The 202,031-nt window shown below is 39.3% G+C and overlaps 2 protein-coding genes across 3 annotated transcripts; one reads left to right on the top strand and one right to left on the bottom strand.

Annotated features, from left to right (window-relative positions):
* The first annotated feature begins 12,078 nt into the window (after positions 1-12,078).
* ddx4 (DEAD (Asp-Glu-Ala-Asp) box polypeptide 4) lies at positions 12,079-132,975 on the top strand. The gene is made up of 18 exons (XM_052115583.1): positions 12,079-12,208; positions 12,973-13,172; positions 54,103-54,178; positions 54,271-54,315; positions 54,388-54,441; positions 59,752-59,793; positions 59,903-59,938; positions 63,191-63,247; positions 63,330-63,472; positions 68,471-68,623; positions 68,826-68,980; positions 85,711-85,840; positions 94,560-94,726; positions 111,037-111,182; positions 124,241-124,340; positions 124,479-124,749; positions 131,737-131,844; positions 132,256-132,975. The coding sequence occupies exons 1-18, from the start codon at positions 12,079-12,081 to the stop codon at positions 132,334-132,336; spliced, it is 2,094 nt and encodes a 697-aa protein (XP_051971543.1). The 3' UTR covers positions 132,337-132,975.
* A 1,465-nt stretch (positions 132,976-134,440) lies between these two features.
* On the bottom strand, positions 134,441-170,213 carry LOC127635960 (interleukin-6 receptor subunit beta-like). Of its 2 annotated transcripts, XM_052116277.1 has the most exons (16): positions 170,075-170,213; positions 161,883-161,957; positions 157,313-157,618; positions 156,939-157,104; positions 155,017-155,180; positions 154,751-154,905; positions 154,191-154,350; positions 153,907-153,982; positions 153,427-153,659; positions 151,846-152,040; positions 141,371-141,508; positions 141,101-141,244; positions 140,888-141,028; positions 136,562-136,658; positions 136,312-136,393; positions 134,441-135,942 (listed from the first exon to the last, which is right to left on the bottom strand). In XM_052116277.1, exons 2-16 carry the CDS (start codon positions 161,935-161,937, stop codon positions 135,403-135,405), a joined length of 2,652 nt encoding a protein of 883 aa, XP_051972237.1. In that variant the 5' UTR covers positions 161,938-161,957; positions 170,075-170,213; the 3' UTR covers positions 134,441-135,402. The 2 variants fall into 2 exon arrangements, with proteins under 2 accessions (XP_051972237.1, XP_051972238.1); XM_052116278.1 differs by lacking the exons at positions 156,939-157,104; positions 161,883-161,957; positions 170,075-170,213 and having other exon boundaries at positions 157,313-157,491.
* Between the last annotated feature and the right edge of the window lie 31,818 nt (positions 170,214-202,031).

Here is a 202,031-nt window from a genome sequence, read left to right as displayed (position 1 = left end):
GAGCGTTGACGTGATAGGTGTGACGGTTCCATCACTTCACCACCAGAGGGCGTCGTCACCTGAATACTGAGTTTCTGGGACTGAATCACCAAAGCCCGAATATCGAGTACAAATTTGGGCAGTTGGTGGAGCAAGAGGGTTTGAGGTAGCGATGGCAAATTTGCTGTGGTAACACATCAGACTGTCCTCTATCTGTGGGCCAAATTTCATAACTTTCAGATAAGACTGTCCTCTATCTGACCCCTATTGTTTTTGTTAGTGTTTCATTAGCGTTCCTATTCTTCCTCTTCTTCTTCCGCTCTTAAGTCTATGGCAGCCCATAAAACCACTTGAGGGAAAGTTGTGAAATTTGGCTCACAGATAGAGGACAGTCTGATCTGTTACCACAGCAAATTTGCCATCTCTACCTCATACCTCTACCTCCGCCAACAGCCCAAATTTGCAAAGGTGCAGGAACCCAATTGAATTTATTCTGATTTTCTTATTATTTTTCTTATTAGGGTCCAAGCACCAAAGGTGCAGGAACCCTATTGTATTCATACAGATTTTCTGTTTATTATTAAGGGTTAAAGCCCAAAGGGCTGAATCCCTATTGTAACTGTAAGTATTTTTAGGGGTCCAAGCACTGAAGAAAACAGATTTTCTTATTATTATATTTCCATCCATCCATCCATCCATCGTCAACCGCTTATCCTGTGTACAGGGTCGCGGGGGGCTGGAGCCTATCCCAGCTAACATTGGGCGAAAGGCGGGGGACACCCTGTGTCCTCGCCAGTCCATCGCAGGGCATTATTATATTTGTTCTGATGAAATTATTAAATACTCTATAAGAGGCTTATTTAACTTAATAAACTTAATAAAGCTTGGGACCCTTTTAAACAATATGTCATGGAACATATTTTATTATCTGACATAAACTGAATCACATTTCCAATATTAATTTATAGTTACATTTTCTTTTATCATGCAGACTGTGCACTTTCATTGTTTTGTTAAGCCACACTTTTAATTATTTGTTTACTTATCTTTATTTAATTTTGTTATCTATTTGTATTATTATTTAAGTTGATTTGGTCTTTTGTTTTGTTTTTCTTCTGTGTAATATTGTTCTGAAACTCATAAATATAGTTTAAAAATGAGAAGAAGAAAAAATAAAAGAAATTACAGTGGGTGAGAAATCAGAATTCAGGTATCATCATAGATACTACATAGACACGCCCTAGCAACCATTTAGAGCAACCTAGCAAGCAAACCCAATTGACTTCAAAATGGCTGAGAATGTTATCTTTGGATCAGAGTGTCCTATAGATATGAAAGTTGGCTTGTTTTACTTGGGTGAGCAATAAGACTTCAGGTAACATCATGTACTACTTAGCCACACATTAGCAATCATTTAGAGCAGCGTTTCTCAACGGGGGGGCGGTACCGCCCCCTAGGGGGCGTTTGGACAGTGTTGGGGGGCGGTGTGAACGAGGCAGCAGAGAGGGGGGCGCTCAGGCACAAATGGGGGGCATTACTCAGAGGTACTCAACAGGCGGCCTGCGCAAAAATCTTTTCAGCTCTTCTCCTTAGCCTATGTCTTCGTCTTGCCACTTCACCAGGAGGATATGCCAGGAGAGCCGCTTCCTAAGTTACACATGCTTTTAAGAGGCGGAGAATTTTCAGCGCAAAATAGAGGCGCGCTTTCACCGGCTTTTTCTGTACATAACGCTGAATACATAATTAGGTGCATAATTAGTGCTCAGGGCTCACACTAATGACCGTAATTAATTAAAAAAAGTGGCTGTTTTTGACGCCGCTTTTTCTTCGGTTCAGTTCAGGTGGCCGAGCTGTTGTCGTCTTTGTTCGTCATTTGAAATCAAATGACCGTTTGTAGGCTATTCAAATTTGAAGCCTAGTATATATTGCCTAATTGAGTGCTTGCGAACGACCGCTGCTTTTTCATTGGCCATTTAGGTTAGTTACGTTATTGTTCACGTGATTGGTTCATCTTAAAAAATTTGTGTGTGAGCCTGAATTTGTTTGAATTTCTAAATACATTTGCAATACCTTTCAAACAATCCATGTGTTTTTGCATTTTTTTCCAAACACAATATTACTCAACTTGAGGCTTTTACATGTAGTTTAAATACAATAAGAAACTTCTGTTTCAGTTTTTTTTTTTTTTACCAAAAACTCAGGCTTCAGGTATCAGTTAAGGGGGGTCGTTAAGAGGATCATGAAGAGGTCAGGGGGGCGTTTGTTCAAAAACGGTTGAGAACCACTGATTTAGAGCAACCTTGCAACAAGTTCTATTGAAATCCATTACAAATGGCTGAGAGTGATATCTTTGGATCAGAACATCCTAGAGAAATGACAGTTGGCTTGTTTTACTTGGGTGAACAAATAGACTTCAGGTATCATCGTGGAAACTACTTAGCCATTCCCTAGCAACCATTTAGAGCACCCTAGCACAGTGTCTTTTTTCTGCCACAGCACACTTTTTATGACTAAAAAATTCTACGGCACACCACTATCCCACATAGGCTAACCATCGTCAATATTTTTCCTTTTCAAGAACTTGTCCATGTTTTCTGTCCGTCTTAGTAGCATGTTTACTTGTAGTGTTTGAAATTCGTCTATGCAAAAAAAAAAAAAAAAGTCACATACAGTGCTTGCGTTAGACTTTCTCATCGTCCATCATTTTGATGGACAGGGTTGTAAAAATTCTGTCATAATCTATTATTAAGAGAACAGATGAACAACAGAGACACCACACGAAGCAGATTATTGTTTTTTTCCCTGCAGTGACAGCGGAGGCCACTAAAACACGACATATGAACAACACAATATTACAAAAAACAAATATGATTAAAATATGAACAAAACATGTAAAACATTAACTGAACAGAACTCAATCGAGAACTCAAACCTTATTCCTGGTCCGCATCGACTTAAACTGGGTGCCTGCCTGTGTGTAATCAAATGCATCAAGGGAGACTGATTCTGAGTCAATTGTCATTAGATTTGGCATCTTTGCCTCGGACAGACGACTTCTCATGGCAGCATTAATTTGGTTCTGGAGCCTGAACCCAGCATCAAGCGCTGCATTGCCCTCCACATGACAAGAGTTGCAAAAAGTGTCACAGAGGGGCGATTTTACAAGTTTGCCACATAAAAAAGCGGGAGTTGTGCACAATAAACATTGAAAATCCATGTATTTGGAAGAGAGAAAATGCTTGCAGTTGATTTGATCACAGAAAGTAATAAAAGGACTCGTTTATGTTTAGGTCTAAGAGTGTTTTCTTGGTGAATTTAAATAAGTTCAATAACTGGGGTCTCTAATATTCATAAATGATAAGGTAATATTTAATTAAAAGAAATGATGAGACATTCAATGTCTCTTCACAAATTTGGACAGTTTTTAAATATTTCTTGTTGCTTAGTACTCTGTGGCAGCGGGGGCGTGGTCAAGCGCCCGTCCGGGAGAGAAAAGCGGTAAGGGCGCTCACACCTGAGCTAAATGATGACTAACACCTGTGTCTGATTGCAGTAACATGAGGAGAGCGGCATAAAAAGGGCAGGAGCGACGGAGCACGGGAGAAAAAAAGAAGCAAAGACTGTCTCTGGATACCCTTTAAAGAAAAGACTAAAAAGACTTACCCTTTAAGTTGACGCTGGTTTCCTTGTATTGTTTTACATTGGTGCAGAAACCCGGGACCATTTTTTTTTTGTGATGGAACAAGGTCGCCCCATAGAGTCCTCCCAGCTGGCGGAAATCCAGTCCCTCGCTAATCTCCATCAAGGCCACCAACAATCCCTGCTTGAGCTCCGGCAGGATCAAGATCGGCGGTTCTTCGAGATCATGCGGGCTCAGGCAGAGGACCGACACGCTATCCGGAGCCTCCTCAGCCAGGAGGCTGCGTCAGCCCCAGCCGCGACCCCGGACACCCACGCTACGCTGCCCCCGCCCATGTTACAGAAGATGGGGGTGGCAGATGATCCTGAGGCCTTCCTCGACCTGTTTGAGAGGACGGCTGAAATCTGGGGCTGGCCGCCCGAACAGTGGGCAGCCCGTCTAATTCCTCTCCTGTCCGGGAAGCACAGCTCGCGGCACAACAACTGCCAGCGACGAACCTCCTGGCTTACTCTGACCTGAAGAGGGCCATTCTGCAGCGGGTTGGTCGGAGCCCGGAAGAGAATCGCCAGCTCTTCCGGAGCATGAAGCTGGAGAAGTCCGACCGCCCGTTTGCGTTTGTTCAACGGCTCCGGGACGCTTGTCGGCGGTGGCTGTTCGCGGGGGACCGCGACATCGAGGGAGTCATCGATAAGGTGGTACTGGAGCAATTTACGCAAAGACTGCCCAGGAGAACGGCGGAATGGGTCCAGTGCCACCGCCCGGCGTCGCTGGAGGCAGCTGTTCAGCTCGCGGAGGACCAGCCCTCCCCCCCTCTCTCTCTCCCCCCTTCCCCTGTGTCTTCCCCTGTTTCCCCCCCCCGTTCCCTCTCGCTCTGCTCTCTCCCCAGGGCCCGTTCCTGCCCCCCGCAGGCGTGGAGGATACATCAGGCCAACTTCCCGGCCGTGGGAGAACCCGCCTAACCCTTCCCCGTCCTTCAGCCGCTCTCCTCCTCAGGTGGTGGCGCCCGCCAGCACGGGTGCGGCCGTGGCGCCTGGGCCGGTCTGTTGGAGGTGCGGAGACCCGGACCACTTCCGGGATCAGTGTCCGCTGATGGAGGTGGGGACGGTGGTGCGGGTCTCCGATGTCCCGCAGGCTGCCCCCGGTCGGGCTGGTCCCGGTAAGGATCCAGGGGGGTACATACCAAGCATTGATGGATACCGGCTGTAATCAGACCACCATCCACCAACGCTTGGTTCAACCCGGGGCTTTGGGCACAGCTAAACGGGTGAGGGTGAGGTGTGTGCATGGGGATATTCACAAGTACCCCATGGTGACTTTAGCAATCAAATTCCGGGGAGAAAAACATAGTGTGGAGGCAGCGGTTAGTTCCCACCTCACCCATCCGCTAATCTTGGGTACTGATTGGCCGAATTTTAGAAATGTATTAGAGGGAGTTTGTGCGGATGGGTCCTGCATGAAAGTGAAGAGGTGTGTGATGTGCGATGCTTTGGCAGGGGAGGCGGAGCTGGGGCCGTCCTCGGCTGCTCCGAGTGACGAGGGAAGGGGCGAGGGGGTCACCCCTCCTCTCAGGGAGTTCCCTGAGGGGACTTCCCCTTGGAGCAGTCGTGGGATGAAACCCTTAAGCACGCCTTTGACCAAGTGAGAGTAATCGATGGTCAACAACTCCGGCCGGTGTCGCCATTTCATATCCGTATTTTTCAGCTTATTAAAGATCGGTTATATAGAGTGACGCAGGACGCTCAAACAAAGGAGGAGGTGACAAAATTGTTGATCCCACGGAGCCGCCGGAAATGGTTTTCCAGGCGGCTCACTATAATCCTATGGCCGGTCACCTAGGGGAACGGAAAACACTTTTCCGCCTAATAGCCCGCTTCTATTGGCCGGGCATTGGCGGCGACGTCCGCAGGTGGTGTGCGGCGTGCGCGAATGTCAGCTGGTAAACCCACCGGCCACCCCAAAAGCGCCTTTGCGCCCCTTCCATTGATCGAGGTTCCTTCGAGAGAATTGGAATGGACCTCGTCGGGCCATTAGAACGGACGCCACGCGGACATCGCTTTGTGTTAGTCCTGGTGGATTACGCAACGCGATATCCGGAAGCAGTGCCTCTGAGCAACATCTCAGCACGCAGTGTTGCCGGGCACTCTTCAAGATAATCTCCGGGTGGGGGTTCCGAAAGAAATCCTCACTCGACCAAGGCACTACGTTTATGTCACTGAACACTTCGCGAACTTTACGAATTATTGGGCGTTAAGTCAATTCGCACTAGCGTGTACCATCCGCAGACGGATGGGCTGGTGGAACGATTTAATAAAACACTCAAAAATATGATTCAGTAAATTGCGTACCGAAGATGCTAGGAATTGGGATAAGTGGCTGGACCCCTGTTATTCGCGAGTACGAGAGGTCCCACAAGCCTCCACGGGATTTTCCCCATTTGAGCTGCTGTACGGACGACGCCCACGCGGGGTCCTCGACGTCATCCGTGAAACTTGGGAGGAGGGACCTTCTAGTGCCAAAAATGAAATTCAATACGTTCTTGATTTTCGAGCAAAACTCCACACACTGGGGCAATTAACACAGGAGAATTTGCTCCAGGCTCAAGAACGCCAACGCCGGCTGTATGACAGGGGTGCTCAGCTACGGGAATTTGCACCGGAGATAAAGTGCTTGTATTACTCCCAACATCGAGCTCAAAATTACTCGCCAAGTGGCAAGGACCCTTTGAGGTCACACGACGCAGTAGGGGACCTCGATTATGAAGTTAAACGTACCGATAGAGGGGCGCGCGTCAAATATATCACCTCAACCTCCTGAAATTGTGGAGGGAAGAGGCGGCCTCTGTGACGTTGGCAACGGTAGTTCGAGAGGGCGGAGCTCGGACCGGAGGTAAACAAAGCCTGCGATCCTAACACCCCGGTTCCTTGTGGAGACCACCTCTCACCACGCCAACTCGCAGAGGTTTCCGAACTACAAAAGGAGTTTGCAGACGTGTTCTCTCCTCTACCGGGCCGTACAGACATCATACAACACCACATCGAGACCGAGCCGGGCGTAGTGGTACGTTGTCGCCCTTATCGCTTGCCCGAGCATAAAAAGAAAATAGTTCGGAAGAATTGGACGCGATGCTGGACATGGGAGTAATAGAAGAATCTCACAGCGATTGGTCCAGCCCGGTCGTCCTTGTTCCCAAGAGCGACGGGTCTGTACGTTTCTGTGTGGATTATAGAAAAGTCAACGCGGTGTCTAAATTTGACGCGTACCCAATGCCCCGTGTTGATGAACTGCTCGATCGGTTAGGTTCTGCTCGGTTTTATTCGACCTTGGATCTAACGAAGGGTTATTGGCAGATCCCCTTGACACCAATATCCCGTGAAAAAACGGCCTTCACCACGCCGTTCGGATTACACCAATTCGTGACGCTTCCTTTCGGTTTGTTCGGGCACCAGCCACGTTTCAGCGCCTCATGGATAGGATCCTCAGACCGCATACTGCTTACGCCGCTGCTTATCTAGATGATATCGTCATTTATAGCAATGATTGGCAGCGGCACTTGCAACATCTGAGGGCCGTCCTGAGATCGCTGCGGCGGGCGGGGCTCACGGCAAACCCGAAAAAGTGCGCGGTTGGGCGTGTGGAGGTACGGTATCTGGGGTTCCACTTGGGTCATGGCCAGGTGCGACCCCAAATTGACAAGACCGCGGCGATTGCGACTTGTCCTAGACCCAAGACCAAAAAGGGGGTGAGGCAGTTCCTGGGGCTGGCTGGCTATTACAGACGGTTTGTACCTAATTATTCGGATGTCACCAGCCCGCTGACTAACCTTACTAAAAAGGGGGCTCCAGATCCGGTCCAGTGGTCAGAGCAGTGCCAACAGGCGTTTACAGAGATTAAAGCTGCACTTTGTGGGGGGCCGCTTTTGCATGCACCTGACTTCTCTCTCCCTTTTGTTTTGCAGACGGACGCTTCAGACAGAGGGTTGAGCGCCGTGCTCTCGCAGTTGGTGGAGGGAGAGGACGCCCGGTGCTGTACATTAGCCGAACTCTCCTTGAGGGAGACTAAGTACAGCACCGTAGAGAAGGAGTGTTTGGCCATCAAGTGGGCGGTCCTCACCCTCCGATACTACCTGCTGGGGCGAGCCTTCACCCTCTGCTCGGATCACGCCCCACTGCAGTGGCTCCACCGCATGAAAGATACTGAACGCCCGGATCACCCGTTGGTATCTGGCCCTCCAGCCTTTTAAGTTCAAGGTGGTCCACAGACCGGGGTGCAGATGGCTGCCGCTGACTTCCTCTCCAGAAATGGGGGGGGAGTGGTAGGCAGGCCGGATGACGCCCTAGCCTGAGTCGGGCGGTGGGGGTATGTGGCAGCGGGGGCGTGGTCAAGCGCCCGTCTGGGAGAGAAAAGCGGTAAGGGCGCTCACACCTGAGCTAAATGATGACTAACACCTGTGTCTGATTGCAGTAACATGAGGAGAGCGGCATAAAAAGGGCAGGAGCGACGGAGCACGGGAGAAAAAAAGAAGCAAAGACTGTCTCTGGATACCCTTTAAAGAAAAGATTAAAAAGACTTACCCTTTAAGTTGACGCTGGTTTCCTTGTATTTTTTTACAGACTCTTTAAGACATTATTGGTGAAGCAAAAACATGAGTGTGAAAAACCCTTTGGTGTGACGTCACTTCATAGATTTCAATGTATTCTGCAGCGATGACGTGAGTCATGTGAAAGACCCTTAATGGATATAAATATCACTCACTTTTGCACATTAGTCATTGCTCTGAACAATCACAAAAGTGACCGATTATGGTTTCAAAATGGTGAATTTCTCTGAAAGGTGAGGAGTTTGGATCCCAAAATTAAATTATATGTATTTTTTTTCCATGCATTTATTTATTTTGTGGAATTTTATAATTTTCCATGGCACACCTGACAACCCTTGGGATAATACATATAATATAATTTAAACACTGCCCCAGCAACAACCCCCCATTGACTTCCATTCAATATGGATGAGAGTGATATCTTTGGATCAGAATGTCCTAGAGAAATGACAGTTGGCTTGTTTTACTTCGGTGGAGAACCATTCTTGAAGTATCATCATGGAAACTACTTAACCACACCCTAGCAACCATTTAGAGCACCCTAGTAACCAAATCCTATTGACTTCTTCAAAATGTTTAGATGGGGATCTCAGGATCAGAATGTCATAGAGACTACTGGTTCATTCTTTAGACTCAGGGTAGTAAGGAGCCTTTTAAGTATTACCTTGGTAACTGCCTAGCAACCAGATGGGGTTACCCTAGCAACCATGTAACAAATCCCATATCTCTGCATCAGAATATCATAGAGACTTCCGGTTTTGTTCATTTGACTAAACAAACAAAAATCACATTTTGGGCCATAGCTCCTGAATCATTTTGCTTCAAAAGATATGGATTCAACCATTGGAGTCATATGGATTAATTTTAGTACCCAATTTTCAACAAATTAATTTAGGCAGGATCTATTCTGTCAATTTGTATTATTTTGCATCCACTGGATAATTTCTGTAATTTCTGATTATTTTGTTTATTTCTTTACAAGTGCTTGGACCCCGATGACTGCTGCTTGCATCAATGTTGTGTTTGTCTTGCCCTTTTGGATTTATTGGCCTCTTTTTGGGACTGACCTCTTGTTAGTGACCCTGTGCTCTCTTTTTTGTGGATTTTGCCTATTTCCCTGTGATTTGGATGATTGTTTTGTTAAAATCTGAAAACTGATTTCTCACATTTCACATCCTTGGCCTGATGAGTCAAGAATACTTTGCCAAATGTGGATCCAGCAGAGTCAACTGATAAACCTTCTGAGTTTGCAAATCAAGACTCTGTTTTGTCAGCCCACCATGCCAAGTTGGTGAGGCTCTCCAGATTCATGGTGGAGGTATTACGATTTGTACTATCAACAGTCCAACAAGCTGCTCCTTCAGCTACTGCTACAATGGGTGGTGCCACAGCTGAACCAATACAAGTTATTTCTTCCCCCATGAGTGGTCCTCGCATGGCCCTACCCACCAAATTTGATGGCTCCCCTGACCAGTGTAGAGGGTTTCTGTTACAATGCTCAATTTACATTGTCCAGCAACCACAAGATTTCCCTAATGAATAATACAAAGTGGCATTCATCACCTCTTTATTGACTGGTAAAGCCTTAGATTGGGCAACAGCATTGTTGGAAAATAACATGGATATTCATCACTCACTTGATCTTTGATACCTCTTCATTGAAAGCTGTGTTCGATCACCCAGCTGCAGGAAAGGAACCAGACGTGCACTTACTAACAATTAGATGGGTGCTTCACTGCTGCTGAATACGCACTTACCTTCAGAACCCTGGCTGCACAATGTGTTTGGACCGATGAATCACTCAAGTTTTTGTATTGCAACAGACGTACAAGCTTTACAATCTGAGCTGGCTTGCTGTGATGAGAATTTGAACCTGGATCAATACATTCAACTCTCTATTAGGATCAATAATCTGCTATGGGCCCGCCATCCCATCCCTGAATACAGCCAACAGTTAGAACTTCCTTGCAAAAGCCACCAAGTAGAGCCCATGCAAAAACCTGTTTGAATTTAGAAGAGAAACAACATTGTTGTGAATATTGTTGTCACGGTACCAAAATTTCAGTAGTCGTACCAATACCAGTGAAATTTCACGGTACTCGATACCATTTTCGGTACCAAAGCAAAAACAGATTACTAAACCACACTCTTTTATTAACAAAGTCTACAAAACATTAGCAGCAGAACTAAGAACAAAAATATACCATTGAGCAACACTTTAATTTAAATATACTATTTTTTATTTATACAAAACTGAACAATGTATGTTTAAAGTATTTTTGAACACTTATATAAGATTTGCTTCAACTTTTGTAACTTTTAATTTAAGTTTTTACCAAGTATTAAAAAAAGCCTAAATAAACAAGCATACAATAGAATTAATAAAAAAACAATTTACAAACTAATGTGCAAAGTGCTCTCTTATTAATAAAGCTGCATATTGCCAATTTTCTTCATGATAAGAAATGCACAGTGACATATATTATGATTAAATAAGTCGCGAGTAAGTTCTAATTTAGCTGTATTTAGCGTGCGCACGCAAGGGATGAGTTCCCCGAGGCAGAGTCTCTCTCAGCCGGGTGCAGTTTCAATCTCTCCCCTTAGATCGGGACATTCGCGTGGAACTCATGGAAGAGGCACCGACCACACAGAGAAATGCCAGTTTATAGTTATTAACATGAGCTGCTTCTGTATTATTTGAACTTTAATAAAGCAATTTTACTGCATTTATACGGAAGCTCAAAGAGGCCTTGCGTTATTATTATTTTTCTGTCTCGTTTTCTCGTGACCTCGACATAACAAAAAGTTGTTTTTGCCTTTAATTTTCTATACAGTTTTTAATTGACCTACAGGATTTACAATTAAAAGTTTATTACAAGGTATGAAGGACAATGAGAGAACCTTGGCAGAAAAGTACAATTTATTATATGTAAATGTAAAGTTATGTTAATTCATTTCACTTTGGTTATAAAATATTCACCTGCCCTATCCAAGAGTATTCTAACCAGTCACCTTTCACATAGGCTAAATCAAACATATTAATAAACACCAGGCAGCACGTCACAAACACTTAAATGCTTTTTCATAATAGAATAAGACTCGCTTTCTTCTGCACTCAACAGGAGTCAAGAAGCACGTCTTTCTGTGCTTTCCGCAAAGTACCGCCATAACTGCAATATGCGCGCACTCGGCTCTAAATCGCGGCTGGCTTGCAGACGTCCCGGGCCCTCAAGTTGGCTGGCAATGAAATTGACCAAACGTTCAGGGTCAATGTATTTTCTACGACAAAGTTGTAGACGTGATAGTCTTCTTCTAAGGTGTCTGACACTAATCTGGAAGTTGTCAATGACAGAGAGACGTCGAGATCTCGGATAAAAACCAAGTCATGATCACGAGAAAACAACTTTTCGTTATGTCGAGATCACGAGAAAACAACTTTTTGTTATGCCGAGATCACGAGCAGATTAAGTCATGATCACGAGAAAACAACCTTAGTTATGTCGAGATCACGAGAAAACGAGACAGAAAAATAATAATAATGCAAGGCATCTTTGAGCTTCCGTACATTTAAGATGTTACGCCGGGATGTTTCCTTTAAAGAGCTTCGCCTCTGCTTATTCCACAACGGTACATGCTTCTTTTTTTTAATCATTCCCTAATACTTTGGGATCTACATAAAATAAACTGAGAACGTTTCGAGTGCATCTGGACTGATCCGTGTAATTCTTTTGCTTGTTGTCCAAAGATCTCTTGGAGTGAGGGAAAAATTCAGAGGTGGAGTCCAAACTGTTTGCAGACACGTTTACACCAGAAACTTCTCACACCTTGCCGCACGGCCTACAATTTCAGTTCTACTGACAAAATGACCCAAATCCTGTCAGAATACTTGGATCTGCTTGGGGCATACAGTGAGATCAAAGCTTCACAACTTCCCCCTCACCGTTCCTATGACTGTGACATTGAACTATGGCCAGGCACCATTCCCCATAAGGGTAAGATTTATCACTTGTCTGCCCTCAAGTGATGGAGGATTACATCAGAGAATCCGTAAGAACTGCTTCATTTGCCCCTCCACTTAAGCTGTTTCTGCTGGATTCTTCTTTGTCAAGAAAAAGGATTTGAATGCTATCATCGTGAAATACCCTTATCCACTACCTCTAGTCCAAGCAGAACACTAGCAACTTCGTAAAGCCACAATTTTCACCAAGTTAGACCTCAAAAGTGCTTACAACTTAATCAGGATATGCGAGGGAGATGAATGGAAGACTGCATTTCCACTCATAACTACGAGTATCAGGTCATGCCCTTTGGCCTGGCCAACTCACATTCTGTGTTTCAAGCATTTGTCAACAACCTCTTCAAAAGCATGATTAACAGATGGGTCACTGTCTATATTGATGACATTCTAATCTACTACCCTTCTGTGGAGACACATATCCAGCATGTGTGGTAAGTTCTTCAGCAGCTAACTGATAATCAGTTATATGCAAGGCTGAGAAGTGTGAATTCTATCGAAATACCATTTCCTTCCTTGGCTAAATCATCAGCACACAGGGAATAACCATGGGCAATGCCAAGGTACAAACAGTTCAGAATTGGCCACAACCTAAATCTGAGAAGGAGCTTCAACGATTCCTAGGCTTTGCCAATTTTTATCAGTTTTTCAAGAATCTAGAATATATTCAGGGGGACAAACAACAGGCCAGATGGTCTTTATTTTTCACCCGTTTCAATTTCACTGTCTCCTTTGTTACAGACACCAAGAACATCAAGGCAGATGCTTTGTCATGGCTTTATGACTCCCTGCTGCACAGATATTCTGAGGACACAATTCTTCCTTCATCCTTGATAGTCACACCCCTGAGATGGGAGATCATGGACAAGATTCAGCATGCACAAATTTCTGATCCACCCCCAAACATCTGTCACAGTGCTAGAACCTACGTTCCTGAGCAGGTACACACACCTTTGATCCAGTGGGTTCATTCTTCATTAAGCTTAGGTCACCCAGGCATCCAACAAACCCTGAATCTCATACAGAACAAAATTTGGTACCCCACATTAGCCTCTGATGTAACCACATTTGTCAAGAGTTGTAACACTTGTGCTGGGATGATAAACTGGAGCCATTACATTGCAGTGGACTAGAAATGACTGCTGCCGAAAGAGAGAGAGAGCTCTGCAATGATCACTGTATATTTATTTATTTTGTGTGTGTGTGTGTATGTTGGTTCCGCAGGAGGCCGGAGCTTGTTTTGTGGAGGAACACACCTTCGGGACAGTATGTGGATGAACGTTCTTTTCTACACGTCCTTTGTGTTTATTCTATTGGGCATTTTTTGAGTTTGTTTTATAGATATTCTTCTGTTATGTAATTCTGTCTCACAAAAGTTTTATAGAAGCACCGGACTAGAGAAATCCGACGGCTAAGTTTTCGTGGGGGCTCTCGTAGGCATACATGGACTGTTTGAGTTTAGAAGGATTGATTCCAGTTGCCGCTGTCGTGCACGGGGTTAATACACACGTTTTTCTTTTTTCTGTTTGTTTGGTTCAGGGGAAAGTTCGGTGTTTGATTGTTGCTCTAATGTTGGAATGTGGTCTTCATCATTTTGTTTTTGACACACAATCAGAGGCGTCGGCAGCCGATTTTGCCGGGGCTTCAACCCCGAATGTTTTGAGTGTAGCCCCGAATGTATTTTGAAAAGTGGACTGACAAATATGAAACCGGACAAAAGCCTATGTAAACCCCGGTAATCATAAGTTGCCTTATTTCATTGTGCTTTGGCACAGTCGTTGACATCAACTAACGTTACTTAGTGGCAAGTTAACAGCAGTTACCAGGAAAGACAGCAAAAATGAAGCAAATGAGGCTTTGGGGATTTTTCCGAAAGAAGTCAGTGGGTAAGAATTCACATTTGTTTTTGTCCTTAAAGTCTGAAGATCATCATCTGGCTGGCTTTCACCCACAGTAGGCTAAACCTCAAGAGGTCCACTACCGACTGTCATCACATGTTGTAGCCTCCTTGACTCAATTGACGCAACTTCTTTGCTCCTTGTTAGCGCATTCGCCTCTCACACCGGAGGCTGCGGTTCGAGTCCCGTTCGGAGTGTACTTTTCTTGTTTATCAGGTGTTGTTTTCGCTAAGGATAACCAATAAGGATTAGCATAAAATGTATGTGTGACTTGTTTTGTGATATTAGTTTGTAGGAAATATACACTTTGATTTGATTAAATGGTTTTGTAGAGTGTAGCAAAGATGAGCTACAGACTGAGGAGCAGCAGCAGCAGCTGTGCCAGAATCAGGCATGGAAACTGGTAACAATTAATCAGTCACTTTACTTTAGAGAAAGTTAAAAGTGAAACATTGTTTATCCCAATGATCCTAATGAAAGGATTTTGACAGATGAATTATTCTCATAGAGATGATGAGAATTATATACAGTTCGATGCCATGGTGTGTCAATGAACTTAGGCTAAAGTTATTCATGTATTGCTTTAACTTAGGATCTTATACATCATTTTGACTATTTATGTAAAAAAATATAAATTATTTATATTCAATATTATTTTACCTCACTTTACTCACTATAATATAACTCTTTTGTGATGACTTTATGGTACTGTACATGAAAATTGAAGAATCATGATAGATCTTAGGGCAATCCCACGGATCTGCTCTTCCCAATACATTTTCTTCAATGGTATTGGTCTACAATTTGAAATATGTAGCACTTGATGAATTAGTTGTTTGAAGCTGATTTGCAATAAGTTATGTGCTGTATCTGTTCTTTTGCATCACAGATGATTCAGGGAGGAGAGAGGATGTTGAGGATAGTACTAGAGTGGAAGATTTAGGAACTGTAAAAACAGGCCCAGCCAGAGCAAAACTTAAAGAATACCCTCTCACCAGCTTTGGACTACAGAGAAGTGGTTGCTGGTGTGAAAATAAAATTGTCTGGACTAAGCCCCGGATGTATTTCAATGCTGGAAACGCCTCTGCACACAATCTATTTTTTCTAATATGTCAAAGTGTCATATGTTAATATGAGTGGATTATCTCTCACCACATGGAATGTGAATGGGTTGGGGCACCCCATAAAAAGAAAAATATGATATAGTGTTTCTTCAAGAAATGCATCTTTCCTAGCAGGAAGCTGAAAAATTTGGGAAGATATGTGGTGGGCATGTTCTCTTTAGTGCTGGCTCATGAAAGAGCAGGGGAATCATTACAAAGCATCTCAAATTCAAATATCTCAAACAAATTAAATATAAATTAGGAAGAGTCATCACAGTTTTAGCAGAAATTCAGGGGCAAAGTTTTATTTTGGCTAATATTTACTCACATAATGTTGATGATCAGGGATTTTTTATATAAATGAATGAATGAATGTTACTTTTATATAGCGCTTTTCTGAAACTACACTCAAAGCACTTTACACAGTGAACAGGGGACTTTCCACAACCACCACCAGTGTGCAGCATCCATCAGTGTGCAGCATCCACCTGGATGATGCGATGGCATCCATAGTGCCCCAGTATGCTCACCACACACCAACTACTGGTGTAGAGGATAGAGTGGAGTGATAGAGCCAATTCATGGATGGGGATTATTAGGAAGCCATGATTGATAAGGGCCAATGGGAGGAATTTGCCTCAGTCAGTATGCCTCATTCATCAAAAAGTCCAAAGCACGAGAACTTGTGGAGTTGAAAGAGAATATTAAAAGTGCAGAGGCAAAGCTAAAGCACCAAATGTCATCTCAATGAGGACTCAGATATAGAATACAGATATAATACTATTTTGTTGCGGACAGTCATACTTTGAGTCAGAGGACAAAGCAGGGAAGCTTTTGGCAAGATATATAAATCAGAAGGAGTCTTTTTCTATCATTCCCTCAGTGAAATCTGCTGGTGGTGAAATGTTTACCTCAGCCATTGATATTAATAATGCTTTTAAAGAATTCTATCTTGATCTTTATAGTTCCTTCTTCTACTGATGAAAATATTATAAACTTTGTGTACCCATTAGAACTCCCTAAACTGACGTCTGAGCAAAACAATTCTCTTGATTCTGAGATAACTTGGAGGAGCTAGGCAAGGTAATTAAGGCCTTCCCTACAGGTAAGGCTCCGAGGCCGGAAGCCTTTGCCGCTGAATATTTTAGATCTAATGCTACAGAATTGGCCCCACTTTTGCTAGAAGTTTATATGGAATTATTATAATTATAATAAGAATGGAAAGCTTCCACCAACTATGACACAAGCCAGAATCAGTCTGATCCTTAAAAAGGATCTAAATGAGTGTAAGAGTTACTGTCCAATTTCCCTGATTTAGCTAGATGTTAATATCTTATCTCTTAAGAAGTCATGGGAGAGAGACAAAAATAAGTCTGCATCTAGAGATGCAAGAGGGCACCTCATTCAATTTAAGATTCTACATCATTGTTTTTGGACTCCCTCCATATTGTATAGGCTTGGCCTTAAAGACACACCCACTTGCTGGCGATGCAAGTTAGAGGATGGGGACATAGCCCATTTGTTTTGGTCTTGTACTTGGTCAAAGGTTCAGAATTTTGTCAGTGAGGTCTTGGGCACTCGTATCTTATTTTGCCCCAGAGTTTGTATTTTGGGTGTTAGGGCAGGTATTAATATAATGAATAAACATGTAAAGAGCTGGGTCCTTACCAGCGTGATGATCGGCAGGCAGTTATGCTAAGGGGATGGAAGTCGGTTGATGCACCCCCATTTCATAGGCAGAGTGGCGGCATTCGAAGAGATGGGACATAGACGGCTGGGCAGTTTGGCTGCATTTGGAAAGAAGTGGCAATTATCTGACCTTCTTAAAAGGTTGTCAGGGAGGAACAGTGAAGAGAGTCAAGTCTTATTAAAAATGATATGTGGAACCCATTTTCTTTTTTGTTGGTTAATTGTATGATCAATTTGATTTATCTTGTTTTAGAAACAACACTGCATGAGATATTTCGTTTTTTTTTCAGAGAATGTATTTTTAACATGTATTTGTTAATTTGGTGGCGTAGTGGGCTAAAGCACATAACTGTTAATCAGAAGGTCGCTGGTTAAATCCCCACGGCCACCACCACTGTGTCCTTGAGCAAGGCACTTAACTCCAGGTTGCTCCAGGGGAATTGTCCCTGTAATAAATGCACTGTAAGTCGCTTTGGATAAAAGCGTCTGCCAAATGCATAAATGTAAATGTAAATTTGGTCTTACTGTACTGACAGAAAAGTTTTTATAGTCAAAACAAGTGAAAAAAATCTACCAGTACTGAAGAAGTAATCCAAAGTATTTAGAATACATTACTAACCTTGAGTAATCTAACGGAATATGTTACAAATTACATTTTACAGCATGTATTGTGTAATCTGTTGTGGAATACATTTCAAAGTAACCCTCCCATCCCTGTATATATATATATATATATATATATATATATATATATATATATATATATATATATATATATACATATACACACACACACACACACAGTATATAACTTGTAAATATAAACTTCGGCCACCAAGCAATGTCATTTGGTCCAATCACCCCTAAGACGCAAAATGAGTTTAAACACCTCTGATTTATACAATGGATCCTGCTCCTAGGTTGCAGAAAGATTATCAGAAAACAGAGGTTAGGAGAATGTTAGGAGGTCATTAGGGGAACGTTTTCCAAACCTACAAGGAATATTCTATGTCCATAAAAAAAAAAAAATAATTAAATAACGTTCTGGGAACCAAAAATTGTGGTATGCACTGCACCTTCCTCCCCATCATCATCTCTGCACGAATGCAGTGGTATGTGGTAGTTTAACAACTCTACGGTTTGATTTCAAGAGTGTCACCTGAACTTGTTTTCATGAGTTCTTTAAAACTATGTACTGCAAATTCTTTCAACACATGGATATTATTTACAGTAGCGACATATTTTATTTTTGATGGGGATGAGAATACTGTGTGAGTGATAGACCTACTGTCTCTTTTGGCCTGTTGTTTAAACTGTTTTTGATAATTATATGGACAAAACATTGAAACATTTCCCATAAACATATTTTTATTTTTTTTAAAAAACAGTAGAACAAACTCTAGATATCACAAGCAGTGAAAATGAGATGTGATATATGACTATTATACATATTGATGCAGAACATGGCATTGAACATTCCAATTAAATATATGGCACTGCTGTGAATATGGTCCATAAGACGATGGGTGATAAGGTAATGAGGTGACTTTGTTTTTCGCTAATATCACTCACACAAAACAATACTTTATCAGACACAGTGATTGAGGCAACCTAAGGCTGCAGAGGTTGTTGTAGAGCTTATTAGATTAATTTAGTTTATTTTGTATACATGTAGCTATGTTTTGTGGTTAACATTTTTGTTGATTCACACAGAAAACACGAAAAGAAAAACATATATACATGGAATCAACATTTAGCATTTAACCCCCACCAATACCCCCCACTAAAACCATCTGGCCCTGGAGCCTTGCCTGTACGCAAGGCCTTAATTACCTCACCAAGCTCCTCCAAGGTTATCTCAGAATCAAAAGAATTTTTTTGCTCAGTCGTCAGTTTAGTGAGTTCTAATGGTTCCACAAATTTCTAATATCTTCATCAGTAGATGAAGACATAGAACTATAAAGATCAAGATAGAATACTTTAAAAGCATTAATAATATCAATGGCTGAGGTAAACATTTCCCCACCAGCAGATTTCACTGAGGGAATGGTAGAAAAAGACTCTCTCTGCTTTATATATCTATCCGAAAGCTTCCACAATTCCACAAATCAAACTCCATCCAATAGGAGGGTGTAACATAATTCCATGGAAAGGAGGAGGCGAGAACCGGCTTGACGATATACGTAATATTTTAATGAGAAACGTAACCACAAAGACAAACACATACACAGGGGTTGGACAGCTGTCCGTAACTCTCTCTCTGTCACACCACCGTCTCCGGTCAAATGAATATTCAGTGAGTCAGGTCCACTTGCTGCAACGTGAGAATCACACCATGGCTTACTCATTCCATTGAGTTTATGAAGACCAATGCTTGCTGTGGGCATGTAAATAATCTGTGGCCATCCTTAGTAACACGAGATCTTTATTGGATGATCTCAGAAATTTGGCCAGAATTGATCAGGGCCTGTCTCCCTATGCGGATCTACAAGTAGGGACCATGTGAGCACTCTCGATTTCCAGCTTATGGCCTGCTATGTCGAGGAGACTCGGGAAGAGCTTGTCTTGGAATTTCAACATATCTCGGCATTCTTCATTCTCAAGAATTCCAACAATTCGGACGTTGTTTCGCTTGGCAACGATTCTCAAGGTTTTCCAATTTTTTCAAAACAAGTTCCAAGTTCGCCTTGTTCGCTAGCGTGTTAGCAGCTAATTCCCTCTCAGAAGACTCCAGATAATCAATCAGTTTCTCAACATCCGACATTCTTGTAACCATCTCAGAGAATTTCGTCTCCATGCCATTGATCAATTGAGGTATCACAGCAAGATCCTCCTAGTCTGCAATGACCTTCATCAGGATTGCTGACACATTCATCAATTTACACCGGATTTCGTTCAGTTCACTGTCCGAATTGAGTCCGGGTCTTTTGACCTGTTGCTGAGGGGAATCATCTTGAGCATGTAAGTGTCTTTTCCAATCTTTTTTTTATTGGTAATTAACAAAACAAAACAAAACTGTACATTTTATAAATCAAACAGAAAGTAAACAAAAAAAAAAAACAACAACAACCAAACAAAAGAAAAACAGATTGTCTCAAGTTAAATTCCTGTTCCAAACCCTCCATCCAAACTTCCAAATCAAAATAGAACCAATAACACGCACCCTACATTCCAGGTAGGGGTTAATGTAAATAAAATAATTAAAGAAAAAAAAAAGGAATAAATATTAGTAATACTAAATAAGTTTATATATTTATATTTATAAAATAATATTAATAACAAATTTCTCTCTCCAATATGAATCTTTCCTCTTATCTATTAGTTGTTGCTAAGATTTAATTACAGTCAGGTCCATAAATATTGGGACATCGACACAATTCTAATCTTTTTGGCTCTATATACCACCACAATGGATTTGAAATGAAACGAACAAGATGTGCTTTAACTGCAGACTTTCAGCTTTAATTTGAGGGTATTTACATCCAAATCAGGTGAACGGTGTAGAAATTACAACAGTTTGTATATGTTCCTCCCACTTTTTAAGGGACCAAAAGTAATGGGACAATTGGCTGCTCAGCTGTTCCATGGCCAGGTGTGTGTTATTCCCTCATTATCCCATTTACAAGGAGCAGATAAAAGTTCCAGAGTTCATTTCAAGTGTGCTATTTGCATTTGGAATCTGTTGCTGTCAACTCTCAATATGAGATCCAAAGAGCTGTCACTATCAGTGAAGCAAGCCATCATTAGGCTGAAAAATCAAAACAAACCCATCAGAGAGATAGCAAAAACATTAGGTGTGGCTAAATCAACTGTTTGGAACATTGAGTTAATATAATTATCATTTAATTATTTTTAAACCATTAAAATCAAATTTTGTCTAAATTACACAATGATGATTAATCGATTTTATGGACGTTGCAGTTTTTGTCGTCTGTTAATGCTGATGTTCTGTGAAGCTGCTTTGAAACGATGTGTGTTGTGAAAGGCGCTATACAAATAAAATTGAATTGAATTGAATTGAATTCTTAAAAAGAAAGAATGCACCGGTGAGCTCAGCAACACCAAAAGACCCGGAAGACCACGGAAAACAACTGTGGTGGATGACTGAAGAATTATTTCCCTGGTGAAGAAAACACCCTTCACAACAGTTGGCCAGATCAAGAACACTCTCCAGGAGGTAGGTGTATGTGTGTCAAAGTCAAAAATCAAGAGAAGACTTCACCAGAGTGAATACAGAGGGTTCACCACAAGATGTAAAGCATTGGTGAGCCTCAAAAACAGGAAGGCCAGATTAGAGTTTGCCAAACGACATCTAAAAAAGCCTTCACAGTTCTGGAACAACATCCTATGGACAGATGAGACAAAGATCAACTTGTACCAGAGTGATGGGAAGAGAAGAGTATGGAGAAGGAAAGGAACTGCTCATGATCCAAAGCATACCACCTCATCAGTGAAGCATGGTGGTGGTAGTGTCATGGCGTGGGCATGTATGGCTGCCAATGGAACTGGTTCTCTTGTATTTATTGATGATGTGACTGCTGACAAAAGCAGCAGGATGAATTCTGAAGTGTTTCGGGCAATATTATCTGCTCATATTCAGCCAAATGCTTCAGAACTCATTGGACGGCGCTTCACAGTACAGATGGACAATGACCCGAAGCATACTGTGAAAGCAACCAAAGAGTTTTTCAAGGGAAAGAAGTGGAGTGTTATGCAATGGCCAAGTCAATCACCTGACCTGAATCCGATTGAGCATGCATTTCACTTGCTGAAGACAAAACTGAAGGGAAAATGCCCCAAGAACAAGCAGGAACTGAAGACAGTTGCAGTAGAGGCCTGGCAGAGCATCACCAGGGATGAAACCCAGCGTCTGGTGATGTCTATGTGTTCCAGACTTCAGGCTGTAATTGACTGCAAAGGATTTGCAACCAAGTATTAAAAAGTGAAAGTTTGATTTATGATTGTTAATCTGTCCCATTACTTTTGGTCCCTTAAAAAGTGGGAGGCACATATACAAACTGTTGTAATTCCTACACCGTTCACCTGATTTGGATGTAAATACCCTCAAATTAAAGCTGAAAGTCTGCAGTTAAAGCACATCTTGTTTGTTTAATTTCAAATCCATTGTGGTGGTGTATAGAGCCAAAAAGATTAGAATTGTGTCGATGTCCCAATATTTATGGACCTGACTGTATAATGCCTCCCCATTAGTATAAGGAGAACAGGGTCAGTCTTTACTATAGTCTAAGAAATGTTTCCAAGTCTTATGAAAAGATTTGAGGGATCCAGAAAGTAAAAATCTTAACTTCTCGAGTCTTAAACATCAAAACATTTCTTGGATCCACCTATCGTATGTTGGGGGGGGGGCAACGTGTTTCCATTTAAGAAGAATGGTTCGTCTGGCTAAAACTGTAGTAAAAGTAATAGTAAAGAGGCAGTTAAGTCAGGTCTCAAAGAAATGCCGAAAAGGGCTGTCAGTGGGTTGGGATCCAGGTCTATGTTAAGAGCATTTTTAAGCGTATGAAAAACATTGGACCAAAAGTCTGCTAGCCGGGGGCAGCTCCAAAACATATGAAGGTGATCTGCAGGAGGCTGCTTACAGGGGTTACAGGCATCACTCTTATCTGGAAAAATGTTGTCAATCGGGCATTAGTAAGATGGGCTCTGTGGAGTACGCCTAGAACATATTGATGAGGAGTGAACAAGTTTCAAAATGCCACTCCATTGTTCATCAGTTATAACAACTCCTAAGTCTTGCTCCCAATACACTTTAAGGGAAACAGTAGGGTCAACGTTAAGAGTATTTATTAGGTTATAAATAACTGAAATAAAATGTTTCTGGCCTGCATTTAAGGTGAGAAATTGATCAAGGAGGCATTCAGGATGGCAATTGGGGAAGTGGGGAAACAACTTTTGAACAAAGTGTCTAACCTGAAAAAACAAAACACATGACTACTGGGCAGATTGTATTTAGTAGACAAAAGTGAGAAAGATGTAAAGACTCCATCTAAATACAGGTCCTTAAGTGTAATAAGGCCATTGACTGCCCAGGTGCTGACTGCAGGGTCAGAGCAAGATGGGGCGAAAAGGTAACTATTTAAAATGGGTGTATAGATAGAAGCTCTATGCAAACCGAAATGTTTCCTGAATTGGACCCAGATTTTAATAGAGCTAGTGACAACTGGATTAGTTGAGATTTTGGTAATGGCTAAAGGAAGCTGAGAGCAAATAACAGAATATAAAGTTCCTTTTGATGATGCAACCTTTATGTTGGCCCAAGAAGGGCAGGTTTCAGTGTGTATAGGGCTATTCCAGTAGAGAATCTGGTTGATATTACAAGCCCAGTAATAATGTTGGAAGTTAGGAAGTGCCAGGCCTCCTTTAAACTTAGGATGTTGAAGAACTGATTTTTTTGAGAAGCGCCAGTTTGTTTTCCCATAAAAAGGAACGCAAAGTGCTATCAAATTTAGTAAAAAAAGACTTATTAATCCAAATTGGAATATGTTGAAAAAGATAAAGGAATTTGGGCAAAATAACCATTTTAACAAGATTAATGTGACCGACAAGAGATAAAGAAAGCAAGGTCCATCTAGACAGGTCGAAAATTGAACATTCTTAGTGAAAAAAATCCCAAGATATTGGAATCCACCTAGTGCAATCTTGAAGGGAAAAAGAGAGTATGAGAGCTTCCTGGCCTGAGCATTAACAAAAAAAGTTTTGCAAATTAATCTTCAATTTCCAAAATAATAGGCAAGGAAGAGGCAGGATTAGAAATGTACAATAAAAGATCATCAGCATAAAGAGAATGTTTATGAACTAGACCGTAACGTGAAATTCCATCAAAACCGTTATAGATACGAAGCCAGATAGCAAGAGGCTCTATAGCAAGATTAAAGAGTAAAGGGGAAAGTGGGCAACCCTGACGTGTCCCAAGGTGAAGAGAAAAGAAAGGTGACCGCAAGCCATTATGTAAGTGTCTTTTAATGTTTCCAGAGCCAGAGGATTTTGAAGTCTTTGACATAGTGTCTTCCTTGAACAGTTAAAAATGTGTATCGAATCTCACCGGTTTATGTCACAAAAAGTGTTAAAACTAGCAAAGTACGCAGAGCTCTCCGTTCACATGTCCGCTCCTCGCATGGCGTCACGTGACCCATGTAGCTATGTTTGATTTGATTGTAAATGTCTGAATGCAATTATGTGTGTAACATAAAATATCATATTTCATAATAGCAACTATAAGGGAGATATTATTGCAAGAAATATTGCTGATAAATACAAGCTACATTTTAAAAGCGACATTGCGGTCGTGTTGGTCGCAGTGAGTCATCAGTGCCCAACAATCCTAAGAGGAAAGGCCTGCACCTGAGTTTGTGTTCACTGAAGCTAATGAATGATTTACAACATTGGGAATTAAGGCGCGGAATGAGACATAGTAGGAGCACAAGGGGTCTTTTAGTGAAGAATCCTTAAATGGGAAATGAAAAAATCACAGGGTTCCTGCAGAGTTTTTAAAACCAAATTGAAGACTTTTTAAGACCCTTTTCAAGACCTGAACAGATAAATTAATATCGTATAACCAAAATAAACCAAAGCAATCTCAAAATAAATCATATATCACAGACTCTTTTTTTTTTTTGTTTGAGACCTGGCTGGAGTCACTCAGCATGCCCTGGATTTGAACTCATGACTCCAGGGGTAGAAGTCAGCGTCTTCGCTGAGCTACTCAGGCCCCCATGTATCACAGGCTCTTACTTAAACAGGCAGGGGCACACATTCAACATGGCATTAACTATGCTTATCAGTAAAATAGGTTAGAATATATGCAAGTTTTAAATACTGAAAACACGTGTTAAGGGATTCATGGAAAGGAGGAGGTGAGAACCGGTTTGACAATATAAATAATAGTTTTAATATTGTTAGGAATATTTGGAATATCGTAGTGGTCCCAAAATTCCCTGGTCCCTCTAATTTATGTCTCACATGCCCGGTCAGGTTACAGCTGTGAGTCGAAGTCTGAAGTCTGAAGTCTTACGGAAGGGAGAAGAAAGAACAACAACACACAGAGTGTCTAAATTCAATCTGCTCAGAGTTTATTACAGTAAGCATAATACTTATACCTTTCATAGAACAAAGAACAAAGAACAGCCAATAGAAGAGTGACAGCAAGGCTCGCATGGTCAAGGACACAAAACTGTTTATACCGGAATAATACGGGGAACAAAACCATATAAGGCAGTCCTAGATATTTGTTACTTCTATAACTGAGATATTTAGCTTACGAAAAAGGAGTATGTGCTCTTTGGAGCACAGAACATTCTAAAAGAGGAAGATAAGAGGAACTAACAGCAGCTACGGAAGGTCATGCACTCTTCGGGCGTGTGGTGTGCTTCTGTGGTTAGCTAAGCACACATAAATACAGAGTTAGATGTCAAACAAAGACAGCATGTACAATTTATATTTCTCACAAATATAAAACTGAACAAAAAGACACAAACACACACATGACGGTCAGCTGACCGTAAACGATCTCTCTACACCTTCCACAGTTAGCCTTTATCCCTCTCGGAGGCTTAATTAGCCTGATAAGAGACCGGGTGTGTACAATCACAACCTTGCCCCGCCCTCCACCCTCTCATATTCCTCCCGCTTTCTCTCAGGCTGGGGAGCCCCCGGCATGATGTACACCCCCTCCTTTCCCTGGGGAGGGACATGCCTTCCGCCCCGTCTACTGGCAGGTCATCCCCGTCTACCTGGATGAGGGAGGGGACAAGGGGAGGGAAACAGAAATAATTAAAATAGGGGGGTACTTCCTTTAACAGTGTAGTACCCCCCCCCAAAAAACACTGTACATTTTAAAAGAGAGGGAAAAGGCCAACGCAGAGTGGCAGTGAGAGAGAGAGAGAGGAGAGAGAAAAAACTGGCCACTCCTCCACCCTCTAATGGACGACAGCCGCGCCTCCCCGTGCGGATCGGAGGCAGTCCTCCAGCCCCTGGCGGACGGAACGCCCCATCACGTTCTCGGGGAACAGAAGGGGTCTCCCCCTCCCACGCTCGCGGTCTCAGACCCCGGCATGTTTCAGCAGTTGGTAGGGGACTCCTCCGCCCCTGGCAGCGGCCCTGACCGCTCCAGGCGGTCGGTTAGGAGCCCCTTCTCCCCTCACGGTCGGCGGCCGTTCCTCTGCATCCAGGCAGGTTGACTGATATTGGAATGTGCTGATTTGATAATGTGTTGAAAGAAAGCCAGTTACCGTGTGTTCAGACCAGAGGCGGCGAGAGCGTCAAAATTCGCTCTGGCTGCCCTGCCAACAACGCTATCGAAAATTCGTGGATGCTCTGACGTATATGAAATAGACGGCAACGTTCGTTGAGAATGCTTGTTTTTTTTAACTATATTTAAAGGGGCCACAAATCATCCAGACATGTCGACTGTATCTTTTTGAAGACATATCACAAGTATCGTATATCCTCATGAAATATTTTAATATATTATTATATAATATTATATAAACCATAATATCCACTTCATCAACTCAGTTTCAACAATTTCAGACACCTTTGTCCACTCATCGGTTTTTTATTTTATTTATATCCCTTTAAGCAAACAGGAACAGATCAAATATTATGGGAAAACCTGCCACGGCAATAATAATTTATCTTCCATTTTGTCTTCAGAACTAATGTTTGGTGGGAACCAAAGTTTACACGGTTGTGTTCTCTAGACTTCGCTACAGCGGAGCACTTCTATATTCCAATAGGTTGCCGCCGAAACGCGTCAAAGCTCATTACCATAATGTTGGCTGCACTTGAACTTTCCTCTGATGCCCACACCGCCCAAGACTCGCAGCGCCGCTTCTCGCCGCCGAGAGACTCTAGCTGTCATAGAAAATGAATGACTTCCGGTCGATTTGATGCTCTCGCCGCCTCTGGTCTGAACGCATGGTGAGTCTGCCAATAGTTTTTAAAATGTGTTCTTAGTATTTCCTTCCTGTGATGGGGAGAGCCAAACAGAGGCTGCAAGAGTCCAAACTGAATTGAATTCCAGGTGTACTTTAACTTTGAAATATGCCGTTGACTCTTATTTTGAAATGTGCTCATCCAAACAAATAATGGATATAAAACTACTCTCCTACAATAATCTAAATCATATTACAATATAAAAAATTTAAAGTAAACATATTTAATTAACACTATATCATTATCATCAACAGCTGATCAATCCTTTGTCATAAATTTCTGATATGTCCTAATGATTGCAAACTGCAACAGCTGGAAACACTCACAAGCCCTGGCATGCTCCAAGAAAATACAAAAGTGCATGTTTTCACTTTGAAGGACACAGCGCATGTATTTATTAATTAAATCGTGTTCTTTTGAAGTTTGATCGTCACATTAGGTCATATCAAGATTCCTGTCTTTCTGACCCTAAATTAAAGACATCTTTAAATAAAAAATAAGACTTTTTTGTATAATTTAAGATTTTACAAAAAGACTTTTTATGACCTTCAATTTTGGAAAATTGAATTTAAGACATTTTAAATGGATCCGCGAGACCCCTGAAAACTTCAAAGGACTGGTCATTTTGGACTTCAAAGACATTGGTCATTAATCTTACAGTTCAATCAAAATCGATGACTTTAACTATACATAAGTAATGTTTACATTATATTCATGATGCTAGCCAGAGGGGAACTGGCCCCTACAGTGAGTCTGGTTTCTCCTAAGGTTATTTTTCTCCATTAATCAACATCTTATCGAGTTTTCTTTTCCTTGCCGCTTCGGCTTGCTCTCTGGGGTTATTAATACAATTATTATTTATTTACTTATTTTTAAACACGATTAACAATCGTATTTTATCTAATTACACAATGATGATTCATCGACTTTATAGACATTACAGTTTTATCGTCTGTTAATGCTGATCTTTTGTAAAGCTGCTTTGAAACGATGTGTTGTGAAAGGTGCTATGCAAATAAAATTGACTAGACTTGACTTAACAACAATACATTTTTGTTCGGTTAAAACATTTATATATTTAATTTATTATTGTTTATTTGACTGTTATTAAATTGTCTGTATTTTTTATATAAAAGTTTTAAAAAAATAATCGTATTTTAGGAATGTAATTGATTTGTTTCTAAAAAAAACAGACGACATCCCCGAATCGCTCTTTACTGTAGTGTGGGATATCTTATCATTAAACGTCACACGTGCTCTTGGGATCTGTTCAGTCAATGTTGAATCGACTCAATTCAGACCTGATCGAAAGTGTTTCGAACTAGTTTGATATACCGATTCAGATCATTAACTTCAAAAGAAGGAGTTCTTGCTTCGAACGAATGTGAGTAATTCATCTGATTCATTATAAGGAATCGATTCAAAGGCGCGAATCGGACATCTAACTGATTTTTCCCGCCCACAAGCAGAGAAATTGCGTCACTTTTACCTATTCCTTCTTTCACGACATCGTCCAGACCGGTGCAGCCAGACTTGCCGTCAGCTCTTCTTAGAAATGTAAGTTTCATCTTTAAAAGCGACATTAATATGTCTGAACGTCTTAAAATTTAACTAATGAAAACTAAAATCATGTTTAAGGAGAAAGCAGACTCATTGTCCTTTGTGAAATAACTGACGAGACGGATTTTTTTCTTTCTTTCCAAATTGACGTTACTAATCTTAGTGGCTCGTTAAATAATTACATAAATGTGTGGAAGACGACGAAGTTATATTACATAAACGATTAAACATCGAACGAAATTCTTTCTTTGAATTCACAGCGGAACAACAACGGTTGTCGTCGAAACGTGGTTAAACTGGTACAGAAAATGTCAAATCTATTTTTAATGGATTTTAATCACAAAATGTTAAACCTAACACAAGTAACCGAATGTACCAGTTTGATGTAGGAATTGTTCACTTTTGGTACGATGTTGAACTTTGTTTGCTCGCACATCGAATATATTATTTAATTGACTGTCTCAATCATCATCAGCCTTCAGCTTGTCGCACCTGAACCTGCCATGGATGATTGGGAGGAAGATCAGGTACTGAACACACACACACTTATGATCACAAATTTGTTGATAAATCAGAGATCAAGAGTGATTTAGTCAATACAAAAATGTAACACGCTCAAGTCATTATAAAATTCTTTGGCCTGTTCAGGGCTGAAGTTTCTTGTAGGCAATGCAGACTTTGTAGAAACTCAAACTTTAGAGAGGAAAAGTTCGTTTAATGACAATTTAAAGAAATGCCTATAGATTTCGATAAAAATCCACAATAAAAGCCTGTTTTGTAGCCATGGTATGAAGAATGCAAACGATTGTTTAATGATATTTGAGAAATCATTTTAACTTGTGCATCCTTCCACAGAGTCCTGTTGTATCCAGTAATTCAAGTTTTGGTAGGTCTTTATTTTATGTGTGCAATACCTTTAAATTCTTTTAAAATATGCACCCAGTATTGTTTTATAAATATTATTTTACTGTCATTAATGGGATAGTTCACCCAAAATTAAAATTCTCATTTACTCATGATATTCTAGGTGTGTACTAGTGTTGTCAAAAGTACCGGTACTTCGGTACCAAGTCGATACTAAAATAAAAAAGATGTAATGGTACCAGTGTTTCTCAGTACCGAGCACCGAATCTGTTCGGTACCACCGCACAGTATGACTGAAGACAGCTTTAAAATGCACACAGGCTTATTTTGAATGCGTGCTCTGTTACTTCTTGTACACTGAAACGGACAATTAATCAAATTAAAATCGTGGCATGCCCTAGAAGGATTTATTAAACCGATAAAGGCTGCAATATTACTGTGGAAGAGAGGTGTACGTTAAATCCAACCTCTCATCCACTAGAATCTCCACAAACATTGAGAATCATTAATTGAGATGACAAAGCAGAGATCCATTGTGAATCACGTAAAATATATATTTATATAATTAAAATCACCGCATCTGCGCTGTAATCTCAGCTCAGCTTTATTTATATCGCATTTAAAACAGCAGTTAACGAAAGTGCGTCACAGTAATGCAATTTTAAACATAACATTTTAAAATGACCACATACAAACACCAGTAATCTAAAATACAAACACTCCAAAACTGTGTCCTACATTTCATTCGTCAGACTTAAGGGCCAGTATAAAAAAGATGACATGACTTAAAAGTCTTCAATGAGCACACTGCGCAGTGTTGCAAACTGTTTATCCAGAAAAGTGAAGTAACCGGCAAAAAACATGTCGTAATAAAAGCACGATTCTAAATAAAATCTAGATGCCTGAAATTGAATAAAAATACACTACAACTCTATAGGAAAAATAAACGAGGCAAAATTTTTGCCTATAAATATCTAAACATCCTTAAAGCCAAGCACACACTACACGACTCGTCTCCTTTTATGTTTCAATTAATTTTATATTAATTGACTAATAGCTATTTATACATGTTGATTTACATATCTGAATGAAAAAAAAAATGAATTCATTAACATTGCAATATATGTTTATTGCTCTTAAAATTCCAAAATAAGACTATACAAGTGCAAAGTAATGCATTCTTAGTCAGAGGTAACATTCAATAAAACCTTGACGCCTTAAACACATAGGCCTAGCTTACTGAAAAAAAGTGCATCTTGTAATTCTTTCAGAATAAAATAACAACAACTTGATGTCTAGCATTCAATAAAAAAATAAAAAGGTCACCCAGCCACCCTTTCTTAGAGCTATTGAAAGAATACAGTAACTATTGTAAACTTGGGGGCCTTAAGCTAATACAGAAAGTGCTTTTCCAACCCAAAATAAATAATGAAAATAAACATTCAGAATTCAACATGTGCGTGCGTGCGTGGCGCCTCTTCAGGTGCTGGTGCATTGCCGTGGTGCTAGAATGGAAGGCCATCTCCATTTTGCAAAGACGACATATCACGGAATTGTTTCCTTTAATTTAAAATTATTCCCATACTTTAGAGGAACGAGTGTCTTGCACTTATGATAGTCTGAGGAGCCACTCGTGTTGGTACTACTCTCCGGTGCCGCCATCTTTGTTTTGCGTCTGACGAATCGACGTGCATATTTTGCGTCGACAGATGACGTCGACACGTTGTCCCAGCCCTAATGATTACGTATTGACTTTGGAAACATAATTCACTTATTGAACATTAAAAAAAAATCAATAAATAAAAAAAAGAGTAGTTTATAAAAGTGGGTAGTTTATTTTATTATAATATTAATACATATACTGTTTAATTCACCATGGTTCCATTGTTTTCATGTAATACTCCTATAAATTCAGGCTAAAGGCAACGATCTAACATGTTATGATATTAATAATGCATGTTGCTTTCCCTAAAATAAAGGGATTCATATGTGAATGAAGTGTGGTGTCTAGAAAGGATCCAGGAGAGATTACAGGAGGCTTTATCTCTGCACTCCAACCAGGTTAAAACAGAGCATTACACTGAGGAAGTTTCATGATCAGAATAGGGAATTAATGGGAATGACAATGTCTTTTAACATTTTATTACATTACAAAATTACAAAACTCTTTTTTTTTGAAAGTAGAAAAGTAAACAATAAACATCTTTTAATTTAAACCATTTGAAATATAAAAAGAGCAGCTACCCAGATAGCAATGAGTCGGCGGGCCGCTGGCGGTGCTTTGGAGGCAGTAGAAGTGGCAGAATGGCGTTATCGCAAACGCCAACCCTGAGTGGTTTACAAAAATACAACATAAAATGTTTATAAAACAAATCATTTGTAAAAAAAAAGAAAAATAAAATAAGCTAAACTTGTAATAAATACCAATGAAATTATAAATAAAAAATATCAACACCGAGCCATTGTATTTCACAAGTTTGTTTTAAAAAAAAAAAACTTGGCAACAGTGCCAAAGTAAAACACAAGTGTTGTTCATCATGGCTAGACAAATACAGATGAAATTCAACTTTTAAATTGTATAAAATCTGGGTTCTTTCTAAACGGAGTACCTAGTAAAATAAATGCATTTCTTTCTCACAACTGTTGCATAATATAACAAATATACGTATTCAAATATAATAACTTGACTTAAGCATGTATGCATTGCTCACTCAATCTTAAAGGTTTTTGGCCAAGAATACCAGTCTATCCACCATTACAGGCTTGAGACAAGAGCGTTGGCAAGTGACTATGTTGCCACTTGTACTGAAAAGCCTCCCTGAGGGGGAACTTGTGGGCAAGATTGGCGAGATGTGGAAAGCTTACTGTGTTTTCAACCATGCAAGTGGATCTTCCTCTTTGTCTGTGCTAATTTAGTTTAATTAGCACATAGACAAAGTAGTTGTTTTAATTCTGTTTCCACAGCATCCTTACTGGTCAGAAAGGAATCACCCTTTGCTGGAGCTCCGCTCTGTTTAAAGAAACTTCTCATGGACTTCTTTGCTTTCTTTGCCTGGGACGTATGGGCAACTTCAGGCTCCATTTCAATGCTGCTGCTTGATGCCTGGAATTCCATCATCTCTGATGCCACTCTGGCCTTGACTTGGGGCTTGTTGTTTTCACTGAAGTCCATCTTGAACCGGGGGTCCAAACAAGAAGCCACATCTAGTAGCTCCGGAGTAGCTTCGTCTTTATATTTCTCGTTGATTTAATGCAACATCTCCGTTTTCAAGGTCTTTGTCAAGTCTGTGTCTTCCTCTTGTATTAGCAGCGTTGAAGAGGTGAAGAACTGGCTTCACATATGAGACACTAACGTAGTCTTCTGCTGAGAGTGCATCTGTGAATTCCAGCAGGGGGCCCAGTTATTTACTGACAGATTCCAGGACATCTGTATCTTGCCAGGTTGGAATAACTTGCCGTATCTTCCTCTGCTCTGAAAGGACCCGAGTTAAAACCTTCTGTTGCTCTAGTATTCTGGGCCCAGTTTTTCAAAAAATGTAATCTGAATCAAATTGATCCGGATTTGGAAATCCCATGTTTTGCTATCCAGGATCACCTGATCCATCTTACTTTTATGCCAGTTTTTTTTAAAGGAACATTGGATTGGATCACTGATCCAAATGCCAAATTTCAGGATTACCAAATCCTGTTTACCAGAGCCATAAATGGAACCAACAGTGTAGCCTACTGGCTTAGCAAAGAACAAAATACCGGTGGCCACACACAGCCATTGTTTGTTTTAATTTTAAGAAACGCTAACAAACAAACATTTTACATTCCTTAATTTGTTATAATGTGAAGACAAAAACAATACTACCCAATAGTCAATCATTTACAGGACAGATACCAGCTCTTTCCATCTCTGCATTCAGGAGATGTATCTCCATCTGTACTTTTTTTCTGCTGCAGTTGGTAAGCAAGATTTTGTTCTTTACCCAGTTCAATTTGTACTCTGCTCTTTCGGTTTCCCGTTTCAGAAGCAACTCATAGCTGTCACCATCCTGGTTTGTAGCTGAGGAATGTTTGTGTTTTCTTGTTGGAACATCTTGGACTGTCTTCATTACATCCACTGGGGATCTGTCTTCCTCCTCAATCACTGTAGTCAAGTCCAGGACAAACATTTCCTCTGCAGGAGAATTTTGCTTGCATTCTTCTGAAGTCCTAGTCTCTAATTGTGGCCTCTCCATCTGCATTTATGCCTTCAATGCCAAGCAGAGCCTCTGATTTTTCTCCTATGATATCAAGGAACATATCAGTGAAATCATCCCTCTTATATGGCTCGTTACCTGTTTGGGGTTCTTGACTTCAGTAAGGTCTTTCGTTGCCATAGCCCTAAGGTTCTTCCATCGCAACAATTTGTTTTGTGGTCCTCTTTTGGCCAGACCCCATGGCATTGACATAATTGGTTATGTCCTCCCAAATGTTGTGTTTTCCTTTTTTGGTCACTTCTCCACCCTTTGCAGAGCTGAAACCTTCTACTTTCGAGGCAAAATTGGCCCGAACACCCTCCGGCAGTGCATAGGTTTCTGCCACAGTGTAGTGGGCTAAAGCGCTGAGCTGGTAATCGGAAGGTCGCTGGTTCGATCCCCACAGCCACCACCATTGTGTCCTTGAGCAAGGCACTTAACTCCAGGTTGCTCTGGGGGGATTGTCCCTGCAATAAGTGCACTCTAAGTCGCTTTGGATAAAAGCATCTGCTAAATGCATAAATGGAACTCTTTGGTGTAGCCAACACTGATCTTTAAAGCCTTGAGCATGGTTGCTTTGGCTTGTGCTCAATTAGGCTTACACCAATCAGCTCTTTATGGTTAATGGGTGACACCATTTAAACATGTCTTGGCACCCATTTCTCTTAGCCTACAGAGGTATCCACATGGCGGGTATTGTTCATAGTTACCATAGAAGGTACCGTCAAAGGGGGCATGCTGAGCATGCCAAACCACTCGAGCAATACACAACAGAAGAACTGTATGCACGTTTTCGCTTTGGGAGAAATGACATTAAGTACATTGCAGATCTTGTCAGGCCAACACCAAACCCAAAGGAGTCATGCTTTATCTATGGAGGAACAGTGCTTAATCGCTCTGCGCTTTTACGCATGTGGGACTTTCTACCAAGTAATTGGTGACAATATTGGAGTGAGAAAAGCAACTGTGTAATGTGGTGAAGGCTATGTCAGTAGCACTGGGCAGTCTGATCAAACAATTTGTTTCCTTTCCCAAGGATGACCACACAGCTCAAACTAAGCACAAGTTTTTTCAAATGGGGAACATGCCTAGCACTATTGGTGCTATTGATTGTACTCCTGTGCATATCCAAGCACCTTGTGAAAGGGAGTGGTAGTATGTCAATCGAAAGGGGAGGCACAGCATCAACATCCAACTTGTGGGCAACGCCGACCTCATAATAACCAACTGTGTTGTGAAATGGCCAGGGTCTGTTCATGATGCATGTATTCTAAGAGGGTGCACTATACAGAGAGCTTCAATCCCACCGACCAAATGGCGTAGTATTGGGAGACGGCGCGTATTAACTCCTACAATGGCTAATGAACCCTTTTCCAGTTGCAAACGCACCTGAGCAGGCACGCTTCAACTCCTCACATTGCAAAAAAAGATGTGCCATTAAACTTTTAAATGGAGTCCTGAAGAGACTGTTTGCGTGTCTTAACTACTTGGGAGTACAACCCAAGGTGGCATGCAACATAATCCTTGCCTGTATTGTTTTGCATAACATTGCCACCAGGCGTCATGTCCCTCTTGATGACAATTTTGATGAGCCTGATGTAGAACCAGACCAGCTGCCAATGTTCTTACCTAATGAAGAACCCACTGGAAATGCAATTAGAGATATCTCATTAGATGTGACATGCTTCATATATGCTTCAAATATGAAGAAATGTGTATATATCATCAGTAAACATTTGTTTTGTCATCATTCACTTAAAAAAAATCTCTGATTTTATTTGGTTCCAAAAATCACAACTGAATCCACCCTTCTGATGGGATCAGGATAATCCTGTTTTTTTTGGATCAAATAGATCCCAAACAGAATTCAAAGTTTTGAAAAACCCAAAGGGCAGGTTTGATCCAGATCAAATGTAAGATCTGATTACATGCTCTGATCTTAGTTCGGAATTCCTCTTTTGCTTTTGAAAAACCCATTTCCAAGATTTTATCCAATCAGTGATCCGAAATCCCACTGGATTACTTTTTAAAAACTGGGCCCTGGTGATCATCATCTGTCTGGATCCCCATCTTGTTTGGCATTCTGATACAAGTAAATGAGAAGGTAGATTGAGTTCCTTCTGGCCTCTTTCAAGAGCACTGCTGGCCTTCTAGCTGTGAGAGAAGGAACCAACCAGCTGCTTGCAGACACCTGCAGGACGGTCAATGCCTCCATTTTCACAGCATTTTCTAAGGGGAAAAACAAAGACAAAACAAAGTACTTATTAATTATTATACACATTTAGTAAATGTAATGTAATTTAATAAATAAATAATTGTAAAACATACATTTCTCATAAAACTATGTTTTTGCAACTGATTACAGTTATTTACAGATGAAATGTATAGTTTCTGTATGCTTTAGGTTTTAAATATCTATAATAAAACCCATTCATTCTCGTATAACATCTCATGAGTTTAGCTCATTTTACTCATTAGTAACTATTTTACTTAATGATAACCCAAAATATAGGGGCATTTAATTGTTATTGTAAACAAATACAACTTTTAAAAATAACAAACAAAAGAAAAAAATGATATTTAAATATGAAACAATGCCATAGGATATCAGCCCTGGCATTCAGAGCTTAGTCTATCAACCTGACAGTCTGTATCCTTCATCCTTCCCCAGACCAATAGTTTACAATTAAAATTTATGAAACGTATGAAAGCTGTTATATTTCAGGACAGGTTGCTAGGTAATAATATGTAACAGTACTAGCATAGCAATAGCAGTAAAAATAGCATGGGCAATTGGGCATAACTTACCAACTGCAAGATGCAGTCTATGGCCAAATCACTGCAACCTGGTCCAGTTGTTCAGGGTGGCAGCCTTCGTGTTCGCGGCATTGTCTGTCATACAGACTAGTAGCCAAAGCTTCTCATCCCCGTTGCGATGTTCTCACTTGTATGATCCTCTGGGGAAAAATGCATTTTGCGAACAGTGACTTTTCAGGTGGAAGTCCTCCATTAATAAAGTGTACGGTCAGACTTATGTAGGGATCCATTGTCCGTCTGGACCACAAATCTGTTGTCACTGAATAATATTCCACTTGTGACAGCTCTGTTTCAACTTGTGCCTCGCATTTCTCGTACAGCTCTGGGATGGCAACTTGAGAAAAATAGTTGTGTGATGGTATAACATACTGCTTGTCAAGGGACCGGATCATGTTTTTAAAACCCTTTTTAGTAACAGTGTTAATTGTTACCATGTCTTTTGCGAGATGAAATGTTATTGAATCTGATTTTTCTCTCTGCCTTTCTCGTATGGTGTGACATTGGCAAAGGCATCCGTAATATTTTTTGCTTTGGATTGCATTCAGATCTGGCTTTGCACTCGTCATACAAAGATTTGTGGTGCCGACCTAAATGATCAAACAAATAGGTCCTGTTGCCTTGTGTTGTTGCTCAATTGCAAGGCAATATTTCCATATAACTGACAATGCATTTCTTTTTGCAACCTAATTCTCAATTTCGGTCTTTTTTGCCTGTTCCTCGCTTATCATATCGTCACACGCAAGCAGAGCGTGCACGTCAACGTGCAGCAACGAACTCTGATGTAGGGGTTTAGCTGCTCTTTTTAAAGATGTCTATCAATGTAAGCAAATATCATTTGGGAATTACCCGTCTTTCGAATATCTGGGTAGTGTGTTAAAAGGTGCTCCGCATTTTACTTATTATTTACAGGCCTCCAAAATACTCCAGTCTTTGCTGAGGACTTTACAGAACTGTTATCAACAATTACCTCAGAGTTTGACTGTTTTGCCATTGCTGGAGACTTTAACATTCACAGATAATGCAGAAAACAATATGACAAAAGAAATCATAACTGTTTTAAAAACTTTTGATCTGACTCTGCATGTACATGGACCCACACACAATCATGGACACACTCTAGATTTACTTATCAGTAAGGGTCTAAACATTTAATCGATTGTTAAGGATGTAGGACTGTCTGATCATTTCTGTATTTTCTTTGATATATTAATCTCTACTGCCATTGAAGCTAGATCTGTGTCTGTCAAGAAGAGATGCATGACCAAGATGTTTCCAATTGAGAAATCAACAACCGATGAAATGAGGGACATGGACATACAGTGCATCCGGAAGGTATTCACAGTGCTTCACTTTCCACATTTTATGTTACAACCTTATTCCAAAATGGATTAAATTCATTATTTTCCTCAATTCTACAAACAATACCCCATAATGACAACTTGAAGTTTGTTTGAAATCTTTGCAAATTTATAAAAAAATCACATGTACATAAGTATTCGCAGCCTTTGCCATGACACTCAAAATTGAGCTCCGTTGCATCCTGTTTCCACTGATCATCCTTGATGTTTCTACAATTTGATTGGAGTCCACCTGTGGTAAATTCAGTTGATTGGACATGATTTCGAAAGGCACACACCTGTCTAATAGTCCCACAGGTAACAGTTCATGTCAGAGCACAAACCAAGCCATAAAGTCAAAGGAATTGTGTGTAGACCTCCGTGACAGGATTGTATCGAGGCACAGATCGGGGGAAGGGTACAGAACAATTTCTGCAGCACTGAAGGTCCCAATGAGCACAGTGGCCTCCATCCGTAAATTGAGGAAGTTTGGAACCACCAGGACCCAGGACTCTTCCTAGAGCTGGCCGTCCAGCCAAACTGAGCGATTGGGGGAGAAGGGCCTTAGTTAGGGAGGTGACCAAGGACCAGATGGTCACTCTGATAGAGCTCCAGCGTCTCTCTGTGGAGAGAGAACCTTCCAGAAGAACAAGCTCTGCAGCACTCCACCAATCAGGCCTGAATGGTAGAGTGGCCAGGCAGAAGCCACTCACTAAAAGGGACATGACAGCCCACCTAGAGTTTGCCAAAAGGCACCTGAAGGACACTCAGACCATGAGAAACAAAATTCTCTGGTCTGATGAAACGGATTGAACTCTTTGGCCTGAAAGGCAAGCATCATGTCTGGAGGAATCCAGGCACCGCTCATCACCTGGCCAATACCATCCCTACAGTGAAGCATGGTGGTGGCGACATCATGCTGTGGGGATGTTTTTCAGCGGCAGGAACTGGGAGACTAGTCCAGATTGAGGGAAAGATGAATGCAGCAATTTACAGAGACCTTCTTGATGAAAACCTGCTCCAGAGCACTCTGGACCTCAGACTGGGGTGAAGGTTCGTCTTCCAACAGGACAACGACCCTAAGCACACAGCCAAGATAACAAAGGAGTGGCTACGGGACAACTCCGTGAATGTCCTTGAGTGGCCCAGCCAGAGCCCAGACTTGAACCTGATTGAACATCTCTGGAGAGATCTGAAAATGACTGCACCGACACACTCCATCCAACCTGATGGAGCTTGAGAGCTCCTGCAAAGAAGAATGGGAGAAATTACCCAAAAATAGGTGTGCCAAGCTTGTAGCATCATACATAAAAAGACTCTAGGCTGAAATTGGTGCCAAAGGTGCTTCAACAAATTGAGCAAAGGCTATGAATACATATTTTTTTTTTTCTTTGTAGAATTAAGGAAAATTAATATAATCCATTTTGGAATAAGGCTGTAACAAAACAAAATGTGGAAAGTCAAGCGCTGGGAATACTTTCCGTGTGTGTGTGTGTGTGTGGGGATTGATCGATATTCTCAAATAAATCTTATGGTCTCGCATAACAATTACACAACAGAAAACATTTTTTTAGGCCCTAACAGATGGATACGAAAGTCTCCAAATATCTAAGTCTAAGATTTTTACACATCCTGTTAAGTGTCAATGTTGATGTAGGGGGCTTACACACTTTTGCCTCACTATGATCAAGGACTGAGTCCATCAGAAGATTAAAGTCCCCTCCCAATATTATATCATGAGTGGTGCCAGCGGCTTGCAACATCCCTTCAAGTTGGCCAAAATCAACCTTTTCCCCTGAATTACTGCTAAAACAATGACTCTTCCTAATTGATCAATTATTTGTTTTAGACATTTGAATTGTAGACATTTACTTATCAATGTAATGACATCCCTTGTCTGTCCAGCGCTAAAGTAAAAATATCCACCCCATATCTTCCCAAATTTTTCAGCTTCGTGCATGGAAAGATACGTTTCTTGAAGAAATGCCATCAAATTTCTTACGTTTAAGAAAATGAATAACTTTCCTCCTTTTTATGGGCTGCCCCAACCCATTTACATTCCACGTGGAGAGACAACCCGTGCACGACAGCGCCAACTGGCGTGAATCCCTCATAACTCAAGCAGTTCATATACTCCACGAGGGCCCCCGAAATATTCCAAAGGACAAATTCCTACTTCTAGGAGTTGTAAGAACATGCAGATTCATCCACAACTGTCCCGAAGGAGTGTTACTCCAAAAAGCATACTAAAGCTGCTAGTTGGAACCAGCACAAAAAGAAACAAAGACTGAATCTCTCTCGCCGCCCTGTCCAAGCGGAGTCCCTGGTCTGCGGCCCTGTCTGGGCTATTGGCTTGAGCACGTAAATGTCTTTTTAATGTCTCCATAGCTTGAGGATTTTGAATTCTTTGACATTGTCTTCATAGAGCAGTTGTGGATCAAGGTGTATAGAATCTCACCAGTTTATAACCTACAAAGTATTAAAAACTTGCAAAGTGTGCAGAGCTTGCCGTTCACTTGTCAAACCATCGCTTGGCACCACGCGACTCCAATGTATCTTATTTTTAGATATTTTTGGTAAGATGTATAGTAAAAATGGAGTTATATTTTAGTTTGCTCTTAACCAAAACCATCTGGACCACTTCAGAAGAAATTGATTAAACTACTCAAGTCAATTGGATAACTTTTAAATACTTTTATCTGGCCACCATCACTTGCAATGAAATGACCAACAGAGCTGAAATATTAAAGTCTTCATTTGTATTTTACAGAAAGAAAGTAATACACTTCCTTTTTTTTTTTTTTTCCACTTTATTTTTAAAGATTTTACATTTTTACAATTGAACGAAAAACAAAATGAACATAAAATAACCAACAGATAGACCGACCAAAGAAGAAATTATTCTCTATAATAAGAAGCCATAATACAGTGAATCATGTTCCTTAGATACATATTAGGTGGAATTAGTGTATATATATTTTCTAACATAAATGGCATCTATTTATCAAAGAAAGCTTTCCATTTCTTCCAGTAACTTTCCCCTTTTTCCGAAGCATGCCTTAAGAAAAAGGTCAGTTTCTCCATGTTGTATATTTCGTTTGTAATTTCTATCCATTGCGATGAAGTAGGAGGGTCTATGTTAAGCCATTTTCGTGTAATGGCCTTCTTGCTTGATGCTTGTAGAATTTGTAGCAGATATGTCTTCCTTTCTTGTCCCATTTGGTATATTTCCAAGGTAAAACACAGAAAAGGTCTCATCTATTTGTAGTCCCAATATTATTTTTATATATCATAATTTCTGTCCAGTAGGGGGCGATCTTAGAACATCCCCAAAAGATGTGAAAATGTCCTGCTGATTTCTGTCCACAGTTCCTCCAGCCATTACCGTGTTCAGAATTTTTAGTCTGTTGTTCTTTGATCTTTGGAGTAATGAAGTACCTTAATGTGTTTTTCCAAGTAAATTCTCTCCATAAGTCAGAGCTGGAAGTGGTAGCAGTGGTTTCACATATATTTAGCCAATCTTCCTCAGTTATATTCATTCCAATCTCGTTTTCTTTTTTTTTTTTTTTTGATATACATAGTGGAGAGCTTTTTCCCCGATTGTATAAGAGAATATACTGCGGAGACATGTTTTTTAGTAAGTTTCCCCCTACATACATTTATAAAAAGCGTAACCAAGGGGCTGGTCTCCAAGTTTTTGGACCTGATATCTGCATTAAAATGATGTCTTAATTGAAGATACCTGAAGAAATCATCTTTTCTCAAGTCATATTTTTCCGCTAATTGTTGAAACGTTTCTAGGCCATTATCTGTACTTATTTTCCAATATGCCGTAATACCCTTATTACACCAGTTTTTAAATCTTGCATCGTTTTTTGTAGGTGTGAAATCCCTGTCATATGCTGGCCAGCATAAGATCTTTGCACCTCTTTCAACTCTCTTATCTCTTAATTCCGTAAGCCAAATGCTTAATGGTGTTTTTATTCCAAGAGATATTTTGGGTAAAAGTGATTGTAATAGTTGTCTGTCTCCTAAGATAGAGGGAGAGGAGTGCGGATCCCAGCCTGATCCATTTCTTTCCATTTGGCATCAATTGACGGGTCATACCATGTTATCAAAATCTTAAGTTGTGCTGCTTTGTAATAACTCTGCAAACATGGGAGAGCTCTACCACCTTCTTTTTTGGTTAGCTGCAATGTCTCAAATTTTATTCTAGGTCTGTTTACACCAAATAAAGTTCGAAATTATTTTGTTCCATTCATTAAATTGCTTAGAGGTCACTTCATTTGGTAATGCTAAGAAAAGATAAAGTAATCTTGGTAGTATAATCATTTTGATCAGTTCTATTCTGTTGTACATGTCCATTGGGAATATTAGCCAACGATCCATATCTTGTCTTATATTGCATGTTAAGGGGACATAATTGTGTTTATATACTTCTGTCAGTTCTCTGTTATTATTCCAATTACATTTTTAAATGTTTTTGTATCTGCTTGCTTGGTTTATAGTTAAATGTCAAAATTTTAGTTTTATGGAGGTTTAATTTGTATCCCGAATAAGAGCCATATTTTTTAAGTAGAGATATTAATGTTGTCAAACTAATATCGGGTTTGATGAGAGTCATCAAGATGTCGTCTGCATACAAACAAATTTTGTATTCTGTATTGTATACAGTGACTCCTGTAATATTTTTTTGATTCTCTGATGGCTTGTGCCAATGGTTCAATAAACATTACAAATAGCGTTGCGCTCATCGCACAACCTTGTCTACAGCCTCGTTTTAGGGAAACATCATCTGATAAATCTGTTAATTCTTGCTGTAGGTGAATTATATAGGGATTTTAGACAACTGATAATCTGGCAATTAAAACCGAATCGTTTTAGAGACCTATATAGAAACTCCCATCTTACAGAATCAAATGCCTTTTCTGCATCAAGGCTGAGGATAACAGATTCTGTGGGCTTCATATTATTTATGATTTTAAACGCTCTTCGTATGTTGTCATGCGTTGTTCTATTTTTAACAAATCCTGTCTGATCTGTATCTATCAAATCTGGCAATATGTTTTCAAATCGTCTGGTCAGTATTGTGGTAAATATTCTATAATCTATGTTCAGTACTGATACAGGTCTATAAGAGCTACACTCAGTTGCATCCTTCCCTGGTTTAAGTATTACAGAGATAAGGGCTTGATTCCAAGATATTGGTATTTCTCCGCCCTCCAAAACCTGATTAAAACAACTTTTCAAAATCGGTATTATCATTTGCTTGAAACACTTGTACCATTCCGATGGAAACCCATCAGGACCTGGTACCTTATTCCCCTTTAATTTTGATATCGCTTTTCCTATTTCTTCTGTTATTTGCTGTGTAAGTTTTTTATTCTGTTCTGTGCCTATAGACGGTAAATCCAGTGAGTCCAAAAAACTCTCCACTATATTTATGTCTGCCGCTGGAGGCTGGGAGTATAAATTTGAATAGGAAGATACAAAAGACTCTTGTATATCCTCTAGATTATATCGTACCTCATTATTCTGTGGGTTTTTATCTTATGTATGTAACGACTAGCTGCTTTTTTGCGTGTTCTCCAGGCAAGTAATCTCCTGGCTTTATGTCCATTCTCGTAATAGGTTTGTTTGATAAATTTTGCCTTTTTGGTCAATTGATTTTCATAAAGTTCGTTTAAAGTCTTCGGGCCAGATTTAGTTGTAAACTATCTGCATTGTTATTTCTTTGTTCCTCTTCCAAAAGCTTAAGTTCCCTGTCCTTATCAGCAATTCTTTTCTCTTTTTCTTTTTTCCTATTTGATGACCACATTATCAATTTACCTCTGAGAACTGCTTTAGCGGCATCCCATATTACACTTGGTGAAATATTTTCCTTATTATTGTGGTACATGTAATCTTCAAATTCCTTCTGATTGTATTGCTGAAATGCTGTCTTAAGAAAACTAGAGTTTAACCTCCAAAGCATTTCTTTTCGTTTAATATCTAAATGTATTATTAAGTATACCCCTGCGTGATCCGAGATGTCTCTAATTCCTATTTTACAATCAATAGTCCTATGTCTGTCAGAATTTGGCATGAAAAAATAATCTAATCTAGAAAAAACAGAATGAGAGTGGGAAAAAAATTTAAAAAACTTAATGTGGATGTAGGTCTCTCCACACATCTATCATGCCTAGCTCTTTCATTATTTTTTTTAGTATATAGTGCCTCTGATTGTACCTTTTTCGTTTTAGATGAGGAGTCCAGTGAAGGGTGCAAGTGAATATTCCAGTCCCCCCCGCATATCACCACCCCAGACATTTCCATACATAAGTCAGAAACTTTCTTAATAAATTGCTTATGTCCAGGAGGTCTATAGATGTTCATTAATGTAACCTCCTTATGATCAATGAAACCTTTTACTAAAATGTATCGTCCATCAACATCTGTAACCTGTGAGGTAAACTGAAAATTTACATGATTTGAAATGAGTATTGAAACTCCCCTTGCATTGCTATGTTTAAACGAAGAATAGTCCGAATTTTTATACCATTTTTATGTTTTTCATGCTCTGTATCTGAAAGGTGCGTTTCTTGCCAAAGTGTTACATCTCGTTTTTCTCTCTTTATTTTGGCTATGACTTTACCCCTTTTTACAGGATTGTGTAAGCCATTTACATTAACCCTTTAAGACCTAAGGGCATTTTTACAATTCATTTTCCGTCTGGTTTTATTTACTAAAAAAGCTTGTAAAACATCAACCCTGTTGTGCACAGACAATTGACACACCTCTTTTTTTTCAAGACAAATTGGACTTTCAGCATATTTGTGTTGCATTGATGTCACCTGAATGTAAAATAAGTTATGAGACCATAAAGACAAATGAAAAAATAAAACGGAAATTGAATCACTCAAATATTTATTGAAATCACACACAAATAAATAAAAGCTAAGCAAATTTCCTCTGGAAAACAGTTTGTTCATGTCTTTGGAGTCCTGGAGCACAGGAATAAACATTGTAACTTCTACAGAACCAAAACTATTTACATTTTTCCAAAAAAAGTCCAGGCGTTTTTTGCCTCATTCACTGGTGCCAAGCCTCAAAACAGTTCCTATCAGCAATCACACAGAGGGCCACATCACAGGCTTTGCATTTCCAGGGGGTGGCCTGTTTGACCTGCCTTGTCTGCTTGCAGTTCACACATTGCCTTCTACCATAGGAGGCCTTCTTGCTGGTTTCAGTTTGGTCTGATGTTGGCACAGGTACATGGTCACTTTGTTGCTGGCGCGTCTCTCTCTCTCTCTCTCCTCAAAACTACTTTGCCGTGCGTCTCTCTCTCTCTCCTCAAAACTACTTTGCCGTGCGTTTCTCTCTCCACAATATCAGAGCTTGGTTCATGCGTAATGACGCACACCAACGTGGAAGACGGATCAGCCTGTCATTGGTCAACAACCTCACGCAAAGCATCATGTGATATCCAAAATGGCAGCTATCATCGAGCTAGCGGCAAAAATGATGGAGAATTGATAAATTATGGACATCAAGTGGATAAATCTTGGATGTAAGTGTTTGGATTTATTGCTGAAAAACTCCGAAAAGAGGCACAAGTTCCGGGCTGGATAGAAAACCTTCTGTAAAGGCTACAAAGACACCAAAGACACCCCCGTGATGGCTAGCTCGTTAGCTTTCTGCTGGAAAAAACGCTAAGAAAATCAATATAACTTTCATCAAATTATATAAATATTTATCTGAGGTGCCGTGTGATGTCGTGGACGATGCCGTCGGGCTCTGAGGGTTAAGAGTAATAAAATTATATTTCTGTTTAATCATTTTATTTTTTAGGAAACGTTATTATTACTGAACAGCTTGAATGGTTAAGAGAAAGACCAACATTTCATAATTTATCTAAAAAAAAAAACAAAGAACACATGAACAAGAACAAAATCGACTTCCAAAGGTGAAGTGCCATGATCACTTCTGAGCTGAAAGCGGAATCCTCTGAAACCAAAGGAGTCCCTCTCAATGCGAGTCGTATCCTCTGACTTAAATCAGAGCAGCTCGCGTGGTGGAGAAAAGCAAGCATGCATTTCCCGGCGGCAAGGCCCAGATTACAATTAGAGTTAAGGAAAGCTGTTAAGAATGAAAAATCTCAAAGCTCGGTATTGACCTTAGCTAGGGGCGTCTACGCTGCGGCGAAATTCTTAAAATTTTTCTTGGATGTCTTTGATCCTCTCCCATTGACGTCGCGAGGTACCCGCATTTTGCCACGTAGATTTTATCATCCTTGGTCCTGAAGGATCCTTGTATTTAGTCACTTGATTGAAAGTTTCGGCATTAATCACTCCTCTTCCCTTCAGGTTGTTCGCGGCTTCTTGAAGATCTCTGTAAATCACTGGACCGGTTTGGAAATGAACACGGAGTCACGCTGGGTGTAGCGTCTGACAGCGATGGTTGTTTTTTTTTTTTTTCTTAAGAGCTCTTCTAACGGGGGCATAGGCCTTCCTCTTTGCCAGGATGTCATTGGTGTAGTCCTGTTCAAAGAAAATGTGCTTCCCTTTGTATTGAATGTTGTTCTTCTTCCAAGCAGATTGAAGCACACGCTCTTTGATTTGGAACTCTAGAAAGCATAGGACGATTGATCTCGGGTTAGGTCCATGAGGAGGTTTAGCAGCCAGTGAGCGATGGCACCTTTGTATTCCGAGGGGGGTGTCGGGAAGAGCTAGCTCTGCTTTGATAAATCTCTTCACAAAACCCGTTATATCGTCTCCTTCGGCCTCTTCTATGCCGTGGATCCTTAAATTGTTTCTAAGGGAGCGTGCCTAAGTCTTCAAGCCGTGTTTGGAGTTGTTCCTGTAGTTCAAGTGAGTGGGATAGCATATCGCTCGCATCCGTGCTAAAGGCCTCCATTTCAGTGATTCTATCCTCAGTCGCCTCTACTCTAGTCATTACGTTTTTTATGTCGGTCTCAAAAGCGTTCAGTTTGGTATTCATTTCTCCTCTAAAATCACTAAGCTCCCTTTTGAGCTGCTCCATTGCCTCGTTGAGCTCTTTAGAGATGTCCGTATGTATTTGTTTTATTTCGTCAATGGTGCTAACCTTCATAGCCTCCATGATATCGGCGTCTGTTAACTTGTCAGCGCACGAGGTGCTGTCCTCGCTGTCACTCGGTACTAAAACGTCCTCTTCTGAATTAACAGGAGTCTTTTGTTTTTTGATTTCCGTCCCCCTGGCATTATCTTCAGTAACTTTTATATCATTAAAATGGCATTAAACCTTGAGGGGGATTCAAACCTGCCGGAAGCTCTATAATTATGCGACCGCTCGTCTCTCCGCCATTACTGGAAGCCCCAAGTAATACACTTCTTGAATAGCAAGCGAGCATAAGACAATTAAAATTTTTGGGTGAACTACTACTTTAATAAACGTTTTAAACATGGCCTCGGTCAGTGATGAATGGTAGTGTAGTGTGTGTGTGCACGACCAAAAACAAAATACTGTTGAATCTTGTAAGTGTGTGCAGTCCGCTGACTATTGTGCAATGTGTGCTAGGTTTAAGAGAATTACTTCAAGCAGAATTACCATTTAATTTAAGAAATCTTGCAACAGTCAGGTTTATGCAAATAGCATTTTTCTTTTTATAAGCACCAGTGTTACTAAATTTAGATTTTCAAAGTGAAAAGATAAGACAATACCTTGTTTACCTGTGCAAATATCTAAACATTCTTAAAACAAGACAAAAACACTGAATATACATTTTTCCAGCCTACATAAGGTAAATGATCCTGTTTAGGGCATTTTAGTATACAGCTGAATTCTAGTCATTAGCATATTTAAAGTAAAGAACACTAATGTGACATGAATTATCACTTATTAAAATGTTTTCATGTCTTTCATTCACAGGCCTGGGCTCTGGTGGTGGAAATGGAGGATTTAAGAGCTTTTATTCAGGTTCAGACAATTTATTTTTTTATTTAGTCCTAACATGTTGACTTGCTATTTATTGAACTTCCCAAAAGATAAACAAATGTTACACATGGAGACATATTAAGCGACAAAGCATTTGAATACCTGTATGTCTAGCAGTGTGATATCCTTTTTCTGCAGCAAGTACAGGAAATGATTATGGGAACACAAAGGTTTGTTGCTGCTTTTTTTTTTTGTCTTGATTTAATTGGACAAATTTGTTAGAAGCTATGTGCCCTACCAATGCAAGATGCAGTAACTACAACACAAAAATCTATGTGCCCTACCAATGCAAGATGCAGTAACTACAACACAAACCAGTGCTTTCTACTGGCCCAGTTGGACCAGTGGTTTAGATTTTTACTTGCCCTGCCAAAATTGTCACTGGCCCCAACACAATTTCATATTTTTACTATTATGGCTTTAAAATAATTTTCTGAAGTGAAATGTATAATTGTTTGGACTATTTCCCCCAAAATTGTATCCCATTTATACTTTTGTAAGAATATAATTTATGCCTTATGTAACCCTATATAAGCTCTTTACAGATATACATTTAAGCACTGTCACGAGCAAGAGTGCGATTTATGGTCCTATTTAAGCACTGCTATTCAGCCACAGGCTGAGTGCCATAGGTAATCACAGCAGTGCTGATTTAGGGACATATAGCACGATCAGGAGTGTGATATTGCTTGTATACAGTTCAATGAAAATGTACATTTTAAAATTTTTTGGAAAAACTGAGTATGATCCAAAACGCATGGAACTACTTTCTTACACGATGGATCTGAATCTGCCATGGCTGGTTTAAACCAAATGATGCATCCAAGCCTTTCAAAAATACACTACTAGTATCACAGCTTGTATCAGTTTACTTGTTCCACAACAATAGCCATTGTGACACTTCATATGAAATTACATTATCATGTTGAATTCATGTTTACGCTTGGAAACATTACTTACCATATTTTTGAAATATGTCACAGTTTTCCTGCGACTTATGCATAATGTATACGTAACTGATTTCGGCTGGTCAAACACCCTAAAACAGATGAAAACCTCAGTCATCGAGACAGAAGTGTTTTTAAAGTTGCCAATTTAGAATATTTTGCCTTTACAAAGTACTTAAACCAGTTTAAATGTTTTGTCCATAATAATATTGTTCTAACAAACTAGACCACTGTCAAACGCAACTTCATTCATGCCCACAAAATGACGTTTCATCACACTCGGAGTCAAAACATTCTGTCAGTGAACAGGATCATTAATACATTGTAAAGAGGGTTGCAAATATCAGAAATATCCATAGTTGCTGTCACTGATGTTAATGAATGAATGGAATAGAACTGGTGTGTTGTATTTATTTCCATAAAATATAGTAATTGTATGCTTTTTGGATATTGAGCAGCTCATGATTTCCAGCCATGTGTTTAACCGGGCTTTAACAAAGTTTATTAAGGTTTATTCAGCATTTCATCTCATAAGTGGAGTTAATGAGGGAATGTTTCTTTTTCCTTTGCTGTGGGAACAATACTAGCGCTATGTCCCTTTTTGAGAGCGCATGCACGTTAAACGGTCCAATGGAAAGAAACTGAATTTCTTCCAGTGTCATTTTCACCATGTTAAAACAAAATATTGTGGGAATTTAACGCACCATGGGTAAGAGGGGATGCTTAAAATGTTGCGCAAGACTACGCTAAAATTTAAGTGCTGCCAAATTTTCTGTGAATATAATACCGAAATACTTAATGCCCTGTTTGCACCATTGGAAGGCACCTGGCTGGAAAGCCTTTACTGGGCAGTATGCTTTCAGACAAAGCTTTGGATTTAGACCAATTAACTGTATCCTGAGAACTTAACAGAATTAATAATTCTGTGAAGGCAAGGCATAGATCTTTACGGTCTGAGACAAATAATAAAATATAATCTGCGTAAAGCAAAAGCTTATGCATCACACCTCCTGCCACCACCCCGGTAAATAATCCTCATCGCGGCTGCTAATGGTTCCAGGCAAGACATAACAATAATGGGAAAAGAGGGCAAATCTGCAGGGTGCCCCTATCCAGAGTAAAATAATCTGAAATTAATCCATTATTTTGTTCTGCCGCTACCGGATGTCTATAAATAATCCAACCAATAAAATTATCAAACCCATATATTTCCAAAATCTTATGATCCCATTCTACCATATCAAATGCCTTTTCAGCGTCAAGTGAGATTGCGGCAACATGATTTTGATAATGCCTAATATTATCAGATCTACTTGAATAAACCCCACCTGATCTATATGTATAAGAGATGTCATAACCTTAATCGGACAATATTTTAACGTCTAGTTGGATCAGGGAAATTGAACAAGAACTCTTACGTTCCCTTGGATATTTGTCCTTTTTAAGAATGACTGATCCGGGCTTGCATCATGGTTGGTGGAAGCTTTCCATACTTAAGTGATTCCATGTAAACTTCTAGCAAAAGTGGAGCCAATTCTGTATCATAAGGTCTTCTGGCCCGGACATTCGGCTCTACCTCGTCACTTAATATTCCTTTCCAACTCCGTACTTTTTAATTTTTAAATTGGAGTGAGGCATACTACATTATCTGGCCCCTAAGAACTGCCTTAAGTGTCTCCCAAGCCATGCCCACGGAGGATACTGAGGACCAGTTGGTATCCATATAAACATTGATTTCAGCCTTTAACATTTGTTGTAATACAGGATATTGAAAAGGGATAAACTGAAGCGGCAACTATATGATTTCCTTTTCTCCATATGTGGCAACATCTCAACTCACCAGGGCGTGATCTTGAGTTAAGATTTTTCCGATTGAGCAATCCACAACCAATTAAATGAGGGACTTAGATGTAAAACAAAATCTAGTCTGGAACAAATCTTATGGACTGATGAGAATTATAGTCTCTACCAGATAGGTCTAAAAGTCTTCAAATGTCTGCCAGACCAAGATTTGTACACATCCTGTGAATCGTCAATGTTGCTTTAGAGGGCTTGTACAATTTGCTTCTCTATGATCAAGGACTGAGTCCATCAGAAGATTAAAGTCTCCTTAAAATTATATCATGAGGCTGCCAGCAGCTTGCAACATCTCTTCAAGATCTATAAAAAAGCCCTGATCATCAGCGTTAGGTGCTTAAATATTAGCCAAACTCAAACTTTGCCCCTGAATTTCTTCTAAAAAATAACGACTCTTTCTAATTTATCTTTTAATCTGTTTGAGACATTTGGATTGTAGATACTTATCAGTGTATTGACTCCCCTGCTCTTTCATGAACCAGCACTAAAGAAAACAATTCCAACCCAAATATTCCCAAATTGTTCAGCTTGCTTTCGGGGAAAGATGAATTTCTTGAAGAAACACCATATTTCTTTTAAGTTAATTAACTTTCCTTTTATGGGATGCCCCAAACCATTCACATTCCAAATGGAGTCAATCCACTCATAATGACATTTGACATTATAATTTTATTTTTGTCAATTTATTTTCTAAAGACCACATTCCACATTAATGCAACAATCAAGGTCAAACTTTGGCGCACATCCCTCTAAACTCCATATATGCCTACAAGAGCCCCCGCAACAATTTTGCCATCAGATTGCTCAACTCCTGTGTTTCTATAAAAATTTTGTAAAACTGAATTACACAACAGAAGATAATCTATAAAACAAACTCCAGCCAATGGGCAGGATAAATGCAAAGAATGTGTAATTCATCTACGTAACTGTCCAGAAGGTGTGTTCCCTCCACAAAACAAACTCCAGCCTCAGCGGAACCAACACATAAACATGCATAAAATAAAATGTATAAACTCAGAAAAGAAATAAACGTTCCCTCACTTTCAACTGCTTTTATTTTCAGCAAACTTAACACTTGTAAATTTGTGAACCTAAAAAGATTCAACTAAGATATAAACTGAACAAGTTTCACAGACATGTGACTTAACAGAAATTGTATAATGTGTCCCTGAACAAAGGGGAAGTAACAGTCAGTATCTGGTGTGGCCACCAGCTGTATTAAGTACTGCAGTGCATCTCATGGACCGCATCAGATTTGCCAGTTCTTTCTGTGAGATGTTACCCCATGCTTCCAAGGCACTTGCAAGTTCCTGGATATTTCTGGGGGGAATGGCCCTAGCCCTCACCCTCTGATCCAGTAGGTCCCAGACGTGCTCAATGGGATTGAGATCCGGGCTCTTTGCTGGCCATGGCAGAACACTGACTTTACTGTCTTGCAGGAAATCACGCACTGAATGAGCAGTCTAGCTGGTGGCATTGTCATGTTTGGAGGGTCATGTCAGGATGAGCCTGCAAGAAGGGTACCACATGAGGGAGGATGATGTCTTCCCTGTAATGCACAGTGTTGAGATTACCTGCAATGACAAGCTCAGTCCGATGTTGGTGTGACACTCCCCAGACCATGATTGACCCTCCACATCCAAATCGATCCTGCTCCAGAGTACAGGCCTCGGTGTAACGCTCATTCCTCAGGTGATAAACTCGAGTCGGACCATTACACCTGGTGAGACAAACAATGACTCATCAGTGAAGAGCACTTTTTACCAGTCCTGTTTGGTCCAGCGACGGTGGGATAGTTCCCATAAGCAACGTTGCCGGTAAGGACCTACCTTACAACAGGCCTACAAGCCCTCAGTCCAGCCTCTCTCAGCCCATTGCGGACAGTCTGAGCACTGATGGAGGCATTGTACGTTCCTGATGTAACTCTGGCAGTTGTTGTTGCCATTCTGCACTTGTCCTGCAGGTATGATATTCGGATGTTGCAATCCTGTGCAGGTGTTACACGTGGTCTGCCACTGCGAGGGCCATCAGCTGTCCTTCCTGTCTCTATAGCGCTGTCTTGGGCGTCTCGCAGTACGGACATTGCAATTTATTGCCCTGGCCACATCTTCAGTCCTCATGCCTCAATGCAGCATGGCTAAAGCACGTTCACGCAGATGAGCAGGGTCCCTGGGCATCTTTCTTTTTGTGTTTTTCAGAGTCTGTAGAAAGGTCTCTTTAGTGTCCTAAGTTTTTATAGCTGTGACCTTAATTGCCTACCATCTGTAAGCTGTTAGTGTCTTAACCGTTCCATAGGTGCATGTTCAATAATTGTTTATGGTTCATTGAACAAGGATGGAAAACATTGCTTAACCTTTATTGTAAAGATCTGTAAAGTTATTTGGATTTTTGCGCAATTATCTTTAAAATACTGTGTCCTGAAAAGGGGACTTTTTTTTTTTTTTTTTTGTTAATCACATGCCTGATGGTTGACTTTTTGCTAAAAAAAATAAATAAAATGAGATTAGTTTTAAAGCTGCATGTTAAATGGTTGGACTTCTATGTTAATTATTTCATTTTTTTATTTTCCAGATTATCATGCAGAGACAACTGCAAGTAAACCATTCATAAATTGATTTGCCTGAAGTGTAAACGGTGTCAATATGAAACTTAAAGCTTTGCTCATTTAGTTTTTTGCAGCCAGCCCAACACTGCAACATTTGCTCACCCAATGGTTTGAGTTTAGTGTGGGACTCTTGTTTAGTCTACCAATTGAAGGGGGTGTATTGGGAAAGCTATTTAAGCTTTTAGGTGACTTTAGTTGCACAGGATGTGCTCCCTAGAGCATTTAAGCTTTCGGGCAAGTGATCCAGCAGTTTTTAGTAGGGCTGTGAATCTATTCAATTTAAACTAATTCATCTCTCATTTTTCTGTGACCGCAATTAGTCAATTAAATTATGGTACATGATACATTGTTGTAAATTAATAATTTGCCTAAAAATAATTGTCATTTTATTTGTATTTAAATATTAACATGTTATTTATTTTTATCAGCCAAAAAAATAAATTGGACACCTTTTTACAGGTATTAATCTTTGATACAAGTATACAGTCTATATACATGACAAAATCAGTGAACGGGCAGTTCTTGTCATGTGTCCATGTACAAGAATGGAAAGCCACAATTTGATCTTGTTTGATTATAATTAAACTAACAAGACAATTTATAAAAAATGAATATATGGTCTATGCCCTCTACTTGACATTGTGCTGTTTTATTTACCTCAAACTCTTTCCAAAAGAGACAGCCTGCCTGCTTTTTCTAATAATTTATGCCATATACATTTTTTTTTTCGTCTCTTCAGCTCGCCATTCAAAAGTTGGCTGCTGGCTAATAGTCATTTATTTCTGGAATAATTTCTTGATTAATCTCATTTCTCGCGTGATTTGAGATTGTTGGCTGGTGATGCATCTTTGCCAAAGATCTTGTAGTCTGTGCACTTACTGTCTGTATTCTGTTTTGTTGTGTGAGTGCTGCTAAGACAAGATGACTGAAACCTTGTTTTATAATATGTGCAGTACAGCGTTTTGGTTAGTCTGCCAGTCGTGTAGTGAGCGTGGCTTTATTCATTTGAAATACAAGGGCCTGTTAAAGCTTAATGATCCCTGCTTGTGGTGTGTTTTAGGCGGCAGGGGAGGATCACGGCGGCAGGGGAGGATCACGAGGCGGCAGAGGAGGATTCGGCAATGCATTTAAATCAGGTAATGTTACATTGAGGGTTGCTATTGTATAAGAACTATTGCTATTGTATAAGAAATATGATGGAAAATGGTTCTCTTTGATTATCTTGCAGACGTTGATGAAAATGGCAACAATGAGGATAGTTCCTACAATGAAGGTAATGATTCCTACAACTTCACTGTTTGTACACAATGTTTCCCGTGTTTCATGGTCATTGTCTTCACTGCAGGTTGGAAAGGAGGTGAAGGCCGAGGAAGAAGAGGTGGTGGTGGTTTCCGTGATGGTTGGTTGATGAATAATTTACCAGAATGTTAACCGATTGCTATCTAGGGCTGCAACTAATGATCATTTTGTTAATCGATTACTCTAATTATTTGATTACTCTGGGGGGGTTACTTCCTGTGTTTTATTGAATGTGATTTACCAAAAAAAAAAAAAAGTTGATTAAAAGGCATAAGGATTGGTTCGATTCTTTGCACTAAATTTATGATTCTGTACTCACAAAACTTTAAACAAAGTTGAATCATGGAAAGTTTAGTTTGTATAATTTTATTTCAGAATATATGCAAAACTTTAATTGTCAAATTTAACAAAGTACTGTACATTTTAAAGTGCAAAATGATCCATACTAAAATTCAGCCCAGCAGAGAGTAATGGTGAGAGAAAAGAACTATGAAAAATTCTGTGGTTTTGGGTGAGAACATCCCAAAATATAACTTGTTTTGCACTCTACATTTTGCCAGATGGAGCAATTTGAAGTGTAATTGAGCTTGAAATCATGATTGTGACTAGAGACAGCAATGGTAAGATGTAGTGAAGTTCTATTTTGGTCTGTTCTTACCCAAAACCAGCTGGATCACTTAAGAACACATTGATTGAACCACTGGAGTTTTATGGATTACCTTTATGCTGACTTTATATCCTTTTTGGAGCTTCAAAGTTCATTTGCAATGTAAGCTGAACTATTCTTTTAGAAACCTTTGTGTTCTGCAGAGGAAAGTCATACACTTCTGGGTTGACATGAGGTAATCTCTTTATTTTTTATTTTTTTATGTGTACTATCTCAAGTTCAGTGCGTGTTATGAAATATTTGAACATGGAATGCTGCAATAAACTGATCACAATGAAGTCTTTCAGAGAGCTGTCGGTGCTGCAAACCTATTGCCTTGCAGTGATTTAAAAAAAATAAATAAATGTATTCCAAAATTTCATTTTTGTGGTACATGCAGATCCAGTGGGTGAAGTAAAATCCACTGAATACATTAATACATTACTATACAAAATGTGGTCACATTAGACTTTTAATAATCTTAAAGGGTTGTTCACCCAAACATTTTAATTCTCTCATAATTTACTCACCCTCATGCCATCCCAGATATGTATGACTCTTTCTTCAGCAGAACACGAATTAACATTTTTGGAAGAATATTTCAGATCTGTAGTTTTTATTTTTTTTTAATAAGTAATCCATATGACTACAATGGATTAATGTCTTGTGAAGCGAAATGCTAGAAATGTGTCAGAAATTGATCCATATTTAAACTCTTTTTTTTTTTTTTGTTTTGTTTTTTTAATCAAAAAATGTTAGCTTCCAGCCAGCAGTGATGTGTACGTTCATTATATTTGAGGTCACGCAGAATCTTGCGTGGCGGAAGCGCATTGGAAAGTTCATGCGAGAACCGCGGTGTGAAATACGTAGAGATGAAATCAGAAGTTTACAAACACCTTAGCCAAATACAATTAAACTAAATTTTTCGCAATTCCTGACATTTAAGTGGACCGAAGACGTTCCCTGTCTTCGGTCCATTAGGATCACTATTTTAACCCTCTGGAGTCTGAGGGTATTTTGGGCCCTGGAGAAGTTTTGACATGCCTTGACATTTGTGCTTTTTTCAGTTGCTTAAACACATACTAAACATTTGTCAACAAGACTTTTGAGAACTGGATCTTGTAGCCTAGAGTTTTGCTACAAAATGATGTGAAAACCATCCTGATCATTCATTCATACGAAACAATATAGTCATTTAACTTTAAGACACTTTTAGTGTTAGAGAGGTAATATGCGAGGAGGCATGAATGATCATGAATGTTGATGTGATTGGACACAAAAGACCGCTCCGCTGGGCCGATCAATGAGGAATGTGAGGAGACTTGATGATCAAAATCAAGTTTTAAAAGAAGTTACATCTTTACGTAGACTTAAATTTTATACCTACACTACCATTAAAAGTTTTAGAAGTCTCTTCTGCTCACCAAGACTTCATTTATTTGATCCAAAATTCAGTAAAAACATTGTGTGAACTCATTTTACAATTTAAGAACAGTTTTCTATTTGAATGTTGTAAAATGCAATTTGTGATCAAAGCTGAATTTTCAGCATCATTACTGCAGTCTTCAGTGTCACATGATCCTTCAGAAATCATTATAATATGCTGATTTTCTAATATGGGCATATTTAAAGAGCATTTTACTCATTTAACCCAAACACATATTTGCAAGCACAAGCATTGATAATGAGGCAGCATAAACACTAGATCAAATATTTTCTAAACATTTCATATGATTTGATATTATATTTATATCATGCAACATACAATTTAAATACCTGATTTAGCCGAAACAAAATTTACATATAACTAAAAGTTGCTTATTAGGACATATTTCAAATGTCAATACTCTGAATCCTGGCTGGCAAGTCTGGAAACAGTCCCACTAGTAAAATATGTACATGTTTATATAAAATAGCATGTCAACTAATGAAAACTAAATGACTTACTCGTCCCAAATTGTGTCCTCGTCTGGATCAAGTCTCTCTTGAAAATACAAACGTTCATCGGAGTCCCGCTCTTCTTCTGAGGAAAATGTTAACTCTTCCTTACTATCCAGGAGTTTCATCTTATGTGTATCGTTACAAACATGCAGAAAAATGAATGAATTGTTTACATCAAACCTCTGAACACTGTCGGGGGCGTTAACCATTTCCATTGATCGTCTCAGCACATTAGCGCATGAATGGCGAGCTCTGCTGGTGGGTGAGATCACGTTGTCTATAATTGGATGAATCGGTAAAAACTGTACATCGCTTTGTTTCATACAGATTACGTTGCAGGAGAATATTTGTTTTAAATTTGAATTGTTTTATTTAAAAGCAGAAATCTTAAGCTTTCTTTAGACATGTTTCGTGTTTGTGTGGCAAGTATTCAGAGTTTCAGTTCATTTTTGTGACGTGTTTCTGAAATATGCTCGTGAACACAGAGACTGCTGAAAGCGCACCCTTTTTATTTATTTTACAAAAGCACAAAGTTTTGTTGTTATTGAGTGTACACAAATAAAAGACCCTTTATAGTCTCTAATGATGTCTTACACTTATCTGTATGCCCCAAAATGACGGAGTATTTTTTGTTGTTTCCGCTGTAATGACAAAAATATCCAGCAGGACGCGCCGGTGCGTCCGTCGACCCCAGAGGGTTAAGAATGTGAAATGTCAATAATAGATTTTTTGTTTTTATTTAGTTTTTATTTTATCAGCTTTTATTTGTTTAATCACATTCCCAGTGGATCAGAAGTTTACATACACTTTGTTAGTATTTGGTAGAATTACCTTTTTAAATTGTTTAACTGGTCAAAAGTTTTGGGTAGCCTTCCACAAGCTTCTCACAATATGTTCTTGGAATTTTGCCCATTACTCCAGACAGAACTGGTGTAACGGAGTCCGGTTTGTAGGCCTTCTTGCTTGCACTCACTTTTCAGTTCTGCCGGATTGAGGTCAGGGCTTTGTGATGGCCACATTTGACTTTGTTGTCCTTAAGCCATTTTGCCACAACTTTGGAGGTATGCTTGGGGTCATTGTCCATTTGGGAAGACCCATTTGCGACCAAGCTTTAACTTCATGGCTGATGTCGTGATGTTGCTTCAGTATATCCACATAAGTTTCCTTCCTCATGATGCCATCTATTTTGTGAAGAGCACGAGTCCCTCCTGTGGCTAAGCACCCCCACAACATGATCAGACCAGAGGAAAGTTCTCCAAAATGAAAGCTCTTTGTCACCATGTGCATTTTATTGGGGATTTGTAGCAGTGGCTTCCTTGCCGAGCAGCATTTTAGGTTATGCTGATTGAGGACTCGTTGTACTGTGGGTATAGATACTAGTCTACATGTTTCCTCCATCTTTACAAGGTCCTTTGCTGCTGTTCTGGGATTGATTTGCACTTTTAGTACCAAACTACATTCATCTCTAGGAGACCGAATGCGTCTCCTTCCTGAGTGGTATGGTATGAGCTGCTTGGTCCCATGGTGTTTATACTTGCATAGGATTGTTCGTACAGATGAACTTGGTAACTTCAGGCCTTTTAGAAATTGCTCCCAAAGATGAACCAGACTTGTGGAAGCCCACAAATTTTTATTTTTTCTGATTTCTTTTGATTTTCCCATAATGTCAAGCAAAGAGACAGAGTTTGAAGGTAGGGCTTAAAATGCATCCACAGGTACACCTCCAGTTAACCCCAATTAGCCTATCAGAATCTAATTGCCTAAAGGCTTGACCTCATTTTCTGAAATTTTCCAAACTTCTTAAAGGCACAGTTAACATGGTGTATGTAAACGTCTGACCCACTGGAATTGTTATAGTCATTTAAAAAGTGAAACAATCAGTCTGTAAACAATTGTTGGAAAATTTACTTGTGTCTTGCACAAAGGAGATGTCCTAAATTACTTGCTAATATTAAACCTGTGGAGTGGTTCGAAAATGAGTTTTAATGACTTCAACCTAAGTGTACGTAAACTTCTGACTTCAGCTGATTATATTTCCCCTGCAGATATGCAGACCAGCCAAGGGATCCAACGATATCGACATGCCAAACTTACTTGTGTCACATGAGAATCTACGTGAGACCTAGTTTTCTAACTTTCTAATTCGTTACGTCGTTCAGAGGATACAAGTGAATACGTGTTTGGGTGTGGCCTGTAATTACTAATTGCCCTCTATCTTGGAAGGGAAAAATTTAAAACTTAAAACACATAGACTAGAAAACATTCTGAGGTCACATGCAAAATGTAATAACTATTATGCTAGGGGGTGCTATAACTTAAGAAAATCCTATTTGTGCTACAATTAGGGTTAGAGTTGGTGTTTGGGTTATCTAAGGATACTTTATCCTAACCAACACAAAACAAACTTGTTGATGGAATCCACAATATCTTTCCTGTCAAATCTGATTATTTTGGTCATCTCTATATTTTCTTGTACCCCGTTAATTGCCATTTGTGGCTATATTTTTGCACTTTTAATTACTACAAAATTAAAAACTTCCAAACGTTTCTTATATTTGACAGATCTGACAAACTGTCAAGCAATCATGCAATGGTACATAAAAGCTGTAGTTACTTGACCTGTGAATGCAAAATGTTAGTAACTGTAAAAATGATTAAAAATAAAAATCCCAGCCATCCCATCTGATCCAACAAAGAAATTGTTTTAATGTTTTGGATTTTTAAACTGTGGAAATTGTATTATGGAGTTTGCAGGTCTGGATGTGTAATGTGTCAATGATGTGTTAATGGTGAACTTTCGTTGTAATATTCATGTCTTATAAGGAGGAGGAGATGAGCCTGGGAGAGGAGGCTTTGGAAGAGGAGGTGAAGGATTTTAAATATTCATGTGTTTAGGTACTATGTAAGTGATTTATAAAATGCCTTTTATTGCTGTTTATGGATTTAATTGTCTCTCCCTATTTGCTCTATGTAGGTTTCAGAGGCCGGAATGAGGAAGTGTTTTCAAAAGGTAATTTATGCCATATTTTTACCTCGTAACTTAATGTGTGTGCATTTTCCATTTACACTTGGCCCCATAAATGTGTCCCTGTAAAGCTGAAATAAGTTGGTTGTGGTGGGGAAAAAATGTAGTCTGTAGGCAAATGATTTTAAGTCACGTTGATTTTAAAAAATGTTTTTTTTTTTTTTTTAAATTAAAATGGCGATGTGATAAATATAGGAATCTAAATTTGTGTAGTTCAACATGAACAGGTTTTCTCAGAATTTGTCACTTAACAGCGGTGCATTTAATTGCAGTCATCGAAGCGGCACTTTTTAAACTAATGGACATTAAATCCTCTACTTTGGTTAATGTTTCTGTGATTTATGAATTGTCTTCAGATTTATTTGTGAGGTGTCATGGACTTTTTTTTTATTTTCCCCAAGAATCATTCTGCAGTTTCTGTCTGACACTGCTTTAAGAAATTGTTTAGCTGTGAAAAGGCTCAAAGTGCTGGATGCTGTGAATCACATGTTGCACCCCTATAGTTATAAATGAGCAACTATAAGAACCGTTGGAAGTTTCACAAGCCTGAAGTTCAACATTAAGTTACAAAACAGTCTAAAATGTCTCTGGAACTGTTACAGATTATTTAATGAACTGTCTATTAAATCGAGCAGTGCAGTTACTGACTGGTTGTACATTTGACAATGTATATTTAAAGATACGCAAGTGCTGTTGTAATAAGTGGAATTTGATAAAATAATTAAATATGCAATCACATTTAGTGTTTGTTAGATTTCTTTTTTTAAAATAGAGTAAGGATCTATTATTGTGTTTGTCTCTAAAAAGTCTGCAAACACACCCTTTACAAGATCTTTATTACAATGTATGTCTGCTCTGTACAAATCTGAAATTCTCATTATTTGGTTACAGACAGCAGAGGATAGAAAATTAAATGAGTGCATTTCTAAATTCTTAAAAAAAAAATAAAGCCTGTCGCCATGTGACTTAAAGCGCTCCGGTTACTTGAAGCACTTAATCTGTGTCCAAGATGCGCATTGAATTGCGACATTCAGCATCAGTGATGCACAAAAGTGGTTTTGTGGCCCTCTGTATTTGACAGTTTTCTTTTCTTAATAGTTTTGTGGAATAAGAGGTTCTAGTTAGTAAGCCTATTTAACGGTTCAATATCTGTTAGTTACTCAGATGTTAAATGGCTGTGCTTAGTGTTCATATATCCCTATAAAAACGCATCTGATTGGGTAACGTGGACAATTCAGCCTTATACATGTTTTCTTTAACACTGATTAGTTGACTAATAGCTCAAATACACCGACTGGCCAATTTTAAATTGTTTTTAAATTGGTAGTGTTGCACATCCCTACTCTTAACCTGCATATTCTGTATTACAGGGTGTAACACGTAATTTCAGACACAACTGTTCAATACACATTTCTAAGATAAAGTTAAGTTAAAATACTAACTAATATAAAAAAACTTCTTATTGCAATACTTAAAAAATTGTAGTGCATATCGAATCTGCAAGTAAATTGTTGTAATATTGAATGGGGATGTCCGTGGCAATTCTTAGCCCTTGAAATTGTTTCTACTATTCCCATATGTTCCATAATATTTGCTACTCAGTGGTTTATGTAAAAATGGGCAGCTAAAATTGCTTGATTGCAGTATGAATGCATGAACGTGTGAAAAGCCTGGCTGTTAGATTATTGCGGGGATGCGACTCACGGCATAGTTTACGGCATACAACAGTTTGACAAGCTTTTTTACAACTAAACTATTTATTAAAGCAGTATTGAACAGAATCTGAAGGGTGACTTCTGATGCACCTTTCAAATAAATATCTGGATTATGCATAATAACAGGAAAATTGATCCGACAGTGAACAAAGAGTGCTTGATGGCTGCAGTAGTGGTGCATTTAAAGGACTAAACTTCTCAGACACAAGACCTGTTATTGTGGTGCTCTGCAGAAATGTAGCTTCATGTATTTATCTATTAATCAATGTTGCATTAAGATAAACATGTTTTGTTATTAACAAATTTGAGACCATTTTAAAATCGTTTGGCTCTATCACGATTTGTAAGCAAATCAGTTTTTTCCCCCCAGCCCTAGTGTGCATGAGGTAATACATTTTTGCAATGTTTATGAAAATATTTAAAAGATTTGTGTTGCACAGCCCCAAAATGTAGTTTGTATATTATTACACACTTGCAGTATTTAAATTGATTTTATTTATATACTGTATGTCAATGTAAAATGGCAGGCAAAAGAAGGGCACACTCATAAACCTATTGGTCTGGAGTGGAACCCTTTGAATAGAATAAATTGCCCTTTGAAGGTCTCTACTTCAGCACTCAGAAAAGACAGAATGCAAAGCAATTATTGTTAATTTACACTTTACAAATTCATATTCATTAATTTTATCTGACTCCAATTTTATATTAATCTGACTCCAAATTAAGTTAACCTCCAATTTAGATTAAAGCTCTATTTTCTGGCCATTCTTTTAATATAAAGTTTTTAGGTTGATTATTCTAAATCTTCTATTTATTGTCCTTTTTGATCTGTAATTCAAACAGTCTTAAAGTGACTTTCTCCTTCCCATCTCTCCTTAGGTGGCTGTCTTACCTGGTTCTGAGTGGTTTACTCTATTTAAAGCTCCAATATTCTAACTGAAATTCTTTAAACGGCTTCCTCCTATATTAAATCTCCAGTAATTAAATTATTTTGGAAGAATACAGAATAAATCAATTAATAACAATTTATTTGCCAGGTAGGATTTAAAACACAAGTTACAGATATTCAAATCAAAGCCACAAACCTAGAGCTCTGGGCCAGCTTTCCTTAAATATCCAGACAGAATAAACATTCAAAGGATAATACTCCTTTGAACAATGGGAATTTGGGGGTGAATGGGTTCTTGGCTTCCTGGGGTTTAGGGGGATAAAACTCCAGAATTATTCAGTATTTGGCAAAGAAAAACCTTATAACTTTTGTCATTGTTTTTAGTTTATTTTTTTTTATAACAATACTGCAACTTTTAATATCTACAGCAAAAATGTATGATTTAGTGTCCTTTATAAAACAATGTTGCTATTTTATTACCAGCCGCATTTAAATTTCGAAGCAAGATAAGACATACCCATGGTCTTTTCGTTGTCCAATAGCTAAAACATTGATTTGTAAAATCACATGAGGTGACAGTGTAAATTCCCCATGAATGCATTTATAGTAACAATTCTTTCCTTGATTGATCAGCCTCAACAGCAGACAATGTGGATAAAGTTGCAGGTGAAAATGCTGGTGAAAATGCAGGTAGGGCAATTTCCCCACTCAATTGTGGACATGCAAGTCACTGCTTTGGCCCAGAATTGATGAAGCATCCTTTTTCTCATAGGACCCAAGGTTGTCTATGTGCCCCCTCCACCTCCAGAAGAGGAGAGTTCCATATTTGCCCATTATGCCACAGGCATCAATTTTGACAAGTATGATGATATCCTTGTGGATGTGAGTGGATGCAATCCTCCAAAAGCAATTATGGTAAGTTTTGTTATATATTTTGTCCAGTATTATAAGATTAACTACTGACATCATTGTTTCACAATAGTTTAAGAGCTTTTATATCTTAGTATTTTAAGTGTAAGCGATGTTGGTCATTCTGGAATTTAGAGAAACCGCTTAAAAAGCAGAATATGGCTTTTGAATTGAATGGTCCGCTTCGACCACACTTTCAGCTTCCTGCTTCACAGATATGAGCTGACCTGTGAATACGCAAAATGACTGAGATATCACTTTCTGATGTTCACACCAGTGAAATGAGACTGTTTAGTGTAGGTTGGTGGATTATTTTAATTCAGTCATTGTGCAGTCTCAGGCGTTTATCAGCATTTTACAGTGGCTGTCAATGTGACGTTAAAGTTAGAATTGGAGCTTAATGCTTTTATAATAATGTAGGTAAACCACTAGTCATTTTAACTGAACTCAATCTGTGGCTTTACGTTTGATGTGAACTATCTGATTACAGGGTTCCCGCGGGTCCTTAAGTCTTAAAATGTCTTAAATTAAAATTTGGGTAATTAAGGTCTTAAATTTACTGTAAAATTGCTGTAGGTATTACATTTTTTTGCCGGTGCGTTTAATGGCGATGAGAAAGCACAGTGGCCCACTGTAAAACATCTAATAGTTGATTAATTTAGTATTGTGTGAAAGGAGTCTCCGCGATTTTAATAGCTGTTTACGGTACGTCGGCTACAGACGCTAACGTCAGGCTGCGTGTCGCCATTACGCGGTTGTCGATGTGAGGTTCAAAATGCAAAGAAGATGGGGAAGTGCAAATTTAACAAGTGGATGGAAGTGGATGCATTTAGGAGGTGGTTGGCGCCGGCTGAAAACAACGAGGCAATGTGTAAATTATGCAAAAAGACCTTTTCATTAGGGACCATGGTGCTCAAAGCTGTTGAGTCGCATATGAATGGAGGAAAGCATCAGCGTTACGTTTGCAGCAGCTAGCCATGGCGGGGCCAGGTTAATCCCTGCATTGTTTGTAGCACGACCTAACGACGTTACAAGTTCAGACGCCACCTCTCAGTCGGCTATAACAAGTTTCATTTCACCGCCAGACACCCAAAAGGCAGAGGTACTGTGGGTTCTCCATACTGTGACGAGGCACAATTAATTTAAATCTAACAATGACATACGTGGCGTTTTTGCTGCCATGTTCCCCGATTCGCAGCTTGCAAAGTCATTCACCTGTGGTGAAAATAAAATGGCATATGTCGCCAAATATGGCATCGCTTCATTCATCAAGGAGCTATTGTGCAACGTTAGTGAGAAACCATATGTTGGCATGTTTGACGGAAGTATGAATAAAACGACAAAGAACAAACAAATGGACATTCATTTGCGATTCTCAACTTTTGAAACGTGTACATTATTTGTCAACTTTTTGGCTTGGGAAAGGCTGTTTTGAGGACTTTCATTATTGAGCTTATTTATGAGGACTTTCATTATTGAGCTTATTTATGATGGAGACCGCTTTAAGTGTTGGAAGTATTATTATTCTGTCCCCCACTGAGCCGTGATGGAGTCCGCTTCAAGTGTTATTATTTTCATTATTCTATATGGTTCCTTCATGCAATGCATTGTGGTGTTTAGTGTAATCCAACTTATGTATGTTATGTTGGCTCTGTTCTGCATCACAAAGGAACAAACAAAATAATGAAAATGCCAACTGTGAGCTTTGATTGTTTACATCTATATTGGCCAAACAGTGTTGGAAGGGTTATTGTTAGTTATTATACTGTCTCCTAATTTGAAAAAAAGGTCTCATGAAAAAGTATTTTTGCAGAGTTTACACATTGCACATAATTGATAACAAATGGAAAACTTTAAATTTTGATTTCCATTGTAGGAGGCAATAAATTGAGTATTCCAAAGAAATTATGACATTTTTGGGTCTTAAATTATATTTGTTGAGGTCGTAAAAAGCATAAAATTTTACTTTTAAAATGGTGCAAGAACCCTGGATTACAATAATGCTAAGGTTGCTAGTATTTGTTCTTCTAAATGTTTCAAGTTTTGGTTAACCCCATAAAATGCATATGTGGGTCGGTTAAGACCTAGACGAAATCTAGATGAGGTTTTTTTTTTTAATAGATTCACAGCCCTAATCTTTATAAAATGATTGCACTGTTTTCTTTGATTTAATGGCAATTAATTTATGGCACATAATCAGGGTTTCTGCGGGGCATTGTCATTAAATGGATTTTGTGAAAATTAAGGCCTTAAATGGCATTAAAAAGCATTAAATGTTATTCCTACAGGCATTACAAATTTTAGATGGTTTTGAAAAAATATTAGCAATTTATTTTTAATATAGCCTTCAATTAATAACTTTGATTTGCTGTCACAAAACATGTACATTGGTGTGATAAACACGCGGATCCAGTTTGGTAATTGCCTCCGGCCGGTGCAAAATTTACGTAACGCCGGATGTTTGGACAGCGTCGGGCTGGGACTGGAGGCGTTAGAACAGAGAACGTAAATTTTTGTAAAGTTGCAAAGAAATGGGTAAGTGCAAATTCTAGCAAAAGTGGCTAGAAGACAAAGAATTTAGGACATGGTTGTGCTTACATGGTTGTCAATATGGAGCCGTTTAATCTCATATGCAGTCCGATAGCCACAAATCGGCTGTAAAAGGCAGACAGCAATTAACTATCTTTAGTTACTTTGCCGTGACCGACAAAGTAACATCTTCAGCAACTACTACTACCACCACAACTGCTGCTGTAGTGACCACCGCTTCCTGCGGAGCCACTACTGAAGGATAATCGAACTTTGACCAGCGTTTGGTTCGAATGCGACGCTGCAGGCAGAGGTGCAGCAGCACTTATACGCATCAAATGGTGTTTGAGTTGTTCCAGGGAATGTTTCCTGATTCGCGAATGGCCAAATCTTTCACATGTGGAAAGGACAAAACCAGCTACATTTTAAAGTGTGGACTTGCCCCATACTTAAAAATAAACTGATTTCTGCGATTAACAATGCAGGACAATTGTGAACTACTGGTTTCTGTAGCTTCAGTCAGGACCATATACAGGATATACCTTGATGAAGAGAGGAGCAAAAGAGAGGGTGCCATGTGTTGACTTAAGGGAAAAACTTTGGAAGATGAGCTGGAAGAACTGAAAAGAAAAGGGAGGTGTTGATGGAGATGTGCGCCAGCCTTCAGAAAGATGTCGATCAACTAGCTGAGCAGGCCAAAAACAAATCTAACACACTCATGGCTCAAATGATAACAAAATCTAATACGATGAGGAGATACAAGGACAAATGCAATGAATTGAAAAATGTTGAGTCAGAGTTGGAACTAAAAGTGAGCGAACTAAGGCACTTAGTTTACATGGATTAATTATCTTATTTACACAGTTAAAACTGTCATTTCTATAGCACTTGAATTTTGCATACAGTAAGTTCCAGCCTTAAAAAGTTCAGAGTTTTTCCTTTACTGTCCAGACTGATAGAATTTGTGGTTATTGTTGGAGGTTACGTGTATTCGATGGTGGTACAATTTACACAGACAGAAACATAATGGCTTTTTTTTCCTAGTCATGGACTGATTTTTCAGTATGCCTATACCATTCAATATCTAGTTGATTGGTACTGTTAAATTAAATTTGACACATCTGCAAATACATTTTTATATTTTAAGCTGTCTCCTGAGCCATTTCTAATTCAGTTCAGAGTGATTGTTAATTTAAATTATGTAGATTGTCTCAAATATCCAAGATTATCATCGGCAAATTGAATGGTTACAATTGGGACACAGGCTTTTTAAAAAGTGTGGGTGGGTGGGTGGTTTTCAACACAATGAGAAATTGAAAGCAACTGTATGGCCCGTGGATAATTTCAAATACTTGAATGGCCCTTAATGAGAAAAAGGATCCCCACCCCTGGTTTAAAATTTACCTTGCAGCTGACCAGCTCTGAAAAGATCCATAGTGATTTTTTTCATTTCAAATTCCATTGTTTAATTAATATTTACTTTTGAAATATTACCTTTTTAAAAAATGTATACTTAAATTTTGAATTCTGAGCAGCAGTGATTTCCTGCCATGTGTACAAATTGGGGTTTAACAGTATTACATTTCATTCAACGCTTCATCAGTACATTTCATTCAGTGCTTCATCACTAAAGGCAAATTAATGCGATAATACATACTTTTTTTTTTTATTTTTTCTGTGCAAACAATACTAGCACTGTCCCTTTTCGACAGCACATGCACGTTGAACAGCGTCTACACAACGTCATACGCCGGAACTCAACTCTTGTGAACGTGAGGACGGCCATTACCGGAAGCCAGTGATTTATAGTTTATAAAGTTATAAATATGGATATTTTTCTTAAAATAATGAATCGCTTCGCTACAGATGGCCTTCATTAACTCCCTGGAGCCGTATGGATTACTTTTTTGATGAATGCGCTAAGGTACCATTCACTTCAATTATAAAGCTTGGAAGAGCCAGGACATTTTTTTATATAACTGAGTTTGGCTGAAAGAAGAATGTCATATACAACTAGGAATGCTTGAGGGTGAGTAAATTATGGGATAATTTTCATTTTTGGGTGAACTAACCCTTAAAGGCTTAATAAAGAAAAGTTGCAGTTTCAAACACAAGTGGTCCAGGAGATAACACTAGAAAAGTCAATGTATTACAAGATGAATACAAGTGTTAAATGCATTATATACCATATTTAACATATGGAGGACCCACATGGGGTAGTGATGCAAATTATTTTAATGTAGAACTAAATTAACAGTCAGTTCACATTGTTAAAGCACATTGATTAAAACCTTGAGTATCAGGTTCAAAGTAGATGGCTGTGTGATTTTTGACCGACATGCATGACATCTGAATAAAAGCATCTTTAATTCAGATGTCACAATTTTCTCTGACCTGTGAATTCTTTTTGAACAAACTTTTTAGTTTTCATATATTAGTTGCCCTAAGCTTGTTTTCTTCCATTAATTTATCCAGACTTTTGATGAAGCGGCACTTTGTGATTCACTACGCAAGAATATTACGAAGTCTGGATATGTGAAACCCACTCCTGTCCAGAAACATGGCATTCCCATTATTTCAGCAGGAAGAGATCTTATGGCTTGTGCTCAGACTGGATCAGGGAAAACGGTAAGAATTCTCAACCACTTGTTAGTTTCACTGTCAAAGCAGATTATAAGTTGTTTAAATCAATTTGTTCTTGATGTGTAACAAACCTTTAGACAAGACTTTAAATGTGAGTGTTGTGTCTGATGGGGTTCATCAGTCACTTTGTGGCTGTGATTGATATAATTGCATGAATGCTTGTTGACTATTGTGATTTTATCATCAGGCTGCCTTCCTGCTGCCCATCCTACAGCAGTTCATGACTGATGGAGTAGCAGCCAGTAAATTCAGTGAGGTTCAGGAGCCTGAAGCCATTATTGTGGCCCCCACAAGAGAGCTCATCAACCAGATCTACCTGGATGCCAGGAAGTTTGCATTCGGGTATAAACTTAAAAATATCCAGCTACACATTTTATTGGTATAACTTGTAGAAGACACCAACTTTTGGTTGGGATGTGCAAAGCAATATATTCAAAATCAGTTAGTTGGCGTGTCTGAATGAATTGTTGGTCTGAAGGAAGCACGAGCACAATTTCTGGAGTACTCAAAAGTGACATCAATGATCAGTCATAAAACGATGATTGATACTGATCATTCATGAAGTGTCATTTTCATTAAAGGGGACCTATTATGCAAAATTCACACTTGCATGATGTTTGGCCATAAATGTGTTTTGGCAGTGTGTCCACAACCACCCTATAATTATAGAAATCCACTCAGTCCTTTTAAAAAAAAAAAAATTCCCATTAATCATTAGCACTGTCTCGGAACAAGGGGTTCACAGATTCTGTACAAAACTGCGTCACTTGATACAGGCCCTGCCCACGACTGTTGATGGAGACTGCGCCTGCCCACCAATTAATAAGTGAAAATTACACAACATGTTTGAAATGTTTGTTTCGTTATAGCGCATAGTGAATGTTGTAATAGTATTTGTGTGCGTGGTGCTCATCCATCGTTGCAAAAGTCCATCCATCCATCTTCAACCGCTTATCCGAAGTCGGGTTGCGGGGGCAGCTGCTCCAGCAGGGGGCCCCAAACTTCCCTATCCCGAGCCACATTAACCAGCTCTGACCGGGGGACCCCGAGGCGTTCTCAGGCCAGTTTGGAGATGTAAGCTCCTCACCCTATCTCTAAGGGAGAAGCCCGCCACCCTTCTGAGGAAGCCCATTTCGGCCGCTTGTACTCGCGACCTAGTTCTTTCGGTCATGACCCAGCCTTCATGACCATAGGTGAGGGTAGGAACAAAAATTGACCGGTAGATCGAGAGCTTTGCCTTTCAGCTCAGCTCTCTTTTCGTGACAACAGTGCGATAGAGCGAGTGCAATACCGCCCCCGCTGCCCTGATTCTCCGGCCAACCTCCCGCTCCATTGTCCCCTCACTCGTGAACAAGACCCCGAGGTACTTGAATTCCTTCACTTTTGGCAATACCTCCTTCCCTACCTGGAGTACGCACTCCATCGTTGCAAAAGTGCTGAAAAAAAACCAAAAACGTCCTGGTTCATTCTCAGAGTTGTTACTTCTGATGGAGTCTCTCCCTCATCAGTGTCTGACTCCGGTTCAAACAAACACTACTGTTTTCGCTGTCAGTCATATTGCTTATGTCTAGCGGAGATGTCAAAACTCCACCCTATTCTGGATAAGTGGCGGGGCGCACCAGCTCATTTGCATTTTAAACACACACACTAAAACAGCTCATTTTTATTCCCACCCAACAATTAGCATTTTCAACATGGTAGAATACATTATCTGGGTATTTTGAGCTGAAACTTCAGACATATTCTTGGGACACCAAAGATTTAAATTACAACTTGTGAAAAGGGGCATAATATAGCTGCCCTTTCAACTCAATCCAGTAACGACTCTACACAAACATTTCAAAGAGCATCCTTAATGGCGGCCTGGGTAGCTCAGCCATTTAAGATGCTGACTACCACCCCTGGAGTCAAGAGTTCTGTGCTGAGTGTGTCGAGTGACTCCAGCCAGGTTTCCTAAGTAACCAAATTGGCCCAGTTGCTAGGGAGGGTAGAGTCACATGGGGTAACCTCCTCGTAGTCGCTACAATGTGGTTCTCGTTCTCGGTGGGGCACGTGGCGAGTTGTTTGTGGATACCACCTAGAAAAGAGTGAAGCCTCCACATATGCTATGTCTCTCCGGTAGCACGCTCAAGCCACGTGATGAAATGCGCGTATTGACGGTCTTCATCCTCCGCTACCAATTTTGAGCCGAGTCCCTATGCCACCATAGGACATAGCACACATTGGGAATTGGGCATTCCAAATTGGGGAGAAAGGGGGGGGAGCCTTATGGTGTGCATCATGTCAGAATTACTGTTATTACAAGTTAGCAACTCAATGTTGTTCATGCCCTCAGTCCTCGCAAGTTATTTGTTTCTGTTGCAACACTTATAACGGCAAAAAATGTATGACAGCAAAGTGTTTATCACTACATTTAATACCTGCAAACAAGTCGCTTTTTGCTGTTCGCATTTTTTATTCAAAAATGTCAATTAAGTGATTTGTGCAGATCTGATTAGTTTAGTTGTGTAGGGGGAGGGTACTGTAATTAGGTAGGGATTGTCAATTAACTATCATGTAACGATTTGTTAAAATTCAGTGCTATGTAAGAGCAGTTTCCTCTATGGAACCTTTAGAAAACAGTCGAAAAAACATAGTTTACGCAACCATTTAAAATACTTAATCCATTCCAAATCTGACACCAAATTCTGATTTAAAGGGCGATTTATCTGTGACATGCTTGCCTTGCATTTTGATCATTTGTACATTTTAAAATATATAACGAGACGCATTCACAATCAACGTTGGTGGTGTATACAGGCATTTTTATTGAAAACAAATGTATGAATGTTTCAGGACCAATAGAGCAACCGTAATTGGCTGTTATAATAGGAAATCACAAAGTAAAATTTACATAACATATTAAAACAGTTGGCATTGTTGAAAATGATTAACCGGTAAGCCAAATCTGCAAGGAAAAAAATTTGCTGATAAGTTGCATGCATTTTTTACGACATGCATTAGCTTGTGTACAAAACTGATGGACTACAATTGCTCCTTTATAATTCTTGAGAATTCATTACAATGACGAAAATTGTGAAATGGCCACAATGTTTGGATGTTCATGCATGGTCTTGTTTCATGATGCTCTTTACTGCCAGTTGTTAATCAATATAAAAAAACATGATTGGTCAGCAACTGATATTTAATGGGGTAGTTTCCCAAAATTTGTAATTCTCCCATCATTTACTCACCCTCATCTAGGGTATACATTTCATCTGCATAACAGTTTTTTAGAAGAATATTTCCACTCTGTAGGTCCATGCAATGCAAGTAAATCCATAAGACTCCAGTGGGTTAATCAATGACTTTGTTTACAGGTACAGCAGAAAGTGGCCTATTGCGAGAATACCACTTTCTTGTTTACAAACACTGTATAAGCGACGTACTCTTTATTCCAGCATATACGTGAACATGAGGGACAGTTGCTTTTTTTTTTTTTTTACATTGGTATGTAGAAATAGGTATAGTTTATAGCAGGGGTGCTCGCCCTTATTGGATGAGATTACTTTTTCATAATGCTATTACAGTAAGATCTACAATGCACAATTTAAATATACATTGTTGGCATGATACAATTCAGTAGTCTGAACCAATACCAGTGAAATTTGTTGATTCTCGATGTAAACTAATACTGACTAATTTGTTAATTGGGTAAACATTGTTTCAAGTAAATATTCAAGACAAGGAAATGGTCTGTAATAAAGGAGCATAAAAAACAGGTGTTCAAGTTTCTAACAGCAGGATTAAGTATTCAAGTAAACGTTCTCATGGATTGCATGTCTTCACTATGATTTTAATACATTAATATTTTATAGCTACTAAATTATCCAGTCCGAGCAGTGAATAGGTTTCTAGTTATTGTTAATATTAATGACATAGACAGTAGCAGGTCTATCAGACTGCATTTACACTGCAAGACCTAATGCACAGATCCGATATTTTGATACAAATCCGATCGATACAGTACATGGGTGAGATCAATGGCAAACGACATGTATGTTGTAGCGTTACAGCTTGTCGAATTTGCCAGACAAGTGTTCTGTCCTGGTGCTACAGTACATCAAACATGTCATTTTTGTTTATGCCAATATCACAGTGCAAATTGTGGATTTGTGAGGCAGAAACAGCAGCAGCAAAGTTGCATTTAAACATCCAGCCTCCCCAGATGACACTTGAGCACGAGACTGAGCAAGATGCTGAAAAGTAACAAAAACAAGCTTAATCAAAAACCCGACAGCATAAGAAACCCATGATTACGTGGCACTTATTATTTGCTTTTGACATTGATATGTAAACAGATTTGATCACTACACAAACACATTATATGCTGCTGGTAATGTTTACATGCAAAGTGAAACGGAGGACGAGGCCAAAAAATGACGTGTGCCGATCTGTGTTTGCTCAATCCACTATTGGTTTAAGGTTGTGCTGATCTCTGGGATCGACGATGGACAGACTGATCGCCATAGCAGATGCCTTTGCTTTCAAGCTGATATTTGGCTTGTTTTCCCACTTAATTTAAGTTTGTATTATTAGACTATTATAAAATGAATATTACAAATTTGCCTGTAGACACACAGACGCTTGAAGAAACGCAATTATATTAAGACCAGATAGTGTATGTGCGTGCTGTTTATACTGAGGCGTGCAGTCTCGTGGAACACATGCATGTAAAATGTTCTCTTTCTTTGTTTCTGTCTTTTTATTTATTTATATATAGACAAACAAAAGTTTTGAAACCTCCCCACAAAAAATCATCAACATGAGAATCAAGAATTCCAGTTAATTCACTACTGTCATCTATCCAGTAGAACACTGCAGGGTCAATCTGTGACGCATGACCCCCCCCCAGCTGCTGCATAGTACATTTAACCTTGTTTTACCAGTACAGAGAGGCATCTGCCAGCCCATACACGCATTTATTCAACTTCCACAGTGTTCCTTTGCACTGCGCTTCTGGTGGAGGCTGAATGTATTTCTAGCCAAGTCTCTTCCTAGTAGAAAGGCCGCCTTAATATCCATGTAATTCAGCTGCCATTTCCTCTGACATATGACTGCCATCACAATCCTCAGGGAATCCGAAGCACAAGTTGGTGAGTCTTTAGGAAGGTCACTGACGTTTATTTCTTCAAAACCTCTTGCAACTAGCCTAGCCTTTTGCACTAAACCATCAGGTGTTTCTTTAACTGAGCACACCCACCTTGTACTGATGCATTTTTGACCATCTTTCACCTTAAATACACCATTTGATTTCCAATTGTCCAGCTCAGCCTTTTTTGCTATGACAAAAGTCTCATCTTCGATGGCCAACACATCACTTTCATGGTGATTTACTAGTTGGCAACGTACTATCTGGGGAAACAACCCGAAGGTCATCCACTTGTGTCAGGTCAGCTGACCCAGTAGTGCCTATAACCGTCTCTGGGTGAATGTACTGTAGATTGTACCAGTCTTTGTTTTACTTTAGCTTTTCCTGCTCTGCTAAGTATTTATGGTGTCTTTGATTCACCTCTTTCTCTGTCAGTATATGTTATTTTTTCAGTCTGGTAACATTACTTTCCAGCTCTACCCCTGGCTGGGTTAGTGTCATTTTGTTCGTAAAGTTCATTACCTTGATTCACAGGTGCTGCTTCCACACTCTGTTTCACTGTCATAGTCCATTCCTGATAATCCTGGAGGCTGTAAAATAGTGTTATCAACAACGTTTATCTTTGATCCAAGATGGCGGCGTTGTAGCTTGCAGCGGCCACTCCGGATCCAAAATGGTGCCATTTTTGTTTAAAAAGCCAGACTTTTGCGGCATATGGACATCTGAGCAACCGATGTTCGTGTCTACCATCGCCAGACACTACTGAAATATAAGACTCATGCAAAAACCAAGCTGCATGATTACCTGCATGCAGGAGGCGCTATGTGTACTCTGCTTGCTGCTGAGACCAGGCCTCCAGTCCTCTGCGTCGCCTGATGCTGGTGGCCAGGGGAGAGGACGTCGTAAGCGGTGTGCGAGAAAGCGGAAGTGCGGCAAGTGGGTGGGGGTCCATGCTAGGCTAAAAACAAACCCTAGCCGGCCGGCTCTCCAGTCTATCCTGCTCTCAAATGTTTGCTCCCTGGACAATAAACTGGACTATCCGACTCCAGCAGGCTACGCAGCGTGAGTTTAGAGACTGCTGCTGCTTTGTTTTCACGGAGACGTGGCTCAGCGACAGAGTTCCGGATGCTGCCATTCAGTTAGACGGGCTTGCCTCTTCTGTCGGCACGAAACATGCAGCTTCCATGGTGGAGTTTGTGACTTTTAGATGCAGACCTTTTTATTTACCACAGGAGTTCACCACTTATTATAACCGGAGTTTACATTCCCCCCCAGCGCTAACACTAAGGAAGCGCTCTGTGATGTGTATGGGGCTATGAGCAAACGGCAGAACGCTCACCCCGACAGACTGTTTATTGTCGCCGGAGATTTCAATCATGCGAATCTCAAGACAGTGCTCCCTAAATTCCATCTGTATGTGGACTTTGCAACGAGAGGGGGCGAACGCGCTTGATCTTGTTTACACAAACATCCCAGGCGCGTACCGGGTGGAGCCCTGCCCCCACCTCGGCTAATCGGACCACATCTGTTATGTTAATTCCAGCATACAGACCGCTCGTCAGACGCACAAAACCGCTTCAGAAGCAGGTGAAAACCTGGCCAGCAGGAGCCATCTCTGCTCTTCAGGACTGTTTTGAGTGTACTGACTGGCACATGTTCAGGGAGGCTGCAACATATGGCGATTCTACCAACTTGGAGGAATACACAGCATCAGTGACCAGCTACATCAGCAAGTGCATTGTCACTTTCTCCAAGACCATCACCACATTCTCCAACCAGAAGCCGTGGATTACTGCGGAGGTATGCATGCTGCTGAGGACCCGAGACTCCGCCTTTAGAGCAGGCGATAAGGCAGCCCTAAGAACAGCTATAGCCAAACTGTCCCGGGCAATAAGAGAGGCAAAGCGCACACGCCCAGAGAATCCACAGTCACTTCCAGGACAGCGGTGGCACGTGGCAGGGCATCCAGGCCATCACCAACTACAGGACAACATCAGTTGCATGTGACAAAGATGCCTCCCTTCCAGATGCACTGAACGACTTCTACGCTCGGTTTGAAGTGCAGAACGACGTGGTGGAAGACCACCCCTCCCAACGACCAGGTGCTCTGTCTTACCACGGCAGATGTGAGAAACTCTACAGAGTCAACCCACGGAAGGCTGCTGGACCAGACAACATTCCTGGCGGAGTGCTCAGAGGATGTGCAGACCAGCTGGCAGATGTTCTTACCGACATCTTCAACATCTCTCTGAGCAGTGCTGTCATTCCAACGTGCTTCAAGGCCACCACTATCATCCCCATGCCAAAGAAATCTTCAGTGTCCTGCCTCAACGACTACGTCCCATCGCACTCGCACCAATCATCATGATGCTTTTCGAGAGGCTCGTCATGAGGCACATTAAGACCCAGCTGCCCGTCTCACTAGACGCACTGCAGTTTGCGTATCATTCAAACCGTTCCATGGACTATGCCATCGCCACAGCCCTCCATCTGGTCCTCACCCACCTAGACAAAGACTCATACGTTCGAATGCTGTTCATAGATTTCAGCTCAGCATTTAACACAATAATTCCTCCGCACCAGATTGGAAAGCTGAACCTGCTGGGCCTGGACTCCACCCTCTGCAACTGGATCCTGGACTTTCTGACTGATACCTCAGTCAGTCCGGCTCGGGAACATTATCACCACCACCACCACACTGGGGCCCCCAGGGCTGTGTGCTCAGTCCACTGCTGTTCAATCTGCTGACTCACGACTGTGCAGCAATGCACAGCTCTAACCACATCGTGAAGTTTGCAGATGACACGACCGTGGTGGGTCTCATCAGCAAGAATGATTAGTCAGCATACATAGGAGGTGCAGCAGCTAACAGACTGGTGTAGAGCCAACAACCTGTCTCTGAATGTCGACAAAACAAAGGAGATGGTTATTGACTTTAGGAGAGCACAAGGTGAACACACTCCACTGAACATCGACGGCTCCTCTGTGGAGATCGTCAAGAGCACCAAATTCCTTGGTGTTGAGGGACCAGGTGAGGTTCTCCGCCAGGTGAACACCAAGAAAGCCCAGCAGCGTCTATACTTTCTTCGAAGGCTGAGGAAAGCACATCTCCCACCACCCATCCTCACTACATTCTATAAAGGGACTATTGAGAGCATTCTGATTAGCTGCATCACTGCCTGGTTTGGGACTTGCCCTGCAGGGGATAGTGAGGATCATCGGGGTCTCTCCCCTCCATCAAAGTCATTTACCAAAAACACTATCCGCAAAGCAACCAGCATTGTGGACGACCCCACACACCCCTCACACAAACTCTTTACCCTCCTCCCGTCTGTCAAGAGGTACCGAAGCATTCGGGCCCTCACGGCCAGACTGTGTAACAGCTGCTTCCCCCACGCCATCAGACTCCTCAATCCTCAGACTGGTTTGACACACAAAGATCCCCCATTTAGCCTTAACAGACTGTAGGGACAAGTGCTGTTAGCGAGCACCTATGAAGGCCGGAACGGTACACGAGGGGGTGGGTGGCCAGCACCACGCCCGACCGCCTTTGTCTCCCCAGTGGCGATGTTTTACACACCTCACCAGGTACTCATTTTAGGCTGAGTAGACCTAGGGGAGGCCCGGGACCGGTGCAGATAATAGTCACTGGTGTTGGCCATGAGCGGGAATCGAACTGTGGTCGCCAGGTTTGTAGCGACACTACCGCTCCTCCCTCCGACACACACACACAAAAAATCTCATAGTATGTTATGTTTACGTTTTTGGAAACTGTCATCTTTTTGCACTACTGTGTACTGGTCGGCGCTGCACTCACTGTGCCTATTGTCCTGTTCATTGTTAGAAATGTCTTGTTCAGTCCCTTAACATATGCACTTTATATAGGTATTTTATTTAGTTGTGTAGTCTCTTGTGGTTCTGTGTTTGTCCTATGTTGTTTTTATGTAGCACCATGGTCCTGGAGGAACGTTGTCTTGTTTCGCTGTGTACTGTTTTAACTGTATATGGTTGAAATGACAATAAAAACCACTTGACTATTTCTTCCAGAACTGCGCGGTCGTTCTCCGTTTTTCGATGCCTTGAATGATGCACACGAACGCAAGTTCCTCCATGCCTTAAAAATATCACTGCCCCATCCTGGCCAATGACGACATCTGGACCTTTCCACTGCGCACTCTCTGCATGTTTGCAGTACACTTTGTCCCAGTTTCATATTTTTCGTCTGTGGTAAGCAGTTGTCTGTGAAGGGCTCTTTGAATTCTGAGCATTTAGCCTCTGTAATTGCTCTCCCTGCAGCATGCAAAGCTGAAATATGCTGTCCTACACGTACTTATACTAGTACCTTCCAGAGCTGGTGGCTTATCAGTAAGGACTGATGGTAGATTTGGATTTTGTCCAAACACAACCTGCTAAGGACTGTATCCATACACATTGTGCAAAGATTTTTGTCATCTGTGCCCAACCGAAGGCAGTTTTCCAGTCACATCTGTTGTCATTTTTTACTTTCATTAGTATTTCTTTTGGGGTCTGATTGTGTCTCTCTAAAAGACCATTGCTCCAAGGGCTATACGATGCTGTGGTCTTTACCTCAATGTTGAACTCTTCTGCCATATCCCCCATTTAAACATTAAACTCTCTACCATTGTCACTGAACAGCCTTTTGGCAGCAATGTATGAAGGTCTTCATAATTTCACTTGCCTTTTTTGTAGACCCAATGCTTCCCGCACTAAAACGTGTGAAGTGGTCAATGACATGGAGATACCATACTCCAATAAACTTCCTCTGCGGAAATTTCCAGAGCGGCATCCCTTGCTCTCCCTGTAAGCGATAATGCGACAGTCAGGGCTTGTTTCTTTCCTTCTAGTTCCGTAAAGCGGATCCACATTTCCACTTCATATTTCCAACTTTCATGACTTTTCATCAAACTGTGGTGGAATCTTGCCATCCTCTGCTACCAATGTTAACTCTAAATAAATGATTCACAAAAGCTTTTCGTCTGAACCTTTTATTTGCACCATCCTCACACACCAACTAACTTCACTTCCTCACACTTCTTCCTCACCCTCTCTCGTAACCCCCCCGAATTCTATTGCCCCCCCCCGTGGAAACAAGACTATAGCTCAACTTAACACATTGTGACCACAACTCTGCAGCCTATGCATCTGTGATTAAAACATAAAATAACGCAAACACGTTCGCCTCGAACCATATACATTTCAGTGATTTTATTATATTTTTACTTTTTATAGTTGTCTTTTTGTGCAAGTAATTTTCCACCTGCATGTATAGACGGATACTTGCCTGAAGGTAAATGGAAAAGTTTGTAATCAAGGTTTCTTGCTTTTGTGTAGGATTAATCCTGGTTAACGAAAATTATCCCATAGAATTACCTAGCATCCAACCAGTGTTCGTCGGTTCAAACCCTTTTTTTGTGCATGTAAACGCGTTCAATGATCATGAATGAATATGCCTGTTCATTGAGCATGTTTACACGCACACAGATATGCTGATTACTCTTTAAACTTAGCTTATTTAAAAAAAATTGACAATCCATAGTTATAAGACTTTTGAAATAGTCAAGTTAATCTGTTTTTCATGTCAAACTGAAGAGGCATGCCTGTATGCACATTGGATGAGCTGGTGAGAATGCTGGTTAATGTGTTAACATGCCACATTATGGACAAAATCCTACCTGTGTTGATCGGTTCTTAGATTATAACATTGTACCGATAAAAGAATGCTGTTTATTGCATTTACATGACCAGTTGCATTGTTGGTTTATTGAGCATAGGATGTGTAAGAGTGCATATAAACACGCACAAAAAACATTTTGGGTGGGAACAGACCAAATATAACTCTTTTCACTGTTCATCTTATGGTGCGTTTACATACAACGTGAAGAGAATTTTCGTCTCTCATTGCTCGTGTGAGTAACTGCTGTATTATACATTTGTGTTTACCTGCAGTATTCCTCCATGACTTGATTCCAACTATTGGTTGTACTTTACTATGAACCAAGTAGACGTGCATATTTTCAGATCTTACCAAGTAGTCCAACTTCCTCGTTCACTTTCTTCCAAGCGATGTCTGTCTTTTTTTTTTTCGTCCAGTCTCTGTACATGCATGACGTTGTGTCAAACAATTCCAGGTGCCCACACACCGCTACAACAATCTGTTACATCCATTTTCCAGATTTCTGTTACCTTGTCCGTGACATCCAGACAATCTCAGTGCTGATAGGCTTTCGTGACCACGCGTCATTTTTGGTCCGTCTCAAAACAAAACCAACTGGATCACATCAGAAGAAATTAACCACTGGAATTTTATGGATAGTTTATGATGCCTTTTATGTGCTTTTTTTTAACTTCAAAGTTCTGGCCACCATTCACTTGGATTGAATTGACAAAGAGCTGAAATATAATTTACTTGCCTTCATACCATCATAGATGTGAAGAATGAGAATTTTTAGTTCTGGTTAAACATAATTTAGAAAATAAAAGGGATGTTCATAGACTGTTCATAGGGATGCGGTCGATTGATACTTTCAACATGGACCATAGACGTCTAAATGGACCAAAAACAAGTAATTTGCCTAATACTGACCTCAAGCATACCTGGTTCTTCTCATCATAGGAGTTATGTTGCCCATTACAGTTCAGAACCGCTGTCAGCCATCCTTGCAGCATATATTCATTTGTGTGTACAACGGAGGAATTCCTGCCGCTGTTTTGACTACACATTTTATTAGCTCTTCGTTTGTCCTCAGCTGGTAAAAAATACCACCATATATTTATATATTCATATATAAATCTAACGAGCGCATTTGGCCCAGCAGCCAACATTGTTTTGGATGTTCTGCAAGTTCCATCGCAAAATATACGTAATAAAAGCTGTCCAATCAAGTTGAATTTTTCCTGATGCCTTTTGTCTTAAATGTTTAGGTTCTGTGTTAAAAATGCCAGTGTGAATGCTAAGCAAACCAGGACTAAATGTATCATTTTCTTTTTTGGCCTTGACCAAGAAAACCATACTACAAGTGTGAACACACCCTTAAAGTTCAATAATGGCCAAAATTTTATTTTATTGATTGCTGTGAATTTTTACACAACTTACTAGTTTGTTGGAAGACTAGTAGAACATAATCTCCTATATTTATGATCTGTACCTTTTTGACTTCTGTTGAGGATCTGGTTTGTTTGTTTTTTATTCCTCTGCCATTTTCAGTAACCCTCAGTCATTCAAGTTCTCCCAAACTATTTTAAGTCACTTTTTTGATGGAAGTGTTGTAGATAACATTCCTCTGTTATTGGAGTTCATGTGTATATAACCCCAGTTTTACTCTAACTGAAAGTTCACATTCCGTCCCGATACATGTCCTGTGCATGCAGCTTTCAACGTCCTGAGGCATTTGCTGCTTGACGTGCACAGTGGTTGCACTTTTCTTTAAATGAAAGAGCATTGTAGAGAAAATATTAGTTAATCCAGTAAGAAACATGCGTGAAGAGCTTTGCTGAATTCATCCATCTCGTCGACTCGTCTGTGAGGGAGTGCATCCTCAAAACAAGTTGGGTAGGAAAATTTAATTTAATTACAAACCTGAAGGCGAACTTGGAAAAAAAAGGACTAAAACTCAGCGGTTTGTCTGGCCCCAACGGGCCAAGGCTAGGTGTTAAAGATCTAGTCTGCACGTGTCCATTGACCAACAAATAAAAAATCCCAGATTGTGGTGCATTTTAGTAGTAGTTATTGCACACAGTCTACGGTTGTCACGATTACTCCATTTAAATTACTCAAAATAAATTCCTCTTACAAAATTGCTGAATCGAGAAATCAAAAATGTGTAAGTGCGCGCAGTCAATGTACGAGGTTGCGAACACAATGACGAGGTGTTCGCTGTGTGAGCACATCACTTTAGATTTGAAAAACAATGCGGGACCTAAAAACCAACATCACTTTAGCAATGCAACAGCATTTGAAAAGCTTGAAAGATGCAAGCTTTCACAGACCTGCTGAACACTGCACAGGAAGTTCAGACTGTATGCAATTTGCGGTGCTTCATCCAGAAGCTTGAGAAGTTGAGCTTTTCGTTGCTGTGCAGGACATGTTGAAAACAGCAATGCAGTCTAAGCATATTTATCTACACAATCTTTTGCTATATGAAGCAACAAAAAAAATAATGTAATGAAAGTTCTGTGATTTAAAATTATACACACTGTTGCGAATGCACAAACGCATTAAATAAATCTGACTGAATCCAGATGATTTAAGAAGGTTATTTTCTACAAATTATCATTTTGAGTTCTGTTCTGTGTAAAATGCTGCCTCTGGAGGCTGTATATGTATGTACAGTGAAAATAAGGTGCTTTTCCTTAAGAGTTCAGTTCATTCAAATCTGATGTCTGTTAAGCCATTAACTGATTTAGCAGCAAGGTAGCAAGTCTGCTGCCTAGATTTTTGGATGCAGCCCAAGGTTAAAATGCTTCGTGTGCTATATTAAATGCCTTATTCACTATGTACTTCATGTACAATTGGTTAGATTCAATATTTTTTTTGTTGTAAGTGCTATTGCTAATATGGACATGCCATCCATGGTTGCTGGACCTACTGTGTGTATTTCCTCCCTATTAACAATTTCTTAATGTGCAATTAAATGTAAACAAAAATGTACTACCGTAATTTCCGGACTATAAGCCGCAACTTTTTTCCCACGCTTTGAACCTCGCGGCTTAAACAACGACGCAGCTAATATGGGTTTTTCCCGCTTTAAATTTTATTTAAAAAAAATAACATTGTGACGTGCTCAGTTTTTTGGCGGCATGAAGCTTTCATTAGACCAATGAAATTGCCGAACGGGTTAAGGTCAAACAACTTTTGTTTACTGTTTAGATTAAATCGAGCACGCTCAAACTTCCCATCATTCTGATTATGGTAGTCATTTTGTCACCCTCAAGACACGGAGAAATGCATATGATGCAGCTTTCAAGTTGAAGGCGATTGATCTGGCTGTTGGAAAAGGAAAGAGAGCTGCTGCACGGGAGACGTTGGAAACAGCAGCGTGATGAATTGACTCGGTGCAAAAAGACAACTAAAGCGGAGGCTATTCAACTCCGACACCGAAGGAGATGACTTCAATGGGTTCATGTGCACAAGAGGAAGATAGTGACCAATGTCTTTCTTGCTAGGCTACTGTTTACTGCAAATTTTTAATTTTTTGTTACAAGCCGTGTGTGGCAGCGGGGGCGTGGTTAAGCGCCCGTCCGGGAGAGAAAAAGGCAGCAGAGAGCGTGTGAGAGAGTGACAGACACACACACACGTCAGTCTAGTATTGGCGCATAGAAGAATTGAGAAACTTTATAAAATTGATTGTAAACATTGCTGTGGCCATTAAAAGCCTTACCTGGAACGTCAAGTGTCCTGCTTCAAGTGTCCTCCTTGGGAAAACTGTCACAGTTTTCAGCACTTGATGTAAGCGCCCTTACCTCTTTTCTCTCCCGGACGGGCGCTTGACCACGCCCCCGCTGCCACACCGTGTTTCGTTAAAGCCTATTTATTTTTGTTACAAGCAGTGTTTCGTTAAAGCCTGTGTAAAGTTCATTTGTTTCAATGTACCGGTAGGCACCTGCGGCTTATAGACAGGTGTGGCTTATTTATGTTCAAAATAATAATTTTTTTTTTAATTCAGTGGGTGTGGCTTATATTCAGGTGCGCTCAATAGTCCGGAAATTACGGTAAATGGAAATCTGAAGAAACTACCACCATTTAAAAAAAAAAAAATTATTATTATTATATAACATTATAAGTGATGTTCTTTTATTGTTTGTAGATCGTTTCCTGGGATGCTTATTTGTTACGATCGTTTATCTTTTTATTTGTAATCTATTGTCTCCTTTAACAGTGATAATGTTACATTTAAATATGGAGTTTAAATTTTTTTTAGAATACAACATACTATGGTATAGACAATTATAAAGTAGACATAAGAATCAATCAATAGTCCAATCAATTGAGAGAGAAAAAACTGCAGATGCTGGCTATGTTAGCGAGTATGGCTAATAAATCCACAGCTTTAACTGATCTCTAACTTTTTTATCTGAAGCAAACGCTGTTAAAGCACATTTAATGCCAATTAAATAAAAGGAAACAATCAACTTTATATACCGGAGATCCACCTGCATGCCTCTGCTCGGCCATGATGTTTGATCAGTGTCTCAAGCTAATGACGTAACTTCCAGGGAGGCATCTCTGAGCCCATTGTACACGCCCCAATCCCCTGACTCCACCCCCACGTCAAAACAGTGCCATAAAGTGAAACGCACAGAAAAGTGAAGCGCAAAGGCAAAACGGTATCACGAGCTCACACGTGATGGAAATGCAGATTAAAAGGAGCATTGCAAAATAATTACTAGGCATTGCAAAAAAAAGATGTGTGGCAAAAATCATTGCTGCCTAAAAATCTGTTGCAGAGATAAAGGATCAAAGTTCTTTTAGTTTCTTTTACAACAGTCATTGATTTTTGCAATTAATTATATCTTGGTTTTTGCTATATTTTATTTATATTTTGCAACTCTTTATTTTTGTTTGCAAAACTTTTTTTTTTCTCTCGATACTTTATTTTACGTTTGTGATAATTTTTGTTTAAAAATTTTTTTTTTTCTTTTGCAATACTTTATATTTTTGCAAATATATGTGGCATGGAATTGATCCCATAAAACAAGTATTACTGTGAGAATATGTAGTTAAAGTTGCATATTGAGAAGTTTACTTTTTATTTAAAATTAACAAATAAATAATTTGTTTTAATGACATCTCGAGCATAGTCCTGGAATTTAACTTTTGATGCATCTGTACAAACCCTGTTATTGGCCACCCTGCTCTCTGGGCATCAGCCATTAAAAAAAACAACCCCATATCAGTTGATCGCTAGTCTGTATGCAGACAGTCAGACTAGAGGGAGAATTTGCTATGTGAAACTAACCTTTTACTCAAGGAACTGAATGTTCAGATGCTTAAGGGCATTTTATACAGTGCGTGGCAATCGACAAGCTTTATAAAAATTTTAGTCATGAATATAACTCATTCTCAATAAACATGATTGGTGGGCAGACATTGTTTCTGAAAAGATAAAATATTTTATTTCCATGGCCTGTTTTCCCATATTTGAGTAGGTCATGTTAAACTAGTTAAAGAAAAGTCAATCTTGCATTCAAAAAGAAGTTGGGCACACCTAGAGAAGCCAATATCTGTCAGCTTGAATTTTATAAATATTTATATTTAGATCTGATTTGGTGCCTGTTGGCTTTAGATATTGTTTGCACAATTGTTTTATTCAATCGTAAAATACATGAACTTAGACTAATGAATGCCTTTTAGCCAAATTACTTCACCTCAACTTTGTTATTTTTATAAAATATTTCCATACTAGTTGCATAAAGTTTCTTGTAAAGGGAACATACTCCATATAGCCTACTTAAAAACAATGATACCTTCTCTGACTGATTTTTTTTTTTCATATGCTTGTGTTTGACTGGCCGACATCAGTTAGGTATAAATTATGTATGTATATTGCGTCGGACTAAGTCGCAGTACCTTTCAGATGATTAAAAAAAAAAACGACTAGCATTCTGAAAAATACTGTATATGCAAATACCAGACATGCATACAGCACTTTTAAAGGGGATGAATTTAAAGAACTTCTCAGACAGGGATTTATTGTGCTTGCAGTAAAACTGCCCCTTATGTTTACACCTGTGTGAAGTTGATTATAAGAATAAACCCAACTGTATTAAATCATCAAAAAAATAATCAAATTTAGTTTTTTACCTCATCCATTAATTTCATCTTGCTCTTTTTAATCACTTTATGCTCTGAAAACCCCAAGACTGAAAACTGTATTCCTAAAGTGGCACACAACTGATATTATTTAACTTTAATGTCTTGTAGGACTTGTGTGCGTCCTGTGGTTGTTTATGGTGGTATAAACACGGGATACACTATTCGAGAAGTGTTAAAGGGTTGCAATATTTTGTGTGGGACCCCTGGAAGACTACTCGACATCATTGGTCGTGGAAAGGTAATACACTTGTATACACTATACTATGCATATTAAGATGGCGTATGAAGTGTGATTGTTACCCTTTTTTTTCTTTACTTCACTTAACTAGGACTGGGCTTTGATTTAATTATTTTGTTACCTCATCCAGCATATAAGATTGCAGTGGCTTAATCAGACCATAACTGGCCTAGCCATTGTGCCAGATTAATGAACAAAATGGTTTTCTTTTAAACTCATAATAAAATGTTACGGAAGTGAGTTACAGATCACTTTATAGCAAGTCATTTGTGTAGGCTTTAAATGGGAGAATCAAACATCCGCTGCTCCTTTTACCATGATGATTAATTTAGATTGCTAATTATTGCTTTGATCTGTGATGTTTATAGTGTACTGCATCTATAGCCAGCATTTGGGAAGGGATCATTTTGACAAACTGCGATTTGGATTGTAATGAATATTTATCATGTTGCTGCATTATGTTGCTGTATAAGTATGTGCCTTGAACATCCACTTGAGGGCAGAGTAAAGGGTTTGTTTATTCATACAAGTGGTTTGATCTGCTAGTGAGTAACTTTTAATTTGATTCATAAATATTCATTTATTATTTTTCTCCCCAATATGGAATTCCCAATGCGTTCCAAGTCCTCATGGTGGCGTAGTGACTCAACTCAGTCTGGGTGGCAGAGGATGATTCTCAGTTGCCTCTGCATCCAAGACATCAATACGCACATCTTATTTGGCTTGAGCACATTACCGCAGAGCGCTTGTGGAGGCCCACGCTTTTCTCTGCGGCATCCATGCACAACTCGCCACGTGCCCCACTGAGAGTGAGAACCACACATTGTGACTGAGGTTGTTACCCCATGTGACTACCCTCCCTAGCAACCAGACCAATTTGGTTGCTTAGGAGACCTGCCTGAAGTCACTCAGCACACCCTGGATTCTCACGACTCCAGGAGTGGTAGTCAGCGTCAATACTTGCCGAGCCATCCAGGCCCCGATAATTTCTAGATTTTGATTCCTTAACCTTCTAGATTGACTTGGTTTAGGTAAATTTATAAATTGGCTAAAACATTTTCACATTTACACTTAATGACTACCTGTGTTTTGTGCTTGCACACCTATTCCCTATAATAAGAACTTTTAATTTCTATAACCTGACTGTCTTGCATTCTTTTTTGTAATTAACACTTTTATTAATTTCCATACAAAATAAAGCAATGAACAGAATCAATAATAAAAATAAATTAACAATCAATAATTATCCCCTTTTATCTTCCATTAATTCCCCATCCCCCTAACAATCGCCACCCTCAACAAACGTCACTGTGGTGAAGCTTGAGTTACACACACAGTATAAAACACTATTTTTATTTTCTCAACAAAAAAAATTTTTTTTTAAATCACCAAATAGAGAAAAGAGAAATTCCACAACAGATACATTTTACAATTTCAACAATAATCATGTTTCTCTCCACATAGTGCTCCACTGAGAGCCTTCCAGAAAGGTAAGTATTTGTCCTATGTCTTGCCATCATTGGTGGAAAGAGTACTGAAAAAGCATACTCAAGTAAAAGTACTGTTACTTGTCAAAAAATTTAGTGAGAGTAGAGTAAAAGTACCTGTCCTAAATACTACTCAAAGTAGGAGTAAAAAGTAGCCCTTTTAAAAGTACTCAAGAGTAGTGAGTAGTGAGTATTATGCTATGAATGTTAGTCCACCTTATACCCTGCAAATTGAAAATATAGCTTACTCTATCACAGATTCATAGAAAAAGAAAAAAGAAACTGTATTTCAATATTTCTCGAACAGTTTTATTTTTGACTGCTAGCACTAAAAATACAGCCATGTAATATTTGAGAAAGCAACCAATAATCTGGTAACATTTATGACAACCATTCTGTAGAGGTTTTCTTGCAGGTTAATTGAAAAAGGTTGCAAAGCGTTGTACATTAACAATTTTACACAAAAGGTGAGCCGGTAGCACAAATTGGATTAATAAAGTGAATATAACATGCAATAACTGACAAAGTCTCTCAGCATGAATGCAGACTTGCAGCGATTTTAATGTAGGGGTCAACAACAAGCTTACATTTTTGAATTTGTTCAGTTTTACAATGAGCTGATTCTCAAAATTTGTACTGTCCAGCCTTGCTCGTCTAGGTGTAAACAGCTGCCCAGCACAACTAAAAAGGCGCTTACATGCTGCAGAGGCAGGCAAGGTGTGTTCAGTTTAAGGCTTAGCTTTTTCACCAAAGGAAATGAGTGAAGCAGTTCCATCTCTTCTGAGGCACAAGCCAAGTATCCATCCAATTCAGATGCTCTTGTGGATGGAACAATCTTAATGGAAGAAAAGAAGTCATCCTTGTCAGAGACATGCTGTGATTCGTTTTCCTGGGTGTCCTTCATGGCATCAAGACGACGCAGGATGTAATCCATACCTATGATATACACATAATACACAAATTAGTGATAATTGTGGATAATGCTGATAGACAAACTATGTGGTATGGACCAAGTATTGGGGTTGTCATGGATAATTTAGAAATTATATAAAGCCGTTCCATGGCCTCTAAATCTGAGGTCATGGTTCTCAGCAGGAAACCGATGGAGTGCGTACTCCAGGTAGGGAATGAGGTTTTTGCCCCAAGTGAAGGAGTTAAAGTACCTCGGGGTCTTGTTCACGAGTGAGGGGACAATGGAGCGGGAGGTTGGCCGGAGAATCGAGCGGGGGCGGTATTGCACTCGCTCCATCGCACAGTTGTCACGAAAAGAGAGCTGAGCCGAAAGGCAAAGCTCTCGATCTACCGGTCAATTTTTGTTCCTACCCTCACCTATGGTCATGAAGGTTGGGTCATGACCGAAAGAACTAGGTCGCGAGTACAAGCGGCCGAAATGGGCTTCCTCAGAAGGGTGGCGGGCTTCTCCCTTAGAGATAGGGTGAGGAGCTGAGTCATCCGTGAGGAGCTCGGAGTAGAGCCGCTGCTCCTTTGCGTTGAAAGGAGTCAGTTGAGGTGGTTTGGGCATCTGGTAAGGATGCCCCCTGGCCGCCTCCCTACGGAGGTGTTTCAGGCACGTCCAGCTGTGAGGAGGCCTCGGAAGACCCAGGACTAGGTGGAGAGATTACATCTCCACACTGGCCTGGGAACGCCTCGGGGTCCCCCAGTCAGAGTTGGTTAATCTGGCTCAGGATAGGGAAATTTGGGGCCCCCTGCTGGAGCAGCTGCCCCCGCGACCCGACTTCGGATAAGCGGTTGAAGATGGATGGATGGATGAAGCCGTTCACTTGCTACATAAGCACTGCTGCATTTAACCCTATACCCTTGCCTTTTCTAACATCGTTTCACAGTCTGACTGTGCTAGATTAGGCAAGTAAATAAACATTGAACCGATAGTTTAACTCCACACAAACTTTTTCCATACGCAGTAGTGGAACAGTAACAAGTGGGATTTTAAGCGAATGTACCCATGAGTCCGGCCTGATATTAAAAAACAAAAAGCTGCATGTTTTCATGCTTTAACAGATATTGGCATAATATCAATTTCATAAAGTTATCTGTACTCCTATACAAAATATCTTACCTGCTTTTATGATGTGGGCCTTGTCCGTCCATGACGTTTTGAATTTGGGAAGAAGAATTGCAGCACTGAGTTCCGGATCTTCCATGAACTCCCCAAAACGCTTTTGTAGACCCCGCTGCAGAGCATGAATAAGGGAAAGACATACCTTGACTGAAGCCTCCATCTTTTTGAGCTTTGAATCAAGAAGGTAGATTGTGGGAAGCAGCCACCCCATCTGAGTGTTTGTTTCGGACTGAAGGATGTTCAAGGCCATGGATACAGGCTTCGTCACAATGCAGTATTCGGAGAGGTAAGAAACTTCAGCAGGATTTAGCCTATTTAATAAATAAATAAAAGTCAAAATCAAAACAAACATCTTAAAAGAATGGTTCACTTAAGAATTAAAATTGTCATTTACACACTCAAGTTATTTCAAACCTGTATGAAGTTTTTTCTTCTGCTGAACACAAAGGAAGATGTTTTGAAGAATTTTGGTAACCACACAGTTGATGGACCCCATTGACAGTATTATTTTTTTTTCCTACCAATGGAAGTCAATAGGGTCCATCAACTTTTTGGTTACCGAATACCGACATTATTCAAAATATCTTATTTTATGTTCAACAGAAGACAGACATTCATACAGGTTTGAAACAACTTGAGGGAGTGTGAGTGACAGTTTTCAGTTAAGTGAACAATTCCTTTTAATATTCCAATTAGAACAAAGTGAGATTGAGCAAACAGACTTACATTTTAATTTTGAATGCTGCACATACATTCCGAAGGGATGCTTCTCCCTGCTCCTTTAGGATCTGCATTACCCTCTCTGCAGCATTGTACACTGAATTCCATGGTATGTGGTTGGGCTGAATGAACTGCAGCTTACATTCTTCTTGCACAGTCTCAGCACTGATGGCAGACCGGCTGGTTTTATTGTATAATGCCTGGCATTTCGCAAATGTTGAAAGGGAAAGCTTCTTAAATACCTCACTGCTGTCCTCTGCCTTGGAAGCACCCACAGTAGCCACCAAATTAAGGAGATGACACGCGCAACACTGATGCTTGGGTAGATGATACTCCAACCCACTGTTAGCTTTGAAAATGGAACCGGTGTCCTGAACTTCAAATCCTTCTGCATCATTCTCATCATCCAGTGTCACTGCCTCAGCAGAGTCAGCCTCAGCATCAATTAACTCTTGCTGACTCTGTTCACCATACACTCTAAAGGCTTTGATAAAATTTGATCCACTATCAGTTGTCGTTCTGACAATTTTTTTCTGAGATGCCATATTCCGAGTGGATATCAACCAAGGTCCCTGCGAGCAAATCAAATGTATGTGAACCTTTCAAGCGTCTGAAGGCAATGGAAGCAGACCTTCTTTCCAGAGTAGGTTCATCAATCCAGTGTGCTGTTACACCAATGTAACTGCGTTGTCGTGCTGTCCAACAGTCAGTAGTGGTACCTATATAGTTGACTCTTGCCATCTCAGCAATGATGTTTTTCTTTATCTTTGCAGCTGCTTTGGTGTGGACATAACTGTACAGCTAGGATGCATTGTACAGATTAGATTTTTGAATGTAGGACGTTCAACTATGGTAAAGGGCTGAAGGCTTTCACAGACAAAATCAACTACAAGCCTGTCAACTGTGGACTGAGTAACCTGCCTGCAGGACACAGAAGTCTTTAATCTTCATCTGTTTCACAGCTGAAAAACACCGCTGTTCTTCTGAGTTCTTTCTTTTCAAGATGCATTCATTGTACTGCTTTAATTTCATTGGATGTTTTCTCTGTAAAAAGAATACAGAATTGAGTAACTCACAATTTTCACCACTGATCATTTTTGCGTGCAATTAAAAAAATAAACTTGATTTAAACATAAATCTGATGTTTTATGAAAGGGAGTAAATCGCCATTTGAGAACATGTTACATTAAAATAATATCCACTTCAATAAGTCAACAGAAAGGAGGTTAATGCGTTTATGCTAAACAAAATTGATGTAAGGGACAAAAATCTAGCAGTGATGATGATAGGTTAATGCCTAATGCACTTTGAAGCCCGGTAAACAAACTAAATTAAGTTTTTCGAGCAGATGGCATCGCAAGCTCGTGCAGTGCTAACAGAATACATACCATTTGTGCGTGTATTAGAAAATGTAACATTCTGCAGTTTATTTTTAGTAATTATTTAGGCAAGTTCATGATTTCTGTCATCATACAGTGACCAGCAACAATTATAAAGTGTGCGTGCCTTTACTCTAGGCTGGTTGCTATCATGGTTGCTATGATCGCGTCATCAGAAACACCATGCATTGTCCAGTAAAATTTATTCGATCTGTGTCGATCACAGTGCTATTTTTGGCAGAATAATTTTGGTTGTCAAACATTCACACTCATAATAAACCCATACATGAACAAACATGCGCATTATATGATGAAGTATAATTTTGTATAAAATTAACAGATATTCGAAACTTACCTCAATGTGTTTTTTCAAATTGGATGTAGAACTCTTGAATGCCGAGATTTCAACTGGCTTAGGCAAGCAAAGTTGGCATGACATAATCATACATTTGCCCTTCTTCGTCTTCACTTCAAACAGCTCTTTCAGGTATGGCCAAGGATGCTGAAGTGCTGAATTTGAGCTGTCGCATGCTGACGTATCCACCACCTCTTCCTCCCTCCGGCTCTTCCTCCATGATTAAAATAAATTGGCGCCAGGTGTCTCGAAGTCTGTTGATGCTGGTTTGATGCAAAGTTTTCCGCGCGCGATTTGATTTGACGGGAATCACGCATGGAGTCACATGACTTATAAAAATAATAAATATTAATATAAATATAGCGACGGCAGGTTCAGGGAAAATAGCGCAGTAAAAGTACACTGTTTTTAAACTACTTAAAGTAAAATTCCTAAAAAAAACTACTCAATTACAGTAACGAGAGTATTTGTAATTTGTTACTTTACACCACTGCTTGCCATACATGTCTAATCTGCCAAGCTGTGTATGACATCTTTTCATATGCTGCCACCCTGCCCAATTTGGTGAACCATTCTTGAAATGGAGCACCCTTTGACTTCAATCCTCTTAAGAATTATCTGTCTTTCCAATCATTGTTATCAACTTTAATAACTACCCCAGTATACTTAGTCTAAGGCAGAATTAAATTTGAGTGTCTATAGAGCCTCACAGATAGAATTCTGTACGGTTACTCAATTCTTTAATCTTTATGCAGAACCACAGAGCATGGGCTTTGTTCCGTACTCCAACTGACAACGCCAGCAGATTGGTGTCTTTTAACCAAGCCTAAACAATCAAGAGGGAGTCCAGTAGAAATTATGCAAAATCTTATACTAAAGGCACACCCTTGAATCCATAGACCGTTCTAAAAAATTTATTCTTTCCCACTCCCCATCCTCCAATACAAATTCAGCTCTCTTTCCCATAATCTCTTAAGAGCTGTTAAGGCTCTTCACCCAGACTCTGAATCAATGAGGAATAATACACTGAAGCTTCATGACCCTTTCCAAAATCTGTGAGCACATTACAAAGTGTGTCTGCAGCCTTAGGGGTCTGCTTACTACCAAAGATAGTAAAACTTTAGATCTAGAATTCCCAAATTGCATCATATTTTCAAATGATCGCAAAACTCCATTTTCAATAAAGGTCACAAAGTGTAGCTACACCATCCCCATCCATTCTTTCCAGCAAAAGTGGGACTTATTAATAATTGCATAATTTTGGGCTCAGCCATAGGCTTGAAGAAACATTTAGGTTTCAAAATTGAATATATGAGAAACCTTTGTACATACTGAATTCAAGTGTGAATTAATATGATGCATTTTTTCTTTAGGCAATTTAATATATTTTGCAATGGTGACATTGGGGCAAGGGTCACTTTTTCAATGTTGTACTAGGGAGGGGCTCGCTCTGGTGAAAGAGGCTAATGGGCCAAGTGTCTAAGATTAAAAACATTGTAATAAAACAAAATTTTGTGGAGGCCATACCACTTTTGCATTTCAGTAAGTTACATAGACCAATTGACAATGAGGTCATTTACCATTCCAAATAAAATACTTAGCTATTCTATCAAATTGTTTAAAATAAGAAAGAGGAACTTCTAGAGGGAGAGACGGCAGTAGATATTTGAATTTGGGGCTAAAATTCATTTTTATAGCATTGACCATTTGTGGGGACCATAAACTATTACGAAATCTAAATTTGCTGGAAATAAAATGCCTAATTATGCACCACACCACCTGTTACAATACCAGGACAATCATCCTCTTCTTTCAGCTACTAATGGTTCCACAGCAAGACAACAATAAAGGGGAGAGAGGACAGCCTTGCTGGGTTCCCCTACCAAGAGAAAAGAAATCTGAAATTAATCCATTAGTTTGGACTGCTGCTAGCAGTTGTTTATAAAGTAACTTAATCCACCCAATAAAAGTGTTACCAAACATGTAAATTTCAGAGAGATGTAATTACTGTTTAAATGATTAGCTTACATTTTAGACAATATATTAACATCTAACTGAATCGATGAAATTGGACTATAACGTTTACATTTGCCTCCTTTTTTTTTTTTTTCTTTTTTTTTTCTTCTTTAGAATGGGACTGATCAGGGCTTGGCGGTAGTTCACCTTTCTTTAATTACTCTGTGTAAACTTCTGACATTAGTGGAGTTAGTTCTGTGACATAAGATCTAACAAATTCTGCAGCAAAAACATCTGGCCCCGGTGCCTTGCCTGTTGGCAAGGGTTTAATTACCTCAACAGGCTCCTCCAAAGTAATATCCGAGTCAAGAGTCTTTTTGATCATTTGTCAGTTTAGGAATTTCTAATGGCTCTAAGAAATTTATAATACACTTATCAGTAGACTAAGATGCGGAACTATATCTGTGGCAGAAATTTAGTGTGAATCATCTTGATGTAAAAAAAAAAAAAAAATCTAGGTTTTATTTTTTGCCATATGTCTGCACTAGTTTACATTTTTAAACACAACATTTTAAATGCATCAAGCTAGTTATTGAAATTTCTAGAATTTATGAATTTACAACATTGCAAAACTTGTAAGATAATTAAATGAGCTGTAAGTATTAGTCTAAGCTTTTGATGCAATAACATGCAGTTTGTCACTATCGGACTGGTGTATTTGCCATTTTTGTTTAATCCGCAGGTTGGCTTGAGTAAGGTGCGGTACTTGGTTCTGGATGAAGCAGACAGGATGCTGGACATGGGCTTTGAGCCAGACATGCGTAAACTGGTGGGATCTCCTGGAATGCCTTCAAAAGAAGATAGGCAAACCCTCATGTTCAGTGCCACCTACCCTGAAGATATTCAAAGGTGTGCCTCTCACTTTTAAACACTAGTTTGCCCAAAAATGTAAATTTTCTAGGGATGAACTGAAACGAGAATTTTTCCAATATTGATTTTAAAGGGCACCTATTATGGCATTTAAAATGTTCCTAATATTGTTTTGGGAGTCCCCAACAACAGTTTTACATGCATGCAATGACAAAAAACACTTTTGTCTTATAATATGCATTTATGTTTACCTGATTTGCTCACCGACTCCCAAATGATTCGTTCAACGACTCATTTTTCCAAACCCCTCCTTTGTGTGACGCTAATCTGCGGTGATTGGTCAGATGATCCAGTCAGTTGTGATTGGTATACTCTGTGCAGAGATTGTTGGAAACGGAACGCCCATCACCGCTTTGTAGTAAAAAAAAATCAAAATCGGAGAAGGAATTTGAGTTGATTTATGTTAGCAATCATAGCCCAAAGTTCGGTGGTAAACACCCAATCAGTTATTATTTGCTTTAGCCTAACGCATAAACCTATTGGTAAAGCACTGCATTACTACAAGTTATTGCTCTATTCTTTATGACAACTCCAATAACATCGACAAACATTTCACATATTTCAAAAAAATTGACATTGGAGACCTAGAAGCTGAGAGTAACTTACACAACACACACAAATACTTATTAAGCATGCTTAAAAACACATAAAAGCAACAATTATTAATAATACTTACAGGTTGTGATTCGGAGGAGGAAGCTGATCCAAATAAACTTGGTACTGAACCTTCCTTCAGTATCAACCGGCTCGCAAATCCACACTTGAAAGCATTCATGTTCGTAAAGCAATCGTCATTAAAATGACGCGAACACAGCACAAGGTTCGGGCTATACTTGTGTGGTATAGTTATAGATTCTTCACATGCTCGTCCCTGGGCAGTGAAGAAAAGGTCGCTTTTGAATATGCACTTCAGAAAACAGCGTCTTGTTGTCGACATGATGTTTTAAAGTTTTCCCTGGCGTCTGCGTGCGCAATGAGTGGGCGCGGCCAATTTGATCATTTTTCGTCTTGACGTCACAAGGAAAAGGAAAACGACTTGTTTAAAAAACGATTCATTACATTGACTCAGAGTCGACTCCTACTTTTGAGAGACAATAAATTTTTTTTACGGTGAACTTTCATATATAAAACTTTGCAGGATGTTTTTGTTCACTTAAATCTGTTACACACTACATGAAAGGTAATTTTCAAAATTCCATAATAGGTGCCCTTTAATGAAAAGAACTGGAGGCTGATACCGATGTTTTGCCACCTAACTTTTTTTTGTCAATAGATTTGTTTTATTTAATAGTTATACTCTCAAATAAAAGTTTACTTTTTATAAAAAATAAAAAAAAAGGTAAAGACTGAACACAGTGACTCGGCTTGTTGCGATTTCTTAAAAATCACCTGATTGTGGTTATTTGGTCTGTCTTGGTTATTGTGTATTTTAAAATCCAATAACTTTCCAAATAAGGGAATATTGTCCAAATATAGGGAAAGATGAGACTCGTTCATTGGCTACTGTTGCTCTGACAAGCTTTGCAAAACTTCCCAAAGGACTGAATGGGAGATTGCTGTGAATGACATTGCATTAACAACATATTTTACGTGGGCTGGAATGAAAATGCATTTTAAAGCATATCTGATTTTTTTTTTTGTTGACTAAATCAGAATTGAGGCAAACGGATATCACAAATAATTGTTAATCAAATGTTTTATGGCAATAAAACAACTGATAAGTGTAATGGAAAAGAAATGCTCATAACACAAATTAATTGTCTTAACACAAAGGGTGAAATTGTGAGAAAATGTGCTCAGTGATGTGTCACAATGACATTTTATGGTGACCACCTCTTCAAGCTTAAAAAGGACATAAGTATAATTCAGAAGTCTTAATAAATTATTCCATGAGACTCATGATTGTTATGAAAGCATACAGTGAGGTTTGGTGAGAAACAAACAAAATCTAATTTATTTATTGAAACTGTTGGCTGACCGTTGCTCACCTCTGCACGTTCATGAGACTGCATGAGAGCAAGTTCCAGCAGCCTCCGCACTCAAAATGGGTTGTTTAAGGGACAACTTGTTTCATCTAAAAATGGGTCCACCATAGCGAAAAACAACCAAACACACAGCACAAACCAGAGAACCAAACTTACTAAATATGTCTGAGTTTGTAGTCGGAAAATTGATTCATTTTTGTGCCCAGCCTCATTTATTTGAGACGGAGTACTAGTTCAATACGGGAGGCAGGAATGTCCGTCAGCTTTCCTCCATTCTGAACCGGTGAGCATTTGTGACAGACCTCATGTAAACATTATTGGACAAAATAAAGTAGTTTTTAACTGACTCGTGAGATGCAGGCTTCAATATACTGTTAGACTTTTTGGACTGTGTTCCCAGCGCGATGCCTAAAATTTAAACCAAGGGATCAACAGAATGTACTGTCGCTTGTTGCTGCTGGTTAGGACAAGAACTCTGATTAACATAGAAAATATACCTTTTTATAATGTGGTGTTTGCCATCAGGTTAGGACATGGCTGGCTACCTCCATTCTCCTGTCTATCTCTATTTAATTAAACTCTGTTTCAAATAAATGCATCTGGCTACAAACTCATCAGACATCTTTAGGTGCGTTGTGTTCTGTTGTTAATATCGCTATGGTGGACGTGTTTTCAGATTCACAAAATGAGTTTTGGCTTGAACGCCCCTTCTCGCGACATATTGCTCTGTGCAGTCTCAAACACGAAGAGGAGAGCAGTCGGTCAACAGTTTACAACAGTCAGGACATTGTTGAAAATAGCAAGCCAAATTTACGAGAAAAAAAATGCGCTGAAAAGTTGTGCGTTTTTCACAGTGTGCATTATCCATTGATGTAATATGACAGCTTTTCGGTAAAGAACATTAACCAATAACTGTTATGATATAAAAAAAAAAAATAGCTGTAGGATAGGAAAAAATAGGCCTGTGATTTAGCCTACAATAAACCTAGTGTCTTCTAAACATGACATTCACACAGAATAAAAGAGTTTTAGCCGTTGAGTAGACACAAAAAAAGAGGGGGACTTTTTGTTTTTATATATATATATATATATATATAATGCCCAATCATGGGCATACAGTTCACAGCAATCCATTTCGCAAATACATATGTCAATCAGTTGGAGATTTATTATGAAGGCTTGTTTAAGGACCCATTAATGTACACCTGCGTCAGGTGCGTTGCATCATAAACATAAATTTTTTGGTCACATTGTCAAGTTAAATATACTTTAATACTTGGAACACATCTTGAGATCCCTTAGTTCGAATTTGTGCTCAGTGTTTTGAACATAACGCATGTTTGTGTTGTGCTGCCTGCTGAAGGGTTGTTTTGTTCACTGCATAAACTGCACGTTGCCCATACAGCTGAAGTTTCACTTACTGCCCTCTGGAGTAAACAGGTGGTACTACTAGATTGCATTTCTCACGAATCTTCGTTATTAAGGTCCGGGGGCATTGCGATTTAATTGCGCAAATTTTTTGAATGCATTTTTTTTTTTAATAAAATTAGTCGCACTGATTTAATGTGTTGATTCAACAGCCCTAATATACAACCGTGGCCAAAAGTAGTGGCAGTGACATACATTTTGTTTTGCAAAGTTTGCTGCTTCAGTATTTGTAGATTATTTTTTTTAACCCTCTGGGCAGGCGCGTTCCACTGTGTTTTTTTTCATCGTATGACGGAGAATTTTAATTTTGGGGCATACAGATAAGTGTAAGACATCATTAGAGATTTTAAAGGGTCTACTTTTATTTGTGTATACTCACAATAACAACCTTGTGCTTTTGTAAAATAAAAAGGGTGAGCATTCAGCAGTCTTTGTTCACAAACACATCACAAAAATGAACTGAAACTCTGAATACTTATCACACAAACATGAAACATATGTCTAAAGAAAGCTTAAAATGTCCACTTAAAACAATTCAAATTTAAAACAAATATTCTCCTGCAATGTATTAGGTATGAAACAAAGCAATGTACAGTTTCTCCTGGCTCTGCTAATTATCCATAATGTGATCACACCCACGGGCAGAGGGTGCTATTCATATGGTAATGTGCTTGATCAATGTGTGATCAACGCAAATGGTAAACGCCCCCGACTATGAAAAAGTTTATTTCTCTTAAGCTTAAGAAATATGATTGTGTTTCTTCAAGAAAGGAAGTCATGATATAATATTGGGAGGAGACGTTAATCTATTGATGTCCTTGATCATAGTGCGCAAGCCCACTAGAGCAACATTGACGCTTCACAGGATGTTTAAAAATCCTTTTTTTTTATTATTGATTTATGGAAACTTTTGAACCCATCTGGTAGGGACTTTTTTTTTTTTTTTCTTATAAGATTTATCCTAGAATAGATTTTTTCTATTTTTTTTTTTTTAAATGGTTCACACACTGGTGAGTTTAGACATGTTGCGCCACATAGATTAAAATAAATCATATAAACTCAGCAAAAAAGAAATTTCCTCTCTTTCAACTGCTTTTATTTTCATTAAACTTAACACGTGTAAATATTTGTATGAACATAAAAAGATTCCACAATTAAGACATGAAATGAACTAGTTTCAGACATGTGACTAACAGAAATGTGTCCCTGAACAAAGGGTGGGGGTTAAAATCAAAAGTAACAGTCAGCATCTGGTGTGGCCACCAGATGCATTAAGTACTGCAGTGTATCTCCTCATGGACCGCAACCGATTTGCCAGTTCTTGCGGTGAGATGTTACCCCACTCTTTCAAGGGACTTGCAAGTTTCTGGACATTTCTGGGGGAACGGCCCTAGCCTTCACCCTCCGATCCAACAGGTCCCAGACGTGCTGAATGGGACTGAGATCCGGGCTCTCCGCTGGCCATGGCAGAACACTGACATTCCTGTATTGCAGGAAATCACGCACCGAACGAGCAGTATGGCTGGTGGCATTGTCATGCTGGCGGTACATGTCAGGATGAGCCTGCAGGAAGGGTGCCACATGAGGGAGGATGATGTCTTCCCTGTAATGCACATCATTGAGAGAAACTACGCGGTCCGATGATTCTGTTGCACAACGCCCTAGACCTCCTGATGGAGCTTCCAAATCAAACCCGCTCCAGATTACAGGCCTTGGTGTAATGCTCATGCCTTCGACAGTAAACGAGACAAAACCGCTACTCTTCAGTGAAGAGCACTTTTTGCCAGTCCTGTCTGGTCTAGCGAAGATGGGTTTGTGCCCATAGTCGATGGTGATGTCTTGTAGGCCTGTTATTTGGTAGGTTCTTCCAAGCCCTCAGTCCTGCCACTCTCAGCCTATTGCTGACAGTCTGAGCACTGATTGAGGGATTGTGCGTTCCTGGTTTAACTCAGGCAGTTGTTGCCATGTACCTGTCCCGCAGGTGTGATATTTGGATGTACTGATCCTGTGCAAGTGTTGTCTGCCACTGCGAGGACGATCCGCTGTCCTTCCTGTCTCCCTGTAGCGCTGTCTTTGGCATCTCACTGTACGGTCATTGCAATTTATTGGCCTGGCCACATCTGCAGTCCTCATGCCTCCATGCAGCCTGCCTAAGGCACGTTCACGCAGATGAGTAGGAACCCTGGGCATCTTCAGTTTGGTTTTTTTTCCCCAAGAGTCAGTAGAAAGTTCACTTAAGTGTCCTAAATTTTTATTACTGCAACAGCTTACAGCGAGTAGGCAATTAAGGCCAGTGTCTTAATCACCGTTCCACAGGTGCATGTTCATTGTTTATGGTTCATTGAGTTTAGTTGTCACCTTAATGTATCCCTTTTGCAAAATTCTGAATTCTAACAAATGTTAATGGCTGAAACCAATGTTTGTATGGAGACCAACTGGCCTTCAGTATCCTCTGTGGGCCTGGCTTGGGAGGCACTTCAGGTTGTTGTTAGGATTTTTTGGTAAATAAAGGCACACATTATGATCCAAACCCTAAGCACGAGAACTGAAGGCAGAGCTGAAGCGGCGAATGTCATCTGATGGCTTCTGAGAATTGACCCGTTTGAAATACAGATATACTGTTTTGTCACGGAAGGTGGAATTTTTACTTCAGGGCAAGGTGGTCATATTTTGAGTTGGGGGACAAAGCAGGGAAGTAGAGTCTTTTTCTACAATTCTATTTCTTATTCTTCAATTCTATCTTGATCTCTCTAGTTCCATGTCTTCGTCTAATGATTAAGATATTAAAAACTTTGTGGAACCATTAGAACTTCAGAAAGCAGGATTATTTTCCAGGTGTGGTGGCGGGAGGTGTGGCGCATAAGCTTTTTGTTTACGCAGATGATATTTTTGTTAATTCTCCAGATGGTTAATTAGTCTAAATCTGAAGCTTTGTCTCTGCCAGAATCATTTCCAGCTGGTCACATTCAGTTGGCAAACAGGGCATTAAGTATTTGGGTATTTTATTCCCGCAAATTTGTTATTTAGTTAATTTTGACCTTTTTATAAAAATGTTTGTGTGGACAGGTGGGCTTCACTACATTTATATATAACTGGTAAGGTGAATCTTATAAAAATGAATTTTATTCCAAAATTCAACTACTTACTACAGTGTCTCCCCATTGAAGTTCCCCTCTTTAATTTTAAACAATTTGAAAGTATAGCTAAATCCTTTATCTGGAATGGTGAACGTCCTCTGATGCATTTAAAAGTTACACAGGCCAATTGACAAAGTTGGGTTAGGTCTCCCCAAAATTTTGTTGTACTATTATGCTTGTGTGTCTCAAGACATTTGGCTCATTGGTTGCTTACACCTGAGAGAGCTTCTCCCCTGGTTCTTTTTATGATCATGAGGTCCTTGCCATTGCAAAGTCTTTCTACCAAGCTTCTAGAAGACACATCCAGTTATCTTGCACATGCATTTAGGGTGGACAAAAGGTTCCCACCTGTTCAATTCGGGCATTTTCCTGAACATTGCTGCAAGTATTTGGTTAAACCCTAAATTGTGCATTGACAATTCCCCTTTCTGCTTGACAAAATGTATTGAGATTTTTCTATGCTGTGGGACCTGTATGGAGCTTTGAGATCCTTAGAAAATATTATACAGCGGTTTGGTATTCCCAGATCTCAGATCTTATGGTACTTACAGCTGCGCCAACTAATTTGTAACATCTTTGGGTGTAGTACGCAGCCCCCTCAAGCGGCAGACACAATTGAGATAAAATACCTAAATACTTAATTCCCTGTGTGGGCCACTGGAAGGCACCCAGCTGATAAGCTGTTACTGGGCAGTATGCTGTCAGAGTCAAAGCTTCAGATTTAGATCATTTAACTCTGTAACCTGAGAACTTATAAAAGGAATTCATAATTCTGTGGAGGCAAGGCATAGATGTAGTGTGGTCTGAGACTAATAATAATGGGGAAAGAGGGCAACCCTGCCGGGTGCCTCTATCCAGAGTAAAATATTCTGAAATGAATACATTTTTTTTTGTACTGACTTTACCGGGTGTCTATTAAGTAATTTAATCCATCCAATAAAAGTACTCCCAAACCCTTATTTCTAAAATCTTAAAGAGAATCCCATTCTAACATATCAAACACCTTTTCGACATCAAGTGAGATGGCAGCGAATAGAGTCTGATCATTCTCCACTGACCACATGATATTGATGAAACGCCTAATGCTATCAGAAGAGCTACGGCCCCGAATAAATCCTACTTGATCTATGTAATAGATGTCATAACTTAATCGGTTAGCCAGAATTTGACTATTTTGATGTCTAGCTGGAACAGGGAAATTGGACTAAATCGTACACTCGGATCATTGTCCTTTTTAAGAATCCGACTGATCCAGGCTTGTCAATGTTGGCAGAAGCTTTCCATTCTTTAATGATTCTTTTTAAACTTCTAGCAAAAGGGAAGCCAGTTCTGTTGCATAATATCTATAAAACAAATTCAGCGGCAAAGCTGTCTGACCCCCGAGCCTTGCATGTAGGCAAGGCCTTAATTACCTCACCATGCTCCTGCATGGTTATATCAGAATCAAGATGATTGTTTTGCTCAGCTGACAGTTTAGGAACTTCTAATAGTTCCACAAAGATTCTAATATCCTCTTCAGTAGACGTAGATTTGGAACAATAAAGATCAAGATGGGATTCTTTAAAAGCATTATTATCAGTGACCAAGGTAAATATTTAACCACTACCAAATTTCACTGAGAGAATGGTAGAAACACACTCTGTTTATATATCTAGCCAGAAGCTTCCCTGCTTTGTCCCCCAACTCAAAGTATGACAGTCTTACCCTGAATAGCTAAAACTCCACCAAAATAGTGTTACATCTGTATTTCAATCATGTCAATTCTCTGAGGCCATTAGACAACATTTGGTGCTTTTGCTCTGCCTCTGCACTTTTAATCTTCCCTTCCAATTCCACCAATTCTTGTGCTTTTCGATTTTTTGGTGAAAGCAACATACTGTATAATCCTGCCCTTAAGAACCTCCTTAAGTGCCTGCCATGCCCACAGAGGATACTGAGGACCTGTTGGTCTCATAGATATTGATTTTTAGCTTTTGTTGGAATTAAGGATTTTGCATGAGCGATACATTAAGGCGCCAACTATATGATTTCCTTTTCATATGTGGCAACACCTTTAAACACACCAGGGTGTGATCTGAGACTAGTTTCCAATTAAGCGATCGATGTTGGATGTAAAAAAAAATAAACTGTAAATCTCAGACTGATTAAAAAAAAAAAAAAGTCCCTAACAGATGGGCTCAAAAGTCTCCAAATATTTGTAAGGCCAAGATTTTGACATCCTGTGAGGCGTCAATGTTGCTCTAGGGGGCTTGCACCCTTTTGCTTCTCTATGATCAAGGACTAAGTCCATTTAAAAGGTTAAAGTCTCCCAATATTATATCATGAGGGATGCCAGCAGATTGTAACATCCCTTAAAGATCTATAAAAAGCCCTGATCATCAACGTTAGGTGCATAAATATTAGCCAAAATAAGACTTTGTCCCTGATTTTCAGTTAAAACAATAACTCTTCCCAATTTATCTCTTTACTCTGAGACATTTGAATTATAGAGGTTTACTTATCGGTGTAATGAGACCCCTGATCTTGTGCCAGCACCATGAAAAAAAAAAAAGCCCACCCCATATCTTTCCAAATTTTTCAGCTTCCTTCGGAGAAAGTTTCATTATTCTCATTCTTTAGAAGAGAATTAACTTTCCTCCTCCTTATGGTGTGCCCATTCACATTCCACATGGAGAGACAATCCATTCATATTAACTTTTGACATAAGAAAAGTAGAGATGCACCGATCGACCGGCCAGGGACCGGAATTTGCCGATTTTCCACATGCTCGGCTGGATCGGTGATCGGCCGATCAGCCTCAATCTTTCCAATTCAAAGCTGGTCAGTTTTGTTGCCAGCGGCGCAGGCAATAATGTCACAGCCGCACGTAAACATGTCATTGGCGTGGAAGATCTTCACTGTGAGTGAAAAATACAAAGTTCGAAATGTGTAATAATTGTAAGGCCAAAGTAAACCGTGGGGGATCCACCACAATAACTTTCGGAACAACAATCCTAATTAGACATTTATAACACCATCACCCAGCTGAAAATGCCCATTTTAAAAAAAGAAGCTAAAAAGTGAAAGCGGCTAAAGCTAGCCAGAGCTCAGAGACAGCCACAAGTCAGCAGCCTCTCCTATCATTCCTTGGTATAAGCAACGAAAAGACCAAAGCAATTACGAGGGAAATTATGAAATTCATGGCCCTGGATGACCAGCTGTTCTCCATAGTTGAGGACAGAAGGATCAGAAATCTGATACATTTCCTCGAAACAGAGGAATTGTTTAATCTCGTGTCATGTCACACACGCAGCCTGTTATCTGTCAACATTTGGGTACACAAATCTGGGAGAGGGCAAGTGGGGTGCTGGATGGCAGAGGCAGGTTAAATACTATACAAATTGTGCCGTTGTGATTTAATGTGCTGAGTAACGTAATTTTTCCCACCGTGTCTGATATTAAAATCAGTGCGACCCACATTGCAAAAGGCGTGGGCAGTGTCGATATGGTTTCGGGATATGAAATTAAATTCTTCCATCCAGCTGTTGTTAAATGTACATGTATATTTAGTTTTTTTTTTTTCCACCGGAGCACCAGCTGAGTCGTCTTCCATCTACCAGTGATGCTTCTGCCTGCGCAGATATCAACAGCGCAAATGGGTTGTAGGTTGCCAGGTTGAGGTCGTAAACCTAAATAATTGTTTTGTTAGATGAGTAATAAAGAGAAAAAGGTCCATTTATAAAAATACTGGGAAATGACATCTGTTATATAAAGCAACTCATTTGCAGTTAATTGTTATTTCTACCTCTTTCCAGTCACAGAGCACTTTATTTTGAGAGTTGTTTAAGTGAGAGAAGATCCTGTAACTTGCAGTTTGGGGGAAATTGTAATGTTTAATAATTTTATTTTATTATGAAAATAAAATGTTGCATTGAAGAAAGGTAGATTTTGTTTGTATATGCGGTCAATAATAGTTCTTAGAAAATCGGGGGGAAAATCTGTATCGGCAGGTCACACTTGCAAGAAATCTGAATCGGCCAAGAAAATTGCAATCGGTTCTTCTCTAAAGAAAAGAGATTGTTTGTCAAAAACAAAGACCACATTCCAGTATTAGTAAAACCGAACATCCCTAAAACAAAAACAGAAAAAAACATTCTGCGCATTAACTCTACGCACGACAGCGCCAACTGGTGTCCATCCCTCCAAACTCAAAGTCCGTGTAGCTTAATCCATAAAAGCGTGTAGCTTAATCCATAAAACTCTGTTATTCTACAAAATAAACTCCAGCCTCTAGGTGGAACCAGCTCTAAAAGTTTGCGCAGGTTCCTCAAACTGTCAAGCGGTTGCAACGCGAGTACCACAAGATTAATTACTCCAATGACTTAATATAGGACATCGCTTGTTATGGGCATGTGAATGTTTTATGGCCATCCTTTGCACTGATATTCACAGCAAAATTGAGAATAGATGCGAAGCGACCTTCCATTTGATGCAAGAGGTTTTTGCATCCCTTGAATCGATCACTTTTCTCTCATCGAATTTGCAAAGTCTGGGAACAAGAAAATGCTGTGGTTTTTCCAAGAAAGCCTTCCTTTACGCCTTGCATCGGGTGACGAGATCTTTTTTGGATGATTTCAGAAATTTGACCTTAGGTGGATCGCCGAGCTGGAACCCTGTGAGCTCTCTCGATTTCTAGCTTATGGCCTGCTATGTCGAGCAGACTCTGAAAGAGCCCACCTAGGAATTCCACCATATCCTGTCACTCCACTCCCTCTTGGACTCAGATAGACGTTTTTCCGCAGGCTATGGTTTTCCATGTCCTCCAACCCAGATACGCTTCAAATCCACCTTGGTCTCTACAGGGTTCCTACGGGTGCTGGAAATCCTTAAATGCTTGAATTTTAATTAGTGATTTCAAGGTTTGAAAATTCCTTGGATTTTGGATAAAGTGCTTGAAACTGCTTGAAATTTTAATTGCATTGCTTTCATAATAATTCGCTATCTTACTGAATAGTTAACTTTTGAGATAAAATAAGCCGAATTGCTTTTGCCTTTTTGGATAAAACTAAAACAACTACACACAATCTGCTCGTGTGGCTATAGTGTGATCTGCCAGTCTTTTTTGACGTGTGCCCTCTGATGGAACAGAGTGCAAGATGTCAACATGCCGGGAGGTTGCCGCTTCAATGAGTGTTGGCTTGAGAACGAAAAATACAAATTATGGTTAAAACGAGGCCTCCTGTGAAGTCTGCAAAAAGGATGTGCAACTTTTCACCATGGGAGAGTCTGCTCTTTCAAGCCACGTGAAAGATGTAGGGAATTTTTGATTAGGCCAATTAAGTTTAAGCTAGCTGGCAAATTCGCATGATAATGATTTTTCGGGAGGCGGAGGTATGTAAAATAGTTTGTTCAGTGCGTGCGCTCACTGACTGAATTCTGCACCCTCATGAATTCTCTCAAACTACAAAGTGCCGATACTATGCAAACAAGAGATTCATTTTGTAGTTTAGACCATTCAATTTTGTGATTTATAACAGGAGTTTATGCGAGAGTGCATAGTGTTACACGCTAGACTGAAGTCTTCAGTTTCAGTGACTGGGAACGTTCGTTGCTCGGTTTCTGTATATCAGTGTTTCCCAAACTGGGGTATGCGAATAACATTGAGATGTACCGTTCTTTAGGGTAAACGTATGTCCTTTTTTTTTTTTTGACCGATTTAGAAATCCGGCCAGGATATAATCCAGTTCAAACAAACTACTATATATAATTAGATATTTGTTGCTTGGGTATTGCTAGACCCTGTTTTTCATGTCAGCCCACTTAAAATTATGCAGCTAGCATCACCCTTAAAAATGTGATAATGTGCATGTGATCTATGAAAACAGCGGCTGCAGTAAGCTGAGGTTCATATTACTCTGAATCATGCCCTTAACAGTCATTAACTTTTAAAACTTGTCAAACTATGCATTTTCCTTCCCTCTAGTCATAGGCGGACTCTGCCATAGGTGACATAGCAGCAGTGTTCGTCAGATAACCGCTGCCTTGCACACAGCTGTCAGACGTGCACTTTTCTCTGTCATCTGAGATCAAGTGAAATTGAAAACAAAATCCTGTCAAATACAACCCAGTGCCTTTGAGTCAAAAGCACTATTTAAGATAGTTTAGACTTTAAGGAAGCCTCAATCACATCAGTTTTAGCTGTTCTGTTTTCTGCATGGAATAATATTGTGGTGCACACAGACATCAGGGCAGCCTCACGCAACGAGAAGATTACCTATTCAAATCCTGCACTTCCGATGTTTAAAAAAAAAAAAATTGCTATCATACATTAGGAATAAAACATGGAAAACGTTTTAATAAAATTTTTATTCCTGGGTTGTACTGTGTACCACCTGAGGGAACTACACGTACCACAGTTTGAGAAGCATTGCACTAGTAGGACTGCGATTTTACACTGAGTCAGTAGAGGGCAGCGCTGCTGCAGAGATGCACTGCTGGAAACAGTGTTCAGCCATATTGGCAGAAAATTGCATGCTGGAGAACTGTTAATGGAACCGAAAGTCACGAAGATCATACGATTGTGGTATTTTTTTAAAGAATGGAACCAGTTCTTAACAAGAACCGGTTCTCGGTTCCCAACTATGCACTTTTAATTTTTTTTAAAGTTTTAAACTCAAAGTAATTTAAGTGCAGCCTTTTGGAAAAGAAAGAAAAAAAAAAAGATATAGATATAAAGCCAAACATAAATGTGTTAAAATGTTTAACTAATGGTTGGAAATATTACCTGACTAGTATTTCCAGTTTCGACGGAGCATCAGAGCCATTTATTCGACTAGTCTCGAACATACCTAGTCACCATAAACTGCCATTTGAATGACATTGAACACAACATATTTTCACAATTTCTCCATTTGTGTTAAAGTCATTTTCTCACAGGGTTGAGTAAACGAAGACTGAATTTTCATTTTGGGGTCAACTATCCCTTAAGTTAGTGGCTTTAATTTATCTTGGATAAATGTAGATGTCCTTGCTGATGAGTCAGTAGAGGGCAGCGCTGCTGCAGAGATGCACTGCTGGAATGTTCATTTGGGAATTAGGGATGATTGTTAAATTAAGCTTTTAAGATTTATTTTAAAGGAAAAAAGGAATCATTGCGTGTATCTTAAGTACCTCGTGTTACTATTACAAGTGACCCAGCAACAATAATTTTTTTAAATTTTATGTATTGTTTCTGAACCATTCCTCAAACTACACAAATGCACACTATAGTAGACTCTTGTTTGGAAAAAAGCAAATGGTTGTCAGAGAAATGGAGCACTGCAACAATTGCTAAGATAGGATTGTTGAGAAACCCTTAAGGAGGGGCTTTACGAAGGGTCAATTTAACTGCTATTAACCGCTTCTGAACCAGGCTTGGAAAAATGTGATGCATGACCCTTTGCAGATGGCTCGTGCCAAACTTTCTGTGAAAAATGTGCTTCATTTTTTTGTGAACTCAGAGCTCCGGTTTCATTTTAATGTAGCAATTGTGTAATGGCAAATTATATTTGTCATTGTGGATTCAATGCGCAGTAACACAGAGGTCGTGTCATGCCCCTTACTCTATTTCTAAGGACATTTTAAAAATGAAGAAACTCAATCTCAAAGGTCTTTATGGGAAATAAGGACTTGTGGGTTTAAACAGATCATTGAAGTAACATGTGTTTTGAATTTTTTTTTATAAATACAGGTGAAACTCGAAAAATTTGAATATCGTGCAAAAGTTCATTAATTTCAGTAATTCAACTTAAAAGGTGAAACTAATATATTATATAGACTCATTACAAGCAAAGTAAGATATTTCAAGCCTTTATTTGATATAATTTTGATGATTATGGCTTACAGCTTATGAAAACCCCAAATTCAGAATCTCAGAAAATTAGAATATTGTGAAAAGGTTCAGTATTGTAGGCTCAAAGTGTCACACTCTAATCAGCTAAACACCTGCAAAGGGTTCCTGAGCCTTTAAATGGTCTCTCAGTCTGGTTCAGTTGAATTCACAATTATGGGGAAGACTGCTGACCTGACAGTTGTGCAGAAAACCATCATTGACACCCTCCACAAGGAGGGAAAGCCTCAAAAGGTAATTGCAAAAGAAGTTGGATGTTCTCAAAGTGCTGTATCAAAGCACATTAATAGAAAGTTAAGTGGAAGGGAAAAGTGTGGAAGAAAAAGGTGCACAAGCAGCAGGGATGACCGTAGCCTGGAGAGGATTGTCAGGAAAAGGCCATTCAAATGTGTGGGGAGCTTCACAAGGAGTGGACTGAGGCTGGAGTTACTGCATCAAGAGCCACCACACACAGACGGGTCCTGGACATGGGCTTCAAATGTCAAACGTCTTACCTGGGCTAAAGAAAAAAAGAACTGGTCTGTTGCTCAGTGGTCCAAAGTCCTCATTTCTGATGAGAGCAAATTTTGCATCTCATTTGGAAACCAAGGTCCCAGAGTCTGGAGGATGAATGGAGAGGCACACAATCCAAGATGCTTGAAGTCCAGTGTGAAGTTTCCACAGTCTGTGTTGGTTTGGGGAGCCATGTCATCGGCTGGTGTTGGTCCACTGTGCTTAATTAAGTCCAGAGTCAACGCAGCCGTCTACCGGGACATTTTAGAGCACTTCATGCTTCCTTCAGCAGACAAGCTTTATGGAGATGCTGACTTCATTTTCCAGCAGGACTTGGCACCTGCCCACACTGCCAAAAGTACCAAAACCTGGTTCAATGACCATGGTATTACTGTGCTTGATTGGCCAGCAAACTCGCCTGACCTGAACCCCATAGAGAATCTATGGGGCATTGCCAAGAGAAAGATGAGAGACATGAGACCAAACAGTGCAGAAGAGCTGAAGGCCGCTATTGAAGCATCTTGGACTTCCATAACACCTCAGCAGTGCCACAGGCTGATAGCGTCCATGCCACGCCGCATTGAGGCAGTAATTAATGCAAAAGGGGCCCAAACCAAGTACTGAGTACATATGCATGATTATACTTTTCAGAGGGCCGACATTTCTGTATTTAAAATCCTTTTTTTTATTGATTTCATGTAATATTCTAATTTTCTGAATTTGGGGTTTTCATAAGCTGTAAGCCATAATCATAAAAATTATATCAAATAAAGGTTTGAAATATCTTACTTTGCTTGTAATGAGTCTATATAATATATTAGTTTCACCTTTTAAGTTGAATTACTGAAATTAATGAACTTTTGCACGATATTCTAATTTTTCGAGTTTCACCTGTATATACAATTGCATACTTGTGATATAATAATAACTATTAATTTGGCTCGGTGTAACACCAGTGTAAATTCAAAATGACCAAAAATAGATACTGGTATGCATTGTAAAACTCTAAAATATTTTTAATATTATTTTTAATGTCATAATTTTAATGCCCTGCAGGAAATCATGTAACGGTTAAATATGATTAAATAAGGTTTTTGAAGTACACATACATCTGACAAAAGTATGAAAATGTGTTTAACAGTTAATCATCATCATCATCATGAAAGTCTTAAAGCAGACAATCTTTTTAATCAACAGTTATTTGTGTCACTGTTAGGGCTGTCACGGTAATTAAATTTAGCTGATTATTGTCAAAAAAAATTAGATTAATATTGTTGACAAATTTGACATTTAAGGTAATGTGATATAGATTGATGCATGTTGTAGCTTGCTAATGGCTCTTGTAGGAATTATTGAAATGTTTTTTGCATTATATGATAGGCTGGCAGCAGATTTTTTGAAAGTGGACTACATTTTTCTTGCTGTTGGTGTGGTGGGTGGAGCATGCAGTGATGTGGAACAAAAAATCATTCTGGTGAACCAGTACTCCAAGAGAGAGCAACTGCTTGAACTGCTCAAAGTTACAGGTGCGTCAGCTACACACTATTTACAATCTACTGTAAATATGGGCACTACAGAAAGTTTGTTAGACATGTTTCCATCCAAGTTACAAATATAATTTATGCAGATAATTAGATTGTCCCAAAAACTATTTGCAAATAAAAAGGAGCATTTCCATCCCAGGGCTCAACCCTAAGGATTTTTTCTAGGTTCAGATTTTTACTTGCCCTGCCAAAAGTTTTACTGGCCCCAACACAAAAGTGAAAAATAGCTGTTTTTACCATCATGGATTTAAAAAATGTGTCAAGCTAAATAATTTACAAAATTGTATCACATTTATAGTTTGTAAGATAGCTGTAAATTACTGCTTCACGCCTTATGTAAATGCATGATATAACCTCAGCCCTATGTACACATGTGTTTTTCATAGAAGAGTTCAGTGGATCAAATGTTCACAACTTTTGGGCATGTGTAATGTTTTCACAAGCAGGATCAACGATTTAGTCACAGAATTAAAGGTCACCTATTATGGCATTTAAAATGTTCCTAATATTGTTTTGGGAGTCCCCAACAACAGTTTTACATGCATGCAATGACAAAAAACACTTCTGTTGCCTTATAATATGCATTTATGTTTACCTGATTTGCTCACCGACTCCCAAATGATTTGTTCAACGACACATTTTTCCAAACCCCTCCTTTGCGTGATGCTAATTTGCGGTGATTGGTCAGATGACCCAGTCAGTTGTGATTGGTATACTCTGTGCAGAGATTGTCGGAAACGGAACGCCCATCACCGCTTTGTAATAAAACAATCAAAATCAGAGAAGGAATTTGAGTTGATTTATGTTAGCGATCATAGCCCAAAGTTCGGTGGTAAACACCCAATCAGTTATTGTTTGCGTTAGCCTAACGCATAAACCTATTGGTAAAGCACTGCATTACTACAAGTTATTGCTCTATTCTTTATGATAACTCCAATAACATCGACAAACATTTCACATATTTCAAAAACATTGACATTGGAGACCTAGAAGCTGCGCTGAGCGTAACGTACACAACACACACAAATACTTATTAACATGCTAAAAAACACATAAAAGCAACAATTATTAATAATACTTACAGGTTGTGATTCGGAAGAGGAAGCTGATCCAAATAAACTTGGTACTGAACCTTCCTTCAGTATCAACCGGCTCGCAAATCCACACTTGAAAGCATTCATGTTCGTAAAGCAATCGTCATTTAAAATGATGCGAACACAGCACAAGGTTCGGGCTATACTTATGTGGTATAGTTGTAAATATAGTCTCTAGCCACTGATTCTTCACATGCTCGTCCCTGGGCAGTGAAAAAAAAGGTCGCTTTTGATATGCACTTCAGAAAACAGCGTCTTGTTGTCGACATGATGTTTTAAAGTTTTCCCTGGCGTCTGCGCGCGCAATGAGTGGGCGCGGCCAATTTGATCATTTTTCGTCTGATTCCATTCAGTTTTGCCTAATCCGGGCAGTAGTATCGCAATTTCGCGATCTGTTCTCAGAAGTCCTTGGAAGGCGCGTATGCGCAAACTTAATTGTCATGGCAACTGAATAAACAAAACATCGCCTGGTCAATATTTACTCGTCAAGTGCAAGTCAGACAGAAACTAAAAGAAGGAAAGACATTATATTTATTTTTATTCAAATTTAACGAAAGTACATTTAACATTTTGTGCGATCTACCAGCATTGCCTTTGCGATCGACTGGTAGATCGCGATCGACGTATTGGGCACCCCTGATGTAACGGGTGCGTTATGAAAATGATATGAGTAGACTGTTTTAAATGTCATCTTCGAGCTGAAAAGCTTTAATAATAATTATAATAGCTATTGTGATATTGATTAGTTTCATATCAGATACCATTATTAAGTTGAATTAATGTTAATGTTTTGAAACATTAGTTAAATGTTTATACTATACTGAGCTGCTCAGATGTCCACCCACATATATAAACTGGGTTTAACAAAGTTTTTTTCATCCTGCACTTCATATTTAAAGTTGAAAAATGAAATTAACTTAAAAAAAAAAGAGAGAGAAATTGTGAACTAGCGCTCAGCCTTTATAAGAACATGTACAGTGTTAAACAGCATCTAACCTGCACAGTGAGAGATGCATGGAGATGAGTTTACAGTCCTGTAGAAAGAAATTATAGATTTGTTTTTGTGATTGTGTGTGTGTGAGAGAGAGATTGGGACACAGTGTAAAGCGCTTGGGTAACCTCTTAATCCTTTAAAAAAATAAAAGATGCCTTCACCTGAGCAGCAGCATAGAAGATATTTATACTTTTAGAGAATAGATCTTGAATATATATGTATATATTGTATTCATGCAAGTATAACATAGTAAAAAATACACTAGTGTACAAAGTACACTTACTGTATATTTAAGATGCATTATCTTAAATTTAATGTTGCTTCAAGTAAATTTATCTTAAGGAGTTTTAGATAATTTTAAATGGAAAACAATACAAACACTAACAATCTTTTTATTTAAATTTTTTTTTGCAGTGAATTTCTTTACTGAAGTAAACTTGGTTTTCCCCATTTATTTCAGTGAATGTCATTTAAAGGTATTTTGTAAAAGTATTTTTTTTTCCCTCTTTATTGTTAGGAAGCACGTTTATTACAACCTAGGCCAGGGCACAAGCTGAATCTGTTAAGACCTAATGATTAATCGTTGCAATTATCGCCGAATAATCGTTCTAATAATTTAGATTAATCAATTATCAAAATAATCGTTAGTTGCAGCCCTAGCCACGGCACACTTTGTCTAAATTCTACGGCACACCACTATCCCACATAGGCTAACCATCATCAATATTTTTTCTTTTCAAGAACTTGTCCATGTTTTCTGTCCGTCTTAGAAAAAAATACATATAAAAAAAAATACAAAAATCACATGGGTAGGCTATGCTGTGTGAGGTCACAGGTGGCATGAGTGCTAAGTGGGTAATGAAACAAAAAATGTGCTCCTTTTCTAATTTGTAGATTTGTTCTTGAAATGCCACAACAAATTACAGGGATACAAACTCATGAGGGGTGAAAAAGGTAAGACAGTCACTGGTCCACAAACATTTATTCTGGGAATATTTTTAATACGTTTATTCAAGTTTACAATTGTGCAGCATTTGCTGCAATTTTTTATTTTTTATTTTTTTTCTTGGTGAGGCTTCGGTTTCACAAATTTGTAAAATTTTATTAACTAACTGATTAGTTCAGTAACCCCTTATGGAAATGTCACTAGGTGGCGACAAATGAGCGTCTTATGTGCTATGAGTGAGTCAGTGAATCATTTTTTTGTTCATGACCGAAATCTACCAAGAGACTTTATAGTGTTAAACCATTAATAGAACAAAGCAGATCTATTGTCTTCTGATGAGCATTATTTTTCATCCAAAAAGACAACCATAATAGTGAGTTTCAATAACAATCTTACCTTCTCCTTTATTAAAACTTGCATTACTACAAATCTACTGACTTCGGTATACGATTTATAAATGCAAAGCAGATCTATGGTATCATTTTCCTACAGCAGCCTATTTAAACTGCTGAGCTTGTCTTTATTCAGAAAAGACCACAATAATAGACATAACTAGATAGGTACATTTCCTGAAGAAAATGTGAGTGGTGCTTGCCGTGGCAAAACTCGTCAAATAGCATGCTTGAAAAGAACAAAAATTATGGTCATAAATAAATCAACCCAGAAGTCTGTACGATTTTCTGGTGCATAAATATGTGATTTGTTACTAGGTTGCTAGGGTAAGCCCATGTGGTTGCTATGCAGTTAGCAAGGTAATACAATACATGGCTCCTTTCCATCCTGAGTGAAATAAGTCAACCCGGAAGTCTGTACTGTTTTCTGGTGCAGAGATATGTGATTTGTTACTGGGTTGCTAGGGTAACCCCATCTGGTTGCTAGGAAGTTTCCATAGTGATACTAATGAAGTCTCCTTGCCATCCTGGTTGAAATAAATCAACCCAGAAGTCTGTACGATTTTCTGGTGCAGAAATATGTGATTTGTTACTCGGTTGATAGGGTACTATGTGTAGTTGCTAGGGAGTGGCTTGGCAGCTGCCAATCATGAAATTCCAAAGGCTGCTTGTCAGTATGAATGATATAAACCAACTCCCATGCCTCTGTGACATTCAGAATGGAAGATATCCCTCTATGGATTTTGGTTGCTAAGGTGCTCGACAATGGTTGCTAGGGAGGGGCTAAGAAGTGTTGAGGTGATTCATGATTGGCTGTTTGCTGCCCCGAGTCAAACAAGACCACCCTTGTGTTTCTATGACACTTCTATCCGGAGATATCCCTTTGTCTTTCATTAGAAGTCTATGGGAGTTGTTGCTAAGGTGCTCTAAATTGTTGCTAGGGCATGGCTTGATAGCTTCACAATGATCCTGAGAGACTGATTGGTCGTCTGAGTAAAATGAGCCTGCCCCCTTGTCTCTATGACACTGTGATCCAGAGCAATGTTCAATAGAAAATCCCTATGCAGTTTCATTTCATGTGCCGTCCTACACCATTGTAAGTCAATGGGGCAACTTTGGGCAGCTCCTGCCCCCCAGGGTCGCAACTTTTACCCCATATCGAGGTATGCTCTTACAGAGCCTGCCAGCCTCTTCAAATGTGGCAAATCACACGTTTCTGCGAAATCCTCGCTCGGAGCTGTGATGCGTCAAAGTTTGTTGCAATGTTAAGTCTATGGGATTTTTCGGCCGCTTTCTTGCCCCTGGGGCAAATACCGTACCCCCGATTGCTTATAAAAGTCATAGCACACGTGTCCTCAATAGGCCGTTCGATTTGACACCTCATTCGTGGGTCTACACCAAACGGTGCGGGACGAGTTAGGTGCCGAAGTTTTGTACGGAGATATAATATAAAAATAAAAATAAGTATGTGAGATTACAATAGTGATGCTTTGCAAGCACCACTAATAATCATTTAGAGTTTCAATAATGTTCTTTTGTCAATGTTAAGCGCATTTCACTTGAGTTGAGGCGTCAACGTTCCGTTACACGCCAGCATCAAGCGCCGCATTGCCCTCCACATAACAAGAGTTATAGAAAGGGGCGCGGAGGTGCGAGTTTAATAGTTTGCCATGTAAAAGAGCAGGAGGTGTGGACAATAAACATTGAAAACATGTATTTGGAAGAGGAAAAAGAGCTTGCAGTTGTTTTGATAGCAGAAAGTAATGAAAGGACTCGTTTACGTCTAAGCATTTTCTTGAAGTTAAATTAGTTCAGTAACTCTGGTCTCTGACATTCATAAATGAGGTAATATTTAATTAAAAGATATTGAGACATTCAATGTCTCCACAAATTTGGAAATTTTTTAAAATATTTCTTGTTGCTTAGTACTCTCAAAGACATTATTTGTAAAGCAAAAAGTGTGTGAAAAACACCTTGGTGTAAAGTGGCACTTCATAGACTTCAATTTATTCTGCAGCGATGACGCGAGTCATATGAAAGACCCTTAATGGGTATAAATATCATTCACTTTTGCACATTAATCATTGCTCTGAACAATCACAAAAGTGACCGACTATGGTTTCAAAATGGTGAATTTTGCCAAAAAGGCAACGAGTTTGGATCCTTGAAATTTTTTTCATGCATTTATTTTTGTGGAATTTGATAGTTTCCACGGCACACCTGACAATCTTTCACGGCACACTGGTTGGGGAAAACACCGGTTTAGACTGTCATGTAGCCTAATGTTTTACTTCAGGCTTGTGAGACTTCAACAGTTCTTATTTCATTTCGAGTTGGGCATTCATATCTTACACATCAGTATAAGATTACTTGGATACGGGACTATAAATGGAAGCGCTGTATTTTTCGCACTGTAAAATCAAAAGAACCGGCTCATTAGAATCATTCTTTCAGGAACAGACTATATCGGAAGCATTGTATGTTTTGCAATGTAGTTTCGAAAGAACCGGCTCCATAGACTAATTATTTTGAGAATCGAACCATACTGGAAGCGCATACATTTCATGCTGTAGATTCAAAAGAGCCAGCTCAAGTCGTTTCATTGGGAATTAAAAACACCGGTAGAGCTGTGTGTTTTACACTGTAGAATCAGTAAAGGGCAGTGCTGCTGCAGAAATGTGCTGCTTGAAACACCCTGCGTGCGGAGATCGCGATCCTTCTACTTAAAGACGCGATAGAGCCTGTCCCTCCAGCTGAGATGAAGGGTCTCTATAGTCCTTCATCGTACCTAAGGCGACGGCTTACGACCGATCTTGGACTTGAGTTTTCAACCGGGCCTTGCACATACTCCCGTTCAAAATGCTCACTCAAAGACACATTAACATGTGTACGGCATCAAGATTGATTCGCAGTGGTAGACCTGAAGGACGCATACTTCAACGTCTCTATCTAGCCTCAACGCTGACCCTTTCTACGGTTCACGTTTGACGGCCAGGCATAGCAGTACAAGGTCCTCCCCTTCGGCATATCCCTGTCCCCTCGCGTCCTCACGAGGGTTGCAGAGGCAGCCCTTGCCCCGCCAGAGGAAGTGGGCATCCGCATTCTCTACTACCTTGACAACTGGCTCATCCTGGCCCACTCCCAAGAGTTACTATGTGCCCACAGGGACCAGGTGCTCAGGCACTTTAGCCACCTAGGGCTTCAGGTCAACTGGGAAAAGAGCAAGCTCGCCCCGGTTCAGACAATCTCTTTTCTCGGCATGGAGTTAGTTTCAGTCTCAATGGTAGTGCGCTTCACCCAGGTGCAGCGGTTCTCTAAAGACATTTCCAGAGGCTCCTGGGACATACAGTATCAAGTGAGTACACCCCTCACATTTTTGTAAATATTTGCTTATATCTTTTGCACTTTGCTGCAATGTAAAGTAGTGAGTGTATAACCGTGTACATTTGCTGTCCCCTCAAAATAAATCTACACACAGCCATTAATGGCTAAACCGCTGGCAACAAAAAGTCAGTACACCCCTAAGTGAAAATTTCAAAATTGGGCCCAAAATGTCAATATTTTGAGTGGCTACCATTATTTTCCAGCACTGCTTTAACCCTCTTGGGCATGGAGTTCATCAGAGCTTCACAGGTTGCCACTGGAGTCCTCTTCCACTCCATGACAACATCACGGAGCTGGTGGATGTTAGAGACCTTGTGCTCCTCCACCTTCCTTTTGAGGATGCCCCACAGATGCTCAATGGGGTTTAGGTCTGGAGACATGCTTGGCCAGTCATCACCTTTACCCTCCGCTTTTTAGCAAGGCAGTGGTTGTCTTGGAGGTGTGTTTGGGGTCGTTATCGTGCTGGAATACTGCCCTGCGGCCCAGTCTGCGAAGGGAGGGGATCATGTTCTGCATCAGTATATCACAGTACTCTATGAACTGTAGCTCCCCAGTGCCGGCAGCACCAGACCATGACACTCACCACCATGCTTGACTGTAGGCAAGAGACACGTCTTTGTACTCCTCAACTGGTTGCCTCGACACTCTTGACACCATCTGAACCCCAAATAAGTTTATCGTGGTCTCATCAGACCACGATAAGGACATGGTTCCAGTAATCCATGTCCTTAGTCTGCTTGTCTTCAGCAAATTGTTTGCAGGCTTTCTTGTGCATCATCTTTAGAAGAGGCTTCCTTCTGGGACAACAGTCATGCAGACCAATTTGATGCAGTGTGCGGCGTATGGTCTGAGCACTGACAGGCTGACCCCTTCAACCTCTGCAGCAATGCTGGCAGCACTTATACGTCTATTTCCCAAATTCAACCTCTGGATATGACGCGGAGCACGTGCACTCAAATTCTTTGGTCAACCATGGCAAGGCCTGTTCTGAGTGGAACCTGTCCTGTTAAACCGCTGTATGGTCTTGGCCACCGTGCTGCAGCTCAGTGTCGCTGGGCAAAGTCGTCAACTGTGCCACCGAATAGACAGAGCTGGGAGATGGGGGCATTTGAGAAAGCATGCTTTGTCTACCTCCCATATCTCGACCAGGTCCAGCCATAGATGACGCTCCTGGACCACGAGGGTGGCCATCACCCGTCTGAGTGCCGGCGCTGTCACTTATGTGGACCGCATGCAGAGCTTTAAATGTTCTGAGCAGCTCTTTTGTCTGCTTTGAATGACAGCGGAAATGGAACGCTGTCTCCAAACAGATGCTTTCCCACTGGGTCGTTGATGCCATATCATTGGCCTATCACACCCATGCCATGCCCGCCCCTTTACTGGTTCGAGCACACTCAAGTGTGGCATCCTCGTGGGCACTGGCCAAGGGCACCTCCCTAGCAGACATGCCCAGCCAGCTGCTCTGTATAACACCCAATACCTTTGAGATTTTACAATCTCAGGGACAAGTCGGTCTCGTTCAGTGTTTTCTCAGGTCCGAGCCGGTTGAACTCGGAAACTCTGAACAACTGACTGGGTGTACCGCTTGCACATGGTGCGTTTCCTCTCCACTGAGGCGATCACGTGTGCTCTTATCCCAGGAGATCCCACTAACTCTGCTCCCTGGATGGCTCCTCCCTAGCCCTCTGGTCCGCGAATTCAGCGAAGGAATTTCCCGACCAGACCCACTAAGAGTACTCAAACTACTCTGTACTGGAATAGGTGATCCACAGGTTGAGCCCCCATGTGGACTTGTCCCCCTGTGTGTATTTTCCGCAGTAAGGTACCCTAGCGAGCGGACCCGGGTCTCCCTTTGGCAGTATCCGTTGCCCCCCCCAGTCGCCGTGTTTGTAGCAACTCCTCCCTCCCAATAAGGTGGGATCTACCACCGTGCCATTTTCCACATGCTACCTGAAATTCCATGTGATCGATTTCACCACTCTTTACCTCCCCCAGTCTTGGCAGGTGGGGTCTTCCCCCCTGAAAGAATAGGAATTGGAAAGGCACATCTTCCCCTATGCGTGTGATAGTGTTAAGATGGCTCCAGCCGCTTTAGCTTTATGCGAGAAACATAGAGGGATAAAGCTCCCATGGTTGGCACGTCGCCTTGTTCCTCCCATATCTGGGTATAGGGAACCAGAAGGTTATGACTATAACTGTTTCTCAGCAGCGCACGTACACTGTTCCGCGCATGGCATGATTCAAAATGGCCCCCTAGTGTTGCTTCAACACTACGTCGAAGTGAGCGACGGACTGGGAACGTCTAGGTTACTATTGTAACATCCGTGCCCTGACGTTGTTTAGTCGAGGTATCAATATCGAAAATTTTTACGATACCCAGCCCTAGTGACAAGTTACAGTTCTGATCGGGCAATCTCTCATACTGGCCCAGGGCCAACAGGCAGTCCTTATTCAGGATTCCCACTAGGGCTGAACTGTTTTGGAAAATATTGTGAATTTATATGAATGTAGTTAAATGTCAATCACAGTAGTATATTGACTGATTTGTTGAACTTCTGCCCTGCAAACATGTAATAATTATCATGACAAATAAAGCACTGACAAATATGCCTGTTGTAAACATTAATATTAAAGTCAGTAACAAATCACATAAACTAAAGTGCAGATTGCAGAAATATAAAAACAAATCTGTAGCTATACCACACTCAGTATTATTCAGATAATTCAAAGTCACTGTAATAAACAGATCTCAGCTGACATGTCCCTCTAAGTGCGGCTGCAATATTTTCCACTGTGTAGTCATCTGGGTGGTAGGCAGTTTGAAGGCAGTGAGCTTTGAGGTCGAAGGCTTGAACTGTTACTGCTTGAGTAGGGCTGGGATAAATGATTATTTTTTTTTTAAACTATTAATCTAGCGATTATTTTTTCGATGCATCAATTAATGTAACGATTCGTTTTTCGAGTCTGATTCGATTTCGATGATCTCCCTATTAATTGACTAATAGCAATTTATACATGTTTATTTACATATCTGAATGAAAAAAAACATGAATTCCTTAACATTGCAATATATGTTTATTGCTCTTAAAATTCCAAAATAAAAGACTATACAAGTGCAAAGTAATGCATTCTTAGTCAGAGGTAGCATTCAATAAAACCTTGACGCCTTGAAAACACACAGGCCTAGCTTACTGAAAAAAGTGCATCTTGTAATTCTTCTTTCAGATTAAAACTACAACTTGATGTCTAGCATTCAATAAAAAAAAATAAAAAGGTCACCCAAAATACTTGTTTAGAGCAATTGAAAGAATACAGTAACCAATGTAAACTTGAGGGCTTTAAGCTAATACAGAGTGCTTTTCCAACAAAAAATAAATAAAAATGAACAGCGACAGTGGGAGCCAGCAGCCTGTCATGGCGTCCTTCCTGAACCAACAGAATTGAACATTTATGTTGAAAACACTTAGTCCTAGCTTACTGAAAAAAGTGCATCTTTTAATTCTTCATTCAAATAAAAATAACAACATAGTAATACACTCTGCCACTCACCTTTTTCTTAAACTCAAAATTCAAAAATAAAATTCAAGTAAAAGTGTACAAGAGCAAATCGTGTGTGTGGGTGTGCCCCGGGTGGCTCCTCTTAAGGTGCTGGTGCATTGCCGTGTTGCTAGAATGGAAGGCCATCTCCATTTTGCAAAGATGACTTATCACGGAATGGTTTCCTTTTAAATTAAAGAATTCCCATATTTTAGAGGAACGAGTGCATGCCGCCTTGCACTTCTGATAGTCTGAGGAGCCACTGGTGTTGCTACTTCTCTCCGGCGCCGCCATCTTTGTTTTGGGTTTGACGAATCGACGCGTATATTTTGCGTCGACGTCTATGCTCGAGTAATTTCCACGTGACACATCGTACATGGCTTTGTGGTGTTTTTTTTTTTTTTTAAGTGCTGATGCAGGTTGGTAGTGTTGCCCCGTGAGGTAGCAACGTTAGCAAGGCAGGTTTTGCACAATACCTGATGCTGTGCAGCATTTTTTTCTTTTTATATATATATATATATATATATATATAAGCCAAAATAGTCCCACACAACTGATATACTGTTCCTCTTTGACACTAAAGTTTCAACTGTGTCAGGTTCTGTCGAGCCTAAAGCCATTGTACAACAGGTCACGGTACAGCTTAGCTTGCCAAGTTGATGCTTCCTCTGCAGACTGGTTTACACTTGCGTGTCACGTGACCAGTGTGTAATCTCAGCCTTAGCTGTTAAAATTATTATTATTTTATATATATATATTTCTTTTTTTTTATCACAACATTTAGAAACATCACTCGCGTCAGCGCTGCTGAATACATTTTCTGTTAAGTGACATGTCTGTGCAACCTCAGCTCAAACACACACATTTTTGCCTCTCAAATGTCAGCGTATTAACCTAAAAAAAATTTTAAATGGTCCAAATTTATGAAGAGCTATTGAATTTCATAATTTATTTTAATTATCACCTTATCATTTCTGAGTATCCAGAGACCCCAGTTGTTGAACTTCAGTAATTACATTGGCAATTTTCTTGCTTTTTTTTTTTTTTTTCCTTGCATTTTGTTATTCAAGCAATTGACATTTTCTCTTCCAAATAAATGTGGGCAAAGATGTTGAGCGGAGCATCGGTGCCTCATCTCATGTGAAATGCACTTTACAATGAAGGACATTGTAAACTCAAACTCAAAATTATTATTAGGCTATTGTTGCCTTTTCTGTTAAGAACTGCCCAGCAGTTTAAATACTGTAGGAAAATTATAGAGTAGATCTGCTTTGTTCTTATAATGCTTAAACATTCTTCTGAAGTCGGTTGATTTTACATGTAAATTTTAATAAAGATTGATGTTATTAATGCTCATTATTGTCTTTTTGGATGAAAAGTCTTGCTCAGTAGTTCACAAACTGAATGGATATTATAGATATACTTTGTTCTTATATTGCTTAAATACTATTGTCTCTCTTGGCAGATTTTGTTTGTGAACATCTCAAAATGATTACTCGTTGCACATAAGACGATAATTTTGTGCCACCCAGTGGCATCTCGAAGCGGTCACTAAACTAGTCGGTTAATGAAACTGAACAAATTTGTGAAATGGAAGTAAGCCACACTAAAATATCCTTTATTTTTGCAGCTATTTCTACACAATTGTGCAGAATTTTCTATACTAAAATGGCTTTAGTTGTGCTTTTAGCTTCTTGAAAATAACCCTGGAAAACATGTCTGAGGATCAGTGATTGTCAATTTTTTTCGACCCTCATGAGTTTACATCCCTGTGAGTTTTACATTTTAGACAACAATGACAGTCATACCACCAATTTAAAAAACAAAATAGTAAAAATTCACTGGATTGGTAGCATGGTAATTCGGCCTGGGAATTACGTATTTGGACTAAATTGAATGTACAATGAATCAAATTAAAATTTTGATGTGTCCTAGTGTGATAATTTAAAGGCCTCTGATTTAATTGAATAAATAATCTTCAAAAATCCACGCTTCAAAATTAATTTGTAGAGACGCCGCTCATACACTGAAAACACCATGATCATCGTGTGTGTGTGTGTGTGTGTGAAATGACAGAGCACTCTGAAGTGTGCAGCACATACAGACTATGTAATTATTTTATTAAATCACAGCTTCATGGGGATTTAATAATCACACTGGGAAAATAAAAGCTAGATTTAAATGTACGCATGTGTTTTTGCTTAATTATTGCACTTGTTGGGTGCATAGAATGTCCTGGAAATTTGTGCCTTGAAGAGTGGGAACCCAGTTATTTTCAACACCTGCATCTAATGTGTTCAAGAGAACAGAATATTCACTTCCAGGGAAATTGGCACAAAATGTAAGCTTTAACCACTGTGACTGTTGTTTGCCGTTTAGACTGAAGACTATGTGCTTTCACAAATATGTTTGCTTGCAATTGACAGCAGATGTCTTTTATCTGGGAACTAATGCGTTTTAGACAACATTTTAGATGTTGTGCTTGTGATCTTGGGCAACGGAGTAATAATAAGTGAATTATTTAGTCACATGAATTTAAATTTTTATTTTTTTATGCTCATCTAGGAATTTATTTGGTAAATGGGTTTCCATTTATGTTAATGCTTTATCAAAAACAATCTGGCATTATCTTTGACCATTTCTAGTCTCTGTTCTAAAACTGAGTTGTTGGGTATTTATGTGTGCAATTACAGGGAATGAGCGAACGATGATCTTTGTTGAAACCAAAAGAAGTGCCGATTTCATAGCAACATTTCTGTGTCAGGAGAAGATCCCTACAACAAGCATCCATGGGTATGTCATCTTTTCAATAGCCTTACTCTGATACTGTAGTAAAGCTCACTTTGTAATATTATTGCTCTGCATGTTTAAAAATGACATCATCTGTCCATGAGTTAAATTAACGCTGTTCCCCCCCCCCCCCCCAAACAGCGATCGGGAACAGAGAGAGCGTGAGAAAGCTCTACGTGATTTCCGCACAGGCCAGTGTCCGGTGCTGGTTGCCACGTCTGTCGCTGCCAGAGGACTTGACATTGAGCACGTCCAGCACGTGGTGAATTTCGACCTGCCCAGCAGTATTGATGAATATGTGCATCGCATTGGTAGAACCGGCCGCTGTGGAAACCTCGGACGGGCCATATCCTTCTTTGACCCGGAGCCTGACACACCATTAGCTCGCTCTCTGGTCAAAGTTCTCTCAGGGGTTGGTACTTTCATATCATGCCCAAGACATGAAAAACATTAAATTAATTTCACCAGGAGTGGAGTATAATTCTACTGTTTGCTGAAACTGTTAGTAACGAACAATGCAATTCCACTTAATACGGCAATTCCATATCCAAAAGCTAGTTGTCATCTTTTTTTTTGTGAGAGACAGACATGGATGTGATCGGTAAAAAAAAATATACAAATCCATTCCTTGCCAATCATGAATGAGCAAAGGCTTCAGAAAGCTCATGATGTGTATGTAGCATGTTATACTTAGCCAACAGTAGAGGGCAACAGTGCCTGTACACGTCACTACTTTTTTCCATATTCAGTTAATCCATAGGGATTTCATTATGACCTTCATAAGAGTTCAGATATAAATGGATACAAGTAGTTTGAGAGTGCAGGCAGACTGAGTGCTTAAGTGTTTATGAAGATTGCAATGTGCAAATCGTATCTGTCATGACACAAAATGGTTTATGATATCAGTGTAACTTAATGTCGGGCCATCGCTTCATGACATCTACACAATTGGTTGAGGCACTGTCAATAAACAAAACGCTCAAGTTCTCTGTTGGATTGATCCTGGGAGTTGCCTGGCCATGGATCCAAAATTTCAATGTAATGATCTCCGAGCCACTTCATTATCAATCTTGCCTTGTGACATGGTGCTCCATCATGCTGGAAAATGCACAGATCATCACCCAATTGCTCCTGGATCATTGGGAGAAGTTGCTCTTACAGGATGTTTTGATACCATTCTTTATTCACGGCAGTGTTATTGGGCAGAATTGTGAGCCCACTCCCTTGGATGAAAAGAAACCCCACACATGGATGGTCTTAGGATGCTTCACTGTTGGCACAACACAGGACTCATTGTAGTGTTCACCTTTTCTTCTCCGGATGTCCCAAACAGTTGTAAGGGGGCTTCATCAGAGAAAATAGCTTTGCACCGGTCTTGTGTCCAATCCTTGTACTTCCTGCAGAATTTCAGTCTGTCCTTGATGTTTTTCTTGGAGAGAAGTGGCTTTGCTGACCTTCTTGACACCAGGCCATTGTCCAAAAGTCTTTGCCTCACTGTGCGTGCTGATGCACTTGCACCAACCTGCTGCCAATATTGGGTAAGCTTTGCACTGGTGGTGACACGATTCCGTAGCTGACGACTCAGGAGACTTTCCTGGCGCTTGGACACTCTGGGACATCCTGAAGCTGAAGTTCTTGATGATCCGGTAAATGGTTCTTTCAGGTGCAATATTCTTTGCAGCAATTTCCTTTGGCTGCACATCTTTCTTTTAGAGTTAACCATTACTATCAAGAACACAGTGATTGGAAGCATTTCTTACCTCCTTTTAATATCAATCAGTCTGCTCTTGTAATCCAATCAGAATAATAGTTATTTCACCTGACTAGTACTCGTTCACACTTTCCCAGGTCCTGCTGATATGATTATTGAAATGATGTTAGCTGGGCATTTTGTGCCAGGACCAAAAAAAAAAGTGAAATTTGTGTTTTTGTGATATAAATTTGTTTTGGGTAATAAAGCCTTTTGCAATTATTTAAAATTCATCTGATCACTCTGCACAATAATCTAGAAACAATGTGAAACAACACCACAACAACTGAAACCGAAAATTAGCAAAACACAATTTATGCCACTGCCAACGGCTGTAGTTTCAGGACTTGACCGCATAATGGTTACAAATCACTATGCCAAAGTCAGTTATTTCAAAGAGCTGTGTACACCGTGCTTGAGCACTCAGCCGATGACTAAATTTGTGTCACACATAATGTTCATGTCAGACCAAAGAAGAAGAAGAATAATAATAATATAATGGGTTTTATTTACAGCGCTGTTGATGGTGTTTACCCCTTCCTGATTTCTTCTATTTTTGTGTATTTTTCATACTAAATTGTTTTAGATCTTCAAACGAGTTGTAACAAAACAAAGGCAACTGGAGTAAACAAAAATAGTAAAAAAATAAAATGAATATGGATATATAATATTTGCACACCTAATGCTGATGATCACAGCTTTTTTTATAGATCTTGAAGGGATGTTGCAAGACGCTGGCACCCCTCATGATGTAAAATTTGGAGGAGACTTTAATCTTTTGATGGACTCATTAAAAGATCATAGTGAAGCAAGTGTTTAAGCCCCCTAGAGCAACATTGACACTTCACAGGATGTGTACAAATCTTGGTCTTACAGATATTTGGAGACTTTTGAACCCATCTGGCAGTAACTATTAAAAAATAAATCTTATGGATTTATGAAATGTATTTTATTTTTTTTATATCGAAGTCCCTTGTTTAATCTGTGGTGTTGATTTATTAAATTGGAAACATTTTAGTCTCCGATCACACCCTGGTGAGTTTAGAGGTGTTGCCAAATATGCAGAAAAAAAATAATTATAGTTGGCACTTTTAATATATCACTTTTTTAAATTCCAGAATTCTAGCAAAGGCTGAAATCAGTGTCTATATGGAGACCAATTGGTCCTCCGTATCCTCTGTGGGTGAGGCTTGGAAAGCACTTAAGGTAGTTCTTAGGGGTCAGATCATACGTAATGCCTCGTTCATCTTCGAACTTGTGGCGTTGGAAGGAATATTAAAAGTGCAGAGCTGAAGTGCCGAATGTCGTCTGATGTCCTCTGAGAATTAACCCGATTGAAAAAGATATAATACTACTTTGTTTTGAGTTTTGGCTATGCAGGGCAAGACATATTTTGAGTTGGGGGACAAAGCAGGGAAGCTTTTGGCTAGATATACAAAACATTCTTTTTACAATTCCCTCAGTGAAATCTGCTGGTGGTGAAATATTTACCTCAGCCATTGGTATTAAAGAATTCTATCTTGATCTGTTTAGTTCCATGTCTTTTCTACAGATGAAGACATTAGAAACTTTTTGGAACCATTAGAACTCCCTAAATTGGTTATTTGGCAAGAAAATTCTCTTAATTCTGAGATTACCTTGGAGCATGTCGAGTTAATTAAGGCCCTCTGGGGTTTTGCCTCTGAATTTTTTTTTAGATCTTATGCTACAGATCTTTTCATTTAAGAATGGAAAGCTTCCTCCAACCATGACACAAGTCTGGATTAGTCTGATTCTTAAAAAGAACAAAGATCCAAGCGAGTAAGTGTTGCCATCCAATTTATCTGATCCAGCTAGCCATTAAAATATTGTCAAATTCTGGCTAACCGGTTAAGTTATATTATACATATAGATCAGGTGGGGATTATTTGGGGCTGCAGATATTCTAATAACATTAGGCGTTTCATCTATTATGTGGTCAGTGGCGAATGATCAGACTCCAGTTGCGGCCATCTCACTTTATGCAAAAAAGCTGTTTGATATGGTAGAATGGGATTATCTTTAAGATTTTGGAAATATACAGGTTTGGGAATAGTTTATTGGATGGATTAAATTACTTTGTAGACACCCTGTAGCAGCGGTACAAACAAATGGGTTAGTTATAGATTATTTTACTCTGGATAGGGGCACCCAGCAGGGTTGCCCCCTTTCCTCCATTATTGTTCCGTCTTGACCATGAACTGTTAGCATCTGCGAAGAGGGAAAATTCCATGGGTAATGGCTGGAGGTGTGGTGCATAAGCTTTTGCTTTACACAGGTGATATTTTGTTATTCATCTCCCACCCTACTATATCTGTGCCTTGCCTCCACAAATGTACTAATTCCTTTTCTAAATTCTCTGGATACGGAGTCAATCGTAAAACCCGAAACTTTGGCTCTGACAGCATACTGCCCAGTAACTGCTTCCCTGCCGGGTGCCTTCCAGTGGCCCAAACAGGGATTAACCCTCTGGGGTCTGAGGGTGTTTTGGAACATGGAGAAGTTTTGACATGCCTTGACATTTGTGCTTTTTTCAGTTGCTTAAAAACATATTAATGGCTAAAGTCTGATAACACTGTATTCAGCACAAACTGGGCTACAATAATATGTGAGCAACATGTGTGTACATGTTTGTATTTTTGAGAGAATTTTTATTAAAAAAAATTAAGTCATTGAAATAAGGCCATATAAAACATACTAAGCATTTGTCCACAAGACTTTTGAGACCCGGATCTTGTAGCCTAGAGTTTTTGCTACAAAATGTGAAAACCATCTTGATCACGCATTCATACAAACAATATAGTCATTTAACTTTTGTAAGACACTTTTAGTGTTAGAAAGTTCTTGTGCGAGGAGGCGTGAATGATCATGAATATTGATTGTAATTCACACCTGAGACAAAGACCCCACTCTCCTGGGCCGATCAATAAGGAATGTGACAGAGAATGAATGTGAGGATACTTAATGATCATTGTGAACTCTTTTTAGCATCATTTACTGCGGTCTTCAGTGTCATATGATCCTTCAAAAATCATAATATGCTGATTTTTCTACTATTGGCATATTTGCATTACATTTACCCCCAAACACACATTTGCAAGCACAAGCTTTGTTGAAGATAATGAGGCATCATAAACACTAGTTAAAATATAATCTAAACATTCATATTATTTTTATATCATAGTTTAAATGCCTGCTTTACCCGAAAACACATTTAAATGTAACAAACTTGCTTATTAGGACATATTTAAATACTCTGGATCCTGGCTGGCAAGTCTGGAAACAGTCCCATTAGTAAAATATGTACTTGTTTATATAAAATAGCATGTCAACTAATATGCAAGTAAAACTAAATGAGTTACACATCCGAAATTGTATCCTCGGCTGGATACAGCCACACTTCAAAATGCAAATGTTCATCGGAGTCCCGCTCTTCTTCCAAGGAAAATATTAATTCTTCGTAACTATCCAGCAGTTTCCTCGCCGGTGAATCATGCAATCTTCCAAATGCGCAGAAAAGTGAATGAACTTGATTTTTTAAAGCACAGTTGAGGGTGTTTACCATTTGCAGTGATCACCTCAGCACATTACTGTATGAATAACGCCCTCTGCCCGTGGGTTTGATCAAATTAGGGATAATTAGCTGAGCCAGGATAAACTGTACATTGCTTTGTTTCATACAGATTACATTGTAGGAGAATATTTGTTTTAAATTTGAATTGTGTGATATGTATTCGTGGAGTTTCAGTTAATTTTTGTGACTTGTTTCAGAAATATGCTCGCGCACACAGACCGCTGAAAGCGCAACCTTTTGATTTTCTTTATTTTACAAAAGCACAAGGTTTTGTTGTTATTGTGAGTATACACTACATAAAAGACCCTTTTATAGTCTCGAATGATGTCTTAAAATATTCTGTCATTTTGGGGCATATAGATAAGCGTATGATGTTTCTGCTGTAATGATGAAAAAATCCAGCAGGACTCGCCGGCACGTCCATCGACCCCAGTGGGTTAAGTAGTTGGGCATTTTATTCCCAGCAAATATGTCTGTTTTAGTTAATTTTGACCCTTTAAAGGGTTTCGAGCGATGTGGACAGGTGGGCTTCACTGCATTTATCTATGATTGGGAAAGTTAATGTTATTAAAATAAATTATTCCAAAATGTATCTACCGGTTACAATCTCTCCCTCTAGATATGCCACTCTCTTATTTCAAGCAATTTGATAGTATAATGAAGTCCTTCATTTGGAATGGTAATGATCCTAGATTATAATTTATATAGGCCGAAGGTGGGCTAGGCCTACCCAAGGATTTGTTTTATGCATTCGGTCTGACATTTGGCTCATTGGTCGCTTCCACCTGAGAGAGACCCTCTCGTGTTTTGTATTGAACAGGAAGTTCTTGCCACTATTTTGCCATTGCAAAGCATTTCTATCAAACTAATCAGAGAAGTTAAGTTACACATTATTTCGCATTTGCACTCGATGTGGACAAAGGCGTCCAAAGAGTTTAATTCGGACATTTATTTAAATGTTGTCAAGCATACTGCTGTACCCTAAATGATGTATTAAGTCCCCTTTATGCTGGTCAGAGTGGATTGTTTGGGGGGTTACTACATTCAGTGACCTAAATGAGAGTGGAGTGTTGACCATGCTCTGTTTTTGGGAGTAGCACACACCCCCCTAAAGCAGCAGATACTCTGGGAGAGGTGATTTGATGCCACATTACCTTTTCCAAAAGCAGTAGTGTATTACTCACTGCTTATTGAGAGTATCGGGGACAGAACTTTAACTTCTATCAATAAATTATGGGAGAAATATTTAATCTTGATATTAGAAGAGGGAGTGTGGACTAGGATTCAAAAAAAAAAAAGTCTGCATCTAGAGATGCATAAGGAGAATTGCACCTTATGCAATTCAGGATTTTACATAGATTCTGTTGGACCCCCTGTAGATTGTATAGGCTTGGTCAGACACCCACCTGCTGGCAATGCCAAGCAGAAGAATGAGACACAACCCATGTTTTTTTGGGATGTGTTAAGATCCAAGAATCCTGGTTGAAGGTTCTGAGTTTTATGTGAAGTTTTGGACCCAAATTGGGCTGGCTGGCAGGCTAATTATTTTAAGGGGAAGAAATTTGGATGGAACGCCCTCATTTTCTGAGTTGTGTGTACAGAGATGGGGAGGGTGGCTGCTTTCAAAGAGGGATCAAGCAGAAGGCTGGGTGTTCAGTGTTTGTTTGATAGGAAATGGGGCAAGTACTTGTTTTTTTTTTGGTGCTTCGGTGAGGGGCTGCTGAGAAAGCAGTTTAGTTTGAATCACACAGGATTTCTTTTTTGTGCGTGTATTCCTATTTGTGACCAGGGTGGTGCTTGTTGAGGGATAATGGTAGGTGTGAAATGTTAAATATTATTCAATGTGTATTTTTTATATATATGTCTAATGAATCTATTAAAAATGTTAATTGAAAAACACAACCAGAGGAAGACAAGTGAAATGGCAAAAAACATGCGTCCGTGAGAAGCAGCGGCCAGTCGTGCACGCTTACTCTCAACGGAACCGGAAAAGTTAATTAATAAACATTGGGTTTTAATAAACACTTTATTTCATGACACATTTTACCCATTTTCAGGCCCAGCAAGAAGTTCCAAAATGGCTGGAGGAAATCGCATTCAGTGCTCACGGAACAACAGGATTCAACCCACGTGGAAAAGTATTTGCTTCTACAGACACTCGGAAGGTATACCAGCACATCACATAATTTTATGGATTGTACGGTCATCCCAATTAAGAGACAAAATAGTAGCTTTGGTGCTACTATGTGTGCTATGTTAACTAGTAACGAATGTATTATTAATTGTTAAAATTAACAAGCCATATAATGAAAATAGAGATAGTCAGGTAGGTTTCATAAATGACATGACAGGAAGTTAATGCTGACTTCTGTGGAACACAAGATGTTTGGCAGAATGTTAGGGAGTGGTGACCTCAGTCACCATTTACTTTGCTTTCGTGTTCAAGAAAAAGTAATGTGAATATAATGTTACATGGGTGAGTAAATGACTTGTTTTTCATTTTTGGGTGAATGAATCCTTTGTGTGTTTGGATTACTGTTCCACAACAATATAAGAGTCCATGTCTTTGTTTACAGGGAGGATCATTCAAGACTGAAGAGCCTCCACAAACATCCACTCAGAGCTCTGCAGCCGCAGATGATGAAGAATGGGAATAACTGCTCTTCTGCATTTTCTTTTATCTCTTTCTAGTTTTTCTTGTTTGTGAGTTTACTCATGACTTTAAGATGTTTGTTGAAGTGTTTGCATCAAGGTAAATCCATTGCATTTGAAAAGTCACATTATGAAAGATGTAGGTGTAATCTGAAGGATATAATATTCATCAAGACATACCTTTTAGCTGTTTGCTTTACACATTTTCTTTATTTGGTAATATTTATACCACTTGTTTTGACTAGAGCACAACTGGATTAGTGGATTTTTTTCACATTTGCGTGTTTTAGCTAAGAGCATATTGAGTTTAAGCATTTACCTGAAGCTCTTAACTACAGTAGTACCTTATCTGTTCTGTTGTTAAATGTGACAAGTATCCGGGTTTTGTTTTTCCTGATCTATTTGACCTAAATGGCTGAAGTACATGACAAGTAAAAATAAAAAAACTTGTTTCGCTTATGTCCTGTCAAATAAAGGTAAATAAAGTGGTTATTTATCAAACTTCTGTTTTAAACCTCTGACAAGAATTTCCATTTATTATAAGAGTGCGTGTACCTTGGCTCATGAATATTAAGAACATGGAGATTTTGACGAACATCTACCAGTGTAACATGATTTACGGAGTATAATCAAATTACTTTATGTGAGGGATTTCAAATGGAAACAAATTTTCAATAAATTTGAATTATATTACTTTGGTTACACACATTTTATAAACTCTGCATCCCTTTTTCAGGACACTTTATTTTAAATATAATTTTGTTCAAATCCAAATAACTTTACAGATCTTTATTGTAAAGAGTTTAAACAATGTTTTTCATGCTTGTTCAATGCGCCATAAACAATTAATTAACATGCACGTATGGAACAGTCGTTAAGCCACTAACAGCTTACAGACGGTAGGCAATTAAGGTCAGTTATAAAAACTTAGGACACTAAAGACACCTTTCTACTGACTCTATAAATAAAAAATAAAACACCAAAAGAAAGATGCCCAGGGTCCCTGTTCATCTGCGTGAACGTGCCATAGGCATGCTGCATGAAGGCATGAGGACTGCAGATGTGGCCAGGGCAATACATTTAAATGTCTATACTGGGAGACGGGTAGGAGAGCTGATAGTCCTTGCAGTGTCAGACCACATGTAAAACACCAGCACAGGATCGGTACATCCGAATATCACACCTGCGGGACAGGTACAGGATGGCAATAACAACAACTGCCCGAGTTACATCACGAATGCAAAATCCCTCCATCAGTGCTCAGACTGTCCTCAATAGGCTGAGAGAGGCTGAACTGAGGGCTTTGAGGCCTGTTGTAAGGCAGGTCCTAACCAGACATCACCGTCTACAATGTCACCTATGGGCACAAACTACTGGACCAGACAGCACTTGCAAAAAGTGCTCTTCTCTGACCAGTCGCAGTTTTGTCTCATCAGGGGTGATGGTCGGACTAGCGTTTATCATTGAAGGAAAGAGCTTTACACCGCAGGGCTTGTACTCTGGAGCAGGATCGATTTGGAGGCAGAGGGTCCGTCATGGTCTGGGGCGGTATGTCACAACATCATCTGACTTTGCTTGTCATTGCAGGCAATCTCAACACTGTGCGTTACAGGGAAGATATCCTCCTCCCTCATGTGGTACCCTTCCTGCAGGCTATTCCTGAACCTCCAGCATGACAGTGCCACTAGCCATAATTTTTGCTGAAAATAAAAGCAGTTGAAAGGGAGAGATTTATATCTACATTGAATACATTTAAGACCAATTTCTTTTTACCTGCATCTGTGATAGTTGAGCGCTTCATGCCCCCTTGTAGGGGAGAAATGTGCAGACAAATTCAACAATTCATGTGGACTTGTGGAAAGTGTTGGGGGTTTTAGAAAGTATGAAAAAATTTAATTACATTTTAAGCTAAAGAACATTAGTTATTTCTAAAGTAGCATAACCACAGCAATGCACATTTATGTAGATCACACAAAACAATGTATGTAATTGCACTTGCTACAGAAATAGCACAACATGTGGCATCTTCAAACAAATGCTGCTAGTTTGCTTGAAGATTGTTTGTTGCCACCTGTGAATGATAAGGCATATATCACCAAACAATTGCATATAAAGTCTTTATTTAACTCCGTATTTGTGATATGCATGAGAGGATACATGTAAATGACATTCATTTCTTAATAGATAATGCAGAGTAGTGTTAGTTTTGTTCCAGTTGGGGAAACAAAATCCCAAGAAACTTGAAAGTGTTGTCAATAACTCGAGCTAGACTTAATTACATTCTGTCGTATGTTGCTAAAAATATTAATAATACTATAAGTAAAAAAATTGACAATCTCTGCAGATTGCCATTTACTAAAAGGTCAATTCAGCTCTAACCTGTCAAATACACTTTTTAAACCATCAGGTTTGTCTTGCCAACTGAAAATTACAAATCATAAAACAACTTCAAACTGAAAGTAGTTGAAATATTATGACAAGTAAGGGCATATGACAAAATATCTCATTAGGCATATTGTGGTAAAATTCATAATTTCATAGTAAATTCTTTAACACATTTTAAAGAGTTGTGTATGTATGTTACTGGAACTTTTAAAGGGAGGGAAGACATTAAGAAACATGATACATTCAGCCACTGGATTCAGGAAATGTGTAACAATTCTCTGTTTCAAGAATGCATAGTTGTTCTGAAAGTAACATTGTGTGAAAAATGACTTTTGTCACACTGCAACAGCTTGAAGTTGTCTACAATGGAAGTGTTTAAGCTGCATGTCACCTCAAAATGTCCACTAACCACAAACCTCTGGAAGCTTGAGGAGACACTTCAGCAATGGCAAAGACATTTTCACAACTTTTCTATGATGATTCTAGTCATTGTGATTACTTGGGAATTTTTTGTTAAAACTGATTCGCCAATGAATCATTCAGGTGTTTTGTACTGGTCTGACCGAAAATAACTGATTTGAAAGAACAATTTGCTCGCAACATCCAATATTATGGCTGTCAATCGATGCTGACAGATAGCTGAAGGTGTTTTCAAAACTGAGATGAGCCTGTATGAATGTTTCTCTTTATTGATGTCGATAGCCATTCTGCTGTGCCATGTAACTTGACATGGAGGCGGCTGGATCCTCTACGATAGGAGACATCTGTTCCTCCATTGGACAGAAAGTCAGAGGACTCCCGTTTGGCTCCTCGCCATCAGCCAGCTCGAGTCCTCTGCCTCGCCTAAAGTAAGAGTTTCTAGACTGGCCACTGCCCTCGTACAGATGTTCCGTATGTTCCTCACAATCCAGGAGGGGCTGGGTGGATTTGGAGCGAGCAAACAAAGGCGCCTGATGGTTGGGGATCTGGCCCTTGTAGCTGCTCGCCACTACGGCCGAGTACTGCACGGTGCTGGCCATGGTCTGGCATGAGTCACCCTCGTCACTGTCCGACACGCTGTGGCGGGGTGACGACATACAGGATGAGCTGCCGATACCGCTGCTGTGTTCCTCAGACAGATATTTGTCTTTCTTGAGTGGCAGTGCAACTTTGTTTTCTTCAAATAAAGACTTCCCATCAAACACATCTACTTCCAGCACACTAACGTCTTCTTTGGGTAAATTGGTCTGTTGAAAGGTTTAGAAGGTGTTACACTTTGTGTGTCAGACCGTAAATACGTTTAAGCAATCTGTAAATGCAGTTTTGAGCAGCATGCCATTGTGTGGTGTGTTGGAAAAAGTCTGAAATTAACTTTTCTGTTTAGGGGCAATATTTGAGATTTAAGCCTACTTTTAGGATCGTTAAGATTTTTTCCGCAGAAAGGGAACAGGGTTCACAATCCTTCATTGCCAAAATTACTTACAGTAAACTTAATGGTTTATGCTAAATCAAATGTCTTATTTTTCTTTTCCTTATGATTATTTTGGGGTGAAATGTGACCTGGACATGTTTTCACAAGATTCACGTTACGTTTTGATGGTGAATAGCTTACTGACCTTTACAGAGAAATCAGGTGACCAGTGGGCAATAGAGCTGTCATTGGGGTCTGGGACATGCGGCCACAACAGCTCCTTAATCCTGAACACAGATAACATTTCACATGACACACCCATTTCCTATTACACTATATTATGCAAGTATTTGCAGACCAATTGTTCTCCTAATTTAACTGAAGTGGTGAGAATTGTTGCTTTGTCTTCATTTTGAGAGCAGAGAATGCAATGTGAAAGGGAAGTGTCGACTCACACTTCTCTTTTCCGAAGGCAGAACATGATAATGATGATGGTGAGGAACAGGAAGCTGAAGCAGACCACCACCACGATAACCTCCACCTCTCCATCCCCTACAGGCAACACATGAGGTCACAGATGGTTTTTGGTGTCTGTAATGTTGCCCCCAAGGCTGCTCAAATTGCTCCTACTTCACGAGAATAATGATCTAATCTTAAAGCTGTTATTGCAAGAATAATAGCAAAATATCGGATTATGAAAGCTGAAATAATGATGCTGCACCAGAGTGCAAATAACTGCATGTTTATTTCTGAGCGGTGCGTTTACATTTCATACTGTAAACATGTACATCACAGTTTCAATATTATAATTTGTTGCAAAGTCCCGCCCACTTGAAATCTTGACCAATCATCAACCAGAGAAGTAGGGCTTCCAGGCGGTACCTTACTCCTACAGTATGTTTTCATTTGAAACTGTTTTTGTGCACTGTAAATTATGCATGGTAACCCATAATTGTTAACTTACTTAAGGACCAATGTTTTTATTTAGTGTAACGTAATGTAGTCAGTTTGATTCAGCGATGTTAAATAATATTTTTGACTTGAATAAAAACAGTTGATTTAGATGTTAACACATGAACCACATTTTCTGGACTTGTGCTCTATGTGCCGTGCGTTTACTGTATATGGTTGGGGGTCTATATGTGTGTGTGTATATACGCTCACCTAAAGGATTATTAGGACGCCATACTAATACTGTGTTTGACCCCCTTTCGCCTTCAGAACTGCCTTAATTCTACGTGGCACTGATTCAACAATGTGCTGAAAGCATTCTTTAGAAATGTTGGCCCATATTGATAGGATAGCATCTTGCAGTTGATGGAGATTTGTGGGATGCACATCCAGGGCCCGAAGCTCCCGTTCCACCACATCCCAAAGATGCTCTATTGGGTTGAGATCTGGTGACTGTGGGGGCCATTTTAGTACAGTGAACTCATTGTCATGTTCAAGAAACCAATTTGAAATGATTCGAGCTTTGTGACATGGTGCATTATCCTGCTGGAAGTAGCCATCATAGGATGGGTACATGGTGGCCATAAAGGGATGGACATGGTCAGAAACAATGCTCAGGTAGACCGTGGCATTTAAACAATGCCCAATTGGCACTAAGGGGCCTAAAGTGTGCCAAGAAAACATCCCCCACACCATTACACCACCACCACCAGCCTGCACAGTGGTAACAAGGCATGATGGATCCATGTTCTCATTCTGTTTATGCCAAATTCTGACTCTACCATCTGAATGTCTCAACAGAAATCGAGACTCATCACACCAGGCAACATTTTTCCAGTCTTCAACTGTCCAATTTTGGTGAGCTCTTGCAAATTGTAGCCTCTTTTTCCTATTTGTAGTGGAGATGAGTGGTACCCGGTGGGGTCTTCTGCTGTTGTAGCCCATCCGCCTCAGTTTGGAGTTCAGGAGATTGTCTTGACCAGGACCACACCCCTAAATGCATTGAAGCAACTGCCATGTGATTGGTTGATTAGATAATTGCATTAATGAGAAATTGAACAGGCGTTCCTAATAATCCTTTAGGTGAGTGTGTGTGTGTGTGTATATATATATATTAGATAGATATATAGTATACAAGTTGAAAGAGAGTTTGCACTCTTTTCAAGGCAATTTTCCAGGACATTTTATGTGCCACACTGTTGTAATATATCATTAAAATTGTGGTTATTGGAGGGTTTTTGTTATTATTCTGTATATTATTGGTGACTAATCAAATTAATTTGTTAAAACTTTAATCAAATGAAAATGGAATTATTTTAATTAATTAATTTTCAGCAACATCCTCTCAGCACAATCTGAAACAGGCTGGACATTTTTGTCAAATGAATTACTGCACAAAAGAACATCACAGATCTGAAATATTGCTTTAAAGGGATAGTTCACCCAAAAATTCTCACTTTTGCACTTAAAAATGTGCACTTACCCTGATGCCATCCCAGATGTGTATGACTGTATTTCTTCAGCACAACACAAATGAAGATTTTTAGAAGAATGTTGACGCTCTGTAGGTTCTTATAATGTAAGTAAACGGGTGCCATCAGGCTGCTGGCTATTTGAATGTACAACACGCATATTTAGGCAGCATAAAAGTAATCCACACGAATCCAGTTGACCAATTAATGTCTTTTGAAACAAACCGATTATTATTATTAAATCACAGCTTTTTGTGGTTTAATATTCACACATTTGCGATTTTCATTTCATTACGGGACATTCCGCATTTTATAGCTAATGTAATTTATATGACTGGATTTAGTGATTTCATCTGTTTTAAAAATCATAGGGCCCTACATGTGGTCACTGTGGTAGAAGCAGACTCCGATAATTGAATTACTGAAAATGAATTTACATACTGAGATGTAAAGGCTGCATCACCACGCTATCGACTCGGGATGTGAATTAATTTTTTGAAAGAAAACTGCATCGTTTATTCAATAACATTTTAAATTTTTTTCACATTTGACAATTCAAATATTTATGTAGTTAATACAGCACATTTGCACTATATCAATACACAAACTGTTTTATTGTACTAAAATATTTTCAAGGACAAATAATTATTTTCCAGGACATTTAGGTATTTTTCTCACTTTGTATGACTGAAAAACTGCTTGCAAATTGCCAGGAAAGATGGGAACCCAGATACACTTATATACAATATATACAATACTGACTGTGCTAAATTCTTAGGTGCATTATAGTTTTTACAAAAACATTTGTCTTCAAATGTTTATTTGATGTATACGTCTTTAACTGTATAAAAATAGAATTGAATAGAAGAACAACAAGGAGTCTTTCAACAGACTGTATGGCCCCCAGAGAGCCCGGACCAACATCTTTGAGTCAGTCTGGGATTACATGAAGGGACAGAAACAACTGCGACTGCCTAAATAGATAAAACTTGCCACAGTTCTTCTCTTAGAACATCCTGTCTGCCAACAACCAAGAAAAACCAGTGTCCAGCTGTACCTAGGAAATTGATGCTGTTTGAAGGCAAAGGTTGTTGCTGAATGATTTAGCTTTTTTAGTTTACTGGGCTTAGTATGATGCTAATTGATAATTGAAACCTACTTATGGCATTATTTTTTAAAGACATCATCAATATGCAACATCAACATTTTAAGCTCTTATGACTTATGCACAGGACTATATATACACCGATCAGCCACAACATTAAAACCATGCCTAATATTATGTACAGTAGGTCCCCCTCGTGCTGCCAAAACAGTGCCAACCCGCATCTCAGAACAGCATTCAGATATGATTTTCTTCTCACTACAATTGTACAGAGTGGTTATCTGAGTTACTGTAGACTTTGTCAGTTCGAAACATTCTGGCCATTCTCTGCTGACCTCTCTCATCAACAAGGTGTTTCCATACACAGAACTGCGCTCACTGGATGTTTTTTGTTTTTGACACCATTCTGAGTCAATTCTAGAGAATGTTGTGTGCGAAAATCCCAGCAATACTCAAACAGCCCTTCTGGCACCAACAATCATGCCACAGTCGAAATCACTGAGATAAACATTTTTTCCTCCATTCTGATGGTTGATGTGAACATTAACTGAAGCTCCAGACCCATTATCTGCATGATTTTATGCACTGCACTGCTGCCACACGATTGGCTGATTTCATAATTGCATGGATGATTGTTGGTGCCAGACGGGCTGGTTTGAGTATTTCTGTAGCTGCTGATCTCCTGGAATTTTCACACACACAATCTCTAGAATTTACACAGAATTATCACAAATGACAAAGTCTATGAAACTCTGTACAATTGTGGTGATAAGAATATCTTTTTAGAATGCTATTCTGAGATGCGGGTTGGCACTGTTTTGGCAGCACGAGGGGTACCTACACAATTTTAGGCAAGTGATTTTAATGCTGTGGCTGAAAGGTGTATATATTTATATAGACAATATATTTAAATAACCCTTTTATTCACCAAACGTCATTTTTGCGAGTGAAATCTAACAAATTCAAAATAATTCCAAATTACTTTTCTCTGAGTACTTTTTTATTTTCACATGTGTATGAAAAAAAACTCACTAGAACCAATTATCATTAGTTTTTGCCATGGCATCCATGTGTACAAGCCACGTGGCTGTGATTGGCTACAATGTTTAACAAAAAATGAAACCTTTGAGGCAGATGGAATGCTGTTCTTAACACTTTTATATAGTACACCATACCCTTAGTCAATGCCACCAGCTGTAATCGAAATATTATTATTTATTTTTTTTTAAATAGTGAAAAGAAGAAATACGTACCATACTTTGCCGTTTTGAAATTGAAATCAGAGCCATGTTTGGTGCCTGCTACTGTTGACACCATGACATGAACGACATAATCACTTTCACTGGTCAGATCAGTCAGCACACATGAACGGATATGAGATTCTGCCTGCACAGCTGCCAAAATATTCAATGAATTAAAGTCAAAATCAAACTTATTAACGTTTAATCATACTGTGTTATACATACATTTCTCAATGTTCCCTGTCTTATAGAAAATGGTGTAGCCAGTGATGAATCCTCGCTGACTGTCCAGTGGAATTTCCTCCCATGTCACCTCGGCACTGGTTTTCTTGGGTTTTGTAACCCTAGCAGTAGGGCCTTCTAGGGGTGCTATATTACAAAAAAACAAAAATAAAGTTGTTATCTGAGAGAACAACTATAGTGATGTGTTATCTATTACAACCAAAAACCTGCATTAAGTGAAAAGTACATTCGAGATATATTTGCAGTACATACATCCTTGTTTTATGTAGGCTGCTGTGGTAACTGGTCGTCCTGCTTGGATGTATCTGAATGACGTGTTGGAACATTGAACACTACATCTGTACATTGGATACACTGAAATGTTGTACCGCTTGAATGGCTTAAAATCACCTTAATGGGGGAAAAAGTTGTTACATGTATGTATGCTAAATCATTGTTTCTCAAACAGTTTAAAAAGTAACAAGTACTGTAGCAAACTACATATTGACTGACAGTTATTTAAATCATAACCTCTGTTTAAGTCTGCACAGAATCTGGGCAAAATTGGGCAAAAATCAGTGCAAAATACAAGTCACTAATAGTTCTGGTCTGTGATCAGTAAAAAAAAGCTTAATTGACAGCATCATTATCACAAACTATATATTCAACTCATCTCTCGTTTTTTTAATAATCTCAGTTACAGTGAGGCACTTACGATGGAAGTCAATGGGGCCAGTCCAGAACCATTCTGTTTAACAATTCTTTATTGATTCATATATTAACACAGAAAAACAAAACCTATATACACAGAATCAGTATTTAACCTCCACTATTTCCCCTCCCAATCACCAACCCACCCTGGCCCTCAACAACATCCCAGTGGTCATACATGATTTTAGACACACACTCAAAAAAAAAAAGAAAAAACAATATATATATATATATATATATATATATATATATATATATATATATATACACACATACTGTATATAATAATCACACATATTAACAACTACACCTCTCAATCCACTAACTCTCCCCAAGACCCTCCAAAAATGCCAGATATCTGCCCCATTTCCCCACAAATTTAGTCCAATCTCCCCAGTCTTCTAGATGACCCTTTTTCAAAAGCCACCACCCTCCCCATCTCCAAGCACCACTCTTCAAATGGAGTGCTCCAGCCGACCTCCATCCCCTTAAAACGATCTGTTTGGCAATCATGACACTGGTTAGGACCAAACTCTTTATGTGTCTATTATCTACATCGATGACCGCCCCATCGCCCAAAATAGAGTCTAGGGCAAAATGAAACCCGAGTGCCCAATAAGTCACACACCAAACTCTGAACCTTCAACCAAAAATCTTGGATCTTAACACACCACCAAAAGACACAAGTTATCTAATCCTCTGATTGGAGAACCGGCTTGACGATATAAATAATAGTTTAATGAAGAACTAAACAAAAAGACAAACACACAAAAGTGTAGGACAGCTTCCCCCAAATCTCTTTCTCTGACCCACTGCAGTCTCCAGTCGGCCTTTATCCCTCTTGGAGGCTTGATTAGCCTGATTAGGGGCCGGGTGTGTAGCATCACGACCCGGCCCCACCCTCCGCACTGTCACATTCCTCCCTAATTCTCTCAGGCCGGGGAGCCCCCGGCATGACATACATCCCCCTCCCCTCTTTCCCTGGGGACGGGCATGCCCAATGCCCCGTCTGCCAGCAGGTCATCCTCATCTAAATTGATGAGGGAGGGGACAAGTGGAGGGAAACAAAAAAAATGTGGCACCTACACACCGTAACAGCGATCATGCCAAATTAACAAAAACATTTTAAAAAAGAGAGGGAAAGGCCAACATGGAGCATAAGTGGGAGAGAGTATTTAAAATATGAAAATATTTAAAAGACACTTACGTGCTCGGGCTGATTCCCCTGAGAAGCAGGTCAAAAGACCGGGAGTCAATTCGGACGGTAAACTGAAAGAAATCTGCCGTGAATTGATGAACGTGTCTGCAATGCTGATGATGGTCATTGCGGACTTGGAGGATCTTGCTGTAATACGTCGATCGATCACTGCCATGGAGACAAAATTCACTGAGATGGTTACAAGAGAGTAGGATGTTAAGAAACAGATTGATTATCTGGAGTCATCGGAGAGGGAATAAGCTGCTAACCCGCTAGGGACCGAGATAAATTCGGAGTGCATCTGGGAAAACCTGGAGGATTTGGAGAATCGTAATCGACGAAACGTCCAAATTTTTGGAGTTCCTGAGCATGAAGAAGGCCGAGATAAAATTCCTAGATGAGCTCTTCCTGAGTCTGCCTACATAATAGGCCATAAGCTGGAAATCAAGCGAGCTCACAGGGCTCAGAGATCCACTGAGGGAAACAGGCCCCGAACAATTCTGGACAAATTTCTGAGATCATCCGATAAAGATCTTGTGTTACGCGATGCGAGGAGTAAAGGAAGGCTTTCTTGGAAGAACCACAGCATTTTCTTGTTCCCAGACTTTGCAAATTCGACAAGGAATGAAAGAAACACATACATCAATGGAAGGTCGCTTTTGCTCTGATGTTTTCGGCCAAACTGAGCATAGATACTAAGGATGGCCATAAAACATTTACATTATTACATTATGTCCTTCATACAGACAATGGAGTGAGTAAGCCATTTGGTGATTTTCATGTTGCTGCCTAGTGGGCCTGACTCTCTGAACAGACTCTCTCTTCTCGAGGAAACTGAGTGCCTTTAACGTTTCTTTTTGAGTTGGTTTCCGCGTAGTGGCTGGAGTTTGTTTTGTGTAGTATCACTCCTTCAGGACAGTTTGTGGATGATTCAGCACATTCTTGGTGCTTATGCTTCCTATCGCCTGGAATTTGTTTAGTGGAATATTTCTTGCAGGACATTGGAGAGATTAGGTCATGTGTTGCACTCGTGTAATGGCCAAATGGACCGACTTACTGAACATTAATTTGACTGCCCGAGAAACTGAAAGGCTCCCTTTGTGTGTGTGTGTGTGTGTGTGTGTGTGTGTGTGTGTTTTTGTGATTTACGAGGACAATTTTGTAAGTTACAAACTGGTAATTACAAGGTAATTATGCTATAAATGTGATTTATGAGGACATTTCTAGTGTCCCCATAATTCAAATTGCTTAAAAATCATACTAAACAATGTTTTATTGAAAATGTAAAAATGCAGAAGGTTTTCTGTGAGGGTTAGGTTTAGGGGTTGTGTTAGGTTTAGAGGATAGAATCTATAGTTTGTACAGTATAAAAGTCATTATGTCTATGGAAAGTCCTCATAATGATAGGTAGACCAACGTACGTGTGTGTGTGTGTGTGTGTGTGTGTGTGTGTGTGTGTGTGTGTGTGTGTGTGTGTGCTGGTTCCACTAGTTGCTGGAGCTCGTTTTGTGGAGGAACACACCTTCGGGACAGTTAAGTGGATGAATCTACAAAAAAAAAAACATTCTGCTTATTGGTTGGAGTTTGATTTATTTTCTGTTGTGTAATTATGTCTCACATAATTTGTATAGAAGCACCGGACTTCAGCAGTCCAACAGCAATGCTGTCTCGGGGGCTCTTGTAAGTGTACATGGACTGTTTGAGTTTGGAGGGATGGACGCTAGCTGGCGCTGTCGTGCGTGGGGTTAATGCACATGTTTTTCTTAATTTTTTCGTTCTGGGGGATGTTTGGGGTTTGATTGTTGCACTAATGTTGGAATGTGGTAGTTCTAATTTTATTTTTGTTATACAATCTACTTTTCTAATTTGTAAAAATGTTAAATGTTAGTATGAGTGGATTATCTCTCTCTACGTGGAATGTGAATGGGTTGGGGCACCCCATAAAAAGAAGGATATTTATTTTCTTAAACATAAGAAATATGCTATAGTGTTTCTCCAAGAAACACATCTTTCCTCATAGGAAGCTGAAAAAGTTGGGAAGATATGAGGTGGACATATTTTCTTTAGTGCTGTCTCAAGTAAGAGCAGGGGAGTCATTACACTGATAAGTAAGCAACTACAATTCAAATGTCTCAAACATGATTAAAGATAAATTAGGAAGAGTCATTATTGTTTTAGCAGAAATTCAGGGGCAAAGGTTGATTTTGGCCAATATCTACACATCTAACACTGATGATCAGGGCTTTTTTTTATAGATCTTGTAGGGATGTTTTAAGCCTTGATCATAATGAAGCAAATATATGTAAGGCCCCTAGAGCAACAGTGACACTTCACAGGATGTGTAAATATCTTGGTCTTACAGATATTTGGACACTTTTGAACCCATCTGGTAGGGACTATACATTTTTTTCATCAGTCCATAAGATTTATCCTAGAATAGATTTTTTTTATATATATCCAAGTCTCTCATTTCATCTTTTAGTCTCGGATCACACCCTTGTGAGTTTAGAGGTGCTGCGAAATATGGAGAAAAAGAAACAATATAGTTAGTGCTTTAATGTATCCCTTTTGCAAAATCCTGAATTTCAACAAATGTTTAAGGCTGAAATCAATGTTTATATGGAGACCAATTGGTCCTCAGTATACTCTGTGGGTGTGGCTTGGGAGGCACTTAAGACTGTCCTGAGGGGCCGGATTATACAGTATGCATCATTCATCAAAAATCCAAAGCACGAAAACTCGTGGAGTTGGAAGGGAATATTAAAAATGCTGAGGCAGAGCTGATGTGCCAAATATCGTCTGATGGCCTCAGATAATCCACCCAATTAGAATACAGATATAATACTGTTTTGTTGCGGAACGTGGAGTTTTCAGGGCAATACAGTCATACTTTGAGTCAGGGGATAAAGCAAGGAAGCTTTTGGCTAGATATATAAAGCAGAGAGAGTCGTTTTCTACCATTCCCTCAGTGAAAAATGCTAGTGGTGACATAAATATCATGTGGTCAGTGGCGAATAATCAGACTCCGGTTGCTGCCATCTCACTTGATGCCAAAAAGGTGTTTGATATGGTAGAATGGGATTAATTTTTTTAAGGTTTTGGAAATATATGGGTTCGGAAATACTTTAATTAAATGGATTGAATGTATAGACATCTGGTAGCATCAGTACCAACAAATGGATTCATTTCAGAATATTTTACTCTGTTACTCTTGCCCTCGAACCATTAGCAGCTGCGATAAGAAAGGTGGATGATTTTTCCAGGGGTGATAGCAGGAGGTGTGGCGCATAAACGTTTGCTTTATGCCATCTTGTTATTCGTCAATGACGAATAGCCACTAGCTTTATGCCTTGCCTCCACAGGATTATCAATTCCAAGTTCTCATGATACAGAGTCAATTGGTCTAAATCCAAAGCTTTGTCTCTGACAGCATACTGCCCAGTAACGGCTGTTCAACCGGGCACCTTCCAGTGGCCCAAACTGGGCATTATGTATTTGGGCATTTTATTCCCAGCAAATCTGTGTGATTTAGTTAAAGTTAATGTTGACCTTTTAATAAAAAGTTTTTTTCCTGATGTTATAACCTTACTTAATCAGTAAATTTTTTACAATATTTTAACATCTAGCTGGATTAGGGAAATTGGACAGTAACTCTTACACTACCTTGGATCTTTGTCCTTTTTAAGAATTAGACTGATCCGGGACTGTGTAATGGGTGGTGGAAGCTTTCCATTTTAATAAAGATTCCATATAAACTACTAGCAAAAATGGAGCCAGTTCTGTAGCATAAGATCTAAAAAACTAAACAGCAAAGTCATCTGGCCCTGGAGCCTTGCCTGTAGGCTCCTCCAAGGTTATCTCAGAATCAAGAGAATTTTTTGCACATTCGTCAGTTTAGGGAGTTCTAATGGTCATCAGTAGATGAAGATGTGAAACTATTGAGATCAAGAGAGAATTCTTTAAAAGCATTATTAATATCAATGGCTGAGGTAAAAATTTCACCACCAGCAGATTTCACTGAGGGAATGGCAGAAAAAGACTCTCTCTGTTTTATATATTTTGCCAGAATTTTCCCTGCTTTGTCTCCCGACTCAAAGTATGACTGTCTTGCCCTGAATACCCAAAACTCCAACTTTCGCGACAAAACAGTATTAAGTATTTCATATTTCTAATTAAGTATTAAGTATTTCTATTTGTAAATATTGTATGTATTTCAATCAGGTAAATTCTCTGAGGCATCAGACAACATTTGGTGCTTCAGTTCTGCCTCTGCACTTTTAATATTCCCTTCCAACTCCACGAGGTGCTTTGGATTTTTTGGTGAATGAGGCATACTGTATGGTCTGGCTCCTAAGAACCGATATAAGTGCCTTCCAAGCCATGCCCACAGAGGGCACTGAGGACCAGTTGGTCTCCATGTAGACATTGATTTCAGCCTTTAACATTTGTTGGAATTCAGGAGTTTGAAAAAGGGATACATTAAGGCACCAAATATATTATTTCCTTTTCTCCATATGCGGTAACACCTCTAAACTCACCAGGGCGAGATCTGAGACTAAAATGTTTCCAATTGAGCAATCAAAAACAGAAGAAATTAGAGACTTAGATATCACAAAAACAAATCTTTTCTAGAATAAATGTTATGGACTGATGAAAAAAATGTATAGTCCCTACCAGATGGGTTCAAAAGTGTCCAAATTTCTGTAAGACCAAGATTTTTACACATCCTGTGAAGTGTCAATGTAACACTAAGGGACTTACACACTTTTGCTTCACTGTCATAAAGGACTGATTCCAACAAAATAATAAAGTCTCCTAAGTCAGGAAGAAGAGTGGCAGACAAAAAGCACCTTGGAGAAACTCAACAGCAGTGCAAAATATGAAAAGACAATGCAGAAAAGCAGAGCGCATGTGGCAGAAGACAAAACTTGTAGTCCATTATAACATCTACAAAGACAGCATCCATGCTTTTAATATGGAACTAGGCAAAGCTAGACAGACTTTCTTCTCGAATATTATAAACAGCAACTTAAACAACACACGCACTCTTTTTGCGACTGTAGAGAGACTGACAAACCCCCCCAAGCCAGATTCCCAGTGAAATGCTCTCAGACAGCAAGTGCAGTGAGTTTGCTTCTTTCTTCTCTGAAAAAATCAATAATATCAGAAAGGTGATCAGCACATCCTTGAGTTGTGCTGGGGTCAGACAAATCAAACCACAACCTGAGAAAGTAGTTACTAAGTCTGATTTCAAAGAAATTGGTGGCAAAATTTTGGAAGAAACCGTGCAGCACCTTAAAACATCAACCTGCACTCTTGATGCACTTCCCACATCGGTTTTCAAAAGTGTGTTCAACTGTTTAGAAGCAGATCTCCTAGAAGTGATAAACTCCTCACTTGTCTCTGGGAGTTTTCCAAACTCCCTGAAAACTGCAGTTGTCAAGCCCCTCTTGAAAAAGAGCAATCTGGATAAGACCATATTAAGCAACTATAGACCGATCTCAAATCTTCCTTTCATAGGCAAGATCATTGAAAAAGTTGTCTTCAATCAGCTGAACAAATTCTTGAACTCAAATGGATACTTTGACAATTTTCAATCTGGTTTCCGATCGCATCACAGCACAGAGACCGCGCTCATAAAGATAATAAACGATATTCGCTTAAATACTGATACAGGCAAATTATCAGTACTGGTACCACTCGACCTTAGTGCTGCATTTGACACTGTCGATCACAACATACTTCTTGACAGGCTGGAAAACTGGGTGGGGCTTTCTGGGATGGTCCTAAAATGGTTCAAGTCTTAGAAGGGAGAGGTTATTATGTGAGTATAGGAGACCATAAGTCTGAGTGGACGTCCATGACATGCGGAGTCCCTCAAGGCTGAATTCTTGCACCACTCCTGTTCAACCTGTATATGCTCCCAATGAGCCAAATAATGAGAAAGAACCAAATTGCTTACCACAGCTATGCAGACGACACACAGATCTACTTAGCCCTATCACCTAACGATTACAGCCCCATTGACTCCCTGTGCCAATGCATTGATGAAGTAAACAGTTGGATGTGCCAAAACTTTCTTCAGTTAAACAAAGACAAAACTGAAGTCATTGTGTTTGGAAACAAAGATGACGTTCTCAAGGTGAATGCATACCTTGACGCTAGGGGTCAAACAACTAAAAATCAAGTCAGGAATCTTGGTGTGTCTCTAGAGTCAGACCTTAGTTTCAGTAGTCATGTCAAAGCAATAACTAAATCAGCATACTATCATCTGAAAAATATTGCAAGAATTAGATGCTTTGTTTCCAGTCAAGACCTAGAGAAACTTGTGCGTGCTTTCATCACCAGCAGGGTGGATTATTGTAATGGACTCCTCACTGGCCTTCCCAAAAGACCATAAGACAGTTGCAGCTCATACAGAACGCTGCTGCCAGGATTCTGAGCAGAACCAGAAAATATGAACATATCACACCAGTCCTCAGGTCTTTACACTGGCTCCCAGTTACATTTAGGATTGATTTTAAAGTATTATTACTGGTATATAAATCACTCAATGGGCTAGGACCTCAATATATTGCAGATATGCTCACTGAATATAAACAGATCAACAGATCACTCAGATCATTAGGATCACATCAGCTAGAAATACCAAGGGTTCACTCTAAGCAAGGAGAGTCTGCTTTTAGCTATTATGCCAGTCGCAGCTGGAACCAGCTTCCAGAAGAGATCAGATGTGCTCCTACATTAGTCACATTCAAATCCAGACTCAAAACACATCTGTTTAGCTGTGCATTTACTGAATGAGCACTGTGCCACTGTGTGTCCGACTGTTTGTACTGTATTTTATTTGATTCTAAACTGTTTCAATTATTCTTATTTTTTTATTCTTATTTTAATCTCTTCTATGTTAAGCACTTTGAATTACCATTGTGTATGAAATGTGCTATATAAATAAACTTGCCTTGCCTTACCAATATCATATCATGAGGGGTGCCCGCGACTTGCAACATCCCTTCAAGATCTATAAAAAAACCCTGATCATCAACGTTAGGTGTGTAAATATTAGCCAAAATAAGAATTTTCCCCTGAATTTCTGCAAAAACAATAATAACTCTTTCCAATTTATCTTTAATCTGTTTGAGATATTTGAATTGTAGATGCTTTCTAATCAATGACTCCCCTGCTCTTACATGAGCCAGCACTTAAGAAAACATGTCCACCCCATATCTTCCCAAATTTTTCAGCTTCCTGCGGGGTTAAGATATGTTTCTTGAAGAAACACTATATCATATTTCTTATGTTTAAGAAGAGAAATAACCTCCCTTCTTTTTTTGGGGTGCCCCAACCCATTTACATTCCACCTCGAGAAGACAATCCACTCATATTAACATTTGACATTTTGACATATTAGAGAAAATAGATTGTGTAAAAAATAAAATTTTAAAGAACACATTCAAACATTAGTGCAACAATCAAACCCCAAACATCCCACTGAACTAAACAAACAGAAAAAAGAAAAACGTGCGCATTAACCACGTTCATGACAGCGCCAACTGGCTTCCATCCCTCTAAACCCAAACAGTCTATGTACGCCTACAGGTGCCACTGCGAGAACTTTGCCATCAGATTGCTCAATTCCGGTGTTTCTATACAAATTTTGTGAGATAGAATTACACAACAGAAGATAATCTATAAAGCAAACTCCAGCCAATAGGCTCTCGTCCACATAACTGTCCCAAAGGTGTGTTCCTCCACAAAACAAACTCGAGCCACTATTGGAACCAGCACAAAAAAAAAGCCCATTCAGTTTCCTCAGACAGTCAAACAAATGTTCTGTGAGCTTGCCTACTTGGCTGCTACATGAGTGCAACAAATTACCAATTCACTCCAATGACTTGCAAGAAATACTCGCACAAAAAATCCACCTTGGTCGCTAGCGGATTAGCAGCTAATTCCCTTTCCGAAGACTCCAGATAATCTATCTGTTTCTCAACATCCCCAACTCTTGTAACCACCTTAGTGAATTTAGTCTCCATGGCAGTGATCCATCTACGTATAACAGCAAGATCCTCCAAGTCAGCAATGACCTTCATTAGCATTGCCGACAAGTTCAACAATTCTCACTTCTCCGGCCAAATTGGCTCCCTGGTCCGCTGCCTTGTCAGGGGTGTCAGCCTGAGCACGTAAGTTTCTTTTAATGCCTCCAGAGCCCGAGGATTTGTAATTCTTGACATTGTCTTCATAGAACAGTTAAGGATCAGGGTGTATCAAATCTCATCAGTTTATGACATAAAAAGTATTAAAACCAGCAAAGTGTGCAGAGCTCGCTGTTCACACGTCCGAACCTCACATGGCGACATGTCGCTCCAGGCCAGAACCATTAAAATACTCACTGTTGCAAAAGAATAGCCACAAGACATAAACAATATGTGTGTTAACATAATTTTAGTGTGATCAAATCTCTGTTCTTCATGATTTTTGTGTGATAAATTGTAGTGTCGTAAAACATGTAACATCAACATTGCAACAAAGTTTTAATAATGCATATAACTTTGCACACATTAGGTTAGTGAGTGAGTTTTTCACACTAAAATCAAGATAACATATAATTTTTGTCTTGTGGCTATACTTTTTAATGTTTATGGACTGGCCCCATTCACTTCCATTGCCTTACAATAACTGTGTTTTTTGCAACAAAAACAAGATGAAAATATTTTGTGGTAATTAATAGAATGCCACAAATGCTCTCTATTGAGCTTAACTTGTATTGAACTTGGAACATTCCTTTAAGATAAGAACATCCACGTTTGTGGATGTGATAAGTATTCAAGGTTGGTACCGGTAAGTGTGTTGCTGTTGATCTGTGGAGATACTTTCTTCCAGTGTCTATCTAACTGAAACTCTCCCTCTGGGACTTTCACCCACTCCAGTAGATATTCAGAGACCCTCGGGCTGCCAGGAGGGCGGAGAAGCCACTCCACCTGCAGCTGTCCATCATTTACCGACCAGTTGATGTGCTGCACGCCAGGAAGCTCTGCAGGTACACAAATCACATCAGATATTACACCATTACATTCCCCCTCGCTTACATCGCAAATGTCTCAAGTATGTGGACATGTCATTACAAAGCATAGGAAAATCATCCCAAAGATGTTAAATGGGGTTCAGGTCTGGGTTTGGTTTAGGCCAATAACTTAAATTAAGTTAGGTTAAATAATTTACTTATTTCCTGCACTGATCACATTAATAATTTTACGTAATTTCCGTAAAATACCTTCACGCTCACGGGAGATGGAATACAGATATGAGATGTGTAGCATTTTAGGCTTAAAGGAGTATTTCAGCCAAAAATTACAATTCTCTCATTATTTACACACACTCATGCTTTCCCAGATGTTTATGACTTTCTGTCTTTTTCAGAACAGATATTAAGATATTATTTTTAGAAGAATATTTCAAATCTGTAGGTCCAAACAATGTAAAAGTATTCAAAATCCAAAAAAGGAATATTTATGTTTCTCAACCAAACCTGTCATATCACAAGACATTAATTTAACCACTGAAGTCATATGGATTACTTTTAATGCTGATTTGGAGCTTCAACATTTTGGCACCCATTCACTTGCATTTTATGGACCTACAGAGCTAAAATATTCTTCTATATTTCTTAATTTCTGTTCTGCAGAAGACAAAGTTATACACATCAGGGACAGCATGAGGGTAAATAATGAGAAAATGTTCATTTTTGGGGGTGAACTATCCCTTTAACAGAAAGCATAAAAAAGATAAACTCGTGGAAAGTGTAGTCTTATTTAATTCTGTCATAGGCTGATATAAACATTAGTAATAGTTTTGATTATATGCCTTCTCGGCTGCATGTAGTTATTCACTTTTGTTAGAATGATTATAACAGTCAGTAACGTTGCTTATCATAGAGCCATAAACATAAACAGATATGATAGTAGTTTAAAAAGGACTATTTTATTTCTGCAAATTGTTGTGCAGTTTAAAAATCTTATTATAAATATAGTTGTGAAATAATTAAGATTTAGTTTTTATCAGCATTATTAAAATTAAAGTAGTCTGTATTCTACTGATTATTAAGTTAGCATAGAGCAAAATTATTAGTAAATTGTTATTAAATACATCAGTTCTGTATATTTAAAACCTTTCACACAAAAGTAATTGATATTGCTTGTAAAAAAAAGTATATCAGTCCACCTCTATTCTCTATATACAGTAGATCTTGCTCTTTTTTGTTTTGTTTTATCTTGTTTTAAATCAACATTTTGTTAAACATTTAAACGACTGCATGAAAGATATATAAATAAAACTTATTTAACATTTTGAACAATTTTCGTTTGTAGCCTGATATTAATCACTTTCTTCACTTGAAAATTCCGTTACCATTTTACGTTACCTTGATCTGATCTGGGAATGAGTAAAGTTGCTTTAGGTGACACTCCGGCTGAATTTGTTGCTGTTATTTCAACAGTGGCCACTTTTCCTGGTGGCACATCCATAGAATATGTCTGATGTGATCTGATCTGATCCATTTCATTTAATCTGACAACTCGTCTTTCAAACATCTCATGGTCCTGACTGATTTTTAGATCATAGTGCAGTATTTTTCCATTAGCTTGCACAGGAGCCTGTAATAGGTGACAATATGAAAACGTTTAACATTTAGCCTGTAGACATCAATGAATTGTTAAAAAGTGTCAACACTAGAAGTGATCAATGACGCATCATGTCTCAATGCTAGATATCAGCAACTGTAAAAAGGATGAAATGAAAAACTATGTATCCATCTTCATTTTTAAAGGAAATCCATTGACCTAAAAACTGAGAAGTATAATTATATCATTTATATTTGATCAGGTAAAAAAAGAAACTTTCCGTCCATATTAAAGTGACTTTTCTACTATGAGCAGTGGGCTGAATGATTCTCCACAGATCTGGATGACTTGATGGTTCTGAGAAAATAAAACAATATAAAAGTTGATGAGAATCAATTACTCTATACAAATAAAATCATATTCCTGAAGTCATTCTCAGTGTTTAGAAAAAAGTATTTATTTTATAATCCAATTCCAGCATCAGCAATCCAAATAAAATTAATTTGCCATTCAATACCATTTCAGAGCATATAGATCACTTTATCTCAATATGTGTATGTCATACCGGCTTCTGCGGTGCGATCTGTAGCATTTGCGCTCCAGTCGCTCCAGTAGCTTTTATGGTTTTCTTGAATGCATCGCATCTGCACCACATAATCAGTGTACGGCTGCAGGAACTGCAGTCTGAATGACTTTTTGTAGGCATGCATCACGTCCTCAGGCACCTGAAACATCAGCAAATTCATAAATAAAACAGTATGTCATATAAAACTTGACATATTATCTTATATGTTATGACTAATTCTTTAACAGTGATAGCTTCTTGATTTGATTTATGTCATCAAATGAGTAAACCATCAAAAAGGTTTGTAGGACTGTAAAATTATTAAAGTCAAGACCAAAAGAATTCAAACTTTTCCTGTATTGTTAGAAACGAGTCACACAGCCATAAAGAAAATGTTGGTCTATTCGCAAGTTTGATATCAGACACAAAACAAGATTGCATGAGAGCAACAATAAAACTATTACTTTCTTCTTCCATGAAAACCTGAAAATAAAAATATGTGATATCCATGGTTTCATACAGTGACATTTTAAAACCAGTTTTGAACCAGACTCTGGTACCTCGTTCCAAACGCTGGAGCCTGCTTGGCAGTATCTGATGACATATCTGAGTGCTATAGTGTTCACGTCGATGGGTTGTTTCCAAGTAACCATCAGAGACGTGGAGAAATTAACCTCACCTTGAACTTGCACATCCAAAGGTGGATTTGGTTTCACTACACAAAAACAAATAATGAAAAAATAATAGTTACAGCAACAGACTCCAGCATAGTAAACTGTTGTGGATTGAAATGTATTCTTTCATTATACAACAGCTGAAATTATACCAAAATATGAGGCATCTCTCACGAGCTCATCTGAGCACGCTGAGCCCAGTGTATTATTCACTTCCACCCACACTCTCAAATCCATATGATGGGGAAAAGTACTCAGGTGGACCGTACAACTGCTTGCAAGCTGCTCTTTACAGATGGAGCTAAATGTCTCAGGCCTAAAACAAAGACAACAGGCAGCAAATAAATCACACCACAGTTCTTGATTTAGAGAGAACAAATTATTTGACAGAAAAGTTTAAATTACAAAAAAACAACAACTGTGAAATTCCTCAGGGCCGTCTAGAGCCATCGCTATATAGTGGCATTTTCATGTATAATAACAGCAAGTTGTAAAGATATGACATTTTCAATATACTGTGCGTCAAACACTAAATGTCAAAATTGTGGCCATTTTCAGAGTCATAAATATGTGTTTTATTTTAGTTTCAGTGGCCAGAGCACCATTTAGTTTCAGTGGTATTGTTTTTTAGAATTTTGAGGAAAATAATGAATTGAATCCATTTTGGAATAAGGCCGTAACATAACAAAATGTGGAAAAAGTGAATTGCTGTGAATACTTTCCACCATTATGATTTTTAATTAAAAAAAAATATGTATCTTTTGAACATCTTGTCAAGCTTACAAGAAAAATTGGTAGGCCTCATTATTATCAGCAGTTCGGAGACAGCACCACCTACAATTCAAAAGATATCAACCAACAATTTTGTGTGCTGACTTTAAACTTGGCATGTCTCTTTGCCATCAGGGAGACATATCAACTGACTGGTATAGAGTGTAAATTATTAGACTATAGTTCCAAAAGTTGGGCTTTGATTCCCACCTAGTTTGATTGCTCTAGCAACTCTTTGTATTGTGCTTACTAAAAGGTTGCAGGGCTTGTCTCAGGTTATTGCTGCATGCAGGCATTCTTCTTCTTCTTCTCCCAAATGAGAGTTTAAGGCAGCTCTATGAAACTTATAGAAAAACGATGATATTTGGCACACTGATTGGGGTGGGTACGAACAGCACCTTGACCGAGTTTGGGGTCTCTTGGCCAAGCGCCACCACCAGTTCAACTTTTGAACAGTTTGGTCTAAAAAGAAAATTCTGGCTTCCCCTCCCTGTTCCCCTCACATTAAAACTCTACTTATTATGATTTTGGATTGTGACTTTTTTTTAGCTACTCCTCATAAAAAAATATTGCTCAGATGATTTTCAGACCACGCTGCACAGAAATGACTGATCAAAACAAAATTTCGATGCTTGTAAAAATGTTGTGCTAATACAAAGTTGAGTGTAGCAACTGCAGTGCTTGGCTGTGCTGACTCTCAGCTTGGTATGTCTATTTGGCAGCCATACAACTTGTGTCAGTTTGGTGCAGTGCACAGTGTAGAGAAATACAGAGAGTGGTGAGAGTTTGCTTTGCATGTGACACTTAGTCATTTTTCTTTTTATAGTGCTTAATGTGGTGCATTGGTTGCAATTTCGGTGCTTGGTCCCCTAGTTGCTGCTTGCATTTCCATTTTCCAACATTTGAAATTATGTTAGTTTTTATTTTTATTTCTGTTAATGGGATAGTTCACTCAAATGAAAAATAAAAAATTCTGTCATAATTTACTCTCGCTCATGTTGTTTCAATCCGGTGTGACTTTCTTTATTCCGTGGAACACAAAAAAAAGGTGTTAGGTAGTATGTTACACCCAGTCACCATTCACTTTCATAGTATGAGAAAATGTGCAATGAAAGTGATTGTTGACCAAGACTAACATTCTGCCTAACATCTTGTTTTGACAAAAAGAAAACATTGAACAACATGACGGTGAGTGACTAATTCCATCATATTTATTGTGTGGTGAACTATGCCTTAAACAAAATGACGTTCATTTAGTTTTTCCATCACTGATAATAAAACTGGTATCATGCCCAATACTCACGCTGAAGTTTTACATTCTAAACACACTACTTGGACATAAAGGTTGTAAGTGGTGTCGATCAGTGGGTGTCGCGTTCCTGGATCCCAAGAACATTTGATGTTAAGGGAAATTTCCTTGTTTTCTTGCACAGCAATACACGTCAAATTCTTTGGCATCAACGGAGGGTCTGAAAGTCATAAAAAGAAAAGGACTGATTGAATTCTAAAGTTTCTTTGAAATGCTTTGAATGGCGAATAAATGATGACAGAATTCTCATTTTGGGACAAACTATCCATCTAATCCATACAAAACTAGAATCTGACTACTGTGAAAAAATAAAAAAACTTTGAATGAGAAGGCAACATTTCATGGGCAAGACACATCAAAACACTCACATCCCGTAGTAAGGGAGATTCCGTACAGACATGGGATTTGGTATGACAAGGACTCCGTAGCTGCTCTGCACTTCAACCAACCGTTCACGTTACTGCTGATGTTAACTGTAACTCTGACAGCCTTTTCATTTATTTTTAAATATTTCTCCTTTGGAATGCTTTTATTTTCTAAAAACCATTCAATGTCATCGGCTGTGTATTGGGACCCCTCGAGCAGATGACAGGTCGCTGTGAAATCTGTTCCAACTTCAACTGGAATCTTCTGACCTGAGTCTGGAAGTATTTTGACACAGCTGCTGGAGGAACCTGTGCGGAGAAAACCCACACTGAGCATAATAAAAATGAACATGACATTAAACTTAATGAAGTCATTAAGTGATTTTCAAATCTTCAGATGGTTAGCCAGAATGGATGAGGATAAATGGACCAAAAATAAATGTATTCAATTTTAAAATAATAATACAATAAATTTAAGGTGCACTTGTACTCTTTAATTTTGAGACGTGTATAAATCCACTCAAATAAGATTAGTAAGTAAGCTGTTTAAATCTACATAGAGAGGATCCCCTCATTGGGGCAGCCATGTAATGATCACATGACCAGCTGAATACTACTCATGTAATCTCAGTAACCATCTTGTTTTTGGACACATTCAATCTTGGATTAAATTATACATGGCTGATTGTGAATAGAATTTTTCTACAACGGCATCGGTGACTGAAACTATTTGTGACTGAGCATTTGCATCCAGGCAATTCATTTTTTTTTTTACATATTCAAAAGAATTACAGAGTGCACCTTTAATGGAATGTTCCGGGTTCAATACAAGTTAAGATCAATCGACAGCATTTATGGCATAAAACAAATTTATTTTGACATGTCCCTCCTGTTCTTAAAAAAAAGAAAAAATATATATATATATTAATCTTGGTTACAGAGAGACACTTACAATGGAAGTGAATGAGGGCAATTTTTGGAGGGTTTAAACACAGAAATAAAAAGCTTATAATTTGATAAAGGCACTTACATTAATTCTTCTGTTAAACCTCATGTATTATTTAATCTGTAAAGTTGTTTAAATTGTCATGTTTTAGGGTTTGTTGACATTACAACATCATGGAAACAAAATTGTAAATATAACTTTACACAGAAAATGTTAATAAGAAATTTGATCACACTAAAATCATATTTACACACACATTGTTAATGTTTTCTGGCTATACTTTGAAAAAGTGAGTATTTTAATGTAAAAAAAATTGGCCCCATTCACTTCCATTGTAAGTGCCTCACTGTAACCAAAATTTTTCCTTTTATTTGTTTTAAAGAAAAGGAGGGATGAGTCAAAATTACTTTTTGTGGTAATCAACATTATGCTACAAATGCTGTCTATTAAGCATAACTTGTACTGAACCCGGAACATTCCTTTAACAACAACAATAATGGGCACACAAATACATTTTTCTAGGTAGTTTGAGGGCTAAACGCAAATTATAAAACTGATAGTTCTTGATGCTGATAGGTCAATGTACCGTTCCAGCCATGCTAAAATACATGGTAGATAACAGTCCCATAGTGGACTGCTATTGTTGTTGCATAGCAACTGTTCAGTGTTGGGGAAGCTACTTTGAAACTGTAGCTTGACAAGCTACAAGCTACTCATAATTTTAAGTATTTAAGCTACAGTCAAGCTACTCTTTCGAAAAAGTAGTTAGCTACACTACAAGTTAAAGAAGCTAGCTACATTAAAGCTACTTAATGAGGCAATATTTTTTTTTTATGTTACTATCAAAGCAATCATATTAATAACAACATTTACACTAATGAGATTTAAATACATTTAATGTGTTTAATTAAATATATTTCATGTATTTAATACATTTAATGAATAGTAACATTAACCCTCTGGGGTCGACGGACACGCCAGCGCATCCTGCTGGATATTTTCTTCATTACAGCAGAAACAACTTCAAATACTCCGTCATTTTTGGGTATACAGATAAGTATAAAACATCATTAGAGACTATAAAGGGTCTACTTTTATTTGTGTACACTCACAATAACAACAAAATCTTGTGCTTTTGTAAAATAAAGAAAATAAAAAGGGTGAGCAGTCTTTGTGTTCACGAGCATATTTCAGGCACGCGTCACAAAAATGAACTGAAACTCTGCGAATACTTATCACACAAACATGAAACATATGTCTAAAGAAAGCTTAAAATGTCTACTTTTAAATAAAACAATTCAAATTTAAAAAACAAATATTCTCCTGCAATGCAATCTGTTTGAAACAAAGCGATGTACAGTTTTTACCGGTCCAACTCATTAACTGTAATGTGATCCCACCCACCAGAGCGCGCCATTCATACGCTAATGTGCTGAGACGATCAAGCAAATGTACATGCCCCCTACTGTGAGGTTGTAAACACATTTCATTCATTTTTCTGCTCGTTTGCAACGATACACAGATGAGAAAGCTCCAGGATATTATGGAAGATTTAACATTTTCCTCAGAAGAAGAGCGGGACTCTGATGAACGTTTGTATTTTGAAGAAAGACTTGATACAGCCGAGGATATAATTTCAGATGAGTAAGTTAATTAGCTTTCATTAGTTGACCTGATATTTGATATATACATGTACATGTAAATTGTATGCTCTATGATATGTAATATGATATAAAAATAATATGAATGTTTAGATTATATTTTATCTAGTGTTTATGCTGCCTCATCATCAACAAAGCTTGTGCTTGCAAATATGTGTTCAGGTTAAATGAGTAAAATGCACTTTAAATATGCCCATATTAGAAAATCAGCATCTTATAATGATTTCTGAAGGATCATGTTTTTGAAATTTTAAAATATATTCAAATAGTTCACGCCTCCTCGCATATGACCTTTCAACACTAAAGGTGTCTTAAAAAGTTAAAATTACTATATTGTTTTGTATGAATGAGTTATCAGGATGGTTTTCACATCATTTTGTAGCAAAACTCTAGGCTACAAGATCCAGTTCTCAAAAGTCTTGTGGACAAATGTTTATTATGTGTTATATGACCTTATTTCAGTGACTTAAAATTTAGTTTTTTCAAAAACCATGCATAAACGTTATTTTCTCAAAAATACAAACCTGTACATACATGTTGCTCACATATAATTGTAGCCCAGTTTGTGCTGAATACAGTGTTATCAGACTTTAGCCATTAATATGCTTTTAAGCAACTGAAAAAAGCACAAATGTCAAGGCATGTCAAAACTTCTCCAGTACCCAAAACACCCTCAGATCCCAGAGGGTTAATACAGTTAATAATGGCCATAAAATAAAATACAACAGTATAAAATAAAAACAAAAAAGATCCTGCTGTGGCCAGGTGTAGCCCTAACATCCCTAAAAATCAAATTTTTATGACAAACTCTCCTTGGGCTGGCATTTTTTGTTCTTGTCACATAGTGTTTAGTATGGATAATATGTGAATAAAGACTCAGGGCTTGTTTCTCCCCTCACATGGGTTCATGCTCATTGTATTTTCTGACTTTTTTGCTATTGATATGCAAGTACAAGCTTTATAGGTCACATACAGAGGTTGCTCTACAAATATTTGTTCGCTTCGTTCAGGTCTAAAAAAAGTGGAGGGATGGTCATCCTAGATTGTTGCATTATAATAATACATGCCATAAATTATTTCTTTTAACAATCATTTGATTTATTTTACATGAAAATAATAGTTAATTAAGTGCTAATAAATGGAGAAATCAAATAGTTCTGCATGATAGTAATTATTATAATATACTGTATTCTGTACGTTTATAAATATTATAATAATAATTAACACGCTTCTCACAGTAACACACAGAAGATGAGATGTGAAATAAACATATTTAGAACAGAAACAAAATCCCTCAAAAAGGCAATAATAACTTCAATTATTTTATTTAAAATAGTAAAAAAGGTAAATATTCTGTTGTGTGATCTATTAAGAACAAAGTGTCTGAAACATTCTTTGTTTCATAGAAGAATAAAATGGTGTTCTTTAATCATTTTCGGATTTACCTGCCCCTGTACGTCTAGTAAAGGTAAACAAACTATCTTTGCTCGCTTTACATAACCATCAAACAATCTCTTCTTATTCAAGTGAGCTGTAATAAGCTTTCAGTAGATGATGGTAATTCACTATTTTTGCTTGTGATCTGCCATTAGAAAAGAAGACGTTGACGCTGCCTGATTCTGATCAGCAGACAGAAATATTCTGCCAGATCTTCTGATGTTTTGCCGGTAAAAGTTTGGCTTCTACAAAATAAGGAAGGCTGTCAGTTATAATCTGACCAACACATCTGGCCACACATGGATACGTTTTGACGTTATGAGTGTTGCAATAGAAACAATTCTGAGGTCCCAAGCCATGAAAAGCTTCAAGTAGAATCTCAGAGTATTTCATGAATTTTCATAATCAAAAAAACATTTTAATGAAAATATTTGTTTTGGTACTTTTGAGGCTTTTGCATATGTTAGTGTTGTTTTGTGTGGGGAAACATTTAAAAACCACTGGTTAAGTGACTGATTTCACAACTTACCTACTGCATAGTGCAAATACATCATGAGTAAGAGAAAATGAAGTGAATCGTCCATTGTGACATCTAAAATGGTATCTGAGAAAAGAGCAGATAAGAGCTTCATGTTGCATATGCACACACACTGTTAAAAAATGTAAAGGTTGAGAAAAGAACTGTTGACCTCTTAAATTAAACTGTTTACATTTTAAATACTTCACACAACAGAAATGTTTGTTTGTACATATGCTTTGCAAATACAAAACCAGAAATAGTTGAAACAAATAAATTAGACATATAAACAAACAAATAAATAAATAAACGCAATACTATGCATTAAGATTTTTCAGTTCTCTAAATAATTATCCTTAATACCCTTAAAAAAAAAAAACGAGAGTTGATGGCTATTTGCCGCAAACTTGGTACAAATTCTCCCACTAACATTTTCACATGCAAATAAGCTTTGCGGCAAACTGTCCATTGTTGCTAAAGATTTGCTGCAGGATCATCACTACCGGTGAAAAGCTGCAAACTTCCGTCAAACATTTGTGGCGAATCACAAGCTCATTTGCATGAGAAAATACTGTCACATTTGTGGCTAGTTTTCCAGAACTATAGATTTTTTTGTAAGGGTATTTTTGGAAAACTCCAAAATGTCATTGTCTCAGTCAGTACATTTATATATGTGCAACTGTAATCGAGTTATAGCAGGTTTATTAAATATTTGAAGGAAGGACGTCAAATATGGTGGGTTAAATACACAGTTTTAAACGACTGCCTCTTAAACAGAGGACATCTTGCAAGGCTGTTTGCCTACAAAGGAGGGAACATTTTGTTACAAAATGTTTTATTATTTAATGTTAATAAGACCCACAACACTTAATTCACAATTAATCATGGAGTAAAAAGATGAGCTCTTAAAAGGACTTTTCCGGGTTCAATACAAATTAAGCTCAATCAACAGCATTTGTGGCATTATGTTGATTATAGGGCTGACCCCCGATAGTCGACCAAAGGTTAGTCGATGAGAAGAGTCTTGGTCAACCAAGTTTTGATTGGTCGGTTGGTTGGAGAAAAAAAAAAAAAAAAACTCTACAGGAAAATGGCGAACACATCCGCTTTTAAACAAACAAGCCAGTTATGCCCTCCGTAAAACTATCAGAGCAGCCAAACACCAGTACAGGCACAACATTTAAGGACAGTTCAACACCACCGACTCTAGAACTATGTGGCAGGGAATTAACATCATCACAGACTACAAAGGGAATAAAAATCCGCAGTGAACACTGCTGCCTCTCTCCCGGATGAGCTTAATATATTTTATGCTCGTTTCGAGGAAAATAACACTGCCCTCGCGGCCGAAACAACAGAGGTTACTTCACCCTCCATCTCTGTAACCCAATCCTTCCGATGGGTGAACATCCGTAAAGCCGCGGGTCCAGACGGCATTCCGGGGCACGTCATCAGAGCGTGCACGAACCAACTGGCTGGTGTTTTTACGGACATTTTCAACCTCTCCCTCTCCTTGTCTGTAGTCCCTACATGCTTCAAAATGTTCACCATTGTGCCTGTACAAAAGTAATCAAAAATCACTTGTTTAAATGACTGGCGTCCTGTTGCTCTGACCCCCATCATCAGCAAATGCTTTGAGAGGTTAATCAGAGATCACATCTGCTCTGTGCTGCCCACCTCACTGGATCCATTGCAGTTTGCCTACCGCAACAACTGCTCCACTGATGATGCCATTGCATCTACAATACACAATGCTCTCTCCCACCTGGAAAAAAGGAACACATATGTGAGAATGCTGTTTGAAGACTACAGCTCAGCATTCAACACCATAGTGCCCTCCAAGCTTGATGTGAAACTCCGGGCTCTGGGCTTAAACAGCTCGCTGTGCAGCTGGATCCTGGACTTCCTGTCAGGCAGACATCAGGTGGTTAGAATGTGCAGCAACATCTCATCACTGACCCTCAACCCTGGAGCCCTGCAGGGCTATGTTCTCAGCCCAATCTTGTATTCCCTATACACACATGACTGTGTGGCAACGCATAGCTCCAATGCCATCATTAAGTTTGCTGACGATACGGTAGGTCACTGACAATGATGTCAGGAGGACAACCTCTCCCTCAACGTAAGTCCAAGGAGCTTGTAGTGGACTTCAGGAGAAAAGACAGAGAACACAGCCCCATCACCATTAATGGAGCACTGGTTGAGAGAGTCAGCAGCTTCAAGTTCCTCTGTGTCCACATTACAGAGGAATTCACGTGGTCCGTCCACACTGAGGCCGTTATGAAGAAGGCTCACCAGCGCCTCTTCTTCCTGAGACGGCTGAGGAAGTTTGGAATGAACCACCACATCCTCACACAGTTCTACATCAGCACAGTAGAGAGCATCCTGACTGGCTGCATCACCGCCCGGTACAGCAATAGCACCGCCCACAACCGCAAAGCTCTGCAAAGGGAGGTGCGAACTGCCAGACAAATCATCGGAGGTGAGCTTCCCTCCCTCCAGGACATCTATAACAGGCGGTGTGTGAAAAAAGCTCGGAGGATCATCAGAGACTCCAGCCACCCGAGCCATGGGCTGCTCTCACTGCTACCATCAGGCAGGCGGTTCGCAACATCAGGACTTGCACCAGCCGACTACATGACAGCTATTTCCCCCAAGCAAACAGACTTTCGAACACTTGATCTCTCACGATCAATATCAGCACCGCACTTTATTAATCTTATTATCTCACACTGGACTGTCATAATTATATTCTCCACAATACAACTACTGTATATATATATTTTGTATATACTTTTTATTTTTATTGTATGTGTATTCTATATTGTGTGTATTGTTTACTCTACATTGTATATTATTATTGTGTTGTGTAATTATGTGTACATTTGATATGTAAATTTTGTTGTGTAAATATGTTGTTTATTGTAATTGTTATATGTCTCGTCACTGTCATGACTTATGTTGATCGGAACTGCACACAAGACTTTCACCACTGTTGCAATTGTGTATATGGTCGTGTGACAATAAAGTGATTTGATTTGATTTGACTTGACATGCCCCACCAGAGACCGAAATAATCTGAATCACTGCTACACAATATTAAACAATGCATATCGCTCTGTCTCTAGAGCAGCTTTGGGACTCTCTGATCACTGTCTGGTTCATCTTTTTCTAACCTACAGCCAGAAACTAAAATCAGCTAGCCTAAACCTGTAGTAAAGACTGTAAAATGATGGACCAATGAAGCAGAGCTGGAACTACAAGCCTGTTTTGACTGCACTGATTGGAGTGTTTTTGAAGCTGCAAAAACACAAATCTGGACAAGCTCACAGATACTGTAACATCATATATAAGTTTCTGTGAGGATATGTGCATTCCTACTACTTAGACGTATTTAATGTTCAACATTGACAAAACATGGTTTACAGCAAAACTCAAGAGAGTTTCGTCATGCCAAATAGGATGCTTACAGAAGTGCGGATAACATTTTGTATAATCAGGCCAAAAACACACTAAGGAAATTAAAGTGGCAAAAACAAGTTTTCAGCTAATGACCCTGCATCAGTGTGGAGAGGCCTGAAAGACATTAATAACTTCAAGACACCCTCCCACAATCAGCAACTGGCTGATGATCTGAATGTGTTTTACTGTAGATTTGAAAAGCCCAGTCCCACACCCGTTCTAAACTTCACTTCACACAAACACCAACACCTTCTGCAACCAGCAGCCCCCCCTCCCCTGGCCCCCATCTTCACACAGATCTTCAAAAGTTCCCTGCAGCTTCAAATGCTCCACTATCATCCCTGTCTCAAAGAAACCCAAGATCAAAGGACTTAATGACTACAGACCTGTCGTTCTGACGTCTGTGTTCATGAAGTAATTTAAGAGACCACTTGAAGGACATCACTAGTCCCTTTCTGGATCCACTTCAATTTGCTTATAGAGCAAACAGATCTGTGGATGATGCAGTCAACATTGGATTGCATCATATCCTGTAACATCTGGACAGACCAGGGACATATGCAAGGTTTCTTTTTGTGGACTTCAGTTTGGCTTTCAACTAGGGATGCACCGATAACACTTTTTCTCTTCTGATCCGATTCCAATACTGGAAATCTCAGTATCGGCCAATACTAATCCCAATCCGATACCAGTGTTGTTTTTAGCATAATCAGTTTAGAATATCTTTACATTATTGTGTGGAACTAATTGGGAGTACTCTTTAATATGTAAAGAAACACAAACCTCTAACTACACATTATTTCAATATAAATGTATAGCTTATTAAAAAAAATACTTTATTATTAACTAGTATACTGGATAAAGTAGCAGCAAAATTAACAGTAATTCCATTCTTGAAGTCTTCAGTAGAATAGAAACCAGTGTTTTATTTTTGCCTTTTTTTCTTTCTTTCTTTTTTCTAAAAATGTTTCAACTTACATTTGGACTTTAAAGGATTTAGATCTCTTTTTTGTTCAATTTAGTTGTAAGACATCAGTCCAGTTTTCATTCACAAAGTTATTTTTGGAATATTTATTATTATTTAAATATTATTATAAATTGTAAATAAATACTAATGATGACAATATTAATAATAATAATAAATTGTTATTCATATTATTCATATTATTATTATTATTATTATTATTATTATTATTATTATTATTATTATTATTATTGACTTTTAATTTTAAATAGAACAGTAATATATTTAAGTCGTGCACTTTTTAAACCCTTACACTTTTATTTTACATTCTGAACTATCCAGGAATTCCTGTAAGTGTGTCTGTTTGTAGGCAAGTTCACAGAAATTTTATTTGCTTCTTATTCAAATTCTGGTAAAATGCACCTCCGACTGCCGTTCTAAATGCATATTAAAAGTGAACCAAACTATTGAGTATCTACATCTGAGACGTTGTTCGTGAGTAGCGCTCAAATATTGCGCACTGTGTGAAATCTAAAAATATCCGTGAGTGCGTGTAAACAGAGCAGCGCCATTCACTGACACGCTGGCGCTGTGCATACTATATATTTACTTATGAAACACAACTTTTTGTGATTCACAGAGCTATCACACGTCTTCAAGTGGGTTCGACTAAAATGCATGAGTTATATGAACTGCTTTCATGGTGTTTTAATGGCTCTTTTATGTCATTTTTGGAGCTTGACAGTAACGAACATCACACAGTATCGGATTTGGATCGGGCTCGTCGGATCGATACCGATCCGTCTAAAAGCTTCAGTATCGGGGAGTATTTACTCCTATGGAATAAATTAACCCAGCTCTCTGTTCCCACATCTATCTGTTAGTGGATCACAAGCTTTCTGACGGACAGGCAGCAGCTAGAGAATGGGGAAAATCACTTCCAGCACATATACGATCAGCACTGCTGCCCCCAGGGATGTGTGCTCTCCTCACTTCTCTTCTCCGTGTATACAAATGACTGCACCGCCAAGGACCCCTCTGTCAAGCTCCTGAAGTTTGCAGATGAAACTTCTGTCATCGGCCTGATCTAAGATGACAATGAGTTTGCATACAGAAGGAAGGCTGAACGGCTGGCTGGCTCACTGGTGCCGTCATAACAACCTGGAGCTGAACATGCTCAAAAGAGTGGAGATGATTGTGGACTTTAGGAGGAACTCCCCAACATTGACCCCGCTCACCATTCTGAACAACACTTTGGCAGCAGTGGAGTCTTTCAGGTTCCTGGGCACTACCATCTCACAGGACCTGAAGTGGGAGAACCATATTGACTCCATTGTGAAAAAAAGGCCCAGCAGAGGTTGTACTTCCTTCTCCAGTAGAGGAAGTTCAACCTACCACAGGCGCTGCTAATCCAGTTCTACTCAGCAGTCATTGAGTCTGTCCTCTGCATTTCAATAACTGTCTGGTTTGGTTCAGCTATGAAATCGAACATCAGAAGACTACAAAGGACAGTTGGGACTGCTGACCGATTATTGGTTGCCCCCTGCCATCCTTCAACAACTGTACACTTCTAGATTGAGGAAATGGACTGGAAAAATCACTCTGGACCCCACTCACCCTGCCCACTACCTTTTGGCCAGCTCTACAGAGCTCTGAGCACCAGCTCAAGAGCAGTTTTTTTCTCAGGCTATCTATCTCATGAACAGTTAAAACTGCCCCATTGTGCAATAATTACATGTAATACATAGCTTAGTCAATTATATTTAACATATCCTACCTCTTATGCATTACATTCCCTTGCACTGTATATAACAGATTTGCATTTGTACATACAGTTAAAGTCAGAAGTTTACATACACTTAGGTTGAAGTCATTAAAACAAATCTTTTAACCACTCCACTGATTTCACATTGGCAAACTATAGTTTGGCAAATAATTTAGGACATCTACTTTGTGCATGACACAAGTAACTTTTCCAAAAAAAATTTACAGACAGACTGTTTCACTTTTAATTGACTATCACAATTCCAGTTGGTCAGAAGTTTACATTCACTAAGTTAACTGCCTTTAAGAAGCTTGGAAAATTTCAGAAAATTATTTCAAGCTTTTAGGCAATTAGCTTCTTTTAGGCTAATTGGAGTCAATTGGAGGTGTAGCCGTGGATGTATTTTAAGGTCTACCTTCAAACTCAGTGCCTCTTTGCTTGACATAATGAGAAAATCCAAAGAAATCAGCCAAAACCTCAGAAAAAATAACATGGACCTCCATAATTCTGGTTAATTCATGGGAACAATTTCCAAACGCTTGAAGGTACCATGTTCATCTGTACAAACAATAGTAATTAAGTATAAACACCATGGGACCAAGCAGCCATCAAAGGAGGCGCATCCTGTCTCTTAGAAATGAACGTAGTTTGGTGTGAAAAGTGCAAATCAATCTCAGAACAACAGCAAAGGACCTTGTGTAGATCCTGGAGAAAACAGGCAGGCAAGTATCTATATCTACAGTAAAACGAGTCCTATATTGACTTAACCTAAAAGGCTGCTCAGCAAGGAAGAAACCAATGCTCCAAAACTGCCAAAAGTTTTGCAAGTGCACATGGGACAAAGATCTTACTTTCTGGAGAAATTTCCTCTGGTCTGAAGAAAAATTAATTTAACTGTTTGGCCATAATGACCATCATTATGTTTGGAGGAAAAAGGCTGAGGCTTGCAAGACGAAGAACACCATCCCAACCGTGAAACATGGGGGTGACAACATCATGTGGGTGTGCTTTGATGCAGGAGAGACTGGTGCACTTCACAAAATAGATGGCATCATGAGGAAGGAAAATTATGTGGATATATTGAAGCAACATCTCAAGACATCAGCCAGAAAGTTAAGGCTTGGTCGCAAATGGGTCTTCTGAATGGACAATGACCCCAAGCATACCTCCAAGGTTGTGGCAAAATGGCTTAAGGACAACAAAGTCAAAGTATCAGAGTGGCCATCACAAAGTCCTGACTTCAATCTGACAGAAAATTTGTGGGCAGAACTCAAACAGTGTGTTGCAAGCAATGAAGCCTACAAACCTGACTCAGTTACACCAGTTCAGTCTGGATTCCAGCAACTTATTGTGAAAAGCTTGCGGAAGGCTCCCCAAAAAGTTTTACTCAAGTTAAACAATTTAAAGGCAATGCTACCAAATAGTAACAAAGTGTATGTAAACTTCTGACCCACTGGAAATGTGATGAAATAAATAAAAGCTGAAATAAATAATTCCCTCTAATATTATTCTGACATTTCACATTCTAAATATAAAGTAGTGATCCTAACTGACCTAAGATAGGGAATGTTTTCTACAATTAAATGTCAGGAACTGTGGAAAAACTGAGTTTAAATATATTTGGTTACGGTGTACGTAAACTTCTGACTTCAACTGTATATAGTTTATATTACAATCATGATCTTTTGCACAGTTCTGTTACATTTTGATTGATTGACTGATTGATTGATTGATTGATTGAAATAGCACTAGCAAAATGTTATTACAAGGTCAACAAAATGATTAACATGGTAATACTAGTAAATAAAATGTGCTTACTAAGTACAATAAGTTTATTATTGTATTTACACGATGTAATAAACAGTAAAATTCTAACAGTAAATTGTGATCTATAACGAGAACCATACAGAAAACAAAACTAACATGCTAAACGTCATGCTAAACGTCATCACTGTTTTGTAAAAGAGGTCGAAAATAACACCAAATATCAGTAACACTATAATATCCTCGTACCTTTTGATTGTCATCACAGCATATGAGTTACTTTCAACAAAAAGTTTAACTGCTAAAATAAAAAAAACATAGCGGAAGCTTATGGCGACATATCTCGGTAGAGTTTAGATGGGAGCCCTCTTTCGTCACTCTCGCGAGATTCTACAATTCTACAGAATATATACGGCGGTTGAAGTCGCATAGCAACGATTATTAATTTTAAACTGTCTGTTTTTATGAATAGTCATTCTTGATGATCGCTTCAATCTCTAAAATAAATATTTCACACAATACATTTAATAACTTCATCTAAATGTGTGCTACTGTCGGTCATGCGATTTTGTAAATTAGTGGATAAGTACATCGGTCAGCGCAGGTTGTAGGAGTCTGACTAAGTGATCAAGTGGTAACTATTTCGCTCTATGAATACCAGGCATAGGATATTATACACCCACATGCAACGTTATGTTTTAATTAACAAAACTGTATCAACACATCAGTGAATGTAATGTCTCGAGTGGAGACAGACTTGTTTGCATTTTCCAATGGGATTCGACTGGAAAATAGCGCGAGCTGCCATTCTCGATTCCTCGTGTCAGTGACTTCCAGTCTGATCTGATCACACACACAATGAACGCGTATTAATTTACCTGCACATCGCGCTCACGAACACTTAAGACCGTTACTATCGGCTAGAGATCGAACTGCTCTCGTGATTGGTCAACAAAGCTGTCACTCATTCAAATTTGCCCCGTGACTCCATTTCTAGTCCACTTCCAGTTAGTCTCCGACCACTACCCATAAAGCGCTGAAACATGAACTTTCTTCTGTTTATTTACATAGAGAACAGAATGAAAATAAGCGAGAGTTTTGCCTTTTATTTTGTGAGAGGCTAAACGTAACTTTATGATGTAACTAATCAATTACACTTTTATGTTTTTGCACTTCTGTTTTTATACACAGTGTAATTTACATTCTGCTCTACATCTTTATTGTCGTTATTAAACAGTGTTGCCTAATTCTAAGAGTTTATTTTTATTATTATTATTATTATTATTTACCACACTTCGTTGCGCAAGAGTCTGTTGTTCAGGATATGTTATGACCTGCCAAGACAAAAACAACCAGTTTGTAAATTACTCTCAGTACTTGCTTAACTAGAAGTAGCTTTAGTCATTATCGTAACATCAACAGGGAAGAACTGGAAATAAGAGTACAGTAAATGCAACTGTATCACCGCGTTTTAGACAATTTCGACAAATTTGGCCATTGCAAAAAGTGGTGGGAAATTGCCACATCATCATACAGTACATGATGTCCATAAAGTGGTGTACTCTGGTGTAACGACAGTGAAGGATCTAAGTAGTTTCTAAATGTGTTATTCTGTCACAAAACAAAACAATGATATTGCTCAAATGTTGCTGTTTTATAGCTCATCGTGTTCTCCTTCATGTTTTATTTAGGTATCATTTTCTCTATAAGAATACAAATGTGTTGGCATACAATAAACATTTTGATGAGAAATGTTTGAGTTAATTTAAGATCTAATTTGTGTTCTGGCAGTTACAGAAATCAAAAGTGTGACATGAGCAAAAGCATTCATATGTGTGAGGATGTTTAAACGTGCACGCAGTAACTTGTCTTTGTGTCATCTTGGACTTACACTGACACCTAGCGGCTTGGATGCAGCATCATTTAATATGAATGATTTTCAGTTTCAGATGCCATTGTAGAAATGTAGTACTCACAGTAAGCCATGATTACTTCACTAATCAATAAGTGAAAGTGTCAAATAACAGGACTGTTACCGAAATTAAGCAAGTAGTATTCGGCTGGTCATGTAATTCCAACATGGCACCCCCACATGTGAACACACTCCATGTGGAATAAAACAGCTTTTACAAGATTACTGATATGACTGGAGTCTTCATGTGAGTGCTCATGATTTTATACATAGGTTTCAAAATTACAATTCATTTCTTGGGAGTGAAACTTTTAGTGAGGAAAAATGACTAAATGCACCTTTAAATATTGTGCTGACATCTGCAAACCATTTGTATATGTGACATTGTACATGGTGTTTACTGCTAGAAAAATGTTAATCTTTTTCATCAGAATATCAAACACAATATAATGGATATTATGGATATTTCTCCAATTCATGGGCGTATGGCTCTTCAGAAGCGCAGCGGATTGTTGCGCATCTTTAGAGCATTGTGAATGAAATATTAACAATCTTCAAGAGCTCTTGGTGAACTTTAGAAATTATCACAATATTAAGATACTTTAACAATTTGTTTTATTCATGAAACAATTAACTATGAGCTTAAACCATGAGTTTAAGTGTTTCAATAGAATGTAAAACATATGCAAACAATACAAAAAGATCACATTTGTAAAATTGTATGAAAAATAGCTTGTTAGAGTCAGTGATTCAGAAACAGTGATTCCTCAGCATCATCATGATCTTATGCCCCCCAATATGGCAAATGGAAACATGAACAGTATCAACATGTAAAACTAGTAAAAATCTTGTCTCTCATTTCAGCAGTGAGAACACAAATCTCCATCAGGTTGTGTTCTCAGCTTGATTGTGAGTCATCTGGGTTGTGAGAGGTGACGGGGTGTTTTCTCTGGGGTGGAATAGCAGGAAGAATTTGATTGTTTCTCAATGGTTATCCTGGCAGTGGAGTACTGAATGAGCCCAACAGCTGGCTCTGGGGGATTTCTGCTCAGTGCAGTTTGGATGCAAACAGAGGCGGGAGTCCAGTCAGACTCATTCCTAGAGAGGAGTTTGACTACTCATGTGGCAACGAAACTGCAGATCACATGAAAGTTAGTTAGCACTGATGTTGAACAGAGCAAGTAATTTGATTACAGTAATTTATTACTTTGTAATCAGATTACACCCAACACAAATGGAAGAATGGAAATGATGTAGAGACCAAACAAATTTTAAAAAACTTCCTTATATTTTATGCTCTTCAAAGTAGCTACCATTTGTCTAGATTACAGCTCTGCACACTTTTCTGGCTGCTTTTCCCTCACTATTCATTACAACTCAATAATATTTTGATATGTAAGGAAATTCTTTTCATATTTGTCTACAAATCCAAAACCAGCATTTGAGCATAAACATTTTGATCAAATAGTTTTCAAGATGTCAAGTGCATCTAAACTTGTTTTAACTGGTAGTGTATCGTGTGTTTAGTTCTGCTTAGCTTTATAAATAAATGGAGATATTAGAGATGTAATGCAATATTTTAAGCAGGAAACTTACATCTGTGAGTGAAGTGGTCACGGATTGTAGTTAGACTGTTTCGTATCGGGGCAGATTCTCTAAACCTCAGAGGTAAAAGATGATTTTGAGCTGCTCGGAAAAGAAAAATAACATAAAAATCAATTCTACAGGTACAAGTTTTATAGTTGTGGATGCACATGTTGTTGACCATATTGTATCTGGGTGATTCTGGGGCATTTGGCCTCTTGAATTATTGAAAATTCAAACTTTGTTTCATCAATGTTAAAACATTTATCTAGGGTGACCATATTGTGGTTGTCCAAAAAGAGGCCACAATTTAGTGCATTATATTTAATATATTTAACAATGACATTTATTGTAACATGTATATATTTAAAAATGTATAATATTTTTATACATTTGAAATGTGCAAATCTTAAAAAATAAATACAAATAAAACTTGACTTGTTTCACCCCTCAATGGCCTGATCTGTGTTTTGCTTTTGTATTTTCAGAATTTTTTAGCATTGTATTACCAGCTTTACAGGTCAAGTACAGAGGTTACACTACAAATATCAGAGGGAAGGGGTTGTCAAATTTTAATCGTGGTCCATTTTATCCATCCTATTAGTTTACATTTCCCTGATACCTATTATATTTCAAAGTCAAAATTTTTTACACAACTTACGTTATTTATGATTCTGGTTGACAGCGCAGAGCACGTCTGGAGACATTTTACCTACACACTACAGTGCGCGGCTGTGCGCACAGAAAGCAAGATATTTTGTATTTTTTTAAAGACTGCACACTGTGTGAGCTGCGTTCTCACACAGTGTGCAGTTACTTAATTGTAAAGAAACAGTGCTGTTTAGACTGTCCATACACACCACTAGCGACCTAACTGCCACCCACTGGCGACACTGCTAGCAACTTTGTCACTTGCATGTCGCCAGTGGGTGGCAGTTAGGTCGCTAGTGGTGTGTATGGGCAGTCTAAACAGCACTGTTTCTTTACAATTAAGTTTATTATTAAAATATTAGGATCACGTGAGCTCTACCATCTTCTCTTGTATTGGCTGTCGCCCCCGAAAGTCGCTCTTCTTTGGCATAAAGTTAAACATTTCTGAACTTTGTCGCATCACTGTAAAAACCCACATTAGGTGGCCAAAAGTCGCCGTCGCTCGTGTTACCGAATGTCGCCAGCTCTCATTCAAAATGAATCAGATGAGATCGTTTTGTCGCTGCGTGTTGCTGGCAGTGTGAACGCAGCTTTAAGCCTGTTTTATACTTGACGCATCCGCAATAGAGCGAAGGAGCGTGCGGCATAAAGCTGCATTTACACTGCCAGCTACTTTGTCGCTCCAAGTCACCAGTGGCTGGCGGTTACGTTGCTAGTGGTGTAGCACTGCAAGCTGCTGGCACCCCTCGTGATATAATATTGGGAGGAGACTTTAACCTTTTGATGGACTCAGTCCTTGATCATACTGAAGCAGAAGTGTGTAAGCCCCCTAGAGCAACAGTGATGCTTCATAGGATGTGTAAAATCTTGGTCTTACAGATATTTGGAGACTTTTGAACCCATCCTGTACTGGTAGGGACTATACATTTTTTTCATCAGTCCATAAGATTTACTCTAGGATTATATTATATATTATATTTTTTATATATCTAAGTCCCTCATTTCATCTGCTGTTGATTACTCAATTGGAAACATTTTAGTCTCAGATCCCTGGTGAGTTTAGGGGTGTTGCCACATATGGAGAAATAGTAATCATATAGTTCCCACTTTAATGTATACCTTTTGCAAAATCCTGAATTTCAACAAATGTTAAGACTGAAATCAATGTTTATATGGAGACCAACTGGTCCTCAGTATCCTCTGTGGGCGTGGCTTAGGAGGCACTTAAGGTAGTTCTTAGGGGTCGGATCATACAGTACGCCTCATTCATCAAAAAATCCAAAGCACGAGAACTCGTTGAGTTGGAAGGGAATACTAAAAGGGCAGAGGCAAAGCTGAAGTGCGGAATGTCGTCTGATGGCCTCAGAGAATTGACCCAATTGAAATACAGATATAAAACTATTTTGTCGCATAGAGTGGAGTTTTGGCTATTTAGGGCAAGACAGTCATACTTTCATATGGGGGACAAAGCAGGAAAACTTCTTCTAGATATATAAAGCAGAGAGTCCTTTTCTACCATTCCCTCAGTGAAATCTGCTGGTGGTGAAATATTTACCTCGGCCATTGATATTAATAATGCTTTTAAGAAATTCTATCTTGATCTCTATAGTTCCACGTCTTCATCTACTGATGAAGATATTATAACATTTGTGGAACCATTAGAACTCCCTAAATTGACGACAGAGCAAAAATATGATCTTGATTCTGAGATAACCTTGGAGGGGCTTGGCGAGGTAATTAAGACCTTGCCTATAGGCAAGGCTCCAAGGCCAGATGGCTTTGCCGCTGAATTTTGTTAGCTCTTATGCTACAGAACTGGCTCCACTTTCGCTAGAAGTTTATATTGAAGGGTGAGGGTCAGAAATCCCTTGTCTCTTCAGATATATCAACACATATATATATATATATATCATTTTATATCAATATCTATCTATATTCTGTTGCTTAACTTCTTTAATAAAATGATGAATTAACTATATGCATGATCACATAATCAATTCTATTTTCTTATGCATAACTGAAATATATTTTGAATCATATGTGTGTTAAGAGTTAACTTTTTGCTTTCCTGCACATTTCTCAGAAGCCTTTTTCTCTCTGTCCTGCACGTAGGCAGGGCCGTATCAAGACAGTGTGGTGCCCCTGGGCACTATACCTCAAAAGGCCCCCCCCCAAAAAAAAGTTTGATCACGCGCGCGCGCGCGCGCGCACACACACACACACACACACAAACACACACAAACTCCAGCATTGCAATCTTGATCAGACTGTTCATTATGCGAAATAGAGCGATATGTATCGCTAATTAGTTTTATTTATTTTTATACCGTGTATTCTCCGTGTAAATTCGTGCACCGAGACGTGACGCCCATACCGTTTCGGTTCAATACGAATAACTTACATGTACCGTCCCACCCCTAATATTTATTCCTCTTCCTCACCCGAGTCTTCCTCGCTCCTGTCTCCCCCAAGGACAAGGAGAATATCCTCATTCACCTGGCAGTCATCGCCGACGCCCTGACTAACATTAGCAGCTGCTGCATCTCCCCCGCTAGCAGCGCCAGCGGTGTCAGACTTAGTGCTGCTGGTGTCTGCAATTCCCGTGTTCTCCCAAAAAACTAGTGATTTAACAAAAAATTTGTCGATCCCTGGAACATTTTTTATTGCAGCTAAATGTCTAGCATCCTTCTCTTTCTTTAATCTTCTTTTTGCGAAACCACTCAATTGCCGTCTGTCCATTTTGGATTTTGATTCATTTTCTGTAGTAGCCGTTAAAAAATGACACATTTGCACGTAATTGTTGTGGACCAACTCAACTGTGACAGATTGGGGAGGGGGAGAGTGATAGTGGTCATGTAATCTTCATTTATTTATAATTTATTATTATTATTATTATTATTGTTGTTAAATTAGTGTTCATAAACAAGTTATGTATGGTCTTTCAAGAATTTCAAGTTAATAATATAACAATTTACGAAAAATATTTTTAAAGCTTGTGTCATGTGGTGCCCCCTAGTGGTTGTGAATGGTTGGTGCCCCTGGGCACTGGCCCAAGTGCCCTTATGGATAATCCGGCTCTGCACGTAGGTTGAAGGTCTCTTGGGAATAAGCTTAGCTGTGATGAGAGGGGGGCAGGGAGAATGCGTTGAATATGTTCCAGATGTATTTTGTGTTTTGATTGTTACCTTTCCTGACTAATTATATGGGTTAAAATCCTATGCAATACTACCTGAATAGTAGATGTGATTTTCTCTTATTATTTCTTTAGGGAAGAAAGGTATGTTATGTCTACCCCTCTCCTCTGCCAGAGGAGTGAAAATTTTATCTCTCTTGTTTTGGCTTAAATGACCTGATAATGTGTGCTCTGGCTCTCCTGTGCCCAGAGAAAAACTGTTGTTCGTCAGTGTTTTGTGTGTGCGTTTGACCTTCTACCTAGGTTTTGAACCCAGGAAGGCACACCAGGCCGACTCGAAGACGCCCGCGATCATCTGCGAGGTCACTTCAGATGTAAATCTCGGGCTCTGACGACAAGTGCGCTGATTAATGTTGATAGGCCGCATAGTTCTCTATATGTTGTGACTTTATGTTCTTTTAGCCAATCAGGAGTAAAATAATGGAATGTACGTCCTTGCAAATGGTATAACTGATGTAAGATTTTGTGTAATGTACGAGTTAGCTTTCGATCTCCTCGTGAGACTTTGCCTCTGGCTCTACCAATTTCACTGCAAACTGTTCTTCAGTAAATTTTGATTCTTTAATTGAATTTCTCGACTCCTGGTCATAACTGTTATACCCCTAACAATATGGAATCATTAAAGAATGGAAAGTTTCTTCCAACCATGACACAAACCTGGATCAGTCTGATTCTTAAAAAGGACAAAGTAGAGTTACTGTCCAATATCCCTGATCCAGCTAGACATAAAAATATTGTAAAAAATGTTGGCTGACCGATTAAGTTATGACATCTCTTATACATATAGATCTGGTGGGGTTTATTCGGGGCCATAGCTCTTGATAATGTGCTCATGTGGTCAGCAGCGATTGATCAGACTCTGGTCACTGTCATCTCACTTGATGCCGAAAATAAGTTTTTATATGGTAGAATGGGATTATCTTTTTAAGATTTTGGAAATATATGTGTTTGGGAATGCTTTTATTGGATGGATTAAGTTACTTTATAGACACCCGGTAGTGGCAGTACAAACAAATTGATTAATTTCAGATTATTTTACTCTGGATAGAGGCACCCGGCAGGTTTGTTCTGTCTTGCCCTGGAACGATTAGCAGTTGTGATAAGAAGGGAAGATGATTTTCCAGGGGTGGTGACGGGAGGTGTGGCTCATAAGCTTGATGATATTTTATTAGTTGTCTCTGACCCCATTAGATCTATGCCTTGCCTCCACAGAATTATTAATTCCTTTTCTAAATTCTCGGAATACAGAGTCAATTGGTCTAAATCCGAAGCTTTGGCTCTGACAGTGTACTGCCCAGTAATGGATTTCCAGCCAGGCGCCTTCCAGATGCCCAAACAGGACATGAAGTATTTGGGCATTTTATTCCCAGAAAACGCTGATTTTGTTAGTTAATTTTTACCCCTTAATAAAAAAGGTTTTCGAGTGATTTGGGCAAGTGGGTTTCATTACATTTATCTATGATTGGGAAGGTTAATGGTATTAAAATTAATTGTATTCCAAAATGTAATAACCTGTTACAATCTCTCTGTTACGAATGGGCAGCGAAGGCAGACGAGGAGATGCGGATCCAAATGCAGTTCAATTTTATTAACCAAACAAACAAGGCAGGTACAAGGAAAACTCGGGAACAAAGGAAAAACCCTCAATGGGGAAATAAACACAAGACTGAGGAAACAGGTAGGGAACACATACCGGGCTAACAACATTCAACGAACGACAAGGAGTGAACAAAAAGCAGGGCTTAAATACACAGTGAGTGATGACTGAATAAGACACAGGTGAGAACAATGAACAAAATGGCAGTGATGATGGCAGGTGGATTCTGGGAAGTGTAGTTCTTAACAATGACAAGTGAACATGAAGGCTAACAAAGAGACTAAGGGGCTACACAAAGGACAAAAGTGAAAACTAAGGAATGCAAAGGTGACAAAAATGGCAGACAGAGGGCAACAGTGAAACAAGACAAGGAATTCCTAACACTCTCACTGTAGATGTCCCCCTCTCTTATTTAAAGCAATTTGATAGCATAGCAAAGTCCTTAATTTGGAATGGTAAGCATCCGAGATTACATTTTAATAAGTTACATAGGCTGATTGAAAAGCCCCTCCCAGGTTTTGTATTGAACAGGAATTTCTTGCCCCTATTTTTCCATTGCAAAGCCTTTCTATCAAACTAATCGGAGCAGTCACACCCTGTTATCTCACATTTACACTCGGTATGAACAAAAGTGTCCAGAGTGTTTAATTCTGATTTTGTTTTTAATGTTGCCTCAAGCATATGGCTGAACGATAAATGATGTATTAATAAGTCTCCTTTCTGCTGGTCAGAGTGGATTGTGAATGAGGTTAATACACTCAGTGACCTGTATGAGAGTGGAGTGTTGAGATCTTTAGAAAATTTGGTTCAACATTTTGGGATTCCAAGATCTCAGTTCTGTAGGTATTTACAGCTATGCCACCTGCTCTGTATTGTTTTTGGGAGTAGTTTACAACCCCTTAAAGCAGATACTCTGGGAGTGGTGATTACTGCTTTTGGAAAAGGTCCATGAGGCATCAGTGTATTACTCACTGCTAATTCAGAGTCTGGGGGACAGAGCTTCAACTTTTCTCAAGAGATTATGGGAGAACATTTTTTACTTGGTATTGAAGGAGGGAGTGTGTATGTTTTTTGGTGGTGTATTAAGATCCTAGAATTTTGGTTAAATGTTTTGGTTGAATGGTTGAGTTTTGTGTGTGAAGTATTGGGCACTCAAATAAAAAAAATTAATTCCCAGACTCTGTATTTTAGGCAATGGGGTGGTCATCAATTTTGGGAATAAAGACATAAAAAATTGGTTCAAACTAGCGTTATGATCACCAGATGCATTTGGGAAATGGGGCAACTATTTAGCGTTCTTTGAGAGCTCTCGGGGAGGGGCAGTGAAGAGAGAGGTATAGTTATAAATATGTGTGATTATTATAATTATAATTTTTTTGTATATACCCATGTGTAACCACAGGACTTTTTTGGGGGGACAGGGTGGGGTCGGGGATTGGGAGGGGTAGTGGTTGGGGTTAAATGTTGATTCTGTGTATATATGTTTTGGTTATAGTCTGAATCAATACAAAACTTTAATCACAACAATAAAATAAATAGTACATTTTGTAAATAGTTTTCCTTAATGAAAGAAAAAAATCATCATTATTTAATTAAATGATTACAATTTGTCACTTTCCACAAATGGGACTTGAAAATAAAATCACTGTCAAACTACATCTTATATATTTTGCATTTATTTACTGTCTGGGTGACAGCACCCCATCACAGAAGAGCTGCCATTACACAAGAGTTATTGCCACAACTGCGATGTAATTTTGTCATCAATGCCGGTACTACATAACAGTGTGTACCTGCTCCTTCGAGCAGTGACTATGAAGAAGTAGAGTAGAAATGCAGAGTAGAATTTTTGTAAATGTTTTATATAAGGGGAATTGAAAAGTCTGGGTAGGGGACAAGCCCAAAATAGAGAAATTCTGGCAAATATAACAACAATATTCAACAAGATTAAACCACTAACATTACTTTTAACCATTCAACAATCAAATTGGGGAAGCTAATTAAAGAGTAGAAATGTTCCCCTAATTACCCATATACAGACATCTATTGTCTTGAAGTTTTATTCAGTAGTTTATCTGTTTATTTTGCATTTTTTTATATGAGTTTTGCCATTTTTGCACTCCACTTACCAAAATATGGGATACCTGTTTGAATATAGTTTATAACCCTGGTCATGTGTTTTAGTTATTTTCTGGAAATAAACACTAAATAAACATAAAAACTAAAATGTACACACACACACACACACACACACACACACACACACACACACACACACGGCTGTATGAATGGATCAGTTCTACTGGTCTGACTGTATTATATTGTTCTCTCTCTCTCTCTCTCTCTCTCTCTCTCTCTCTCTCTCTCTCACACACACACACACACACACACACACACACACACACACACACACACACCTAGGTTCACAGGAGGCAGGGTGGACGACCGGCTGACAGAATGGCTGAAAGGGCAGCGTCTCCCCTCCAGAGATGGTGGGGGAGTTAGTCAGACGTTATAAACACTCTATTACTTACTTTAGTTTATTTTCTATAGTCAGATAGTCAGGTGGGATCTCAGTGCTCAAGCCCAGTCCCACGTTTGAACCCCTCTGTTTTGGACAGCATGCCAATTAAGTTTACCATATCATGCTCTAGGATTATATAAACCAGTGAACTTGTAAAATTTAGGGTGAATCTACTGTAATCTGCTGAACTTTTTTCTAATGAAAGTGTGACTGGTCCTTGCATGGGCAAAACCGTCCTTGCAAGGTAACAGGTACTTTTTCTGCCTTCCTAAAGCATGGGCAATTGCATTTGCTTGGTTGAATGTGATCATCACCTCTGAAATCTTCATTGTCAACATGATTTTTTACAGAAAAGTGTCTAAAATGGGAACGCACTGTCTTAACTCTATATAGTGATATCGGGCAAGGCCTATTGCACATATTTCAGGCTCTGGCTCAGATGGTCTTTTAAAATGTAGAAGCATAATCAATAAATTACACTCTAGTTATTGTTGTTGGATGATTGGTTTTGTAATCAAAATGTAATCATGTAATCCATAAAAAGTAACTGTAATCTTATTCCTTGCATTTTATTAGTATTTTAATAATCTTGATATTTATAATATGATTACATAATTCAGATTACATGTACAGGTAATCTATTACTACCCAACACTAAAGACCAAACTATAACAAATTGTAACATTGAAGAAGGGAGCCGAGTCATATTTAGTGAATAAAATAGAGACCTGTCTCTTCATTTGTTCTGTATGTCCCATGACATCATGCCTTCGAGCTGGCATGGACTCCAAAAGCTTGTGCAAAACCTGATGATCATGTTATCTAGCCTGATTTCAGGACGTTCCGAAGATCACGTTGTGTTCTAGAAAGGAATTATAAAACATTTATATGTAGTTACTGTAGCAACATGCATAAAAAGGGAAACTTTCATCCAATACTTGCCTAATAGTGAGCATTTTAATGGATATGTTGCTTAATGCTAAATAAATATTATTGATACTTCAATTAATCAAAAACACAAAATGCCTTAATTCATTTTCTAACAATGTAGGAAAAAATAGACTATTATAGTGAGATAAAAAAAAGAGATTATGTCAAATTGAAACAGTCCGCTTTGTTTTTATATTCATTACTGTAATGTCATGACTCACTTGTATTGTCCCTTTCCTTGCCACGAGGATGTCAAAAGAATGTTTTTACCAAGTTCTAATTACCTTAAGTACTCTGCAAAAACAATTTTCAGGTCTTAATGCTCATTGACTACATCCAGTACATCATATACTGTAATAAATTAATCTGTACTGAATGTTCATAGGGTTTCATTTTGTCAACACCTTAATAAATGCTTCACATATGCTCACTGTACATTGTAGGTTACTAATGTTGAATAAGTGTTATTAAGCATTCATTTAAAATTGTCTCACTATTTGCCACGTATTGCATGAAAGTCTTTTATGCATGTTGTTATAACAGAATGCCAATGAATTATAATGCATTTGTCTCTGAATTATTAATCATTATACTGTACGTTATATACATTAATGTAAAGTGTTACCCAAATTTGATTAGTGACCTAGAAATATTGCAGAATCTTGTCAAAATCCTTTCTAATTATTTCCAGGTGTAAATTAGGTTTTGAGTTTCTATGTGATGAGGGGCTTGTAGGGTGTAGCATACACAGAGAAACACATAAGATCTGCTACCTGTGTCCCCTGACAGAGCTTTCTATCATTCACCTCACCTCCCCCAAATCATCGTGCAACATGATTGTAACACTCAGCCCATGTTTTATGCACAAATAAGCATTGTCATAAACAGCCGCTAGTATTCTGTATACTGGTGAGTTGCCTACACGCAATTAGATGTAACCCTCACACCACGTTAGCAACTGATGAGTTATGCCGAAGCCCGGGGATGAGCATTAAATGGCAGAGTTGTCAGCTTGTGTGCATGTGCATGCAGTGCTTTACCTTTGTGCTGCTCAAATACAGATGATGAGTTGAACTCCATTACAGATCCACTCCTGCGCTCAGAGAAACCCCTCTGCTGCCCACCACATGATGTTCCTCTGCTGTTCCTCTAGCACAGACCACAACAAAGGCAGAGAGAGTGAATCAGAGAGACTGCAGACAGAGACGGAGAGACATTTTGAATGATGGAGAGGCTGAGATTACAGGGGCAGGTGTTGCATTATGGAGATGGAATTGTTGCTTATTAACACACAAATGGAAAGAGATTCACAAATAGAAAATTGGTTCACAAATTAATAGAATGAGATCCACAAGTATAAATATATGTTAGGAGTTTCACAAAAATAAAGTGAATAAACAATCTTATATTAAACATTTTAAACCACAGAGTTTTGGAGCAGGTGAGTCAAGTGCTCAAAGTTGACAAGCAGTGTACAGAGGAAACATCTGAAAAAGATGGCAATAACTAATGAGTCAATTATCACTGTCAGAACATGATGCTGTATTTTAGAAAGGGACCCCGTAATAGTACCTCCTAAAACATTCACACAAAAGTGCTAAAATGCAAAAATTAAATAAATATTACCGTACCTTGCTGGTTAAATCCATTAACGTAATGCGAAACCAAATGATTGGCATAGAAGATTGTCACATTCACTGTGTCTTTTGTTTTTGTACTGTCATTTTGAAGTTTAGTTTAGTTCCTGTTTGGTTTTTGTAGTCCTCTGTAGTTCCTTTGTTTCATTGGTGTTCCCCTGATTGGTTAGCTTTCCCTGATTGTTTCCTCCAGGTGTCCCTCATTCCCTTGTTTGTTCCCTCCTGTATTTAAACCTGGTTCTTTGTTCAGTCTTTGTCGATCGTTGTATGTGACGTTTCATGTGGATACCTATGTTTTCTCGTTGTTCTCTCTCTGTTCCCCTTGCTCGTTCGAGGATACCCCTGCCCTTTGTTTATGTTCTTCCTGCTGTGTGTTCTTTTGTGTTAGAGTTAGTTTTTCTCCATTTCCCCACACGCATAACAGAACGATCGACCACAATGGATCCAGCGGTTCTTCGGGCAAGCTGCCGCCTCCTGAACCTGAGGCAAGGAAGCCGCCCGGTGGAGGACCACATTAGAGACTTCCTGGACCTAGCATGGGCTACCGACTTCCCAGACTCCTCCCTGGTGGTGTTCTTCCGGGCTAATCTGACCGATTCGCTCAAGGAGCTGTTGCCACCGGCGACGCGCGGCTGGATGCTCCGCGACTTTGTGGAAGAGACTTTGCTGGTCAGCGGCTCGCCACTCACTGTGGGCGTGGCAGAGGAGGACCCAACCTCACCTCCCGCAGTGGTGACCTTCCACTCGCCCATGGCTCTTCCCATCACGCCTGCCCCACCTGTCAGTGAGGCAACCCCCATGCCTGTCGCCGTCAATGAGCCTGTACGGTCCACTTCGTCTGCCTGGAGGAGGAAGAGAAGACGGGCTTCCGCCTCCCGGCCCACGCCTGCCCCGGTCTGCGAGCCAGAGCCCACGCCAGCCACGGTCAGCGAGCCAGCGCCTACGCCAGCCACGGTCAGCGAGCCAGCGCCTACGCCAGCCACGGTCAGCGAGCCAGCGCCTACGCCAGCCACGGTCCCTGAGCCAGCGCCTACTGTAGCCTCGACCATCCCTGAGCCAGCGCCTACTGTAGCCTCGACCGTCCATGAGCCAGCGCCAGTAGCCATGACCGTCCAAGAGCCAGCATCAGTAGCCATGACCGTCCCAGAGCCAGCGCCCCTCGAGTTTTCCAGGGCTCCGCCTCTCAAGTCTCTCGAGCCTTCCAGGGCTCCTCCTCTCGAGCCTCCCAGGGCTCCGCCTCTCAAGTCTGTCAAGCCTCCCAGGGCTCCTCCTCTCGAGCCTTCCAGGGCTCCGCCTCTCAAGTCTCTTGTGCCTTGGACTACCTTCCTGCCCCTTGTGCCCCCCCTGGTCTGTCTGTCTGCCCCAAGTGCCCCCTTGGTCTGACTGTCTGCCCTTAGTGCCCTCACTTTGTTTTTTGTGGGGTTTTTTTTCGTCATTTATTTTAATTTTAGGATCGTCTGGAATCCGATTCTTTGAGGGGGGATTCTGTCACGTTCGCTGTTGTCTTTTGTTTTTGTACTGTTATTTTGAAGTTTAGTTTAGTTCCTGTTTCCTGTTTTGGTTTTTGTAGTCCTTTGTAGTTTCTTTTATGCTGTCATGTTCCCTGTTGTCTTTTGTTTTTGTACTGTCATTTTGAAGTTTAGTTTAGTTCCTGTTTGGTTTTTGTAGTCCTCTGTAGTTCCTTTGTTTCACTGGTGTTCCCCTGATTGGTTAGCTTTCCCTGATTGTTTCCTCCAGGTGTCCCTCATTCCCTTGTTTGTTCCCTCCTGTATTTAAACCTGGTGCTTTGTTCAGTCTTTGTCGATCGTTGTATGTGACGTTTCATGTGGATACCTATGTTTTCTCGTTGTTCTCTCTCTGTTCCCCTTGCTCGTTCGAGGATACCCCTGCCCTTCGTTTATGTTCTCCCTGCTGTGTCTTCTTTTGTGTTAGAGTTAGTTTTTCCCATCGTGGACTTTTCTTTGTGTTTATTTATTAGTTATTTACAATAAAAACAGCAACTGGATCCTAATCACCTGTCTGCCTTCTCCTGATTTCTCCACACGCATAACAGATCTTGTACACTGTGTAATATAGGGTATTCATTTATGGTTTGTGCTCCTAAGATCTTCTAATATGATTCATGTTTTATAAAGGCACTATCTGTACTCCAGATCTTTTGTAGTGTCTAGTGTGTATTTTTGGAACTGCCATGTAACATTAAGAGTAAAGGTTTTGACGGCACATTTAAGTCAAGAAACTTGTTTAAAATGAAAATAGCAGACTCATGCATTCAGTTAGGTTAGCTATAAAGCGAAAGATCAGGACCCTCTACAAATGGGCAAATTTCCGTTTCTTTAAACGTTTGTGGCCTTGGAGTTTATCTGTATGTGCTAGATTCCATGCTCATGAGAGCTGTGACACTGGTTCTGTCCTGATAGTAAAATAAAATGTGATTGGTTGAAGATAGAAAGTGCTATGATTGGTCCGAGTAATGTGGCCTTTATCTGATTGGCTTGAGTAGATGATGAGTGGAGTCCAGCTATTTGTAGATTTGTGTGCACATCTTGACGCTAGATTTGTTTCAAAATCGACATGTGTGTAGCGATCCGCAAATGAACAGGAAGCGATCCACAAATAAATGTGCGTGATTCACAAATGAAATCTGGACAGAGATGTGTTTGTGAGTTAAAAAATATATATTTTAAATAATTTTTTATTTGCAAATCTCATTTAATTTATTTGTGATTTCACTTTATTTTTGTGAAACAACAACGAGTAGGCAACATTTAAATCTAATAACACGATACCGCTGCACCACTGAGTGAATTGTGTGTGTGCGGTTTTTTAGGAGTTCAAGCCTAAGGGCTGAAACTCTATTGTAATTTAAGTATTTGTATTATTATTATTATTCTGCCCTAAAACTGATTGTGCAGTCCAAACCGTAAGTCGTAGAGTGCTGAAACTTTGAGGGAAGGTAGTCCCCCAGAGTACTACATCGTTTGGGCCCGATCAGCCTCAAGGTGGCGCTATAGTGATCATTTTTATGTTTTGACCCATAACTCCTAAACCGTTTGTCGCACACTCAAGTGCATGACATCGTTGGATTTTGTTCAAGATGAACAAACGTATATCTCCGACTTCATTACCGTCATGAAAATGTTTGTGCTAATTTGCATAATTCAAAAAAACTACTTTTTCTAACTCTTGCCTACTTTTTCGCCAGTAACTCCACAACCGTGTTAAATAATCTCAAATTCTTTTTTCCTTGCACCAAGTCATACAAAATGGATAGATTTATTGCATGTTATAAAATGTTTACGCTATTCTAATTTTCTAAAAATAAACTTTTTCGTTCTCCTCCAAGGCCGTATATCCGAAAAATTGGTGTGTGTCTACTACAAACCATTCTGACATAAAGTTATCAAAGGAATTTTGATTCCTCAAGAAAAGTTGAACTTTATTTATTTAGGGGTTGCATTTATCATGTGGGTTTGACCAAGTGTATTCAAAAGCCTATAATTCCTAAAATAAATATTACATTTTCTAAAACCTTTTTGGAGATTGGGTGCTTTGTGGCTTTATAACAGTTAAAAAGTACAAAATAAAATAAAATGACCACATAACAATTGTCCTGTTTCAGGAGGATCGTTGAACACAAGACATCAGTCATATTTAATACCAGTTTGCAAATAGCAACATACAATGTACATATACAAATACATACCTTCAAAAACTGTACAGAGAGTTTATCTAAACGCTCAAGGAGCTGCGATAGGCGGGATCACAACTGATGGCACTAGCAAGACAGACAGTCCGACTAAGCTGATCCACCAATCAGAACGTTCATTTCAGGGGTTCTAAATGATAATTTGAACTCATTCATTGTTTATTTCAGCCTCCGCTTTGTTATGTACATATTTCGATGAATGATTGTGTTATTTAGCGTGTTTAATAGTTTTTATTTTTTATGTTTTAATGTTGTTTAGCTCTAACGCAAACAACACTAAATAAAGTTCAGTGTATGGACAAAAACAGAATCACATTTGGTCCAGCAGATGGCGCTATAAACGAGCGGATAAAGGCCACTCATGTCAAGCGGCGTCACATTCTCAAGTCAAGTCAAGTCAAGTGGTTTTTATTGTCGTTTCAACCATATACAGTTAGTACAGTACACAGCAAAACGAGACAACGTTCCTCCAGGACCATGGTGCTACATAAAAACAACAAAGGACCAACATAGGACCACATGAGACTACACAACGAAATAAACTACCTATATATACCTATATAAAGTGCACGTGCAAACATGTGCAAAAAGTACAGGACAGTACAACAAATTACTGACAATGAACAGGACAATAGACAGTGCAGCGCCGACCAGTACTCAGTAGTGCAAAAAGATGACAGTTTCTAAAAATGTAAACATAACATACTATGAGATAGTGTTCTATGCACATAGCAGTTATTGAGGTAGCAGACAGTTATAAAGTGACAGTAATTAAAGTGCAACTCAGGACACGTGTGTGTTCTGACGTTATTTTGAGTTGAGTATTAGTTATGCAGCCTTCAATTAAACATATTTTTTTATTCACTATTTCAGCGTTTATCTGTCAAATGTAAATAATCTAGAGCTTCTAGATCCCCACATTAAAACATTTGAAATAATGAAATAAAAAACAGATAAACATATAATCATAAGATTGAAGTGGGCCCTGAGTCCCAGACAATCTCATTCTAGGAATGATGCCTTCGTAACAAATAAATAAATAAATAAATTACTGCAAAAATTGCAGTTTTGAAGCAAATTACAAAGACAAGTCAGAGTCTCACAAATGCAAAGATGGAGTGGAGAGAAGTAATATCAAGAATGAATACAAGGATGGAGTGGAAGGAAAAATATTAGATGGGGAAACCAATAACATATAAGATTAAAAACCTAAAATTTGAACACAGATGGGAACTGCTTACAGAAGAACTAATTAATAAATGATTATTATGATGATGAAGATTCTTTCACTTTGCTGATTAATTGGTCAAGTGAAAATGTCATTAAAAGTGCAAAATTGAGTTATGAGTGAAATCAGCTCTCTTAGACTGATCTGTCCTGTGACAAACATGTTTAAGTGTTGGCGTAATGAGTTTGACCTTAGTCGGGTAGTAAGGCAGGGGTTTTGTTATATTTACTAGTAAAACTATACATTTATAAAATAATTTAAGTAAATATACATCAGTTTATCTATATACCTAGCTAGATAACAGACAGACAGACATACAGACAGATAGTGTATTAGAATTAGAATTTGCTAGCACCCGTAGCTTGATATTGGAGAGCTGAGGTGGAGGAAATTATCTGATAAGTGGGAGCTAGGAAATAGGGAGCCTGAGGTACATTAACAGTAGCCAAATTCTAGAAGCACCACCAGGCTTCTTGATGGGGAACCAAATCCTATGCTGGTTTGCAGCCGCCGCCTCTTGAGTGTAGAATGTGGCATTGCAATAATTTCGCGTGATGACAAAATAGAAAAATACTACCTATTTCTGGTGCTATTTTGCGATAGGTTGGTGTGGTCTACAGCACACCCTCAAAGTCTGCAACACACAGTCCATCCCCAAACTGCTTTTAACCAATGCACGGATTGTTAAAAAAATTATAATAATAATAATTATTGATTTAATAGGCCTTCTGTGTTTGCCTTATTTTTTGACTGGATGGGCAAGACTCATGTTTGGGTGGGCTCAGTCCTCAGGGATATTTGCGAACTCTATACCATAGCGAGGCACGCACCTTCCGGGGCAGTCTAGCAGCTAATATATAATATATATAGGCCTATGTATTTGTATAGTCTAGCACTATTATATATTACAAAAAAAGATTGTATTATGTAGGACTATCTGCGTTCGCTTGGCGCTCCATTTGATCCATATTATTCTATTTTATTCAATACATTTTTAGGGTGATGACGCCATAAAATATGACGACAGACATTAGAAGCTTCATTCTAAAACCTCAATAGAAGTTTCGAATGTAAATATGACATGACATTTGGTACAGTCTAGTATGAATGGTCAGAATGACCGCTATGGCCATTCTAGTAGTTATAGAATTCCGGTAGTTCTAGTGTTAAATGCAAGTACAAGTCTATTGCTTGATTAGTGTCCTTTGGAATATCAAAGCGTGTCTCAGCCATGACAGTATTACAAATGTCATAGACAGTAATGTCTTTGAAGGCCAAGTTTAAAATATATCTCTATAAATTCATGCGCATCCATGCTCTCAGTCTCTTTGAGTAAATGAATGATGGCAATGACGCAATCGGAAAAGAGCTATACACACACCGGAAACTGTAACGCGCGCGCATGCGAAAGTATCTCGTGCGCACGCGAAAGTCTCTTAGATTTTTTTTTTTTTTTTTGCACAGGTCACTTCGGGGGCTCCGTACAATGTGGCCCCCCATGTGCTACTTAAAAAAATTGTTCACTCAAAAATGAAATTCTCTCATCATTTACTCACACTTATGCAATCCCTGATGTGTAGGCCTATGACTTTCTTTCTTCAAATTTTTTTAGAAGAATATTTCAGCTCTGTAGGCCCATACAATACAAGTGAATGGATGCCAAAATGTTGATGCTCCAAAAAGCACATAAATGCAGCATAAATGTAATACATACAACTCCAGTGGTTTAATCCATGTCTTCAGAAGTAATATGACAGGTGTGGGTGAGAAACAGATCAATATTTAAGTCCATTTTTGCTAGAAATTCTTCACCCTGCCCAGTAGATGGCGATATCCATGAAGAATGTGAATTACCAAAAACAAAAGAAGAATGTTAAAGTTAAAGTGGAAAATTTATAGTAAAAATTGAATGAAATGTTGATCTTTTTTTCACCCAACATCATATTTCTTCTGAACACATGGATTTAACTACTGGAGTATACTTTTATGCTGACTTATGTGATTTTTGGAGCTTAACATTTTTGGCACCCATTCACTTGCATTGTATGAACCAAAAGAGCTGAGAAATTCTTAATTTGTGTTCTGCTGAAGAAAGAAAGTCATACACATCCAGGATGGTATAAAGGAGACTAAATGATGAGAGAATTTTCATTTTTGTGTGAACTATTCCTTTGAAGCCCGATTTGGCCCCTGTACCAAACCACTCTACCCCCCCTCTATTGTGTGGACATAGCACAATATACCAAGTGACCCTGCTTTTTTTAGTGGCTTTTCATAATTTTTTTTTTTTTGCATTCTTTGCATTGTTTTGAACATGTTTTATGCACAACAGTAACTCTCTCTGTCGGCATTAAGGGTAATTTAGACCCTACACATAAACTGATTTCAATGTAATTGTTTCATACATTATGATATTGAAAATAACCTTTTCATCTTCTAATTTCTGTAATCATGTCGCCCTTTTATTTATTTTTTTCCATCAGATTAATATAGTGTTTACAGTATAATAGATAAGTGATGTATTTTAAAAGCTGTAAATCACGAACACCTATAAAATACCTATATTTTATATTCTTTCTGACAAACAGCCATAAAAGGAAATGTAAATTACGGTATGTGTGCTACATTTTTAAATTGCAGCATAGAGTTTTTATTTTAAAGGGGCATAGCTTTCGCAACTCAGTTTTCAATACTCACTACTCATGAGAACTTTTAAATGAGCTACTCTTTTACTCTTACTTCAGTAGATTTTAGAACAGGTACTTTTACTCTACTCATACTATATTTTTTAAGATGTAAATGTACTTTTACTTGAGTTTTCTTTTCAGTACTCTTTTCATCCATGCCTACTGTTAGTTCTGAATAATTAGTTGCTCATCTCCTGTCAATGACAAGGTGAGGGTAAATTTAAATAGCTACATACCTCAATAACAATTGCTCTGGAATCCTACCACCCCAATTTCACCTCCATTTATATCCACTTCTGTTATGCCTTAAATATTATTCTGGGTAGTCTTTATGTTAGAATGCAATGGGTATAGCCCTACATCATGGACATCAATACATTATCTATATTTCTCTCATGTATTATATGAAAATGTGAACTTATATTTTGCTGATATTTTATAGAGATACCCTGACTTGGTGGGGAGCCATGCGAGGTTAGGACTTGTGAACAGCAAGCTCTGTGCACTCTGCTTGTTTTAACACTATTAATGACATAAACCGGTGAGATTTGATACACTCTGTTCCATAACTGTTCTAGGAGAACAATATGTAAAAGAATTCAAAATCCTTGGGCTCTGGAGACATTAAAAGACATTTACGTGCTCAAGCTGACATTCCCGAGAAGGCCCCGAGCCAGGGAGTCGATTTGATCAGAGAAATTCAGTGAGAGATGTTGAACATGTCGGCAATGCCAACGAAGGTCATTGCTGACTTGTAGGATCTTGCTGTCATATGTCGATCGATCACTCTGATCACACTGAAGACGAAATTCTCTGAGGTGGTTACAAGAGTGGGGGATCCATTATCGATTATTTGGAGTCATCGGAGAGGGAATTATCTGCTAATCTCCAAGCGACCAAGGTGGATTTGGAAGACATGGAGAACCGTAGCCGGTGGAATAATGTCCGTATCGTCTGAATAGTGGGTCAGGATGACAAATCTGCTTGACATAACAGGCCATAAGCTGGAAATCGAGCGAGCTCACAGGGTTCCGGCTCGGCAATCTGCTGAGGGAGAGAGGTCCTGATCAATTCTGGCCAAATTTCTGAGATCATCCAATAAAGTTCTTATATTATGTGAGGTGAGGAGTAAGGGAAGGCTTTTTTGGAAGAACGGCAGCATTTTCATGTTTCCAGACTTTGCGAATTCGACAAGAAAGAAACGTGGAGGAAATGCAGGAAACTCAACGGAAGGTCACTTTTGCACTTTTCTGTTATTCCAGCCAAATTGAGAATAGATGCATGAAATAAAATAAGGATGGCTGTAAAACATTAATATGCCCACAGCAAGCGAAGTCCTTTATAAAGTCAATGTAGTAAGTAAGTTATTTTGTGGTACTCACATTGCAGCCTATTGGACCAACTCACTGAACATTCACTTGACTGTTCAAGGGAACTGAATGCCTTTTTAATTTCTTTTTGTGCTGGTTCCACCTAGCGGCTGGAGTTTGTTTTGTGGAGTAACACTCCTTCAGGACAGCTTTGTGGATGAATCTACATGCTTTTTGTGTTTATTCCGCCTATTGGCCGGAGTTTGTTTTATAGACTATCTTTTGTTGTGTAATTCTATCTCAAAGAATTTGTATAGAAACACTGGACTTGAGCAATCTGATGGCAAAGTTGTCACAAGGGCTCTCCTAGGCATACATGGACATGAGTTTAGAGGGATGGATGCCAGCTGGCACAGTCATGCACAGGGTTAATACAAAACATATTCTTTTTCTGTTTGTCTGGTTCTGGGGAAAGTTTGCGGTTTGATTGTTGCACTAATGTTTGAATGTGGTCCTTATAATTTTGTTTTTGACACACAATCAATTTTTTTCTCATATGTCAAAATGTAAAATGTTACTTTGAGTGGATTGTCTCTCTCCATGTGGCATGTGAATGGGTTGGGGCACCCCATAAAAAGAAAGAAGGTTATTTCTCTTCTTAAGCATAAGAAATATAATATAGTGTTTATAGAAATGCGTCTTTCCCCATAGGAAGCCGAAAAATTGGAGAAGATATGGAGTGGACATGTTTTCTTTAGTGCTGGCTCAAGTAAGAGCAGGGGAGTCATTACACTGATAAGTAAGCATCTACAATTCAAATGTCTCAATCAGATTAAAGACAAATTAGGCAAAGTAGTCATTAACAGGTAATCAGTTCAACCAGGCAAACAGAGCAAAACAGTAATCCAAAAGCAGTAATCCAATAAAACAGGCACAATGGTCATAACAGGTAGGGTATTAAAGAGGCAATAAGAATAACGCTTGATAATGCAGTGAAACTGGCAATACTTTGCAAAGTAACAATGGTAAGGCATGGCTATTTATATAATATAAACAGGAAGTCAACATAGAAGAAACGGTTCAGTGTCAGTATTTGGGAGAGGGCTCCCTCTGGCGGTCAGCTGAGGGGATACCAGCCTCATTTGTTACAGAACCCCCCTCCCTCTACGAACAACTCCCAGTGTTCTTCTTCATGGTCGTCCCCTTGGTCATGGTGCAGGACGATCCGGGTGTGCTTAGTGGAAGTCTCGGATCAGGGATGGATCCAGTATGTCCTTGGCGGCTACCCACAATCTCTCCTCTGGTCCATAATCTTCCCAGTCCACCAGGTACTGCATCTGGCCTCCTCAATGATATGAGTCTATGATCTCTCTGACCATGTAAGCAAGTGATCCTTTGAACTCCAATGGATGAGGAGGCTCAGGATCTGTGGTTCTGGGACCAGATGTTGGGTGGACAGGTTTCAACAATGACACATGAAAAGAAGAAGAGGTGCGGTAGTTAGCAGGCAGCTCCAGTCGGTAAGTTACAGGAAGTTTTCTGGAAGTGAACTGTGGTCCACGGTCAGACACAATGTTGTCTGGCATACCATACATAGATCCTGAAAACTTGGTGGAAAAGAGCGTTAGCAAATTCCATAGCAGTAGTTAGACCTTTCATTGGGACTAGTCTGCATGATTTAGAGAAATAATCAATGATAACAAAGATGGTGGTATACCCATTGGAGTTTGGCAGGTTGGTGATGAAGTCGACAGACAGGTGGGACCAGGGTCTCTGAGGTATAGGCAGTGGCAGTAGAAGGCCGGCTGGCAATTCTCTGGGGGTTTTAGACTGTGCACAAACTTGACATGCCTGAACAAAAGCAGTGACATCGTTAATGATTGAAGCCCACCAAAAATGATTTACGTATCAGAATTATAGTCAGAAAGGGTCATGTATTACTCCCTGCTAATCCATAGTCTGGGGGACAGAGCTTTAATTTCTAGCAAGAGATTATGGGAGAAAGATTTAAACTTGATATTGGAGGAGGGAGTGTGGGCTAGGATTCTAAAAAACATCAAGTCTGCATCTAGAGGTGTAATGGTGCGCCATATGCAATTCAAGGTTTTACATCGATTCTATTGGACCCCCTCTAGATTGTATAGGCATGGTCTTAATGACACGACCACCTGCTGGTGATGCCAATCAAAGATGGACACAAAATCCATGTTTTTTGGTGGTCTGTATGAGTATTTTGTGACGTATCGGGCACTCAAAATTTTGCCCCAGAATTTGAATTTTAGGCGATGGGGCAGTCATCAATATAGGGAATAAACACATAAAATACTGGGTCCTAACCAGTGTCATGATCGGCAGACAGATTGTTTTAAGAGGATGGAAGTCGGCTGGAGTGCACTCATTTCAAGAGTGGTGCACAGAGATGGGGAGGGTGGCGGCTTTCGAGGAAGTGTAATGCAGAAGACTTGGAAACATGGATTTGTTTGATGGTAAATGGGGCAGGTATTTGGCGTTCTTGGAGGGCTCTCGGGAAGGGGCAGTGGAGAGAGAAGTATAGTTTTAAATGTGTGTGATTATTATTTTGTATTTTTTTGTGTGTATACTCATGTGTGACCATAGGGATGTTTGTTGAGGGTCAGGATGGTTTGGGGATTGGGAGGGGTGATAGTGGGTGTTAAATGTTGATTCTGTGAATATATGTTTTTCTTTTCTTTTGTAATTGTATGAATCAATAAAAACTGTTAATCAGAAAAAGATACACTGATTTAAAAAACACAATGTGTAAACCTCAAAATCTGGAATAATAAAATACTTTTATTCCAACTGAACAAAATGTAATGCTTTCTTTATAGGATGATTCCTTATTTTTGTGCATTATTATTATAATACTACTGTGCATTATACACATTTACAGTATATATGAAAAAAATACATCGGTTGTGATGACAGTAACACTGGGATACATGTTTTATTATCAGGTAAGTGTCAACTAAAAGATAGGTCACTAAAAGAAAATCAAAACAGAAAATATGACAACATATCTAACAGGAGGTGGCATAAATAGTAAACAAATTCACCAACGATCAAATACTAAGGCTATTATTTTTAAACATGAGAACAGTGTGAATACAAATTTGTACAAACCTGTATGAAAGGATATTAACTAGACATCTGCAATGCGCTTCATACAGTAAAAACTGATAGTCCTGAAAACAGATCATTGAGATTATATGTTTTAATGCTTTTTTCTTCTTTCATATCAAAGGCGTTTTCATCTCTATGAAGTGAATTAACAGATTCCTTTGAGGAGGTGGGGTCCAATAGTATTTTTTTAATTCACAAAAAAAAAAAAAGATCTATTTTTTGGCCCATTTTACAGTGAGTGACTTTCTGCCGTGGGCTGTGTGTCCACTGGAGCACTGCAGGCTGCTGTTTGTCTTTGTGAGCCGTGGGCAGATTCTTTTGTTCCTTGGAATTTGAAATAGGAACGTCAGTTGTGTGGGAGATGTCTGGCTTCTCCTAGAGGCCAGACGGATCAGGGTGGGAGTAGTTTAGGGGGATGGGAGCAGCAGAGACAGTACAGCAGACATACACATTTGTAGAAGATTTTAATAGTCACAAACTTTTGTTGAATAAAGCTGACCTTCTTAAAGAGATAAAGAGAGAGAGAGAGAGAGAGAGAGAGAGAGAGAGAGAGAGAGAGAGAGAGAGAGACACAGGGTTATGTGCCCATCTGCCATTATTTGGTCAAACATAGTCCCGCCCAAAAAACTGGGATAGGAGAAAGGATTTAAACATCGATAAAATGACACACTTCAGCTTTAAAAGGAATGGTTACTACAAAGCTTTGCATCCCACCAGGGTTGTTTTTTTTTACTTTGATATTCCCTCTCTAAGCATTTTTAAAATGGCACTGCCAGCCCCACTGGGGTGTATTTGGACAAGTATCACAAAAAACATTTATAAAGTGTCTGCCAAGTGGAATGGAGCAAACTCCTGCTCAGGAAGTGTGTGGAGGGAAGTCCTGCTGTTCACATCTTCCTCTCATGAATATCTGGATTCCGCTCTCTTATCTGCACAAGGACATGCATATCCAGTCACTATCAAGGAAATGTTTATGTGAAGTTAAACAGGAAAATGATCTCTTAAGTATAATGTTCACCACCAAAGCAGTGGTGTTGATTTGCTTATATTACAATACTAATAGAATAAAGTAAAGGCTAAAACATACTCAATGCAAGTACCTGAACAAAAATCAAAAATGTGTCAGATATTCAATAACACACATTAAGCAAATGGGATAATGTGTTGGCAATGCGATGGCCAAGCACTCGCATTTTGCGTGAAGTATGTTTCTGGCCTTAGGGTGCTTACACAGTAGGGAAAGCTCAGATGGAGTGTTTGACGCATGGGACTAAGAAGCAGCAGTGAAGAACACACGGAGGCCATTTCCCACATCATGCCCCGCTGCGGCACCAGCAAGGGCTGTGCTCTGTCTGCTCGCAGAAGGCGTCCTCCTGTGGCTTCCAGACAACAGGCAGCTCCGCCCCAACCTGGGCCCAGCACTCAGCCCCAGCATTGAGTACCCCACAGGAAGCGCACGCCCCCGTCTCCCAAACGTCCTCCCCCGTCTCCCAAATGTCCTCGAGGACCCAGAAGGCTCCCAAGCGTTCCTGAGACGGATGACCCAGGGAACAAGATGTTTGCTCCGGAGCTGGTAGACAGACCACTCTTTCCCCCATTGGAGGGCCGGGAGGAGAAGCTTCAGTTCAAGGTATTTTCTTTGCCACACCCCCTTTGGGCTGCGGTACCCACATTTTCAATAATAGAGCAATTTCCTCTTTCCCTGGGTCACCTGGCCCACAAATGCTATTCTCACAGCAACCTGGTGCCACTCTTCAGCAGTCCCGTCACCCCGGACGTGGACCTCTCGCCTCCGTACCCACGATAGCTGCCCTCCGGCCGGCCATTTCTGACAAGTTCAGAGGATGCCTACACTGGAACTCCTCCTCAGTCACTAACCAGCCCCCTGCCAAGTGTGCGGAGGGAGGTAAGTGCTTCGATTCTTCTCTCAGCACCAGAGCCTTGGGACGCGCTTTTGCCTCACCAGGTATGTCGAAAACAATCGTCCCCTTAGTGCTCCTAATGGAGGCTCCCCTCGGGACAGGGGGACACAGCTGGCCCCGGTCAAGTACGCATTTCCCCCAGTGAGCCTACTTGCACAGTTGCTCAGGGAGGACGAGGAATTAGTCACTCTGGTGGCCCCCTACTGGCCCACACGGATTTGGTTCTCGGATCTCACGCTCCTCACGACAGCCCGTCACTGGCGAATTCTCCTGAGGAAGGACCTTCTTTCTCAGGAATAGGGCACCTTCTTTCTCAGGAATAGGGCACCCTCTGGTATCCGCGCCCAGACCTCTGGAACCTCCACATCTGGCCCATGGACGGGATGTGGAAGATCTAAGTGGCCTACCACCTGCTGTCGTAGACACGATCAACCAAGACAGAGCTCACTCTACTAGGCAACTTTACTCCCTAAAGTGGCGCTTGTTCGCAAATTGGTGTTCTTCCCCATCCAAAGACACGCAGAGGTGCACAGTTGGGTCAGTGTTCTAATTTCTGCAGGAGAGGCTGGAGGGAAGGCGGTCCTCCTCCACCTTGAATGTGTATGTAGACGCTATTGTGGCCCACCACGACGCAGTGGACAGCAAGTCCTTGGGTAAACTCGACTTGATTATCAGGTTCCTTAGAAGCGCCCGGAGGTTGAACCCTCCCCGGCCAAGCCTGTTCCCCTCCTGGGATCTCTCAGTGGTCCTCTCGGGCCTTCAGAGACCCCCTTCGAGCTGCTAGAATCAGTCGAGCTCAAAGCCCTCTCCTTGAAGATGGCCCTCCTGATCACGCTTGCTTCCATCAAGAGGGTTGGGGACCAGCAAGCGTTCTCTGTCAGCAACACTTGCCTGGATTTCGGTCCGGTAGACACTCATGTAATCCTTCTCACCCAGACAAGAAGTGTGGCATCCTCGTGAGCACTGGCCAACAGCACCTCCCTAGCAGACATATGCAGAGCAGCGGGCTGGGCAACACCCAATACCTTTACAAGATTTTACAATCTCAGGGTTAAATCGGTCTCGTCCCATGTTTTCTCAGATCCGAGCCGGTAGAACTCGGTAACGCGGAACAACAGACCGGGTGTACCGCTTGCACCTAGCACCTTCCCCCTCCACTGAGGTGATCACATGCGCTCTTATCCCAGGAGATCCCACTAACTCGGCTTCCTGGATGACGCCTCTCTAGCTCTCTGGCCCACGAATTCAGCGGAGGAATTCCCCGACAAGACCCACTACGGGCAATAAAACTACTCTCTACTGTCCATAGGATGGGCTCTTGTGTGAATTAATCCCCCTATTTGTATTTTCCACGGTACAGTCCCCCTACAGGCGGACCCACGTCTCCCTAGGGCATTCCCCACTGCCCCCCGGTCGGCATGTTTGTATAGCAACTCCTCCCTCACAGCAGGTAGGATCTACCACCGCGCCATTCCCACATGTGGCCTGAAAACCCATGTGACGTATTCCGCCACTCTTTACCTTCCCCCGAGAGGTGGTTGTCTCTGCGGGGTATTTTCCCCCTGAAAGAATAGGAGTTGGAAAAGAATGCCTTACCAGGTGTGTGTGATAGTGTTAAGATGGCCCCAGCCGCTTTGACTGCCCACACCTGCATCAACAGCGCACATACATTGTTCAACGCATGGCGTGATCGAATAGGGACCCCTAGTGTCGCTTCTTTGACACAACGTCGAAGTGAGCGACAGACGAGGAACGTCTAGGTTACTGTTGTAACCTCCTGATGGAGGGAATGAGACGTTGTGTCTTTTCCCCCTGAAAGAATAGGAAAGGAAAAGAACACCTTCCCCAATACGTATAATATCGTTAGATGGCCCCAGCTGAATCTAATACTCTGTGGAGAGAAAACATAGAGAGAAAAGGCCGCGGCTAGCACATCCTGCTCCCATGCTAGGTATGTCGTAATTCTCAGTCTTATTGAGGTTTTGTGGTCTTTACAATCCAGTCAGTCTTGGTTTGTGATGCTTATAAGCGAGAATGCATGCAAGTTGCATGCAGATTTCATTCAGCTGCATTTGCAGTGTGGTGCACAGATATTGGCTTTGTGGTTGAATTGTAATTCCAGACAATTGTTTGGTTCTATAAGAAAACACCATTGAAAGTGCATCGATGGTGGATTAATTTATATCCTGCTGGCAATGTGTTTTTTATGGTTTACACAGCTGTGAAATTTGTTGAACAATTACATCTCTGAACTGTGGAAAATTAAAAACTCATAACATACATATTATAAGTCCAAATGAAAGACAAATCTCAAATGAGACCTCAATAATTTAGCAAAATTAGACTTTTGCTTAAGTCTCTTGCAACTTATTCTGAGTCTACAGTCAAATATCAGAGATCTTAATATGAACTCGACATTTCTCACCAAATTCTTCCAAGACCAAAATTTTCTGAGCTACTATTTCCTTAATAATTTCATAGCTCTATACTCGTAAATGTCTGTCAACAATAGCATAATTTCTAACTATTTTTCTTTCTCCTAGGGAATTTTAGGAGTAACATCTGAGACAAAGCTGGAATATAAATAAGATCTCCAATCAGTCTCCTGAGCTTCGAAAGAGAAACATTTCCTCTGGAAGGCCTTCTCAACTTATACTGCATATTGGATATGCTTGTGATGTTGTATAGTTGCTTGATTTGACCACACCAGTCACTGTAGTTTAATAGCAGCACCCTCAGGCCATTGAAAGTGTCATTATCTCACACATTCGGCTATACCCTGAACCTGCTGTATTCCCCAAGACAAAGAAGAAACTGATGTCTGCTCGTTTTACACGTCCTGACCTTAAGCTGCCACTTTTTTGTGATTTGTGTAGCAGAAAAAGAAAAGCTGGGGAGGGAGGAAAGAACGTTGGATGGGCGTGGAGGAGAAAGAAAGGAAAAGACAAAAGAGGGCCCTTTGAAAAGGGCCCTTTTCCCCTGCAGTGAATTTTGCCAACCACTAGATGATTTGCAGTCAACAGAGTACAAAGGCTGCTTCGGGCAGCAAACAAACCTGTAATGGAAAGAGATATAAAGAGTGGTCAAACACTAGAGATTACAAGTAGAATAATGTTCAAGTTCCTAGGCATTTCTGAAGATGCTATTAAAGATGCTATTCTAATAATCATTACCCAGGCTCCACACATATATGATCACAAATAATAACACAACCATTCAGCTGTAGAGTTTGGAAGCAGTGAGAAAACCTTGCCCGGGGACACATAGATTAGATTAATAGTATAAAGAGGAGATAGCATCAGGGATACACATTTACATCTGCATATTTACTTACAAGCAGTTCGGTTACCTACAATGTGTAATCTGTGAATGCTCTCAGGGAAACATATTTTGGTTAATGTTGTGATTCAGGAGTAGAATGACTGGGGCATGTATTTTCTTGCCTTTTTTTGGACTCTCTAATTGTGGAATTGTGTGACTGCAGGGGGTGGAGTCAATTCCAAGTCTCTCATACGATTCTCTAAAATCACAGGTTTGATAAGGGAGAGATGTGATATTGAGATGGTAACCAGAATTTGTATATGTATTTGTTTAATGATAGGAAAAGGACCCACGTTCCTGGGACAGAGTTTGTGGCCGGGCAACTTTATGCGTAGGTCTCATGTAGACAGCCAGACTTGCTGTCCAGGATATAGAACAAGGGCTGGTCTGTGATGCCAAACTGCCTGGTTCATTTTGGCACTGGAATGCTCGTTGGAGTTGGATATGCATGGTATCATACATTTGCTCACTCTTTCATCCATCAAAAGCTGGTAATTCAGAGGGTTCGCAAGACCATGGGAAGAGGGGAGGCTGAAACCCCCAAATTTACAGTAACTTCTTAGAAATTGTCCAATCTCTTGATTTAGTCTTTCCACCTGCCCGTTTGACTGAGGGTGATAGCCAGAGGTTAGACTCACATGTGTGTGCAGAAGGCTCTCCATACTCAGGAGATAAATTGTGGACTCCGATCAAATACTATATCCTCAGGCATTCCATACAGGTCAAACACAAAATGAAATAAAGTCACAGCTGTCTCCATGGTGTTAGAGAGTTTCTTTAGGGGAATTAAATGACAGGCCTTAGAGAAACTATTGATTATGGTAAAAATAACAGTGTTACCTCATGAGGACGGCAAGTCA

This window comes from Xyrauchen texanus, chromosome 43 (genome assembly GCF_025860055.1).
Source record: "Xyrauchen texanus isolate HMW12.3.18 chromosome 43, RBS_HiC_50CHRs, whole genome shotgun sequence".
Classification (NCBI taxonomy): Eukaryota; Metazoa; Chordata; class Actinopteri; order Cypriniformes; family Catostomidae; genus Xyrauchen; species Xyrauchen texanus.
Note: the sequence above shows the minus strand (reverse complement) of the source record. Positions and strands in the feature narration are given on the sequence as shown.

Excerpts from the sequence above, each read along its gene's own strand:
- ddx4 (XM_052115583.1), top strand. The coding sequence starts at position 12,079 with ATGACCCAAATCCTGTCAGAATACTTGGATCTGCTTGGGGCATACAGT. Across the intron at positions 54,316-54,387 it reads GGATAGTTCCTACAATGAAG|GTTGGAAAGGAGGTGAAGGC; the intron begins GTAATGATTCCT and ends TCTTCACTGCAG. Across the intron at positions 63,473-68,470 it reads ATCCTCCAAAAGCAATTATG|ACTTTTGATGAAGCGGCACT; the intron begins GTAAGTTTTGTT and ends TAATTTATCCAG.
- LOC127635960 (XM_052116277.1), bottom strand. The coding sequence starts at position 161,937 with ATGGACGATTCACTTCATTTTCTCTTACTCATGATGTATTTGCACTAT. Across the intron at positions 141,029-141,100 it reads GACAGGGAACATTGAGAAAT|CTGTGCAGGCAGAATCTCAT; the intron begins GTATGTATAACA and ends ATATTTTGGCAG. Across the intron at positions 135,943-136,311 it reads CACCTGATTTCTCTGTAAAG|ACCAATTTACCCAAAGAAGA; the intron begins GTCAGTAAGCTA and ends ACCTTTCAACAG.